Consider the following 288,358-nt stretch of genomic DNA (forward strand, 5'->3'; position numbering starts at 1 on the left):
TTCCCCTTCCCTGTACCTTTTCTGTTCCCTCTTCCTTTCCCCTCAGTTTTCCTGTTTGATTGTCCCATTTACCAGTTCTCTGTGGCTCACACTTATATGATTTTGTGTCAGTGAAAAGGAAAAAAACCCATTTGCTCCTTACACCATCACCTGCAGAGAATCCTTTGCCATTGGTGTCCACTTGGAGGAAATAGAGACATTTTGTGTAAGAAGGTGCCAAACCAGGTAACCAAACCAGCTCTCAGCTCACACAGCCACTGCCTTGTATCGGGGCAGACTCCAGTTTATTTTTTAATGAAGTTTTTCCTTTGTGTGGATCATTAGACATGAAGAAAAATCTTCTCTGAAAGGGTTCTCAAGTATTGGATCACACTGCCCAAGGCAGTGGTGGAGTTCCCATCCCTGGAGATACTTAAAAGACATGTAGATGTGGCACTTAGGGACATGGGTTACTGGTGGCCTTGGCAGTGCTCTGAAAAAATTGGACTTGGTAGCCTGAGATGTCTTTTCCAGCCTAAACAATTCAATGGTTGTATGTTTAAGGTCTAGACATGGAACCCACCAGTAAAAGAATTTCTCCCAAGATGCCATTATTTTTTCCTGCTAAATGAATCTGCTGTGGTCTTATTGGAAACCTTCTGAGCTCATGGCTCCTCAAGGGGTTTTAGAGGGCTGCTGGAGAATCTGACTGCCCTGCTAGGCTGCCTGAGGCTGCCTGAGGTAGAGTGCCAGGTGAAGTGCTCACCACAGGAGATAAATGTGCTCTACCACTCCGTTGTGTGTGATGATCACAATCAGGCTGTGCAGCCTTGAAGACAAACAGCCCAGAAATCTCAGGCCAGAATAATCTTTATATGACTCTGTATCTGTGAAATATAGATTTGGAAACTTCTCATATATAACGAAACTTCTGCACAGGCTGGACAGGTTTATTCCTAGCCATGGGGATTGCTCTCCCACTGTAAACAGCTGTGTCCCTTGCTGTATCTCCAAGAGCAAATCCCACAGCACTCCAGAGGATTTCACATTTTAACAATCCTCTTTTCCCATTGTGTGGCTGGGAGGGACTTCCTACATTTCATGTAATCAGCATGCAAATTTGAGAGCTTCCCATAAAATCCTGCAGTAAACAGGGTATGTTTGCTCTAAACAGATTTCATCCAGTAACAATTCCCTATAAATTCAGCTAATATCAACAGACTCCTGTTTTCCCTCATGCTCCTCTAACATCTTTTTCCTGGTGTAGATCAACGGGAGAAAATTGCTGCTATTTGTCCCCAGATTGAAGTATTTAAATAAAGCTGAAGACACTGCCAGTAATTGTGATACTTTGGGAGTCAACTGCATTCCTTTTCATTGTATGGAAAGTCATAGATGGAATCATGATTGGTATCAATTGGATTCAGTAAAAGTAGTTCATAGGTATTGCAGAAAACTGAAATGGGGATAGGTTATTAAAAATTTAGTACCTAAGATACAAAGCAATTCTACAGAAGCCCTGTTTTCTGAAGTGTACTAACAAACTGTAGATAAAACAGGATTTTAGCATGTTGTTTAAATAATTGTCCCTAAAATTGACCCTGCCACTCTAGTAGGAAGGAAAAATAAATCAAGGGAGAAATCCCAATTTTGCACATGCTGAAATTCCTAGTTTTTAATGCTGAAGATAGGGATAACAACATGGCAAGAAAGCCATAAAAACAGTAAAAAAAAAAATCTTCACTCAATATGGATTTGATGCTGTATGAGGTTGAGACACGGCAACGAGTCTCACTGGCCTCTTACGAAATGTAGGCTAAAATATGTACTCTTTTGATTAATAAGCTGCTGTTTCAGATAAATGCTTTCAGAAAAATGTTTTTTTGCTTTCTAAGTAGCCTTATTAGGGGTAAATGAACAAAGTAGATGCTCAAAGAAAAATGTCGACACCAACTTGGGCACCCAGCTGGCGCTGCATTAAAATGAAAAAAGGCTGTTGGCAGAGCAATAAGAGGGCGACAAAATGGGCTGATTTATTTTAAAGGGAACCTAAACATTGTGTTAATGGTGACAGTTGACAGTGAAAACACTGCTGAAATTGAGTGTGAGACAGAGGTTTTTTTCGATAGCCACAAGATGTCCTTGGAACAGAGTCTGCATCTCAATGAGCTGGGTGCCACTCAGTACATTAGAAAGAAATTAGTTAGGGTTGAACATAATTATAATGTCAGGGTAGTTTCTAGTCTGAGATCCATCGTTCTGGCTAGGAACCATGTCATATTGGGGAAAAATTAGCTTGCTTACAAATACACAGCAGAGTATTTCCAGACCTAGCACGATGCTTCTCTCCACCTTTCTCCTTCCTCCCACTGTTTCTTTTTGTTTAAAGAGCAGCTATGAGACTCACATCTCATATCAGCTGCTTTTGTCAGGACAGCTAATGAGCTGGGGTGGGATGAGAAAAAAAACTCAGTGGAAATGGGGTCATGGAGAGGTTAAACTTCATGAATTTATTCATTGGGATTCAGCTCACGGCCTCCTGAAATGAGATGTCACCATTAAAATTGTGGATGACACTGTTGCGCATCGATGCTAGAAGGACGTGAAGGAAACAGTATTTGTTTAGACTTTAATATATGACTGTGATAAGAAAACAAGTCCAAATTGTACAAACCATGTCAGAAACATCCTGAAAACAATCTATGTAAGGTGTTTGTAAGGGAGAAATGCTACAGTTTAATTTTAAAAAAGCCCAACAGCAATAACAACAAAAAATCAAGCAGTGATATCAACATTCTTTTCTACTTTCTGGAATTACAGTTGTGAGACATGAATAGCATGAGTGTCTTGGGAATGAAATTATTGTTTATTTCCTCACAGTACTTTTGATACAGCAGAAATGTTGACCCTGTTTTTAACAGAGGCAAAGAATGCAATCATATGCAAAGGAAAGAAAGAGTCATAATCAGTTGTGATGGAGCCTGGAAGGGCCAGACGAATTGGAGGTGTGAGCTATGGCTCACAGGGGTGGAAGGTGACCCAAAGGGCCACCCTTTCCCCTGACCCAAGGCAGAAACCAGCCATACCTGGGTCAGTCTTGACAGGTGGTATCCTGGCTTCTTCATGAAGGCTCGCAATCCTCGCCCAAAATATCTGCTTTAGTGCTTTATTATCTTCTACTAGCAGGTGCTTTTGAAGTGGCTATAAGTCTTCCTGGCTCTAACCTTGCTAGGACCTTGCTAGGACATTAGTTTCATCCACAATAAACCCTTTCCCCTTTGCCCTCTGTCTATTAAAAACTCATTCCACCCTCAGTTTCCTGTCCCATTATCTTGCAACGCCCCTTCTCTCATGCCCATTTCAGAGTGTCTCCCATTTCCCTCTGAATTCCCACCTAACTTCCATTACCTGAAACATCTCCAGCCCTTCCTGGCTCGTTGCAGGATGCAAATCTAATAAGCCAACTCTCAATTCATACAGCCAGCTTATTATAACTGGAAATCTCAGTTATGAATGGTATTTTTCCAACCATCCTTAAGACTGCCTTATTTTTTGAGAATTTATGGGACTCTGAAGGTAAGTGAGTTGCCCACAGAAAGGCTGCTGGCTCATCAGTGAGATTTACAGCCCACTAATGACTCCATAATAAAGTAAATACAGAATTGCTGCGCCACTGGGGAGCTGTCACGGGAGAAAACTGACAGCAGTTTCTGTTCCTTTCCAAAGCCTTTCTTTGTCCTGATGTGAGAAAAAAACCCCCAAACTGAAAAACACAACAAAAAACAACCCAACTTGGTCTGTGTTTCAAGAAGAGACTTAAGTTTTAATAAAAATAGAACCTTTCGAGTTCCAGATAAAGCTCAAGCTTCTCGTGCTCTGCTTTCAATGTAGTTGATGAGATTAAAGGAAGTCAGGTCTGAATACATACTGTGGAATGCTAAACAGGATTTCTACCAAACAATAACGAAATGCCCTGCAGAAGAAAGCCTGCTTGCTGATTATCCTCCAGCGCTGTGTAATTACCATCCATTGTGTCGTGGCTCTCCCATTTGGAACAGCCATGGTTTTACAACTGAGGAAACAGCATATAGCATGCGAGGTCCCAGGAGATACCGACTGTATCGGCAGGGAAGGGGAGTGTGCACACATCCAGTGGATAAACTAGGCTGCACATTGATTTTAATGGAATTGAGATTTCCTAGGAAACAAAAACCCTTATAATTTTCTAGCAGTACCTATGGCACTTTCTATGCTCTGCATTTGGTGCTTTCTGCTTGCATTTCATATTGATCTGGGAGAGATTGACTTCCTGGATAGCCCTTATTGCCACACTTCATTGGTTTTGTACTCCTGAGCTTTTGAAGGAATTGCTGTACCCTACTGCTGGATCCTTTCCCTTCTAATCAGCTACTCTGGGAAAGAGACAGACTGTAAATCAATTTTTCTTTTCTTTAAGTCAAACTATTACAAGATGAAGAAAATACCATATTTCTCTGTGATATTAGCTACTAAGGGATAATGTATCTGAACACAAGAAACTTTTTAATCAGAGCCCATATCTGCAGAGCTCCAATGCTGAGAAATGTAAAGCACCCGAAAGGTGAGCCATGCCTTTGAAAAAAGCCCCTCACACATTGAAAATAAGCTATTTTCCACTTGTCTCAGTGCATTTAAGGACTACAACTACATAACCTTAAGCAAGACAGCCACAAAATGCAGATTCTTTTAGTAGCACTTTGTCTTAGGTGACTTGTTCAGAATACTGTATGAGCTGAGGTGGATTTTTTTAAGCTCAAGTAAACAGATGAAGAAATTCAATGCAGAGAGGCAGAATAAAAAAACTGACCTGGAAAATATCACATAAATGGAACTGCAAACACTGATCTTCGTAAAAACCTGGAGGAAAATGCCAGCTAGAATTACACATTACCCTGAAAAGAACAAAACACTTTTTCCTAGAGCTACTGAAGCTTTTCTTCTGCATCTACATCAATATGGTGTGTTTTACATTCCGGGTGTCCTCTGCTCACTCACTTCAGTCCTTGAGACATTCAATCTGGAGTTCATTCCATGCAAATTGTCCATACATGGTGGGCAGGCAAGAGAATTATACGGATTGTGACAGATTAGTTCATTTGCTTTCATTTGCTGTCAAGTATTACTTGGAGGTGGAGGAGGTTGGAAAGTGGAACAGCAAAGATTTTCCAAGGAAATGGCAAAAATTTGCAGACATAAGCACATGAAAGCTGGGCTGTAAGGTGGTGGTAGGGGACAAACTGCTGTCCAAACTACAGACAGCTAGGGCAAGGAAAAGGTGTGTCAAAGAAGGAAATTTTGGGGCAAGTTAAGGCTGAGATACTCCTGGAAGACCTAGTTTTGCCAAGGGGCTCTTTGAAGTGGGTAGCTGGCAAGTAGGGCTTGGAGCAAGGGACAGAAATGTCATAAAAACACTTCTTTATTTTGAATAATTACACTTCTCCTACAAAAAATTCAATGTTGTTTCAGGAACTCCCACAAGCCAAAACAGAGCAAGCCAAAATCAGCAAGTCCCATACGCCACTTCCTCTGAGGAAGGGAAGACATGGCTTTTCGAAGCCTTAGTCATCTGGTCTCTCTGAAGGCATTGCTTCTTGCTTCTGCCTTTGAAATCCTGTTTGAAGTCCATATTAAACCATTTAAAATAAAGGACAATAGATTTAGATTAGATATTAGGAAGAAATTCTTTGCTGTGAGGGTGGTGAAGCCCTGGCACAGGTTTCCCAGAGAAGCTGTGGATGCTCCATCCCTGGAAGTGTCGAAGGCCAGGCTGGACAGGGCTCTGAGCAACCTGGTGTCCCTGCCCATGGCAAGGGATTAGAACTGGATGGTCCTGAAGGTTCTTTTGAACAATTCTGTGGTTCTATGATGATTCTATTCCCACTTCAGGCACAGTCTGTAGGGACAGAAGGAAGGTGGCTGTGCTATGTGGCTGTAGAATGATGCCAAAGTGCTGCTTGATCATTCAGTCCCTGACTTGAGGACACTGGTATCAGGGACAGAACATGTACACAGACTGTGAAGTGATTCACAACGGTGCCTTCCATACACTGGTAGAAATTATATCTGCCCTAAAGCTCCTGACCCCAATCTATAATCTCTATCTGAGTTTCCTCCAAGAAGAAAAAATGTTGGCATAATAAAGTTATGCCTGACCTCAGATCTTAATATAGAGAGACAAGAATCAGAAGGCAGTGCTCTGGAATGACAAGAACTACCTTAAAGTCCCATTTCTGGGAACATTTCTCCCTGAGACCTGAGGGAGCTGTTGTGTCCCTGTGTGCCCTGCTTTCTCCATGTAAACAGAGGCAACAGTGCTTACCCTCGCAAAGGTATTTTGAGCTCTGTCACCAAACACTGCTGTGGGCATTTAGAACTGCCTGGGAAAGTTTGTGTTTTGTTTCCTAGAGAATAACCAGGATGTGCAGCTTCTACACAGCTTTGAGATGTTTACACGGGGCTGTTCAGATCAGCCCATTGCCAACACAAAGTTCACAGGGACTTTGGGAACCTCTGTATATTTATTGTCCCTTGACATGCATGATAATTAGGCAGCAATCACAGCCTGCTTGGATCTCCTGCTACTGTTTCTCTCTAACAGGCAATTTCTACCTCAGTTGCCCTGTTGCAGCTGTTGGAGAAGGAGGCGGAGGGAGAGAGATCTGTAAGGACACAACTCCTTACAACCCTCCTCCATCTGAGCAGGCACTGGAGCAGACTCTTTTCTCCATACCCAGCTGTCCCAAAGGGTATCTGAGACCCTGGTGGGCTGCGTGGTGCCTCTCCATGAGGCCACCCTGGTGCAGGGTTGGGGTCACCTGCTCTTCAGCTCAGCCTTTTTCTCTGCTGGGTGAATCTGACCTTTTTAGCTCAAAGAAAATCCCACATGTCTTTATCCACAGGAGTACTTTTCTCCTAGAAGAGAAGCGGGCTGAGTCATTTTTGAGGATCCATTTCCTGGACCTCCTTGCTCAGTCTCCTCCTTTTGTCTCCCTCTTACCATGAGATAGATCCCCTCTTTCAGAATTTGGAGTGCTTTTCATCAAACAGGACACAGACACTTCAAGTCCCTTTGAGGGGTCCCTATCTTTGTTGCTGGGGAGAAAAAGAGCAGAAAATAAAAAGGAAGAAATAGTTTCTTAGGGAGATACCTGGAAGATGTCTCTGCCCACAACAAGGGGCTTGGAACTAGATGATCTTTAAGGTCCCTTCGAACTCAAACCTTTCTGTAAATCTGAAATTCATGGACAAGAAGACCACGTGGCTGTTGCTGCAAAGAGATGTTCTTAAAGGCTCAGAAATAAAAGATGAAAATAAAAACACTTTATTCCCAGTCTAACTCTCATTTAACTCAGTCATTTCTCTAGTTTCAAAAGTTCAGAAAATAGATTAGATGGTGTTTATGCTACATTATAAAGTGTGATTTGATACAGACTTGTATTTGAGAGAGCTATACTTTGCCTTTGTGTGCTCCACTTGTATGAAAGCTTGGAGCAGATTAATTTACCTCCAGAAGGTTGCACTGGTCTGACAAGTGCACACTGACAAAAAACTCATTGCACTTGATTTTTGGGACAGTCAGAATACTACACATCGTTTTCTTTCCTTCTTGGTTTGACTTTATTCTGCTTTTCCCCCTCCCTAATTTGGTTCATTAATCTTACCCTTTCTGTCCTCTTTCTTTATCCTACATGCCATCCTCTCAGGTTTTCCTGTTTGATGGCTGAAATATAACAGGGAACAGCTATTTTACTGCTACTTCTGACACTACAAGTAAAAGCAAAAGGGTGACAAGGCTTCAAATAACAGCCACGAGTGCTTGTAACCTGATTTTTAGTTTTTCTTTCATTTTTCTTCATTTGGAATTGCAGGGAAATCAAACAACCTAATGCCTCTTAGATGATCTCTAGGGTTTCTTTCAACACTAACCATTCTGTGATTCTGTGCTACTGTGCAGAGCTGTGGAGAGACAGCTGGTGCTCACTAGCTCCAAAAGTTTCTTTCTGTGAGGCAATATAATTTCTTCTGCTGTGGAACCCAATTATTATCATTGCTGCTCCTCAGATTTGAATGGATTTACACTAAAAGTTTAAAAGCAACAAAGTTTTAAAGCAGTAAGTATTAAAAGACAAACAGAAGAAGCTTCCTAAACACATGGAAATGTTGTCATGTGAATATTTCTTCCTGCCATATGAAAGGAAATATGGTTGTTAGAACTGGAGTGGTTGGAAGGGGTAGCAGCCTGGAAAGTCTCTCTCGTGTCTCTTGGCCTTCAGCATGGAGGGCACACCTTAGAAGACAGCAAATCTAGTTGGCAAGATGATCTAGCATGATTACAGCTGTCTGCAGAGAGCAGCAGGCCCAGACGAGTGCTCTGGTTGAGTGCCAAGCTCCATCTGGCCAAGAGCTCAGGTCCCTTTCTATAGGAAGAGCCCTGCTTGGTGCCACTCCTGCCTGTCCTCCCAGCTCATTCAGGTGGAGAGGTTTATGTCAGTGTTAGCTCTGCTTAAAACAGCTGATTTCAGCCAGGTTTCCTCCCTGGTTTTGTTTGAAATCTGTCTAAAGGCAGATCTTGTCATTTGCCTCCTATGGCATCCAGCCACTCAGCGCCGGCTGTCCCAGCACAGCTGTGGGGCTTTATTTAATATAAATCTGCATTTGGAAAGGCTCTGGGTGCATTCTTTTCAAGCCATGGAGATGTCTATCCTTCAAACAGGACATCAAATTGTAAATAATGTCACTTGTCTTTACAGCAAGAGATGACACTCAGTTAATAGGATGGCAAAGTTCATATGTTACCTTATAATTAAAAAACAAGGGGAAAGACAGACCACTTTAAAGGGTTTCCTGCTGTGACAAATTCCATGGATAATAACATTTTGGTCCTGCTGTAAAACGCTACCACGTTGGCTGTAAATTCTCCAGCAAGGGTAACGAGTTGTAGTAGAGTTTGCCTTTCATTTCTTTTGTAGCCTGGTGCCCAATCCTCTCTGAAAATAAAAGCACGATGCATCGCTTGATCAATTGATCCAAAACATATCTTAAAGAAACAGCTTTGCTCTCCCTCCAGTGCCTAATTTCAGTTGTCTAATTAAAGCAATGTCATTTGCATTTCTGTGGTATGTGGCTTTTGCTCTGCACAAATGAACACCATGTCCATGATTTAATTCTGATCTTTTTTCCTCTAAGCAGCTCGCTTTTCACATCTTTCTGTGCATTGGTTTCAGTTTATTTATTTATATTATCTTTATTTCTTACTGAGCGTCTCAAATGCTCCCATCCCCTCCTTTCACCATAAATTTTTGTGGTGGGAACCAACATTTATGCTCATCTGCCAGCAGTCTCTTAACACAAAACCCTAGCTAAAGTCCACTTCACAGTAGATAGCATTTCAAATCCTCATGGGCTCAACCTCTACATTTCATTTGCATCTTTGTTAACCTCAGAATACAGCAAGTTCCCAAGTTATTTTCTTTTTTTTCTTTTTGGTCTGAAATATACTGAAAGGGACCACTCCTCCCATCCTCCCATTTCCTCCTCAGATTAATTGAAACACAGCCATCTAAACCCCATACTAATTTGTTTTGAAGCCAGCTATTTCCTCAAACAGTTGCAGAAGATGAAAGTTGTTGATAGGAGCTGCAAAGGGGTTTTTTTTTGTGTTCCATTGCTACATGCCACTTAAATCCCTGGCTTTGCTCCCGTATCTCCTGACACATGTATCTGAGCCCCCATGGATAAACCCCACAGGGCTCCCACAGCCTGCAGGGTGACCTGCCAGGGGCTTGGTTTGCTTTCTGCTGAGCAGTTTGGTAACAGGCTGTGATTGCAGCAGCAGAGGAGGTGGGAGCATGGTTTTTAGCATTTAGGGTTATCATTTCACATGTCACTTCAGAGGTCACATTTTTCCAGCCGGAGCAGCTGCTGAGGCAGTTCTGGTGGAGCCCAGTGTGGTGGGGTCTGTGTGCAAGGCAGGAAGGATGGAGGGCTTTCTGCTTCAGCTTGGGAAAATAACCATTACAAGTGACATTTATTGAGCACTGGAATTCAAGGCAGCACAGGAAATAACAGGGCTGATTTAGACTAGATGCAAGGAAGAAAATTTTTGCAATGAGGGTGGTGAGACACTGACACAGGTTGCCCTGAGAGAGGCAGTGGATGCTGCACCCCCAGAAACGTGCCAGGCTGGATGGGTCTTGGAGCAACTTGATCTAGTGGAAGATGTCCCTGCCCTAGGATTTAACTCGATCATCTGTAAGGTCCCTTCCAACCCAACCCGTTCTGTCATTCTATGATTCTATAATTTTACCAAGTCATTGATTGAAAGATTAAAACTTGCCTTTGATATCTGCATGGTAACCCTAGCAAAAGCTGTTCTCTTCTGAAGGCTGCACGTGACCAGATTGTCAGGGGAAAGCTCCTGTTCCTTTTTGTTGTCCCTGCAGTTAGCTTGATTTCATCTCAGTCATTCCCATTCTTCGCATGCCATGCTCTGCATACGCTCGCTGCCAAATTTACATCCTGAGCTGGCTGTGTCAAAACCTTTTGCACAATTTTTTTTTCCCCTTCTCAAATATAGACGTTTTCTTTCTGTGACTGAATCCCAATTTCCTTCTGTTCGTTGCTGTCCTTAGTTTTAGGCGTGTTTGGGGCGGGGGGGTTTCCACACTCCTGTTGGTGCTGGGAAGCTGCTATGTTTCTGTTTCATCAGCTTTCCACACAGCTGACCATAAAATTAATCCTACATTCCTAAAACCTTTCAGAGCACTGTAAAAATGACCCATTAGGTCCATTTATTTGCTGTACGGGGTTTTTTATTTCATTCAGATTTTTTTCTGTCCTGGTCTAGTACTTTGCATCTCAATGCTTCCATTGGTAAAAGATAAAAGGGGCATCTAAGGGCCACATAAGCAGGGAGACATGTAACCACTGGGCTCTGAATCATGTTTTTTTTTCCCCTGCTTTTGTTTCCACTGGCATTGGCAGTGTTCATAACCCAATAGAGTCTAAAAATGGTCTTCAAAGTGCAATTCTGTTGCTGCTTGACTGGATTTGTCTGTGGGTTTTTTTGGCCGTCACTGAAGCGTCAACTTAAAAATCACTGAAAACCAACAATTTCTAATGAGTAAGACTTTACCAAGCAGGTATTTAAATAAAGAACAACAGAACCCACTTTTCTGTCCACCCCAGCTGCTTTTGATCCCATTGAATACTGTCAAATGGGTTAGAGTCATGCGTGAAGTTTGTCACTTCTGAGTTGCTGACAGTACCTACCTCAACGTGCGACATGCCATGAATCCTAAACGGTTTTATTGAAATTTATTGAAGTATTGCCATCTGCCATGTAGCACTATTCTTCCCAAAGGCAACTGGGAAAAACAAGGCAAAGTGGCTGCATCTTGCCATTAGAATTTTTATTTCTGGGAAGCATGAACATTTCAGTTGCTGAATAAAAGTAGTCATTGTGCCATATTCAGCCCATCTATTCCAGCACAAGTTTGATACTAAAATACAATTTCCCACCTAGGGCCTTCTGTGGTTCTACATACATAAATAGGCAAGAGGAATACATTTTCTTCACTTTCATAGTGCTATAAAAACTTCATCACTGACAAAACTGGATTTCTAGACGCCCTTCATTTAAAAGTGATCCCTCACTGTTTCCCAGCATGTTTCCATCAACACTGAAGGACCATGTCCAAGGACTGCTGCCCATCATGGACCCATCCATGGTTCCTCTCATCAGGAGGGATGACATCTCACTTAGAGATTCCTTCAGAATCCAAAATATTACTTAGGGGTTTTTTTGTGTTGTACTGAAGACTTTTTCCAAGATATCAAAATGGTTTGGGTTGGAAGAGACCTTAAAGAACACCTGGTTCCAACCCCCCTACCATGGGCAGGGACATTTTCCGCTAGACCAGGTTCCTCAAAGCACCATCCAGCTTTATCACAGAGGAGGATACTCAAGCAGAATACTGGCTCTCTCACCAAAAATTAACTTTTATTATCAGAAATATCTTTACCATTTACTGTGAAAAGCACTTATAAAATATCCACCCAAGCCTCACAGTAGCACTACTTCATCATTTTTCCCAAGGTAATGTAAGGATGTGTACTCATCAGGATGGCATCCTTTGGTAAGATATTAAATGAAGTTTGTTTCTGGTTTTTTTTTGCTTTAACCTTCAAACTTACTACAAATTACAGTATCATTTTAAGCTGTGAAATGGAGAATGTCCTTTTTAATTCAGTCTCTCTGTCTGACCCACACTAGAAAGCAGAGTTATTTTCTTTGGAGACTAATGCTTTGATAAAATCTGTCTGTATCCAACTATCTGATAAGCTGGGAACTTGAGATTCAATGTCACCTTTTATTTTACTCACTCCTTTATCTGTCCATGGTGCAGGGATCTGAAGATACAGTTACTCCAAAGTTTTCAGAATATTTTCTTAGCCATACTTTATAAACTAAATCCCTACAGAATTGTCTTTTTTTAATTACAAATGAAATAAGATTTTCTGTAAGCATAAAAAAAAAGGTTTCAAAGAACTGAAAGCCATAAATCATTTCTCCTAGGGATATCTCTTGGTATTTAGAGTCCAAACCATGAAGTCTTGCCACTATTACTCAGAGGAGTAATAGTGTTGTACTGGCCTAGCCTTTTGACTAGACAAGTAAGAAATTGGTGAGTTTGATAAAACATTAACCAGGTGGCTCCACATAGGTAGAAAGCTACCTTTTTAATTTGTAACAAAATTTTGTGTAAAACACCTTGGACTAGGATTTTGAGATGCACCTGTTCCCAGGCTTTGTATTTTGATCTGACCACCTGACTCTATTTTAATGTTTAATGCTCTGTTTTGAAATTCAGGCTCGCTACTTCAAAAGAAAATGGCCTGGAAAGACGATTTAAATAAATAATGATCAGTCAGTTATTATTATTCAAGAGAGGCTGCAACATGATGTACATTTTAACACCAGTGGGGTTTATATGATGAAATTATTGCACTAGCAATGCAATTACTAAAAACTGCAAAACAAACCCCTAAAACCAAAACGCAGTTTGGGGTTATTTATTAATTTTGGTTACAGTGTATATATATATATATATATATAGAGAGAGAGAGAGAGAGAGAGAGAGAGAGAGCGAGAGCAAGGCTTTTCACAAATCCTCTGTGTGGCTTTTTTTATGCTCTGATTTGACCACATCTTTCCTTCCCTGATTAACTCACGTTGATTTCCAACTCTGCCTCCTGTATTTGAGCTTTAAGATTAAAAAGGTTGCCTAGCATGTCCCTGGGCATGCCCACTCCATCTCTTTTTATCAGACAAAGTCATCACGAGGGAGGAATCGCAGGAATCTCACTCTGGGCTCCGCGAGCCATTAAAGCTTGACCTGTGACTCTGGCATTCCTCACGTCTCCTTTGCCTCATTCCTTTGCTGCCACAGAGACTTCCAGCCATGGCTGGCAGCAGTGGCAGCTGCTTTGATCACCTGCCTTGCAGGCCAGGCTTCCTGCAGGAGAAAATTACCGACACTGCTCCGCCGTTCCAGCTACACAAGCAAAAGTTAGTGTTTTCCTCAGCTTTTTCCTAAGCCAATAGATGCTAAAATAAAAATACAGAAGGTTTAGGCATTATTTTGGCTATCTATGTCTGCCCAGTGAGGAAGATACTCAGCTGATGGGATTGTTTCAGAGACATAATAAGAAAAATGATCATCTTGTGTTGATGGGTGTTCCCTCCACTGGTTTAGTTGATCATGGGAAAGGTGGCTATTATCTTTTTTTCCTTAAACACTGAAAGCAAAAAACTGTATTTCCATTCCTGACCTACCACCTTCTTGTGGAGATATCAGATTCAATTCAAAGGCTTATCCCTAAGCTTGTTCCCAGTCTTATCCTATACTTTTCACACAATTGTACTTCACACTTCTCATATCCTTTACATAGCTCTAAGGATATTTACATAACCATATGATAAAATATATTTTCAGACGCCTTTTGTTTTCAATAATTTTTTTAATAAGCTGTTCTTCTGCTTTGTTTCATGAACACAACCTTGTAAATGCTACTGAGAAATAAATCAAAACAAATTACATAAGAAACAGAGCCTAAGTAGTGCCAAGGTTTTCTTTTCTGCACTGCACATGTAAAGTTTGTCTAGTTAATTAAGAACAAACACAGCACAACTAGCTCTTACAACAGGAATTTCATTTCCTTGAAGCTAAATAAAGACCAAACAAAACCGTTCTTGTTACAATTCCCATCTTCAAAGGAGTTTATTTATTTCCTTTATAGGTCTGGACAGCCTTGAGCTCTCTGTGTTTAGATTAAATCAGCTCCAGAATCCTCCTGTCCCTCTTAGCTGTAAACAGTGCTGAAGTGGGAATGATACCTCAGGATTGAAGCTGAACTCAGTGGGATTAAGTGGAAAAACGTTGCCAAGAAGCTGGAATGGCCCTGGCCTAGACTCCCACGGCCTTGAGCCCAGCAGGTCCCCAGCACTGGGTGAGCAGTGAGAACAACACCACAGCTCCCTGTTTATTTGCTGGAAGTGGCATCTGTTCCAAGCACAGTGGAAACAGCGCTTTGACACATGTGAATGTTGGTCAATCTGTGTGATGCCCCCAATCACCTTCTTAATTTTCCTTTTGTTTGTCTTAAAACTGAGAGCTGCACCTCCAAGTCACAAAATTTACACTCCTTCTGTCCACCACATTCTTATTTGCAAAGGGTTCACATCCTTCTCAGATTATGAAAATAAATCCCAGCATCAAGTCTACATTTTTGACTGGCCACAAACAGGATACTTTGGGATACTTTGGCACGTAGAATCTTTGCCTCTAATGGGTCAGGTGAGGACAGGGATTTGTGTGAAAGCTAGAATGAAGGAGTGTGGGAAGATTGGTTTCAGAGCATGGTATCTTCCCGTTGTCTACTGGGGTTGTTTCATAGTTTTTGATACGCATTGGAAAAATAGCATGGTATGTGAAAAGTTCGGTTTTCATCGCAAGGTGTAGTCTGTGCAGAGTGTACTTCAGATCACATAGAGGGTCTCTGAAATTTAATAGCTTTGGCTCTCCATCCTGTAGCTTCTGGAGCCTAGAGTTTTCCAGCCCACTGTAGCCTAGTTTAAATAATTTCCTGATAGAGCACATGGCATACTTTCATCAGATTGCTTTTCATGCCATTCAAGTAAACAAATAATAACCAGGTTGGATTGCTAGTAATAAGCAGAGATTAAAACAGTGTTTATCAGAAAATTATGATGAATAATTTTGAATAATCTGACCTCTGGTTAGGAAGAAAAAGCCCATGAAGAATAATATGATAATTTTATTTTAAATTAAGAATAATTATAAATTAATTTTAATATTTTTGGAACCAGTAAAGACAAGATTACCTGTGTTAACTTATAATGGAGTATTGTTAAAATAGACATTACAATTACAATTTGAAATATGGTGAAAACATGCTATATGTAAACTGTAGAGCCCAACAAGTTTTTTCTCCTCATTGAGCAGGGAATTCTTCCTGCCATTGCTCTGTGATGAACACTGGCCAGGAGGAACAGAAAGCTCACACCAGGACAGTGCTGTGCTGAGAGTCCTGCACTTGGAAGAACAGGAGGCTGATGAGATCTGTGATGGCAGTTCAGTACCTGAGAAGAACATGATACTCATGGAAACTTTAAAACTTATTTAAAAATAATTTTAAAAAAGGAGTAATTCTCCTCAGGCTACACTGAAAAATTCTGTGTGTGAAAAATTCTGTTCTTCAAAAGCCATTTCTTTTCATGAAAGTGATGCCTAATTTGTATAGATAGAATAATTTTAAAACACCTGCAATTCCATTTATTATCATTATTGTTATTAGTATCTGATGTTTCATAGTTTTGAAAATCCAGAAAAGGTGAATATCTCTACCAAGCTTGTCACTAAATTCTGTCATCCTACTGGGCAAGTTTTGCAGGTTGTCTGCTTCTTAATCCCTTCTTGTAATTGCAGAAATAATTGCAATACTCTCATTTGCACAGCACTTTCAGATCCAGGGGGGAAATACACTATAAAAGCATTAAGTATGATCTTAGTGGTGACGAGTATATTAAATATTACTTCAAATCTTGCATGGAGAAAATGTTGCCAAACGTGAATGTAATTTTTATTGCATCCTTTTCATATTACACAGGCAATCACATATCTGTCATAAAGCTCCAACACATGCTTTTTTTTTTTTTTTTTTAATTAGATATAGTTTTGCAATTAGTTCCACAGTATAGCTCAGGAGACAAGTGAGACTGATAAAAGTATTTAGCTGTTTCATGTTTAGTGTGCATGAAGGTTCCAACATTACTGATCTGAATTTCCAACCATCCTCTGGACTTGCAGATTAGCCACGAGCTGCTGGTCAGCTGCACCTTGCCTGGAGAAGTCATTCATGTGCTCTGAGCTGTGCCACCACTGCCTTCACCACCACCACCATCACCATCATCACCATCATCTGCCCCACTCCGGGGTCTGGGAAAGACATGTAACCCACCAGTGAAATGGCCTGCTTGTTTTTCTAGTGAAGAAAAGCAGGAAAACTCAGATTTGGACAGGAAACATTTCCAAAAGACAGAGTTAGTCACAAGGAAGGTTTCGGTGTGATAATGCAGAGGAGGAAGTCCTATCAGGGTGAGCAAGAGCTAGAATAAACAAGTCACTACAAATACTTCTTTCCCATTTAATAAATATTTGACTGATGTCATCAACCTTGCCTGAACTGGACCTCTGTTTGATAACACACACCATTCCTCCCTCTTACAGCTGGAAAGTGGGTTTGCTTGTTTTAGAAATCAGAGCTTGCAAATCTGTTTGCACCCAAAATCTGTTTTCTGCTCTGTAAATCAGCAAGCAGCCAGCAACTGTTGTTACTCAGGTATACTGTAAAAATCTAATTACATGGTGTCTATTCTTGTCAATTAAAGCTACTTAGTGAATATTTATTCTCTGTCCTAGCCCAAAAAATCAAATCTTTTTCTGAAGTCATGATGGTCACAGCACCTAGAGCCACGTGCCCATGAGGTACAGACAACCCAAACTTTGGCAGTTCACAGCCACAGCACCATGCCAAGCACATCACTGATGATGCAAGAGAGTTTAGGTGAGATGGCTCTCCACTTTACTTGTCTCAATGACACTGTTTGGTCTATAGGGTAGAAATAATGCAAATATTCCTCTGGTACAAATTTTTTTTCTTTTGTTTTGGTACACTCAGTTTTATTGTGCTTAAATACAGGGATGAATGGTGGGAACAAACCTGAGAAGCACTGAAATTAGTTATTACCAATTACAGTGTGTTCCTCTCCACTTTTGCTTTATTCACCTTCACCTCTACTTTCTGAATTTTCTACCTAAACCTCAGACCCCAACTTGGGCCTGCAAAAACTCTCTGACCAGGATAAAGATCTAGGATCTTTTCAACCAGCCCTTGGCTTTTGAATGTTTTCATAGCTGTCAACTTCTTGACATCTGCTGCAAGATTGTTTTCTCGCACTACATATTTTTAAGTACATGGTCTCACTGCTCAAATGCACAAGAGACCAAAATATTTGAAGTCCTACAGAGACAGCAGCCATCATCTATGAGTTTGGGGGAAGATCCACATGATTTCACAAGCTAGCATGGCACTTCTTTCTCAAATCCTGCAAGGTTTGCACAGGATGTGCTCTGCTTCACTCTCTAAAGCACAACACAGCTGATAACTCCTGAGGAAACTGCCTGGATTCCTGGTACCAGAAACCACAACAGCCTCATTTTCCTCACACTGATGCTGCTGGAGCAGCAACTTCTAAAAATGTCATGCTTCTATCTGTAATGCAGTGTTTCACATAGCAGTGATCTCACAGGAAATGCAGCAAAGCTGTTGCAACTCTATTGTGAGAGACTTGGTAAAATACACGATGTCCTAAAAGCTAAAGAAAACATGGCACAAATTGTCAGGCTCTCTGAGAGCTGAGGTGTTTGGTAATTTTCTTGTCTCAAACTGTGTCCTGTAAGTTGGGCACAAAAAGGAAGCAGAGATCAGCAGAGTTTGCAGAGTAAAATACCACCTCCATTTATTGTAGCTGAGGAAAGGGTGCTGCAGGCTGGTGCTTCACAGGGAGCCCCGTGGGGAGGGAAATCCTCCAGCCCCCAAAATTTATGCTTACCATCACACTTGCTACCTTACCACATCAAGTCCTTCTTCCACAGCCCATGGTACAGATGTTTAAGAGGAGCAAGATTTCTCAAGCATTTTTCCCCTGCTGTATTTCTTCTCATATCATTTTAATCGGTTTCTCAGTGTGTTCTCAGTAGATCCAAGGAACGAGCAAAGTCTTTCTGTGGCTAATCTGCTAACCATAAATTCTCAGACAGTAGTGAAAGCTTGAGTGACCTCATGGATAAAGTGTTTGCTTCATATTTTGAAGGTCGTAAATTCAAATCCTGTTAATAGTCTCTTTTTATTAAATGTCTCATAGCTTATTTTCAGTGGTATAATTACACACTGGGTCAGTTAATTATTACTGAATTCCTCCAGCAACAGCAAAAAGGGCAAACTACCCGCTAAAAACAACTTAGAAAGTAATACTTACCAAATGATTAGCAATTTAAACAGGCCAATTAAATGAGACAATTAAGTTTAAGTAGTTTTCTCATTAGAGTAATTTTCTGTACTCATAACTGTACAGAAGGCTTTGTGGGAACTGGGGAGCTCGATGCATTTCTGTGGATGTAAGTGTTCCGTGACTGGGGCTCATGTGTATGTATCTGATGAAAGGATTTGGCTGGGGGAATTTATAAACAGGCACATGGGAGAAGTCAGTTGGAGGGAGAGAGATCTATTTTCTATAATAGACTCTTGTTTACCTTGCTGAAAGAGATACTGCAGGCCTTTCCTGGGTTTATCGGGAAGGACAGCCCTATTCAATGCTGTAAGAGCAAATAACTCCTTGTTGTGAACCCTTATTTCTTGGAGACGTGAGAACTTAACCCAGATAAAACCTGCCTTCTGTGGGCCTTCATGGTTGTACATCAAAATCAATGTGCTGCTTCATTAAGTAGCTGCAACACTTTGGGTGGAAACACCTCGATTTTCCTGACTTGGGTGAACATGTATTTGTTTCTTGGGGCTCAATGGCAATGCTTTGGCTTACACTGAGAAATGCTCAATAAAATAAATAACAAGCCAGGGAAAATGTGTGTATATGTAGATATAAGGTAGAGCCCTGTGCTAGAAACTCAGCCTGTGTCCTTTCTGTCATGTTTGAGGGTGTTAAAGAGATTTCTGATTACCAGTTGTGTTTTATTTCCTGCTAGCCGCTTTCTTTCTAAGTGCTGGGTGAATGCAGTGATGCCCGGCAGCATGGGAGTGACAAATTATTCAAGTGGCTCCCTGGGCAAGCTGGCTTAGCTCAGGCAAGCCCAGCCTGGCTGTGACTCCTGGGAGGGCTGGGTGAGACCAGAAGAGCTCTGTGCTCACCATCAGGTGTGTGCCAAGAGAGGGGCATGGAGCTGGGGAGAAGAATTAGTCCTTGCCCTGGAGGACTGCAGCTCTGCCAGCAAGTTGGATGAAGGGAGCCTTCAACAGCTGCCAAAGCCTAAAGCAAACCAGCCCTGAAAGGTATTTATGCCTGTGTAAAAGTGCACAGCTTTGTTTTTAAAGAGTAGTGCTTTCTTTGGTGACAATTTTATCTTAACGTGTCAGAATTTAAAAAGAAATGAGTGGCATGAATAAGGAAACAAATGCATTCTTCCCAGAGGTGACTTTCAAACTAAAGCCAGGACCATTTGTCTTGAAGCTCATTTCACATTAGGATGTGTTTCTCACAATATGTTAAGCCCTAAGGGGATGCTAAGATGAAAAATGTGTTTTAATTATTTCGTATGGGTTAAACAAAGAGACTTGAAACTTTATCTCTTCTTTCTACAGCCATCCATGCATGAAATTAAGAGAATTCTATAATGCACACAGCAGAGCAATAGAGTACCAAGAGTACAATGAGGTTGAAATCCAGCATGAACTCAGTACTGGATAAAGAGGGGAGCAACTTCTCTGTGTGCAAGTAATCCCACTAAATTCCCTTGTAAGGTTTGTGTACAAGACAATTGTGTGTCCCTGCAGATATGTTGCTTTCCATTAAAGATTAAATTAATTGTCAGTAACAGAGAGGAGTCTGTGAGAGCAAGCTGAAGTTATCAGTGGTAACACACAGTGATATTGATAAATTCACAGGTGAGGATTTACTTTCCCTTTCTATGATATTTTATGTAAATAGTTATCCCAAAGATATGGGACATAATGTCTGGGGCAGGAAAAGAAGTGCTGTGAGATAACCTCATATCTGCTTTCCTTCTCTGGGGCAAAAACCACAGAATCACAAAACTGCAGGCAGGTTTCTGTTGGAAGGGACCTTAGAGACCATCTGGTTCCAAGCCCCCTGTCATGGGCAGGGACACCTTCCCCTAGACCCCAATGAATCCCTGCTGAGGTCTATGTTTATCCTCCAAGCTGCATGGCTGCAGCCAAAGAAAGTCCATATTCCCTTCTCCCGGACTGCAGGCTGGTTTGGCAGTGAGGGCTGACCTCATGCAGCAGCAGAGGATGAAATAATGCTTGAAAAGTGTTCAGTGATCGTGCTGAGCTGTGCTGCAGCCACCCGAGGTCCTGAGCTGAGGTCCAGAGATAATAGGAATGAAATACCGATGAGCTGAGGGCAGCAAATGGCATTTTGGAGTGCTCTCTGGGGAGAGATGAGCGATCTTCAGACACCTCTACTCTGCCATACACAAATGTGTAATCAGTAAAGGCAACCTTCATGTTATGTGTTCACCAGGAATTTAAAACACCTGTTGTATCCCAGAGGAATTGGACTCAGCCTGTGTGCTTGATGAAGATTGGTTTGCCTTGTGCACTAACACGCTTTCTGATCATTTCACCTTAATTAAAATGTAGCTCCACCAATGACTAACTGATTCACAAAATCTACTGTCACAAATTTTAATTTATAACATGTTACTTGTCAAAGAAATTTCCTTTGTTGCTTACATGATTGAGTGCCACGTGATCGCTCTTTTGTTTCCAAGAAGACTTTTTTTAAGGGAAAAAAAATAGAGATGATATTAGAATAGCTAAATAGGATTCATGAGTAACAAGAAACCAAAACTGTGTATTAGAATACAAGCTGGGAAAATAATTCGTTTGACATTCAATTAAGAAAACTAGATGATAATTTTAATTCTTGTTCCTATGTTTTGTTTCTCATTTATTAACTTTTTTGTTCCCTAAACTGTATTTTAAAAATGGCTGAAAGGAAGAAAATGCAGTAAAATTGGTACACAAGCATTTTATATACACAGAAACTCTTAAAAGCTCAACTGGGTTTCTTTAGTCTTGGCTTGGATGATCTTTGCTGAGGTTTTAGAATATAAAATCCACTGCCAAGAAAGAATCCTAAACAGTGAAAACTGAGAAAATGGCATTCTTCCCTCCCCCCAGCTCCAAGAACCCCAAATAAAATCTAGAGCAGCCATATTCTGTAACAAAGCAAATGTCTGAATATCAGTCCTATCAAAATCCATGATTATACTCTTCTGTCAATCTGTGGCCACAATTATGGCTTCCTGAGAATAAATTTATTTGCAGTTTCGCATAATCTGTGTTGATTTTTTAAATTCAGTTTGAATTCCATGACTTATTCCATAGCAAAGAAACAGTAATGAAAAGTTAATTAGCCCAAGCAGTGGAGAAGAGCAATTAGCACTCCCTGGCTCCTTGCAAAAAGACAGTGCATCTTTGGAAAACACAGCAAAATAGCAGGAAATTGGGAAGGGGGGGTAGAATGTCAGTATATTTACCGGATAAGGAAAGAAAATGTACAAAAACCAAAAAACAAAAAATGTACAAAAAACATTTGCTGCAGTGCAAAGAATCATTGCATTAGGCTTTCAAGTGATGCCTCTTTCTCTCTGTGGATGTTCTTTATTCTGTATCTGCTGCTCTTTTTGCCACTCCTAATCAGACTCAGGGATCAAAGGCAGCAGGTTGATGTGGGATGCAGGGGATGGCAACAAAGAAAGGAAACACAGGAGGGGAACAGGAGCAGGTGGCTTTACTGTGCTTGCATGAATAAAGTCAGACACAAAAGTGTGCAGGCTTGGAACCAGCTCCATAATCACTGCAAAAGCAGGGAAGTGAAGGAATACGAGGAGTTAACAAAGCAAATCACTGTGCTCTCAGTAGCTTTGCTGAGTAGGTTTGCTCAGGAGAGACAGTTCATAGATCTTGAGTATTTGAAAAGCCTCAGGAACGCCTGCCATCAGTTGTCTATCTTTAGGCAGCCCTTGGTGCTCTGTGTATTTGAACTGTTTATTTGGATTGCATTTTGTTTACTTCCTCTGGTTTGCTCCTGTGCCACCCACAGAAATCTCTCAGCTGCCATCCCCAAAGGACATTAGTGCAGCAAAATAAATATGTAACATGAGAGAGGAAAAAATAAAAATGGGAGAGGCCACAGATGTATTTGATATGACAAAAAGAAAAAGGATCATGGGCTCAATTTCAGCTCAGCAAGAGTGCTGCTTGCCTGGTAATTACCTCTGCCCTGCCACCTTTCAGATAAGCCAACCTCAAAACCTACTACTGAGTAATCATGCAATGTCAATGTGAACAACATGAGAAAATTGGAGAATTTGTCTCAACTAACAGATGAAAATGTGGGACAGGAGCGTGCAAACCAAACGGGAGGCGTGCAGAAATGGCTGATGGTGGTGCTGTGTGTGTTGAGTCAGGGCTCCGTGCTGGACTCTGGGAGCAGAAGACGAAGGTTTCAGGAACATCCTGAGACTTCTGGAGGTATTTGTACTGTGCCAGTGAAGGTTTCCCACATGGGTGACTGTTCCTCAAACCCTCCCACTCTCAAAACTCCCAGCAGTTGCTACAGATAAAATCACAGAAGTATTTATGTTGGCAAAAACCTCAGAGATCATTGAGTCCAGCCATAAACCCAAAGCTGCCAAGGCCACCAGCAAACCATGTCCCTAAATGCCACACCTACATGTTTTTTAAATGCCTCCAGGGATGGTGATTCACCCACTTCACTGGGAAGCCTGTTCCAGTGCTTGACAATGCTTTTGGGGAAGAAATCTATTCTAATATTGAATCTGAACCTCCCTTGCCACGACTTGAGGCCATTTCCTCAACCTGTCACTGGTTGCCTGGGAAAAGAAATTTGGCTACAAGTCCCACTTGGCTACAGCCTTGTTTCAAGTGGTTGTAGAGAGTGATGAAGTCCCCTTGGGCCTCCTTTTCTCCAGGGTAAACACTCCCAGCTCCCTCAGCTGCTCCTCTGGAGATTGGTGCTTCAGACCCTTCCCTGGTTTTGTTGCCCAGTGGTTCAGTGTTAGGGTGGCCCAACAGTAAGGATAAGCAAGATCAGCTCCTTGGGAGAAATCTTAATTCTCAAGAAGTTTCAGGAATGCCAGACTGGATGGGTTTTTTTTGCTTAGCCTCAGAGGGACAGTGAGGTGTGCCCTCTGATAGAAAAACAATCGAGGAGGCAAAGCAGCTTCACAAATGAGCCCCAATAATAGGATATATCCCCTGTCCTGCTGAAATCAGTGGGCATGGGGTCACCGACTGCCCTTTGGACATGACTCTGCTGCTAGGGCAGGGGGCTTCAATCCACTTATGGACATAAAGAATGGCTTTCAATTATACTGGACTTCCATGGACTATTTATAGAAATGAGCCATTTCTGATTGTTTTAATGCCATTCATAACCAGTGTGTCCCAGGGCTCCCTAGAAACTCGCAGTCCTGAGCTATTTAAATCAACAGGAGTCTTTGATGGCAACAGGGTCCTCCATGACCTCCAAGTAGGGAAGGTGGAAGTTTGCAGCAGAAAACACTATTGACATTTTGTAGTCACTGCATTAAAATATTCAGCAATGGGCCAATAAGAGAAATTAGGGTAAACAAAACAGTGTGTGTTTGTGGAGGTAGGCATGATATGCCTCAGGGGTGCTGTGAGCACAGAAATGAAGTCCAAGTGACTCAGCATCCAAGACAAGCACATTTATCTTCGGGACATGCTCATTGTTCCACCTGCATAATGGCATATTATATTCTATTAAGAACAGAGTATTATGGCAGAGGTATTTACACATCTTTAATGCATACAGCCCTTTTGTACAATAAATGTTTCATTGTTTTCCTGTCAATGGCAAATACAGTTGCTCTGTTTGTGTATTTATTTTTCCCTCTGGTGATCTGTAATTCTGTTCAGCGTTTTGGTGTGTATCTCATACAGTGAGTGCAGCTAGAAGTATAACCAGCTCCTTTATGACTCCTAAATCAACTTTTAACCTTCAGTTTCCTATTTCCTATGTAACTGTCACAAAATAAATACCAGCTTCATGGCCACTCACATGCAATAGTCCTGGAACCCTTTGGGGTGCACTGCTACAGGGTAAAGGAAACAGGACTTTAACTCCTTGAGAACTGAGTCATCACCAGCCTTTGAAAGTGCAAACAGTGGGCAGCATATTAAAAAAGCAGAAATGAAAAAACAAGTCTGTGGAGACGGAGAAGTCAATACTGCAAAGGAGTGAACCCACTCCAGAGATGAGAGAACTCCCGTGTCTGAAGGTGGTGTTAAAACAACAGCATTAACGAGGGCATAGGAAAGGCAGACCAAAACAAACCAATTAAACACAGTATTTTATGTTTTGACCTCCCTTTTTAATCAGGAACATAACAATTATAGGCAAAACTGTTTTTAAAAGACTCCTTTACTCAGGAAAACTTTAAAACCTGATGTGCTTTGATAAGCAATGTTCTTTTAAAGCAAACCTGAATCAAGAGTTTAAAGCTAAATAATAGAGGTCTGAATTAAAATCCTGGAAAAGTCTTAGGTTAGGTCAATGAGCTTACTGGCACCTAGAAAATAAGTGCTGCTTTCAGATATCTATTGCAACAGAAAAAGCACAACCACAGCTTATGATAGGATATTCTCTTATCAGTTTGAAAATGAGGCTCCCAGACCATCTTCCACAAGCTTTCAGATGTTTTATTTAGTGCTGATTTCTTGCAGTGTGAGTGAAAAATCCTATGAAGAACAGCTTATCCCCTCTAAGGGCTCAGACCTAGATACTAACATACAAAATCATCTTCCTATTTGCTTGCTTTCCAGATGTCCTGGGAATAGAGCAAGGCGAGGGGCTGCTCTTTCTGTTAGGGTGCTCTCTTTGGGAGGGCTGCTTAGACAAGAGGAGTAGCACTCTTTTGAAGTTTCTCAGGCTTTCTCCCAATGCCCTCCTTCTTCCCATCAGCTTAGAAGTCTAGAGAAAATATCACAAACAAACTCACCCACACCACACCCAAAGAAACCCCCAAACCAAACCAAAAACCCCTAGCCCAAACTAAAATCCCTTTTGCCCCTTAAATTTAATTTTAAGAAAAACTCCCCTAGGCTCCACCCAGTATCCCAGGTGAAGGACATAAGGTCTGCAGACAAGACATTGGAGCAGTGATGTATAAATTTATGTAAATTTATATCCCTTTAAACCTGGGATAGAGAGTTAAAAAGTGAATGTTTATGTCTGGGGATGAGCTCTTAGCAGGGAAGTGCCAATCTCTAGTGATGCTCTTGGGACTGGTTGTAAGGGAGAAGGTGAGTCTATTTCCCTTCAGGAAGAAAGCAAGAAAAAATGGTGAATTTGTGAAATTATTTATTGTAAACTACTTTTTCTTGTAGCAATGAGCTGTAGTCCTAGAAAAAGAGGGATTTTATATTTCTTGATGCAATAGAGCAATGAGTGTTTAGTGAGACTGAAGGCTGGTTTATAGCCTTGAGAAATGTCCCCTGTGACTACACATGAGGGGAAGAAAGCAGATAAAAGGCATAGTGGTGGTAGAAGAAGGGTGAGAGAGATAAATTATTTTATTATGAACTCCCCAAGGTTTCATTCAGATGCGTGGGAAGAGGTGAAGGTGGTGCCGGCCCCCTCCTTGTCTCTTAACCCACCATAATTGTTCTTAGACTGGGTAATAATTTTTAAGGTTGCAGTCAAAATGTGAAAGGATTAAATGCAGGATTTCACTGACACAGGAAAGGTACACAGCTTCTTTGTTGTCTTGCTTCTGATTCCAATTTCATTTGACTTTATGATGTTAAGCTGTGAAACAGTTCTCGTAAACCAGCCCATGGAGTTGAAGAAATACAACAAAGCCTTATTGCAAATATAAATTTCCAAGGCCTGGGTTCTGTACTTAATTTGTATTTTTTTAATGATCCAAAATATGTATGAAAATAAAAGATAATTATGAGAGGGGACTTGGCTGTTAAAGCCAAATTTCTGCAATAAAGTATTTGCAGAAACATGATAGTAATTCTGTTGAGTTCAAATACAGTATGATCATGAAAAGTGTAATTAAATTACAATTTAAAATATGTGAACCATCTGCACTGCAGTGTGGATCGTAGTGCTACACAGGGAATATCGATGATGAGTTTTGTATTGTGTAGTCAAATAAAATCTACTGAAGCTCTATCTATTTTCCAGTCCCTTCAACATTTGTTATTAGTAGAGCATTCCCCTTGGCCATGTCTAACTTATTAGTGGTACACTTCTATGGCTCCATAATTGCTTCCAAGACTTTGCAAAAGCTGAACCTATTACTCTTTACCTTGTGTATGCTTTCACCAAGTTCATAGTCAAGGAGTAGAAATGAACTCACAGGAGGAGTTCTTGCTGGATTGTGCTAATGCTAGTAGCAAATATATGAAAGGGTAGCAGCTGAATTTGATTCAGAACTCTGGTGGAGACATGGAGTTATCTCTAATATTGCTGATGGTGTTTTTTGACCTTGAGAGAAAGCCAGAGGAAACACACCAGGAAAAGAGTTGAGCTGCTAATCCAGCAGGCACTTTTCAGCTGCTGAAAAAAGCTGATTTGGTTTGATGTAATTGTTGATTAAAAGCAACACCCAGGAATGCTTTTGTTGCTCCTGGCTCCAAGACTGAAACCCCAGTGAAGAGCAGTAGGGATGGATGGATGTCTGGAGGCTGTGGTGCGTGTGCTGCAGACACCCCCTCCTCCTGCCACCTGCTTCTGGAATGGAGAAAAGTGACATTTTCCCCCTGAGCCCCCTGTTCCCCAGCCCTGCCACACCTGCATGAAGCACTCCTGTGAGGGAGCAGGTGGCACTGAGGCCCTGCTGCCCTGCAGTTGTCACTAATGGGCTGTAAAGACTCCCCAGGAGGGAGTCTTTCTGTGTTTGCTGCCTGGGTGGCCATTAGCTAATAGCACGCTTTCCTCCCCAGCTCTGCCTGGGAGCTGGGATGGGATGGGATGGGATGGGATGGGATGGGATGGGGCTCCAGCAGCAGGTTGCCAGGCAATGGTGTACAGCAGCCTCCTGCTCCCACTTGATCCCGCTGCAATTTCCACAGCTGATGGCTTTCAGCAGGATTTCAGGCTCCTTCCAGGAGGGTGAGGCAAAGAACAGGGCCATTAGGAACTCTGGTGGAGAGGGAGGAGGAATCAAATGGGAGGGAATGAACAGAAGTGGTGGGGAATGTCTTAAATATTGTGAGAAGTAACTTAAGGAGACTGGGATATGCAGTTGGGCATCCTGTTGGATCAGAAGTGCAAACAGAATTGGTACTTTGCAGGATGGTTCTATGCAATTTCTCTCTTGTGCATTTTCCATTTAAGAACAAGCATAAGAAAATTTTGCTGCTTTACTGACTGAGGTATAGGGAGGCAAACTCTAGTGTATTGTGGTGAGATGGTGTTTTTCCAGACTGTGACATGAACTACTTGCTTATTTTTGCTCTAATTCCTGAAAATCTGAGTACATTTAGGACTGGATTTGCCATCTCATGATCTTGCAGACTTGAACAAGGGGAAGAATTAAAAGCAGGGAGGAAAGGGCAATTGGTTTTCAATGTTTGGTTGGTTTTGGTTTGTTTTTCTTTTCAGTTGGTTTCAATTGTTTTGAGAAAGACAAAAGCTTTTTCTAGGAAAAAGAAAAGAAAAGTGAAGAGGGCTTCAGACAATGTATTTTACATATGAGTGCTATGTAAAATGATAAACAAAGGGGATTTATTTAAAGAGAAAAAAACAACCGGCACTGGGAGCAGAATTGATGCTGCATCGGGTGTCCCTATATACGACGCATTTATGTCACAGAGGAGTAGGGATAAATCCAAAAATGTAACCCCAAAGCTGTGGCCAGCAGTCCAAAGATGACTGATGGAGACTGCATCTTTTGCAGGATTTATTTTTGCATAGGTTTTGAATTGAAATTAATGACACATTAGCCAACTTCCAGTGAATTTTGAGTACACCGCGTAAAATCAGTCATGATTAGAATCCCACTATAGCAAGAAAATTGCCATAAATACTGTGAGTCTATAAGATCCATTGATGGAGATGCTTTTCTATTCTAGTTTTGGCTGGACATTACTGATCATTAGCAACTCTGAGGGGATTCCTGTTGTCTGTGTTAGCTGAGGGCTGTGATCATCTGTGGCCAGAGAGCTGTGGAGCTCCTCATGCTGAGGAGAGACTGCATCTGTAAAACAAACCCACCAAACTCTCATGTGTCCTACAGCAAAAGTCTAAAATGCACTTGTACTGAAAATCCCACGTAAATAATTTCTTTCTTGTCAAAATGAGTCACACAGACAAATGTAAGTTGTTAAAAGGAATGAAAAAGTTATTGATTGCTTCCTGTAGAGTAGTGTGCTGGTATCAGGGGGTGGTAGGTTATTTTTATTAATTGTATGTGGTGTTGCTTGTGCATTTAGAAATATTTAAGTGGTGATTTCCTTACACCTAAAAATGATCCTAATTTGACTGAATAAATATAATCTCCTAGGACCAGGAGTGCAAATAATGACCATTAATGTTTCTTTTCCTACCACCAACCTAAATTTGCATTTTTGTCAATTCTCAAGCATAAGTCGCACAAATATACACATAATGTATTTCTTATTCTCAAGAACATTTTAAAAAATCCCATCCAACCATTGAACTGACTGTTCTAAACATTTCTTTAGAACAGTCAGTTCACAGAATATGAAATCTTCATGTGTGTCTTCAGAGTGAAATATGGCTATATTAGACCAGTTTTTAAACAAATTTATTGTTTGTCTGGAACAATTATACTTAGCTCATTGAGATTATCATGCATGATTTGCATGTCTAATAAATAATGCATATTCCAACTAGTCCCTGAAACCCCCAGAACAAAGACAAGCTCCCCAGGGACTTCTGGGAGATAGAAATTTAACATAAAATATATATAAATGTCTTAATAACTTAGCTCTTCAAGCTTTCATGGGGGTATCTGAACCAGGTCCCTGCATGCTGTGCTGCTTTCCATTGTTCAGGTCTTGCCTTTCAATAGTTCTCTGAGCTAAAAATGCTTTCCCTGATTGTGATAATTTTGTAATATAATAACTATGTGGTTTTATGTTTAATATTCAGCATTGTCAAATCATGTAATGACCATTATTAGCATTTTTAAAATTTACTTTGGTAAAAGTGAAACTGGATGAGAGAGAAAGAGAATTGAAATGGAACAGTCAACATTCCAGCCATGAGCTTTTGTTTTTCAGCTGTCCTATGAGCTTCCAAAGAACAGCTAGGAGCAGGCAATTGTAAATACCTGGCCTCCTGGGTAGGTCCAAAAGTATTTTCCATCTCCTGGGTATGTTTTCATGTGACTCTTCACGTCATGCCTTCCTGCAGAGCCAAATCAGAGCTGGGACATTCAGCTATAATGCAGCCCTCTCACACTGCTCCTTTGACCAAGGCTGTTACTGCACCTGCATAGGGAGGCTGCAACATCAAAGGCAACACATGAAAGGGAGAAAAACCCCAGTAAATTTAGGGATTTGATTATTTGTGTAAATCATGGTAGATACGGCATCTTTCTTTGATGTAGCCAGCGCAGCAAAAGGTTGGAAGGTCATACTTGAATGTAAACTGCTTTCCAGCTCCAGCATTGATCCCTCTCCCAGAGAAAGGTTGTGGTGCAATGGTTTCCCCCTCTCATTCCTCCCCCCTTGCAGATTTTCCATACAGAGCTACTGCTCACTCGTTACTCATGCATCTGCTGGAGAGAGCAGTACCAAAGATGCTGATGAATAACCCAGTCTCTTTTGGCATCCCGAGGGCTTCAAACTAACCTTCCAAATACAAATTATAAGGACATTTCAATGAAGCTTCAATCCGCAGGCTGAAATCTCCTAGGAACTGAGCTAGAAGCACCACAATAAAGTGATGGTTTTTGCAAGACCAGGTTCCTGTTGGGGACAGGTTGGGAAGGTGCCCTGAACCTGGCAGATGCAAACTGGGTTCCTCTCAGTGCTGGCTGAATGTCACTCTGATCTCCAGCCTCATCCAGATCAGAGTGAGCATATTGGTTTTGAATCAATAAATGGTAAATTAAAAAGCTTACTTAGTGTTCAGAACCTTATATAAAAAGCATCTGCTGTTTTAATCATACTTGATCGAGATAACTGTAGCTCATTTGCTTAAGCTAATTAGCTGAGGCACTGTTATCAGTGTCTGCCAAATAACATGGAGTTTTATTCAGGAAAAGTCAGCATTAAAGGAATTGGGTAAAAGCTCACATCACTGGTCCGTGGCAAAATAGCAGTGCCTGACTTACCAAGCTTGGTGCTACTCTTCAATCGAGCTGCAATACTTTTTCTCTTTGATGCCCTGCATGGCATCAAACAAAAAAACCAAAAAAACCCAAAAAACAACAACCACAACAACCACCAAAAAATAAACAACAACAACAACAAAACCCTGCAGGAACCTTGGTGAGCACAGAGTTTTGATTGCAACTTAGGCTTACTTTGAACTCCCTCCTCCAAGCTCCTAATCATGAGAGAAATCTCAGTGAAGTCAGGGTTGTCTTAATTAAACAAGAGATGTTTAAAATCTGATTTTGTTCTAGCACTTGAATAATTTCTTATGCCACAAGACACCCATCTTCCTGTGCTTTTAACTGAAAACCATCTTTCAAATATAGAAATCCAAGGCTATTTGTCTTCTCAGTATAATGAGGGAAGGATTTTAGGGCAGCAAACTTGAAGGAATAGAGGTGGAACTGAGGTGGAACTCTTTGGTCCCTTATGTCATTATCATTCTACAGGTATGGGTATCACTTTGGAGAGGCAAGATGTCCAAGTTCAAGTCCAATTGTTTCTGTGAATTGGACAGACAACTGGAGAAAAGCAGAGATGTACTGACAAATTGCCCATGGGATGTTGCAGTGATCTGTCCCATGGGGCTGTTGAGTGGATTAATTAGTGATGCTTGCTAAAATAGTCACAATTAATGTATTTTATTAGCCTGCTTTTTCTTCCCTTTTATTTCCCCTCTCCATGAAATTGCCTGTGAGAAGTCTATGGACTTTTAAAAATGCATGTAATTGGGATAACAGTCTGGAGTTCAAATGCTCAGACAACAAAGCAACCTTCCTGTCTGCCCTGTCACATAAGGACCACTGCAGTCCCAAAATGATGCTGCGAATGCATTCCTTTGTTTCCTCACCTGCCTTCTGAGCTGCACAGCTCATGGGGGAGCTGCCTCTCACCTATCTGGGACTGAAATACCTCCAATTCTGCCCAGCTCCAGGACACTCACTGTGACAGGAGGTGGTTGTTCACTCCACCTACAGGCTGCTCTGTAGTGCTCCATTCCAAAATTATTGCCATCAGGCACCAGTGATGCTCTTTAATATCTTGTGCATCAGAGAATGAGTTTTGCCTTTAACATACCAGTGATGAGCTGCTGCAGGCAGTGACTTACCCTCTTAAATCAATGAAGATGGCTTGGACAAAAAAAAATGCCAGTGGTGATGAGTTTACAAAATAAAAAGCACATTGTTGGGGTAGTATTTGAGCCTGTACTATTGAGGGGAAACAGATGATCTTTCAGATCAGACTGGTAGTGACTTAAAGATACTGTAATGTTTCAATCCTGAATTCCAGACAGCTCTGAGAGAGGAAACTGCCACTTCCTATCCCATAATAATGCATAATTACTTTAAAAATACTTCAAATGCATCCTGAGGCACAGAAAAATATCCTACATCTTGAATACAGATTATTCACAGAGTACACAGGATGAAACAGGAAAAGTGCTCTTTGAAAAGCATGCTTCATATACATTTGTTTTGCTGAAAAAAATTTTGGCTCTTCTAAATTAATTTTAATTGTGCAGTCAATTCATGCTGGAGTGGAAGTCTCTAGTGAGGTAGAGAAAAATACATTATATTTTCTTTACATGCAAGTGGCATTCTAAAGCACCACACAAAGGAAGCAAATTACATCTGCATCATAGATTTTGTATTTCATAGCAAAAAATTTCAATTTAAATCTCATGATGGAGCAATGGCTTAAATAATATGCATGAAAGCAGACCAGTCACTATCATTTCAGAGAAATTATCCCTTTGTGGTTTCAGAAGGAACCAGGCACTTTATGGGGTGACATGCCAGGGAGGGGAATTAAAATTCTCAGGAGTTAATTGCTTGGGATTAACTTTTAAATTCCCTGCAAAATATATCCAGGAAAAAATGTCTATTTTTATTTCTGGCAAAACTGTTTGTTCTCATGTGAACATCTCCTTGAAGGTAAGACCCAGGTGTAATTCCCAAAGGATTGAAATGAAAGCAGCAGCAAGCAAACTGCCTCCACAGATGCTCATCCCCAGCCCTGATAAACAGCGAGTGCAGTGAGTGTACACATTTGAAGTCCTGCTGGCTTCTATCCCATCTGATTAGATTAATCATGGGATTAAGGAAACATGTTAGGAAAGGCTGCAGCACTTCTGGGTTATGACAGGCTTTCTCTGAACATCTGTATGCATGGTGAGGGTGCTCTTTCTCAGCAGACATTGAGAGGGAAAGGGGAGTAAATCGCTCTGGGATTGCACCTCTGGCATTGATTCCAGCATGGATTTTGCTCTCCTGCCCAGGGATCCTTTATATCCCAGTGCGGTTTAGGTTAGAAGTGCAAATTGTGACAATGTCCCCAAACATTGGAGGGAAGATTCTGGTCCAGGGGGTCTCCAAGTGCTTCTGGAGAAAGCTCTGGCCTTGAGCTTGGCAGTCTGCAGCATCCTACTGCACACTGCTTGCACGGATTGGTCCTGAGGGATGGATTGCTTTGGAAGGGCTATTAGAAATTGGTGTGCCCAAAGTGAGCCTTTCACTCCCTCATGGACGTGAAGATCCCTATCCCTGCTCTGGCAGGGTTTAGTGGGAGAGGAGAAGGGCAGGAGGGCAGGGCTGGAGGCTCAGCCCTTTCCAGCTGCTGCGCTTGGAGCTGCTGCTGCTCACCATCTTGTGCAAATCCGAGGGGGCTGGCAACATCAAATAAAGTATTGGAAATTACATTAACAGTGCTCCAGGTAGCAGTTTGTGAAATATCCGGCGACTGATGCATATGAATGACTAAACCCATTAGCTTTTCCTGCTAAGATTTCCTCTAATGATTTCCAATTGGTTTCTCTAACAAGGGAAGCCACACAAGGGAAGTGAAAACAAAACCATTTGGTCTGTGCTAAGTAAAGCTGCAGAAAATGGTACAGTTTTAATAATTGGATCTTTTTTCTTGCCTTCCTTTCCCTGAAAGCATACAGGAAAACCGACAAAAGACCCCATCTAATAATTGGCTTTATGTCAGTGTTCTGTCCGAGGCACTGAGGAGACAAAACCCTCCTGGAAAGCCCCGAGGCGAGCTGCAGGGATGCAGCCAGGCCACTTTTTGTCTGCGCCTCCAGCCCCTGGGCTGCCACAGCAGCTGTCACCTTCTGTGTCCCCGAGCCAGCCTTTCCCAGCTAATTGCTCTGCATCAACACAAAGGGCCTTTGCCCTCAAAGGTACCCTGGAAAAACTGGGGTTTTGTGGGACTCCTTCCTGCTCTGCTGCAGGACTGCTTTTGCAGCCCCACCACCTTGCTGTGGTGTGTGTTCAGCCAGGCAGCTCGGCTCTGACCTCTTTTGTTGTCTGTTCCTAGATGTGTGTGTGACTCTGCCAGCTTCAGCTACCTGGTTTGTTCTCAGGTGGGTCTGTGTGTGACAGCAAACATGTAGATTTTGCTCTGTCTGACATCCCCAAAGCATCTGCCTGCCTCTGGGTGAAGCCCTGCAGTCTGCTGTGGCAGCTTCTAAGTGCACAATTTCAGAAATATCTGTGGGTATAGCTGCATCCAAAAAGCTGTTTTTTCCACAGGCTGTTTTCTATTTCTGCTTAGCACTATCACTAACCAAGCCTCCTATTTATGCCTCCCTTATATTAATGTACAATGAAGATGCATCAAATTTCTTTCTTAAGCACACAGAAAACTCAGCTAGGATTTAATCTGCCCAGTGCAAGGCCTGCTTTCTGAGATAGTTGGCATCAGGTTATTTTTAAGTGACTGCAGTGCTCTCTTGAGCTCGCAGCTTTCCCCAGGAGACGCCTGGGTTGTGCTGCTGCTGCCACTGCCCCTTGGCCCTTGGTGCTGTCAGGTCACCCAGGTGCTCTGTCCAGGTGATGCTCTTTGCCTGGATCTCTCTTCCCAGCTTGCATCAGCTTTGTGAGGGGTCCCTGGGCACCTTCTGCTCTCATCAAAAGTGGAATGCCTAGCTATGTGTTTCTGCTGTCCCAAAGGTGCTGCGCAGGGCTCGGGTTAGCCACCTCACTGGGACAAAGGAGGTTGAGCATCACCCTTAGCCAGGTGCTCTGCAGCTGGTGCTGCTCTTACTTCAGGGAGGATGGTGCTGGATAACTACGAAATTGTTATTTACATGTCTCTGTAACGGGTTTATTTATCAGAGTTCACCACTGAGCAGAGGGAGATTGTTTTAAAGTTGCAGCCCCTGCACCCTGGAATGAACCACTGGGTGCTCAGGTTACCCTAGTTATGGTTATGTCTCAGAGCCCTGACTTAAAAAAAAAACAACAAACCTCAAGTAGACATATCCAGTTAATCTGATAAAATGTCAGAATACTTCTGTGTACAAGATAATCATCTGCAGACTTCCTATGAGTGCTCTCTGGGAATAATGGCAGCCTTGTTCGGGGAAAATACCTGGATGAAACAGCGCCTTTTGAGGCAGGTAATCATCAGTAAGATATTCTGATAAAACAACCTGTATTAGAAATCAGCTGTAGCTCTTGCTGCAGAACTCCCCACAGACAAATACCTGCATACCAATATCACTAAAATGAAATGAACATGCATCTGGTACATGTAAAAATGGGTGCAGCCTCTTGTCCCCAGTGCAGTTATGCTCTCTCTCACCAGGGAGGCTGTGAGGTGATGTAATTAGAAGCTGTGTCTTGAGAGGCAGCTCCATGCAGGGCAGAAAATGATGGCTGGTGGCTGGACTGACTCTTCTTGCACTTGCCAAGTGCCTCTGTGCTTGTGGTTTTAATTTCTTCTACAAACGCCAAACATAAATACCAAGCTGGAATTTTCCTTGTTGGAAGTCAGCTTTCTGGTGGGTTTATTTACTGTTTATTCCAGAAACGGTTTATTAATTCTGAGCAGGAGAAAATAGGATATTTTTTCCTTATTAAATAATTCTGGCAGTCCTCTTAGTATTATTATGTTGTTGGTTTTTTTCCCAACTGTTCTCATTTTGAGGCAGAACATTCATATTTGGGAAGGGAATGATCTCTGTACAAGATTTCCTGACATGGCAAACTTTTGTCTCGTGACATGACAGCATTAGTAATATTACATCATAATTTTTCACATAGCACCATTTAGATCAGTGCAATAAAGGGTATTACTTCATTTCCATTCATATTCTCTTTTCCTGTTTCATCCTCTTCTGGACAAAGAGACACCAGGCAACAGGGCATGTAAGAATCATAAATAGGAAATAACTCCTTGCTGCAAGGCACAGCTTCAAACACGACTTTCTCCATTTCGACCTCAGATTGGGTTTTCAGCCTCCTTCTCCTGTCTGCAGATTTTAAACAGTGCAACAATAACAAGGATTAAAATAAAAATAAAATATATAAAAGCAGAGATTCAATGCAATGAGTATTTTGCTTCAGAAACTCTCTCTAAACCAGAGGCTGCCTTACAGTCATCTTGTAATTGCCTGGTTTAGATTTTCCTACACCTCTGTCTCCCATCAGAGACAGGGTACAATTGATCAGAACCAGCAGGATGACTGCATTAACTTTATTTTGAAGCTAATTTTGACATTAAATTGGAAACTCGAGACAATCTTTGCTCTTGAGAAACTAAGGGTCGCTTTATAAAACCCTGAATTGAATTTAAATTCTGGCCTTTCTTTTTTAAATTGCCATTTTTTCCCCCCACTGCCTCCTCATTTTTATGAAAAAAAGCTTGTGAGGTGATCACTTTTAGTGTGTTCGAATGGTTCTTGCAGGGAGGTATTTCACTGTCAAATGTACACCACTCATAAGCACAAAGAATACTCCAGTGAAGAAGCTCATTTTCAAATTAAAAACAAGCCTTTCCCTAGGTGCTTGGGGAGCAATGTTTCAGTTCTTCACCCGGGAGAGCAGCATCCTAACTCATGCTTTAGAGGTACTTATTAACAATAGATTATAGGGCTAAATCCTGTGTGATTAGCTCAGCTCAGCTGCTCAATTGGAACATGGAGCTGATAGCACCAAAGTTGTGAGGTTGATCCCTGCATGGGTCAGTCACTGAAGAGCTGAACATGATGATCCTGGTGGGTCCCTTCCAGCTCAGAATATCCTGAGATTTAAGTGATCTATTATTTAAATGATTCACAGATTTGTGTCACTAAAGATGAAATGTCCCAGGCCAGAGGCAGCAAATGAGGACACTTTTATAAAAATTTCATGAGTGCAGGAAGTTTTAGATAGTCTGGCTCAGATGCAGTTTATTCCTTGTCTTTGCAGAAAGAACTTTCAGCTTATGCCTGAGAGGAAAAAAAAATGTTTTGCATCTTTCCCATGTTGTTTTGGATTCTTTTTATTTCCTTTTCATTACCACGGTCACCTAATTACTCCCTGTACATGTGTGTTTCCTCTTCACCCCCCCATCATCTCTGCTGCATCCTTTCTGGGTTTCCCTTCCATTTGTTTTCGGCTTCAGCCCCACTTCTGGGCCTACTGATCCCAATGTCCTTGTCCTAATTTCTTTTCCAGACTGAACTCATTTCCTTTCTTGGCCATATTTCTCCTGACCCAGTCCAAGCTTCCTTTACACCTGCCCAGAGCTGTTTTCCTGCCAGACCCCAAATACAGGAGTTTTGCTATGAAAGTCTCTTAAAAAGGCCAAACACTGGGAGATAGAGAAACTGGCTTTGTTGTTTGCTGTGTTGCTCTGAATTCATGCAGCCTCTGGGGGTGCAAGTGTGGGTGCCAGTGAGGGTTGCATCAGATGTTGGGTAGCATGTACCCTGAAAAACATTCCTGAGCATAAAAGGACAGATGCAAAATTTCAATAAATTCATGTAGCTCAGTTGCGATAATCAAATTATGTCTTAGACCAGATGTGGATTTGATCCCTGGAGGAGGAGGAGGATACCAGAGATTATGAAATAAAGCACATTGTGTTTGCTGGTTTGTTTGTTTTCAGTGCAGTAAACTTCCAGAGCTTTGTTTTGCATTATGATGACATTGCTGGCATGTCTGTACTTTATCCCACGGAAAAAAATCATCCTAGCCTGTTCTGTTCTGAGCACGAACTTCTCCATTTACACTGCCCTTTCTGGTTTCCTGTCTCACACTTGGAACTTTGGTTTCTTTGCTCACTTTAATTTAAAAGTCCCCTAAAGGCTAGTCAAGCACAGAGAATTAACCCTGTTAAGATCCTGGTTTGACCAGAACTTGTGAAGTTTCACTCCTCGGAGCTCCCCTTGATTTAAGATTAGTTGGTGCAGCATTTCCCAAATTAGCCCCATGAAAAACCCATCATAGGGAACAATTTGGAAGCTCATGGCATTCAGATTGGAGAGGGAGTCTGCAGGCAAAGATCAGCTTTTTTTACTTAAATCTGGCTGGACCAACAGGAAAGACACTCAGAATGGCCCTGTGCACTCCCACGTGCTACAGTGTGTGTGTCACCTAAGGAGAGTCAGAGAGTTCCAGCTATAGTGTCTCAGGCTGTGATCTTTCCACATCTTAAAGGAATGAGCCTTTCAGGCTGGTCTGCCTTTGGGAAACTTCCAAAGAAAGTTTAAGTGCTAAAATAAGCGACTTTGTGTGATTTAAGAGGTGGAACTTTGGTTTCTGCACTAATCTCCAGCCAATGCCCCAGCTTGATGCTAAAGAGAATTATGCTTTATAGGTGTTATATTTCTGAGGAGAGGCAAAATGGTGATCTCTTGGCTCATGTCTTTGTTTTCTGTCATTCTAGGACACACTATGTGGAAGTTTTGCTCCTCAAAAGGAGTTGGTTGTGGTAGAGAGAAACTGGCAGTGAGAGAAATAGGGGTAGTTACAAGCCAAATATTGCCTTCCCCATCTGAAGGAACAGCTGTACTACTGAAAAATGCTAAATGTCAAAGTCAGGTAAACACTGATTTCACACTTATTTCCTGCTGATGCATAAAGCCCAAACAGAGTCGTGTTTGCGGTGTTCCCCTTTAGCAGCTGCATGCTGAATTTGATAGAGTATCTCCTGTTGGACTGCACACTGTCCAGTGTGTTCCCTGTGCTCCATCAGCACCTCTCTGTGATGGACATCAGCTGCACCACATCCCAGATGGCTGCAGAGCAGCCAGCACCTCACACAAAACTCATCTTTCTTCTTGGCACTTGGGGGTCAGGGGATGTTTTTGGAGTTGCTTTCTCTCCCTCTAAATACAAATGACCATTTCAATTCCAGCCCTTAGAAGTCATCATTTCCTCTGGGGTGCAAGTCCAGAACGCTCCAAGTGACGAAAACCTTAAGGTGTAAAAACCACTGTGGCACAGGGGATTTGTTTGCTTCATGCTGCAGAGACTTCACCCAGCATCAGGGTTGCTCTGGCTGATGGGCCACAGGCACAGAGCAAGGCAGGTCAGCATGAGGAGAACTTGCAGAGGCAGCTGCAAGGCTTAAAAAAATGAAAAAAAGAAAGAAGAAGAGCTTGAGTGAAGCCTAATTCATCATCAGGCAGAAATCACAGTGGTTATATATAAATGAAGTCTGTGTAAAATGGAACAATGGCAATTAAGATTGTGACTTCTTTGGGGTTGTTTTTTGGTTTTTTTGGTTTTTTTTTTTAGTGGCTGGAGAAGAGATTTTAAGTTGTGGTGTTTAAATAAGCCCACCCTCCTTCTGTTTTTAACACAATTTTCTTTCTGAATGTTTTACTGCTTCTTCCAAAAGGAATTTGCCTCCATATGTCATAGCCATTCCCCAGGAGAGATGTCTGATAGTATTAAAGCATATATATAAAACACTTGGGCTGTGATACACTCTTTTAATATCATAATGCCCTCAGTCACCATTCAAAACTCTGATATTTGAGATGTGTGGATAAAATGCAAGGTGGAAATACAAGGTAAAAAATTCAGGCTGTCAGACTACTCTGGTAGAAGCTGGACAGGCCACTTTTAGATGCTAAAAGAGACATAGAATGTGTTGTATTTAGTAAGTAAAACTGCTATAGATTCTTTTTGCCTTGCCACTTCAGTCCCTTAGTTCACAAAAGTCTTAACAAAATCAGTATTCTGAGTTCCAACCAGATCAAATAGGAACATTAATAGTTATTGTAAGTCAAATTGTGATATAAAAGGCTTTATGGCTTCAAAGATAATGCAATAGCTCCACTTATAATAGGAAAAATATTTTTAAAAAAGGATAAGAATCCTACTTATAAACCCATGGCTAAACCTAAGAAAGTTCTTGTTTGCTGTTGAGGTGTCCTAAGTTGCAATATAGATGTAGTTAAGTATTCTATTACCACCAGCTGTGGGCCATTAGCTGCTATCACCTGCTAATGACCCACTCCGGATGACAGGCAATGGGCCATCAGGGACCCACCGTGTGACTCATGGACTTATCTCATCCCATTGTGAGATGCTCTGCCGAGGAGGGAGGAGCCAGGTGTTCCCACCTGGATATAACCTGGCCTTGGAACTGCCTGAGCTAGCCCTGTCTACTGGGTTCCCAGAGGACGAGAGCTACACTGGATCTTCAGCTGGAGACTAGACCTTCACAGGATCACTGCTTCAACTGGACTACTTCAGTTGGACTGCTACTACCACCCTAACACGGTGTTAGGTTGTATCTGACTTTGTCAGTGCTTTTCCTTGTATTATTTCACTTATTTTTAATTTCAATCTTGACTTGTGATCTCCCACTGGTTTGTTTTCAAACCAATACATGAGGCAATTCCAGATATTCACATGCCAACCTACATTATCCTGTTTCTTAGGCTGTAGGAAATTCCACTTACATCATTGACTTCCTGCCGCTGTGGAAAATAGGTTTTGGTAATGGTTCAGAGTTAGAATTAGCCTTCACCTGCCTTGTGCTTCAGTTCTCGACCATGCCAGTTTAATTACCCAGAAATTATTAGTGCAGTCTTTTTCTTTCTCCTCCTTTTATTGCCCAGCATTTCCCTTCTATTAAACAAAGTCAAGTTTTTGCAAGCCAGAGCAGAAGTGTCATTTCAAGCAGTTAATGCGGCTCAGAGCAAAAAGAAAATCTCCCTCAGTCTAAAAGCTATACTGGCCACGGGGAATTCCTAAACTGCAGGGAAAAATGTTGGTTTCTGCCCCTGAGAAGAGCTGTGATGCCCATTTACAGAGCTTTAAGGGCCACTTCCAATGCCTGCATTGCCTGAGCAGCGGGAGGAAAGTTTCTCACGATTTCACCCAAAATGCAGCCACAAGCTGTTAGATTAGGATGGCTGCTGCATGTCAGAGATGCCTGATAGGAGCTGCCCTTTCTGCCTGCTGACACTTTCCAGAGGTAAAGTCACCGACACACTGCTCTCAGCTAGTGAAGGATGTGGCAGTGACCTTCAGTGAATCAGCTGGGGAGGGATTTTTACTCTTTGGAGGACACTAGGCTGAGGCACTGGTGTGACTGAAGCAGAGTGGATTGATATGGGTGGGTTTAGCCCTTGTGCTTCATCCCCTCAGCCTCGCTGTGCACAACGTCTATTTGTTGATTGTGTCTGGTGAGCAGAAGGAACAGATGAGAGGGGAAATAAGAAACAATATTCACAGAGTAAAAGAGATGATCCTGATGGTACTGGCAGCATTTGGTGCTTTTTGCTGTAGTTTGTATATTTATAGTATTATCAGGGAAATCTCAAGGCAACAGAACAGCAAGGGCAGCTGATCTCACCCCTTTGACTGCTGAGAAGCAATGCAGAGCCTAAAATGGCAAATAACTTTCCTTGAGAGTAATTGCTTTATTGGCCCAGCAATGTATTTCAGGAAGGTGATCCTTACCTTAGCTCTGGATTAAATATTTATGGGTATTTATGGTGAGCATTTTGCAACTCCCTCTGCATTCCCAACCAAGGGCACTTCCACATGAGCAGGAGGTGCCATGCTCATCCATTCCCACCCCCCTTTTTGAGGCTTGCTTTACATCTGACATGCTTCAGAGAAGCTCCTTCCAAGGGCAGAGATTTCCAGCCCAGGAAAGATTCTTGTTTACGCAGATTATTTTGCTGAGAAAAATGCCCTGCTGTGATATCAAATGAGAGGAAAACAAAGCAGGAGATGTGATTAATGAGCTGCCTGTTGACGTGGGGATGAGTGGGTAGATTAGGCACAAGGGCAAAATTACCCAGCTAAATCTGGGTGCACAGAGGGTTTCTCAAAGTGATAAGGTATTTGCATTTGCTTCATTCTCTAGCTGTTATCATAATTCAGGATCTTGCATGCAGCTTATTAATAGTGAAACTGGGAGGCTTTGCCATTTGTCAGCCTACATGGGTAGTAATTAGCCATTAGAGTGCAGTCCTGTTTTTTGTAATTAACTTTGTGTCAAAATTTCTTTGTTCATTATCTGTGGAGAACACTCACAAAACAATCAACATCCATTTTACTAGGTACTGTTCAATGACCTCATTTTCTTCAAACTATTCTCTTCTGATATTACCCCAAATTCCCTTACTGCTTGCTATCTGCTTCCCCTGAACACGCTCTGGAGGGACTGAATGAGGATAGCATGAGTTTGAGGGCTTTTTTTTAGTATTATTTGTTTATAGTGTGTATGTGAACATGCTGGAATACTTGACAAATCTCATGCAGCATAAGTAGATAATACATAACTTTAGTGTTTGTGTTTATGGTCATATCCAGAGGCTTAGTGGGGTCTGTTAGACAGGATTATCAGAGACAAATATTCATGGCAGGCATCTCCTTCCAGAGAACGCTTTTACTCATCCCCATGAATCATGTAGGTATTACACACAATCAAGAACTTAAAAGACAGCAGAACCTATCTGTCTCCCAAGCCTTATTCTTTCCACTTCCCTCTCACCAGCTGGAAATAGGTGGATTGCTAGCTTTGATAGCTAGGTGGTAGAAAAATATCCATCTCTGCAAATGCAGGCAGGGTCATATTATACCACCAGACAAGCCAGTCCTCTGAATGACCATTTTACTGCGGGAAATTTCACCTGAAAAGGCACTTAGTGAGTTTCTGCTTTGTTCATCGCTCAGAGAAAGTCCAATTGACATTCTCTTTCTGCCAAGTCTGAAGTGAGCCAATGGAAACCTTCCCGAGGAATTGTGCATCAGCCTTTCTTGTCCCTGGGCTCCCTGATCTGCCTCCGTGCACAGACCTGGGTTTTGCATCAAGGAGCAGGAATTCAGTGTTTATAAACCTCCCTCCTTTTATTCTGGATCATGTGCCACCCTTAAGCAGTGCTTGGAGAAAAAGCATCGACAGGGATTACTTGTATTTTTAAACCCACAAGCTCAAGGTTTCTCAGGAAAGTGGGAATACACTCTTAAGCCAGCTGCAAAGGAAGAGCATCGAGGTCCCTCCAACACCTTGCCCTGCTCTTTCTGTCCCCAGCCTCTCAAGTCCCCTGCTCAGCCCAAGAGCTGGTGTTCAAACGCTTTCCTAGCTCTCCACAAAGGAACTTGGAGCTGCTGCTGTGTAAGTCCCTGCAAACCATGGCATTGTCCAGATTTTTAGCTCTTTCCTTATGGCCTCCTATTTTCCCTTTTAACCTTAAAGCAATTGAAAAAGGCGGAATATAGGGAATTCTTTTATTTCAGGCAAATATACCATCACTTTATGAAGTCAAAGCAGATCTCTAATAGATCTCACCCCCCTCCATTTAAACAACAGGCTGCTACCAGGTACAAGCATTGCTGCTGTCCATAATTGTAAAGGAGCTTGGATAGTATAACACAAATTGGCTCCCAGGAGTCACACAGACTAAACATAATAGTCCATCAGCTCTAATTTTCTTTAAAAGTGTTGGTAGGAACTGCATTAGAGGAGGAGGTTAAGAATCCTGCATTACACAGGCTGCTTGCTTGAACTGCGCTCCCAAAGGAAATTTTTTTCCTAGATATGCATTCTTAAATGCAACGACTCCCTTCTGTACCTGCTATTTTCTTAGGTAGGGGGATGCCTTTCTTTTTTTAAAGTTTAGATTTTTATCTTGATAAAAATAAATACCATTTTTTAAGTCATGATAAATTTCTCAAAACGTCTCAGGGCAAGCTCCACCAGTCACTAAGTGAAAGTGTGTTTTCCTTAAAACTTGGCAAACATAAAACCCCCATCCACTGAATGGCCCTAGCCTTTTCTGAAAGTGAGTAGGTTTATATTAGATATCAGGGGAAAATTCTTTGCTGTGAGTGTGGTGGGACACTGTAACAGATTGCCCAGAGAAGCTGTGGATGCTCCATCCCTGGAAGTGTTCAAGGCCAGGCTGGATGGGGCTCTGAGCAACCTGGGATAGTGGAGGTGTCCCTGCACATGGCAGGGGGTTGGAACTAAATGATCTTCAAGGTCCTTTCCAACCCAAAGCATTCTGTGATTGTTTTTGTGTTTGTAAGAATGGCAAGCCTAACTTACCTCCTTTATTTCTCCTTTATTCTGCTTGGTTGCATGTTTACTTTCAGTAATGTCCTCCAGAAAGTAAGGGGCCCATCTCAGTCCCTCAGAGCAGTCATCCCTGCCCCTGTGTGCTCAAAAAAGGGCTTTTTGTGGGCTGACCTAAAGGCACTCATCCTGCTGCAAGGCACATTCCCATCTCCTTGTGCCCCAAACATATAGCAATTATTCTAAAATGAGAGTATCTCATTTGCTTGCTTCAAAGCAACAGTCTCCTGCCTTTCTCATTGCTAGCCCTGCTCTCCCAGCCAGCCTGACTTCTGAAAAGAGGAGAATCACTTCACTTTAATTGTGGATTTTTTGAGGTGAGTAGTATATAGGGTACTTTGTGACATAGCACAGAAGACCATAAAGCTTTAGAAAAAGGTTTCCTATTTATTGCAGAACACCTTGTTTTCCTGTGAGGCTAAAAGACACAAAGACCCTCTTTCCCTCTAATCAGGTTACAGCATCACAATATGGCTCTCTTTATAGGGGTCATTAGATCTTTTCTTTGGGGGAGAGGCAGTTCTTCCCATAGCTTTGATGAATTAAGTCTTTTGTCTGCAGCAGAAGGTGCTTCCCTCAAGCAAGCTTTTTCAGGCTCCACAAAGCAATCTCAACTGCCTGGAAGTTGCGTGTTTATTTTACTCCCTTTGTTTGCAGAAATACTTACTTTCTGAGGAAAACACCACACAAACTTCATGTTACCTAGAGTGGCTTTCTTTACCTGCTGGCTTTTTTTTAATATGCCATTAGGTCTCTGAAGAAACCTGGAACAGCTATCACAATACTCTAGCAGCATAAAACTTTTCAGGAAGGCTGCCGGTGAAGACACTTTGGTGCTCGTTACCCAACCTGAATTCTGGACAGCAAAGACAATGTGTGGGAATTTCCAACTACTAATGCATCAATTTAAAAAAATTTTCAAATTAGTTTCAAATAATTTTCAGATTAAATATTTGTCTTCATTCAGTTGAGTAGTATATGTATGGGTTTGTTTCTGATTTGCAGCTTCTTTTCTCTTCTATTTAGAGTTAAGCTCTAAATAAATAGATATGGATACGTATAGGTTAGAAAACGCCTTTGCTACAGGTTTCCATTAAGGAAAGTCATAACACAATGTTATTGTTACCAGGCAGCTTTTCACATCTGAGAAATTCTTCTACCAAAACCATTGTTGCACTGAAAAATGCTAAATGTTCTTCAGAGTTGAGATTTGCTTATCTGCCTGAATTGAGAGTCAGAAATAAAAAGTCTCCATGTTTTTATCTTGAGACTCATCCAAAGTGTTGTTTCCCTGTGAAGCCAAAGAGCCACAATGAAGAAACTCCTTTCTGAAAAGAGGGTAAGAAAAGGATATAATTAAGTAGGCAGAGGACATGTTTTGAGGGAGTTCCAGTGACCTTGGATGAGGCAGCAGTCTCCAGGAGAGAAGCAAACCAGTCACCTTGTGAGCAGGTGAATCAACGACAATTGACAGATTTTGTTGTAGCCTCAGATGTTATCTACAAGAGAAATAATTTCTCACTGTATTATACCCAAAGAGTATAAAACTAACTCATGCCATCCATGGGGACTCAGTGCAGCAAACAGAGAGAGTTCCAAACTCTTGGATTCTTTGCCTGTGCTCTGCTGCTACAGAATTTGTGGGCAAGCAGCTGGGCTGGATGGTCTTAGAGGTCTTTTCAGACCTTCATGATTCTCTGGTTGCAGATGGAGAGGAAAACAGATGCTTGGTGGGATGAGGGTGAAGGAGATCAGTCTCTTAACCACCCTGCTGACCCCTGGCACTGACCTGATAAAGATTTGAAGACAGCGGCCCAATATATCCACTGTTGGAAATAGAAGGATCCTTGCTAGCAAACACAATTCTCTTCATTCCCCTCCCTCTCCCTGCTCTGTCTGGCAGAAAACCCTTCTCTTGGCAGTCCCTGCATCTTACCTGCTGTCCTTTGCCAGTTCCAAGCGTACCAACACTCTTCCTGCTGAGAAAGACTGAATTTGGTTGGAAAATGTCCGTCAAAAATCTGCCAACTCCTATTATATACACTACACTAGTCAGTGGATGGGAAAATAGGGGTTCAGTATGCCCAAAAGAATGCCTGAAGGAAAATTTGAAGAAACCACCTAATTATGTATTATTTTTAAGAAAAAAGGCATTAAATTGGAGCTATTAAGTGCTTTCTGTAAAGCCAAAATAAGACGATGGCATGTAAGTAGAGGCTGAAACGTCCATGTTTTCAATCATAAAAACACATCATGAAATCACAGATGTCCATGGTGCACTGCCATGTGTGAAACTCCCACTGACTGCAGCCCGTGCAGGATCTGCAGGAGCAGCCTGGAGGGAGGGGACCCACAGCCACCAGCCTGGGCAGGTTAAGTTTTGCAACCCCCATCACTCTTTCAGGGAACTTGAGGTTTATCTGGCTCTGCTGGTTTATTTTTCGTTAGACTTTCTTTTTTAATGTGGCTTCACAAATCACTCACCATTCTGCATCCGTATCAAAATTATTTGGAATCTAGAAGAACAAGGATAATTAGAGTGTCAAGGATCCTCTATTTTTGCTGGCAGTACTTGGCACAAGTTAAAATATTACCTTGCTTTCCATCTCATTCTTTTGTTCATATATATATATCTAACACATGACAATTTCTTTCCCGGCAATTTTACTAATACTTTGAAAAACTGAACAATAGTACAAATAATGTGTTGCTTCTAAATTACTTCTGAGACAGTATGACATTGCAAAAATGTTTTAACCTCACGAAAAGCATTGGTTGCTATTCAGTATTCCACTCAACTTTGTTATCACAAGCAGAAATGCATGATTTCTCTTCCTTGAAGCCACTCTAATTCTCCTTGCATGTTATAAGGTCTCCTTCCTTCAGGAAATGAATCTTTGTTCCCCTTGTAAAGGAAATTTTCTCCTTCCTAGATCATGCAGAAAGAATTTTAGCAGTTTCTAGAGAATTTAAGGCTCCTGTCACTGCACTTTAACTCAAATTCCAGCAATACTATGGGCTTCCCTTATTTTTTTTAAGTGTACAATGGCTTTTCTTGTTGTTTGAGTTTTTGGGGGTTTTCTTTGGGGTTTTTTTAGGTTGTTTAATTGAAATCTTTAAAGCATTCTTTAAGGATCACCAGAGGAGCCTTTTTGTTATTTCCTTTTACCTTCACGAGCACATATACCTTCAGTACAGGTCTGATTATTTCCTCTGCTCTTCCAGATTGCTAAGCTCCTTCAGCCTTAATCATCTTGTTCCATTTGATTTATTTCCCACATACCTAAATTTGCTAAACAGTCTGCAAAGCCTTGTCTTAATTAACAGCTTCTGGGCCAAGCAGTCATATAATTTAATTTATTATTCTTTGTACTTCAGAACTTTTAGTCCTGCCTTTGCGTGACTTCTGAGCCGTGACTCTGCTGCCCACATTTAAAACTGTGACAAGGATGCTCTCACTGTTACATTAAGAGTAGAGATATTCAGAAAACGCCAGCTGAAGCTGGGGCACATTTCAGGTGTTTTTTGCTGTCTCTGAGGTGTCTTCTGTGAAAAGTTAAGCAGAAAAATCCAATGTGGGCACAGTGGTCTGTAGAGGGGATGTGATCAGGCTCTGTTATCGTCTCTGCAAGGAAGATGATGCAGTTCTCCAGGCTACTAATCTTGTATCATCCTTTTGATCACACTTCCTCCTAATAACGTGGTTTGTTAGCAAGCAATACTAATTATTATGACATAAAGCTGAACGACCCAAACCAAACAGATCAAGTGCAGCCTGGCGGCAGAAAATAAACATGAAAACCATGGAAGCACAACTGAAAAAGTAGTGGGCTGCTCTTCAAAAGTATTTTCAAGACTGATATTGCCATGTTGCGTTCATTCAGTAACTTAGAGAACAATCCGTTTTAGCCAAATGTTATTTTGGCAGGAAAACTTAAGGAGTAAGTTAATAAATCTAGCAATGTCTAAAAGCCTTTTGAAGAATGTTTGCTTCCACTCATGTCTCGTCCTTACACCACGCTCTCAGTTTACACTCCTGGCTTCTGTTTGTCCCACATAATAAACAGCAGGATTAAGCAGCAGCAGGCCAATACTCAGAACCTGATATGGCACCAGGATGATGTGAGATGCCAACTCCCACGTCTTCTGGATGGAGAATGCCCTGCCTGGCAGCTGGCAGCCCATCCAAGCCTGTGTGTCGCCTCTTTGGCACGGGTGGGGTGGCTGATGGATGACCCTGCAGTTTGTGGGGTGCAAAACCCACTGTGCTCTGATCTCTGCTGTGCCCTTCAGTGTGATCAGCACTGCAGTAGTTTTCCACCCATGCAGCTGGAGCTGCCTCATTGTCTCATTTACTCATGTCACGTTTGATAGATCCAAATTTGTCAAATGCGAGCTGCTGTGTCTGGAGTCATCCAAGGACTCGGACTGGAGCCTGGTGGCTGAGCGTGCAACAAATCAAGCAGCACAGACATCCAGGGCCCATTCTGGCTTCAGAATGAGGTCAAACCCAACGTGTTTTATTAATGTGTTCCATTCATAAACCCGCTGGTCTTCACAACAGCTAAAAATACAGCTGCAGACACTAAGACGTACTGCTAATCTTTGGGAAGTGCGTAGGAATAACTGAATAGCTGCAACTGCTGCAACAAAAAGCAGCTTTAAAGCTGCTTCTGGACTGACAGGTGTTTGACCTATGTTTGTGGTGATGTCAATGAAAATACCCACCAGTGAGGCCTGTCAGCACTAGACTGTGACAAGGAGCGTGTCTGTTGAGGAAATAGCAGTTGTAAAAACAGGAATGCAGGTGGATGTTTTTGGGTCTGATGGAGAGGGGAAGACGAGGAGGAAGCATCTGCCTGGATCACCCTGGGTGTAATTTTTACACCAATGCTATTGAAGAGCACCAGGCTGAACAGAACTGCTCTCACCTCCATTCTGGGTGATGGTCATTGTTTTTTATGCTCAGCAGTTTCATACCATAGTTATTTGAAACAGAAATTATCTCAAGATTAACAGGTCTCCATTTCACAGTCCTAATTCTTCTGGAATCTTTATGAGGACATAGAAAAACAGGAGCATATTCTACTTCTTTACCAGAACAAAATCAATTTAAAGCGAAGGGAAATGAACACTTTTTCCCTTCACAGCTGCTGCCCTCTTTCTCAGTGAGACAGCTTTGCTGTTCCAGTCTGTTGGGTTTATTGTATTTACTTTCTTCCTCAGGTTCATTCATTACCACAGATAACCTCAGCTTTACCTCTTAATGATCTCAAAACAAGTTGTCAGAATACCCAGGGAAAATGAATGCTCTGAAATTACAGTGCTGCTGGTGGTGTCTTTACTATTTTGACTATTCCTATAGTCATAGATTTTGACTTCTCTCCAGCTGTCAGCTTCTAAACCAGTGAATGCACATGATGAAGCCAAAGACCACTGGCGCAAACCACTTGGGAGCTCACTTTCTTGTGCTTACTTAATATCTTCTGTCCTACCTTTGACCTCAGCTAAAACACTTAGGAAGAAAGAAATTCATCATCATCACCACATCAAAACTTCTGGCTCTGTGATATACCCTGGCAGTGTTTGTTTTTCTATGCTACTCATCTTTATAAATCAGTCTTACTGTGATTTTTTCCCTTCCTCCTTTCTCAGGCCTACAACAGTTGATTTTGCTTCTCTGGGGGAACTCCAGAAAGTGGCAAGCCTAATTATGAGAGAATAGCTGTAGCTACAAAAACTATAATTTCTGATAATGACTTCTTAATTGTCTTGTCTTCTGCAGCATGAATACAAGACCCATAGCTTCCATTGCAATAAGAGAGGTGCTTGTTGGTAGGCAACAAAAAGAAAACCCTTAGCCTGGAGATAATAAATTCTACTGCAATTCAATGAAACATTTCACTGACAACAGACAAATAATTGATGCTTTGTCTGTGACTTTCAAAACAAAATAGTTGTGTTAAAATAAGAACCGTATTTATTCAGATGTTTTTGTTTTCCACATGTTTCTTCAATACTTGAAGCCACATCCTTGAAAAAAAAAAGTAAATTGGAAAGCTGTAAGCTTGCCAACAACTTTGCAGCCCTCAACCTTTGAATCATCTCTCTGCAACTAGGTGACAAATAATTTATTGTCTTACTGCATTATGCAGATGTTGAAAATAACGTGAGGTTTTCTTGGTTCCACTGCATCCTGCTAGGCAGCTTGGGCTCGCCTCCCCAGCACTGGGATTTGGCCGGCCTGGCTCTCTTGGATTCTTTGATGTTCATATGCTCTGCTGGACTTCCTGGGATTTGCTCCTTCCTGATTAAAAAAAAAAAATAAGTACTTTCCCAAGCCCATCAATTCCTGGCACTTGTCTGAGCCATGAGTCACAGGAGGCTAATTGAATCAGTGGCGCTCAATTCCCTCCATCCCGAGACCTGCCCCCGGCAGCCCACACTGACTTCAGGGAATTGCAGCTGAGAGCTGCTGATATGCTGTATATGTATAGGAAAAAAAAGAAAGAAGAAAGATTTTGTGTAAGAAGGAGTGAAATGGTGACAGTTAAACCACAGCTGAGTAAATGTGGGTTTGCCACCACATTTATGAGGGCTACTCTTCAGGAGTTTTTTCAGAATAAAACAGATTTCACACCTCCCTGTTTATTTATTCTTTGCCATCTATCCATGCCTTGTTTCTTGTACCTCACCGTGTCAACCCTTGTTTCAGGAGCCCAGGAGATGGAGGTGAGGCCACAAGTCTCCACCTGCCAGGCAGCACTGCAGCCATGGAGACAGGCAGTCCTGTTCCTTCTTGCATGGTCCCATCAAGGCAGGGAAGCACAGACAGGTTTTGCAACACCTTTGACTGCAGTTTCTAAGGTTTTCAGAGGAGCCAAAACTCACAAATGGTATAAAAGACTGAGAGAAGTTGAATCTTCGAGTTCAGCATGAAGTTCCCCCGGAGTCGTGTGTCTGGAAGGAAAACGGGACCTTCAAGAGGGTTTTGCTGGGATGTGTCCCTTTAGTACATCCTCTTTCTCCTGGAAAGACAGGATTGCAGGCACTCATTAGTTCTCAGGTAGTGACAGGTTTTTTTTAATACCAGAAAAAGCCTAGAGGACAAGAACATGCCAGCTGTGACCATCTTAAGGAAAAGTCCTATTGATTTCCATTGAAATGCAGCTGTCACTCGCGGGTTATAGCCAGCAAAGCAGAGGCAATAGGGCACACCACTAAAACGCTGCAGGGCCCTCCGAGTCTCGTGTGCTCGCAAATCACCTCCCTCTGCAGCCATCCCAGCGGCACGAGGCGGCAGGGAGAAAATGGGATGCAGGGAATGCCAACATACGGGATGGAACAGGCAGCCCTGTCCTTCAGATGCTGCCAGCAAGGAGCACAAGCAAATCCACCCCAAGCTCCAGAGGTGGCTTGGGGGCTCTGGGCTGCAGGGGACAGTGAGGAATTGGGCTGGACAGCAGGAGCTGCAGCTGCTCTCCTCCTGGCTGCCTCTCCCCGTGTCCTGGGTCAGCTCTTGGACGCATAGAGCAGCATTGTTCCCAGCCCAGGAATTGTCAGGGGAGCCCTGGACTGCATCCTGACAGCAGCGGGAACCCCGCGTGTTCTGTCTCACACCCACACACACACAGATGCAAGCGCTCAGTGCCAGTGTCCCTCCCTTGAGAGGGCTCCCAAGGAGAGCCACTGACTCCAGGTTGTTCCTCAGGGAGCTTGTGGGATGCACTCAGAGGGGTGGCAGTGATGGACATTCCCGCTGGGTATGAGTTCAGGTACTCCAGCTGGCACATCCCAGCCCCACAGTGAAGAAAACCTGTGTTATAGCTGAATGAATATCTGGTAGCAAACTAAGTTAATTCGTAGCTTTTTTTGTTCCTCACTTGGGATGGAATATTTGACTTTTCTGTCTGATTCTGGGGTTTTCTGAGCCCTCTGAAACACTTGTGAGTGTAGAGTGACATGTACCAGCGATAAAAGGGACCACTTCCCCAGTACTAGGTTTTAATTCTGTATATAACAAACACTTCTTTCTTTAGTATTTCTTTCAACTCTGCTTTTGAAGTTGATTTATATCTGCCTCCTGTTTTGCTCCAGTTTCAATCTTCTGGCAGCACTCCTTGCCAAGCCAGCCTAATGCCCACATGAGCCCCATTAAGCCACATGTTTCTGTATAGGCAGCAGTACATGTTTTTTCTGGGCTGAGCTTTGTTTGCCAAATCTGGGCCTGTATTCACAGATAATGACTTCCTTTTTGTCTCCTTCTCCTTCTGTGTGCTCTTTTTTTCCACACACAGCCTTTTCAAAGTGCAATGTGACCCTCATACATCATTTTTTATCAGCCTTATAAATGCAGCATAGTACAGCATATGATGTATGTAAATTCATGCACCTAAAGGCAGTGAGGAAAAAATATCCTAGTCCTCTGTAAGGAACAGAGGATACCTCGATGTCATTCAGAGTCAAGTTTTTTTTCTAGCTGGAACTATTAGCTGCAACAGTCCTATATTTAGAATAAAAAAGTAGAAATACCTTCTTTTCAATATGTCACAAGTAATTTTTTTCAGATGGCTTCGGATGATTCTGAAATGCTCTTTCAAAGTAATTTTTCATTTTGAATTCCATATAACTTTTATGTTATATTTAAAGGGATTTACACTATAAACCCTTTTAAACCCCAATTTTAGAAAAACAGGACCAAAAAAATAAAATTTTGCAAATTTATTTCACAAAATGCCTGGAAGCTTTAACCTGTTTTTCTCACTGATGAGAAAATATTCTGGAGAAATACCTAAATATACTTTCAGCGTAGTATTCAACACAGCTGTATTTGTAGAGTGCTGGACACAGGATGGTTACCATGAGGTCTGGGTGAATGGGCCTTGGCCAGAGCATCACAGGATGCTTTGGGCTGGAAGGAGCTTTAAAGAGCTCTGCTTTGCCACAGCAGCCAACCACAGTTTAGAGCTGGAAGCTCATCTTTCAGGAAGAGAGCTAATTGAGTTGGGGAATGACGGGGAAGCTTTCCCCCACGGTCTCGGTGGGCTGTGGGAAAGCCCTCGGCACAGAATTTCCAGCCGTGGCCAGCAGGCTCTGCCGTGCTGCAGGGAGGGGAGCCCAGGGCTCAGTTCCACGGTCACAGGGGGCTCTGGGGTTTCAGTTTGTCATGCTATACCCCTGGCTATCGATACTCCCTGATAGCATCTGGGATTGCTGGGCACTGCAGGGACTTTCTGTAAATGAAGTCGCCTCAACGATGTTTGTCCTAGACTGAATGCGCTGGGGCAGACAGCTGATAAGGGACCTACAAGCTCGACATCAATACACAGTTGTGCTGTCATAACAATGCAACCTCAGCCTCTAGGTTACAGCTTCTCAGAAATAAGGAATGCTCATTAGGGGGACAGGTAATTGGGAGTGGTTTCCTCAAAAGGAAAGCCACTCCAGGCACTGCAGTGCGAAGGGCAGGCCTTCACAACGGTGGCATTGTTTGGAAGGCATTGGCATCTGCAAACAAAAATCTATTTAACTCACTGTTGCAGTCTAAGGGAAAAAAAATTAAAATCAGGAATCTGTGATCCTTCTACTCTGAAAGGAGTCAACAGATTCAGCACAGCTACCTGCATCAGTAGGGTTATGTTTCTGAAGGTGTTAATATGAGTGCCAGAGATTCCCTCTGAGGTATCTCCTGTCCTCTGGTAGATATGTGATTAGGCTACCTTGGCAAACATCAGCACTCATGTGGGACCAGAGCAGGAGGAATATTTTTCAGCAACAATTGTAATGCAGAATACTGTGGTGCCTTTTTGCTTTAAAATATTTGTATTTAGATTCGAATGGAAACATTCCTTTGAAATCTCCTAATCATCCTATGCCTCTCAAATTCTTTTAAATTTACAAGCACAAAATAAAGCCATTAAAAAAAAAACAAACTACCTACAACTGAATTAAAAGTGTTGTGAAGACATATGCCTCCAATATACAGACGCAGAGGCACTCAGCCTCTACCCTAGAGCTCTTTATTTTAAATCTTAAAAGCAGAGTCTGAAAGACCTGCAAACCAAGCCAAAATATATCAGATCCTTCAGTTTCTCCAATAAATATTAAGTGCTACAAGGGAGACCCCACCCATGTTCTTTTGGCCATATCCTGCACTTGCCTAATATCCAGTATTATGTCCATATTTGCTCTAACTTCTTTTCTTTTTCTTTCTCTCTCCTGCCCTCTCCCTGAATCCTTCCCTCTCTCTATGGTAATGTGCACCCATGTGCATATGTTGTGGCCAAAAATGAGAAGACAGAAGTGAAAGAAGTCCCAGGAAGCTTCTTCAAGTTTCATAATACAGAATGAAGACAGTTCATTGTCTTTGTGGAACCAATAGAATTTTCAGTTTTAAAATTACTAAATTTGCAGGCATGCATATGTTTCCTTGTCCTAAATAAATAAATACATATATATAGCTGGGGGAAAAAATCCTTGCTAGCCACCTCAGTAGCTCCAATATGCTTGACACTTGACAAACAGAGAGATAGAAGTGAGTTATATGTTGTTATGGTTTTATGACCATAGAAAGAAGCCAAGGAGAAAAGGTACTATGATATTTAGACAATTCTTTCCTCTGTGTCCCTGAAGGATTTTTTTCAATGGGAGTTTCTGAACTGAGAAACCGCGAAAGGAGGAAACAGAAAGAATATCCTTTAATCACATCCTTTACTTTTAATCCGATCCCTGACACACAGAACACATTATTTAAAGAAGTTTGTATCTGAGATGGCACTTTTCAGTTCGTGGTTGGTGAGTGGCACTGCCTGTGATGAGCAGGGTGGACATTTTCCTCTGCAGTTACAGAGCACACACTGTGTCCCTGCCTTGCAGAGCAGCCAAACTGCAGGCAGGGATGGCTAGAGTGATGTCTGGCAAAAGCATATTTTTTTGTATTCTTGCAGCTTCCATTCTATTTATTATGGAGTTTTATGGACTGCTGCAGACAAACTGTACTCCATTTTTATGAAAATTTAGCTTTTATCTTCTTTTATTCCTTCTTGGGGAGTGTTAATGGGGACAGAATGGAAGGATTGCTGTGACAGTAATGCCACACTGGGAAGCCCTTGCAGCAGAGGCTCCTGAGCCAATTTGGATGTTCAAGCAGCCCCTCTCTGCTGCTCTTTCCACCCTGATGGAATTATGATGTGCTCCTCAGCCCACCATACATTATTGAAGAATTCTCTGGGTAAACACATGCTACTGCAGTCTCTGGCTGCAGGAGAGACATTACCCAGCTGAAACTGCTGTGACAGCAGCCAGCTCCCTTCATTTCCACTTCCAACTCCTGCCTGAATCCAAAACAAAGTGCCTTCACCATCGCTGCTATGGACACAGAGAATGCACCCTGAACACCAGCCAGAGGCTTTTGTCGGTTCCAGGGTTTCCCAAATGGCCTCTAGTTGTGCCAGGGGAGGTTTAGATTAGGTAACAGGAACAACTTCTTCCATGGAAGGGTGGTCAGGCATTGAAACAGGCTGCCCTGGGAAGTGGTGAAATGACCATCTCTGGAATTGCTCAAAAGGAGTCTGGATGTGGCACTTGGAGACATGATTTAGTGGTGTACATGGTGGTGCTGAGCTAATGGTTGAACTCCAACATTTTAGAGGTCTTTTCTAACCTTAATGGCTCTATGATTCTGTGATCTTTAATGATGCCTTTTGCCTGTCTTCACTGGCCATAAATAAATTTAATGCCTCAGTCTCTGCAAGACTGATAAAACTGGCTTAATTTTATCATTATCTCTCACTGACTCATCATGGACAGTGTGAAAATCATCACAGAATGAACATCACCGAAGATTTCAGATAATATGGACAGCTCCAAGGATCAGGGTAACTGATTACAAGTGCTTGATGCCATCCAAATAGTTCTGACTTTCAGTGCCCCTGCTGAGTAGGTGCAGCAAGACACACTCCAGGCTACATCTCATTTCTACCTATGATATATGAGCTAAAACACTGCAAATTTTGTCCAGTATTTGCATTAAATAGGGTAAAGCATGCTTCTTGCAGATTAATTAGCATGGAAATATAATACTAACTGATTTACTGGCTTAAAAATGTATTTTGGCCATTACGAGAACCTGCTGGCCAAACTCACAAGGTGAAATCCTGGGAATTTTTCCAGTATTTCAAATCAAGCTAAGATTGACTTTGATTCAGTAGAAGTGAGATGAACATTTTATCTTCTTAGGCATCTTTTGGTATTTTGAAACTCTTGCATGTAGTATTTCACATATGAATATTGACAACATTTTATGGTAAGCTCCTGGTTTGATTAATCTTACCTATATATTTTTTCAAATTTACAGCAACAGGACCCATGGAAATGCTTGGAAATAGATGAATTTGTGTAAGATCAGATTTTCTCTACTTAAATGGTAAATATGCCAGTGAAATTCGTGCTCAAATAATCTATGGTATTCTACTACATATAAAAAATGGAACATTCTCATTCCTCTCTGTTCACAGTAGAGACATTGATTTTATTTTATCCTTACCTCCTCTATTACCAAGTATAATTTGTGTTCCAAGTTCTGATACCAGATGCTATTATCTTGAAAAGCACTTGATATTCCTAAGTGTGTAACAGCCAATTCTATAAAAATTTTCACAGGTTCCCATGTATCCATGCAGCACTGACAACATTTTGTTAATTAGGAAAATCAAGTTTGCACAAGGAGGGAGAAAACATTGTCAGTATTAACAATGGTGAGATCTTTCTCTCATCATCTGAGTCACACATTTTGTAATAAGAATCTAAAAAATTATGTTCTTTAGAGGAAAGAAAGAAAATCAGTTTTGTCAGGTATCCACTGAACAAGGATAGAGTGATGCTCTGCAGGCTGTGATGAGAAAAGTATTTGTTGTCTGGAGTGAACATACATCAACACAGGCTTTTGAACATCATTTTAGGCTCTAAGAGGAATGATGACAAAGCTCTGCTCTAAAATACTTGGTAACATAAAACTAGCCGTGGATATTACATGGCTTTTAATTTCTGTGGTGCAGAATTCCAAAGAAGAATAGAATCCAAGATGAAATTTGGCTCAACAGGGTTAACCTTGAATGGGAAAGCAATGCACTGATGTCCAGTTAGCAGAAACAGAGAGAGAAAAAAAAGAATAAAAGTGTGGCTGCACTGCAATGAAGTGAAGCCAGGAAGGACCGGGCACATGAGCAGGGAGCTGCTCCACAGATCAACACAGAACCCATGGGGCAAGTTGTGATCATTGATGTCTGGTTTTTTTTAAAGAAGAGGCTTATCAGGTGGCATGAGTAAGGCTCTAAGGAAATGCACCAACTTGGGAAACTGAAAGAAATCGAAATGAACTGAGGGTACTGAGCACTACCTCTACAAACGCAGTGGAAATGATAAAATAGTGCAGGTGGACGATAAACAGGAGGAAGCTCAGTGAAAGCAATTTACGCAGCATTTGCTCAGTAGCATGAACTGATTTTGCAATCAATGCTGGTAACAGAGCAAGGATCTGTGCTGTTTTTACCTTGAGGCTCCTTTGTTCAGGAACAAAGGGATGCAGGACCAGCCAGGCAGCATGGGGTCCCAGCGGTATCTCCTGTGAGAGCAGAGCAGGGCAAGCCTCAGCAGCTTTCCCAAAAATATGGGCACTGCTTCAGTGCAGGGGTGCCATGTCCACCCCATGCACACAAATCCACGTGCAGCAATCAGTGGAGAGCAAAACACCAGCTCCATTTGCAGCATTTCATGTTTATGCCACACATTTATTTGGGGATGAAGCAATGCATGCAGACTAAGGCAGCAATTCCTCGTGGAAAAGGCATCAGTTTGATCTACAGCAAACTGCTACAATCCAAAGATAATGGGACGATCCTAATCAAGGACTGCAGCTATTGTTCTAGTAATCAGTTATGAATTCTTATTTTTCTACATTTAGTCAGCATACCCTCCAGAATATCCTATTTGACAGTGATCAGAAAGCCGGTGCGCATGGAATTTGCTTGCTGCAGAATTTAATTGTGCCTTATGGGGATTCCCTTCTTTCATTGATTTGTTGGATATTGATCCATATAACTGGAGAACCTTTTCATTTTTTCTATTTTAAATAATTGATCTGTAAACAGACATTTGAAAGAAAACAGACTAGGCAAGGAGAGCTTTCATATTTCAAAATTCTGCCGTTAAAAAGTCTACTAATAATTGGTCAATATCTTGGATCATGTCCTTTGCTGATGGAGAAAATTGAATATTATTCCAGGGAGTGAACTGGAGTCAGAGTCATCATTTAGGGTTTTTTTTATTGTTTCATAAGACATCCCATTATTTTTGTGGTGCACAACAGATGCAGGGAAGATTATTCAGCCAAGGGCAGAAAGACCTAAGCACAAGGCTGCGTTTTAAGCAGCATCACCTTGATTATCCAAGCATCATGGGGACACTGAATATGTTTGCATAATTAAGGCCTTGGCTAATGGTAGTGCTTTTAAAGGCAATTAATAGCTTTCTGGGGATGCAATTATTTTGAAAAACAAGGAGATTGTGGTAAATGAGGTTCAGATAACTGTGGTAGAACTAACAAGAGCATTCATTTTTGATGTTATCAAAATATAATAGTAGTTGACTTCCTGTCACAATATTAAATTTAAGAGAAAGCAAGAAAGCAAAATTACATTTATAAAAAGTTGAAAATTAAATTTAAAAAAGCAATATATTAAGTAGGACAAATTAACAGAATAATTTCATTAACAGTTTTCATTCTTTCTCATTTGAGATGTGGTCATTCTCACTTTGTTCAAGGTTCCTTCATACATGTGTAACAGAAATAAGACACTTCCTTAAATTACAATTTGCATTTTTTTTAATGATCGGAGTCATAGAACAGTTTGGTTTGGAAAAGACCTAAAAGACCATCTAACTGCAAGCCTCTGCCATGGGAAGGAACACCTTCCACCAGACCAGGCTGCTCAGAGCCCCATCCAGCCTGGCCTTGGACACTTCCAGGGCTGGGGCAGCCACAACTTTTCTTAAGAAAGGAATACAAATTTCAGGCAAATCTGCATAATGCAGCCCCTCTTGGAGAAGGGAGACGACACCTGTACCAAAGGCAAAGCATCCAGAGCTGTCTTCAGTATCCCCAGGCTCAGGGCAGACACAGACACGCTGGCTGGGGGTCATGGGCAGCACTGGGGCCAGGCTGGGCAGGGCAGGCAGGATGGGGGGACACAGGGGACACAGAAAGCTGGCTTTGTGGCAGAGCTGTTTGGAAATATAGTCCATCTTTTCATATGCTCAGAGACAGCCAAAAGGGATATACATAGATGCTCCAAGAAAATACTTAGGGTATTAGTTTTCACAAAATCTTTAACTTTTTTTCTTCCCCCTTTTAAAAAATAACAGAGAGCTACTGTGCCCTGCTGAGACCAACATCTGTGCAGACAATTAAACCCTTTTAGACTCCGAGCAGGGGGGAAACTCAGAGGAACTGGCCCTTTTCTACTACATCCTCTGAAGGATTACAGATAAAGAAAAGATTTTGCAAATAGCTAGGCACATACATAATTACAAAGAGGTCCTGCTGATTTGTTTTTAAATAAATTTGGTTAACAATGAAGTTTTATTTTCTGAAAAATACTGATATTGGCACTTGGATCTGAAATACAGCACTAACATCTTTGTTGTAAACCTCTCTTGGTAGGAAGCCAGATCTAGGACAACAGAATAAGAAGCTGAATAAGTCCTTGGGTTTTATTCTTCAAATTTCACAGGAAATGATTTATGAAAACTTGATTCTCAATGATATGACCCTAATAGCTCATTATACAGCATTCTGGTTTTCTTCTTTTTTTCCTCTTGTTTAGCTGGAGTTGGGCAAGTGGTGCAGGATATTTCTGCAAGGTATTTTCTCTAATTAAAGTGTTTTTACCTGGGGCTCTGGTTAAGAAAAGGACTTCCAACAGGGAGAGATGTCACTGTGGTATGGGTGGTTCAGATGTGGAGTGAGTTCAGTCCCTGCTCTTCATGGCTTAAAATCTCAATGAACAAGGCAAGCAGTAAGAGAGAAAAGAGAAAGGAAGATTAATTTAAAAAGATTCAATTGCAGAAACCTTTTTATAAGAACTTTCTGCTGAAAAAACAAAAAAAGCTTCTGTTGAAATTATTCTGATCCAGGTCTGTGTATTAACAATTCTTAGCACTAATTGCTGTATGTGCTTCCTAGTGCACATATCATTCCACAGAAACAGAAGTCCAATCTATCAAATTACTTTTATTTTTTTTTCTCCCTGGGAAATGCCCGCCAACAATTTCAGGTTTCCATGCAAAAAGATAGATTAGCTGTGATTCTCCTTCCCTGCATCCCTCCTGCCTGCCTGTGCTGCAGGAGGGAGTGCCAAAGAACAGGTGGGTGCTTTTCACACAGCGATTTTGGCACTGGTTTGGATCGCTGCGATGTGTAGAGGCAACACAAAGGAAAAATATGCTGTGGGAAATATGTACCATCTTCAATTGGAGATGATAGCATGTGACACCTCCTATCTCAGGGAAAATCTGACCTGCCAAGATTTAACTCCTTGGCATATACTTGTAAAAAACCAACAATAAAGCCTTGTATTAATGGCACAACACTAGGAAATGAGGTTTACACCATTTATAAACTGTCAAACCCAGTGCAACTCTCTACATACAAGCTCAGGTCTGCAAGAGCCTGAGAAACACCGTGGGCACAGATTGCACACAGGAACAGTTCACCTCCCATGCCCCGAGCTTGCCAAACCCCATTCACCCTGCGAGGCCCTAAACATAAACACAGCAGCTCCCTCCAACTCCAACCAGGCCCAATTACTGCTGCACTCTCCCAATGGAAAATGGAGAACAACAGACATTAAAAGAAGGCAAGTTAGGTTGTGTGAATTTTAAGGAAACATGACCTGCAGCAGGAAGAGTTCAATGTTGAGGAGCTCCAGGGCAAGGAATTATCTCACTACCATGGCTCTGCTCCTGGTTCTCTGCCTCAGCAGATTCCCACCCCTCTCCCCAACACCCACATTTCCATGGTCCAGGAACCTGAGGCAGAAGCTGGACTGTTCCCTGGCCAGGTCATGCTGCAGCATGCTGTTCTCCTCCTTGGCAAGGACAAGGGAGCAGCACAAAACCAAAAAATTCCCTGCCTTCACAGGTCTTCTGCATCCCTTCCAGGCTTTTCCTCCTACTTTAAGGTCAGTGCTCTGTCAGGGAAATTCTAAAGTAAAATTGTAGGTAGAAGAAAAGGCAGTTAATATTTGGATATGTCCCCCATGTCACCTGCACTGTCACCTGGGGTACACTGCCTTGCTGGGATACTAACCTCATTGTCTGCAAACCTGAGCTGGCAGGGGCACCCCCAGAAGAAGAGAAGTCCAGATAGCAAGAAAGGATTGGTTATAAACACACAGATAAAACTGCCTTTCTGAAAGCATTTCTAATTCAAATATATACCTCCAGTCCTGCCTGCTGCACAAGAACACTGTGATATAAACTGTGATGGTTTCAAGAGATACCAAATCTGGAGTGATGAAAAGGTTTATTTCATTGTGAAAATAGAAGCTTTCCTAATATTTAATGTCTTTAAATATTTGTTTCAAAATGAGGCTTGGATTATAAAGAAAAGCATTTTATGAGCAAATAATTGTTTAGTTAAGCTGCACACTGTATTAATTTCATAACAGGATTTATAGAACAGGTAATTATGAGTGTTCGCTGAATAAACGCTCACAAGATGAAAGAACACTCCTGCCAGAGCAGAAATAGCCCATTTTAGAAACCTGCAGTGCCTCCCCATGGCCAGGCAGGTGCTGTCCCTGCTCTGGGAGCAGGCTCTGCATCCAGTGAGTTGTGTGTGAAGGAATTAGTCGTGTTAGTTTGTATGGTTATATTAGTCACGTTAGTTTGTGTAGTTATATTAGTCATGTTTGTTGTCATGAAGGGGCTGAAACATGTTGTGCCTCTTTCCTGCCGTGCCCTGAAATGGACAGTGAACAGCTTTCAGCTTTTGATTAAGGTCACAGTAACAGAAACATTGACAGAAACATTTCAAGCGGCGAGGGAGGGAGGGAGGGAGGGTGGTAAAGTCTCATTACCCCAAAATTAAATGGAAGCAGTCAACTGTAAACCAGAGGAATGGGTCCAATGGAATGGACAGTGGCTTTTCCGTATGGATACTGCCTCCTCAAGAAAGTGAAGCACCTTAGCCTCAAATGAAGCTTCCATATAAATAATAAATAAACCCCCCACCCTTAAGAATATTGGTGATCGTGTACTACAGCAAAAACTTCAAGACAGCATTTCCTTGCCCTGATGATCCTGAAGGGTCCCTCCCAAACCAGCACATTCCAGGATTCTATTCTGAAATAATGCAGAGTGTACACTGGAGTCTGTAAATAAGGTATTCCCTAGAGAAAAACAGGCAGAAATCTTGCTAATTACCACTCAAAGACCATTTCAAATATTGAAGAGGTGCAAAAGAAATTCTTGCTCGGCTCGTTCTCCATTTTCTGGTTTTTTGTTCCTATTGCTATTTCATTCCCTGACAGACAGACCTACACACATATCTATGTGAAATTATGCATACCAGAGAGGTTTATTATTAAAGTTTCTAACAACCTGAAAGCTGGGACATCAAAGAGCTTTGGAGGGACTTTGCTCTCTGTTTAAGGGAGGGTTCAATGCTTGCTGTATTTGACCCAGAGTGCTCCAGCCCTCTGACCACCTTCATGATGAACATTTTGAATAAATAGTCTGCTAAGGTGAAAGCAGTGCTGCTGAAACCCTGCACTTCCCCAAGAGAGATGTTTGCAGCCCTGCAGGGAGCCAAGGCACTGCCAAATCATCACCAGGTACTCCCTCCCAGGTCCCAGTTACTGTCCCTTCCACGGGTAGTCAAAATCATGGGATGCCACAGGGGCATAACAGCTGCGTCTCCAGCAACAAGGAATCATTCCTCACTTCTTGTCCCCTGATGTGAGAGCCAGCTTTCAGTGACAATTCCCATTCAGCACTCAATGTGCTATATTTCACCAAAGTGTCATGGAAGTACTTTTCAGGATGACATTAAGTAGTGATATAAAGTGAGTGTGACTTACCCTTAGGGTACCTTCATGATACGTTAGAATTTTAATATTACTGGAAATTTTTGTAAAAATAAAGTTCTACCTTAGTTCTTTAATCAGTGGAAGACTAAATGTTTAATTTACATAAAACATGATGTATTTCACCTTCTGCACAGCCTAAAGGCTCCAACATTTTTCCTTGGCATATCTAACAGTCTTCCTAATAAATTCCCATGTGCTACTAAAAGCAAAGACATAATAGTCTTGTTCTGTGTTATTCTGAGCCTGATTTGATGCTGAGATTTTTTTTTTAATCAAGCATGAAATATAGTTATTTACTTTATGTAGGGTAAGGCCTACTTACATCTCACACTATTCAGCCTGCTTGCTGTCTGTCCTTGAATGTTTCATAGTTTTTCTTAATATTTATTTTAAATATTGAGGGAGGTTGTTGCAGTTTTTTTCTCCTATAGAGAGTACACATTTCTGAATGTTATGCAGATGCTGTGTCTCAAATTATTTCCAAATACACTTTTCTCTCACTTTCCTTGCTTTCTCCTCTAATCATATCCATGCTGAAGTAGCTACCATTGTAATCAAGTTCATACCAAAATTTTATTCTTCTGAACTCCAACTGATTTAGACACTCATGACCTTAAGCCTTCAAAACCTGCATTTGAAATGTTATAGATATTTTATTTCTCTTCCTTGAGCAAATGTCATCGTGGCAAGAGTGTCAGTAAAGCCCCACTGAACATCAGAGAGACTACCAGTAAAGCTGTTGGGCTCCAATGAACAGATTGAACTTCCAGATTTGTAGATCTGCCAAGCTGTTTCACTGGGTAATAGGTGGTATTTCTGATGTAGACTTTTAGATATTTAGGTTTCAGAGATTTAAGGTTGTTTTGTCTAATGGAGGCTGAGTAAATGTCCAGCAGCTTCACAGCAACTGTTTACAGTTGGACTAAGATGTATTACAGATTTACTGGATTCCAGACAAATAGTCGTTTTCTCAATATTTCCCTGTCAATAATTGCATCCTATTACTAAACTTCATCAAGTGTATGGAATACAGATGCTTGAAGGAGTAATGAGGTGCAGTCCTTCAAGCAGAAAACAAAGATTAAGCCAGAATAGGAAAGCTCTCCAAATGTTTGAACAGATTGTGGGAAAAAAAAAGAAAAGAAAAGAAAAAGGTCAAAATGGTTTGAACTTCTGGGATATGGCAAAATTAGCACATTTAACTAGTTACTAACTATGTTCATGGTCCAGGCAGAAGATTCAGCATAGATTCTCTCGTCAGCTGAACTCTACCATCTTGTGGATTCCCAGGAAATTACAGTTTCAGTCTCAAAATCATCTTAAGTTTGTCAGTCTAAAAACCTGAAAGCATTGTTTTTGGGTTATTTTTTTGTTTTTTTTAAAAATTATTATTACCAAATAGCATATCGTGGACAAAACACTACTAAAGCTTTTAAAAAAAATGTTATTTATTCTTTCCATTTGTGGCTTTCCAAGCCATAACAATATGTATGCATTTGACATATTACACTATTTCCCAGTTACTTTACAAACCCCTAATTTGATCTGCGGAAGTTTTATTGTGACAATAGAAAAGAGAATTATACAAGCCCTCTGTTGCAATTTAGGCTTTTACATCCTGTGACAAGGAAATCAGAACACTTAAAAGAAAAGCAAACCAAAAAAAACATTAGCAATTGCTTTGAGATTCCCTTTTTTTTCCCTGCTCATTTAAGTTGTCCTTAAGTGCCAGAGATCAGTACAGTTTTGGCTTGGAACTGCAGGATTTCTACTTTTTAGAGGTTTTTATGTGGCAGGGGTTTTTTATTGGAACTTTTTACTCTCCTTTTTTGTTCAGGGGTGATGGGATTCATCTGTTCTTTTGAGGGGAATCTGACTTTGAGCGGAATAATGCTGAATTTAACACTTGAATTGAAGAGGATGTTTTTCAAAACCTTTAAAAATGTGGTAGCTGCTGACTTCAGCAGGGTTTCACCAACAGCCAGGCCATGAGCTATTAAAACTCCCCCCAAAAGCCGGGTCATGAGCTATTAAAAACCCCTCAAACCTTAATTAAAAAAAAAAAGCCACAGCCACAATATACAGTTAAGAGCACTGTGGAGTGCTCTAGCTGTTAAAGGAAAAAGAAAACATGCTGTTGCAGAGCAGGTGTTGAAAAATTAAACTACCGAGTTCAGACCAGTATACTTCTATGCTATAAAACATGGCTGGAAAAACACTTTAATGTTCTTTTTCCAAGCAGAGCGAGTCGATTAAGTGATAAATATCAAAAGGCCAATTCAGCTCTCATTAGTGTGACTGGAAAGGCAACTGAGAATTGAATAAGGCTCTAAAAGTCAGATGCTGCTGTCCCTGTCTGGGATGATGTGATTCTCAGCAACATGCTATGACTACCCCAGCCTGAATTGTTTAGTGTCAGAGCAAGTAAAACTTGAATTATATGCCATGTTCAGTCCTCATAACAACTGCAGGACTCATGGTGTATTATCTACCTAACAATGAAAAGGTAGAGTTCAACACCTATTGATTTGAATCAACATTATTCTGCTTCAATGACTGCTAAACTGCATCCTGAAAAAAAATTACAGTAATATTTTATTCCTGGAACATCAAAGGAGAAAGCAGTGGAGCAAAGGTGTTTTCTGCTCTATCTGTCCCTAACTGAAATACAAAATGGTACTAAAAATTCAAATGCAGTTAGTAAAAGGAACCAACAGAGAAAAAGTTCAATAAGAGAACCAAAGGAAAGTAGATTTACTCATTCATCGAACAGATGCTGCACCCTCTTAAGAAAGAAATGTCTCACATCAATGAAGACTTCAATGGAGCTGGGGTATGCAGATGATCATAGAATCATTTAGGTTGGAAAAGACCTTTAAGATCATTGAATAAACTGTAATGATGCAAGTGTGGGCAGGATTCCAGCTGCCTTCAAGGAATAATGAGAATGCCCAGTGCCAAGTCTTGCATCACTCAGGGGCACAGTGCATCAAACAGAGCTTTTGTGCTCTTACCTTCAGCTCGTCAAATACAAAACACAGAAACCTACCTGCTGAATTCATAACCAGTTCCTGTTCTGGCTGCAGAATAAAATTCTCTCCCTGTTGTGATATCCAGTTGCAACCCTGAGACCTCTGAGGGCTGTGTGAGATAATAGGTATGCATTCAATTTTCATTTGACTTATCCGAGGAAAAAAAATGCTTAAAATTTTTTTCTTCCCTATAATGCTTTTCATTTCATTCATCAGCCCTCTGCTTCTGTGCTGTCTGTGCCTTCCAGCACAACATTTCAGCAGCATCATGCCCCACTTTAGGCAAAACAGCATTGGAAACACATTAAATGTGACAGCCAGATGTGTTGATCTGTTGACAAAGGACACTGAGGTCATTATTAAGACTTTGCAGTGGAGTGTGAGCTGGACAGTGTTGGGATTAGATTGCTTCTTCCATATCTGGAGGTGAAAGCCTGATGATGTGTTGGGAGGTGTTATCAACAGAGCTGGAGGCAAGACAAAAAGTGCAAAAATTGCCTTTTCTTCACTTTATTTCTATTCCTGCAAGTTATGAGTGGTGGAGTGCTTTTTAGCACAGTCTTAACTCTGTCCAAAGGTATTTGTGTTAATCTAAAAGGGGTCAAAACTCAACCCACACGTACACTGATGAACCACCAGAGTAATTCCTCTGACGTGAGCAGAGCTACTCCTAATTTAGGACAGTGCAATGTGAAGTAAAAGTTGGCTTAGGGTGTCTCTCTGTCATGGTTTACTCCCAAGCTGTAAGATCTGCAAAGATGAAACAGATCTACATGTAAAGTTTCCACCTGGCTTCAAGGAAGAATTTTGGGAGTTTCCCTGAGTTTTAAGACCTCTCTTCCAGGGACGTCTTTCTCTAGACCAGGCTGCTTAAAGCCCTATCCAACCTGGCCTGAACTCTGACAGGGATGGTACAGCCACAGCTTCTCTGGGCAACTTGTGCCAGCAGGTTTGTTTTAGTTTCAGCTGGAATGACAGGGACAAATTCTGCTAGGGGTGATGCAGGATTTCTTTCACAACTCCTACCCCACCAAGTGCCTCATAACTACTGTTCTGCAAGGCAGGATGGGGAATCCTCACTACAGCAGTATCACTGTCATCTGAGCTGCTCAGTAAGACCTGGACTTGGGAGCCACTGGTCATGACCCTGTGGCTCTGAACAGTTTTCTTTTTTGGGTGTTGTTTCTGTTTTCTTCTGTCCTAGACTGCCTTTTTACCACTGGGATGTAGAAATAATGCAATGTTTGTGACAGTCACATTCTAATCTTCAGCTAAACAAATTGTTCCTCTTTCATCAAGCAAAATTGGGGCTGTGACATTTATTTATTGTGCTATTCCACTGACTCATTTGAAACACATCCTGCTGACAGTTCCAGTGACAGCACGGGCAGGTTTGTATTGCTTAATACCTACCATAGCTGCTTCAGTTTCAATGGAGTTTTCCTTAGACATTAAAATAACTTTAAAAACCTCCTTGATATTTAGTTATCCTTTCAGATCATTGATATAATTGGAGATATTAAATTACATGGCCTGTAAACTGACAAATAAATACTGTTTGATTCATTCTCTTGTGTGTTGCAAAATTTTGAAATGTATAATTTTCTGTTACTATAATGGAAGGAGCACACATTATAATTCTGGTATGCAATATTGACAGATATTACTTACGAATTTCTGGAGTAGCAAAAAAATGGTGTTTTAAAACCTATTGCCTAGATATTATCCTGTTTTCCAGATATTATTTTTTTCCCCAGAATTTTAGCCATTTTGCTTACCTCAGATGTACTGTATTGAAAAGGCTGATGTTTTGCTTTCATATGTTTGAATTTCCATGCTTTTGTAGCAGCATTTCTTATTTTGACATTTGAGAGAAGAGCCCAGAGGGAAGTGCAAATTGTGGGCAAAGAAAATCTTGAACAATGTCAGAACAAGATTGTGCCTGTTCCACTCATAAAACTGTTGGTTAGTGATTCATTCTGACCTATTAATTAGGGAAAGAACCAAGGTCTCCTTCGGGAGGGTGTCAAAATGTTTCTCAGTGTTGTATTTTTGACTTGGAGAAAAAATGTACCTACCAGATATGAAAAATCCCATGTAGAGAGGAAAACAAACCCAGCAATTAAGATGTGGTAGATGCTTGAAGACCTGTTCCAGTGAAGGCTGATGTTAACTTATGCTGGTAGTCTTCCCCCTTCAGCCCATATAGTCTTATTTCTTTGTGAATACAGTATCACTGTTGTTTTTTGCTTACTCTAAACACTTCATCTAAACTGGGGGCGTTTTTGTAATACAAGTAAAGAAGTCGCCGGTATAATTTTAATACAGCTCTCTGGCGGCAAGGGTCGATGGACGCCTGTAGGTGGAGTTAAATATCAAAGAACTGGTGCAGACCGTGGCAGCGCTGTGGATCCAGGCAGGCAGGCAGGACCGACCATCCGCTCTCAGTTTTCACATGGATTTATTGCCCAGCTTCTCGCAAGAGAGGAGGAGGTGTTTACACCAAGAATAGTTTGTGGATAACTTGCTATCTCCTACTGAGCTAGTGCTGTTAGGAAAAGCAGAGCACTTCGAGGCAACAAAAGTCCTTCTCCAGGTCGGTAGCAGACACCGAAAAGTGCAGAACTAAATACAGGCTGAGGACAGCTGCCTGCCAGAGGAAAGATTCCCTGCGATGACAGCACTGTTAATTGCGGAGAGAGGTGCTGGGCACCGGGCTGCCAACCTCTCCAGCCCTCGTAGCTGGCTGCAGGGTCCCCAGGGTCGGGGCTGGCAGTGCGGGCGAGGCTCCGTCCCTAAGGAAAACAGGGATTTGCGGGAGCTATTGGCCCAAGGTATCGCTTTGTGTCAGATGAGAATACGGAAGAGGAGCCACCTCTTCTTCCTTACTAATTGCTTCCAGTCAAGATTGCTGCTAATGGTTGTTAGATCTCCCTTTTTTCATCACATCCGAAGTACTAGGGGAAAACAATCTGCCTTTGACACCTTCTACACTCTCCTACTTTTTTTCACCTCTTTCCCACTTTTCCATGCTATAAAATGCACTACCTGCTTCATCAACTCCGGCACAGGGATAAATAAACTCTGTAATTTGCTGATTTGTTAGGTGGCTATGCTGGGTTTTACCTTGTCACTTTAATTGCTGTCTCTAGGTTTGTATTTACGTTAACACGTACAAAACTAAAACTTTTGCTCCCAGCGGCACGGCAGGGATAAGGAGCTGTCTCGGTTTTCCGCAGGCATTTCGGGCTGTCGGTCGGTCGGGCGGCGGGCTCGGCTCCCGAGGGATGCTCCCCAGCACGGCGCGGCAGGGCAGCAGAGGGCGCTCCCGGCCCGCGGGAGGCGCGGCACTTTCCCGGGATAACGGCTCCGCAAGTTCCCTCAAGAACTGCCGCCCAAGTGAGCCCCGTCCCTCGGTGCGCGGCCCGCCCGCCCGCCCCGCCGGGGTGCCTGCTGGCTCCCCGCTGCAGGCGGGAGCATTCCGGCGGGACCCGAGCCCCTGTCCCGGCGGGGTCCAGCCTGCTCCCCGCTGCCGCCCGCCCGGCCCGGTCCCGCCGGGGCGGCCCCTCAGGTGCGGGGGGCGGGCCGGGGGCGGGGCGGCAGCGCGGCGGCCAATGGGCGGCCGTGGGGGGAGCCGGCCCGGGCGTCAAGAGGGCCGGGATCCATGAGCGCCGGGCAAAGTTGGGTCCGGGCGGCCGCGAATCACCGACCGGCCCGGCCGCCGTGAGCCCGGGCATGCCGGCGGGGCGTGGGGCACCGCGCGGGAGCGGCGGGCCGCGGGGCCCCCGGCGGTAGCGGCGGCGGCTGCCGAGCGGCGATGCGGCGCGGCGCCCCCGGCCGCCCCCCAGCCCCGGAGCGGCGGCGGGAGGAGCGGCGGCGGCGGCAGAGGCAGAGCCGGAGCGTCCCGTGAGCGCGGCGCGCCGCCGGGTCCGCTCCCGTCCGCGTCCGGAGCGCAGCGTCCGCGGGTGCCGAGAGAGGCGGCAGGCGGGACAGGGTAGCGGGAGCGGGGCGAGCGGCGGCGCCGGGCCGCCCCCTCGGGGCGCCGCGCCCCCGGGTCGCCATGGGCCGCCCCCCCGCCGCCCGCGGGCCGCCGCTGCTGCTGTCGCTGCTGCTGCCGCTGCTGCCGCCGCTGGGGAGCGCCGCCGCCGCCGCGGAGCCGCGCCAGGTGTTCCGGGTGCTGGAGGAGCAGCCGCCCGGCACCTGGGTGGGCACCATCGCCACCCGGCCCGGCTTCACCTACCGCCTGAGCGAGCACCACGAGCTCTTCGCCATCAACGCCACCTCGGGCGCCCTGCACACCCGCGCCACCATCGACCGCGAGAGCCTGGCCAGCGACGTGGTGGACCTGGTGGTGCTCTCCAGCCAGCCCACCTACCCCAGCGAGGTGCGCGTCCTGGTGCTCGACCTCAACGACAACGCGCCCGTCTTCCCCGACCCCTCCATCGTGGTGACTTTCAAGGAGGACACGGGCAGCGGGCGCCAGCTCATCTTGGACACTGCCACCGACGCCGACAGCGGCACCAACGGTGTGGACCACGGCTCCTATCGGATTGTGGCTGGCAACGAGGAGGGCCGCTTCCGCCTCAACATCACCCTCAACCCCAGCGGTGAGGGAGCTTTCTTGCACCTGGTTTCCCGGGGAGGGCTGGACCGGGAGGCCACCCCCACCTACCAGCTGTTGGTGCAGGTGGAGGACAAGGGTGAGCCCCGTCGGCGAGGGTACCTTCAGGTCAATGTCACTGTCCAGGACATCAATGACAACCCACCCATCTTCAGCCAGACGCTTTACCAGGCACGAGTGCCTGAGGACGCGCCTGTCGGGGCCAGCGTTCTCCAGGTCACTGCGGCTGATGCTGATGAGGGCACCAACGCTGACATCCGCTACCGCCTGGAGGGAGGTGATGGCAGTGGCAGTGGGGATGGGGCTGGCAGCCTCCCCTTTGAGGTGGACCCCGAGAGCGGGGTGATCCGCATCCGTGAGCGCTTGGACTACGAGATGCGGCAGCAGTACTCGCTGACGGTCCAGGCCATGGACCGTGGGGTGCCGGCGCTGAGCGGCCGGGCCGAGGCCCTCATCCGCCTGCTTGACGTCAACGACAACGAGCCCCGGGTGAAGTTCCGCTACTTCCCGGCCACCTCCCGGTTTGCCTCTGTGGATGAGAACGCGGCCCCTGGCACGGTGGTGGCCCTGCTGACGGTGAGCGATGCTGACTCTCCTGCAGCCAACGGGAACATCTCCGTGTCAATCCTGGCAGGAAACGAGCAGCGGCACTTTGAGGTGCACAGCAGTAAGGTACCCAACCTCAGCCTTATCAAGGTAGCGGCCGCACTGGACCGGGAACGCATCCCGGCCTATAACCTTACCGTGGCAGTGGCGGATAACTATGGGGCCCCACCACCACCTCCAGGCTCCCCCACTTCCGTCTTTTCCCCGGACGGAGCGGTGGCAGCTCCTGTGAGCCGCTCCTCGGTAGCCAGCCTGGTGATCTTTGTGAATGACATCAATGACCACCCACCTGTCTTCGAGCAGTCGGTGTACAGGGTGAACATCAGTGAGGATGTGCCCCTGGGCAGTTATGTGCGTGGCCTCAGCGCCACGGACCGTGACTCGGGCCTCAACGCCAACCTCAAGTACAGCATCGTCTCGGGCAATGAGCTGGGCTGGTTCTGCATCAGTGAGCACAGTGGGCTGGTCACCACAGCTGGCCCCGAGGGTGGCACTGCTGGGAATGGTGCAGGCATGTCCAGCTCCAGCAGGCTGGACCGGGAGACTGCTTCTCAAGTGGTGCTCAATGTCAGTGCCCGTGACCAGGGGGTGCAGCCCAAATTCTCCTACGCACAGCTGGTGGTGACCATCCTGGATGTCAATGACAACAAACCTCGTTTTGGTCAACCTGAGGGCTACCAGGTGTCCCTGGCTGAAAACTCCCCATCAGGAACTGAGCTGCTGGTCCTGAGTGCCACTGATGGGGACCTGGGGGACAATGGGACTGTCCGCTTCTCCCTGCAGGAAGCTGAGCCAGTGCTGGCAGCAGTTGGCCCCTCCTCTGTGGCCCCTCGCCAGATGTTTCGCTTGGATCCGGTTTTGGGCAAACTTAGCACCATCTCGCAGCTTGACCGGGAGGAGCAGTCTCATTTCTCCCTGCAGGTCTTGGCCACTGATCTGGGCTCTCCTCCCCTTTCTTCGATAGCCCGAGTTAATGTGACCATCCTGGATGTAAATGACAATAGCCCTGTGTTCTACCCCATTCAGTATTTTGCCCATATCCAAGAGAATGAGCCAGCTGGAACCTATGTGACCACTGTGTCTGCCACGGACCCTGACCTGGGACCCAATGGGACAGTAAAGTACAGCATCTCAGCTGGAGATACCTCCAGGTTTCAGGTGCATGGCCAGACAGGGGTAATCACAACAAAGATAGCCCTCGACAGGGAGGAGAAAACTGCTTACCAGTTGCAGATCGTGGCCACTGATGGTGGCCATCTTCAGTCACAGAACCAAGCCATTGTCACCATCACTGTCTTGGACACTCAGGACAACCCACCTGTTTTCAGCCAGGGCATGTACAGTTTTGTTGTCTTTGAAAATGTTGCCCTGGGTTACCATGTAGGTTCTGTTTTTGCTTCCACCATGGACCTCAACACCAACATCAGTTACCTCATTACGACAGGTGACCAGAAGGGCATGTTTGCCATCAACAGGGTGACTGGGCAGATCACCACAGCCAGTATTATTGACAGGGAGGAGCAAGCATTTTACCAGCTGAAGGTGGTTGCTAGAGGTGGGGCGATAACTGGTGATGCCATGGTCAACATAACTGTCAAAGATTTAAATGACAATTCCCCGCACTTCATTCACATGGTGGAAAGTGTAAATGTGGTTGAGAACTGGAAAGCTGGGCATACCATATTCCAGGCCAAAGCTCTTGATCCCGATGAAGGTGTTAATGGTGTAGTCCTTTACAGCCTTAAGCAAAACCCAAAGGGCTTGTTTTCAATCAATGAACAAACTGGTGCTATAAGCTTAACGGGGCCACTTGACATAAATGCTGGGTCTTACCAGGTTGAAATCCTGGCCTCTGATATGGGAGTGCCACAGCTGTCCTCCAACTTTATCCTGACTGTCTCTGTCCATGATGTAAATGATAACCCACCTGTGTTTGACCAGCTTTCCTATGAAATCACTATTTTGGAGTCAGAGCCTGTGAATTCCAGGTTCTTTAAGGTGCAGGCTTCTGACAAAGACTCGGGGTTGAATGGTGAAATAGCTTACAGTATAATTGAAGGAAATGCTGGGGATGCCTTTGGCATATTCCCAGATGGTCAGTTGTATATAAAAAGTGAACTGGACCGTGAACTTCAGGAAAGATATGTTTTACTGGTTGTTGCCTCTGATAGAGCAGTAGAACCACTCAATGCTACTGTGAATGTTACTGTGATTCTGGAGGATGTAAATGATAACAGGCCCCTGTTCAACAGTACCAACTACGTGTTTTACTTTGAGGAGGAGCAGAGAGGTGGGTCATATGTAGGTAAAATAAATGCTGTAGATAAAGACTTTGGGCCAAATGGTGAGGTCAGGTATTCATTTGAGCATATGCAGCCAGACTTTGAGCTGAACACAGTAACTGGGGAAATCAGAAGCACTCATCAGTTTGACAGAGAAGCTCTTATGAGACAGAGAGGAGCTGCAGTGTTTAGTCTCACAGTAATAGCAACAGATCAGGGATTGCCAAAGCCTCTAAAGGATCAGGCAACTGTACAGATTTACATGAAAGACATCAATGATAATGCCCCCAAATTTTTGAAAGATCTTTACCAAGCTACTATATCAGAATTGGCAGCAAATCTGACACAGGTGCTGAGAGTTTCTGCCTCAGATGTTGATGAAGGTGTTAATGGGTTGATTCACTACTCCGTAATCAAGGGAAATGAAGAAAATCAGTTTGCAATAGACAGCAGCACAGGGCAAGTGACCTTAGTGGGCAAACTAGATCATGAGGCTACTGCATCATATTCCCTTGTCATCCAAGCAGTGGACTCTGGAGCTGTTTCCCTCAGTTCAACTTGCATGTTGAGCATTGATGTATTGGATGAAAATGATAACAGTCCTTCCTTCCCTAAATCAACCTTGTTAGTGGATGTCTTGGAAAACATGAGGGTTGGTGAACTTGTGTCATCTGTCACTGCCACCGATTCTGACTCAGGTGACAATGCTGACCTCCACTATAGCATTACGGGGACAAACAATCATGGGACTTTTAGCATCAGTCCCAACACCGGGAGTATTTTTCTTGCCAAGAAGCTGGACTTTGAGACACAATCTCTGTATAAGCTAAATATAACAGCAAAAGACCAAGGAAGACCCCCACGGTCATCTACGATGTCAGTGGTAATACACGTTAGGGATTTCAATGATAACCCTCCTCATTTTCCTCCGGGAGACATCTTTAAGTCGATTGTTGAGAACGTTCCTGTTGGTAGCTCTGTCATTTCCGTGACTGCTCACGATCCAGATGCGGATATTAACGGGCAGCTAACGTATGCAATCATCCAGCAGATGCCAAGGGGGAATCACTTCCGTATAGATGAAGTGAGAGGGACAATATTCACCAATGCTGAAATCGATCGGGAGTTTGCTAATCTCTTTGAGTTAACAGTCAAAGCCACCGATCAGGCTGTTCCTGTGGAGTCCAGGCGATTTGCTCTCAAGAATGTGACCATCCTGGTGACAGATCAAAATGACAATGTCCCTGTGTTTGTATCACAAAATGCCCTCGCAGCTGACCCCTCGGTTGTGATCGGTTCAATCCTAACTACGATTATCGCTGCGGATCCTGACGAGGGTGCCAATGGGGAGGTGGAATATGAGATAGTCAATGGAGATACTGAAACCTTCATTGTGGATCGCTACAGTGGAGATTTGAGAGTAGCCTCAGCATTGGTGCCTTCTCAGCTTATCTACAATCTCATAGTTTCTGCCACCGACCTTGGCCCCGAGAGGAGAAAATCCACCACTGAGATGACTATAATTCTGCAAGGAGTTGATGGGCCTGTTTTCACTCAGCCAAAATACATCACCATCCTGAAAGAGGGTGAGCCCATTGGGACAAATGTGATATCCCTGGAAGCAGCGAGCCCGCGGGGCTCCGAGGCTCAGGTGGAGTATTACATTGTGTCTGTTCGGTGCGATGACAGGAGCCTCGGGCGCCTCTTCACCATCGGGCGCCACACTGGGGTCATCCAGACTGCTGCCATTCTGGACAGGGAGCAGGGAGCACGGCTCTACTTGGTGGATGTTTATGCCATTGAAAAGTCATCTGTTTTGCCCCGCACACAACGAGCAGAGGTAAAGGTTTATTCAGTAATTATTTCCCTGTCCTTTTACTCCTGTGTAATTCCAGGATTATGACTGGTTTTTCACTGCAGTCATCATGCTAGTGTTGGACTGGAGAACTGGCTCTGAACAGTTTATCCAGTGTCTCCAGTCATGGAAGCTCTTGCCATCCCTGCCTGGCTAAGTCCCTGGGATGATAGGTCTCCTCACACACCTCCAATTTAGGTTACTTTTTTACCTAACTTGCTGATGAGTATGAAAATGTTGTTGTTTCTGTTCTTTGATATGACAGGTGGTAATAGTGTAACATTTTAGTTGGAAACTTTCGTTATCAGAAAGCCATTTGCCTTGACTGGAGGGTCTTTGAAGGTTTTCTGCCTGACTAGCTTGAAAAGCAAAGGGTGGAAAACAGGTTGTGAAGTACATCTGTGAAGTACAGGAGTTTTATTTGCACTGTCTTGAGTCACAGAACTGATCGTTCACACCATTCCTGCTATATTCTGTGGGAATACTGAGAATCCAGGTGTGAAAAGCAGTCTCGTGTTTGAAGTTGCAGCATCTCCTGGAGCTGCCTTCTGCACTTCACCATGAGCCATTTGACTTGCCATTCCTTGGAAATTTGGGGCTGGCACTGCTGAGTGGGTCAGCCAGCAGAGGATGCTGGTAGTGTGCAATGGTTCAACCATTTCCCTGTCTAAGTGAACATACTCCCTCAGTACTGCACAGCCCTTCAGATCCCAGCTATTACTCCCAGCTATACTTCCTCCTGGGCATTCTGACTTAGTTTTGATATTGTGGTGGTTTGCAGGGTTTGGTATTCTTCTGTTTGATTTTAGCAAAAGTGATATTTCCAATTCTTACTTGGCAGCTGTAGATTTTTCTCTTCAAAGCTGTTTTACTGTTGTTTCTACTGCAGATTAAGTATGATCTGTGTAGGTGTGTAACCTTGCTGTGCTATACTGGCATTGCCAGATGCTCTCCAAAGAAATTGTCAGGGAATTTGAGCACTGTTCCATCTCAGAGATTTCTTTGCACGTGTGTGCAAAAAACATTGTCATGTTTTGACGAACGGTAGCGTATTGGAAAACAACCTGTTTTAGTAGTGCTGCTGATAAAAAATAATTTGTGCTATTTTTATGAGAGTATTCCTATTATGCAGGTCTCTATACCCCTATTAGCAATTTGTAAAAGATAAACCTTTATAATTTCTTTCTTCTTATTATGTCATATTTTGTCTTGATGGACAGTTGTTTTGAGGGTCAGGCCTTTTTCACTGGGTATTTGGCTTATAACCCTTCAACTCTGAGTCTGAGCAATGAGTTTCTTGGGGGAAGGACTCATAGGAGACCCAGCCCTATGGTTGCAATGTTCTTATGTGTTGTAAAAGCATTTAACATGACTATTTGCTGAGCAGGGAAGAGAACAGCCATTGAAACTTCAAACAACTTTTACATTGTTGAATACAAACCACTTCTGAAAGCACAAGCAAATGTTTTATTCTGTAAAGAATATTGAGAGGCATAATTGGGAGTTAGGATTTCCTATTGCTGGTTGTATCTTTATAGCCTCTAAAATGTGTCTTCTCCCAAATGTAATTAGCTTTCTGTGCTTCTTTATAAATGTATTATAAATTATAATCAGCTTTTAACTATCAAAAACCTAACCATATGCAGTCTTTCTCTTAACTGATGGGATTTCTCTGGAAGGCTTTTGCTGTCCGACACAAGAACTGCTACAGTGACGTTCTTTGTGCAAGCTTTGTCATTGGGTACTGACAACACAGCTTTTTTCCCCATGTTTCTTTTGGATGGCAAGGTTTTTGGGGTTTGTTCTGATGTATGTGGCACACATGTTTTGGTCTTAGAGTTTGCCGACTATCCTTTTTCATAAAAAGTTAGCCAGTGCCCAAGTACATGAACAACCCACCTTAAAGCAGACTCATGCTCTGTGATCTGTGCATCAGATGTGTAATACAGAAAGTTTAGTGTTCTATTTCAGTCTGGAGTTTTAAGGGGATAGTTTGCCTCATGGTATAGCCAGAGCACTGACGAGAGACAAAAAATGTGCAGGAGCCTGTGGAATATTTACAGCCACTAAACTGAAGTGTTGTTTGGTCCATAATGTTTTTAACTCTTTTGTAGTGTATGTATGATAAGATGAAGACTGGTTGACTTTAGATTCCCCCAAGAAAAGATAACTTGTAAGGCATCAATGCAGGTGTGCAGACAAAGCCTAATAGGTCTGAGGTCATTATATCTGACAGCTCTCTGTACATATAACCTGGATATATGTTCTGTTTATTTTCTGTTTGGTTTTGTTTGTTGGTTTTGGTTTAGATTTTTTGGGTGTTTTTTGGTGGGGAAAAAGCATGAATATTTTGTATTTTCTTTCTTCCTTATCTTATGAAGACTATGTTAGGTTTTGTGTCTCAGTATGGTTAAAGAAAAGGGGAAAACAGTAATAGAATATTCTTGACAATATCTACCTGATTATGCTTCATTGCCTGTTATGCTCTGTGCCCTGATGCCAGAGATCATCGTAATTGCACTGTGGCATGTGAGTGAACGACTGAGCATGGGGAGCTGCCCAGTGCTAAACATGCTGTCTGAGATTGGCAAAGACAGCAGCAGCAGTAAGAAAGTTAATAGATCTTTTTGTCTAATACAGACTTCAGCAATGTGTTTGGGTGACAGATACCTGGTGTGAAATAGAGATATTTACAGTTTCGAAGCAGTGACCAGGCTTTGTCTTGCCAGCAGGCAGTATCAAAGGAGAGCAGGCTTGCGTGAAACCACTTGCTCTAGAAGTGAATTAATCCTTGTCCTTGGGAAATGGTGTGATTATTTCCCCCCTGCCCCTAAATTCTGTCATTAATTTATTTTATTGCTGTTTAAATAATATCAAATATATGGAAAAGGTTCATCTAGTGCTCTAACTGAAGAAGAAAGTATCTTTTCAATATTTCTTTTCCATCCCTGGGGTTTGCCCTGTAGGATGGGACTAAAGACCCACTGACTGCACAGCTCCCAGGGCTGTATATTAGTGCTTTCTGAACAGAGCATCCAAGGACAGAGCTTTGCAATAGCAGGAATGTGGGGAATCCCTTGCTGAGCCCAAGTGCCTTGGAACTGAAGGGTTCCATTATTTTCAGTAAAGTAACAGCAAAAAGTTTAGGAAACAAAGATGTTTATTTACAATTTGCAGCTGTTTTTTTTTTTTAACATTAGCATTTATCTTGTGTATGTCTTTTCTTTGTTATTACTATATGGAGAAAAAGTGGTGGTGGTGGGGTTGTGTGTCAGAAAAGTGCAAGTAGGCAGGTAAAGCTTTCTTCAAATACCAAATATTTGAGATTTGGAAAGAAAACCCAACTGCTTGTTCCAGTGTATTTTACAGCTAGACAGTGTAATTTTAGATGATAGTTGTTCAATGTGAAAGCTTGTTTTTTAATTTTATTTGGGATTTTTATCCTATTTATAATCTTCAGTGACAAACCAGATAATTTACATCGTATGAATGTGTTTTGTGATCAATCTTAGCTTTTCCCACTCTTGTATTAATCGTTAGGTGTTGCACTGTTGATCTTATGTAAAAAAGAATAATGTAGGTGTCCTGAAGGGATCCCTTCAGTTTGCCATTTTATACCTTTTTAAGTGTTCTGCTATGAAAAAAACCCTCAGCAATTGCTTAACTCCTTTCTCTTAGCTCTCCAACACAAATTCTCTTTTAACCTTTTGGGTGGGGCTGAGGGTTTCACCATCATGATTTAATATTTAATATAGAATGACTAATGCCTATTGGCATCAATCACTTGCACACCACATGACTCCCCTCAGTTCTGCCTCCCCAAACAAGGACCGTGTGCTGCGGGATATTTTGGGTGGTCGTGTGTTGTACCCTGGTTTGTGTCTGGCAGCAATAATAAGAGCCCAGGGACAATATCTCATCTTCTTTGCTGTGTTACCAGGGATTAAGTGGAATTAGACAGGATCTCCAGTTTGCATGTTTAACCCTTCAATGGGTGGCTTTTTTGAAGGGAGCTGTGAGTTTGCTAGGAACCAGTAGTCCCTATAAATATATCATATATTGTGATGTGTATACCATCTGTGCCAAATGAGAGGGTAACACCTTGGGAGGTGAATTCCTTGTTCAGTTCAATATCTTTCATATGCTTTTGAAATAGGTTCATAGTTTCCAAGAAAGGGAAAAGAAGGATGTAAATGAGGAAAGTGTATAGACTTCAAATGAAAGATTTATTGATGATATTGATTTGAAAATGGAAATACTTGGAGAGGCAGATCCATGGTCCAGTTAGTGCTTTTTACCTGTGAATGTTGATATCCTTGTAAAAGAGGGTGGATTGTCATCATTTGCAGACAGGGAGAAATGAGATGCTGGGTTTTCTTTTGTGCTTGTACATTTGTAGCTACATCTTGTGAGTACTTCATGATTGACACTGTTGGGAATCTTGGACTTCCAAGTTTGCTCTGTGTCACTCCTGCATCCCTCGTGCTGCATCCCTTGGGCTGGGTACTGCTTCAGGGGTGTGGTGTCACTCATCATCTGATGGAGAGAGGAAAAGGGGTGGCCTGGTGGGGCCAAACGCTGAAGGTGCTACTTCTGTAACCCAGCTGGCTAACGGAAGGCTTTAAATTTAGTAAGGGAATTTGTAACCCACTTCAGAGAAGTCTTATCTGGCATGTCTCCTATTTACCAGCACGAGTAAGAACAATGGGGTTCTCCTTGTATTCATGCTATTTATAAAATCGGTTTATTCTTTAATGATACATGGCACATCAATTGTTGCCTGACAAAGGAAACTGCTTATGAAACGTTGGAGTAAACAATGAAAATCTGCTGCCTTGTCCCAGCTCCAAAAACACTTTTTTTCCTTCCTAGAGCTGATATTGCTTATTCTAAGAAACATGCTATTATTTAAGTTACTGCTGTCACGTGCACGATCTGAAAAAAGACCTATAAGCTGTCCTTGAACTAGAATGGGAGATGAATGTTCCTTATGTGGAAAACTATTCAAAACCAATTTGTGTGTTTTGGTTCAAAGTTGGCCCCTTTTTCATCCTCTCTAATTTCTTTAATGATTCTGCCTTGCTCCATGTTCTTAATATCTAGTATTTCTCATTTCTTTGCTATTTTAGCAGCCTTTGGGCATTTTTGCATGTGAGGTCACTTCATAATTTTTATGTTAAAAATCACTAGACTTTTTAAAACAACATTCTTTATTACGGAAAATATTATTTTTCATGCGTCTCTAATGCAAACACCAGAAATAATAGCCAAAAAAACAGGGCAAAATTTTCATGTGCTTATTTTTTCTAAGTGTTGAATTCTTCATACAAATCTCCAAATGGTTCTTGGGTTCTATCAGTGTTAATAAGCAAGTCCTTTTCCATGTAAAACGATACCCCCAGGGCTGAGGGAGTGCAGGTTTCTTTCCAAGTGTTGGGTGAAGCAATCGGTGGCTGCTCATTTGCTCCAGAAGTTGGTCACCAAAGCCTGCTTGGCCTCTTGGTGTTCCCAGCCCTCACCTGTATCTTTACTGGGGCAAGACTGTGTTGGTGGTGGTGTCTGAGATCTTTGCTGTTGTCTTTCCCTATTTCCTGTGTCATTTCTCTGAGGCTGCACCTCACGAAAGGATGCTCATTCCCTTTTGACTGGCAGGAGTTTCCATGTTCTGAGCGTTTTCAGAGGTGGATTTTGAATTGCCACTTCCCACCCCTCCAGGAGCAAGGTGTCCATTTAATTTATATCAAAGCAAGCCCTTGGCATGACATAGTTCTGCTGGTATAGTTTGTTTTAACTGTGTCTAGACTAGGGGAGTAGCATTACTGTTAACTCAGTTTGGTTTCTTACCCGTGTTATTGTGTCTGTGCAAGACCTTGTGTGGAAACAAGCCTTAACACACTCATGTTCTAGTTAAAAAAGGAATTTATGGTGACTAAAATTGAAGTAAAACAAAGAGTTTTCTTAATGCATTCCCGAAGTCTGGAAAAACGATGCTAGATCAGAATGGTGCATCAGTACCATACTGATTTGTTTCAGTGAATTTATAGCCTGGTTTGGCTTTGCCAAGAATAATACCAGATACGTTAGAGAAACTGTGTCTTTGTTTTACTGCGACATTTCTCTCTATTCTAATAAATCTTATTTTTAATTAGACCCTCAGTCTAGACTGTCAGGCAGGTTTGTTTTTACAGTGATCTATTTTTGTTTACTTCCTCGCAGCAAAAACATTCCAAAAGGACAGTAGAACAGATGGAAACTGATAGCCATGATCACACTGTGAAAATGCATAGAGTTGCATTAGTTAATGCAAAAGAATTTCAAAGGGCCTGTTATGAAGTGGTAATTTATGTGCCAACAGCTACGGAAAAAGTAATGAAAACAAGAGTTTGCCTTAGCATTTCATGTCCTGCAGCCGTCACACATGCACACTGTTACTGGGCTGTGGCTTGTATTAACTCAGTGATCTTCAATAGGTGTGTAAGGGTTCTGCTGTGATTGATGCAGCCGTCCAAGCCTACAGGCAGAAGGGCATTCAGCACCTCTGAGGCTCAGGCAGGTGGAAGGGGCTTTGGGGGCTCCTTTTGGAGAAGAGCATCTGCTTGCGCTGTGTTGCCTTCCCACCCTCTACACTCTGTCCCAGAGGTGGCATCATCCCATGGCTAAGTCTGGGTTCCTTGAAGTGGCCATGTGAGGGAATTTAACTCCTGAGAGCTCTTTGAAGCTGATTTGGATTCTCTGATAGGACTGAGACACGAAGACAGAGTTTTTCCCCCAGACCTTTAAGTGAAATGAATGGGAATAGGTTTGTGATATGCGATATACTAACCCTTGAAATAGCCCCTCTCCAGCTCTCTTGTAGCCCCTTTAGGCACTGGAAGGTGCTCTAAGGTCTCCCTGGACTCTTCTCCAGGCTGAACACCCTCAGCTCTGTGAGGCTGTCTTGACAGAAGAGGTGCTCCAGCCCTTGTGTCATCCATTTCTTATTAAATTCTGTATGAACGGCACTGATAAAACTGACAAGCTGGAGACTTTGTGCTTTACAAGTTAGTGTTGACTCCTTTCCAGGCCCTTAGTTGGATCTCTCTTTTATGGGACATCTTCAGAATACTGAGCATGGCAGTGTCCGTTGCTGATGGGAATGAAGAGGGGGTTTGTTTATGAGCTGGGTTATGAGAGCAGCTGCTTCTGGAGGTCTCCATCACCACATGGAGCCTCACGACTCATTCCTGTCCTCTCCTGGGGAGCAGAGCTGGACCAGCAGCCCCCATGTGTGTGTCCTGCCTTTGGGAGGCAGTTTATCATCTACTGCAAGTTTATCATCTACTTTGAAGCAAAAAATAACAAAAGGCAACTTTCTACCCGATGAGTTACGCTGAGTGTTAATTTTGGTTATAAAATCATTAGAATTTTTTCCTTAAGGATTTCTTTGGAGATATTCTATTTGAATTTTAATGCTTCTGAAGCCTTTTCAAGATGTTTATTTGTCTAAAATATGAATGAGTAGAACAGAAAAGAACACCACTTTAAGCTGGAGGGATAAGTTTGCCATAGGCACTGTGTATGGGGAAATATGTGATTCTATTTCCCTTGCAGTGTACTAGAGATAAATTGTTCCTTGGAGAGCTGGAGAGAGAGCTGAGCTGAGTGCTTTTCATGTCAACTCCTTTCTGGATCATTTTTGATATATTAAGAGAATTCTCCTGAAATAGTTCAGAGGAATAAATAAGATGCCAGAGCTGTGCTGCACATCTGTAGTATATGTGTTTAAAGCTTGAATTTTACATAGGGGTTTTCTTCTATAATATTACACTTCAGGTTTCCTGGTGTGTTCCCCACTTTCATTCTTTATTCTTTTCAATACAACATTTCTTTTTAATCTATCAAAATGTCATGCTTCCTGAAATATTGAAGACATATTGCAGTTACAAGGCTGTTTAGAAACAGAAGGTGAACTCAGTAGTTTATTGTACTTTTATTCTTTTGAGACCTGCATTTCTGTGTGTATTTAAATGACTCTTTTTTCCTGAGCATGATTCTATTCCCTTTGAAAGTTGCATTATAAAGTTTTTATGCCCGTCTGCTTTGGGGAAAGAATTTGAACTTTTATTATTTCAGTGAACAAATTAATGAAAATCCAGATTTTTAACCCCAGTAGGGTCGTGTCAGATTGTCTGGAAGCTAATTTATGGTGGTGGTGATTTTCTTACCACTGTTTTCTTTCTCAAACAGTGCCCTTAACTCCTGCATGTCAAACTTTTGAGGAATTAGCCTGTTTTATTTTATTTTTACCTATAAATTTCTGAACTCCAAGTAATACCTATGGTCAGCACAGAAAGTTGTATGGTTTTTTTGACATCTGTTTGTTTTTTGGGCCAAGCTACCAAGTGCGGTTGCTGTTCCTCAGAGTGAGGTGATTGTGTTGAGATCATAATTAATTAAACATATGCACCAATACCTTGTTATTTCAAGTCCCGGAATTAAGAGACTCGGATTGCTGCCTGACCCACGCCAGCAGAGAGGGGAGGAAGAGGGAGGGGACTTTTTCTTGCAGGGCAGGATGATACGGGGTAGCAGCAAGCTGCACTCATGCCTGCCAAAATGCTTGGATCAGACTAAAGGAACACAGATGGCTGAGGCTGATAAAGGTGTCTCTTATTGTGTTGTTTCTTTTTTTTTTTCTCCTCAGCACTGTTTTGAGTTTGCGTGTGAGAGAGGGGTAAGAGGGGAGGAAGACAGCTACATTGTATAATATGTTTATTTTGATACATTTTACAGCGTAGGGAAGGAGTCGAGTAAATTCAATACTCCTTCTCGGTAGAATGCCAGAGGCTGGGCTAAGGCCTCCTTTTAGGTTTCCGTAACAAATGAGCAACAACGGATCTTCAGGGATTTATGTCATGCTGTCCAACCTTCAGTTCTTATCTACTAATAGAAAAATCCCCATCCACTGCTGAAAGTAGCTCCTAAAAATTGGACTGAGAAGCCTTGGAAGCACGTGGCTGCCTCTGCTCATAACCAGCGCTCCTCTTACACGGCCCCTCCGTGTCTCCTGGATCCCCAGGTGATTTATTGCCATGGCTGTTTGTTTATAGCTGTGCTTTGTGATGTCTGTGTGTAAACATCAGCTACATACATGTATATACAGAAGACGCACATGAACATATAATGTCCAGGCCTCCAAGAAGGTGGCCCAAGTCTCCTCCAGTTTGCTTGGAGGAGGAGGCCAAGGCACTACAGGACAGGAATGTGTTAAGGAAGAGCAGGTTCCAAAGACTCTCAATCTGAGTAAAGCCAATTTCTTCTTAGCATTTGTTATTTATTGTTCCAGAAATTAACTGGTCACCGCTATCTGGAAATGTCATGTCTGAACTTTAAAGCTGCTTGCAGAAATAAATCACTGCCACCAGACACAGTGGCTGTTCCAAGTCTGTCAGAGCTGTTCCACCCATGAGCAGCACCATCCATCAGCCCAGGCTGAGGAGAAGGGAGTAGAAAGAAGACCTTTTTTCCCTCCATCTATTTAAAGCAAAGTCTTAAAGAGGCAATTTCTTTAGAGGGCCCTAAGATTCTTGTCCTGTAAATGATGGCAGTAATGTGACGGCTGGAAATCCGCAGGATGTTCTTGCTGGTGAGCATGGAAGAAAAACGGTACGTGGGACTTCACACTAAGGCAAATAAGTTTCATTTTTAATATCTTTTTCAATTTGTAGTCATTAAGTTGAAATACTGCAGTTGTTTTTCATGGAAACAAAGATTAAAAATCGAATTGCAAAGGCATACTCCTAATGGTGTAACCAAGCTTCACCCAAATCAGGACTATTTTGGTTTATTGTCTTCTAGATGCTCTTTTTGTCATTCCTTGATCATCTCACATGTATCTGCTTTTAAAACACCCATGGAATTACAATTTACAGCTGCTACCCAAAACTGATGGAGGAAGATAGTCTTTCATTCTGAGATTTAGTGCTGTAAGAATGAGTGCGCTTTTCTGATGCCATGAAGTCTCACATGTGCAGTCTCTTCTAAAAATATACCATAATATTATGATTATTAATTGTGGTTACCACAATACAAATAGAAAAATTAATGCAACCCAGCCACATCTCCTTTCCTTAAATAAAAAGAAAAAAAAAGAAGCTCCTTTGTGTGAGTAGGAAAATGCTACTTTTTTTTCTGTGAAAATATAACATTGTTATTACAGCTTTGTCTCTATAAAGAATCTGGATTATATGTTAGAAATTACTAAACAGTGGACTGGCTTTCCTTTGAGTTATGCTAATTTTCCTTCACTGTAACTCTATTTTGTTTAGTTAAATGGCTCTTAATTCACATTGGTATAACCAAGCAGAAAATAAGGCCATGAGTACATGAGAAGGACCTTCTATTTGTGTAAATTAAAATCTATACTGAAAGTGACACGGGGTAAACACTAAACAAAAAGCTAACAAAAAGCTTGCCTTTGCCAAGGAAATAGGGAAATCAAGACGTTCTAGAGTCTATAATTAGGCACTTTATGTGACTGTAGCTTGTAAAAAGGAGTAGAAGACAATGGTATTAGCACAGTGCTTAAAGGAAAAGAACTAGGGATAAATTTTGCTGTGAAGTGGGCTACAGGGCAGCTTAAGGGGGAGCTGTTTTGTGGGAGCCTTGGTCAAGAAGTCAGACTCCAGAAATTAATTTGTAAACATACACACTGCTCCCTGCTCATATAGTTAAAAATAATCTAGTACTAATTTACAGTGTTTTCTGTTGCGGCATAGTTTTAAAAAGACAAAAATTAGCTGCTTTATCTGACTTATGTCAGGGTAGGCACTTGATGTCCACACTGAGACCTGCACACCTTGCTCGAAGTAAACCACTGTGTTTGGGATTTGGCTAAATTTCAGTAGTGGATTCCATAGTGGATGCAGGTTTCTGTTTATAGTTAGAATAGCAACCAGCAAATCCTTCTGGAGTGTTTGAGAGCACGTTTGTGGTCACAGGACTACCTCTCTGTGGCTCCAACTTCACCTGCAGATGGAAGGGTGTGAAATAGACTGAGTGAAATTCAGTGGTTCATAAATGCTTGATGGTATTTGTGTCAGTCTCCTCCTGATAAGAAATTCAGTTTATATATAGTTTTTTAATTTTTATTTGAGAAAGTTGTATTAGAAAGAAAGAAAGAAAGAACTGCTTTTAGTCGGCTGGAAGATAACTTTCACCACAACTCCAAAATCACTTTTATTGTGATTATAGCAAATACCTGGCTGTCTGTGTATTTCTTCATTTGAAAACCAGAAGGCTGGTGTTTAGAGTAAAGGATTCTGAAACAGAAATGGTGCATTAGATTTCCTTTGCAACTTCCACAGACATTGATTAATTGGGACAGTCAGCATGTCTTGCTTTTAGAAAGAAAAAGCTTAATGATTAACTAAATTCTTTGCTATCCCCCCACTGAGCATATTAAGTGGTTATAAAAGAATGTAGAAGAGGCACAGTTGGAGTTGTTGTTGTTGTGCACAATAAAAACACAGGGAAATATTTCACAATGTACTAAATGTAGCCAGAAACATTAATTTCCATGTGATAGCTATCAAGATCTTTGGATAATCATGTATGCTCCAGGTCATTTGATGGTTTTGGGAGAGAAAAGCTGTCACAATCCTTGCATTTTAGGTTAAGCAACACCTATATTGAATGATTTACCAGCACTTCTTTTTGTGTTTTGCACCCCTGGAATTGCAAACCAGAGGTTTGATAAGTTTTTGCCAATTCTAAGTCAGAGGATGTTGCTCTGGCTTGACATTTCTCAGTGCTTAGTGAAAAGTAATGATACTTGAGACATGCCTGCTTGTAATGTGAGATTTTTTTTATCATCTGGGGAGATGTGGATTTTGTCCTGTAAGTAAGGAATTGTAACCCTGTCCAGTGCAGTTGACAATGTCTATCATATTCCACTTGTAATTCCATGTTATTGGTTACCACCAGCAATGATTGCAGCATGCTGAAAGGTGTAATTATGTATCTCTTGAACGAATCCTACACAAATCCAGTGTTTTGGAGATATCGTGATGTGTGGGACACCACAAGTTTTGTTCCTGTTCAATGACATCAATTGCAATTCTCTGTTCTTAAACCAAGGGTCTCAAGAGAGGTTATTTTTGGGAAACTTTGCTCTTTCAGGGAAGAGTTGTCCTTATGTTAGCTGATAGCACTTAAAGTGCTTTGATTTTTTTTTTCTTTCCCCCAAGTCACGTGAAGGAGAATAGTGGGGTTTAGCTATGTGATTCACCACAGCTTTACAAGTACAAAAGTTTATGTAATGTAGTGGCAACCTTGAATCCATTTAACAGATGTTATGTATAGACTTATGTGAAAGTTACACTGGGGTAGCTGCATTGTGATGACTTTAATTTATACGTTTTGAAAGATATATCCTATGTTGAACTACTTTATAAATATGCCATTGTGGGTTTACACAGTCAGTGCCTGTCAGTAGTTTCCAGCTCAGTGTTCTCATCTTATGAGTCCTGTAAAATCATTTTCCCTCCAAGTTATTAAGCTCAACCAGTGATAGTTTCCCCAACTGCCAGCTTGTGCACACCTAAGCATTTGAAATTTAGTTTTATCATGAGAGAGGATGGAATTAGGTCTCTTACAGCATGTGAATATCTCATCAGAAAAAATTATGCCTTCAAGTCGGAGCTTAACATATACTTCTGAGGGATTGTTTGTGTTACAGGCTGATAGGTTTTGTCTGGCTCCCCTGGATTTTGAAAACATTGGTGGGATGGTGACATGCTGATGGGATGGTCTGGTGGTCTCTCGTCTTGAGGATTTACTGTCTTTTGAGGAATGTAAATTCTACTCCAGGCTGGTTTCCATTAATTTTTATGGTGACAGTGGCTTTATTTTCTGACAGTGAGCTACACTGGACATTAGTATAAAAGCATTCAACAGGTTTGGAGCATCTGGACAGTCTCCTAGGACCTGGTTCCTTTTTTGTGCCTGTTTTGGGTGGGAAGGGATATCTCTGTAAAGCTGGACCTTGCCCTCAATGGGAAGGGCCACCTTACTGTGTCTGTGACATAATTGGAACCACAGAATAACCCTAGTTTTGTTAGATTTTTCTCTATATTGAGCCTCTCTCTATTACTTTTTTTTATTTTTCTATAAAAGTTAGTTTTCTGTCCTTATATCTTCATTTCACAGACACTTAACATTTTTCTTTAAATGAACAGAAGCTCATGTGCTTAATTTTTAACAACATAACTTTTGTGTTTAGTAGCTATTATGTTGAAGCCAGAAATATTGTAGTAGTTGGGTTTTAACTGTGTCTTGCAACAAATATGCCAAAAAAATAAAAAAGTTATCTAGAGATTTAGTTAGTGGTGCAACAGCTCCCTCATTACGGACCTGCCTGGGTGGTTAATGGAGTCCAGGAATGAGTGGAATTAAGGAATGTAGCTACATCCCAGGGCTCCAGGACAAGTCAGGGTTGTCCACAGCCTCAGTGGTCACTGATTGCAGTTGGTTGATTGCAAAGGGATTTTCCCCAGGCGTGGAGGGCTACTGGTTGAGAGCTCTGGCAGCAGAGTGGATAAACAGCCACTCTTGCACAGTGTAGAGACCCTCGGGTAGGAGAGCTGGAGAGATGTGCTCAGGGCAAGAAAAGGGGATGTGTCACCTTCCCCAGGGAAAGGGTGGAGCCTCTGATCCATTTAAGCACCTTCACTTTAGAAGACAGGTACTATTTCTTTTTCTTGAAATTGTACTCTAGTTTTGTCTGTCTTTGGTGGCACCCATGGGACTTATGCTCCTTTGTTGATTTCCAAATGTTAATTATCTATGTGTGTGTTTGAGTGAGTAATCATTTGTATTTATTGTTTTTGTTTAACACTTCTTCCCGCTCTGTTACTGGCAGCAGCATTTGATTTATTTCTGTGATTAATTCTTACCCCTTTGCAATCCCCTTTTAAAAAAAAGAAGAAAGAAATCCTAACGATAATAGTAGCATTCAAGTTCCTTTATCTTCATTTTGTTCCAGTGCAGTGGTGGATATTCCAAATTCTCCATGGTAATAGAGAAGTATTTCAGAAGCAAATATCTTGCCAGATCTTTGCATTTTCACTACAATTATTGCTAAGGAGAAAGAGTACTTTATCAGCCTTAGGCTTTGTATCTCCAGAACATGGATGTTTAAAGCTGATGCAAATGAGAATTCTCTTTTCATTGTGAGTTTACTGCTGAAGCAGTGCAATTTTTTAAGAAGCAGAATTCTTTTCTTAGAAAAACTTCCCTGGCACCTCTTTGGTAAGCGAGCGGCGCAGGGCATCCCTGCGGTTTCTTACAGGCAGAGCAGAAAGGTCTCCTTTACTCGGCCGATTTTGTTACCCAGGGATTATGTGCATTAGCTGTTATCCCTTTATATGGTACATTCATAACTGTTCTGCTCGGGGCCTGCAGTGACCAGGTTGGGACTGTCCTGCTGACATGAAAAGAGCATGGGCAAAAAAAGACCTGAGTGTTTGGCTGCTGCAAGGACAACTAATTAACCAAAGGTTTTGATGGATCTGAATCACAGATTGGTTGGGTTGGAAGGGCCGTAAAGACCACCTTGTTCCAACTCCCCCACCATGGGCAAGGATACCTTCCACTAGACCAGGCTGCTCAAAGCCCCATCCAGCCTGGCCAAATTCAAACCAGTTCAATACATCCTTTTGTCTTGTATGTTTGCTGGTCTCAGGCAGACATCTCCCACCTTTGGTATCACATCTGACCTTCTCTGCAAACAGGGAAATAATTTGTTACTCCCGAAAGTTCTGCCTAATCTTTCAGTGGCATGAATAAGGGTTTGTTCCTACTCTGTAAATCTTACAAAATCAAGGGTTTGAAATTGGAGCTTTTCTGCATTTTTCAAAGACACAGTTTGGTTGCGATAAGAAGTACGTTGTTTTTCCTGTGATAACATTGTATTTTTATTGTTTCACTCCTGTAAATTAATCCCATAATTGACATCTGACTTTGGTCTAAATTTAGAATTAGCACTTGTGGTATTAAACTGTTTCATTATAAATTTATTTTACTTTGAGACTTCATGGGATAAACACTACCCTTTCAGAGGATTTATTTATGTATTTATTTATTTAATCTAAGCTTTTTTAGACTAAAAATAGTTCTTGTTGAATAAGGGTAGTAATGAATGTGGCCCTGTCCTTGACCGGGCTAATTACCAAATGCTTCAAATTAAGGATATTCATCAACTAAACCCATAAAAGAACTGATCTAATAAAAAAATAATGTTTAAAGAGCTTTCATCTCCAGTGAGATTACTTGCATGAGTCAGTTGAGAAACATTCACCTTTGTTCACTGACATTTATGAAATAAGTAGCTTGGAGCTACTCGTTATGTTGTAGTTATTTAACACTTGTTTAACTACCAATTGTTTTGTCTGTAATACAGAGGATTGATTTTGGAAAAATTATGTATGATAGCTAATCTGACATTTAAGACGTCCTTAATTGCTAGGCTAAATAATTACTAACAATGAAACTTTAAAAAAATTACTATGCCAGTTATTAATAATAATAAAACCGCATCAATTCCCTTTATTAATATGGCATAATATCTTATTAAAAGTTTGCGTACCTACCAACTTTTGCTTGCAAGGCAATAGAGCTTTGTGAAACCTAGGCACACACTGAATCCAGATACTTGAAGTATAATGCAAGACAGAGTGCATGGAATTGTCTGCATTTGGATTAATGTATTAAGAGTGGGTTTGGGTTTTTAAAATTTTTTTTAAATTAAACTGCTCCCTTCACCAGGGTTTTCCTGGTGGGCATTCCTGCCAGGATAAGAATGTGTGTGTTGGGTGGAAAAACAAACTGAGAAACTGTTTCATGCTTTTGTGAAAGCTGGACCTAGGTGAGAGCACTGCAGTTGGCTCTGTCACGTATGTGTGCCTCTGTGTCAGCTAAAAAAGTATGTGCAAAGGAGAAGGAATTTTACCTCTCCTTACAGACTTCAACAAAATTTTCATGTTGACAGATTATTTTTTGAGACATCCTTTTTATGTAGGTAAACATCTCAATCCAAATGGTAGCATCAAGTGTGGAAGATTTTGGACACAGCAGTGTACATTATGGATTATGTAGAGGAAAGAAAAGAAATGGGTATAATGGTTGTATCATCGCCTTTGAAATGTTCATATGGCTGCTACTGGAGTTTTGTTGCTGCTGAAAAGGATTATGTATCTTCTTAAGGATAATGTATGGGTAACTCTTGAATATTCCTTATGATGTCATCCTGACAGCTTTGTGCCTTGGCCCAGGAAAATTAACAGAGCCGCAGAAAAAGGCCACTGTAGGGAAGGATAAACTTCTGGCGCAGGTCTACAATGCTGGGCATGAGTCCCAACCCGGGCTCTGTCATGCTAAGGGGATTACTCAGTCTGTGCCGTGACAGCTCTCCCAAAATGTGTCGGAAATACTAGTCACCTGTTCATTTAGATTAATGAGCTTTACACATTTGTGTTTGGCAGGTTTGCATAGATGCTGCCAATTTTTTTCCTTGTAGTTTGAGAGGTAAGTCACCTAGAAACACATCCTGTGAGCAAGTTACCTATACCAGCACTTGAAACCCCTGTATCTGCCCTATTTGCTGAGACTTGGTCCCCAAAGGGCAGAGAGCCCCAGTGTTGCCCATGGTCATGTCTAAAGGAAGTTTTCTATCCCTCTGACTCTGAAACATTACTTTTAACTAAAGGATCCGTAAAGACTGGAACTCTATCAGATATTGTGCTCCTGTGCTGCTTGGTGTAGTTAAACTAACATCACTAGAATATAACCTTGCTAGTGAAGAAGATCTGTGTGGGTATTGTTTGTACTGCTCTGTTTTGAAGCATAATGAAGATACTAGAATAAGGAAACTAAATTTTTGCTGCCTTCTAGATGATCTTACTCAGTTCTGAAAGCTACCTGCTTGGCTCTGATGCATAATGTTAACTTCTAAAACTTAAATCTGTATTTCAGGATACTTTCCTATTACTGGTGATTGTTTCTAGCAGGTGGTTCCTACACTAAAAGGATTTTAAACTGGTATAAAAGACACGGCAAATAGTTGAATAAGCAAAAAGGAATGAAGATGCAGGAGTTAAAATTCAAAAGGATGATGCCTATGAGAGGAGTTCTTGCTGCAGGAGCCTAGAGATCTGCCCAGAGTTGCAGGGTGTTGTATTGGGAAGAACAACAAGTTTTAGGCATGGAACACCTGGTGTAATTCTGGAGACAGAACAGAATTGGAGATCCATAGACGTGATGTGCCTCAGGTGAATAAATATACTAATTGAGCTGTGATTCAGGTAGGCTTCTGATTAATGACAGAAGATGTCATGTGGATGCAACTTATTTCCAGTGTTTTTCCAGTGTCTACCTGTACCTTGGCACTGCTGATATGCATAAACACCATTTCCTAATGAAGCTTTTTAGATATGTGTCCTTATCCCTGTTTTGTTGCATGTGGGTGTTAACTTCATATTAATATTTCGTATATTTCATTTAAAGTTTGTCTTAAACTGTCCCAAATGATAGCAAATGTTTGGTTGTCCATGTAGTATAATTTTTGAAAGCTTTGGAGATTTTTGTCTTACATGAGCCTGGTTTTAGAAACATAGTTCAGTTGTGTTCTTGTGAGCTGCATGGGATTACTCATTTCTTAGAGGCAATCAAGTTTTTCATACTTAACTTGCTGTCAACAAGTGGCTTTTTTAAAAAGTAACGCTCTTAGGTCATTTGACTTTTGAGGGTTATTCACATTGTTAGCCCAAACACTAAAACCTTGTGTCCTTGGCTTCTGATTAGTGACACTTTAATAAAGTCATTTGAAGTTCAGTAGACTGAATTTTCCACCTTTTCTAATGTTTCTATGGTCACAGGGAAGCGACCTGTATTCAATCTTTTAAATGCAAATCTTTTAAAAGTTACTGGGCAATTTTGTGTACCAGGCTTCTTCATGGGTTACAGAAAGCTCCCCTTTTTTTAAAAACAGCTACAGCAGTGTCTTTTCTCTTTCTTTTCTGTTTTCCTCCTCTCTTTCTTTCTAGTGATGTGACAGCAATTGACTAAACTTGGGTCTTTTGGGATAACAAAGGATAGAGAAAAATCTTAAAGGGTTTTATTGCCTCACTTGTTTTTTTGGCAGGGCCAGGACAGACAAAGGCCTTTCCACTTGATTAGATAATAAGGCTAACGTGGTCTTTGAGTGAAAAATATCTTTGCAGTTTGCTCTTCTTTTTTCACCAGCCCAAAAAAAAAGGGGGGTGTCGAAGGAGAAAACTATGCCTAATCAGCAACAATTAAATCTTTCATGGTGAACTCACTTTAGAGGAATTAATGCATTTTGTATTGCCTAACAACTCGAGTGAACATTAACAACACGTGAGAACTGAGGGGAAGAAAAATTATGGCTTTTTTTCCCTTTTTTTTTTTTTTGGTTCTTAAGGAACAGGGAAGGGCAGGTCATTGACTTGATTTTCATGGGAAGATTGACTCCAGAGCGCTCGCATATCCAGGAGCGGAGCAAGGGGGTATTGACAGCTGGGGTTTGGGCAGGGGGGCTGCGGGAGCAGGGATTGCGCCATGGCTTGTTGAGGAAAAACAAGGGAAGATGGAAAACAAAGCCCACAGAGAGGGAACAGTGGCTGCAGTGTCCCAGGCTGAGGGGCTGCTGCTCCTTGGTGGTGCATATGTGTTGTGCTTGGACTCAATGGGTTGTGGTAGAGAAATATCAGTATAATGAAAGGGCTGCCCTTAAATGAGGAGTAGTTTGCTGGAAAAGGAGCTGAAGAAGTTGTGCCATGTCCCTGCATGCGGACTGTGGAAGGGCACAGAGGATGCTCAGTCAGCTCTTTCAGACCTCACTGCTGAAGAACAGCTCATGCCAAAGAAATCTGGGAATCCAGGTGTGTTTTGCCAAGATATCCTAGTGAGTTCTACGGGTTAAGAACAATAACTAAAGGTGTTTTTTGAATTATTATTTTAAAGATTTTTTTCGGACACCTGCTTTGCTTGTACTCTGTGATTAAAAATAATCTGCATGCTGAGATGTGCTCACATGAATACACCAGTCCCTCTATTCCCCCTTCCTGGACCCAGGGTGTTGACACATGGATATTCATCCAATCTTCTCCCCTCCTCTCCTCGAAGGGAAAAGTGCACGCCCCATGCTCTGCTCCTTGTGCGACCCTCCTGCCTCTGCCAGCACATCCCAGACTTTTCCCTCCTCCTCCCTTCACTCATGCCTGCTCATTCCCAAAACGGTCACAGCTCACAAGACCTTGAATCGTCATTTGTCTTCTTTTATCCAATTAATCCCGTGTCTTTCTCATCCCTCCCTCTACCTCTGCCATTATTTCCCACTCTCACTGGGTGCCAGCAACTCTATCCCCAGCCAAGTTTCCCTCTTCATGTAATGGTGTTTCCAGCTTGTTCCTCAGGAAGGTTTGGGTCCCTTTTGAGTATCACATGCAGGACACAAGATTGTTATTCAAAGTAAATATTTTTTTTTCTCTTAAGAAGTTTACACTTCAAGTGAAGTTGCAATTCATTAAAGCCTAGTCTCATGAGCTATTAAAGTAACTTGCACCAAACAGAAATGGAAATTGTGTGTTGTTTTGCAGGTAAAGGAAACATGGAAAGAGCCAAAACAACCAAGTCTGGCCCTTACATGCTTCCTGAGAAAGTACTCTCTCCACTCCTTAAAGCTTTAACCTTGGTGCCCAGGCTTTATTTTGGGCTTCAAATTGTCAATATCCTTTGGAGCAGCTGAGCAAACCCCTCTCCTTGCTGGGGGTCCCACATCTGGTTGTGTGACCCAGTCATGGAGGTTTCACCCCTGCATACAGAAAAATCACCACCTAAAAGCTCAGAACCATCTACTTTTGTTTGTTTGTTTGCTTGTTTTAACCACTTAAACAAGTTTTGGCAGCAAAAACTTTTGTCTGCTACATCAGAAGTTTCTTCAGTTCATTCAGCTAATTCAGATCATTTAGAACTGGGAAACTGATTGCGAGCTGGAAAAAACTGAGGAAAGAGTAATTTCCTTACCCAAAAATAATAAAGAAACTGTGAGGAAATGAGATCTGCTAGTTGTGTGCTCCTGGAGAGCAAGGTGACAAGAAGTGGTGGCTGGGTTTTTCCTTCCAGTCTCTGAAGCCAAGGAAAGGCAAGGAGGTAGGAGCCGTTTGCCTGGAGCTTTTGTCTCACTAGCAAACAACTGCGTTTTTTTTCTAGTTCTTTGCATTTTTCAGACAATTTAGCACAGTTTCACTGAGTATGACTTCATAGATGATAGTACAGTTAAGTATATCTTCATACCGTCATTTTACAGCCAGATTTTCATTAATTCTTTTGAATTGTCTGTAGTGGGCTTGTGAATATGTATCAAGATATGCAAACATATGAAAAACATTTGTTTTATTTAGATGTGTATATGATGTTCCTCTGGGAACTGCTACTTCCCTTAATAAGCAATACTTACTACTGTTTATTTTTGGATTTTTTTGATTTGTTTTGTCATTAATTGTTTAGCTGGTCTTGTGAAAGTATTCTTTAATCTTTTTTTTTTTTTTAAACTCTTGTGAAGTCCATCAGCTGAATTTCCCTTTTTAGAGAGCTGGAATTCCTATTCACACATGCAGCCCTTAATTTACACAGTTGCTCTGAATTGGGACTGTTCTCTGCGAAGGCACAGAACAGCGATCCAAGGCAAAGTCTTCATGGTTTTTGATGCTGGCTGAAAGCAAACCGACCCACACTGCCCAGCATCCAAAAAACCCTGGGGTTAGTGCTGCACAAAGATCACTATAGGAAGTGGCTGAGTTGTTTCTTTTTTCTTTTCTAGCGCTGTCTTTTATCTGAATCCCTGCTTTGCTTGAGCTTTAGAAGTCAAATGAGCAGAAGAAATGCAGTAGATGATTTGAGATGTGTGTGGGAAGAATGGGAGCTGAAAGATTGGCTTTCTGAGGGCTTCGCTCAGTTCCTGCCTTCCCAAAGAGACTGCGGGGAGGTTATTCTTCCTGACTGCATCTCTGCAGCAAAGTAATTGCTTTGAGGATGGTGCTGTGGAAAAACACTTATTTCCGATTATCTTTGTTTTAATGGCGGTTAAAAAAAGCAAGCGGCAGAGGTAGGGAATTGGTTTGGCTAAATTAAAGTGCTTTATAGATAATTCAATAGGCATACATGGTGTCATTAAATTAAACAGAAACATGGGTTCTTGGGCTTTAATGAATGTTCTATGATTTACAAAGTGTCAGTTGCGAGTGCTGGGACATCGCTGTGCCTTGTGAGCTCCTCAGTGTGGGTGGGAGTTGTGTGTTGGGGGTAAAAGGGTGCAAAGGAAGGAGAAGGATCAGGTGTCAGGAGGCCCCCGTACACTGGAAGCTCAAGGCAACTGTGGGGGCACCACAGCAACAGGACTCTGGCAGCGAGTGCCTTCTGCCTGGTGGAGGTACCTCTTACTGGGTGTCTTCCAGCTGGAAGATCCATGAGCAAGCCTGGATCCCATGAGGAAAGCTATGTGAATCCCATGGGCTCTCTAGCACCCACAAGATCAAATGCTGTCCTCAGCTTAGACTTAAGGTGCCTTAATCAATTAGTCCTGGGAAGCAGCTTCCAGCTGTAATGGGTCTGATCTGTAATCTTATCACCTCGTCTGGCAAATTATCCATTTTTAGCTGATTTGTGGGCCAGCAACCTGCGTGTCCTGGCCAAGTGATGCTCTCAGGTCACTCTTTCTGCTTGCAACGTTTCTGTAGCTGCCTCATTCCTTTCTGGCAGTTCAGTGCCTCTCTACACGCAGAAGTGAATTGACTGAAAAAGGAACATCAGGTCAGGAGAAGATGACTTTGAGCGTTCAGAGAAAGCTTTGTATTATTGCTGCTCATTCAAGCAAAAAAAAAAAAAAGAAAAAAAATCTGCTTTCGTTGAATTCAGAGCTAATGTATTAAGATGACAAATTGTGGTGCTCCATGCTGTAGATAGACAAATGTGATGCAGTGATGCTGCATGAAATACAGTGATAGCTGAAAAGAACTGAAGGCACAAAAAATGAAAAATTCTTGCTAATTTCTATTGCTGCAGGCAACTGCCATTTTCATAACAAGCTGTTTCATAACTTTGTGGCTGTTACCCAATGTATTTCTTAAGTTGTAGCCCTTTTGTCTGAAATGAAATTAATATTTTCTGATCCAACCCATTGTGTATATTTAGTGAAATTATTCCAATAGGACAGTTGGGGTGGAAAGTCATTCCTAGACATTCCTAGTTAGCATGACTTCCAATTATTTGTCACACCTTCATTTCTGTCCCACTACAAAAAGTGAGAGTGTTTTCATGGCCAGCCCCCAGGCTCCAGACCTCATTGCTGGCCTTTCTGCATCCCACGCTTCCTGACTTTTTGGAAATCCTGGCTTTTTTTGTATTTCTACCCTTTTCTAACCTCTTGCACACTGAAAGGGTGGAATCTCTGATTTATCACTCCTATTGTCTGTATAATACTAGGCTTGAAGTAGATCTATTCTCTATCTTCAGCTTTTATTACTGATAGTTTTCCCAAGTTGCCTGACACTTTTTTCTTTAGTGGTTGTGTGGTTGGATATTGCAAAAATGTAATTTTTCTGAAGTTAGTAAAAATCCCATCGCTGTTGGTTGCATTAGGATTTCACGATCATGATGAACAAGCTGAATCTCTGCAGTTTCTCAACTTTTTTCCTCTGTGCATTATTGGAATAAAGGCACACATTTCTCCTTGCAATTTGGGATAGGCAACTGAGCTGATGTAGTTCTTGTAAGTTAGACAGCTTTTATTTTGAATGCATGTAAGTGATTAAGTGGCTTGGCAGCTGGTCAGAATGATTGCTTAAGGACCGCAGCTTCGCAGTATCTTTCAAATGGAAAACAAGCCAGTAATTTAGTGATATCATTGAGAAACATAACATTCTTTCAAAGCAGGCAAAGATGTTATGCACAAGGGATAGACATCATCCCTGCTTTTGGCCTCTGCTGGCTCATGCATTCCTATATGCTGCTTTGCTCCACGATAAGCAAAAATGAATGCTGAGTATTTTCTTTAATCTAGTGCAAACTTTCCTTTTGCTAAAACCATAGGAGGTATTAGAGCACATCCACCCTGGAATTACTGACTCTTGCTTTGTGCCGTGTTAATTGGATTAAGTTGTTAGTGTTATCTCTTCAAGAAGAAGAGACAAACTCTCTCTGGCAGTGTTAGTTAGCATGGGACAGCCTGTTTGTATAAGTGGCTGGGCTTTGTTGCAATCATTGGGAAGCAAGCTGGCAGTGCTGGCTTGCCAGCAGGGATACATCTTTCTGCCTATGAAAAACAGTGCAGGTTGTGATCCAGAAACCCTTACCATTCACAAAACAAGATGAGCAGCAGCATGGGAAGACACAGACACAGCCAAGTGAGTCTTCTATCACCCCAGTGCTGTCCCCTGGGTTTGTACCATTTAAAATTTCTACTAACTTTTTTATTGATGGTTCTGTGCACACCAGTGGAGTGTGGTCCAAAAATGGACAGGGGAACTTCTATTCTAGCTGCAAAAGCCACCTCGTAGTTCTACAATGTTGCTCTAATTGCATACTGTTCATTTTCCAGACTAAAATGAATCATTGTCAGGCTTGTACATAATTCCATGTTTGGTCCTAATGCAGTGGTTGCAGAGCTTGTCTTTAACCGCACACACGCTTATTCCATGAGAAATATATTTTCTCAAAAATGGACAAGGGACAGCGAACAAACCATGTCTTGCTCCAGTTTCCTTTGCAGAAAGGCTTAGTTGTGTAAATTGTCTTTTAGAAGGCACACAGCAGTGCAGAGCAGTCTGCAGTATTGTATGTTTTGGGTGGATGCTGCAGGTCTGGCCGTGGCAGTGCCAAAGGCGCTCGGGGTGGCCGACTGTGCTTTGTGACTGACGGCCCACTGCGGCTTTCCTTACAAATCAAAGCAGCTTTTAGGTCCTGCCCAGCGCAGTTCTCATGTCTCATAATTCCTGTGAAGGTAAACCAGTCTAAAATTGGCACGGGCAAGCAGGCAGGAGTCAGGCTGCATTGTCAAAGAGCTGCCTGCATCGCAGCTGCTTCCTGCGATTGACGCGGTCGCATCCGGAGAGGAGCAGCCTGGCTGCTTGCACCGTGCAGTGTTTTTGGTCTGTGGTGTGTCTCACACTCTCCTTCATGGCTGCTGTGGACCCCAAGTGGATAAAAAGCCTCCTTGTCAGTGTCTCTCTCTTTGAATGATTTGGGAGATGAGGTGGGTGCTGTGGCAGTGCTGCCGCCAACACGCACAGTGATGCTGCTTCTGTACCCTTTGCTCTCTATAACTTGCATCTTCGCTCTCTATTTTATCCAGCAATGAACTGGAAATACCAATTACTGGATAATTTGGCTTTGCTTGAGGGAATAACAGACAAAAACTTGTATGTGTAATCTTAAGCAATATCACCGCTTTGAGCGAGGGAATGATGATAGCTAGAGGATCCATTTTAATGGGATTTCAGATCATGCTTGCATTTTTTGCATGGCTTACAGCTCCTTCCTTGTGCAGGACAAGGGATGCCCTCTCTCCCCTGCCTGTCAGCCATGGAGGTGTCCACCAGTAGTGTCCCTGCATCCCTCAGGCTGGTACCCAGCCTGGGAGCACTGAGGGCAGAGAGGAGCAACTGACCCCAGGCGACTGGGCAAATCCCACTGAGGAATTCCCGTAAATTGAGCAGCTCCTTGTGGTCCCAAGAGCAGGAGTCAGCCCAGAGGCACGAGCAAGCCTGATGTTGAACAAGTCAGTGTAATCCAGCCCCTCAAGCTTTATCGAGTGCCACTCACTCTGCTTTTGGTCTGTGTGATGTGATGTGTGCTTCCTTAAATTACATGGAGCAGGGGCATTAAGATAACTTCTTTTTTTTTTAACTCCCCCTAAAGGAAGGTGTTTCCGCAGAGAGTGCCAAAAAAATTCCTATTTGTTTGATAGGAAGTGTGTGTGTGATGTTAAGAGAAATTACAGCTTGAAGCATTCAATGTTTGTGGAGAACAGTTCACTTTTGAGAAGATTTCTTAATAGTACAAACTGTTAAGGCACACAAATGCTCTCGGTAATGACAAATTAAAAAAAAAAAAAAGCCCAAGTCACATAACTGGCAGACAATTTAGGCAAGAATTTCTTTCTTAAGCCCAGTACTTCCAGCTAGTAATTTGCCTGTAGTCAGGGATATCGGGCAACTGCTACCAGGTGGCAACATCCTGAGAGCTAAAGCTCTGAGGAAGATTTTTTTTCCGTAGCATGGCAGATTGGATCTGCAGACCGCATTGCTAATGTATCAGTTTTGAACTAAGCCATGAGGTAATTTGTTCAGAAGAAAAACCTACTGTGTAACTGAGTCAGAAATGGAGAAAAAACTATAATTTAACAAATGGCTTTTCATTCTGTCCCACAGGTAGAAAGTAGTAACAGAAAAATTGACTAAGTGTGGACCAAAAAAAATTTTTATACTCACTTATATTGCAGAAAGAAATATATGATCATACTATCTTTTTTTTTTTTAACTTGATTTTAAAAAACAGAACAAAGGACAAAACTTGTTTTTAGTCCTGTCATTCTTCTTTCCATTAGCAAAATAAACTCTCTAGACCCTTCCCCCAGCTAATGTTATTCTGCACACAGCGACCTTCAAAAGCCCATTGACAAGCTGCAAATGATGTGTGAAGCAAACTCCAGGATTAAGTTTATAACCTTTCCCCAGGGGGAAAGAATTTGGATGCAGGAATGAATTTGGGATAGTAAAACAAAAGGGTACAACTGAGATGGATCAGGAAAACTCATATTCATATTTAGCTAAATGAAAAATACCAGCCAATCTTAGTTTATGTGGTATCCCAGGGGTTTTCCACAAGGTACGTAGGACATAATTTTACAGCTCCTTCTTGCAGGTTTTACTGCTTTCGCTAATGAGAAACCACATCTCTCTCTCTTGAGCTTTGCAGCTGGGACTTGGAAGCACGATAAATAAAATATTAATGGTAGAAGATGGAGGGTTCATAGCCTGTGGATATTGTTTGCATCTTGGGCTTTGAAAGGTGTGTACCTTCTTCCTAGGGGGGTTGTCATTTACCACTGAGTTTGTTGTGGGATGGGTGTGAGTAGGCTTTGGGGGCCTTTAGACACTTTTAAATCTCAGGTGTTAATGAAATGATGGAGCTAGGGACCTCCTTCCCTGCAGTAATCAAAGAAACAGCTAATTCCTTCATGTATCCATAAGATTATTTCCTTTCATCTGCCAGTATTAGTTTCTTTTGAAGTCATTTAATCTTTGCTCCCATATAAATTGAGAAAAGTTATTTTAAGCAGCTCAGTGGGCAAGAGGGAGTCTTGTGATGGATCATTCACAGAAAGAGGTCTGAGAACAGGACTTAACCCCTGTCACCCTGCCATCACCAAGGACCCTCCTAGTTAGCTGGTCCCTGCTGGCAGCTGGATACCTGGGTGAGCTGTGCTCAGACAGAAATGTGGCTTTATTGGAAATAGATAATTGAGCAGAACTACAATGAAAAGCAAGTAAAGGCCTGTCAGAACTGCTGCTTCTTCTTCAAAAAGAAAAAAAATAAAAGAAAACAAAGCTTGGATTATAAAGTCAATAACAGATATAAATGGGGCCTTGGGTTCCTGGGAAAATTATAGATGCTCTGAAGTAAAGTAAGCCTGGTGGGGTTAAAGTGGAGTTCAGCCATTCCCACAAAATGAGCTCACAGAATCATAGAATGGTTTGAGTTGGAAAGGATCTTTGAAGGTCATCTTGCCAAGCCCCCTCCAGTGAACAGGGACACCTTCCAGTAGACCAGGTTGCTCAAAGCCCCATAGAACCTGGCCATGAATGCTTCCAGGGTTGGAATGTTTCCACCTCCCTGGGCAGCCTGTACCATTGCCTCACCACCCTCATCGTCTTCCTTATCCTAGTCTAAATCTACCCTCCTTTAGTTTAAGCCCATTGCCCCTTGTCCTGTCATAATGAGCTCTGGTAAAAGTGTGTCCCCATCTCCCTTGTAAATCCCTTTTAAGTCCACAGTGAGGTGTGGTGGTCTGACCAAAGCCGGCTTCTCAGCGCTCCTCTGTGCACATATGTTACTCCACAGACTGACACTTGGGCTTTTGGCTTGTTTTTGTTTCCTGACAGCACACTTACGAAAATGAAAAATCAGGATGACTTGCTAGTGGCTGCCAAAAATGCAGAGAGCTCCTATATAAAGCTGAGTTCCATCAGCAGGACAATACAACCGGACACAAATTCCTCTTGCCAAGTTAAGATGTATGCTTGGAATGAGAGGTCAGGGCCCTGCGTCGTTATTCCATCTGATGCGGTATCATCAACAATAAGATAAATTACTGTCCTCTTCGTGGTTGTGCCAGTCCTTTCCCTCTCTACATCTCAGAGCCTTGGATCTCAAGTCTTCATTTTTAAGGAAAATACTGCCTTTTTTCTCTTTGGGTCACTGTGTGCTTTCAGCACTTCTGCTTCTTCTGCATGGGCCACTTTTTTTTAAGGAGGGGTCATAGTTTACAAAGCACAGAAATGTGTTCTTTCAGGAATTCGAGACAGAAAATATTTGGCATGGTTTTTTTGTGAGATATCCTTTGGAAATATGATAGTTCAAAAGTAAATATTAAGTAATAAATTCAGATTGATGGGAAAGAAGTTTTAGTAATAACCAGTCTTTTCCATATAGGAGTGAAGTTGGTATCATCTATCTTTTTAATTGCAAAGCATGAGTTCATATTTGTGTTTCCAGCCCTTCTCTCGACTCTCAGCCCACACCGCCTGGCTTGCAGATGTTCCTGCTGTGTCCACATCAGGGATGATGGAAAGAGGCAACAAACGACCTACAGAAACTAGCCAATTGAATTACGGAAAATATGCAAACACACATTGTCTTCTGCTCTTCTCCCAAGTACAAAAGAGTTCCTTGTAGCTGTAATGCCTCCCAGAATTTAAGGACTGGTGTGCTGTGGCTGACCCCCTGTCTCCATGTGTCAGAGCAAGTGGTTTCCAGTGACCTGTTTGGTATCTCCAAGTGGTAACCTTACGGTGAAGGGCTGTGGGCTCCTCCCCAGCTGCTGCTTTGTCTGGTCTTTCTGTCAGGGATGCTCCTATGGAGAAAGAGTAGGGACAACAGGTGTCATTTTACTAGGGGGTGGGTAGTTACCCCAAAGAAGAAAGCTGAAGACTGTGTTTTTGTTTAGCTCCCTGGAACAGCCTGGTCCTACACCCCAAGTGTTCTTCATGTGTTCACTGTCAAGTCCCAAATGTGGTACTTAGGCTGCATTTACCAAATATCATGGTCAAAAAGTTGTACAGATTGTTGTGTGAGGAGGTTGCATGTCATCCTGTGGCTTTGAGCTGCGATATCCATCAAGCAGTCTGTGTTATCACTTAAACCCTTGGACAAGAAAACATGCACATTCTGTGAGCTGCCCTGTCCGTGTTTTGGTGTTGTTGCACCTGTTGCTATTGTCTAAGCCAGAAGATGGAGGTGATGGCAAAAGCAGACGGAAGCCATGGCCGTCCGGAGGGAGATGTGGCAGCAGCCAGCTGTGAGATTCCCTCAAGCTTGGATCAGAAACTCTTGCTGAATGTCTGGCTGCCTTGTTTTCAAACAGGCTTTTTTCCTTGCTGTTCCTTTGTAGTCCTGTTTCACAAAAGAAATCAAAGAGCAGATTACAGTTCTCTGTTGGGAGAAAGGAAGGGAAGAGGAGACCGTTGCCCAGATCTTCTTTAGAGGTTATCTCAGATGGTTTTCAGATGATGGTAGAAGGGGAGTGTGCCAAAATGTTGAATCATGCAGTCTCATACCAGAGCCTTGAGTTTTCCAGAATACTTTTGTGTCGCACATAATGCCCACATCTTGGATGCTGAGCTCTGAAATGTTTCCGTGGTGTTCCTGTGGTGCTTTGATGAGAAAAAGCCTTTTTGAATTACAGGGATTGGTTAGCTGTCTTTTAGAAAAATAAATGCCGAGTGGTCTTTGTTAACCACTGAATGATAGGTTTTTGTGGCATAAAATAGAAGTTCACTTAGACTGCACATTTTTGTTCTGAAATCGGCAGGAGGAGGAAATGCTGATATGGGTGTATACTTGGGAAGAAGATTTATCAAAGAAGCATACATTCACACACCCTCTCTTTTTTAAAGTTATGGTCAGTAAATGATAGGCTTCCTTCCCTTGTTTTTACTGCCAAATAGATTTATAACGAAATTATTTATATACACTTCCATGTGAAAAATATAAAGCATCCCTGGGTTAGTCAAAGGGCTCAGCATCCAGTTTAAAGGGGGAGATTGGGAAACTTCAGGCACAGCCTCCAGCCTTTCCTGTCAGCACAATTTCTCACCAGGAAGGGAAGATGGATAAAATGAATTTCACATTTTATTGTGGATAGTTTGCTTATCAGTTTCTTCCTGCTTATTTCAATGTGCATTGGTTGCAATGGATGCTCCTTGCTGTTGACTGGCTTATGTCTGTAACTTTGACCATTTTTATGGCTTTTTGGCTGCTTCTACTTGAATAAGGCTTGTACTTTCAATGACAGTAGGGCTGGTTGTCATTCTCCTCTCCATTGCAGCACAAACAGGTCTTCTCCTGTTCCATCATCACAGATGGAACTTGTGAGTTTGAGGTTATTAGTCAGAATTGAGAGTTAGAGTTACTTTTTAAAAAAATACAAGCAAACACAGAAAAAATGCTATCCAACCTGCAATCCTAAAATCCTAAATACTGAGGGAAGTATTTTCCCCGCACCAAGCAAAAAGGTATGTATAGAAAGTTTGTCCTTCAATTGCTAGGCTTGCTAGACTCGCTAGGCTCATGCTATTTATATTGTTGAACTCGCCAAGACAGTCAGGATGTAGGTTTTCAAGCAAATGAATGTGTGTGTGTGTGTGCTTGCATAGCTTTTCTTCATCAGGGAAATTCTTCCTGTTTCCTTCTCGGTGTTTCTCCTAAAATTAGTTTCTTTATGGCAGTTGATACAATTGGGTACTTCTAGATAAAATGTTACGAGTAAAGGGGAAAAAATGTTACTAATCTAAGTCTTCCTGTGGGTTTGAGTGATGCTGGTGGTGATTAGCTAGCACCACTTCTTTTAATTGGTGGTGTTCAAGCTGTAAAAACCAAGGGTATGCTTAATCATCTCCTCAAAGGCTTTGCTTGTACCTGGGTTGAGTGAACTGTAATTCTGAAGAAATTTTTCATTCCTTACACTTTGTAACCAATATTTACATTTTAATGGACAACTATAGTTAGTTTTATGGTTACCCCTTGTCTAAAGTTTCATACTCATTCTTCCCTCCCCACTGTCCCCAAGATGCAGTGGCCCTGCAGGGATGATGTCCTTGGCAAAGGCAGAAATTTGCACTCCTTGTGACTGCCACGTTAGGAATGTGCCACCGTGGCACAGCAGCAGCCTGCAGAGGCTGAGGTTTTTGTGAGGGCAGGTCCTTCATACACCCTTCAGCTGGCTCTGCATCCCCCTGAGAGGAGATACATCAAGCCTGTGCAGGAGGGCCAGGGGAACTTCAGGATCCCAAGGGACTTAGGAGTCCCACCTGGATCTGTCATCTCGGGGATCACGTTGTTTAAAACCCTATATGTTTGCATCCTTCTGTACTCTGTTTTAAAATCTCCCCTGTTTTAAAAAAAAGAAAAATGCAGAAAAAAGAGTGAAATGGACTGAAGTGATGGGCAGAACCCCCAGGGATCTTTAGGTCGGATCCAGCTGTGCTTTGCTGTGCTGCAGCAGGAGCAGCAGAGGGAGCACAAGCTAACACATCGCTCCTTTACCAAGGGCTGTACTGTCATCACCGATGACATTTTGCTCGATGGATGAAGATCAAGAATGAAAAAAAAAAACCAGCCTCGTGAGTTTGCCATAGGATAGGAGTATAATATCCCCTATATTAAATTCAGAGGGATAGCAAATGGAGACGTATCCTATTACGGCTTCTGTTTTAAATTTTATGCTCTCTGTGGAGCTTCAGGTTGTATGATGTCAGTGCAGTTTCATGCCAGGCTGCAGCTGAGGGAAGATTGATGCTGTGTGGTTTTGGAGGGCTCTGGTGCCGTCCTGCCTCGTGGTGTTCTCCTGATAGACCTGAAGCAGCAGATGAATAATTTTAGGTATTGAAAAGGAAAACTACGATGGCAAACAATTGGCCCAGTTGTCTTTGGTGAGTGAGATTAGAGCCAGGAGCTGGTCAGGTTCTTTCAGCACACAGAAGCCTGGCATGGCCTTCAGGCAGGATTTAAAGCAGAGCTCCATTTTCATTGAGTCTGGAATCATGCACAAAAGATATATATCTTTTCCTTGAAGCCCATTTTGTCCTTTCCAACCTGGGCAGTGTGGGTTCTCGTCATACATGCAGTCCTTGCCATTCTGCCAGGGCTTTCAGAGGGGATTGTCATCAGCAATGTCACTAACTCTTATTTGTCACTGTTGTCTTAACCCCTAGGCATGCAATTTTGTCAGTTGTTTTCCCCACAATCAAAACTTTGGACAGCATTGAATTTCCTCCTGCCAGTTCCCAAAGCAAAGTCCCAAATAAGGTCAAAGAGGAGAGATAATTTTTTTTTCCCCTCTAGGAGTTTTAATAAACCAAATGCAAGCTTTAGTTTTTTCCTTTAGATTAGAGATTGCCAATAGCAAGTCTTTGCTTTGTTGAATTATTCAGCAGAAGTAAAGTTTACTGAAACGTGCACAGATAGATGGCTGGAGACCCAGAGCAAAAACTTCAAAAAGCCCTGGCAGCAGTGGGGGCAGGAGCCATTTTTGGTCTCAGAGAACAGAATTGTCTTTGTGCAGATGAAATAAAAGCACTAGTGTGCTTTGACAACTTTACCCTTTGCACCTTGCTGTTTTATTGAGCAGTCTGCTTTGTTTCTGAGGCCACTGACGGTACACTGGAGAGAGGCACGGCCTGCTAAGAGTCGGCAGGTTATCTGAGCAGCTTGGGCAGCAAGAGCGTTGTTTTCCAGGAGCAGTTTTCAAACACACAGTTGCATAATGCTCAGAAGTTGGATGTGAAGATGGTGGCCTTTAGAGTATTCATTACCTATGGAATTAATTACCAATGCTGTAGATTTTGAATGTGTATTTTCCTTGATAGCTACTTTTAAATATCTTCTGGAAGTGGCTGTTTATTCTCCTAAGTATTGATTTTTGTGTTTTGGAGAAGCTTCCCTGGTGAATATTATGAATAAGTTCTCCTATGAATCTCCACAAGGATCAGCTGGGCTTTGTAAGCTGCACTTCCCAAACTTTTGTAGGGTTTTCTGTGGTCTGCTGCTGCCCAGGAGCCCATCTCCCATGGCCATGAGGAGGGGATTAGTCAATGAATAGCATCAGGCTGACAGACCAAAGAGATCACCATGACGTCCAGCCTGAACCCCGGCTTTCACAGGCTACAGAACTCCTCTGATTATTAAAATGTGTCCCAGAGATACCTCAGCTTTTCTCAAAGTCTATTTAACTCTGGCACAAGTAGGAAAACCTTGCCTGGTTTTATTCATATTAGTTGTTTTCCTTATGGACAGCCTCATAATGGGTTAGAGCAAGGTGTGATCCGGTTACAGACCCATTTGTGTGAAGAATCTACTTATAAAAACATTGAAGGTCTAGTGCAAGACCTCTGACATTAAATCTCTACTACAAAACATGGTCACCTGTTGTAGTCTGTGTTTTTACATGACTCACTTTCATTTACCAGAAGCAGGAAACCAGAGATCAGAAGCCACAAACTGACATCACCATGGCCTTTGCTGTTGCCAGCCATTGGTAGAAAGGTGACTTTACCCAGCATTGGTGTTTTACCCATAATACTCTTAAACACAGTAGTTTTCAGGAAAATCTCCAGCAGCTGATATCGGAGAGGTAGATTTTATTTTTCCCCTTTATAATGATGTTGGCTGTATGACTATAATTTATCATGACTTGGTTTAGCTTCAGCCAGCTGTTTTTTATTGAAGAGCTGATCTTGTTTCACCAGCAGGAAAGCTCAGAAGTGAGAGAAGTAGCACCCAAAGAGCAAAATTCTAGCATCGTCTATAAACTTCCAGCACTAGCTGGTTTTGCTTCTAACCTTTCCTGTTTGTTTAATATAAAAGGTGGAGATTAATCTGTAACCTTTTTGTGTGAGTGAGTGTCAAGGTACTTCTCTTCATATGTGCTTCTGTCTTACCAATATCCTGTGTGGGGAGAGAAAAATGGAAATTTGCAACAGAAAACCATTGTAATTTGTGGCTTAAGTTATTTTTTGAGGTAGACAGTGCAAAAAGCATTATATGAGCATACCCACCTGTGCAGATGTTAGAAAAAAAAAAATCAGAGCTTTGGGACTGTATTTACACAGACGTTTTTGCAATTGAAATACCTCTCTGTAAATAAAGAGGCAACAACAGTTGGGTTTGTCACTTCTCATTTCTTTTAATTTTTCTTTTTCTGCCCTGGGGAACAGGGTTTGGCCTCTGGGGCTCTGCTCATGGGCAGTGTTGCAGTGTCCCTCCTGGTGCTTCTCACGGATGTTAAGTGCTGGTAGCATGGTCTCTCTGTCAAGGCCATGGACGCAGGAGACCTATCACAAGAAACAGCAAAGAACTGAACAGTCGTGCACCTGGCAGATCCATTTGTTCATTTCCTTAGATCCAGGGAGAGTTTACTTTACCCTAATCCAGTGTTCGGTTAGTAAATTCTGCTGAGGCATTGATCCTGTTTCCAAAATCATTCTCCTGGGTCTTGAGGGAAATCAAGATGTGCGTAGGACTACTTGATCTATCAGAACAGTACTTGAAACAGCACATACCGTGTCAGTTTGAGGAAAAAAAAGTGATATAAGAAGCTAGAAACTAGTTTTGTCTCCAGAAGAGCTGGAAGGAGGTGGTTCTCTACACAATTGATGGAGCTGCACAGTAGAGCTCCCCGCCAAAAAGCACTGTGTGTACTGGAAGTCAAGATGGGTTCAAGGGAATGTTGGACAATGTATAGAAACCACATCCTGCACTAGAAACCCTTGAACTGAAAATGGCTGGGAGCTGGGAAGTGTAGGGGGATTTATTCTTATGTGTATCCTGGTGCTCTTTTCCTTTCCATGGTTTTACACTTGCCTTTTCACTCAGAGTTACAGAATCATGAAATCATTTCAGTTGAAAAAGACCTCCAAGATCACAAGAGTCCAACCATTAGCCCAATACTGCCATGTCCAAACAACCCAAACCCCAGCAATATGATATATTTTTACTTAAGAAATTTTTCTATACATGCTTTTCATAAATTCTTTCACAAATGATAGCTGTGTGGAATTGAAGTTGGGCTCTTCTTACTGCACTAGTGAAGGCCCTGAGCAGTTGAATCTTTGGTCTGACTGTGAGCATTCTCATACTGCTGCATAGCAATAAAAGCAATGAAAAAATGGTTTCTGCAGCTCCATCTTTTTATTGGACAGCAAAACAAATGTTATTTTGGACTTGGTGCATCAAGGGAGGTATTACTTAGCCACTTGGACAACTTTTTAATGGCAAAGATAGTAATGCTTTGTAAAGACATGTCCAGGGAGTTTGTAAAACAGTTCTTAGCATATACATTTCTCCAAGTGCTTACAGAAGTGCCTGTCTGGGAAACCACAGGTACAGTTGATCCTCTCTTTGGGCATGGGGATGAACCAGCTAGTTGATTTCCAGATTTTTCCAGTCTTACTTCTTTTGTGTTTGTAATGTAGGGCAGAAGGGCTTGGCATTGCTTTGAGGACTCCTAATCCTAGCAGGGTTGAATAACTCAGACATACTCAAATTTTAGGCCAAGACATGGCATAGTACAATTAATAAATTGCAATTCAAGCTGCAGTGCCCTAAAATAGGAACAAATTTGTTCCAAGCTGGAAAATCAATTAAGTTGTTTACAAATGAATGGTTGTCAGTTGTAGGAGGTTTTTTTATGGTGGGTTACCTTTCTCTCTACTAATAATTGTGAGTTCTTTAAACCTTCTAGGTAGGTTTAAACAAATAAAGACAAGGTGTTTTTCCCCACTTTTCCTCTTTTCCAGTAGATTTAAGAAGAAGCACTGGCTTGCTTCCGACCACTTGTGTTTCTCTAGCAAATACTTACCTGGGATATTCTGGTAGTCTGAGGCACATGCAGCCCAGGGCATTGCATTGTTCTGGCAAGAGCAAGGGCTGCCAAAAACAATACAGAGCTGAGATTTCAGATTCATTCCTTATCCACCACTGCTTTATTGATGTGCATCCCTTTTTCAGTTTAAGAGGATGTGTTTCACAGTCTCAGGAAGGGCAGTGTTTTTCCGGCCCCTTGGTTCATTTCTGAATTTTTTTTTTTTTTTTTTTTTTACCATAATTTCTGTTAATAATGAAAGTTTCACATAAATATTTCTTTTGATTTTAATTTATGGTTCTTCAGCTGCTGCATGTATGTATGGGAGAAAGGGCTTGCCTTTTACTGCATTGTGGGAGGTGCAACAGAAATTCATCATTTCAAAAACCTGGGCATAAGCCAGTTAAGTGGCTGCTTTTCTCAGAGCATCTTCTTCAGTGTAAAAGACACCAAGGGTTGTTAAAATCTTCATGCACCACCATAACAGAAGGGAGGAGGATATATCACCCAAAGAAGTAAAAGTGGAGTTAAATAAATAAAGAATATTCAGAAGCCATTGTTTTTAAGTAAAGGCTGACTGAGCCATAGGTTTTATTCAGGTAGTGTGAAGTTACAAAATCTGTGAAGTCTAAGGTGGGAGAGCTTTCTTCTTCTGCTGTCTTCTTCATATAAGAATATTAGACCAATGTGTAGATCGTAGTTTCAATATTGCTTTTAAAGCACATATTTTGAAAATAGCTGCAGGTATGTATGCATACATTAAGGAAGGAGAGCAAATAGATTTAAACCCCATCTTAAAGAAAAAAGCCCAACAAAACCTGAGATATTACTTAGTTTTTTTTTTAATTGTATTTTGGTGTTTTACTTTGATTAGAATTTGGAGAAGCTATCTTCCATCATGTACTCTGTCACCTAAATAGTGTAACAATCCTAGGTAAAGTAATGAATTATATTTTTGTGAATGTTTTGTCACATGATGTAACTGAAGCTTGAAATCCTAATGTCCTTTACAGGTGGCATGCCAAAATAGATGATTAATGTTCTCTGAACTTTACAGATGATAATCTGTCTACCAGAGACAGATTTCATCCAGAGAGTGAAAGGGGTAATTAGAATGAAGGACAGCCTTGAAGAAAGGAGAGACATTTGTTATTAAGAGCCCTATAAAAATATTTCCTTCTGTAAACACAGCTGCTGTATGAAATGTTATTTTAAAATATATTGTGAGTGTCATATAAACGTCTAATTGACAGCTGAGATATTGCAGAATGTAATCTGTGTATGTGGGTCAGGAGAAGAAAGTGATAATTCAGTGAGGAGACTTTTTTGACACAGTAGTCGCAAATCCAAACTTTCTGTCTGCTTCTTGCTTACAGATTTAGATAATATTTAGCTTTTCTTGTGGGGCTTAAGTTGTCCAGGATGTGCCTCCTGCCTGTAACACTGGACTGAGCTCTGTCAAGAGCCTGTTTAAACCCTCTGATAGCTGTTTGTGGAGGGCAGCAGAGCAGTGCTTCCCTGCACTTTCCCAGCCAAGCCTGGCACAGCTGCCTTCAGTTGGCCATGTGTAGATGGCAGCATTTACCTACTGTGCTTTCCTCTTCAAAGACTTCAGGTGATGGGGATGATCAGTTCTCACTGCTGCAAAAGATAGTCTTTCAGAAAAGAAAGTTGGCTGTTTGGGCTTCAAAAGGGCAGTGCTGGGTGTTGGTGGGTCCTGATGAGAAGCAGTGCCTTTGGACCCTGCCTCTGGACCATCCTTCCGGTAGTGGTGACTTTCCCAGCCACAGCATTCCTATTTGTTGGGGTCTCACCTGAATCTCATTCTTTTTCATAGTGAAAAATCTGTATGAGTGCCCTACAAACTGTTTTTGCCTATTTGAGATTTGACTTCTTTTGTTAAATGGCTTCTTCCTCATTATTTTTGTTTAACTTGAATAAAAAATGTGAGGAATACAGAAATTCTTACATGTCTCTCTGTAGAATTTTTCTTATTTATTTAAAAACTTTTTGAGCAATTGTGTGCATAAGGATTACATCTCCCCCATAAAAATCTGTCTTGCCATGAAGTCCAGCTTTTGAGCAAGTAAGATACAGGTTTTGGAAAGTAAACACTGCATGGCACAGAATTTGAATGCAGCATGAGGCAGCTTTTTTCATTTTGCAGCACTCAGAAAAGTTAAGAACAATTTTCAAATTTTATTACTGTTTGCTTTTGACCCACTGTATCCCCCCCACTCTGAAAGTGCTTATAATCTGTTAAACTCTTATTTATTATTCCTCCCATCACCTTGCACTAAGCAATCCATGGCAGGCAGCTCACAGGCAGCAGCTCATGTGCTTTGGAGCAGGTGAGTTCCCAGGATGTGTGTAATGCTGTGAGAAACACTCAAGACTTGTGATCTTGTGGGAAACTTACTGAAAAGTAACGTATCTCTTTCCTTCTGCCAGTATCCCAAAATCATAAGCCATCAGAAATAGCATCCCAGTTCTGCCCAGATCCACTTGATCCCCATGTGCTCAAAAATATTTATAGATTTCTCCACTGTAAACCTAATGGTCAGTTAGTTTGCAGAGCTACCTTGATTATTTCCACCTTGTGGAACAACACAAGGTTCAATTTTGCTTGTGTTTAATTTTACTCCAGTTCAAACTTTGGCCTTATTGCTAAAGCACATCTTTTAGCTTTCAGATTCCAAACCAAGTGTAATAATTGGCATGTTTGCCTGAGAGGAAAAAGTTGAATCCATATATTTTCTATCTTGCTGATTTTGAGTTGTTTCTTTGATTTAAAAAAAGATTGCAGCAACAGGAATTACTGCAAACTCTGTTGTCTTTTGATAAATACAGTAATATTTATTTTCAGCCTCTGGTTGTAGGAACACCTTTTACTCCTGTAAGCTCAGCTGCTGGACAACATTTAGGTCAAATGATGAAGAAACATTCGGTATTTGCTAGCAGGGATCACAATTTGGTATTCTACCTACTTTTGTAAACTCACATTAAGAACATACTGCACAGACAGCCTCTGCCCCAAGGAGTTTGCATTACAAATAAAATCAGAACAGAGTGCACTGTGGACAGGAGAAAGGAAATTCCTAAGTTTAAAAAAAAAAAGAAAAATCTTCAACTTATTATTGTTGACTCATATTTCTGGCTATTATATTAAATATAAAATGAGATGAGAGCAAAAACAATACCTGGAAACTCCACGGTGTCCAAGAGTAGGAGAAATCTCACTGTACAGGGTTTTAGTATTATAGGATTTTTATAAGTCCATGACTTTGCAAGTTCTGTTGCCATAAGGATTGGCAGTGAAGCATAGTAAAGCAATAAAAGGGCAAGGCGGGGAGCCAAATACTTCTGTTTGTAATTGTGGTGGTGATGTGCAGAGCAGCAGGAAGAACAAATCAAATGCAGATGGTTTTTGTACGAAGTCCTGACTTTTATAGGTGATAGTGCTCAAGGTGGTGTTGATACTCTACTATCCCTGAAAAAAGGCTTGCACTGGGGAGCGATTAAAGGGATGCAGGAAAGGGTCCTGCATGTCATGGAAGGTGCCAAGCTGTGGGCTGAAGTTTCACTTTGGTTATCCTGTTTTCTCACTGGGGTCTCTACCAGGTCGGTCTCACCAACCACTGGCAGTTGCTGTTCAGCTAAACTGGTTCCTAAACTCGTGTGGTATCACAGAAAGAAGGTTGGGAGGAACCTGCACATTTTCCTCCCACACAAAGACGTCAGGTGCCTTCAGTGTTCCTGACAGTGACTTCTCCTGCTTCTTCCTAGACTCTTCTCCCTTCCAGCACCACAGCATTTCCTTCTAGGTGCTAACCTAAGTTGTTTTTGTTACTGAGTAAGTCCTTCATTTTTTAGACAATTTATTATCTTTCTCTTTGTGCTTTAAGGCTATTTTAATATAATTTCTCCTCATCTCCATTTTTGAGACTGAATCTTCCACCATCACTCCGTTTGTGGGTCATGTTCAATGACTATAGTCATTACTGCTCCTCTTTTCTGAGTGTTTTCCCTTGGCTCCACACAGTTACTGGATTCCTGCCCTGGAATTTGATCCAGTGGCTGTAGCTGAGGTGAGCCTGTGAACAGCAGAGCAGAAGGCCGATTTCCCGTGCCATACGCGTGGCACTCCTGGTTTATGCCGTAGCATGTGGCTCGCCTTTCCTGCATCTGGGGCACGTTACTGGCCTGTGTTCAGATGGGAAGACCTCCCTCTAATAGAGAGAAATGACATCTGTGGCTTTTCCCCTGTGGCCCCCCTGCTGCAGGAAATTAGGTCTGTTGTATGCAGTTGGCCGGTTTTCATCTCCTTGTTGTCTCCTAGGTGCCTGTGAACCCTTTCCTGAGTTGTCTAGGTGGTGCTCCTCTCCTTTTGTGCTCCTCTAGGAAAAAAGTGTACACAAAACCCCTTGCTAATGGCTTTGGAATGAGCAGGTAATCTTTCCTCCTTCCCTCCCTCGCTTCTCCTTCAGGAGTGATCCTGACATGGAATGCAATGCTGGGACATAACTGCTTACCAGAAGGGACACATTAAGCAGCTCATACCTCCCCTGTCAGGAGCGTGGGTTGGAAGGTTGCTTGTAAAACATCAGAATACATTGACTGCATGTCGCCCACAGTGCTGCCTGCCTGCTCAGGAATGAGATTGAAGCGTGCACAGAAGAGCAATAAAAGCTAGGAGAAGATTGCAGGTAGAGAATAAGGCCTGCGAAGAAAGCCTGTGGGAGGTGGTTAATTTTTCAGTGGTTAGAAGACAGGCTTTCTGAGTTTGCCTACTTAGATACAGAGAGAGACAGGTATTAACAGCAGGGGAGTCAAAGTAGCAAGGCTAAGAAAAGGGAATAGGCAGGATTTTGGAAAACTGTACATTCTGTGGCACCACCATTGCCCCAGTAGCTTGTACAGGAGGGGATAAACTGTGGATGATGTTGGGAAAGATTACTCAGGTGACCTGTTCTCCTTTCCCTGAGGAAGTGTCTGACCCTGCAAATCCCACAGTACAAGCAGGTAACTGCTCTGCCAAGGGAAGTAGTGTTAGGTTCTTCCTAAATAAATCAGATGTATTTCATAGTGTTACATTAATACACCCATAATCCTGGTAACAACCCATTTATAACTGTGCAGCTACAACCAGGGAAGAGACTTTGCAGCCTTTTCCAACAAATGGGATCTGTTAGCACATGCAAGTTGCACCCCAGACATCTGTGTCACTGCTGCATCGGTAGGACAGGAAAGCACAGATAGACCAAACTGCACATCTACAAAAATATTTGGACCTTCTCCACTTGGTACTCATGTATTTGGCAGAGCTAAGACTGAAACTGAGATAACAGCCCTTTTTTGCCAGGCCTGGAATAATCTCAGTGAGCACTGGGAGGGGGAGCAGCCATCCCCAGAGGATGCAGCTCTGCACGGCACTGGCAGCAGGAAACAAGCAGGTGGTCTCTATTAAATGCTGAATATTTTTTTACTTTGTATTTGAAAGCATCATTCTGAGACTTTTTGTAGGCTTTGAGGATATTCAGCAGCTTTGAGGTATGTCCCATCTTGAATTCCTACTGAAATTACTCAGTTATCCATCCCTTCTAAGAAGATCCCTCTGGAGCTGGTCAAGGTTTGCTCTGAACTAAGTGTGACACCTTTAGATACCTTCTTCCTAAAATATCAGGGAAGGGTTAATGCTGACAGCTCTCTTTGTTTTAAAATATGGTGCTTTGCTTGTCCTGACCATAAACTTTTTGTTTTGAGGAGATTTTTAATAAAATATGTTTAACAGAGTATTTTTATTAAAGTCCTTGTCTGTAAAACACAATTGCTAGACAATGACTTCTTATGAATAAGCCTCTCCCAAGAGATTTTTCTTTTTGCTAATTCCTGGAAGGCAGCGCTTCAGTTTCACACAAACGTTTTTGTATTTGAAAACATAAAGCCCTCCACACACCTTATTTTAAACTGAGCTGTTGTCCAGCAGATCATCAGCTTAGTCACATCAATGTGTTTATATCCACTATGTGAACTTAATTTTTTGGTTTTTTGCTTGGCTTGAAGTTGTGAGATATCTAGTCATGGTTTTAAGGTTATTGTTGACAGTGCTGAGCAGCTGTACACAGGCAGATGCAAAGGCTTAAGAGCAGATGCCATAATTACAGAATTACAGATGTACTCATTAATTCTTGTTTTCTAAATTTACCTTTGTTTGGTTGGTTGGTTGGTTTTTTATCTCTCTCTTTCTAAACTGTACTCTTTAAGTGCCAAGTGTACTTTCCAAAAATGTCCGCTGAGGATGCCTCACTCTAAAGCACAGCCCTGTATACAATGAAATTCAAGGTTGAATCTGGTAGTAAATTCAGTAATAACCTGATTTTTTTCTCCCGTGCATCAGCCCTCTGTAAGTTATCTAGGTTACTGGAGCATTTGGCACTTGGCAAGCATTACCTGGCCCTGTGCCAAATGAGACACAACTTTCGTTGCTGTGGTGCCTGAATTGTACAAATAAGCTGCTTTTTAGGCCTACAGGAAGAAAAACACTTCCACTGAAATTGTTAGTCACCTTTCCTTAGTCGCATTTGAGAGAAACAAGATGGTATCGTAGCCATTGTGCAGAGTTACACAATTCGAAGGGGCATGTGGTGAGAGTGACATAAATCTTTTCAGTTGGCATTATTCTGTTGCATGGTTGCTGGTTTCTGTTTTGTAGCAGATGACTCACATAATGGACCATTTGCTGGCATAGTTACTGAAGTCAGTAGGATTTACAGCAGCAGGATTTTTGATATAAGTTAATTATGATTTCAATACCAGGAAATAAGCTCAAGTTTAGAAGAAAAAAAAATTAAAGTGCTGCTCTGTTTCTGTGTAGCCTGATGCTATTATTTGTCCAACTGATGATCAAATTAGGGGTGTTAATGGAGTTACTCTTAATATGATGCGTGCGTGAATGTACCCAAAACCCAGAGGAGCTGAGCTGTCTTTGTACATAAATTAGAAAATTCTATAAGCTACTATGATATAAGTGTGGTACAGGAAGCTTGTTTAGAAAGTACCAGCGAGGTCAGTGACTATAGTATAAAAATTAGTGCTGAATTTGATGGGCTTTTTGTGATGATTTCATTAGTTCAGCAATGTATTTGTCATGTTGTAGCTGTCTATTAAATTAAAGAGCCACAAATACTGGTGATCATGGTTTGTAGCACGCTTCCTAAACCTGCAAAGTTATTAGAAAACCAACATATACTAAGCCCAAGAACTAAAAGTTTAATGTTCATTGAGCTTGTGCTGAAGTGCAGTGAATAAATACAATTTTTAAGCTACTTGCATATTTTTTATGGCCTTCTATGCAAAGAAGATAATGATAATGTATATTGTGGCTCTGCAGCTCAGACATCGTCACAAGGAGGCCATTTGGAGCTGTTCTCCCATCCAAGCATAACATTGATATCAAGCCCAGAGAAATAAAAGGATTCCCTGTGCTTTTGTTGTCCTGTACACCAGGATGACAGAGCTGGATCTGAAGTGAATCACAGAATGGTTTGGGTGGGAAGGGACCTTAAAGTCCATCCCATTCCACTCCCCTGCCATGGGCAGGGACACCTTCCCATAGACCAGGTCACTCCAAGCTCCATCCAGCCTGGCTGTGGACACTTCTAGGGATGTGGCATCCACAGCTTCTCTGGGCAACCCCTGTGCCAGAGCCTCCCCACTCTCACAGTAGTTTCTTTCTTATAGCATTTATTAATACAAGGCAGACTATAGGTTCTGGTAGTCTAGACAGAACCATAATGTTTCTTCTGGCTTTTCTCATCAATTTTGACAGATTTGAGGCGTTTGCATTTCTGCACAAAGAGGTTTCAATTAACCCTTCTAACTTGCTTTTGTTGTAAGCTCATTTTAATTCACTCAGCAATGTTTGCCAAGTACCTTAGTCTGTGCTGTGTAAATTTGCAAAGAAAGGCATTAACCTTGCTGAAGTCTCTCGGGATTCGTTTTGGGGTAACTGAAAACAGAATGCGAATCCAGCGATCAATTAGCATTGTTACAAATATTCCCCCTTCATTTCTCTTTACTGTTGTTATTTTTACCTGGATTATTCTAATCATAACCTGTAACTTTCTCCCTGAGGCATATTGCAAATACTTACAGCATGTTGCATACCATCTCATGTCAGGGAATTGCCATGGCCTGGTTGGAGAGCAAATGTAATTTACTGGGATTCAAGAAGTAAGGAGGCTGCTGGGTGTTGTTTGGTGATGCCTGTGTAAGAAATATCTTTGGAAAAATGTATTTTAACAGTTACCAGAAGATGTATTAAATACACCAGCAATCTATAATTCATCATTTTGACAAAATATGACATATCAGTAAGTGCCACACAGCAGGGAATGTGTCATTGATTCATAGACCATAAAGGAAAGGTAAAAAACAGCTTCTGCTTTTCTGTACTAAAGTTTGATCATAGAAAAAACTGAAGAAGTGACTTCCATTTACACATGTTTTTTTGTGGGTTGAGATTTCTTGCAAGAGGTTTCCTTCCTCCCTTTGTCATTAGTGATGTATGGTCACTAATTTTTTTGGATTTTGGATAATGTCACATTCTGACTGAGAGTAAGGAATGATGAGTGCTTGGGCTGGCAGCCAGATCTGCCATGAACTGCACTCTACCAATCATATCCCCTCATATCTCTGTCACTTATTTTCCCCCTTTGGAAGACAGATACCGTAATATTTTATTACTACAAAGATGCCTTTAATCATGTTTGAAGAAGTCTGCTGGAAGATTGTAGAAGGCAGCTATTGATAAATGCAGAAATTGCTGTTGCTAATTTCTCACAAATGCTCATGTTTCAAACAATATGTTTCCAGGTAGTTGTGGATATTTTCAGCTATAGAATGCTTTTAAACAGAACATCTGCATCTCTACTTCCTATGCAATTACTTGTAAGAGAAACAAATTCCTGTAAAGCACACCATGATGTCTTTGAGGCATAATGCTGTCCCGGCTGCCCTATCACCAGCTGTTCATTATGAAATTATAGTGGTAATTATGTTGTTGTCACCATTAACATGATGAACTAGCAGGGGCATTTGAGTTGTTGCCATTTTTTTAATTATTCAGAAGTTTTGTTTTGTATTCCTCCTTCCCACTGCTTGATGACTTTCTCAGAAAGCTTTCAGGTTTATTACATTTGTGCCTAGAAAATACTTTTTTATTGAAAAGTTTTGCTCTGCCATTCTTCTGTGTTACACTGAGGAAATAAAATAAGATGTGTCACACCCTATGGAAGGATCAAACCAAGCTGAGATTTTGGAATTTTAGGTGGTGGTAGGGGAAATGGTACAAAAAACCCAGAAAACAAAACCCCTCAGCATTCCTTTTTAGACTTCTCCACAATGCCCAGGTTTGTTGCTGTAGTTCTCTTACCAAGAGTTAATGTGCGACTTTCTTTGGGTTTTGGTATTAAATTTTGCCTACTCTCTTTCTGTTTTCCTGCCTTTTAATAGACTATAATAATTTAATTGTAAGCCATTCAAATTTTGTCCTCAAAATGCTTCTTTTTTCTCAATTGTCTATAAAACTATTGAAATGCTTCAATTGTGAACATACAATGAATGATCATCCTCTAATCTGTTCCACATGGAGAGTGGGCCAGTTTGTACATCCAGTACACAGCACTTCTTAATTCAGTAAAACCAGCCAGACTGAGACTGTTGCAACCTACGAGATCTTTAGAAAAAATATACTTTAAAAAAAAATCTCATGCCACATCATAGACACCCTATTGAAGACACAAATCAAAGGAAGTAAACCAAGGGAAAACACAAAAAAAAGCGCTTAGGTTCAATCTTCAAAAGACAGAATTATATCTTCGAGTTGTGTATTTAAGGGTTCTTGAAGTCTGTGAAGATTTTCTGAATCTTTTATGGTTGTACTTGAACATTTTTTCTGATTTGTTTTGTTTTGGGGTTTTTTTCTTTGTTCCTCACAAGGGAACTGGTGATTCTCAGCTCTTCTAAAATTCCTCCCATACATTTTAAATATCCAGAGACTTGTAGTAATGACCAGTGGTGGTGAACTTCCAAAGGATCAAAGATCTGGCACGATCAGGATAATAACTGAAAAACCCAAGTGCTATATAATACAAGGGATAGCTGAGTCACTTCAGTCGGGACATCACACAGGGACCCAAGCAAGAAAAGGTTCTTTGGTTTCTCCTGTTCTTGAAATACCATGAGAACCATTCTCTTGTGGTACATCTGCTTCCTGCCGCACTGAAATTAAGATATGCAGTAGTGCCAGTATATTTCTTTCTTCTTTTTTTTCATCCCCTTTAAGGTTTGCTAAGATTATCAGAACTCAAAGTTTTTACTTGATTGAAGGGAGCCTTTGGTTTGGTCAGTCTCTGTGTGGAGTAGATCAAGCAGTCCTCCTGACAGCTGTGTTTGTGTTACAATTCTCAACTGCTGGTGATATTCCTGACCCAGTAATCAGGGCTTGCTTAGGACTATCCACAATAAAACCAAGTCAGTGGGAGATCAGCTGTGGGGCCAAGTCAGGGGGTTTGGGGGAGAGAGATGTGATACAGAAATATATCAGGACAGGATTTGGTCTATTAATAAAGTTCTCATTAGCGATTCTAGCAGCCAGAGAGCACAACTTCATAGTTTGATGTAGGTTCTGCATCTAGAGAAGATGGAGTGAATATTTAGGAACCAATAAAAGTCAAATCTCTGTATTTATGCTCAAATAAAACAGTCCATATTCTTTATTAAGGAAGATGACTTGAAGGATCCCACATAAGCACACTGTTCCAGCTATTCCAGCTATTTCTGTGTAAGTCTGGGGTTTTTCAGTTTATTTTTCTTCAGTGTGCAAGGTCATGCATATATTTGCAGATATGGTGAAATTGAAATAAGTTTAAAAAGGTGAAGGTCTAAAAAGACCTTTTAATTAGTTTTGAATGCTTGATTTTGTAAATTTGCTGTGTCAAATCCAAAGTACAACAGCTGAAATTTCAAAAGGTAAGTGAGGGAAACAAAAGTTGTTGGCCAGCATGAAGAATTCTGTAAACTGCGTTTCAGCCACCTTCTGCATTCCCAGGCCAAAATAAATGTGTTATTCAGCTATTCAGAATATTTCTGGAGATTAGAGTTTATAGTTATATGTATTTAAATTTGAGTCTTCATGGTTTGGTAAAGGACCAACATACGTTTTTTTTATTCAGCTTCAAGAAGGGCTTTATTGCAAAACCTCATCACCAGAAACAGCAATTTTTTCAAGAGACAGTGTAGACACATTGAATCTAGTTGGGCAGAAAAACTAGGTTTTGGAGGCATGTAAGACTTTCTTTTTTGTCCAGATGTAGGAGTTGGTCCAGTACACAGTGCATCAGCCTACTGTTACTGTGTAGGACTTTCCTAGTAATTGTACTGAAAGATTGCATAGCCAGGGTGGACCAGAAAGGTAACTGGGGAAAGATATGCCTGAGGAAACAGCTGCCTGAATAAAAATTATGATCTATGGGAGGAAAGTGGATAAAGGAGGGCTGGTGTGCCCAGTGAGTTGAATTTCTTGACCCTGCCACTGTAGCCTCGATTGTCAGCTGGCTCTGCTGAGGGCAGCCACATGAAAAGGTCCATCTGTGGCCACAGCAAAAAGCTCTTGTGGCCTCAAGTGGCCTGTGGCCACAGGGAAGGGGCCCTCCCTGACACCGCAGGAGCCGATGTGAAGCTGCTGCACAAGCCTGCACTCTGCAAAAGGGGAATACAGTGAAAACGGCAGTTCCCTGAAATTTGTAGGAGAATGCAGAAATACTTGGAATTTCTTGCTCCCACAGTTCCCTGCTAGCAGCCTTTTGGTGCTGTGGGGGAAAACACCTTTAGGCATTTCTGTAAAATGGCCTTGTACTTCTAAACCTGAAACTGGAAAGTAACACGTTGGCCTTGTGTGTTTTATTGGCTAAAGTCTATTTAGATTCATATAGGGATTCTTCTCAGAAAGGTGCCACATAAAAACCCCTTGTAACTGCAAACCGTCAGTCAGCATTCAGTCCTCTATCTTTCATTCCCTTGCACTCACTGAAAAAAAATCTTTAGTGTCTATAGCAATGCTTTTTCTACCATGGCTCTGGATAAAGAGCTTATTTTTTTGCTGTTTGAGCAGCCTTCAGTGATAGGATGGATTTACCGTATTGTCCTGATGACTGTGTCTTAAATGTCACACCTGTAAGTTTAATTAGGTGATTTATTTAATTTAGAGGTGTGACATTCTCATTCTTGAACTTTTAAGGTTTGCAAGTTTTCTGACTTTATCCTTTTTTCTTTTTTATTTTTTTTTCTGGCATGGACTGCAATGTTCTTACCAATTCAATCCATTTCTTATTACATGGCAGTAGACCTCATTTAATTAAATGCAAAGTTATAAACCAAATGGTTCCCAAATGTATACTTCTTTGAGTATTTAGGAAAAAAAAAATCCAAAAAGAAAAACCTCACTAGCAAGTGTTTGCCAAGTGTTTGTGTTGGTTTGGCAAGTATTTGGAATTGAGTTGGTAACTAGAGGTACTGCTAGATGCAGAAGTAGTAATGTCTTTATGAGAAAGTTACTCCTTTTATCTGGGGAAATGCCACAGGGCCATGTGTGTGTGCATATTCGGCATCCATGGAAAGGATGGCTGGGTGGAGGAGTTTTTTATGGTCCTTAGTGCCAGCCCAGTTCTGTCTTGGTCCCACTGAACTGCAGTTTCTGGGCAGACCTGGGAGAGGTCCTAGTGTCCTAATGAGTCCTGTTGAAATGGACTTCAAAATAACTTAACTCCCACAGTCAATCTATTTTTTAAATTGTATGAACATTGACAGAGCTATAAATGTATAGCTCATTTACCAGGACTGACAAAATAACCTGCATTTCATTATGGTTCTGATGGCGAAGGAAGGGAAAAAATAACTGCTTGTGGCATTTCTTATCATTTTTATCCCTTGTACCAATTTGGTGCTTGTCTCTCATTTACTGTGAAGTTGGATCCTACGGGGTTTCCATGTTTAAGATTCTGTATGTTTTGATGTGTATTTTAAAGTCAGCGTGCTGTTACTTTGTTAAATTAGCCAAGGTTTGAGTAGTGCTTTGCCTAAGCCAGTTTTAATTCCCTTTGTTGCATGTGAGACCGTGTCTCTTCTCATGGAGCAGAAAATGATGTAGTGCTTAAATTACCTTAAAATACTGATTTCAGAAAGAATGAGAGTTTTAGCATCTCTTACTTTGCCTTTAGGAAAGTTTTTTTTTTTAATCTTCTGGCTTGGAAGTGTCGATGTCCTGTCCTGGCTGGTGGCCTACTGCTGCGACAAGATTGTTTCTTTTCAGTGTCTTTCATCTGGACGTTGGCAAAAAAAGTTAGATGTAACTACAGTAGGTAATGCATTTCCAGACAATGCCTTATTGTCTGCACAGGCTGGACACAGAGACCTTGCATACTACTTAGAATCAAGATTAAATTACCAACCTTTTGGGCATTTTTATGTAAAATGCTCTTTATTATGGTTTTCTCATAGCTGAAGCATGAGTCACTTACAAGCTATAATAGATTTTGGCTATGCTGCATGATGAAGTGTTCTGGATGCAGTGAAACATTTAATCAAGACTCCAGGCAGTGCAACTCCCAGTGGTCACCTTAACAGATAGGAAAAAAAAGGAGAGAAAACGAAACAAATTATGGCACCTTTTCTTTGCAGCACTAGGATCAATATTTGTTAGAGACAACAGAAGGAAGTAGCTTATTTTTAATTTTTAATTTTAAACTATGGTGAAAGCCGATTTACACCTGATTCAGACTAGGTGTAAGGAAGACATTTTCCACTATGAGGGTGGTGAAACACTGGCACAGGCTGCCCAGACATCCCAGGTGGTGGATGTCCCATCCCTGGGAACATTCAGTGCCAGGTTGGATGGGGATCTGAGCAGCCTCATCTAGGTGAAAATGTCCCTGCTCATTGCAGAGAGGCTGGACTAGATGGTCTTTAAATGTCCTTTCTAACCCAAACCATGCTATGATTCTATGATTTTTCTGATAATCTTGGTTAAATCACGGTGATTTTGATCTCCCAGCATTTTATAGCAATGCTTTATAAAAGGGTCTTAGTTGGAAAACTTCAAATCACCTTGCTAAGCTTTACAATATGATATTAACTCCAGGAAAGTTACACAGTGTTAAAATACTGGAGTTGGAGCCCACAGATTAAAATTACCTGGGAAATTACAACACTACATATTAATCATAATAAGATACATAAGGCTCCATGCATGTGTGTTTAATAGACAAAGGAAAATGTTTCCAAAATGTGCTGAGCCCTAAGTTTCCAAATAATTTCAAGGCTGGTAATCAGTAGTAGTTCCTGATTCTGTGTGAAAAAGGAAATATTTCTATAATCCCTATTCTAAATAACTGTTATGTTGTATTGGTTGATGTTGTATTTGCTTTGGGGGTGACTTGAGTGGGCAGTGTACTAGAAGGAGTTTGGGTTGTATTCACTACACTGATTTTTTTGCCCCAGAATTTAAAGTTCGAGTGATTGCTGCTGCTGCCCCTGGACTTTCAAACTTGCCTTTTCTTTTTCTTCCCCTCAACAGTGATTTTTAACATTTTTCCCCCACATTTTCTCCCCAGCTGAAATCTTCCCCCTGTTAATAGTGGGATTCTTAACAACATTGCATTTCTATTTAACAGGTTTGCTGGCCTGCAGCGCAATAGACTAATGTGATTTTTATTGTGCTAGCGTGTGCTGGGATTGTTTGCCTCCTGGAGAATGGGATATTCAGATGCCTCATTCAGCCTCAGCTATTGCTGTCCCAAGGCATTTTCTTTATAAAAATGGGCTTTCCATCTTGTTGTGAAAATTGTAAATGTGCATGATCTGTAGTTCAGGTTTTTCACCTTCTTGAGCTCTGCTATTATTGGCTATTCAAGTAATTTTGAAACATAAGTGTTTATTTTTTACCTCAAATTTACTGTTTCCCAGTGATTTACAGCAATGTGGGAAACTGGTTCAAGACAGCCTATGGGGTTTATCATTATTAGAAATTTTACTGTAGGTATTTTCTAGGAATATATATATGTATATGTGTGTGTGTGTGTATACGTATATATATAATTTTATTTCTTTTAAGGAGGATTTTTCTTCTTTTCTTTTCCGACAATGCATTTTGAGAAATGCATTGTACGCTGGTGCTTTATCTCCCCATTCCCTTGCCTCTCCAGTTTGGATGAAGAACTCATGCACTGCTCTGGAAGCACTCAGCATAACCACAGCTTCACTGATGTGAGTGGCCAGTGTGATCACTCATACCAATAAAAAATGGAATCTATACCTCCATGGGTGTTTTTCAGTATTAGTGATGCATTGTTTGTTGGATGAAAAAAAAGGCTGAAGTGATGGAGATGGGAAAAAAAATATGACTAGTGTTGGCCAGGTTCTCTAGTGGTTTACATGGATGGGGTGAATTAATAGTTGTAGTCTTTCCTTTTATCATCCTGAGTGATTTATTTAAAATATTTACCAAGGAAGGGGTAATAAATAAATAAAATCTTATTATTCGGCTGAAATTGATCATGTGCCGCCACTGTCTCCAGCAAAGAAGAAAAAGCTCCTTAATTTCTTTGTAAGTTGAGGGATCATCTAATTACTTAAGCATAAACAAAAGTCTTGAGGGTGATTTGTGCCTACGCTGCCTGTAGATTATTAGATGGTATCTCCTGAGAGAGGCAGTGAATGTCACAGCAGCCAAGCAAAGGGAAGAAGAATGATTCAACACCATATCAATTGAAAGAGGAGCCGTTGCCTTTCCACTCTGTTTGATCTTTAATCAAATAGTTGTAGTGTTTGAAGAGGTATTGAACGCGTGAGGCATCTGGGAGTTCCCTTCTCAGATCATGTTCTATCTATAGATCTCTGATCAAGTGTGTGCCATGGATGGCGTGTCTTCAAGCAAGAATTACTCTTTTGGGACTCCCAGGGAAACTTGCTGCTGCCATGTGAGCTCATTCATGTTTCCTGTGTCATCTTTTTTCCCCCTCTCATTGTCATTTGATAGGTGGAAGAACTTCAGGAAACTGTTCTGTCTGTAAACCCTCCTGACTTTGGAATGAAAGAAACCTAAATGTTAATAACTGCAATAAAACAGAAGGATAGGGTCTGGCCAAGTGAGCCCATTGGTTTACAGAAGGTGTTATGATTGGTTAGAATCTGGCACGGTGCCTTCCAGGGCGATGTTTTATTTCACATACCTTTGTAGCTCATAAACCCAGTCACTAAAATAATTTCTTTTTCCAGAATAAAACTCTCATTTTAAGCTTTTTATGTTGAGCATGAAACTTGTCTAGCCTCTTAAGTAATAGTTATCTGGGGTACTAGTATTTTTGAAGTGGATTGGTGTTTTTGCTTGAAGAACTGAAACTTCATCTTATAGCAACTGTTTCTCAATTCAACAAATTATTTTGAATCAACTTAAGAGTAGTTTATGTCCTAAATACTTAAATGGATCTGTGTGCCTTAAAACTTGAGGTCTTGACATGATTCTTTATATCTGTTGAGAACTGGGGTTTTCTCAATGGAGAAAGAACTGTTTTTCTTACGTCTACATTTAAATTAAATTGAGGCAGAACTGTTTGAGGTGAGTGCTGCCCTGCCTCAATCTGTTCTGAATTTGTTTAGGGAGAAAAAACCCCGCAAGAAGCTAATTTGAGCAGCAAATAAGAATCCTAACAAGATCAAGGCAATTAATACTTCCTCTGCTTTGAAAATGTCCGTGACAACAGGCTGCAGCAATCGAATTGTCACAGATGAGGATGGGCTGACCATCTGTAACTGTGGCAGAGGAAGGGCATTATTGTGAGAATGTTATTAGGCCTGTGAAGGAGAAATTTGATTCATGCACACGGAAATTTGTGGTATTGTTTGGCTTTCTATATTGCCAATCTCTGTGGTTTGTTGTGTGCCTGTGTTTTTGCATCTAGCTTGAGTCAAACATAAAGCAAGCACACGAGCAAAACTAATAAAAAAAATCTCCACCCAAAGATGGTTGGCAAAGAAATTGATATGTAAAATTACTGTGTTTATTTTACGAGGGTTACTAAATAAACAACATGTATTTGTCTCAAGAATAAGCTCTGAGGGAAAGCTTTGATTTTCAGCCTTTTTTTCTAGATGTATTAAATGTGTGAAGGAAAAGCACTATATTAGGATTTGTACAAAAGTAGAGTAAATTTTTTGCAGATTTACATGCACATGGATTGAACAAAGCTTTCTGATTTTTTCATTTTCCCTTGAGCAATGAAAGTGAGACAATATTTTGAATCTACTAATCAGTTTTCCATCACAGTCTTAACAGATTTAGAAGGGTCTGTGGCTATTTGTGTTCCCATGGCTTCTGCAGACATTGAAGGCTGTCCAGAGGAGCAAAGCCCCCATCAGTGCCTGGACCACTGGAGAGAGCAAGTTAGAGAATTAAAAAGGTGCAAAGATGTTTCACTATGTTTGCTGCTTCTGCATTTTATTACATTTGAGTCCTCAGGGTGCCAGTCAGAGCTTTTGGGTCCTGTATTAAGTGTGCTGTAGATACAAATAATAATAGAGGATTTGTCAGATGGAAAGTTGCAGAAGTTTTTGTTGCATTAGTGCAGTACTTTTGAGTGGTCCAGGGAGTGCTCTCAGATGGTTAGTTTGTCTTGCATCCTAGTGTTGCACTGAATGACGAGTTTGAGGTCAGGGAAGAATATTCCTCATTTTGGATAGATTTGGAGAAGGGGATGGTGATTATCATTTTCCATGGAGCCTGGGTATGTTGCTTCCTGCAGTTCTATTGGCATTGGCATGTAACGGTTCATTGCTTCCAAGTTTTGGATAAATCCCTTCAGCTCCTTCTGGTTTTTTTCTTGCTGTGGTGTATTTGAGGTTTTGAGGCCTTTGGTTTCCTCAATATTTATTCTCGTACTTGCTGTTGTTGCTGGTGGGAGTTTTGCCATCAGTGTGAGCTGAGAGCACAGTACATGATCTGCAGACCCTTTTGAACATGATTCCAGTGGTGCAAACAGCTGGTGGTACCGACATGACCACCTTGTCTTGCCTTCATTAAGTCCGAGGCAGAATTACACATAATTTTTAAGTGGTAGCATATGATATTAATCAAACCATGTATTTAATAAAGTGGCACACATTGACATCTTTATGCAAATGTGAAGTGGGATTAGAAAGATAGAAGCAGTTGCTTGGGAAAAGATTTAGTTTAGATCTTTGATTAAAGCTTTGTGGAATTTTTTTTTTCCTTTTTCTTCTCCAGTAAAGATGTGATAAGATATGCTGCAATCTTCCAGTGCCCTGTGGCAATAGAAGGCTTTGTGATTGTGGTTCTCCTGTGGGCCTCTGCTTCATGTTGGAACTTATGGAGTAATATCAAAGTGGAATTCATTTCTGAGCTCCTGGACATTCAGTTTACATCCGATCTCATTCAGGATGTATACTCTCTTGAATGAAATTTAACAGATTCTTGTTTGGGGAAAATATGAAGGTTTTTTCTCAAGTCTTTCTCACAGAAAAGATGGTGCTAGACCATCTTTTAGACCTGGTGCTAGACCAGGCTGGATGGGCCCTGAGGAACCTGGTCTAGTGGGTGGCATCCCTGCCCATGGTGGGGGGCTTGGAAATACATCATCTTTTAGGTGCCTTCCAGCTCACACCACTCTGTGATTCTATGGTACTTCAGTGAAATTTCTGCAAGCAGGTCCATCCAAGGATCTTATTCCCTAGGTTTGAAGTTCTGTGTGCAAGCTGAAGTAGTAAATTCTAGCAGAAGTAAAAAGATAGCTTTAAACACAGATGCTAATTAGACTTAGCCAGTGGTGAATTGTGAAGCAATCCACATTATCTAAGCCCTGTGGTAAGTAGTAAATCATGGTCTAAGTGCTCTTCAAAAAAGTTGTGTTCTTTTCTAAAAATTTCTCATCCTTATTTTAGAATCTCTTATTTTTCCACCATGTAAAGCACGTCCTTGGTATAAAATACAGTTTCTTTGTTTACTTGTGTACTGATTTTTCAGAATAAAATTACCCCTTTTATTCTTCTCCTTTTTTTCAGTTCTCCAGAATCTGACTTTATAATTAATTGATTTGTCTCATAACCCTTAGCCGTCTGTATTCTTGGATCCTCACTATTTTACATTATTCAAGCTGTAGGCGATGCACAGCTCCTATCCCAAACCCCCCAGAAGATGTCACACATTTTTCATATGATTTGTACAAAGGGTAATCTCTCATCATGAAAATGGGTTCTGGTGGTGAAATGTCACCCGCAGCTGAAACATTAGCTGTGAATGACATGTATGGTAAGAATAAATGAATTGCAGAGCTGTGCAGCTGCTTTACCTTGAAACCCTGTCTGGGGAAACGCTGCACTTTGGGGAGGAAAGGAGAAAGAGTGTGCTGTGCCAGTTCATGGGGCAGGACCCTCTTGGCAAGGAAGGCTGGCAAAATCCTTTGTCTGTCATTTCTACCGCGTCTCTCCCATTTCTGTGATTAATTGTCACCCACATGCAGCAGTCTCCTTGAAAACCAAACTAGGCTGGTTTATTTTCTGAAAGTTTGTGTCTGGTGAGGTGGTTGTCAATCACTGCTCAGCACTCATTGTGCTTCTTTTGTCAGGGATATAAATTTAATGATAAAACTTTCTGGGTTAATCTGTCTCAGGCTGTGAATTGTTTTGTGTACCATTTGTGAATGGTCAAAAGGATTAAATATGGGATAAATAAATAATGGCCTTCTATAAAAGACCACTGGTTTTGTATCCACTTCCAGCACATATAGCAATTATATTAATATTACACTAATACTAATATAATATTTCCTCCATGTTTGGAATCATCCTGGTGATCAAGTCAGAATAGCTTGGCAATTGCTGGTCCCTATGAAAACAGAACAGAGAAGAAAATATTATAACAGGGGACTAGAAACAGTAGAAATCATAGACTTTGGATCACCATAAATGTCTGTGTTGTCTATATCCAGAGGTGCCCAACCCATAGTTTTTCAGCTAAGTGCAGGGAGAATCCTTGTGGATAATGGCATAGCAGATACTGTAGTGTGAATAATATTTTATCTATCAATCCAGGTACCTTCTTTATCCATATCTTTGCCTTTTACCTTTCTCTGTTCCTTGGTAAGACTTAGTTCAGCTACTCATTTTCTCCTTAGTGGGTCTTCAGAGTTTGGTGACTTCAATATCTTGGGTCCAAAACCTACCTTTTTTTTCCATGATAAATATAAACCAGCTGTGTCTTCTTTTTCTATTTTGGAATGTTACGTTCCAGACCCAGCAACAAGAGAAAACGTAGCTCTGCATCTTTTTGAATTAGCATCAGCAGGGCAGCAACCTTGCTTATGAAAAACTAGGGATAAAGATCACAAAACAACCTTTCAGGAACTATCATTCTTTCTTGGAAAAACCATACAAACATGGCATATGAAAAGAGCATTTTTTGAGTTCTGGACAGGCAAGGAGAGTAGATGCTAGTGGGCGCTCCTAAAGTAACATTTATGTTTGCAGTTAGAGGAGAGCTTTGAGAGAGAGAGAAAAACAGATTATTTGTTATAAAATATATTAAGTGCAAGGGTGTTTTTTTCCTCTCTCGGAACGGAGAGTTGCCAATATATAAACATTTCAGGGAGAATTTTACACCACCTCATCTTTATGTCAGGCAGCATTTAATGGTTGAACGATCTCCTGCCCCAGCGCTTGGCAGTTATTCTCCAGGGGCTGACTTTGAGGATTACAATGACAGTCTATCAGTGGATCTTTTCCAATATAAACCAGACTAGGACCATTTAAAATCAGTTGCTATCAACAAGTCAAATTAACTTTATTTGTGTTAGAGGTTTTCCTAGGAGTATTTTATAACAACGTGGAATTTTAATATCCGGACGAGCTTTTCCTGTTGTTGGTTTGATTTGGGAATGTGCTAATTCATGTGATTAGGAGCAATTTATCTGATTTCTTTCAGAATTATGTGATTTGTAACATTCAGGTCCAATCAGCGTCCAGTGCTCACACAACTTTTTTCCTATGCCTGCTTTTTACAGGTAGAAATAACACTTCAGGATATCAATGACAACCCACCAGTTTTCCCCACAGACATGCTTGATCTGACTGTAGAGGAGAATATAGGAGATGGATCTAAAATACTGCAGCTGACAGCCATGGATGCTGATGAGGTAGGAGCATGAATTTTTGAATTCATATTTGAATGTTGGTACTAAAAGTGCTGTTCTGGAAATAGTTTTTACCTGTTTCCTTCATCCCTTTGTGTGAGCTTGGCTTTAGGAATCGTTGCAGTCATTCACAAAATTCTGTCCAGTATCATATAGGTCTAAACTTACTTTGAAACCAATATGATGTGGCTGAACCCAGTTCCAAGGTGTGCAATAAAAAAATGAGACAAGCCTTGAAGAACAAGAAAACTGCCAGTAATGCCTTCTTTCCCTTTGACTAGACCTAACAAAGATCAATATTAGCCCTTCCAAAAGAGGGTTTTATTTTACCAAAAAGAGGGGAAAAGAAATGATGCTAAATTATGTGCTCTGTATCTGTTTTGCAAAATAGTTTTACCCTCTTAGATTCATTACTTTGAGGATGCCACAACTAAGGTGCAATGAAGAAACTAAAATTCTGTTCATTTATTTTAGAAACTAAAGTTGCGAAAATGTTAATCATATTGTTTTTGTTCACTTGAACTGATTCTTTCCACGAGAGAAAGACCTAAAAGGTCAATATAAACATGCAAAGAAGTTTGTGTTATCATTAAAATATAGAGTTACATTTGACAACAACAAGCAGTTCTTGCTTTCAAATAATAGGGCAATTCAGCCTCCTCAAGAGAATTTTATTCCTGGGCTTTTTTGTGTTAGCTTGGTCAGTCTTCCTGTGATTGTTAATTGGTGTACTTAATCTTACAACTACAGAGGGAACCACGGGCACACCCCTGGGAATGGTATGAATGTGGCTGTAAATATTTTGTTCTTGCCTTTATTTTCTGGTAGTAGCCTGATCTACAGACAAAATCCAGGGTTTTGGAAAGGTGCACTTCCGTAACAAAAATTCTAGCTGTTTGTCTTTATTTCAGGAAGAAGTAAATATTGAACTACCACTCTCTGGTGCAATGTGGAAAATATATCTAATATTATAGTGATATCTTATACTCCAGCCTCTTTTTGACCATTCCTGAACTGCACCTAATCTGTTACCCATTCTGAAGCAGTCCATCCAGTAGGAAGTGATTTTTTACCTAAGAGAGAAATCAGTCAGTCTTTTTATCAAGAGGAATGATTTCAATTTCCCTACCAGAACATTTGTAACTCAAACTCTGTACAAAGAGCCCAAGTTTTCTTAGCGATGTGCACTTTAGGGTTGAGTTACCTTTTTATTCTCCCCACGTTTTTGAAGTTGAGGGCACAGTAAAAACCAGTATCACACATGGTTTTAGCTGAGAAGGACTCTGCCTGGTTAAACATGAGGTGACAAATGTGGTCACCTCTGAAATTCTCATGAGATGTGATGGCTAAGCTACACAATTGAAGGAAAGTGTGTGACATCCCCCTAGGCACACCTGAGCACACAGTTGTAGCACTGCATGCAGCTCTTCAGGGCTGGGCACCTGCAGAAGCCTGTTTTCTTTCTAAATTTCCTTTTACCAGTTGTCTCAGTCTGACCCTTTGAAACAACACCCCAGAGAGAAAGTTTGGCATGGGGCACTCTGATAAGGTCAGGTAACTAATGCTTGTCTCTCCTCTCACAAATACAAGCAGGTGTTTATCTCAAATCATTTGCTTTTTCAGGCAACAGTATTTGAAACAGCCATGGAATTTCTTTCTGCCTGATCTCTTTGATCTGTTGTTCATTGCAGAAGTGGCACTGGCATGTCAGCAGCAGATTTCAGCTGTGAAACCTGAGCTCTGGCCTACACCAGAGGAGAGCACATTAAATATCTGCTTGCTCACCAAAACACATTGCCAGGCGCCATTAACACTCAGGATATAGGTACCTGCATCTGATGATGGAGGTTACCAAACCTTCAGTATCTTTAAGTCTGTCATGGAGAAAGGAGGACAGGACATTTTTATATGTAACATTACTTTTCCTTGATTTTCCTTTCAGCCAAAATGCTCGAAGTCCACATGAATGCTTTCTTTTTCCTCGAGAACAAATGAAACTTTTTGACCCAAAAGCAAATGCTTTTGACTTGCAGCACAACCCAATGAATCAGAACTGTGATTTTAATGATGTGTGATTTGTTACTTAGGGGCTTTTTATTTACAGGGGTAAATATATTTCCATGCAGAAAACTGACCTTTGAGGGCTGCTGCAAGCACAGCTTCCATGAATTTCTCCTGACCACGAGCTGTGGCCCTTGCCATGCGTGATGGCTGGAAGGGCTGCTGCATGGCTGCCTCAGGTCCTCCTTCCTTCCATCCCATCTCCAGAGAGCAAGATAGGCAGAGCTGGTCCCACTGGCAGGGATTTAATGTAACCTTCAAACATTAAACAAAAATAAACATTGATCCTTATTAAGATATCACACTGCTGGGTGATGCTGGCTTGAAACTAAAACAGGTAACAGAGCTTTTTAGTATTGATTGGATGAAATCCTTTTATGAACAGTGAGAGCACAAAGTATCGGGGTAATCTCATCATTTCACATCTCAGAAATAAAAACTGTGTGCGTATGTGTCTTTACTGTGGGACTGAAGCAAGGACTGGGCAGGAAGGATGTTTATTAAAGGAAACCATTCTGAAAAATAATCTCCAAGTGCAGTTACTGGAATGATTCTTGTCTTACTGCAAGTTATGATGTGGTTTTCCTGGCAAATAATGTGATTTGACCACTTCTGTTTTGACTTAGGGAGCCAATGCCCTGGTCACATACACCATTATCAGTGGTGCAGATGATAGCTTCCACATTGACCCCGAGTCAGGGGAGCTGATAGCCACCAAGCGCCTGGACCGCGAGCGCCGCTCCAAGTACTCCCTGCTGGTCCGTGCTGACGACGGCCTGCAGTCCTCAGACATGAGGATAAACATCACTGTCAGCGATGTGAATGACCACATCCCCAAATTCTCCAAGCCAGTGTATTCCTTTGACATCCCAGAAGATGCCACTCCAGGTAAATAGGAAATGGAAATGTGATCACTTACCTCTCAAGTGGTTGTTTTCTTCTTTTAAAGCTCGTTTCATATACCAACAGTGTTTTGATACTTAAAAGGTGGGTTGTAAACACTGAAAGTATTTAGATTTAGTTTTGAAAAGCTATTACATGTCTCCAGATGACAAATTATATTACCTGCAATAAAACTATTTTTTTATATTTTTTAGAGTTGCTAGTACAAAAGCAGTATCTGCCAGTAGCATCTTAGAAGCTTCTTCTACAACATGAGTAAAAGAAGGAGATGCAAATGATATGGTGACAGCTTTAAAGCTTTTATTAGGGCTTTCATAAGCATGAGAGTCTCAGTTTGGAGTAACTAAGATTACCCCCATGCCTCCAACTTTTGCACTCTGCCCCACAGTCCCTGTCCCAAAATTTAGTGGTGTTTTGCATTAAAGGATTACAGCGCAATCAGCTGTGCCTCAGGAATCTGATCTGGAAGTAATTGAGATGTCTGTATAGCATAGAGTGCTTTGGTTGCTGATCCCCAGCCATGCCCTTTCCTCTCAGAGCCTTGAGTCTTGGTCTGTTTTAGCAGGAGTAACCGTGGAAAAGGCAAGCCTAATTCCTTCCACATCAACACAAGACTTTTCTCATTAGTCATTCATGGGTTGTACATCAGTGTCTTATACCCAGCTTAGCAGTGATGGATGCTGAAGGAAGAGATAGGTTGATTTTGTATTAAAGTACTGTATCTTCTCCTGTGCTTCTCTCCAGTAGTCCTGGAGCAGCTGGCAGGCTCACCCAGAGGGGAAGGACTGTGAGGTTTCCCCTTCAAGGTTCCACTTTCTATCCCAGAGAGTAATTCCTGTTTCCCTTGCAGTTAAAGAAATGTTAAAGCACGAGGTAATCAAATGGATGTGAAAGATACCAGCATATCCAGCTGGATAAAAGGGGCTTGCAGCACTGTGCTTCATTTGATGGTATAAGCAGTTTTCATTATCACATTGCTTGAAAATAGTTAACCAGGCTGCCCATAGTTCATCTGGTTCCACAAAATGAAATTTAATGATTTATTTTCTTGGAAATGAGCTGATCTTAATTATAATTAGTGTTCGCAATACTAAAAAGTGACACTTGGTTTCCAGACTTTAGTCAGATAGGTCAGTCATGCGAGGGCAGCTATGCAGAAATGAAAATACTGGCACAAATTCACAGGGCATTGAATTTCAGACAACAGCAGAGAACAGACCCCTATAAGGTTTCTAGTTTTCTAACCACAGTTACCCTGCAAAGGCGCTGTTTCAAAAAGCAGAGCTGGGATATATGGTGTGTACTCACATTTTGGTTTCTGTATTTGGAAAGAAATATCTAGAAGGTTTCAGAACTTGTGATTGTCTTTGGCAAAGGGAGGGTCCTTTGAGTCATAGGAAGACAATACCTAGCAGAAGAAAAGGTATTTTTGCCCCTGTTGATACCTAATCTGGATAAAGATAAAAAACATTCCTGGCCATTTCTTGGGGTGTTTTAGTAGCCCCTTAAAGCAAAAATATGATGTCCCTTTCAGCTTTGAAAAACATTTTGCAATAGTTATTCAGACAGTATTGAGGCTTGAATTTCTGTTGGAGGACATCTCTCATGTGTGGATGTGCTTGATGCTGAGCTGGCTCTGACCAGCACAGGGAGCTGCCCGTTGCACATGCATGATGGTGCTCTGCTGTTGTGCCTTGCAGGTTCCTTGGTGGCAGCCATTCTTGCCACCGATGACGACTCGGGTGTCAATGGGGAGATCACCTACACTGTAAGCGAGGATGATGAGGAGGGAATCTTCTTCCTGAATCCTGTCACCGGGGTCTTCAACCTGACCCGGGCCCTGGACTACGAAGCACAGCAGTATTACATCCTCACCGTGCGTGCTGAGGATGGCGGAGGCCAGTCCACGGCCATCAGGGTGTACTTCAACATCCTGGACATCAATGACAACCCGCCCGTGTTCGGCATGGCCTCCTACAGCACTTCCCTGATGGAGAACCTGCCCCCGGGATCTGCCATCCTCAACTTCAGCGTCACCGATGCTGATGATGGTAGGAGCTCCCCCACATTTTCTATCTGTGATCATAAATCTGTGTTGTACCTTAGCAATGTATTTGAAGATTTATTAAAAAGGGGAAATTAGGGCTACCCTTAAGTTGTTGCTCTCATATGCTTAAATTCACATTTAAATTAGACCTAAGTGTTCCTGCAATCTTTTTTGCTGAAAGTTTATAATATATTCTAAAGAAGGTTGTGGTAATACCAAGTGTTATCTGCAGTTATCTTAATTGTGCTGTAACTTTTAAGTGTATCAAAGAGAATTGTCATCTACAGGGTGTTGATAGTGGAGGTTAAAAAACGTATTGAAAGAGATCTTGGGGAAATTTCCCATTGAAATAAGATTTAATCTTGGGATTATTTATGGCATCTAGAAGGTGTTAATGTGTCTGAGTTTTTAGGCAAGCTACAATTTTTATAGCTTGCTTAACCATTTTGCCATGCAGTTTGTGCCCAAGTAAGAATAATTATAGAATATGACCATAAAATACGGAAACATAATTCCGCTATGTACCACGTTTTCTGAAGTGTCCACAGACATTACCCAGTGTGACTTAAAGCAAAACTCTTCATAAACCTCATAGCAGCTTTACAGGTGAAGGTTATTTTTGTGACATGTTAAACAACCTTGTCTCCTCTCAACTTGACAGGGGCTCAACAGAGCCCATGGAAGTGTCTCACACTGAAATATCTTTCAAGGACAGAGCACCTACATGCTTCAAGGAATCTCAGTTTGTGCACCTAAAATGACTGAAGCCATCAAGATTACTCAGTAAAGCAGTTTTCTTAAGGAAATGCTGAGTTGTTTAACTCCAACATTTTTGTGGGGAGATAAATTTTGTGCTGATGGATGGAACTTTCCATGGTAAAAATCATGTAACTGGTTTTGAGATCAAACTGAGTGAGAAGAGATTCCATAAGATAAGCCAACAGTTCAGAAGTTATAACTTTGTGATACTGTCTGTTCTTGCATGACTCTCTCACCACACTTTTTAAGGCTTTTATTTGATGTAAACTACAAATAAGTTGGAGGAGGAGCTTGAGCTTGTATCATGCTTACCCAGGGTTGTTCCTTCAAACTTCTAGATAAATGAATTTGTGTCTATCTCCTCCTTTATTTCTTATTTTCCTATTAGGGCTACAAAACTTGGTTTCAAATCTTTTTGGAAGTTAATTTCACTTCACCATTATGAGTCTGTTTTCCTTTTCTCTTGCACCTCATACATTAATTTCCATCTGTGCACAGTGGATGGGAACTATATCACAGCAGTGACATATCAATTTGCATTCATCACAAACTCAGTTATCAAGGAGGCAAATGAGTATTTGAGGAGCAATGCAACGAGAAGTCAGATATCTTGCCTTTCATATTTTCTGGCACACTTGCTTTTCTAGCAGGCTGGATTTAAAATTAATAGGGCAGAAATATCATTCCAAGAGCATGCCAGGTTGAACTGTCCCATAGGACTGTAACTTAAGCAAATGTTATGATCTATTGTTGTTTCTGTTTCAGGCCCAAATTTGTTATCTTGTGTTGTCTTATATTTATCTAGAGCACAGAAATAGCTGGTGCTGGTATTATACTCTTCTCCATGTGCTACAGATAATGCACTCAATTCAAATAAAATTTTGTTGATTATTTATGTTACATGACCCCAAGTTTGAAGGAGCTCTGAAAAGACATTGTTTTATAATGAGGTATGGCTGTTGTTTTAGGATAAACACTGATAAAAGACAGAAGCATGGTGATAGTGAAACTGCTCCAATTTTCATTTTCTTGTTCAGCACACCCCTTGGGAAACAGCAGCTGTTTATCTCAGCTTGGACTGTTCCATACACAGATCCATAGCAAATATCAGCTACAGCTCTTGGATATTTAAAAATATATAATAGTAATAAAATAATATATACTAGAGAACTCAGTTGCTTTAAACCAGTTCTTTTTGAGATTCGACTTTTTTTTCAGTGAAGAATTAACAGGATAAATCTCAGAGAAAAGCACACACAATTTGTTGTCAGTTTGTTAAAATGTATGCTAAGGTATTCCTCCAGGCAAAGCTGGTGTAATTTCCTAGTTAAACTCTACAAGTATTTATAGAATGGCAGGGGGGAAGTACTTTTGTGGTGTTTTTATTTTAGTCTCATTAGTAAATAAATAAAAATAGAAACAAAAGTCTTTAAAAGAGCATTATCATGAAATTGGTGACTCCATGTCTGTCCTTTCATAGTTTTATCAGATTGACCCTCAGATTAAATAAACCCAAAGTTCAGCAAAGAGGATGTTCCTACATTCTGCCTAAGAAAAGCCCAGGTCCAAACCTTGGAAGGCGGCGTGTTGGATGAGGTGCACAATGCCAGCTTGGTAGGCTGTTGTTTTAAAAAAAGAATACTTCATTAAGTGGTCTTCCTGGCTCCACTGATATTTAGGCAACTCTTCTGTTTCATAGTTTAATTTATATATGCATTACCAGCATGGAAACCCATGAGAATACAGGACAAAGAATGAAAAGGTTCATGGAAGTGAGATAAAGAAGAGTAAACAGTATTTTTTTTTTTTTAGGAATAAACACCACAGAAAACACTGGGAGGAAAAATAGGGTATTTTTTAAAGTGATTTTCTTTTTCAAGACCTAGATCCTGCCCATCTCCAAAAAGTGACAAAAGTCTTGAATTGCCAGAAAGTACTTTGCTGAAATCTAGACTTTCATCCATATAATTAGTAATTTGAAAATACAACTGAACAAAAAGCAGACTAGCATTAAACTCTCACCATCCTTCACCTGATCAAAGTAATGGTGAAACACTAATTTCTGGCAGATAAATGTATTAATTTCTTTAATTGCATTCAAGTATTTTGTCTTTCATGTTTGGTTCTATTCATTTTATAATTTAACTCCAAGGGGAAAAAGAGTGAGGGAAATATGCCAATTAGAGTAGCCACTGAGGGAAAGACAAGTAATACTATATTTCTTAAGTCTGAGCATAATAAACAGCAGAGATTAGTAAATCTAATTTTACTATCAAAGCTATTCACTCAGAGAGAAAAGAGCTTCTGAGTAAAACTGAGAAAATGCATGGCAATCAGTGAAGTGTGCAGCTTGATTCCTTTGCATGGACAAGCTAGTTTGAGGGGTAAATTAATAGCTAATGGTTGGTTAATTACTAATCCTAAATCACAGTCTTGAATACACAAAACAAGAAAAAAAAATCAATTAAAATAGGAGTAAGATAGAGGGAAAACTGATTTCACAATTACATATTCCCAATAATTAGTTGTTTAGAGTGAACTGTGGAATCAAAGCAGTAACACACATTGTTTCCTGCATAGAGTATTTAAGGATATTTCACAGCCCTGTCCGGGTTCAGGATGCATTTCCCTTACCGGAATGATAAATCTGTGCCCTGACCATAATTGCTAGTTAGGTTTTGATCATGAGATGAAGGCTGTTCATCTGATATTTTGGAATACTGTGCCTTATATGGGAAGCATACCTTTCCCCAGTATTCACTCTTGGCTTGCTCCAGCTGGGTTTGGGAGTTTCTGGTTGTGGCTTCTTTTAATTGAGTGGAAGAATTCATGGAATAATTACATTAATAATAACATTACTTAGTTTAACTGGGAAGAACCGAGGAAACCATATGTTCAGTGAGCAGCAGAACTACTGAGCCTTGGCTTCTGAAGGAAAACCCTTCAAACCCTTTATCCCCAGCCATTGTAGATGGGAAAAATTACTCGTGGTGCCACTGTGCAGCTCCTGCTGAATGAAGTGCAGAGATGAACCCTGCCAGCCGTTCCCTCTGTGGCCTCTCCAATTAACATCCTTCCCTCTCTCTCTTTTCAACTCTTGTCAGAAAATATTCATTTCAAAGGCTTCTGCTCCCCTGTGAAATTTGGCAGAAATTAGCAGATGGATTAAAAAATGATTATGAGGAGGATGAACACTCAACGGGGTTGTACAGTCCTCATTTCTGTAGGAAAATGAAGGAAAATTTCCTATGGAAATGAGGCTGGAAATATTGATACCTAGGTTGGTGGGATGAAGTCATGTTATCTGCCTTTCTTCTCCCTCCTCAACCAGGCTCCAACTCTCAGCTGTCCTTCAGCATCGCATCTGGGGACAGCGCCGGGCAGTTCGGCATCGACAACAGCGGGGTGCTGAGCATCCGGCAGCCTCTGGATCGGGAAAGCCAGTCTTTCTACAGCCTCGTTGTGCAAGTCCATGACATGGCCCCCCTGCCAGCCTCCAGGTACACCAGCACAGCCCAAGTTTCCATTATTCTGCTGGATGTGAACGACAGCCCTCCAAGCTTTATCTCCCCTAAGCTGACCTATGTCCCGGAGAACACGCCCATTGATACGGTTGTGTTCAAGGCACAAGCGACTGATCCTGACAGTGGCCCCAACAGCTACATCGAGTACAGCCTGCTCCGGCCTCCGGGAAACAAGTTCAGCATTGGAACCATCGATGGGGAAGTGAGGCTCACTGGGGAGCTCGACAGAGAAGCCGTGGCCAACTACACTTTGACTGTGGTAGCCACAGACAAGGGCCAGCCATCCCTTTCTTCATCTATGGATGTGGTGGTGATAGTCCTGGACATTAATGACAACAACCCGCTCTTTGCCCAGAAGCTTTACAAAGTAGAGGTGGCGGAAAATACTCTGACAGGGACAGATTTAATCCAGGTGTTGGCTATGGATAGAGACGAAGGGACAAACGGGCAGGTCCGCTATGCCATTGTGAGTGGAGATGCCAACAGTGAGTTTCGGATCGACTCTGTGACGGGGGTCATAACGGTGGCCAAGCCTTTGGATAGAGAGAAGAAGCCCTCCTACACACTGACTGTTCAGTCATCTGACCGTGGGAGCAGCCCCAGGACTGATACCACAACAGTCAGTATTGTTCTGAAGGATGTTAATGATTTCATTCCCACATTTGAACTTTCTCCCTACTCTGTGAACGTCCCTGAGAATTTGGAGATGCTCCCAAAAGTTATTCTTCAGGTGGGTACATTCAGCAATAAATATGTATCTCTGAAAATTAGTAGCTTGCCTACATGGTATTAATGTACAGTGTCTTTCCATCAAAATTAAAAAGGGCCAAAACAATGGAGAAGTTGCTTCTTGGCTTTAATTGAACCCTCAGACTTTGTTTGCCTGTTTTCCTTTCTGTTTGTTTGGGTAGGGGGCTTTTACTAAAAGTTTATATTATGCTTTGGAGTTCTGTTTGTGTTTTCCCTACCTATCCTCATGCCTCCACTAGGACTTTAAGAGTCTGCTCTATTTGTAGTCTCATTCTCAACTGCCATGCAACAAATCTCTCAACCTGGTCATTGCCTACATGGGATGAGGTTGTGTGCCAAATGTTGAGAGAGAACTAAATAGATTCAGACAGCCAGATGTGCAGTGCTTGCTCTCATACAGAGCTCAGCCTGTACCAGGTCATTTGTGGTTTTCACTGAGCCCCAATGGAGTTTTACTGTATTTATGCTTAAGAAAAATAGGTAATCGACTATTTAATATTTTCAAACTATGTGTTTTTGGTCCACTGTGTTAAGTACTTTTTTTACAATTGCAGCTAATTTATACTTGTAGCATTTGAATTAATTCAATCCGTTAATTTGGATTATTATCATTGAGAATGTTTCCTCTATCCCAACATAATTTTACAGACTCATCAGGTCTTGATACCTCTTTGGTTTGCATTGCTTGCGTAGGTCGTAGCAAGAGATGATGACCAAGGGCTGAACAGCAAGCTGACCTACGTGCTGGTGGCTGGCAATGAGGAGGGAGCCTTCACTCTCTCGGGCAGTGGAGAGCTGCGCTTGGTGAGGAGCCTGGACCGAGAGGCCAAGGAGCAGTACCTGCTGCTGGTCACAGCTGCTGATGCAGGTGAGGCAACCAAAACCTCTCTTCTGCTGACATCATGTGGAAAACGTTGTGTTCTGGACAGAAGATAAATGTTTTCGTGGTGGTCTGAAACTTTAGTGGATGGAAATTGGGTGGCCACGTTGAGTGGAGATCTCTGTGGGGAGAGGCTGGGCTTACCTGATGTCAAAGGGAATTTGGTTTCTGGAAATCAGGATTTTATTCTTATGTCCAGCTGTTTGGTGTTAGTACTACTCACTACAGATTTAGGTAGGTGGATCTGTGCCCTGCAGTAGTAAGTGGTCCTACCTAAGTCCTAAGAACTTCATGCATGACAAAAAACCCCGCAAAATAAACAGCAATAAAACCCCATACAATGTTGCCATCACAAATGTGCAGAGGTCGTGTCAGTGACCACAAAACAGCTATGGACTATCCAGTTAATCTTACTGAAATCTTAGCCCTGAAAAGTAATAAGAACTTGCATTTCAATATTTTAATTTTCTGCTTTGCTCAGCATCCAGTCATATGTTTGCTCCGCAATACCAAATGTATTCCAAGTTTTTCATTTTAAAACAGGACGTGAAGTCTTGTTATGAAGATTAATTATGCTTTCACTTGAGGTGTCCAAGCACTAAATTTTGGTTTCAGATTTTGGTGTATTATTAACGAAGACATCCTGCATCATACTTTGGACTGATCTCTGGTCTCCCATGGTTTGATGGATTTAATTTATTGCAGAACTTGTTCCTGCTTTCTAGCAGTAAAAATAGAACCAAACCCAACTTGTTGACATGTGAATAGAGTTTTGTTTTCTGCCATACTGTGTGCAGTGTCTTGTGCCAGTGACAATAGCTGTGGCTTATATTTTCCTATTGCAGCAGTGCTCAGGTATTCCACAGTCTGAGCACAGCTGAAGCTGCAAAACAGAATTTTAGGGCTTGAGGTATCATTTGTTTCGTACTTTGGCTAGAGATACTGTGTGCTTTATGGTTTTTACACTGGCTTTCCATTACTCTGTAGCCTCAAACTGCTCACTTGTGACTTGGACTAGCTTGGGCTTGAATGTCCTAATGTTCCTTCAGAAGCTGAGGTTGGATTTGTAAGGGATCACAGATCCTTGATGTCTGGTCTCAGTCCAAGCTAGCAGCAATCAGTGAGGACTGCACAGAATAAAATACCCAGAGACTGAACTGATAAGGGGTGTCATGCGGCCAACAATTGTTGTCCTTCTTGGAAAAGGAAGGGAAGCAGAACTCAGCTGTACCCCATGCCTAGCGCCATCTGTTAGCCAAGAGTTTGACCAGAGCACAGTCTTTTCCTAGAGTCTGGTCCCTAAAAAACTACAAAATCTAGGAGATTTAACCAACAGTTAAATCCAGCAGTCCCAAATGAAAATATTTAGTTGTGTTGGGAGATCTCTGAGTTTCAGGTAATCCAGGGAGACATTAATTCATGAAGTGTGCATGGGACCTTTGCCATAAGTGCCTGAGAAGAACAGCAGCATGTTTTATGAGTTCCTGTATTTAAACATGTAGATAGCATACTGATTAAACACTGTTTGAAACTTCCTTTTTAAATTTGCTATGTTCTTGTAAAACTAACTCACAAGTTCCTATGCCCTCCTGGCAGTGTTAAAATGTACTAGCAAGTGTGTTCAGAAGCAGCTGTTTAGCAGTAACTTTTGGCTAAATGTAACTGCTCTACTGTGCTTAAGTTTACAACCTGACTAATCCAGAGCTGGTGTGATTTGGGATAATTTTCAACCAGACTGGTGAATAACATTAGCTATCATCTTCTGGTTGCACTGAAGACTTGTTCTGAATTCATACCAGCAGCCAATACATTGAAAACTATGCTAGCCATGATTTATCTAAACTAAAACGTCACAGGAAAGTAGAAGTCTTTGGTAGAAGTCAGTGGAAAAACTTCATTTGATTTCATGGAAGTGGGACGTGAGCCATAGGCATGGTAGATATCCAGGTGGTACCACAATGGCTGCTGCTGGTCAGTGCCTGCATCATTAAATGATGTATTTCTTGCCATACTAGCAAAAAGATGGGAATGACACAATCTTGAAATGGATAATAAAAGTATTTGGGGTATTTATGTTCTTGAACAGCTGCTAAATATTTATCAAAGGAATTCTCAGAGGCGCGTCCAACTCCTTGCCTAATGTAACTATTTCTTTTGAGTCTCTTAGTTTGTGTTTGTTTGATAATTCTTAGAAAGAAGGATTTTGCATACAGACCATTCATCCAGAAATACACATGCAAAACAGGTAGGGAAGATGTGCCTGACAGAGTGTTGAAGAAAGCAGACTTGTCTGAAATTCTCCACATCCATATTATATTTGAAAATGAATCAAGGAAAAGATATTATCCTTTGCACTTTGAGGTTAGCTTTTGTTAGCTGTAATAAACAGTCTTTCAAGCTGTCTTTAGCAGCCCAAAGAACAGTCTTGCCATATATGGTGTATCTGATTTAAGGTTTGGGGTTTTTTTACAGTTAAAAATCATGGTACACATCCAGATGCTGTTAACTCTGGAAAAGTCTATCAAGAGCACAATTCTGTCTGTCCAGCCCTCTTCCCTTTTCTCTTAGAGTCTGCATCTCAATTTTTATAGGCTGCACTGACTGGTTGAAAATATTCAGAGATGATATCCTGCTCCTATAGAAGTCTGTGCCAACTCTTCCTGTTCTTTCTAGGAAGCAGACATAATGCATACTTAGAAGCCCCATTAGACATAAGAACTAATGGATTCTCAACTTAGTTTTGGCTGTTTTCCTGGTCTCCTTATTCATAATCATGCATTTCTTGCTTTTCTTGTGTTTATTTTCACTTCAAGTTGTGACTATGGATTCTTGCTGTGTGCAAGGGGATGTTGCTGGAAGAAGGATGGCATATAATTTTTCATTATTTTTATCTCAAAGTGTCCATCCAGTGCACCTTTATAGGTTTTGCAGCATGTTTTGGCAGGAGGTACCCTGCCTATAACAGCAAGGGAAGGATTAGGATGTGGTAAAGTGTGGAGCCAGTGGGGCTGCAGAGGATACAGTGCCTGTGCCCTCAGGGATCTCTGTGCTCTCTCACTGCACACAGGCATGCTCTCCCAGAGCCCAGAGATTGGTCCTGGGCATGTGAGAAGAATTGTGAGTTATGAAGAGCTGAGTTGCTCATAAGCACTGGGGATGGGTCAGGTGGGGGACTGCTGGTGGGGCAGCATGTGCCAGAAGTGGAAATTTGGGCAGTTGTTGAAGAAATGCTTTCCCAAGCAAGAGCTCCCCGCAGGCCCAGAGAAGTCAGTCATGATATATGCATTATCCTGGCTCTGGCCCAACTATTCCTTGGCCTTGCCTGCTAATCCTCCGCCCGGTCCTCAGGGTAGATCATGGGTCGGTGAGAGTCTTCTCTCTGCGCTGGGGGAGGGAAAAGATGGACAAAACAACTTCTGGTGCTCGGCTCAGTGATTTGTGTCCGTGCAGCCTGCCTCGTGCCCAGTTTCCACAGGACAGTCTGCACAAAGGGCTTTGATTCCTACCTTGGTTTATCATCACTCTTCCCTCACTTCTGCACTTCCACCGTGCTCTCACTACGGCTGGGTCTTGGATACTAGACTGCCACTCCAGGCAGTGGGGATTTATGAGGACACGCAAAGCATCCATCACTGGGAACATTCAGCATCTTCCAGAGCTATACACCTGTGGCTTTGGTCAAGAAATAAAACATAATTCAACCCCGTAGTTTAGCCATCCCAGTTTAGAGACCTTCTTGCAGCACAAGCTGTGAGACCAGAGTGCATGAATTATAAATATAGGGACAGGCAAAGTGATGGACTGTGGAATAACAGGATAGTGTTTAGATTGCAGATGCTGCCCCAGAATGTCTGCTAACATAAACGCCAGGAAACCTACACACAACTATTTGAATGTGTCTTCACGGGTCTGCTTCTACCACATAAATCTCTTCTGCTTTGCTATACCTTTCTTCATGGCAAAATAGTTGGGAAACGAGACTTTCTACTTTTTTTTTTTTTCACCCCATCTGCTGGGGATGCAGCTCTAGGTAAACATTCAACTCTGGCAGCAAGACAAGAACTGGTGCAGCTGCTTTTATCATCCATGTCTTTAACTCTTTGAGCAATTTTCTGGACAAATGTTAGCATTCCAACAGTCCTCCTCCTTTTATTTATTGATTGCAGGGATGTGGAGTAGCACATCTGGAAACCTGCTCACTGCCCAAGACTACTGTTTAAATAAACTGCCACCACCATCTCTTGATTGAGTCGGTCAGAATGGTACACTGCCACAATAAAACCAAAATCAAATTGTGATGTTTCTAATTAGAAGCTGTGTTCCTGTGTTTTGGTTTTTTTTTTTTAATTTTATTTTCTTAAATAATCTACTTACTGATTTAGATAAATAGTCCTGAAAGAAACAAATCAGTGGGCTGATTATTATATTTAGTTAGCTGTTCTTTGTATACATCCCTGGCCTGGATGAAAAACAACCATGTTTTTTTCTTTAGGAAATGTTGGTCCCTGACTTATGCATTCTTTCCTTCAAGAATGTAGGAGGGCAACTGAACAGAGAGGTTACATCCTTCTCAGAAATTCTCTTCTGAGCTAGGCTTTTGGTTCCCTTCAGTCCTAAAATCAAATGAAAAATGACAGTGCAGTTGTATTGGATTTTTACACTTTTGAAGATATTTCCCAGTTTGGGGTGACAACAAAAGGACAGCTGTATTTTCTAGTAGTGTTGAGAAAGTCTTAACACTCAGCATTGTGTGAGGCTTAGATGGCTGGGCTTAAAGACATTAACACTCATCCTGTTTCCTTAGCAGACACTGTATTTCTGCCTAACATGGAGTCTGTGGCGTGAAAAGATGTTACCTGAAAAGAATGAATATAATTTTTAAAACTAATTTAGCTATTTTTAAATTTTGTTGCTGTCAAAACAAACAAGTGACTTGCTAATTTCAGTTAGAGGTGTCATGTGTGCCAGGTGTTCTTTGCAGTGTCTAAATGCACCCATTGCTGAGGCTTTGGTGAGCTAAATGGAGCTGATGTCTGCTCACCTTGGTGCTTAGCAGTCAACAGAAGGATTGCTCTCATCTGTGGTCTTGTTTTATGGCACAGCTGTTTCAAAATGAATACTGGGTTCTGTCCCAGCTCCATTTATTTCTTTGTGTTTATGGAAGCTCTTCCTCGTGTCAGTGCTGCCCACTCTAGTCTAGTTTTAGTGGTTTTCTCTTTCACTGGCTTTAGTATTTTTGCTCTTTTAATACTAGTACTAAAACTATTGTTGTAGTTCCACATGGCTTTTGAATTTATTTCTAAATGGCACTGTGGGAGAACTGGAATGGTGACACTCATCAATGAGTTCCCAGTGTTCATATTGTCTTACCATCACCCAGGATTAGGAGACAAGATAATTGAGAGTGGCATTTTGTGGTTGTGGGAATCTAATAGCAGGGTCTTGCCCTATCACAGAGCCTGGAAACTTAGCACTTTGACATTTTTCTCTAGAAGACAAAAGCTCCAAAAACTATTTAGGAAGTGGGTTTGTGGCAAAGTCAGCCTGATATCCCCTAAGGAGTTATTGTCAAGGAAGGCAGCGTATCAGTGTCTATAGGATGTGACACATTTCCTCCCCAAAGGAGATGAGGCCTTTAGCCCATCCCCTCAGAGAACTGCCTCATGAGATGCACAGGACAGCTCCAGAATACCATTTGAGAGATTTAGTCCTCTTTTTGGACTTAAACCTTCATTATTAGATCACTGTTTTCAAAATAGTCCAGTGAGAGTCTCTGGGCTAAATCCAAGCATATAAGTTCTCTGGGGTGGGGTGCAGGAGAGACTTACATTCGGGTTGGCAAAGGGCTCAGGCTGGCCAGCTCAAGCTGAAATATCTGGGAAAACAATGAAAGATTTTCACTCAGATTAAAATAATGCATAGCACTTCATTTTCAAACCAACTCAAATAGTTTGAGGGGGAAAACCAGCAGGTATATCTCTTTGGAAAAAAAGATTCCGATACATTTATTTAAACTAGAAAACAAGCTGGACTGTAATGCTTAATATGTAAAATTTTTTCAGGGTAGAAATAATTCTCTGTTTTTCAGTTTTCAAGCTGTTATGCTTCCTCTCCTACCTCTTCATTCATCCATCTTGCTCTGATTAGTTTGGAACTTTTATATCAAAATTAATTTTAAATTGTTGTTCTTCTGCTTCCATCACTTACCTGTGAAATTCTATTTCATATCTGCTAATGAGTTCCCTAAATGTAATCTGTTTTGCAGAAGAATACTTAGAGTAGTTGTTAAGCAGTTTATCAGCCTTTGAGAAATACTAAGGTTTTTCCATTCTTGGTGATCTTAAACTGATTTTTAAATTAAATATTACACCTTATAAATTGTAAGTCTGCTAGCTCAGTCTTCAAATACAAAGCTACAATTTCAGGAAGCCTTAATTGCAAGGATAAAACAAGTAAAGCATGCACATATGGCCTGAACACTTATCCTGCTGGTTAATCTTCCCTATTTATACAGGGTGTTTTTAAAGCGTAATTCAAAATTGTGCATTACAGAAATTTCGCTGTGGGATATTCAGGAGTCACAAGCTGTCAGAAATTGCCTTAGTCAGCAGTCCCTGCTGGAGCCAGCTTCTCTGTTTTTTCCGTTTACAGCAATAACTTATAACAAGGAGGAGTATTTTGGTGGTTTTAAGAAAATATTTATTTTAATGGCTCTGCCTTTCTTCTGAGTTGCAGTTGCACTTTCTTTCAATCTCACTTCAGTCACCAGAGGCCTTGGGTGGAGCACATGGCCATGCCCACTCTCCCAGCATTGTGCCTTGTGGGCACAGGGAGATCATAAAATGGTTTGGGATGGAAGGGACCTTAAATCTCACCGAATTCCAAACCCTGCCATGGGCAGGGCCACCTTCCCTTAGACCAGGTCACTCCAATCCCCTATTCATCCTGGCCTGGGACACTTCCAGGGATGGGGCATCCACAGGTTCCCTGGCTATCCTGTGCCAGGGCCTCACCAGACTCACAGGGAACAGTTTCTTCCTTGCACCCTTGCAACCAGTCATTTGACAGGTTTTTTTAATGAGCATTATATCCAGCATTTTCCTTAACTGTTCTTTTTTTGAAAGATATTTGGTAGAAGGCAACTTCTTGCTCTGGAAATAAATGCATTTCTGCATATGAAATGTGCAGTACCTACGTGTGAGATTGTTGAACAGCTTGAAGTTGTGCTAAGTATACATTATACTTTTCCTTTATTGCATGTGTTTTGTTCTCAGTGTGTGTCTGTGTCCCAGTAGGTCCCAGTCTGTAGCAGTGCTCCAGCTTTTTTTTTACCTCTCTGGGTTAGCAGCTGCAGGAAACTGCACCTGATCAGAGGAAGAGAACAGGGATAGGGAAATATGTATATACACCAGAGGCCTTTAAATTGCCTCTTGGTGTGCCTTCAAGTCCTGTTCTTTCAACAGCATAGTTAATGTATCGTAATGTGATGTTGCCCCTGTTCTGAAGCTCCAAAGCTTCATGGATTCCTAGGATGCAGTCAGTCAGGAATTTTGTTATCCAAATTTGAAACCCATGTGGATAAAACCAGATGAGAGATCCCATCATGCATCACTATTTGGGACAAAATTTTGTTTTGCACTGTCAAAACAGGTGTGAGTATCTGTGTTTGTGCACATGCAGCAGCCTAAGCATGGCTGGACAGGTTGCTTGAACAAGGTTGTACTCTGGTCTAGTGATTAATTTAATATTTGAGGGTTTTTTTAACTTTTGATGTGTTATGTTCTCAAATTTAGTTATATTTGCTCCCAGATTATTTAGGCTGCTAGATGGGGGATGATACTGACTTTTCTGATACCTGATGTAGTATGGGAAGTCCAGTTTTTTTTTTCTTATTAGACAATCCCTGCAAAAGTGCAGATCTGTCCCCACTATCAATCTATTCCCTCAGTTTTTGAAGTACAAGTTCTGTTTAATCAACTTTGGGAACAGCTATTGCTTTGTACCTAACTATGAAAAAACTCAGACTTGACACACTCAGAAATTTTGAAAATGTGAGTTTCCTTTGTGGTTTCATTCACCAGCCACCCACTGAACTGACTGCAAGTATGTCTTGCTTCTAACTTTTCAATATCTTTCATTAGCCACCTATATCTGCTTTTGTCTCAAAATAATCTAGGTTCACCAGTTTTTTTAAAACTTCGCATGACAGCCAGTGGTGAAAAATTGAGTAAGAAGAAAACAAAGCACAGTCAACATACCCAGCCAGGACAAATATTTGTGGTGCGATCTTGTAAAAAGAACTACTTCTTTTTCTCATTTCACATACGCAGCTTCTTCTGTGTTCTTGGAAAATAAGTTAAAGTCATCCATGTTCCAAATCAAGCTGCTTGTGCAGTAGAAATGCAAAGTGTAATGCAGGCAGGTTGCATATTCACTCAATCTAGCTCTATATTTATTTTAAAACTCACCAGTTGAGTGAGGCTCAGCACACTCTGTCTGCATTTAAATGCATTTAGAAAGATTGGCCACTTGATTGTGAGAAAGGCCTTGTTTACTTGAGTGAAAAAGTTAATTCTGTGTGATAACACATACAACTCCTAGTCCTGGGACTCATTGACTGAGTGTTTGACTGGAGAACTGAAATCCGCTTTGTTGCAAAGCAACACATTTCAGTGAGGCAAAAATTCCATTTCTGTTAAATTGCTTTCCAATTTTCAGGATAATGATGTGTTTAATTTACCAAAAACATGGTAATCTGCCTGCAGTGTGAGTCTTGATTAGTCATCTAGATTCATTTTATTTAATTTTAATCCTTTTTTTTTTCCATTTTAGTGGAATGTATCTGTGAGTTTTTTACTTAAGTTTAATGTTAGCTTTCTAGCACTTAATTTTGATATTTTAATGCTGGCAAAAACTTCTGAGTTCCTGGTTTCTGAAAGGAATGATGGTTTTACTATCTGCTGTGCTAACCGTGGTGCAGACAGGACCTAGAAGCCATTAAGGCTTCAAACAATATGTGGATGGTGTGCTGGACACATTCTCCTATTTCTAATTTTTGCTGTGAGCCAAACAGCACCACGCAGCCGAGATAATTTCCAATAGCATCATCTTTTCCTGAGCTTTCTTGTAGAACCTAAATGGCTTTGCAAGTTTCCTTCCATGGTGTTTTCTTACTGCTTTCGTGCAGTGAGACCATTTCCCACTCACCCTGATGTCCAGATGTGGTGTGGAGAGCTGAACATGCTGCCCTGTGCTGCTGCCTGCCTCACCCACATTCCCCATGGCTGGTTCTTCATGTCACTTCCTCCAGTGTCCCATGCACAGAGGGGAGCCGCAGCCCAGTGCTGGCCGAGCCCAAGGTGGCCTCTCATAACCTCTCTCTGTAACTCATCTTCCACCACGGGTCTCCAAGGAGCAGGATCCCAAGGTCTGCTCCTTCTCTTCACCCCCAGACACATGTTTACTCGCAGATGTAAGCAAAAAAGCTGAAATCTTTGGAAGAACATCCGTGGGAAGCAATTTTCCCCCTGAACCCAGTGTTGGTATTTTGACACTATCCCAGGTTAATCTCTGTTTCAACAATGACATGTGTGGACGTTTGTGGGATCGTCTGCTTAATGTATATGTACAGCTGCCACCTAGAAAATAAACTGTGCAGTTCGTGGAAACAGACCACAGCACACAGAGAGGGGAAATTCAGGATAATAATAATAATAATAATGATGTATGAATGGCAGTGTCTTGTAAATTTTAAAGATTTTATACTCACTGAACAGGAACAGCCAATTTGATCTCTCCCATTTAGGTCACATAGTCAATTTTGTGTTCTCTGGTTTTTCATCATTTGGTTACTTCACTTCTCCATCCTTCTAGAAGACTTTTTTTTCCAACATGGATATTCTAAGCCTATGGTATTTTGGGATTTGGAAAAAAATCTACTAGTTGTATAACACTAGAGAAATGCTCTAAATGAGGAGTGTCTGACAAAGAAATAGTTGCTTCTGCTGAAAAATAGTTCAGGCTATCATGAAAAATCATAGAAATTTTTAATGCAAGTTCACTAAGGGAAAAGTGCGTGTTTCTTTGTGGCTTTAGCCTTCAGGGCTGTTTTTAAGAGTACTCAGAGGCTTGTGTGGCTGTGTACAGCAATTTTTGCTAGGTTGTAACATGTCTGGTTTATTAAGAATGGTTTGGGGTCATCTTGTGTGTTTGGCTAATATTTCAGAATTTACACTAAATTTACTGCCCTTATTTATGCAAAATATTGAGAGCATTTTGAATAAAATAGGAGTGATGCTTTACCCTAATAAGAATAACTGACTTGGGGAAGATTTGCTATTGAAGCAAAACGAAGAAATCTGGGAACTCAGCCTGACCATGGAAACTACTTCTCTCACCACAAATATGACATGTACATTTTATGAAACCTGCTTATTACCAAGGGCCAAATTCTGTGGTCCTTATGCAAGCACAGCTTTCACTGGAAGTTCACTGAGGACGGTAGAATTTGGCCCTGAGCTATTTCTTTTCCATATGAAATTACTTCATTTGTAATTTCCTCTTCTTATATTTCTCAGTAACTGCAGAAATGTGAGCTAGTAATTTAATTTCAACTGAGTAAAAGCTTTGAGGACTCTCTGTGAAATTGCAACTTTATCTTTCAGTGTAACAGAATAAAGGAGTAAATTTGTGGACGTGATATTTTACTTAGAGGAAAAAAACCATAGTTGGATAACTACACAGACAGGAAACCAATGTAAATGCATGAGTTTTTCCATCTAAGTAAGATGAGAAAGGTTTGGGGTTTTGAACCAAAGAGCAGTGACTTGGGATGTTACAAACAGCTGAATTAATATTGGACTTCTGGGATGTCTCTGTGAGCACTCTGCAGCCACAAGCTAACATTGATGAGGTCTGGGTTACTTATGTTACCTCAGCTAATTTTGTTAGCGTGGTGCTCAACCTTGCCTGGCATATTCTCTTCTCTGAGGCTGATACAAATGAGCTCGTACTACGCTGCATGGTGCCTTGTAGACACTTCCAGGGAGGAAGGGGAATTGGAGAATGAGGGATTGGGGTATGAGGCAAAGATTGGGATCTAAAGGCTCTGCCATTCTGTTCATTTTTGTGATTTAACCCACGGCATGAATTTTCCGGCCTCGGCTTTGTCTTTGCAATTACACTTAAAACAGTGAGTTTCAGGTTTTAGCTATGAGCTAGCTTACTTTTCCAGGCTGAATTGCATTACTGATGCTCTTTGAATGTGACTTACTCAAGATTAATTTCTGAATTATATATAAGTTGTTTAATCAGCTGCGAAACTTTACAACTTTCAACCTTTCATTTCATTAACTGCAAGATGAATGTCAATAAAATGCGTTTGGAAGGCCAGAGCTTGATGACACATGCAGCAAATGCCGCTGAGGACTCTCTTTCGTTTAATGCAGTAATAATAAACACTTCACAGGCAATATTTCAGCAATCAAGAACACTTTTGCAGGCTTTTCTATCTATATGTGTTTGGCTAAATGACAAAATTGTGAGTTAAAAAAAAGAAGGCTAAAAAATGAGTCAGACTTATTGCCTTAATGTAACCTTCCTGACTGAAAGTGTATTAATTGGCAGAGTGAATTACCTCAGACCAGAGCAGAGAAAGGCCTCTATTGTGTGATGTGAAACCTATACTTCTTGGCTTGCACGTTCTTTCCTCGGTGTTGTGATCCTTCCCCTCTGATCAGCAGCCTCCAAACCCAGCCTTGATAGTTTTATAATGCCTTTCAATTGGAAGCTCTGTCATTCAGCCCATTTGGGCATTAAACCAAGTTACTGCAAAGCGTTTTGTGGAGAAAAATCTTCCTTCCAATGCAGAGTCTGCATTCAGCTTCTTCCCGCGATGCAGTGTGGTGCTTCTTCAACCTTCAAGGGTTAACGTGGGAAAATGGATCGTTGTTTCTCCTTTTATGTAAGAACTTTGTGTTTGGAGCCCTTGCCAGGAGCAGATGAGACCCAAGAGCAGAGCCTGCCTCCTTCCCAGCCCTAAGGTTGAGTTCCAGCAATAACCTTGGATAGCAGTGACCCAATCATCTGCCGGGCTGGAAGGGCTGGGGCGGTCACACAGGGTGGCCTGTGTTCCATCAAGTGACAGCTCCGTGTAATATGCCTGCCTCACGGCAAGGACTCCGCCAGTCTCTGGCCCAAAGCATTTCATTATCATTGTTTATTTCCCAGTCCAGCAAATGCTGAATTGCTGTATCTGAGATTGAAGGGAAAGCGATGCAATCTTGGGTAAAACAGGCATGGTCATCATCTGTCTTTTGAGTAAAAGAAGCCATAACTTGCGTGTTTTATGCTCTGCTATCAGTTTTCCCTTCTCCTTCCTATGTGTTCAAAGAGAGGAATAATCCCTTTTTCCCGGGGACCCTCAGTGAAGAATTTGGTTAGCAGAAGATGTCTTGCTGATTCTTGGCTGAAAATAAGTGTAATGAATGGACTGACAAAACTAACATGAACTTGTAAAAGTCTTCATTGTTTTTTTTTGATTTGACAAAGGAAAAGCTTAAGAGAACAAATACTGAGAGATTGCACATGAATAAACATGCTATTTCATGCTAGTTGCTGCTCATCAGAGTTAAGTTTAGAATAACAAGGAGGATGAAAGCCCTGGGTTAAATAAGTCCAGTCTGATTTCCCGTAAGCCAGTATCCCATCGGAGCGAGCATTATTTGTCGCTATAGCTGATTGCTTCTACAGAGAAAATGAGTCTGAACAGGGCTGAAGACTCACTGCAACCTTCTCACCCACTCCCAGAAGGTCTCCCCAGGTCAGGGGTGCGACCGGCAGTGGAAAAGCCATGCGGAAAGCTGGGTTTTGCCACTGTTTCCACTCTATTTGTTCTGCGGATGAGTAAATTGAGGGCTGGAGTCTTCACATCTGTCAGCATGCCACCTTTGAAGGTCTTCTCACAGAGGAATAGGAAAGTCAACCACATCTTCAAATTGGTTCTAATTGTTACAGGAAGGCTTTCTGAGCAGTTCCAAGACCATCTTTTTCCACTGAGCTTGTGTTACAAAATATTTCTGGAATTAGATGGAGCAAGAAAAATAATAACTTTTTTTTTCTTGTCTTTCACAACTTGTAGTTTATGTCAAGATGACTTTGAAACAAACCTGACCCTGTCCTCTGGGTTGAACTGGCTTTCTTGCTCTGTGAACTGTGACATGCTCAAGCGCTCAGCTCTAAATCAGGGCTGGCAGACTTCCGATTAGCATGCTGGTGTTCGTAACCTCTAGCACTTTGTATCCCCCCTTTCCCGCAGGATCTCCTGCCCTCACTGGCACTGGAACCATTGCTGTCACAGTGGATGATGTCAATGACAATGTCCCCACATTCGCCTTTAACATGTATTTTGCCACTGTTCCGGAGGATGCTCCCACGGGGACGGATATTTTGCTCGTAAACCCCTCAGATGCTGATGCTTCCACAAATGCTGTTATTAGGTAGGTCGATTACTGTTGCTCCGTGTAATACTGCCTCATATCTTGCCTGAAGTTTCTTTTTCCCCAGCGTCCATCACCAGCGTGCCTTGAAGCTGTAAGACAAAATAGAACAGCTTTATGTGTGTCACTAAATTATTTGAAAAAATCTGTCTTTTTTATTGTTCATAGGCTTTTAGAGTTATATTAAGGACAAGTAGAGTTGCAGTTACTTTAGTTTTTACTGAGTGAAAAGCAAACCAGTTTAACTTTCACCTGCACCCACTACATGCCTTGCTGCTGCTATTCATACCTTTTCATGTAGAGAGTAATTTTCACTGAAAGCAAACATTCTCCTTAAGTAAATTTTTGGTCAGTTAATGTCTGCAGTTCAGCATGAAAATTACACAAGGTGAGGCATAAAGTTTGTGGCATAAAGTTTGTCATTCATAAAACCAGTTAAAAGTTAGAATTTGGCATTTTTGCACTAAGTGCCGAAGGGTTTGCAGGGCTCAGTTGATGGAACTTAACTGGGCACTGGCCATTCCCAGTTCCACAGACAAGAGTAATGAAGATGCTGAGTGGCAGTGACAAGCTGAAGATTATCCACTGAGGATAGATACATTGCGAATGGAATGCAAAGCAAATTGGTATTAGTTCTTAATCAGAAGGACACACAGGTAATCTTACCACATTTTAACTATTGCGGCTACAAACATCACTGTTTCCAAACTTACAGAGCAAAATTTGAAAGTAACTTCTTTATTTACCTTTATATTATTAATTCACCTCAGTTCCTTCTTGAAAGAGCATAAGAATACCACTATGTCACTTTTTTTAAAGGAAAAAGAACTATGTTATGGCAAAGCAATGTCTGTAAAATACTGGAATATTTTCTTTCCAACTAGCTACAAGCCAAAAATAGAAACTTGACGTTTAGACATCTTTAGATTTTTGAAAATCATCCAAAATTACCATTTATTAAATTGTGAAACAATGAAGCTTTTAATTCTATTCACTCTTAGTCTAAGAAACTATTTCTGGCAAGCTCCTTTAGGAAAAAAGAATTCCATGCAAAGCATGAATGACTGTAGTGATTGCGTCCCATAATCAGAAATTATCAGAGTGCTCTTGGATTTCTTTAGTGTGGTTTAATTGCTTTAATATCTCTGCCATTAGTCTTTGTCATTCATTCAGTACCTCATCATAGAATTAGTTGATAAAAATATTTTTCCTCTTCATAAGTAGCTATTAAAAAATTGTTTTCAGGTTTTGTTTTACACTCTTTAGGCTCAGAACAGACTTTGTTTTTCTTGGACAGAACTTGTCCAGATTCAGCATTTAAAGAGATCTTAGAATATGACTGGTATTATGAAACTGGTGAAAGCCAGAAGGACCAGAACACGTAAGGTCGTCTTGTCAGATATGTTGAGCACTCAGAACTCTTTTCAGTCTTGTTAAGAGTCTGTTACAAAATTAAACCTTTGGTTTCCAAAAGGGATATTTAAAATCCTTGGCTAACATTTTCATGTAAAATCAAAGAATGTGCTGTGTTTTGAAAGAAGTGGTTAATCTTCTGCAGAAGTGTTGCCTGCCCATACGTGCCAACTCTTCTCTTGTTTCTGGCGATAACCTGTGAAGTCATTAAAGGAGGCTGATGGGGTTGTAAATGGCAATGCACACTTGAGCAGTCGTGTTAAAGACAGTAGACATGAGTCAAAAGGCCAGATTTTAAGTGTTTGGATCAAATTCCTTTTATGCCACTTGTCACCATTAGAGTTTAAGGGGGTTTTTGGTTTTGTTTAGTTTTTTTGGGGTTGAGTTTGGATTTTTTGCAGTTGTGTTGAGATACATTTACACTGTCCAGTTGGTTTACATGCAGATATAAATGAGAATATGACAAATATAATATGCCTTTATTATTTCCTTTAATAAAAAAATCCTGGTATCTTTCCAGTGCTAACATTTGAGCCACTACGTACATATATGTGGAAACACAGAAAGTTTCTGTCTCTGCAAGACCTCACTCAGGGTTACATCATTGCAAATCACAGATGAAATGTGCCTATGCTGCTGCTGTTTAGGGAGATTTAAGTGGTGCTTTAGGCTTTGTACACATTCTTTCCATTCTAGATGCACATTGCTATGGCTGGAGAATAATTGCATATGGCCATCACATTATATCATAATTAAGCAATTAAAGTATGCTTGTGGCGTTGTGTAGAGATTAATGACTGAGCAGGAGAAGTTGCCACAGCTTATTACACAGGCTGGCTCTCAATCCTCTCGGTGCAGCTTCTGGGCTGTGTTATTATTGCTGTCATAACCTGTTCTGGTCTTAAAGACGTGAAGATAGAAATATTAATCTCTTTCATTAAAGCCACTTCCTTCTGAATTTTTCACAGAACTACCTCAAAAAAGCTGCTACTGTGCTGTAACAGGCTTCTCTGAAGGAGCAATGCTAACCACAGCTGTGTTGGGTTGTAATACTGAATATGAGAATTGTTCATTTGAGCCAGTTTTTTTTCCTGTTGTTTTCTCAAAAATCTGTTATCTGAATTAATAAAAAAATGTAATATTAACCAAGTACCGTTAAAAATGTAGCCCAGCGCTCCACATGTCTTTGAGATTCATTCTGTGTGAACACAAGCTGGATAAGAATTCCAAGAAAAGGGACAAACTCAGTGTGATAGGAAGGCAGAGGTGGCCTGTACAGCGTGCTGCAGTGAGCACACAGTCAGATCTTATCAAATCACACAGGGATGTGTGCACACACACATAACACCCACCAAGGGTCAAACTCTGGTCCCAATTAGTCTGTTAGCAAGGTTCTTTGGTCACTAATTTGCTGTAAATTACTGTAAATTAACATTGAAATCTTGAATAGTAAACTTAATGTCAGGAAACAATATGGATATTAAATCCTCATTTTATTTTGTAAAAATGTCATTCTTTTATTTCAGAAAACAGTACTTTTTCTAATTATATTCGGCAGATTCAGTTAAGAGATACATCAGCCTTTTGGAGTAACACTTCATGCTTTATCTTAGGGAAATCAGCACTAGTGGATGCCTCCAGTAGGCAGTTTTGAGAGTATGTCCAGTGGTATCTTCAAATATCCAAAGGCTCAGTCAGCTACTCATGTGTTGGAAATCTATCTGTGTTAAACAGCTGTGCTTGGAAATCCCCTGAAATGTCGTTTATGACAGGCCTTGAAATTTGAAAAAGTAAAACAGTGAAGACAGATGGAGAGTCAGAAGAAAATCTGACTGTCTGTATTGATAGCTATCAGCATGGTGGTCTGAAGAGTACAGCAAATGGTAATTATCTTAAGGCAGCAGGCTGCTTTTGAAATACTAATCCAATTTTTCTCCCTCGGTTTTCCTTTCGAACAGCTACAGGCTTACGGGCGGCAATTCCCAGTTCACAATCAACCCTTCCACAGGCCAGATCATCACCAGTGCTCTCCTGGATCGAGAGGCGAGGGAGAACTACACCTTGGTGGTGGTGGCGAGTGACGGGGGCTCGCCCAGGGCCCTCTCCAGTTCCACCAGCGTGCTCGTGTCTGTGACCGATGTGAACGACAACCCACCCAAATTCCAGCACCACCCCTACGTCACCCACGTGCCATCGCCCACCGCTGCAGGTAACCTGAGCAGTGGCAGTGCTTGGGATAAAGGCACTTCCATAAACATAGAATCATGGAATGGTTTGGGTTTGAAGGGACCTTAAAGATCATCTAGTACCAACCTGCCATGGGCAGGGACATCTTCCACTGGACCAGGTTACTCAGAGCCCCATCCCAACGTGGCCTTGAACGCTTCCAGGGATGGGGCATCCACAGCTTCTCTGGGCAACATCTTAATGAAATGCAAATCTGTGCCACAAGAAGTGTTTCTGAGATATTCCTCTGCAGCTGTTTCCCTGGTATTATCGTCATGTTGCATGGGAATGAGGAATAACAAACCTCAATTTACCATCCACAATTTAGCAGGTTTTTTCTATTGTGTTCCATCTAAATTCAATTATGTTCCTGTAGTTATGTAAAGTGGACATACTGTACATGAGCACCCACTCCAAAAAGTGATTATTTTGCCAGGGTTAGGAAGACAATGGCCTCTTTTTATCTCTGAAAGTCTCCTCTGAGCAATTTTTAAAGAGGACTTTGACGACCCCTTCCAAAAATGCTATGTCTATGTCAGATGTTAACTATGCTGCCTTTTTTTGAGCCAAGTGGTGAAGTAAAACAAAATACAAATAAATTCAAGCAGCAATCTTCCTTTTGTGGAGCCTACATTCAAATTAAAGTTACTTCACTCAAAACAGGAGTTAATTTCTGATTCAGTTCATATTTCATATTTTCACATACATGGATATGGGATGCCTAAAGAGAGGATTCCATGACAAATGGATTATAAAGCAAATTTTCTTTTAACAGAAAAAAAGGGCTTACTTCCATGTCTTGGATTTTATCTCTAAATTTTAAACAATTGCAAATACTTCTCCTTTTTATGGAAGAATGAATTTGTTTACAGTTCTTCCCTGTTTCCAGAAAAACATTATGAAATTGTTTTATTATTGCACTGGTGAAACTTTTTGTATTCTGACGAGGGCACAGTGCCTTTGTTTGTTTTTGGGATGTTCCTTTAAATGCTTTTCACAAGGAATACACATAGGCTGATGTGATGTTTTCTGGCAATATCTTTTTGGGTGCTTTTTGTATGAAATCTCCTATAACTAGAAACTTAAGCTATGTTTACTCTGTTTTTAACTCAGCAAAAACATAGGGATACATCCACTTTCTTATTTACAACTTTATTTTCTTTTTGGTATTTTTAATCTAGTTTAAAAGGGGAAACTAGTAAAAGTATTAATAATATAATTTGAATAACTAAAGCACAAAATCTTAATTTCTTTCTGTCTCATTTCTCACAGGGATTTGAATACTGTTTGTAACTTAATATTCCTGCCCCTGGAGTACAAATCAGTGCACATGACAAATAGTGACATGAAGTATAGTTTTAAGGGATGCTGTCAAAGTCATTCCTGTCTGTAAATGATTTTCCCTTAAGAGGTTGAAAACAGTATGATTTTTACACAAATCTGAGTATCTTCTAAATTTCAGTAACAGTAAAACATCAACAGTGGTATGCAAATTGGTTGGACAGTGTCAAATTTGAAAGACATGCTGGGCATTAGATCTGTAAAGTCCGGTGAGAAAGAGCACCCTGGGTTCTCCTTGTAGATGGGCAAATACGGAGGTTAAATGCTAACAGTGCCCATGTAGTCAAGCTTATTGTGAAGCATAAATTCAAAAGACCTGAAATGTCTGGATGTAATCATGTTATTGTAGTGCAGTAATTTTGTATTTCTATTGTACCTCTTTCTCGGAGGACCAGTGTGCTTTTAATAATGCAGTCTTCTTAGTTACTGTCCTTTGAATACTCTCAGAAAATTAGAGGTAAGTAGCTAGTGGGGAGAAAGGAGCAGCATCTGGAGAATAGGAAGAGAAGGGATAAGAGAAGGTGGGTGTGTAAGGTAAATGTCTGTGGGTGCTCTCTGTTCACTTACATAACCTTAATAGTCCTTGAATTCCAGGGTGGAGTTTTTCGTGGATAAATAAGCTAGAGTAATTTTAAAAATCAAAATAGGATTCAATCTTATTTGGTTTACGACTTTTATAGTGTGAATATTCTAGAAGTAGGATGCTAGGCCTCCAAAAGGCTGCAGGTCTGTTTCCCAGTGCGCTTACTGGGATCTGTCCGTCCATCTTTGTGAATGCAGTGTCTTATTTTTCAGCTCCACATTTTTTGATTATGTGCATGCCTTGTGGACTCACAGACTCACCTGCCCCTTGTTGAGCTCACCATCTTGTGAAAAAAGCAGTTCATTTTTGGAGAAGTGTAAGGAAGGGCATGCTGCTCCAGGACGTGCTTCCGAGTGAACAGTTGGTATCACATTTCTTGCAGTCAGTGCATTCATTAAAGGACTGACCTGACTTTGTTCTCCATTTCAGGCTCATTTGTGTTTGCTGTGACCGTCACTGATGCAGATGCTGGCTCCAATGCCGAGCTCCATTATTCCCTCGTGGGAAAGAACTCTGAGAAATTCCACATTGATCCAGCAAGGGGGGCAATCCTAGCTGCGAAACCACTGGTGGGAGAGTCCGAAGTCACCATTTCTGTTCACGTGCGGGATGGCGGCCGGTACCCCAAGACAGACTCTACCACGGTCACCGTGAGGTTTGTGGACAGAGCTGAATTTCCTCGTGTTCAGGCAGATCAGGAGACCTTCACATTTCCTGAAAACCAAGCAGTTGGGACACTTGTCACCACCGTCTCTGGGTCTTCAGCCAGAGGAGGCTCCTTGTCTTACTACATTGCCAGTGGTAACCTGGGCAGCACCTTCCTGGTGGACCAGGTGACAGGACAGCTTTCTGTCGGGCGGGCTTTGGATTTCGAAGCCATACAGAAATATGTAGTGTGGATTGAGGCCAGAGACACAGGCTTTCCCCCCTTTTCCTCATACAAGAAATTGGAAGTATCAGTGATTGATGTCAATGATAACGCGCCGGAGTTTGAGCAAGATCCCTTCATTGCAGAAATCGCGGAGAACCTGTCCCCACGGAAAATACTGATGGTGGCTGCTGTCGACAGGGACAGTGGTCTAAATGGACAGCTAAATTATGAAATAATTGAGGGCAACACTGAAAATAGTTTCAGTATCAGTCGAGCCACTGGTGAGATCAGAAGTGTCAGGCCCTTGGACAGGGAGAAACTATCTCAGTACACACTAACCATAAAAGCTTCAGATAAAGGCTCTCCACTCCAGAGCACGACCGTCAAAGTCATCATTAATATTTTAGATGAAAATGACAATGCTCCAAGGTTTTCCCAGATATTCAGTGCTTCTGTGCCTGAAAATGCCCCTCTGGGTTTTACAGTAACCCGAGTCACAACATCAGATGAAGACATTGGGGTGAACGCGGTCAGCAGGTACTCCATAAGGGACACGAGTCTCCCATTTACCATAAATCCCAGCACTGGGGACATCACCATCAGCAGACCACTGAACAGGGAAGACACTGACCGCTACAGAATCAGGGTCTCTGCCCATGACTCGGGGTGGACAGTGAGCACAGATGTCACCATATTTGTCACGGATGTCAATGACAATGCCCCACGATTTACAAAACCATCCTATTACCTGGAGTGTCCCGAGCTTCCTGGGATTGGGCTAAAGGTCACCCAGGTTTCAGCCACCGATCCAGATGAAGGATCAAATGGCCAGGTCTTCTACTTCATAAAATCCCAGTCTGAGTTCTTCCGCATTAATGCAACCACGGGGGAGATTCTCAACAAGCAGTATTTGAGGTACCAAAACTCCAGTGGTTCCAGCAATGTCAACATCAACAGGCACAGTTTCATCGTGACATCCTCAGACCGGGGCAGCCCCCCTCTAATGAGCGAGACCACCGTCACCATTAACATAGTAGACAGCAATGACAATGCACCGCTCTTCCTCGCTCCTAAATACTTCACTCCTGTTACTAAGAATGTGAGGGTTGGCACAAACTTAATTAAAGTTACTGCAGTGGACGACAAGGACTTTGGCTTGAATTCTGAAGTGGAGTACTTCATCTCTGATGAGAGCAAAACTAATAAATTCAGACTGGACAGGAGTACAGGCTGGATTTCTGTGTCATCTTCACTAATGGCCGACTTGAACAAAAACTTCCTGTTTAAAGTGAAAGCCAAGGACAAGGGTAATCCCCCACTCTCATCTGAGGTAGCTGTTGAAATAGTAGTGACAGAAGAAAATTACCATACACCTGAGTTTTCCCAGAGCCGTATGAGTGTTACTGTCCCAGAGAGTCACTCTGTTGGAACGGTGGTCAGGACGGTTTCAGCACGAGACAGAGATGCTGCCATGAACGGATTAATCAGATACAACATTTCCTCTGGAAATGAAGCTGGGATCTTCGCTATTAATACAACCACTGGTACACTGACACTAGCCAAACCACTTGATTTTGAGTTACACCAAAAGCACGAGTTGGTTGTTACTGCCACGGATGGAGGATGGGTGTCCAGAACAGGCTACTGCAGTGTCACTGTTAATGTCATTGATGTCAATGATAATTCCCCAGCATTCAGCCCTGAGGACTACTTCCCCACCGTGCTAGAAAATGCTCCCAGTGGGACAACTGTTATTTCTTTAAATGCCACTGATGCTGACTCTGGATCTAATGCTGTGATTGCATATGCCATTCAGTCCTCAGACAGCGACCTCTTCGTCATTGACCCCAACACGGGAACCATCACCACCCAGGGATTTTTAGATTATGAAACAAAGCAGAGTTACCATTTAACGGTAAAGGCTTTTAATGTTCCAGATGAGGACAGGTGCAGCTTTGCTACTGTCAACATCCAGTTAGAAGGGACGAATGAATATGTGCCCCGTTTTGTGTCCAAGCTTTATTATTTCGAGGTTTCAGAGGCAGCCTCCAAAGGTACTGTTGTAGGTGAAGTTTTTGCAAGTGATCGTGATATGGGAATTGATGGGGAAGTCCACTACCTCATTTTTGGCAACAGCAGAAAGAAGGGCTTCCAGATAGATGAGAAAAGTGGCCAGATCTACGTTTCAGGACCTCTTGACAGAGAAAAAGAAGAACGAATCTCTTTGAAAGTTCTTGCAAAAAATTTGGGGAGCATTCGTGGTGCAGATATAGATGAAGTAACTGTTAATATCACAATCCTGGATGCCAATGATCCTCCTGTTTTTACCTTGGGAACCTACAACATCCGAATTAGCGAGGGTGTTCCTCCAGGCACCCATGTCACATTCGTCAGTGCCTTTGATTCAGATTCTGTCCCCAGCTGGAGCAGGTTTTCCTATTTCATTGGGTCTGGCAATGAGAACAACGCCTTCTCCATCAACCCACAGACAGGACAAGTGACGGTCACTGCAGAGCTGGATCGCGAAACGCTGCCTGTCTACAACCTGTCTGTGCTGGCCATCGACTCGGGAACGCCGTCTGCCACAGGAAGTGCCTCTCTGTTGGTGACTTTGGAAGATATCAATGACAATGGCCCTACCTTGTCCACCAGCCAAGGAGAAGTCCTGGAGAATAACCGCGCAGGAACTCTGGTGATGACGCTTCAGTCGTCAGATCCTGATCTCCCTCCCAACCAAGGTCCTTTCACGTATTACTTGCTCAGCACTGGCCCTGCCACCAGCTATTTCAGCCTCAGCACCGCTGGCGTCCTGACAACGACAAGGGAGATTGACAGGGAGCAAATCAGCGATTTCTACCTGTCAGTGATTACAAGAGACTCTGGCGTTCCTCAGATGTCTTCCACAGGAACTGTGCAGATCAAGGTAATAGACCAGAATGACAACCCGTCTCAGCCCAGAACGGTAGAAATCTTTGTTCATTATTATGGCAACCTCTTCCCAGGTGGAATTCTGGGCAATGTAAAGCCACAGGATCCTGATGTGCTAGACAGCTTCCAGTGCTCCCTCACCTCAGGAGTCACCAGCCTCTTCAGCATTCCTGGGGGCACCTGTGAGCTGCACTCGCAGGCGAGGTCCACGGACGGCACGTTTGACCTGGCAGTCCTCAGCAATGATGGGTTACACAGCGCCGTCACCAGCAGCGTCCGGATTTTCTTCGCGGGCTTCAGCAACACCACCATTGACAACAGCATCCTCCTTCGCCTGAGCGCCCCCAGCGTGCGGGACTTCCTGACCAACCACTACCTGCACTTCCTGCGCATCGCCAGCTCCCAGCTGACGGGGCTGGGCACGGCCATCCAGCTCTACGGGCTCTATGAGGACAGCAACCACACCTTTCTGATGGCAGCTGTCAAGCGCGGCAACAACCAGTACGTCAACCCCAGCGGTGTGGCCACCTTCTTTGAGAGCATCAAGGACGTCCTCCTGCGCCAGAGCGGGGTGCGCGTCGAGGCTGTGGACCATGACTGGTGCCTGCAGAACCCCTGCCAGAACGGAGGGAGCTGCCTGAGGAGGCTGGCGGTGAGCCCGGCTCTGAGGACCCACGAGAGCGTCCCTGTCATCATCGTGGCCAACGAGCCGCTGCGGCCCTTCGTGTGCAGGTGCCTGCCGGGCTACGACGGGAGCCTGTGCGAGACCGACATCGACGAGTGCCTGCCATCGCCCTGCCACAACGACGGCACGTGCCACAACCTGGTGGGGGGCTTCTCCTGCAGCTGCCCAGAGGGTTTCACCGGCATGGCTTGCGAGAGGGACATCAACGAGTGCCTTTCCAACCCCTGCAAGAACGGTGCTGCCTGCCAGAACTTCCCAGGAAGCTTCAACTGCATTTGTAAGACCGGGTACACAGGTACGCTTTTACTGCTCTATACCTTAAAGTCCAGAAAAGATGGTGGGAATGTGGAGATGTTGTACAATGTCAGACAAGACAAATTTCAGTACAAGAATGTCTGAATACAAGCATCCCCAGTAGATGAAGAGGTCATGCAAAATGAGGTATTAATAGGGTGAAAACTCAGAAGGCCAGGTACCCAAGATACTATTTTATTTTACCTCTGTCCGCAGGCAAATCTCTCTTACCTGATTTGCATTAGAACAGAAAGATTTTTATGAGCACTGTTTAAATTTATTTAATATGTAGAAACCAGTTCCAATGCTTAAGTATGATTTTTCTGTATGTGTTGTTGCTATGCATTTTGTGGGAGCATTTCAAGTCTGTTAGAAGTGTGCCAAGCAAGAAAATCAGCCTATGCCCCAAATTACTTGCAGGACAGAAAACAGATGAAGAATATGGGAAAAAACAGAATTCATTCAAAATGGCCAACCTCTCTGTTCTGTATTTTGTCCCTTTGTCACTTATTTTTCTCATTAAGTGCAGAAATGTCTGCAGCATTCCTACCCCTTTTGAGTATTTTTTGTCTAATATTTGTTACGCATTCAAACATAGCAGCATTGTAACCTTAGGAAAGCAGGCTGGTCTTTGCTTGTGCCATGAGAAGGATGTTTAAGGAAGCTTTCAACAATTTTAACCAGTACTTAGGGCCACTTTTTATAGAAGTCAGGCAAAAAAAATCTAACCAGAGGAGATTAGGTGAGACTTTCAGTGCCTTTTCTGAGGAGTATTTCTGTATTACAGAAGACCTAGGGCAGCCCAGCTCAGCACAGCCATGTCCATTCTGGTGTGGGACTTGCCACCACCACCACCACCACCACAACTCACCTGGAACCCATGCAGGGATCAGAGGATCCATTGCTCCTTTGGGTTTTTTCCTAAACTAGATCGGTGCAGGAGAGAATAGAGGAGAAAGTAAATTAATTTCAAAATAAAGGTTTAACTACTTAATTTAAATCACAGCTGCAGCAGTGGGTACATATTCAGTGCAATACCAAAGACACTGATGAGATACTTCGCATGAACCTCACAAATGTGCTCCCAAGCCTCAGGTCAGGAGAAATTGTTAATGGACAAGCAGTTCTAATTAAGTTACCAATCCAGGATTTTATTTCATGCTGTATTAGCACATCAAATTATTTTGCCAGGAGCATGGCAAAATAATTCTAGGGCACCTATGCCCTGTAACTCCTGAGGTCATTAGCACCAGAGAGTACATGGGCATATGTTTGCTGTTGCAGTGAAGCAAAACACTTCATCATCTGCAGCAGCAAACTGCAATGTGTGCCTCTAGACTATAATTTGAAACATTTATGAAACATCCAGCTGATTTCTTCTGGTATTAAAGCTCATACCTTAATGCACAACCCTTATGTCAGCTAAAAATCAAGCTCTGCGTGTGACAAGCTCAAAAGAAAGATGAATATTTTACTAAGAGAATGTGATGAGAGACTCTTAGAGCTTGACGTGTTGGATTTCTTTCATGCCATGAATTAAATGTGGCATCTGATAGGAGCTTTCTTAAACTCCTTGTCAACACAAATAACCTTAAAATAGACTGCCACTGAGGCAGACATTTCTATTTGGGAGTCAGATGTTGTTTAATCAGTTGGCCATTGCAGAATCAAGAGTTATTAAAGTGTCCTGAGATTAATTGATCAAGACAGAAAACAAATGGCACCAGTATAATCAAAAGACAAAATATCTTTGGAGTTAATATCAACAGAGCTTCTTAGATAAGATCACAATTAACACACAGTATATTTAGACATTTTATGTCTGCAAAAGCATATTTGAAATTCTGTAAATTTGATATTCAATAGGTTCTGCAAACAAATGTCCGTGTACTGATTGTTTGGGAATGCTTGACATAGAGGCTATTATGTCATTATTATACTGCCAGCAGAAAGAGAACACAGCTGCTTGGGCTCTTAATTTGCATGAATATGTGATTAAAGATAGCCACAGTGGATGTAACAATAAAGCCTCAAAAGGTTTCTTCATGAGTATAATCCTTGAGTACCTCAACAACAACGAAAAAGAGACATCCAGACTAGTGGATTTCTAATTCAGTTTGCCATATGCATAGCTTTGCTGCTTCTGTTGGAATGAAAATACAGTCTCATAATTGAATTTGCATGCTTGGTAAAAAAAATGGTATTTACATGGTACTGCATACAAGTGGAAATTAGTATTTTCTGAGACAGAGTCTCTGTTCACTGTAAATTAGAGTACATGAGCTGTAGACCTTTATAATGGTGTACCTGAAAACTGAGAGTTTTACTTTTCCTTGATTTATTATGTTTTGTCAGCTGCATTTCACTTCATCATACTGCAAAAGGTAATGTCGTTCTTTTCACTGGATAGGATTATAAAGACTGATTACCTCAGAGCAGCATCATTAGGGTTTAAACAATCTGTTATAATTATATCTCTTAATGATGAACAGGTTTGTTTTTAAAATAATCACTTTCTGGAGGGAATATGTTTGGTGATTTACAGTAGTTGTCTGCCCTTCCTTTGAACCCTTCATTTCCTGTTTTGCAGGATTCATTAAGATGAAGGAATGTAGGTTTGTAAAGTTGTTTCAAATGCAAGATTAGAATATTAGAACAACTGCTTTAAAAGATGGACACAGAGAACCTCAAAACCTGAAACTCTAAAACCAGCTGAAATCTTAACTCAAGAGCATTCAGCTGGTATCTGTTCCCGTTACATTTTTCAATTAAAAAAAAAACCTGAGGAAGTTGGATTTCTGCATGAGCCCCTACTTGTGATAGCATCAGCTGGAGGTGATGAATGATAAATGTTGAATGCTGTCTGTTATCAATTATCCAGCATTCTCCTAATTTTCGCGGTCTTCAGGAATGAAGATCTTTCTGATGCAGAAGTGAATACCTTGCATCTTTCATTATTTCATCTGAGAAGTAATCTATAAACTCAGCTAACTACAATTTTCATCAAGGCCAATTTTAATGGGATTTTGAACAACTTGGTCTAGTTGAAGGTGTCCCTGCTCATGGCAGAGGGGTTTGAACGAGATGGTTTTTAAGGATCTTTCATACCCAAACCATTCGGTGATTCTATAATTCTGTTATTCTAAACACACTTTTCATTGGTTTCAAGAGCTCTTCAAACAATAGTTAAACATGAAGAAGTTGCTGTTTTTCACTGGTTAAAGTAAGTCCAGCTGAAATAAACATCCATGTTCTCTTGCTGACTCAGCGAATGTGTCGGCTTTAATGTTAGCTGAGAAAAAGAAGAGTGTTCAGTTAGATTGAACTGAAAAAAAATCTTAGTAAACCTTATTAGCTACACTTGATTTTTGTGAAAACGAAGGAACATCACTGAGCTATTTTGAGCATGTCTGTCTCACTCTTGCTATGTGCTCTCCTTCATAAGTCAAAGATCTCTGCTACGGACCATAAATTGAAAACAAAGAAAACAGCAAAATCTCACATAAAAAGTTAGCTCATCCTTCAGTCATGCCCATTAGAGAATAAAACATAAATAAATACCCCCAAAGCATAATTAGATTCAGACACTGGAAAAGTTTCCTGGATTTATGGTGCATCTACAAGTTACGTATTAACCGCAGGAATCCTCCAGTGCTCCATTTCCATCCTGCTTGCAGTCACACATGGAGAGCTGCTGCTCACATGGAAGAACTACTTGCAAACTGTAGGTTAAACAGAAAAGTAGGGTGGGGGAGGAAAGAGGTTTTCTTCATTAGGTGACTCAAGCTGTGAAATTCTGAAAAAGGTAGCAGAGTTCATATAGCATAGTCCTGATTTTCTACAGTTTTAAACACCAGCAACCTTTAAGGACTGCATATGGTGCATTCCTGTCATGGGAGATGTGAAATTATAAGATATATGTGACATACAAGAATGGACACCCTCTGTGCAAGCTCATGATGTGCTTTCAACTTAAACATGTACATATGGTGTAAGAAATAAAATAATTCATTATCAATGCAAAAAGAAGCATTAAGGCAGTCTTAGCCCTTGCTTTGTGCATATAGCCTGGCTGACATGAAGTTCCCAAGAATTCTGGAAGACTGTGGATGATTTTGTGAGTTTTCACAGTGAAACAGGGAGAACAAACATAGCAATACTTTGACATTTTTGCTGAGTACAGGCAGTGAAGGTTGGCACTGGTGGTGAAAGGTAGACAGGTTCCAAGAGTGGGATGTAGTGAAAGTGTTGCTAAACTCATCAAAGCCAAGCAATGAAATCCTTAGAAATGGAAACCAATATTTCTTAGGTAATTTTTCCATACAAAGAAAATTTTATTTCATACAAAGAATCCCCATGTCCGTATTTGGCGTCTGTTAAAATCTTCACTTTTTCTTTTGGTTCCCTTCCTTGCTGAAATGAATTATGTGATTTCAGTTTGTTCTCTGGGGAATAATATTTATTACATGTGACAATGTCTGCTTAGGAAAGGGCTGGATCCAAGGTAGCTTGTTTTAGCTCCAGAGGACTGTGGTCTCTCCGAGTCAGGAAGGAGGTTGTAATTGATGAGGAAAAATAAGAAAAATCATATAATGTACAATAGCAGCCTGTGTTCAGCATGACCTCTTTGTACAGGGTCCAGCAAAGGCTGCCTGTGTCTCCTTTGCACTCATGAGTATATTGCACTCAACAGGGAGAAAAAAATATACATTTTTACAGTTTTTTAGTTCAGCAGTGCCTTTAATTTCATAATCACTCTTTCATAGATACAGTTAACAAAATAAATAATAAAATTCAATGGAATTAAAAGAGCAATCCACCAGTACCTATAATCACAATGAGACACTTGAGAAGTAAAGTTACTTTCTCTGTGCCACACGTTATTCCTGTGACAGGGCTGGGAGGAGCCCAGCATCCTGTCTGTGTTTCCTGTCTCCATCCCTGAGCTGGTCCTTGGCACTGTCTCTCCTGGCCATGTGTTCAGCATTGGTTCATAACCTCGTTACCTACATCACCAACCTGACTTTCCCATTGCCCTGAATGCTCTGACCTGCAAATTGCTTTTGTTCCCCAACCACAGGGAAAACATGTGACTCCACTGTCAACTACTGTGAGTGCAACCCCTGCTTCAATGGTGGCTCCTGCCAAAGTGGGCTGGAGGGATATTTCTGCCACTGTCCCTTCGGTGAGTACCCTGTTCCTCCCCTCCATCTTCCCTTTCCCTATTCATATTTCTATTTATTTTTACCTGCATAAATGATTTCTGGCTTGAAAATGATTCAAAGTTTGGAAAAACTGCATGTGTTTAGAGGTTTATTTAACTTGTTCTTCTTTAAAAGAAAATTTAAAAGTGTTGTGATTGCTACAAATATTTATTTAGTTACTCCTAGTAGCAGCTCCTTTCTCACTCTTATGAAGACATAACAAGATGTAGCCACACAGTTCAGTGCCTAAAAATTAGAAAGAATATTTCTAACTAGATAGATAGATAGATACATATAACTGGCCAAAAGTAGAATAGATGCTTGAAATATTTAAATCAAGACCACTGACTTCCTAAAGAAGAAACTTAGCTCAACCACAGCTTTATCGGGACTAAAGTACCTTCACCACCAAGAATGTCCAAAGTTCAGTCTGAAGGAGGAGGTATGATGATAACAAAGCTCTCCTGATGAATAACAGGCACTTTTGGGAGAGCTGAAGAGTAAGACCACTGTAAATAACATCAGTGTTTTACATCAGAGAAGCATATAGTAGTGCCAAAATAGTTTCATAATTTTCAGAACTTAATTATCCCAGATTTGGTTTGTGGAATGAACCCAATAAAAACATAGAACAACATGGATATTTTAAGGTATCATGACACAATTGCAACAAGATTGATTCTGAATACAGATTAATCCAGAATTGTCATTGTTCACATGGAAAAGTATGAAAGTAAATGTAACAGATTAATAGAAAAACCAGACACATACAGAACTCATCTACAGTGTTCTAAGGTTGCTGAAAACCCTCTCAAAAAAGTATGGTTCTTAATATGCATTTGTAACTAATGCTGAATAAGTTTTTCTATTAACATGTAGAATAATTTCTCTATTCTCTTTTATTTATTTTATTATACATTTCCTCAGGTTTATTAATTTTCATTGTCCATTGTAAATGTAACTAAAATTCATAAATTAAATATTTTTTTTCTCATTGTCACAGTAGTAAAAGAAAAATCAATGGAAATTATGTGACAGAGATCTGAAAAAAAGTATGTAGATTGCACCAAAATGTTCTTATCAGTAGAAACATGAGAAGGCATAATGTTTTAATCAAACATATGCTTATTTAATAAGTATAAAAAGTGAACCACCCAGTGAGAAACAGTTCAGACAACAGCCACAGAGAAAAAAATAAACTCAACTCACAATCTTATTTCTGTAACCGGAGTAATAAATGCCTAATGATAATTAACAGCCATGTCTGACAGAGCTGTCAAACTGGCTCATTTTGGTGTTTTCCAAAGAAGCCATGGAGCCCAACAAAATGTTTTTCAACAGATGTATCTGTCCTTTGTAATTCCATTTTTAAGTTTAAAGCACTCACCTGTGTGTAATAGCATTCTTCTGTTAGTTGTGTGTTTTTAATTGGACATTAGGAGTGCCTTAAAGAGCCTGTGCATCACAGCCATGTCAAGAGCACATCCATACTTTGTTCCTGGGGGAATGCAGGGTGAGGAAAAAACTCCCTATTCCAGATTTTGCTTTTTCTTTTGCAGGTGTTTTTGGGAATCATTGCGAGCTGAACAGTTATGGGTTTGAAGAGCTGTCCTATATGGAGTTCCCCAGTATGGATCCCAACAACAATTACATCTATATAAAGTTTGCCACTATAAAAAGCAACGCCCTGCTGTTGTATAACTACGACAACCAAACGGGAGAGCGGGCAGAATTCCTGGCCCTGGAAATAGCAGAGGGGAGGCTGAGGTTCTCCTACAACCTTGGCAGTGGCACATACAAGCTGACCACAGCCAAGAAGGTGTCTGATGGACAGTTCCACACCGTCATTGCCCGCCGGGCTGGAATGGTAAGAAGTGCTAAAATGAGGATTTAAGGCAATTTCAGCCAAATCACTTTGGCTTCTAGGCAAACTCAGAGGAATGTGAAATTAGTGACATTGTGTTTGCTAGCAGAACCTCCAACTTTGGGGAAAACCTCCCTTCATTTCTGTCTTATTCCAACTGACTGAAAGGCCTGTGGTGGTTTGTTTAGTATGATGATGATAAAGTATAATGAAAAAATCATGTGCAAAATGCCCCAGACTCTCAATGTGAAAAATGAGAGCCAGGAATAATTAATGACATAGATGACTACGCACGAGGCTAATTAACTGGTGTAGATTAGCATTCCCTGATAATCAGGGAATGCTAATTAACCACAGTAACTGTAAAATCCTCAAAATAATTTTTCTCATCATTTGGAAAATAGAAGTGGACAAACCTAAAATTCCAGGGATCCCTGACCTCCTTGAACTAATTCAGAGATTTTACCAATCTCATCAGACTGGGAGCCAGCTTTTCATCTGTAGCATACATGTAAAGAGTTAAAATGTGCTGCATAAGAGAATTTTTTGAGAGGAAGGAGGGAAGCTACTTTTCTCTTTCGCCCCAGAATGCATCTGAGGTGAGGAACTCTGCCAAAAACTTGGACAACTGATTGCCATATGCCTGGCACTCTGACCCCTCTCCTGCCTTCATTTTCTTCTCCAATAAATGTGTGCTATTCCTGTTCTCTCATTTTTTAATAATATTTCCAAAGCAGAACATAAACCAAATGCTCTTTGAATCCAAGCCAACTTTTTTGACTCCACAATGTTTGAGTTAGAAATGAAACCAAATCTATTTGCCATCCCTAATCAGTAACTATTCCCCAACAGTTCCCTTTCTCAGGCAGAAATGGCCAGCATACGTGGAATTCCACATTCGTCCCATATTCGAAATTAAAGTCATAGAACAGTAATATATGGTGGGGTTCCTCCTTTTTGGTTTGTATATTTCAAGCTAGAAGTGAAGGGAATTAAAGCAATTAAATATTCCACCCTGCATGGCTCCCCCTGAGTCCTTGCAGAGAGTCTTGAGCTTGAAACTCCATTTCAGTTGATATGAGTGCAAGACCTGATACCTCCATCTATTCTGGGTGTTGGTCTCTCCTCCCAATTAACAAGCAACAGGACAAGAGGAAACGGTCTCAAGTTGCATCAGGGAGGTTTACATTGAATAATAGGGAAGAATTCTTCCCCAAAAGGGTTGTCAAGTCCTGGAACAAGCTGCCCAGGGAAGTGGTTAAGTCACCATCCTTGGAGGTATTAAAAAGACGTAGATGTGGCACTTGGGGACGTGGTTTAGTGGTGGCCTTTACAGTGCTGGGTTGGTGGTTGGACTCTTAGAGATCTTTTCCAATGTAAAGGATTCTATGGTTCTATGAAATCCAGTCTTCAGCTGGGTTTGCTAATCCAATTTGTGTGTGTTTGTAGGACTTATATATCCAAATAAGATGAAGGATACTTGTGATGTTGAGCAATGACTTTGGTTCAATGTGCCTTGATATCAGATATCAATTTGCATCTTGCAAATTTAATAATTTGCATCACAGCTTCCTAATGGTAAAGCCCAAAGATGCACCTTAATCTTGAGATGCACTGGATTCCCATTTTGATAACTAAAGTAGTATGTCACTTCTATAAATAAGATTTAAACGGCTAAGTATAGGGGCACACAGTAAAAGTTGCAACAAATAAATGAAGTACACTGAAGAAAAAACACAGAGAAAGAAAATGTTTTACTTGTCAGTGTGCCAGAGGACTATAGAAGAGAAAACATAAAAAGGGCTACTTATAGAAAATTTCAGCTATGAATGCTTAAGGCTGAAAGCAAACATTTAAAACAACCTGTACCTTTGTGTGATATGGGTTTTTTTGTTTAAGCCTTTTCAGTAATGTCAGCTGTTTACAAACAGTATGTGAAGAGAATCGCCTTTGTCTTAGATATTTCTGCTGCAGGAAAAATGTCTCCCAGGTGTCCAAAACTGTATAAAATAGCCCCCCTTCAGGATTCCAAATCTGTCATTTCCTACAGCACAGTGGGATTTTATCGGAAACTGGTAAAATCATTAAGTTGTCAGTCCTGAGCTATTGCAGAGTGACAGGATAGAAAGGCTCATAATGTGGCAAGGTAACTGTAGAGTAATGCTTAAGTAACAAGCAGGAACATTTGACTAACATTAGAAAATAAATTGTATGAACTCTGGTCCAAGTAAAATATATACTCAAATATCCAGCCCTTCAGCTGGGGTTGGAGCTTGGCTTGCAGAGCACATAGCGATGTAAGTTAGGGAGATTATGCTGATTGAGCTAAGAACAAAAAACTCATTTCAGTTTTTGTTGTTGATGTTCTGAAGGAAAATATGTATGCATGTGGTGGCATACAGAGCAGCCAGCTTATTATTCTTTCTCTGAATTGTTTCATTTACACAGGGCTATAATCTGCTTTGGAACTGCAGACTGACATTTCTTGGGAGAAACACTTTGTTCATTTGTATGGAAAGAAAATCAAGATAAGCTCTCATTAAAAATAGCAAATTGAACAATTTAAGCGTACTGTAAGGCATGATTTAGGGCTAAGAGCTCTGAATTTATTGGGTCAATACAGTGCATCAGCCTGCAGTGTGTATTTGGAACTAGCACGGACGATCTGTGGGGATTTCAACAGCTGTTGTTAGCAAACTTATTTGCAGGCAGTAGAAAAAAGCCTCTGCAGAGTAATGATGTCCTGATAGCCAGTGTTGCTTGCTCAGCTCCCACAGAGTAATTGAAATCAAAATATAAACCCAGGCGTTTTTAAAGGTGGCGTTTGATTTAAATTTGCTGTAAAACTGTACCACACATCTAGTTGAAACATGAGGAGATGTACAATGTGGAGATTATGTTTATTTTTCTGAAAATTTGTTTTTAGGAATAACTAACCTTCAGGGTTGGTTGTGGTCTTTTTTCAGCGCATCTGTTATTAATAAATCACTGCGGGGACAATTCTTTGCTAAATAAGGAATAAAATAAAAACTCCTTTTTAATGCAGCAGGAGTTATTTAATGATTTTAGTGACAGCTTTGGTTAGACTTTTCTAGATCACAAATAGGAGTGCCATGAGTAGCTCTAGTGTGAATGACTTGGATGGGTGGTCACAGAATCACAGAATTGTTTGGGTTGGAAGGAACCTTAAATATTACCTGGTTTCCAACCACCCTATCATGGGCAGGGACATCTTCCACTAGATCAGGTTGAGGCAACCTCATTGTCTGGGACTTGATGGCTTGGAGATAAAAATAATAATAGTAATAATAAAAAGGAAGACTGATGTAAGTACTGGTGATGCCTGGTACTTCTCTGAACATCAGCTTGGTCCCACTCTTGGTGTCCAGATGCTTCTCCATTATCAAAGTGGAGATCCCTCATGACCTCTCAGTCAAGGGGTTACCCTAAGCAGGTCCGTTTGGTTACTTTGTGAGTATTATTGAGTGGTTGATTATTATTTTTAACTAGTAGTTGCTATGTTTGTACTCCCAGCTTTTGTAACATGCCTTTTATCAAGTTCAATATGTTTAATGTCATGGTCAAGCCCCTGAAGGAACGCCCTTTGTGTTTGGAGGGAGCAGCTTTTTGTTCAGATTATCTGAATCATATCAAGAGTAGGATGTGGTACGAGCCAAAATAACTGCAGTTTCAAGGAGTAAAGCAAATATGAAACAAACCCTACCCAAATGTGAAAAATTGGTGTTTAGCTGCTTCTGTGTATGAAGCAGACAATTGGCTCCCTCTCTGTTCATATCCACACCTTGGTGGTGCCCACAGTGTGCTGGTGGAGGATGGAGCTCTGAAGCACCCTGCAATCCTGAGTGACATTGTAATATACAAGTGCTCCCTTCTAGGCAAGGCCTTGATATAACACATTTAAGCATAACTGTTTCATGTGGTTGGTGACTAAAGCCTTGTAGTGTTCAGCATATTTGTGTGCATGCCTTTTGCAGGCAGCTTCCCTGACAGTGGATTCCTGCTCTGAGGACCAGGAGCCAGGCTACTGCACTGTTAGCAATGTTGCTGTTTCAACTGACTGGTAAATATATTTTGTGGGGTTAGTTTGGGGTTTGGGTGGGATTTTTTTTGGAGTACAACTAAAAGTAAAATTAAAAAGAAACCACCCTCTAGAGCCAGAGCAAGTTGGAGTAATGATAAGGCTTCCAAGTGTCAGTTTCTTCCATCTTTGCAGAGCAAATTGAATTTTTTACGTGTAGTGGTACTTGCTAGTTCAGGCTACATTTCTGCATGGAGCTGGACCACAAGGGGTTTGCTCAGAAATCACCAGTTCTTTACACCATCTCTGTCTCCAGGCTCTAGTGGCAGTCAAGTAGTCTGCTCTATGGTGTAAATAAGGATAAGAACTATTACCTGATGATTTGGGGTCCTGTATTAATTTAAACTGCACCTCTCATTTCTCATAAAGATGTAGGAAATTAAATCACCTGATCACTGCTGTCTTTAAAAAAAATACAAGGATAATTGCTTTGACATGGTTTTCAGGTGTTTCCTGTTACAGTTTTGAGTTCATAAACAGTGTCCAGTAAAGAAAGCAAACTTTATTTCTTGTGTTTACTGTAACTAACTCAGTAACCTTTGGGTTGCATCTTTGGAGATAATAGTAACTTTAATCCAAATCACTTTGGCTAATTTCTTACAATAATTACAATCATGTTTCCTGCCACACAGGGTTTCCCTGCAGAGGTGTTATATCTTTGTAAAACCAGGAGTCCATCCTCCTGCTATTTAAGTATCCATCTACAATCTAAATTATAATTGGGTAAAAAACCTTATTTGTTATGATCTCAAGTACATTGCTCAGTCAAGTGAATAGAAATTTTGACATGCAAACTCAATGTGAATTTAGAGTCATATCCACTGTAATGACTCAAGAGTTATTATCTCTCTTTCTCCCTTCTGAATGTAAAATACAATTTTTGGAAGAGGAATTTTAGCCATAGGCTGTAGCTGATGGTTGCAGCTCCTGTCCTGTCATCGCTATCCTAATCTCTGGTACTGATTAGTTATTTTTCTCTTTTATAGGACTCTCGATGTACAACCAAATCGAGTTACTGTTGGTGGCATCAGGTCCATAGAGCCCATCCTTCAGAGGAGAGGACAGGTGGAAAGCCATGATTTTGTGGGCTGCATAATGGAATTTGCAGTCAACGGACGTCCCCTGGAGCCCAGCCAGGCTCTGGCAGCTCAAGGAATCCTAGATCAGTACGTCTACTATATATGGTATCAAATGGACCCCGATTGCAATAAAGGAAGCTGTCATGAATGCTATTCCATTCAGACACCGACAGACATTTCGTGTTAAAAAAAAAAAGACTGTAGAGCCTACTGTAAAGTGTGAAAAATTCAGGAAGCAAGCGAATTTGTATGAAATGTTCACAAAAGATTACAGACTCTTCAAAAAAGCAACATTATTACACTTCTATTGCCAATGATTATTCAAGTTGCTTGCAGGCTGAAATTGAGTATCCCCTCTTCTTGGGTTTCTTTATAAATTCCACCTGGATCTGACTGTACTCATACTGTTTGCTAACCCTCTAGTCCCTTTTATTTCCTCTTAACCAACCATGTCTGTTCTCTCACTTTGCCTCTCAAGTCTCTCAAGTATCACTGAATTTCCCTCATATCCTCTGAGTGGTCCTTCAGAAATGATGAACAATCTGATTCTATTGTTTTTTCCATCTTAGTATTTGAAGTCACAGTTGTAGCAATAATGTCAGTCTTCCATCCAGATCTCCTAGCTCACACTTCCTCTCTCAACCTCCAAGTTTGTGCTGTTCATTGTGATGCAAAGGCTCTGGCAGTCTGCAACATAAAAAGACATAAATGAGTTTCTTCTCTCTTGCAGAACTTAATATGAGCTTGGCTGTCTCTGAATTCCTTCCTCTTTCTTAGGACTGTTATAACTTGATGCTGAAAATTACTTAGAAACATGAGCTATCTATGAAGATTCTTAGAAGCACAAGATGGTTTGGGTTGGAAAGGAGCTTAAAGATCATCCAGTTCCAACCCCTCTGCCATGGACAGGGACACCTTTCACTAGACAAGGTTTCTCAGAGCCCCACCCAACTGCCTTGGACACTTCCAGGGATGGGGAGCAGAGCCATTTTTGCGTCTCAGAGGGGAAGAACAGGAGTACCATTTAAACAGAGGACGCTTCCCAGCACATTTGTTCTGCTTATTTGTGTGCACATTCTTCAGCATCTAATTTTCTGATTTCTTTCAGGTGTCCCAGGCTGGAAGGTGCCTGCACGACCAGTCCCTGCCAGCATGGTGGCACTTGTGTCGATCAGTGGTCATGGCAGCAGTGTCACTGCAAGGATGGACTGACGGGAAAGCACTGTGAAAAATGTATGGGGGAGGTTTCACTGTCCTTCTCTTTAACTTACACCTAACTATGGCTCAACCAAAGGCCATTGAGAGTTTCTTTTCAGGGCCACGGGATAATGAATTTTATAAAATAATGAAAACAAGCAGCATGTTGCCTCTTAAGTAGTTTAAAAGTCCACAATGGACTGTTGTCCTTTCTTGAGCTAAAAATGGCAACAAGTTAAATACATAATGTTTTCTGGTCTGTATATCACATTTCAGGTAACTTGCACTCATTTAAACTCCTGCTTCCCAATAACATATAATCTGTAACTAAAATAAAGGTATCCCATAGGAGGGATTTGTCTGCTATGGGGAGGTAAGAGGGTAAGCGAAAACCCCTTCACGTAAACACTGAGTTCATGTGCTTACGGCTTCTCCAAACTAAAGTCCTTTTCATCAAATCGACTGTGGATTATATGCAAGAAAATATTGTAAATGTAAATGAAAACAAGGCATTTACACTCGGGGGTAATTAACTCTCACAGGAATAGCCCTGTAAATCAATACGGGACTGTCCAAGAGAGCAAAGTGATTTATTTCCGTGTAGTTGTAGTATAATGACTGGGGTTTGTTTTTTTACATGTCCCATTATTGTTTAGCTGATTTATATGCTCTTATTGCACCAGTTTACAAAAGAATTTAGCCATAATTTTAACAGCATTTGGTAGTCAATGCTCTGCCTTTTTTATTCACTTTTTTTTTATGCCATAACAAATAGAAAGTCATTATCTCTGCCCTGAAGAGCTTAGAGTTCAATATATCATGAAACCCTGCTTGCAGTAATGGAAACAGTAACATCCCTGGGAAGGAATTACAGTTCTGAGAGCCAAATTTTTTTCTCTACTCCCTCACTTGTTCCCTAGCGAGTTTTAATTTACTATTGACTGATAGCAGCAGTAAATTACTCGCACACTCCCACTCTCAAACGCACATTCTGGTTGAAGCCAAAGAATAGAGGGGCTGCAATTGCCATTCACTGCTGCTTTCCCCCTTGACCTGCGCTGAACTTGCTCTCTGCTCCGAGGAAGCAGTCGCGGTGAGGCAGATGATGGCTGGAGCTGTAAAGAGCTGTGCGCTCAACGCTTCCCTGTCCTTGTCCCAGATATTACTGCTGACACGGCCTTGTCGCTGGAAGGCAAGGGGCGGCTCGACTACCACATGAGCCCCAACAAGAAGCGGGACTACCTGATGAGACTCGGGGCTCGAGGCGGCGGCGTGAGCCCCCCGGGCGTGGAGCGCTTGGAAGTGAAGTTCAGGACGAGGAGCGAGAACGGTGTTTTACTCCATGTCCAAGAAAGCAGCAACTTCACTACCGTGAAGGTAAGATTACAGCTAATGCCGAGTTTGATTTGATTGGACTGCCTCGTGTGCAGTGATCAAAATCGTGTTTTTCCATTACTCTTGCTGTTTCCTTTATAAAATATTAGGTCTTTAACTGAGGCTAGGCACTGCTCCAGTATCATTCGTCTTCTCAACAATTCCCTTGCTATTTGCCAAGGTATCAGAAGATCTTGATGGTTTTGTATCTAATCAGTTTTGTCTAGACTCCAAATAGTGACTGTTTTAAGGCAGTGAGAATGGTACTCATTGCCATGGTTATTATCATCATTACACTTTACAGAACAAATCATTTTGTTACTGGCCTTTTATCTTCTGGTTTTTTGAGCCTTGAACCCAGACTCTCCTTAAGCTAGCAAACGATTGCCAAAAGGTTTTCATTAATTCCTACCAACATGGCTCAAGCTTATCAAACTAGGAAGTGAGGGATAACTTGAATTCATGAGGTTACTCACAGACCATTGTCGATATCAAATTATTTTGGCATACATAGCTGAATTAATGCTTCAAATGCCACACTGTTTTGGGGATTTTTGTTAGCTTTTTTTTCTCAAAGAGCTTATTGCTGCAGAAGTTACCTTTCTCAAGAGAAAGCGATGGTTCGGTTCCTGGCGATGACTCAGTCCATTTACTCATAACTCTAAATGAGTACAGCAGTGATGTTGGCAAGCCCCTTTATTGGGTCGGTGTAAGCTCCAAGTTTCCTTGACTGCTGCAAGGCTTTCCAAGATTTTCTTCCCTGACTTTTAGAGAAAGTCATACAGAAATTCACACTTTCTAAGCTTCAGCCCCATGGATATTCTCCACCTGCCTGGTCAGAGTTACGAAGCTTTCCTGACACACCGGCTGTGTTCAAGGAGCAAGTCTGCACTACTTCCCTGGCATATGCTTTTACCACACCATTTCATAGGAAGTTTCTGCCTCACTCATATTCGCAGATAAGATCTCGTTATTTTGACTTCTGGAGAGAAAAAACCTTTTTCTCCCTAGGTGAGCTCTCCAAGCATTATTGAAAATAAAAGAGAGAGAGTTGCCTTTCCTGGCTAAAAGCACTGGTGCTGTGTTTATGCAAACACTCTTGTTATTGTTAATATTGGGGAAGTTATACAAGCAAGCAGAGGGTGTCAAGTCCCAGACCCAGCTGTGCAAGAGCAGAGAGCACAGGTTTGCCTAGTAACAGATGCAGAAATTTGAGGAAGGAGAGGTAACATCAGCATGCCGGTTGTTGCCAAGCAGTTCCCAGGTGATGCTAGTTAGTAAAACTGTAGTTGTTTAACTGTAGCTAGTACAGTATGGCCTCTGCACTGCTGTTCATACACCCAGAGTAGGCATCACAATGAGCATTCTGCTCAGTGGTAGCCCAAGATGCCAGTGAAGCCAGCCCAGCAAAGATCTCCTTGTCATCTCCATCTACTCCTGGTGCAAAAGTTCTGCTTTAAGGACTTGTGTTTACAACTCTTGTCAGTCTTCAAAACAGACAATTTTATAACTTGATTCTTGGGTCTTTTAATGTGCTTGTTATCTAAAGTATTAGCATTCAGAGGAAACCTGTCATGTGTTTTTAATATTAAACCGTGCTAGGGAAAAGCTACGAGTCCTGTGCCTACTTCCATACCTTCATGTTTTTCCCTGTGCAGATAATTGGTTTTAGTGTAGCTGGGATTTGGGGTAAAACTAGAGAAGTGGTAATAAATCAGACCCACTGAGACTGTGAGCAGTTGAGTCACTAAATAATGGATGTAAACTCCCACCAAAGAACCCGAGAGGGCTTTATGCTATAAAGGCATCCTTAATCCAGGAAAGATACAAAATATTTCACGTTACATTAAATAATGGTCAAATTCAGATGGAAAATGCTTCCTCCAAAATCTACAGCAAAGAAGAATCTACAATCAGATTAAATTAGCATAAATAGAGCTCTAAGATCTATTAATTATATGGATATAGGATGTGGGCTACATGATACCTATATGAGCTAACAACCTTCTGGCACAGGTTGCCCAGAAAATCTGTGGATGCTCCATCCCTGGAAGGGTCCAAGGCCAGGTTGGATGTGGCTCTGACCAACCTGATCTAGTGAAGGTGTCCCTGCCCATGGCAGGGGTTGGAACTGGATGATCTTTAAGGTCCCTTCCAACTCAAACCGTTCAATGGTTCTATGCACATATCAAACTGGGGGAATTAATCAGAACCTAACCCTTTTAAATGACATCCCATTCAATGAGCTACAAATCTGTAAAGGCTAGTGCTCAGTTTTAAGACAAATGAAAACCAATTTGTTCAGTAAATGAGATTCAGAATATTAGTAAAGTTGAGTCAGCCTTGTAGTTAGGAATATGTTTGCTGTAGTGGTTCATTGTTTTCATTATAATTTTACTTGTCAGTTGCTCAGCCATTTAAATAAAACCCAGAAATGCATGTTACTCAATACTGTCAGCATCAGCCTTTGTTTCAAATTTAGAAACATGTTCTGCTTCAAGGCACCAAGAAGAGCATTCCTTATCTTTTCTTGGTCAAAGCAGTCATGGACTAGTCTTGTCTCTGGAAATTTTCTTTTCCAAATGCCCCATCTATATTATTTATGAGTCTGTTAGCATTAGTCACGTGCAATTTTAAAGAAACTGAAATAGGGTTAAAGAATCGTAAATTAGTATGGAAAATAACAGTTGTTGACAGGTAAATAATTCTACAGTTCTTTTCTTAGGTGGAATTAAAAATTTTGATTTTGTGCTCAGACTTCCCCTTAAGCTTGGAGGGTATTGTCTGACATGTTTTATTTCCTTCTGTTTACATAAAGACCAGAATACAAGGCAATGTTTTTATGGAGCATGAAAGACAAAATAAGACATAACAAACCAATTACAGGTTGCAGACATGAATATATGTATATATTTGGCTCAGTCAACTTTTTATAAGTGTTTGTGGGAAATGGTGTTTAACATGTTTTAATGGTCTGTGTGGCTGGATTTGGAAGTGTGGGATTTTCCTTGGGCTGTGTGTTTCCTTAGGCACACACCACTTGTAACAAAAGCATCCTGGTCTGCAAGGGCAGCTTTATCAAGCAATACATTTTGAAACAGTCCAAATGACTGCCTTCATAAATGAAGTGGATGCACATATTAACCATTGTAAGCTCCATCCAAATGGAATACGTGCTAGATGCATTCATTCAGCCTGCTGCCAAGACATGAGCATGGTCTTATAGCCTCATTAAAGCTGGAGTGTCTGAACAAAGTCCTCAGCTTGCATCACTAGAGAAGCAAATCCAGAACATTTAACAGTTTCTGGAAACGAGAGCAGCATTCTTGTAGCCGGTGTGTCACCTCAGTTCTTCCCAGGTGAATGTTATTTTTCCTGGAACAAAGGATGCAAGGCTTTGAGAGCTTTCAGCAGACCTGGGGCTTTGACCTTTCCTGGACTCTGCCTTCTGCACGTCCTGCACGCTCATGTTGCAGATCTCAGACTGACAGAGCCACCGTGAGGAACACAGGATGGAGAGCAGTTGTTCCTTTTAATATGTGGGACCAAACATGCAGAGCATGGAAGGAAACTTCCAGCAAATTTCAGAGCCATCCTACGTGAGCTTACACAAGTTTGTAGACTCCTAGGAGGTCAGCCAACATACCTAAATTTATGCAATATTGGAGAAGCTGGCAGGGTTGCATACTGGGGATTCTTTTTAAGCTCCTATATCTTAAATGCAGAATTTGCACTGATCTCATTTTGAGATCATAATAAGAGATTTGAAATCCTGCGTCTTGTAATTCAATAGAATTAAGAGAAAAATCAAAAATATTCTTCCTTTTTTCCCTAGCTGTTCACAAGTTTTAAAGCAGTTTGCTCAAGTGAGCACTATTTGAAAATTTTCACAAAATAATGCACTTTGCAAGTCTTCAGAAAGTGTTCTGAAATACAACTGGTTCTTTTCAAAATAAAAATTAGCAGAAAAAAGAGATACAAAATGGGAGTCTTGCTCAAGCTCTGCCATGCCTTATGCATTCCTACTGTGTTGTAATAAAAACTGGATGCAATTTTCTTGGGCAAGGACAACATCTGTGCACTCTGCAAAGCATTTTCCACACTTGCATTGAAGAAGGAGGAAAAATTATTTTTTCTCTGGTTAAAATGTGCTGTCATGTGCATATCCTGTAGCTGGTTTCTCAGTAGGCTTTTCTCTTTTGAGATTACCCAGGGAATGAGTGGATGGCAGCTCTAAGATGTAGATGCAATTTTTCTGCAGAAGTTTCTACAGTTGTAGAAACTTTAGTGTTGTATTTAATTCTGGCCAGACTTTTAGTACTAAATAATTAAAGATTTTCAGTATAAAAGCAATTATTTTGGGAAAAATATACCCACCCCAGCTTTCTATTGCACCAAAGCCACCTATTACTCTAGCTGTACTGAGTACATATCACACTGGTTACAAGTGTATAGGAGTTGTTACGGGATACCGTTTTAAAATAATGCCTTGTGTGTTCTTCTGATCAGATAAAAGGTGGGAAGGTGCACTACATATCCGATGCTGGAGTTGCTGGGAAAGTGGAAAGGAACATCCCTGAGGTGTACGCTGCAGATGGCCAGTGGCACTCGGTCCTCCTGGAGAAGAATGGCTCTGTCACCATCCTGTCAGTGGACAGGACTCACAGCCGAGACATTCTCCATGCCACTCAAGACTTTGGTGGGATGAATGTCCTCACCATTTCTCTGGGAGGAATTCCATCCAGCCAACCTTTCAAGAGCACAGTTGCAGGTAATTTTTAATTTTTTTTTTTAATAGAGTGCACATAAGCACATTTGAACAAAGAGTCTCTATTTGCTTTAAGGTTGCCCAAAGTACTGCAGTTTATAATCAGTAATTAGTATATGTCCATCCTTTGCCAGAGGAACTGCAAATTGAATAAGGATTACAGACTTTGTTCTTTTAGTACATGCTGCTCATTTCCAAAAGCAGGCACTCCATCTGCAGGGCTTTTTGGAGGCTGAGGAGTGGCTTTGGTTGCTTGTCTGTACATCAGTTGCTATAATTTTGTTGCCCCAGTGGCGAAGAAAGGATCTATTCTTTACCTGAGTCAAAATATGGAAAATCAAGGCAAATCTTTTATTTGGGCAAAAATGCTAAACAAAAACTTTGTAGGGATTTGGTAAGTACTGCAGGATTTAGCCTGTTATTAATAAGATCAAAATATTTTCTGCAACTCAAACTTCCTCCTGCTTTATCCTGCTGTCAAATGAAGAATAGGATTTATTTCTGAGCAACAGAAACTAAGGACAATAAGGAACCACCCTCTGACTGATGTCTAGCTGCTAAGAAGTAAATCCCTTAAGAGTTAAAGTAACTGTCTCAAACCCTGGCAAAAGAAGTAGATAACACATATTTGATATCATTTCCCAAGTGCTAAGTAAAGATGGAAGTGATTTTTAGCTGCAAAACGTGAGATACTCCAGACAATACAGATGTATGTTTCACATATTTTTATATTGAAAAATCTTCCTGGCTTCGTGAATTGTGACCAGATAAAGTATTTTTGAGTGGAGCAAATTCGCACTTTACACTTGTGTATTGTGAATTGGTATGAAATGTGGTAAGAAATCATGTGGATGCTGTGCTGACCTTTATCCTTTTTATATGTATGTTTTATGAGCAGCACGTGCATGGAAAATTCAGAGGCTTGTAGGAAAGCTGGAACAAGGAAAATTGAGGACACTAACCTCTCACCACTGCCCAATGCTGTGGCAGACAAATTAGGAATGTCTGGCTTCCATTAAGCACACACAGTCCAAAATCTCGTGTTCATATGATTTTATTTTAATATTGGATTACATTGTGTACGACATACCAAGGATTTTCAAGGCACTGGTATAAAACTCTTCGTGAACTTAGAGTCAAAAATATCTGCAGTGCTGTTAAAGGCAGACAACATACACCAGTGACAGTTCCAGGGCTGTGAAGTTGGTGTGTCCAATAAATTTCCAAATCCAAGTAGATGTGACAAGTTCCCTGTTGCTGTTTATCCCATCACATCACTACTGCAAGGAACCACCACGAATGCAGCAAGGTGATCATCACTTTTGCTTGGGCTTTCACCTTTCAATCTTCAGCCCTGAGGATGGTAAACATTTAATACCCTTTCATATGACTCAAGTGCATTTGCTGTTTCATGACAGAGTGGTATCCATCTCTGTGTACGATTTTGCCACAGCTTCAACCAGGGATCACCGTAAGGTTTCACTACCTCAAAACCCTTCCAGAAAGGATTAAGTCTGGGGAACACAGAAAATTATAAAGCTGGCAAAGGACTGGATTTTCCTGTTACCTCACTCAACCACTGCACAGAGCCAGGGGATAATTCTGTCTCCCTGGAATCTCACAGCACTAAAAGTTGTGGTAGGGTAGCACTGCAACCAAGGTATGGGAGGTTTGGGAAAAGGCTACTCAAGATTCAGGATATAAAAGCACTGCTGTGAGTTTACGAGATGGTAAGACAGGAGACTTAGCAGAAGCACAATAGACAAACTCAAATAATGTTTGGTGTTAGCACAGCCAAGCCAGCTGCCCACAGGTTTCTCTGTGGGAATGATAAGTTTTAGAAATATGGGCAAATTAGGAAAGAAAAGCATTTCAGTATATTGAATAAAGTTGTTAGAAAGAGTATTTCTTCAAATTCAATTCAAAGACATTAAGTACCATTAGAATAGATGTTTTCCTCTGGTAGCCATGTGAATTCTTGGCTTACTTAGTGACCAGTGGAGCCTGTACTGCACTGCTGACAATACTCAGCCTTCAGCTCTCAACACGACTGTCCCTTTTCCCCCTAGGCTTCGATGGCTGCATTTCCTACATCAAGTACGGCGGGGAGAGCCTTCCCTTCACCGGCAAGCACAGCCTCGCCACGCTGTCCAGAACAGACCCGTCGGTGAAGATGGGCTGCCGCGGCCCCAATGTGTGTGCCAGCAGCCCCTGCTGGGGCGAGCTGATGTGCATCAACCGCTGGTTCGCCTACCAGTGCGTCCCTCCGGGGGCCTGTGCCTCCAGCCCCTGCCACAACGGGGGCAGCTGCGAGCCCGGGCCGCACGGCTTCACCTGCAGCTGCCCCGAGGCGTTTGCGGGACGGACCTGCGAGACCGTGGTGGCCTGCCTGGGGGTGCTGTGTGCCCCTGGCCACGAGTGCAGGGCGGGCATCAGCGGTGGCCACGTGTGCCTCCCGTCGCCGCACCCCACCGAGTTGTCGCTGCCGCTCTGGGCCGTGCCGGCCATCGTGGGCAGCTGCGCCACAGTCCTGGCGCTGCTGGTGCTCAGCCTCATCCTCTGCAACCAGTGCCGAGGGAAGAAGGCCAAGGGGCCGAAAGAGGAGAAGAAGACGAAGCAGAAGAAGAAAAAGGGGAGCGAGAATGTGGCGTTTGATGACCCTGACAACATCCCGCCCTACGGTGATGACATGACCGTCAGGAAGCAGCCTGAAGGGAACCCGAAACCCGACATCATCGAGAGGGAAAACCCTTACCTCATCTACGACGAGACAGACATCCCGCACGCCACGGAGACGATCCCCAGCGCCCCGCTGGCATCCCCCGAGCCTGAGATCGAGCACTACGACATCGACAACGCCAGCAGCATCGCCCCCTCCGACGCTGACATCATCCAGCACTACAAGCAGTTCCGCAGCCACACGCCCAAATTCTCTATCCAGAGGCACAGCCCACTGGGCTTTGCGCGGCAGTCCCCCATGCCCCTGGGCGCCAGCAGCCTGACCTACCAGCCCGCCTATGGGCAGGGCTTGAGGACCACGTCCCTAAGCCACTCGGCGTGCCCCACTCCCAACCCCCTGTCTCGGCACAGCCCCGCGCCCTTCTCCAAATCCTCGACATTCTACAGGCACAGCCCGGCCAGGGAGCTGCACCTCGCCATCAGGGAAGGGAGCCCGCTGGAGATGCACGGTGACGTCTGCCAGCCCGGCATCTTTAACTACGCCACCCGCCTGGGGAGGAGAAGCAAGAGCCCGCAGACCATGGCGAGCCACAGCTCCCGCCCGGGAAGCCGCCTTAAGCAGCCCATCGGGCAGATCCCGCTGGAGACGGCTCCTCCGGTGGGGCTGTCCATCGAAGAGGTGGAGAGACTGAACACCCCTCGCCCCAGGAACCCCAGCATCTGCAGCGCAGACCACGGCCGCTCCTCGTCAGAGGAGGACTGCAGGAGGCCTCTGTCCCGGACGAGGAACCCGGCCGACGGCATTCCCGCGCCTGAGTCCTCCTCCGACAGCGACTCGCACGAGTCCTTCACCTGCTCCGAGATGGAGTACGACCGGGATAAGCCCGTGGCGTACACCTCCAGGATGCCCAAGTTGTCCCAGGTGAACGAGTCTGACGCGGATGACGAGGACAACTACGGCTCCAGGCTGAAGCCCCGGCGCTACCCGGGGCGCCGTGGCGAGGGAGCACCCGTGGGGGCACAGGCAGCCAGCACCGGGGAGAGCTCCCTGCCCGGGAAGCTGGGGCAGCAAGCGGGAAGCTTCAACTGGGACAACCTCTTGAACTGGGGCCCGGGCTTTGGGCATTATGTGGATGTTTTCAAAGATTTGGCATCGCTTCCTGAAAAAACAGCAGCAGCAGCAGCAGCAGCAGTGGGTGAAGACAGCAAAGGTGGCACAGCAAAGCCTGTGTCCAAGGAGGGGGAAGCAGAACAGTATGTATAGGCTTTGTCTCCTGGTGTTGCCACAGTGCAAAACCACAGGGACTGCTCAAACCATTATGGCTGTAGAAAAGCCAAGGTCAGCATCTGAACCCCAGGCCAGTCTGGTTGGAGGAGACTTTAAAAATAATAACCATTATGCTGCTGAAAGAGACTTAAGACTTTTTAATTTAATTATGCTCGGATGAATTTATTTCTCCTGCATGCATTGTACTTGCAAACCAGATATTCGGCATGCAGCCTTTGAAAAGGGTTTCCTATTTACCATTGTTTGGTTCGTGATTCTTAAATTAATAATGCTTTGTTCTGAAAATGAACTAATTTTTTGTTTCAATTGTGAAGGATGTGCATATTGTCTCCAGCTACTAACATGTTTTATGATGCAAGAGTACTGAGGATTTAATTTTCCTAAAGAAGCGCATGGAAGTAAGATGGTGAATGAAGGAATTACAGTAGTGAGGTGTCTCAGAAAATGTAGTTACCATATCCTGCAGTTGCTCATATGTGACTTTATGGATGAAATCAGCTTGAATAATTGCTGGCAACAGTGCTTGCTGTAAGTCTTATTCCATACAAGAGGTGCTAGAAGCAGCTCAAGCCAGTCAGCACTTTAGGAGTTTTTTTTTTTCTTTTCAGTTCATTTGTTTGTTTGTTTCAGGTTTCTTTCTCTCTCTCTTTTTTTTGTTTTTTTTTTTGTTTGATTTTTTTGACAAAGTTGTGTGAGAGCTTCTGAATCTCTATGAAATGTTTTTTGGGGATGCTTACTTAATCCTGGTCCCTTCCTGCCCCCCCCTCAGTGATTCCTGATGGTCATTTGTCAGCCCAGCCCAGCACCCTGGCTCACAGCAGCAGGAGCGAGGGACAAACCTCTCCATTCCCACCTCTCTTGGCCTGTCAGCTTGGCTGTGCTGTTGCTGCTGCAGCCTGTGCTTCTCCCCTGATTCCATTTTCTCATCTGTACCATGGAAAGGTAGGAAAAACACTTCGTTCCCTGCCTCACAGGGGTGTTGTGAGGGCTAATTAGTTAACTCATCTGAAGTGCTTCGACGATATAAAGCACTATAATAAGTATTATCATAACTATTATTAAAGCACTGCCTAGCCTCTGTGACCTTGGAGTGGCATTTTCTGCATTTTATGATTTTCTATGATGGAAACTTTGAAGAATTATTTATTGTATAGAAAATTACTGCACTCTAGCATTTTGGAGCGGATATGAGGGAAAACTACTTGTAGATTCATTAATGTAGCTTACCAGTTGCCCCCAATTCCCTAAAGTTGTAGGTAAAATAGAGCCTCACAAAGTCCTTACATCTTCATGCAGATCTGATGAACCTATTGTACTGTGTAAAAACTTCAATTTTTTTTTTTTTTACCTAAGCTGTGTTTTTATATCAATATTTTCCTATGCTGAATAGTTTTCTTACTTTCAGGGAAGGTAAGAAAAATACTTTTTTTACATTTGTTACTTATGTAACATCCATATTTTTCACATTTTGATAAAATTGTAACATACTGTATGCTTTCTACCTGTAAATGCCAATAATAGAATTAAAATATTTATTTAAAATCTTTAGTGTGTGTTATTGGAAACTTTTTTCCTTTTCTCTCTCTCTTATTTACACTCTTTGATCTTCACTTTTGGGGTTTAAGTTATAAGGTTTTTTAGCTATATAAGCTTTTTAATTAGAAATTAGGCTTTTAGAAGCAAGCACCTATCTCAGGAAGATGGAGAAGAATATCATGAGGTTGTTAAGCCTAAGATAATGTCAAAAAGTACCAAATCTACTTTCATATTTCTAATAAAATAATAAAAACTCTATTTTAGTCCATAGGGCTTTATCAGCAGCAGCTGGTTTCCCATTTGTTAACCGAGATTTCCACCTCTGCTCTAGGCTGGAGCTTTCCAGTACACAGACACTGAGGAGTGTGAGAACAAGAGCTTTCTGTCATAAAGCAGCAGTTGAACAATAAATAGCTGCATTCTTTTCTGCTTACAAAGGGATAAATCAGACTTGGACAACTTCTTGGAGAATGCAGAGAGGGAAAAAGTTAAGGCTGCAGGCAAGAGGTGAGTTCTGAGGTTACACTTCGAGTTAGTGGTATGTGTAAAGAACTTAGGACAACAATTCAAGGCGGGGTTTTATGTGTTACTTGTTTGGTTTAGAGTTTATTTTGTCTCAAAACTGGCAATTAGGAACCAGCTCTTTTTGTCTGAAAGTGCTCCCAACTTCATCATGCCCCACAAAAGTGAAAAGATAATGGCCAAAGTAACCCACATTGGTATGTAAGTAGTTTCATCTGAAATAACATGAGATCCACAAGTGATTTCAGAGTTTGAGGAGCTGCTGTAATTAAACATCTGTTAAAAAGCTGTATGTTTTGTTTGAATATTATCCTTTAATACAAACTGTACCACATCCAAGCAGTGATTTTAATAACACATGAAAACTTTAACTAATGAAAGGTTTTTAATGTAACACCGAACATATTGAGGGCTATATTATGCCAGTTAAGCATTCTGAAATTATCAAAAAGTTTTGCTAAAGGAGAATAATAAGCAGTGTGGACTTGCACAAAATACATGTTGTAACTTTAGCAAACTTTACAATTTATCAAGTGGTAGTGTGTTCCTCTAAATTTTGACACTTTGTGGTAGACAAATGTATATTTTACTTGTTTCCTTGTTTCCCTGTTTTTGAAAGGCGTAGAGATGTTTTTGACACTTAAACATACGATCCATTTCTGCCCTTTTTTTATAATTCTTTCATGATGAGGATCAGCAAATGGTTCCAAGTGAATCATGCAAAGCAATCATCCGAAGTTACCAGTTGTGAGGGAGTGAGCTGCATAATTCCCCCGGTTCATCATCAGAGCTACATGGTCCTGTTTCAAGATCTGGGATGTATTATAAGTCATAAATATGGGGAAAGAAAAACAGTCTGCACCGCTCACTGCGGTGCACAGGAGCCTCCAAACACATCTCATGTCAGCAATTTGTCTCTGACCTGTCTTTCTGCTGGTAGATTGCTGAACTGCTGTTGCTATCTCAGATGGAGATGTTTTCTCCTGATGATGTTACTAATGAGATGAAAATGGACAGGGAAATGGCAGATTTACTTGGCATTCTCTTGTTTACCTATGAAAAGGAAAATAATAGGGTATTGTGTTTTGTGGCAGAGAAACAAATTAATAAAAGAGGTGAAATCTAGATTTATCTGATTCAAGACTTTTCAGTATTTTTCATCAAAGTTTTGTAACTTTAAAACCACAGAATTAATGGCAAAACATGTTACATTGAAAAGTAACGTAAAGTCCCACATTTTGGTGAAAGCATCCCCCATCAAGAATCAGACTGTGAGTCTGTGCTGCAGACCACAGCCTGTGTCAGGGAGTATCGGTTAGCAGTGCAAAATCCATCTGGAGCCACATTACTCCAGTCTGGGAATGAGCAGGCTTGGGGCTGGAAGGGGGTGCAGGATCTCACTGATGTCTCCAAAAGCAGGAGATGGAGCCAGACACTGCTCAGAGGTGCACAGCCAAAGGGCTTGAGCTGCCAGTGTTCATGAGGTAAATTGGATGTGGTGGAAGCTCCTTGAGAGTGCTGAGTATTTTTAGTGTAGACTATGTTTCTGAAGCACAAAATTCAAATAATGGTGTTGTCCTTCAGCATTAGGATGTGTGAGTGGTATTTTCTGAGCTGAAGTCTGTAAGAGACTCCTAATTATAGATCTTTGGGAATTGGGAAGGAGAATGAGACAAAAAAGAGGATTAAGAGAAAAGGTTGTTATTTTTTGAAGTAGGACTGAGGGAAGAAGAAAGTGAAAAGGGTGGTCTGTCTGCTTCATCATCCTAGTGTTTCACTGTTCACCATTTTATCCTTTTCCATGACCATCTATGTACTAATTCCACCATCTTTCCCTCTGCTGTGTGAAATAAGCGCTTTGTTCATCCCAATGTGCTCGCTTTGGTTTTCTATAAACAGACTCGATGAGGATGACTGACAGCATGTGGTTAGGTTGCCAGTCAGCATCACAACCCGTCTTTTTTTTAAATTTAGATATTTGCACTCAACTGACCTTTCCTGTATTTTGGATGAACCTCACCTTCCGTTCAGCCATCTTACAAGAACTTTTTCCAGCAATAAAATATGGTTGGATTCTTAGTAATTTTTACAACCTTTTTCCAGTGACTTTGAGGTTTCATCATCCTTCTGTATTGAGATGATCAGCAGTGAATAGAGTCTTTCTAATTTAAATTTTGAGTTTAAAAGCATCTTTAACTCTGGTCTTCACAAAGTAAAGGAGACTTTCTCTTCATTAAGAGACTTGGTCTCTGATTTTAGGGCCACATATACTTCATTTATGAGTATGTACAAAAAAACCCAGTAATTCCCACATGAATGACCAATATCTGTTCTTTCTGCTGAGAACCCTCAAAGGGAAGACCCTGCACAGTACATCCTCTCAGAGGGAGCATTTTCAGGGAGTCACCAAACAGTGTCAGCTGGAAGAAAATAAGGACAAAAGCCCCACATCAGAAAATTTCTGTCAGTCAGGATAAATCACCAGCAAAGGGGTTAAAAACATTTCAGTCTTTTTAGAGTGAGCCCCAAGGATGATGTGTGATATCTCAGATAACTCACATGTGTCATGAGTCAGGAGAAGAAAGTGGAGCAGACACTGGAACAGGCTTTCAAGGGAAGTGGTGGAGTCATCATCCCTGGAAATGTTCAGAAAAGATGGTTTAGTGGTGGACTTGGCAGTGCTGGGTGAACGGTTGGACTCGATGATCTTGGAGGTCTTTTCCAACCTCAGTGATTCTGTGACACGTTTGCATAGCCACACACATCCGTGGGCATTCATTCCACATGGCAATTAACACCCTGCAAGTTCCCTGTCAGGACTCCATGTTTGGAAAACAGATTAACAACCTGCCTCCCCCCAGTAATAAAAGCCCAGGGCACTGTTCCCTGTGATTCCGTGCGATTCCGTGCGTTCCCTTAAAGCACTGTGACTCTGTACAGCCTGTCAGACAAGGAGCAGGGAAAATAAACAGGTCCCTGTCTTCCCATTTGTTGGTTTATTTCCCCTGAGCCTTTTAAAAGCCAGAGTCTGATTTAGTAATTAGTGTTTCTCCTTGCATATCTTGTGCAATTAGCTAGAACAGCAAATTAGGGAATAAGAAATAACCATTAATATAGAAAACAAACATTAATATAGAAGAACATAAGGGGATGAGAAATGGATATTGATGAATCATTGAAAAAGCACATTTTGGTGCAATAATCAAGAATCCTTAAAAATAAGCACTGTAATTTCCTTTAAAATACAACTCTCTCAATAATGCAAGTCTTTATTAAAACAATTTGTTAAACCTTGGCAGGGAATCTATGTGACAGCATCGTTTTACAAGAATTCCTTGTAGTTTGTAGAAAGCTAAGTGAGAGCTGGAATGGTTTGTCTCTCTTAAAACAACTGATGTTAAGCATATTAAAAATGAAAATTAATAATGTTTTAAATATTTTTTTTTGCACCTGTAGAATTCATTACAATCATCAAAACAGGCTGGGCCTTGCAGAGCTGCATAGCCCCATGTGGCAGGGAATGCCTTTTCTGTGATGGTGACACACCTCCCTGCTTTGCAGGAGGGGCTATAATCAACATGACATGTTATTCTGAGCTCATGCCAGAGGCATCCTGCTAGTTCTGAGAAAGAGCAGTGAGTTCTGATAAAGAAAACCCACCCTCAGCCTCTGACTGCTTGCACCAGGCTGGTGTCCCAAGGCAGCCATGGCTTCTGATATTGCCAGGACAACATTCCTAACTGCCTGTGAATTTCTGCCTAAATGCTCTTTTACAAGGGAGAAAATGCTTTTGTAAGGTGAAATGGATTGGTATTTCAGTCTGAGCCCATTGCTGTCAGCAGGAAAAAGGGCAGGCAAAAGCTTTAGGTTAGAAGGGACCTTAAAAATCACCTAGTTCTAGCCCCACTGCCATGGGCAGGGACAGCTTCCTCTAGACCAGGTTGCTCCAAGCCCCATCCAACATGACTTCCAGGGATGAGGATCCACAGCATCCCCACTGTATGGTTCCATCTGACTCCTGTTCTGGTTTTGAATTAGAGTCTATACGTAGGCACCATAAACTGGAAACCAGAGGGGCTCTTTTGAGATTTAATCAAAGCTGAAAGCACTCAGAGGTAACATCATGTAAGAACACAATCCCTTAAAAGCCAAAAATTAATGTATCTAATCTACTGGAGCACCCCAACATTTCAGCAATTGTTTTATGAAAGTGTCTAAAACTCTGGCTTCCCAGAAATGCCACAGAAAATCCAAATAACCAGATTATTTTATCCATATCTAATACACTTCTATTAGAATTACCCACAGAATCTCCAGTGCCCTGGTTGCATTTACAGCACCACCCAATCACTCAAAGCACAACAAGCAGAAAAGAGATCCTGATGGAACAAATAGGTCCCTGAGGAGGACAATTGCTCTCTACTTCTCCTGAGGGAAGTCATTCTTGGTAAGTGCCAGTGATGCTTGAAACTACTAGCCTTAGTTTTTATTAGGAAATTCCATTCCAGCTGGGGAAAATCATGCACTAGGTATGGGTGTCACTTGGAGCTTTTCTAATCCTGTTATGTTTAGGGGTTTGATCCATTTTTTTTCTCCCAAAGTAGTTTGTGGCTCAAGTCATGTGAAAGAGGTAAGAAATATTGTCATTATTCAACAGAACTGATTATTATGATTGAAATTTTTAATTGCAGTGAGTTGCGAGTTTATTATGAGTGACATAATATTAAATTCTGTTCACTTTAATTCTTTCTACTGTGAGCAGAAATTCTGTTGTTTGCTGTTCTGCACCCCATTTGGTTTTCTCAGGGTTGGTTTTGTTCACCCATTCTTAGCATTAAAACTGAGGACAGCTTTTTATTCAGCTAATGCTGCAAATAGCATCCCCCCTGAAACTTTTCAATGTTGTCCATGGCAAAGAGGGCCCTTCTTTTTTATTGATTTGAGTGCACTCACTGAAAAATTGCATCCAACAAGGTTCTGAATCTTCGTCAAACTTTCCTCTGCCTTCTGATTTTGGTTGCTTCTGTTTTGACTTTAAGATGTCCCTGGATGTTTGTCACGGGAAATGAGCTTGGCTCTTTGCTTTGGTTTAAGTGACATTCAATACTCTGAAGAGAGAAGTGGAGTATGACAGGTCTGTAATTGGGTCAATTTTTCTTTTTCCATCCATGAAATAGCCAGGCATGTACATATCTAGCTGTTCTGCTCATGCAGTACACCATGTCCTGGATTTTTAATAGGGTTTGTCTGTAGCTAGTTTTGAATTTTTATTTTTTTTTACACTTATAAATGAATCTTGTAGAGCACTGAGAGTTTTTAATCTGGAAAATGTCAGTGGCAAGAGAAAAGCTGTGGTATGACAACTAAGAGAATCTCTTCCAATTTGTCTGATCAGCACTTCCCTGCCCTTTGGCAGGAGACACTGTCACTTGGTGGAAAACAAAGCTGCAGACTTTATAGTGCCTGGAAAACAAAGCAAACAGGCAAAACTCTGGGGTTCCTGAACAACAAGCAACAGGTTGTGAATCTAAAATCTGCCTTTGATAAATGGTTTTAATAGGATTAAATAGTGCAGATTCCTGGATCTAACTGCTTCATGGTGGTTTTTGGTCCAAAGATTTTTTAGTCCTGCTGCAAAACTGGCCTCTTTTTGCTGAAAACAAGGGCACTTGGCTGATTTATAGCTGCTGAAGAGCTGATTCTCTGTGCTTAGCTAAGAACATCAGCACAGGTCCACAGACATCTGTGAGTAGTGGCACTGGGGGAAATCTGCATTAGTAGAAAAAGTGCTTCCCTGTGAGGGTGGTGAGGCACTGGCACAGGTTTCCCAGAGTAGCTGAGGTTTCCCCATCCCTGGAAGTGTCCAAGGCCAGGCTGGATGGGGCTCTGAGCAATCTAGGATAGTGGAAGGTGTCCCTGCCTACAGGAAGCAGGGAGGTTGGAATGAGCTGGGCTTCAAGGCCTCTTCCAACCCAAACCATTCTGTCCTCCTGTGATTATATTCTACCTAACCTCTTCTACCTAAAAGTAGATTTTGCTTCTCCAAAAAGCTAATTACACTTCTACATCTTTGACTTAAAAATATAATATGTGGGACTTCAAGGGACGAGACCAACTGTGTTTTAGTCAGCTGAATGATATGTGTGATATGAGCTGGTAACACTTCAATGGCACCCCTGAATTGCCTCCTCAGCCGCTTGAGTCCAAGAAAGAGATTAATCCTCCCCTGCCGCCCCCAGCCCTGCTTTGTGTTCTCTACACCTACAGCTGTAGGACATCTGCTGAGACAGAAGATCCTACATAAATAAGATGTTAATGTAAAAAATGTTATTTACATTACCTAAAATGAGAACTGTTAGGGAAATGTCCAAGAGCCTGTGTATCTTTCCTGTGACGGCTGGATGGAGATTCCTAAACAAAAACCAGCAGGCAACCTAATGTTTTCAAGGGGTCCTTTTACATTTTCCTAAACTCTTCAGGGTTCTGAGGAACAAAAGTTTTTAAGGATCCTTTTAAGTGGCCCTGTACAGTCTTAGCTGCTCTATTGTGCTCTACTTTCTTATGGTTCCAGCGCGTTCTTTCCCCTGCTTATTGAGGATTAAGAATTGATGGGGAGGATCACACATGACTTCCAGCTGACCTTCCATACTGACATAACCCACATGGAGGAGAGAATCCTTGTCCACCTTTGAGAGGCACAGCTTCCAGCCTGAGCCTTTCCTTTTGCTTTCCTTTCTTCTAGGCGATTGTGCTCCTAAAATACCAAATTGTCATGCAGATATTTTTTGTTTCATCTTTTTACTTCATCCCAGGGTCCCTATTTTTTCTTGGTCATCCTGATCTCACACATAGACAAGGGGTGACACTCAAGGAGTTGCCTATGGATTAGGATCACTTTTGTTCTGGAGAAGGCAGCCTCCAAGCTTGCCAGAGTTCAGCGCCGATACGGCAAGCGCAGTCAGCAGGGGGAAACATGCCGTGTCAGCAGGATAATGTGAACAAATAAAACCAACAAATTATTTGTGGTTGGATGTTTGTTTCATGACTCTTTTGTCACTCAGCCGCCCTTCTCTTCATCATGATTTTTTCGTTCCTGCTAAACTGCTCTGACATATTTTCCACTCCATACATCACTGAGGATTGCTGCCCTGGGAGCAGCTGTGGTAGGACAAATTCCTTCCTCTTTATTCCTGATTTCTGGCATTTATAGGAAAGAAATGGCCCTTCAGAGTGTGACTGGGTGCTCCTGGGGCTCAGGGATCACCTTGCAGCTCTTCAGCTGGCCGTGTTAAGCTAGCACTCCATACCTACTCGCTCACCACAGAATTAAAGGTAATAATAATAAAGGTAATAGTAATGCAGTTAATAGCAGTGATAATAAAAGCAATAACAATAAAACAGTAAGAACAAGCTGAGCTGTGAGGTCTCATCTCCTGCTGATGAGAGTCTGGTAAGACCACTGTGAGGATCCTCTGTCCTCCTTATAAAATCTGGTCATTTCCAAACTGTGTTGATCCCAAATGTTTAAAACTTCAATGAGGCAGTCAGGTGTTTTAGGTTATCCCTGAAATCAGAAGTCCAGCTATCCACAGCCTCTGTGATGCTTTGGAGCCAGTGCAGGACTTTTCTGTCTGCAGCCCACTTGGAGCCGATTTAGACAACCCCACTGGAACCACCTGAGGGGCACAGAGGTGCTCACACACTCAGACTCCATGGGGATCTCATTCAGCACGAGACCCCAGCGCAATGTTTCTGAAGCTCTGAGTTGCCTGCTATCCCAAAAATCATGTCTGTGGAAGGAGCTCAGCACTGGGAGTGAGGGAAAACAAACTGCATGTCTTGGGATGCTTTAGGGAACACTTGTTTATGGCAGTTGCTGATCCCAGTTTTAATGTTTCCACCAGGCCTGTGCTGAAAGACACAGCATGCTCAGCAAATGTCTCTTTTGGACTGTCAGCCTTGCAGAATGGGATAACCATGGGTGTCTCTGTGTGCTGCTTTTCATTTGGTGCTGTTTCTCCAGAAGCAGCTGCTCTAAAGGGAGATCAGTGAAGCTCTGCAATCCGGGTTTGTGTGCATGAAGACAACATGCACGTGCAAAACAGGCAGAGCAGAACTTGTATTTTGTTGTTTTAAGAAAGAAAACAGATGCCATTGACTTTTGCCTTAATGGAAATTCTGATTATTCCCCAAACCAGCCCCTGCTTTACCAAGGTCTGCCTCTGATTAGTCCACAAACCAGTGCCTGCTCTACCAAGGTCTGCCACAGAAAACAGAAATGCTTTCACAGGACAGTGTTTTATTAGCTGAACATAGGTGCTGAGACATCCTCCTTGGGGTAAGAGAGCCCACAAAACTTCATATGCTGAAGCAGAAGCACATGAGAATTGGGGTGAAGCAATAGGATGCAGCTTGTAGCATCGAAAATTTCTTCAAGGTCTGCACAAAAACACTGCAGTAACATTTATCAAGACATCTAATTATCTTTCCCCAGGGCCAGTGGGATTTGGGGTCAAGAATAAAGAATGAAGAGAAACATATATCTAAGCTATGTTTTGGACCATAATGATCTGGTCACCCACCAACCAAAAAGGCTGAAATAGATCAGTAAATGAGTTTGTCTGATGCAGAGCCACATGAAAGACCACTGTAAGGAGCTCCCCACTGCAGACTGGCCACTCTGATTTTTATCCCCAAGGACACCAGCTGTGGTTTTTCCTCCTCTCCTCTGCTCTCCTCTGCTCTCCTCTGCTCTCCTCTGCTCTCCTCTGCTCTCCTCTGCTCTCCTCTGCTCTCCTCTGCTCTCCTCTGCTCTCCTCTGCTCTCCTCTCCTCTCCTCTCCTCTCCTCTCCTCTCCTCTCCTCTCCTCTCCTCTCCTCTCCTCTCCTCTCCTCTCCTCTCCCTACTTAAAAAGTGCTACACATTCTCGCTGAAAGCTCCATTCCCAAAGCAAAGGGTATCATTAGTTCCTGACACTTAAAAAACTATGAAATCTTCCTCCCTTCAGCTTCATCCTAGTAATATATCAGGAGGATGTAGCAGCCTTTGCTGGAACAAGTCTCATCTAGAAGAACTCAGGCTATGGGAAACTTTCAGGGTATCCTTCTGGTTTCTCCTCAAATTATACTGGTCTATAAAATAAAAAATAATAATTAAAAAGACCTAGCTCAGCATCCAGTGATTCCAAATTACGGAGTTATCAAGGCTTAACTGCTTTACTTTGCTTTCATAATAACAGGAAGCATAGCAGAGCATTGTCAAAGTGGCTTATTTCCATAAATACTGTTGGAAGATTCTGCTGGCATTTATAAGGGGAATAAGTTCATTGGAATAAAGATAGACTTATTATGGGTTAAGTGGGAGCAAACACTCCACCTTAAAGCAGCAAAAAATAGCAATATTTTTCTTGCTATCTGCACATTGTCTTTACAAGAACACTCCTCTTTGTGTTGCTGGGTGGTTCTTTTTATTTGGAGGGGAAGGGTTGTTTTTAATACTCCATGATAAGAAGACCCTGAAAAAATAAATAAGCTTGCTGGGATTGTGGGGGGAAGGGGGACTACCCTCAGTAAAACACTGTGTTTCCAAAGCTTTCCTCTATCAACAGCCTGGCTCTGGAGGCATGACTCTGGATGTTTATTATTGTATTAGCATTGTATATATTGACAGTCTGACCAGTAAAACTCTGCTAGAGTCATTCCACAAAAAGGTGGTGAGAGAAAACAGCACTGAACCATGCAAAGTAGTATTTGCTGAAGCTGGTTTTGTCTCTCAAGGAACTAGCAAACTGCAGTCAGTTTGTTCAGATGGTCCCTTTCCTTCCCATTTTTCCTTTATTTTTTGTGACTTTCTCCTCTTTTATTTCCTTTTTTTTTTTTAAACCATGTTGCATCTTTTGGCATCACATTGGGCCACAGATCACTTGGTTGCATTTTTCAGGAGGGAGGCAGATAATCAGACTAAAATCATCCCAATGTGACTTGCATTTCTATAGCCTTGAAATGCAAACAGAAATTAAAAAACCCTCTTCAGAGAGACAAACTGACACTGGCACTGAGTGAAGGGAACAATCTACCACCTACCCAGACTTCAGTGCTTTGGAAAGTGTGTTTGCAGGTTCTCTTCTTAGGCTGAGTTATCTGGATGGTGTGAGCTGGTATCCATTTCTTGATGTTCCCCAGCTTATAGTATCAATTTCCAGGTGTGCCCTGGCTGATGGCACCTTGGTGCAGTGGGCAGGACTGATGGGGTGGTGACTGCAGAGCCACACTGGTGCTCTCAGTGACAGACAAAACCCAGCAGAGGGGTGTCTGAAATCCACCTCAGGCTTGTAGCCTCATAAGGAAAAGTATGCCCCAATAGAAGGCAGGAATTGGCAGAAAAGGAGGCAGAGGGAGAACTCAGCTTGAGTCTCTGTTCTCATTATTTTTAAATTAGTGGAACTCCATTGGCTTCAGGGAATTATTCCTGATTGACGCTCAGATAACTGAGCTCAGAATCAGATGCACGGTTTTTTGTGCCCAGTTGTGTGGCATCCTGTGCAAACAGCCTGGCAAATGCTGTGTTTTGCAGGGCTGCCTGGCAGCTCCATCCAGCACCATGGCACACTGCCCACCGAGGAGGAGGGAAGCACTGGCACATCCTGCACCACCCAAAACTGCTTTGCTGGGCATCACCATCCAGCACATAATGCCTTTTTCACAGAGGTGAGGAAAGCCCTTCAGCAGAGTTAATCTGTGCTTTGAGAGGTGTTCTACCCACAAGAACAAGTGCTTGTTCAGCTAAATGCAGTTTGCTGGTGAATGGTTTGTGATGGTGCTGAAGGCTGGTGTTGCCGTGGTTATTTTCACTTGTTTTAGTCTATCTGCTTTGGGCAAGCTGCACTGCTTGTCCTGCAAGCCTTACTTCTCCAAATGACATCTTCACTCAGCAGCCAAGCTTGTGCTCATAATTAATCACATTTAAAGTGACAGAGGCTCAGTTTCTCCCTATAAAGTTTCTTTCACTACAGCATTTACACTGCAGAGATTCATCGACTTCTCTCAGTCAGTACCAGTTAAACATAACCAAACGTTACTGAGGTCCTTATTTTCTGTTGTTTTCTTCCTTTTTTTGCTAATACCTCAGTTATACCGATTGCATTTTAATCGGAGAGAAAATGAGCAGGATCTGGAGGAGGCAGAGGAATTGAAACCTGATTGAGTCAGTGTGTCACAGCCAGCCAGGCACTCTTGCTGTGCTCTGTGGCAGCTCCAAAATCTCTCTGCCAGCAGGCAAAGTTTCACAGCTTTGCTGGGGATTAAATCTGCCCCTCTGTAGCTCTGAGTGCCTCAGGCTGCACCGTATCAGGCATGCTCGGGGGTAACCAGGAGCAGAATCTGATTTACAAATTAAGAGTGAAATAAAAATAGAGTTACAGTAGTGGAGTTTTGAATGCCATTTAAAAACCTTTAGTTGTGATACAGGTAAAATTTGAGCTGTCTTGCTTCTGTGCTCATTCAATATCCTTAGAAGAAAGCAGCTAACCTGAAGGAAATAAGAAGTGATAAATGTTTTTAAAACCAGCATACCAAATGTTTTTCTTTTATATTGAGAATGCTTTTGGTAAATAGGTGAACCTATTATAAACCCAATAACTGTAAATTTACCTATGTGTACTTACACTCTGAACAGGCATGGGTTTGCCTCTTGACCATTTGCAGTGATTCAAAGTACTGGCACAACAGCATTGCTTGAAATTATGTGAACTTATTGAAAACACTTCAAAGTATAGAGAGAAAAGCCATGTTTCAGTAAGGCCCAAAGCTGTTGGACCTTTCCAACCTGAACAAGATCTTTAAAGTCCCAGGAATCCATCATGAAAGTGTAGTCGCAAACTTACCTTTTAAGGAAGTTTATGATGTTTCAGATAAGACTGGAAAGAATTTCCCAACTTTCCAGCATTTACCCATTTCTATAAACAAATGTGAACCCTAAACTTCTGACAAATCACTTGAAGGCTTATGTACTGCATAGTCAATAGCTCTGGATGCAGTGCTGAGGTGTTCTGCCCCTGGGGGGAATTCAGCTGTGCTGCAGTGATTCCATGGCCCAGCTTACTCATTTTGGTGTATTCCCCTGGATTTCCACCGCAGTCTCCACGCACACAGCTGTGATTCAGCTGGGAGTAGCGAGGGTTTGTTTGCAGGGCCATTTTGGGCAGCCTCAGAGCTGCATGAGCTCACTCTCAGCCTGCCCCGTGTGTGAGATCCAGCTGTTCCCCATACGCCTCCTGACCCCGAGCTCCTTCCCTGCTCCACTCAGCCCTGCTCCTCTTTCCAGCCTTGTCTTTGTCCATCAGAACTAGACATGAGAAAGATCAGCTAATGACATTATAGCCTAAAAGGGAATGAAGAGAAAAAAAGCAGGAAATCAGAGCCAGGGATTGGTCTGGCTGTTCCTGGCAGAGGGGCTCTGGTGCTGGAGGGTCACAGATGGATTTGGACACCAACTCCTTATGTCTCCAATATTGCTTGAATCCTGTGGCAAGTCTCTGCTTTGGAGAACCTAGTTTACAATAGGATCAAAGATATTGTGTAGTGAGGTGTTTGGTGGCCATTTCACAAATATTAAAGCAGGTTTGCTAGAAAAGGCAGATGGAATTTCTGCTAATAGTGTCAAATACACTTTCAGCTGGGCATTCTTCTGAGAGGAAACAAACAAACCAACAAATAAGCAAACAAACAAAGTTTTCAGGGTATTTTTTCAATTGTGGCCCAGCCCATTTACATCAGTTCAGCTGCTGATGCTTTGATCTCCTGCAGAAGGAGCTTTAATGCAAGTGGGAAAAGACTGAGAAAGAAGGAGAGACAAAAGCTGTCAACAGCCCAAATGCACCTCATACTTACTCACTTCCTTCCAAGTCAACTCATCTTCCATTAAGACTTTCCACAGATGAGTGTAAAACAATTTTCTGTGAATCTCAAGTCTAACAAAAATAATCCTTTATTGCTTAGCACTTAATTGCAGGTCATCAGTTCTAAACAATAAAAATTACTCTAACTTGTATGGGAAAAGGAAAGCATATTCTACATCCAACCTAGCAGGAATCACTGAAGTACATGGGTAGATCTGGGAAGGTATTTTTCTGGTAATTGAAACCCAGAATTTTGCAATCATTGGATGAAAGTCTCTGTGCTTGTCAAATTCAGAATGGGCTGAGATCCCAGTGAAGATCTGTTACACAAACTCTGACTAGGTGTGTCATCCTGCCGTGGAAGAAAAGGCACTGGGGTAGTACAAACAAAAAGAAAGATGTTTCCCTCGTGGGAGATTATTGAATAAGTAATTAATTCACAGTATAAAAATATATTAATAAAATTTCCGTAATCAATGCCTGATTCTAGAAAAGGAGTTGCCACTGGATGGTTTGAACACCTGGACATTAGAAAATCTTTGTGGCAATATTTTTCCTGCTGTGACTTCATCAAGCTCATTGATTTTGGCAAAGCCAGGCTGGGTTATGCTACACATACATCTATATATCTATATATATCTGTATGGGGCCTCCTCAAGCTGTGGGATGGCTGTCACAAGGCTGGGTTATCAATATATCTTTCCTGGCCATGTCAACCTCCACTTTGGAAGCAGTTTGGTAGCTTTTTTTAACTGCTGGTTCTTTACAGCAAGCAAATTTAATGCCAAAATTGCTAGAATACATTGAGGGTGGACCTTCATACTTCCACTGTGACAGACACTTCAGCCACAGCACAGCCACACTCTGATATGGCTTAAATGCTACCTGTTCTTTTTTTGTCCTCTGATCTCATTCTGGTTTCTCCCTGATGGTCAAATAACATCGGTCTAATTAAAATCAGGCGAATACTTTGTGTCGTGTGTAATAGGTAATATAAAGTACATATGTAATGATTTAGCTGAACATCTGAGTTTTGGATAAAGAGAAGTTCTCATCTGGCACTGACTTCCCGGTGGGCGGAGAGCAGTGGCTGTTGCCAGTCCCATCGGAGCTCTCTGATGGATGCTCATTCTGTAGGAATTATTCAAGCACAGCAAATTTGAGTGGGGCTTTTTTGGGTAGCTTTCATTTGTATGGGAAAGAAATGATCCTCAGAGATAACAGAAGGAGATAGAGCACCAGAACATTTTTGTGATACTTCTGTGAGAGTGTCCCAATCTAATCTCTGTGTGGTTATGGGAGTTGGATCACTATAAAACATTAGCAAATTGGGTCGCTGGCCTCACAAAGCCAAATACAAATATTTAACCTGGCAAAGGATTTTTCAGTAACAATCCCCCAAAAGCCTAAGAGAAAGTAGGCCTTAAAATACTTTTAAACTGATAATATGCTGATGTGCCAGGCTTCAGCCACTGCACAGGAATAGCAGGCAGGAATTCTCTCCAGCCAGGGATATCAGTTCAGAAACAGAGATATGGGTGTTGTGATCCCTTGGGGGTGTTCAGAAAGAGCCCACCTAAACTCCTGCTTTTCCTCTTTGGAATTTGAGAGGGGAAAAGTAAATGCAGGTAATTTTCTGTAGCTCTGGCTGTGTTCAGTGTACCCAAATTTTAAAACAGCGCAGAGAGAGGAGATAGCTGATCAGTCACCAGAGGAACAGGTAAAGGGAGATATATTTTACTGTTGAAATAATTGTGTTAATATTTATATTCCCTCCAAGGTGTATGGCTCTGTAAATTGCTGCATAAAACTATAAATCCTTTCCCCTTGTTTTCCAGATTTATATTAATGGTGTTTTTTCCTGTTCTGTCCTTAAATAGCTGGTTGCTGCTGTTTCTCTTTTTCTTGGCTTGCTTAACAAAATCTACAGAACACAATGACAGCACTTTAAAAACTTAGAAAATATGCACACACAAACACATTCTTATGTGCACTGGCAGGTTGGAAGAAAAGTGTGAATGTCATTCTCAGAAGTCATTACCAACATAAAGGATCTAACAGGAATTGAGAAATTTATTTAAATTCTCGTCTGTATTATGCAGGATTAAAAAGTACTGTGGGAATGAAAAGAGAGAAAGAATAAGAGATCTTCATGCTTTGTGTGATAAACCAACTATTAATTCACAGTGTTTTCCCTGGGGATCTTTACTCCACTTTTATTCTTCTTTTGAGATCTCTCTTCTGAAAGAAAGGATAAAGTGGATCACTACTCTGAATCAGTATGGGAATTTCTATGCTTATATTTCAGATGTTTCTCCCACTCCTCACTCTCCTGATTTGGACAAGAGTGGGAAAACCTACATAAAGAAGCATGTCCAGCAAAAGTTCCCAGTTTGGTTGCATTCACTCCAGTTCCAAAGGCATTGGGGTTTATGTTAGGATCTAGTGCCAGAGCCTGAGCAGAGCCCTCAAGGCAATACTGATTATCATGGGTGAGCCTCCTTCTCCACTGGCCCTGGAGCACTTGTGCAGCACAGCAAATGTGCAAATGAGTGGCTTTGCTGTGGGCTGCATGATCCCCCCAATGGCTTCAGGCTAAACACATGCCAAAGCTGCAGAGAAATAGTTTGCAAGAGCCCTGTTCTGTAAAAGCAAACATTTCTTTTAAAAAAAAAAAGAGGCTTTTTATCCTCTTTTTGAGGATAAAAAAGAGCAGATTTTTGCTGCTCTTGAGCAGCATTTTTGAATGAGCAGATTTTTTAAAATTTCTTGTGATTTGCAGAGACTGTAAATTGCATGGGTTGGTATTTAGCCAAGACTCTAGGCCTAAATGCCCAATGTACTTGAAATGATGCTCACAAGCATGACCAGTCACTCCAGTCCTAATAAGACACACTGATGTTTTCTTATGGCCAGTCAGGAACTGTTGTTTCAGCATACCTCTCCCTATGAAAGTTGATTACTATAAAAATAAAAATAACCACTGGATTAAGGGATTGAATTGCCTTGATCTGCCCTCCAGGCATGATACCTGCCTTATGGAGCTGCACTGCATCCTCTGATGGTATAATTAATTTCCAATGAAGTGGAAGGACCTTATTCTTTTCTGATTTCCAGTATGAAAGCACTGGTGTCAGATAAGCTTTTGGTGCTGATCTTATGGGAATGTGGGAAGAATATTGGGATGCATGGTTTGTGCTGCCTGGTGATGAACATGTTCAGCTGACCCCCGAAAATCTGCCATCAGTTGTACCATCACTGCCAACTATGAGGAGCCAGATTTGAAGGGCTGGGTGTCACCAAAAAGGCTGTTACCAAAATCAGGAAAGGAGAGTAAATTTGTCTAGGTGTTTCACAAGCTGGATTACTCCTCAGTTAATGGATGAAAATCAAAGTGGGCATAGCTGCATTATTTTTCTAAATTAAAAATACCTTGGCTTCATTCCCCCCTCTAAGAGCCAGCCCAGAGCTAGGAATTGTAACAGGATGGAAATAGCTTTGCCCTTTAATGAATAAAGGGTTCTGAGTCCTGGTCAGACATCAGGATGCTCAAGGGATGGACCCTTCCATCCCTGAGTGTCCCAAGGGAGTAGACCAAGTTGTTCCAAGCCCCATCCAGCCTGGCCTTGGACACTTCTAGGGATGGGGCATCCACAGATTCTCTGAGCAGCCTGTGCCAGTGTCTCACAGTAAAGAACTTCTTCCCAATACCTAGTCTAATGAGGCCTTATTATTGCTGTCATTATTATGATTGTTATATTCTTATTGTTTCTTCTTTACTTATATATATCTTTTGCCTATTTCCACTTCAGGAATTTTCTGGAATCCAGCATTTTTTCCCCTAATTTCACTACTACCTTTCAGAATTCCTTTTTGGTTTTTGTAACAGGTTAAGGGAAAAAAAAGGGATTTTTACCTCTGAAATCTTACCTCTGTAGTTTTTCATGGCGCCAGCCTTAAGCTAAGCTTGTTTTTAATCTTAGCTACTAAGGTTAGTGTGTCTTTATCAGTTCAGACAAAGCTGTGGTAGTTGCCAGTGCTGCTGTTCCTGAGCTAGGAGAGAGCAAACCATCCGTATGCTGTTTGGGTAGACAAAATAGCTAAAAAAAGCTAAACCCAAGAAAATGTTTGGCTGCCTTTCCTATTGCAAATAGCATGGTCTAAGATAGAGGTCTTCCCTAGAGGAAGGAAATTGTTTACTGGTGCTGATTAATTTCTGAAAAGACTTAAGAAATCTGTTTATGTATGGGCTGGAGGTGATATCATTTTGTCTGATGTCTGGGAAGGGCGAAGACTTCTTCAGTTTGCTTATTCAGACGTTAAGCTCTGAGAGTTGAACAGAGAAGGCACCACGTTGCCTCATCTCATCAGTCAGAAAACTCACAAAGAGCGTAAGGCCATTCAGTCTGGATCCAGTAAGAGCAGCTGACTTTGAAAGAGAGAAAAACCCTGTTTGTGGCTCTCTTTTCATGCAGGAGCCTTTGAGCAAATGTCTGTAGCACGCCTGCTGATCAGAGCGAGGGAGCAGCAAGCTGTGCTGCTCTGTACCTGGTGTGCTGCTGTCTGACTGCCTTCCTCCCATGCCTAATCCCAGCCTGCTGGGAAAGGGCTTCAGAGCCAGTCCTTCAAGGTTCACCTTTGAAAGAATGCCCAGAGAGGCTGAGGATGCCCCATCCCTGGGTGTGTTCAGGCTAGGCTGGGTGGCTCTCTGAGCAACTTAGCCTAGCGAAGGTGTCCCTGCCCACAGCAGGGGTTGGAACAAGAGGATCTTTAAGGTCCCTTCCAACCAAACCATTCTATGTTTCTGGGTGTTTATAACGAGCATGAGCTGAAGAATGTGCTTTACCCAGGAGACTGAGGGCAGGCACACCAAAGTCAGGCCACAGTAGGTCAGGCTGTGCTCAAGGTGAGGATTTGATAACCAGCTCAGAGCATGAGGTGATTTCTTTCCCAAACTGAGAGCCAATTGCTCCAAGCTACAGGCACAGGGACACTCTGAAAGTGGTGGGAGGTGATGGTCACCCTGTAGGCAGGACATCCATGGAGGAATGAGAATTCATGGATATGACAGACTGTAAAAAGGGGTCCAGTGGTGATGCTTTAGAATTGACTTTCTAGAGTAGTTTAGTATCTACGGATGCTGGGGTCACTCTGATGGCTCTGGTTTGCTCACAAGGTAGAGTTTCAGCACTCAAAATATCAGATGGATGTGAAATCCCAGCCAGTAGAGATTCGATAAACAATTGATCAGTGGAAACTGGAGAGCTCTGAGAAAGTGTTTAAGAGCACCAAATACCATCTGTTTTGAGCACAAATGGATGCAGTTGGCCAGGCTAGGTCGGGATTAAAGCTGAAAGTTCTTACCTAAACTGCAGACCTAATCCCAAAGAAATTCTGATGTGGTGTACAAGAGGAAACACTTTTCCCTCACTATTGATATCAGAAGCTTATTTTTATTCTGTAAAGGAGACTCTACTTGATTTTCTGAGTTTTACTTGTTTACTTGTTGTCGGTTGGTGTTATAAAGGTTTTCTTTCTCAACTGCAGCATGAAAAATGGGAGGAAAATTCAATTTACTCTTCTGGGGACCCCTAGTGATCTAAAACATACTCTCCCTCCTATGCCTGTCTTTAATAACTCCTTCATTATATGACCATGGAATTCTCTTTCCTTCATGTAGCATCACGTAAGCAGCTCTCCCTGTGAACTCCAGGTAAGCAACAGTGTGCAGAGACCACAACAGGCTATGGGATGTGGAAAATGCAGTGTCAGTACTTGGGAAGTTCGAGTCATAAGGATTAGATTTGGAGGGGGGAAAGGTGATCGGAGGAGGCCTAGGGCTTGAATGCTTTTGTAATGCTGGTTGGATGTCTGCTGTACTCCTAATTAAATCCTGCTCCCTCCCAGCCCCGGGAGGTGGAGTGTCCCTGGAGCCAAAGGGGTTTAGGAAGCCTCTGTGCAGCACATGACTTGCAGCACCGCTCAGATTCTGCCTGAGCTGTTTAAGTTACGTGGCATTGGTGAGGATCTGAAGAAGGAAACGTTTCAATGGTTCCATTGCTTTACTGGGTTCTCCAGTGTCGTGATGAAATTTATATTCTGGGGGGGGGAAAAACACCTGATACAAATTGCACCTTCTGTCTTTCTTCAGTGCAGCACAGATATGGAAGGGATTGAGCAAAGAATGAGAAAGTTTTTCTCATTATTAAAAAAGCTTATAAAAAAGTTTATTTTGTTGTAGTTTCAGGATCAAGACCATACTGATCACTTTAAGCAAAAGTCCAGTGCAAGATAATAAAAAACCAGCAAGTGGAAATTAGAGATACCACATCATCAACATTTTTTATGTTTACATTAATAATCATGAGATTGATATGACTTTGAAATGGACAAATTATTTATGTATAGTAATGACATTTATAATTACTATCAAGTTTAGTTTAGCCTTTATTTTACTTTTCTCCCTTATTTACTGCTTTCTCATCCATTATTTAGCTTGTTTGATGGAGTTGATTTGTGTGTTTTTAAGTCTGATACATGTGTTTTTAATATACTGGGAAGATAAAAAATTACCTCTTGTCAATCCAGTTGGAGCCTGTGGCCAAATCTCAACCTTACAGAACAAAAGTGAGCCCCTGTTATTCTGTGTATATGGAATAATTTCATCTTATCACTTTATGTCCAGGTCTGAGTAAGTATAAAGGCTTCTCCTTTTTTTCCCTTTCAACCTCCTCCTCCTGAGGGAAGGTGTGGCTGTCTGCTGGTATTTTTCATCTTTCTGGGGCCTAGGATACACTTGAGGGAATAGAAAGAAAGAAAGATTGAGGGATTAAACAAAAAAAAGTCCATTATATGAATGAAGCAACTTTCTGCTCTTCTTGAGCACAGCAAGAACTCTGAGGATGGTTCCTTCAATGCCACCCATTGATTTTCTGCATTGGAATCTATTTATTCAGGCCATGGCTATTCTTGCTGTCAGGATGAGCTGGTCAGCACTTCCAAGGTCTCTGTGATATAAATAATATCCATTTCTGTCCCAAAGCATCGTGGCCTTCCCTGGATTCCTACACAATTGCAAAGGTCATTACTATAATAATGAGCTACTCTTTCCTTACCTCATGAAAATACATATTCACTCTGATCTTTAAATTTAAAATATTTTACCAGACAAGTCTTTCAAGACTGATTTTTGGTTTTTTTTTTTTCTTAAAATGGTGTATTGGGAAAACAATGTTTTATAACCCTAGTGCATAATTTCCAGAACAGTATATTCATAGGACAAATGCCAATAAGCTAGAATGTTACACAAACAGGAATGCTATAAATTGTGTGTGGACTATTTACATAAAAACTTCTGCTTGAGAATTTACACAGTAATTCATTTTTAAGCATTTTACAACATATTCAGTAGGAAAGAGGAAGGTAACAGAGTTAAACAGTTCCTTTTGTAACTCAAAAGTTTAGAAAGGAAGATTTATCGGATGGTCAGTCATGTTTTGCATAGTCATGAACAATAAAACCTAAAGTTGCTACAGCTGTAGTTCTTTGACAGAAAAGACTGTTAGAAAATTCTGTTAGTGCTTAATACGTTACTCCACAGAAACTGTATTAATGGATATTACAGCTGAAACATAAAACCACCTGTGTATACAAAAATGAGATTTTTTTTGTTTATCCTCTCTTGTTTTCTCTCCCCTGACATAGGAGGTTATAATAAACCAAGAATATTTGTGATTTACTTAAACTTGTTAAGACAAGGGAGAGAAAAGAACGTTTTTTATTGTGATGCACTCCTTTTTGAAGAAAACTTCCAAACTGGTGATGATCTGACAAAGCACAAAACTCAACACTCTTTCTTCAACAGAGAGCCCACTACAGCACAAAAAAATTGTGAATATAAATGCTTCAGCCAGACATGCTGCTTGAATATTCTCATTCAGAGGGAAATGTTTTCTTTCCATCTCTTACAATAGTATTCTTTTTCCTATTCTCTCTGTTCAACTTGGAGAAAAACACAAACAAAACCAAAACTATAAAAAAAAATCAGAAACCCAATGTTCTACCATTTCTCAGCACTCATGGTGTCAGGTAGTCTGAAAAGCTGCTTTGATCTCAATACCTTATGTGCACCTGGCATTCCTAGAGAACTGCTATATTCTCAGACACTGCTCTTATTCAACACAGTCTTCACAGATTCAACAAGAAATGTAGAAACATGTTTTTAAAATAATTCTTTACACTGAGGCCCAATCTAGCCTACATTCTAACAAAAACCTTTCTGAAGTCTCCCTTCTTGCATGGGAATGGGTGGTTGGTGAATTCCACAATTGAACTTCCCATTTCTAGCCTGGTTTTAGGTTTCCATTGTCTTCCTGGTGACCAGCTTACACATTCAATTGCATTCAATAGCTTCTGGTTTTGTAAGCTGAAGAACAATGTGCTTCAGGGCAGCATCCCAATTCCATTTGTTTCTTTGGGGACAGCATGGTGCTTGGGAAGATCATTTCAAACAATTAGGGTTAAATTAATCCTCATATTCAGAGGCATTTCTTTCATTTGGCTCTTTGAATGGACAATACTATTTTATCTTCTTTTGTTTCTTCTGTCATCTTTGCCAGAATTAAATGCAAAAATATAGTAGCACCAGTGAATCTGTGCCCATATAATTTTGTTAAATGGGATAGGGTTTTTTGGGTCTATGTATATATGTAGAGAAAGTAAAATTAACAAATTATTTTGAAAATGTGACTGAATGAAAGTTGGTTTTTTTTATGTTTGCACACATCTGATTTGGTACTGTAAGTGTTTAGGTTTGTGTACACCAAGCTGGAAAACTCCTGGGAGATGACTCCTGGTGGAGTCATGCATAGAAAGGAAAGGCCAGCTGAACTCAAAGATAGACTTTTTGTAATGTTAGACAGAATTAGTGGACTTGTGATTCCTCATCACATTTTTCTTCCACAGTGACTCCTCGGTTTGGCCACTGTTTTGTAGCATGCCATCTTGATTTAATGTACAAAGTGCTTGAGCTGTTGGATATCCCCATAAAGTGTTTTATCTCAGTTTCAGGTTTTAAATTTTATGTCAGTAATAAGCACCTACATTTCATTACGAGTTAACAGGACTGCCTCATGATAAATCATTGTGAATCTTTTTCCTTCCTTAGTAGAAGAGTAAACTTCATTTTTTTTTTCCACGAGGCTCAAGTGCAGTAATAGGATGAGAGAGAAAACAGTTTACTTGAGTCTTGGATATAAATACAAATTCATCCTCTTCAGGATAAACTTTAGTCAGGGTTAATCCAAATTTAAATTTAAGTCTTGCTTTGGCCGGCACTTCAGTGTGCTCTTAAGTACAGCAGTCATAAATAAAATTCCAGGAGAACAAATCACATTGAGTGACATCTCTTAGCCTGTTCCCTGGGGTTCATTGTCCTGCCTCTGGTGATGTACAACCTCCTCTAAAAGCATATCAGTGTGTTCCTTTCAAACTGATGAGCATGCCCAGGTACAGCTGTGTTTAGTTAGGTCCCTGCTGTCACACAGTTCTGTGTTCAATCCCTTTTGTTGTTCTTGCTAGTTTTTCTCAAAAGGAATTAGAGTTTTCTCTGGGGAACACTCTTTATGAAAGTGTAATTCTGTGGATAGGTAGTAACTTGTTACTTTTTGCAATTTAACTCTTTGATTTTTTTAACCATTTTTGGAAAGGATACTGAATGTCGTACTAATTTATGCAAGCAAAAGTAGGCGATCTTTTAGAAATATTAATGAAACCATCTATAAATCATAAATTATAAATGTTAAACTCTAAAAAGTTAAAGCTTTAATATAAAAAACCCAAATGCTACAAAATTAAACAAGAGCAGCAGATATTCCCTCTGGTCCAGATATCCTAAAACTCATCCTAAAACTCATCCTAAAATGTTCCAAATCAGCAACTTCAACATTGAAGGCAGAGCTCAGGTTTTCAAAATCTATCCTGTTGAGCATGAGGGGTGCTGGCAGAACTCCAGATATTGGTGTGATTTAGGATAAGAAGGGGCAGTTTAGTCTCTTCTTCATCAGAAGTTTTGCTCCTTCCCTCCCTCCTCTGGGTGGCCAAACTCCAAGTTTTGTTTGCCCTAACCTCAGGGAGGGATGGCTCAGCATGCAGGAATGATTTTCTGGTGTTACCAAGACATGGTAAAATTCTGAGGAATCCAAGCACAAGAGCTGACACCATTGTGACAGACAAACCTTGGGTTTGTCTGAAATCAAGGTTTCAGAATACTTGCAAATACATTTGAGATTTGCCTGAATTCTCTTACGTAACACAGAAAATACCATAAACAGGCTTTCTGTCTGGCTGTGGTGTCAGAGCAGTCAGATTTACACTTTGATGTATTCACTGCTAAAAACTACAGCTTTCCTGCTAGGAAAATCTCCGTCCCACTCTTGGATTGCCAGCAGAGAGCAGGTTAGATGGCAGGTTTTTTTTCTGGCACAGAAAGAGAAACAGCAGGAAACTGCAAGATGGTCCTTTCTTATCACAGTTTGGAGTGAGGAAAGAAGAGATCAGTGTGCCAGGCTATTCCTCAGCTAGTGTGTAGCTGATGATTGAGGGCTATAGCTTTTTGTGAGGCTGTGAAGGCTTTCATGTCTGCGCAAATAACACAGCAAAAATAAACAAGTCAGTTGGCTGGAGTGATGGGTATTAAAAAGAATCTGAATAATTATCTTCTTTAATAGAGAAAATGTTAAAGGCAATTATTATTTTTCCTTCAGGTTTTCAAGACCATGCAAATGTCTTACAAACAGTAGTCACGAAGTAATTGTATGCAGAAGTGGTCTTTAGTCAGCCAGGCTGAGCTGTAATTCAACTGAGAGGCAAACTTTGAGCTTTTGGCATTCCATATGAACTTCTCATAATGTTTTTTTAATTGCTTGCATTATCTTATTTCAAACTTTCTCATTTTAGTTTCCTCCCTTGCCCTTCCTGGTTTCCTCATCAAAACTGGTCACTTAGATACTGTATTTTTACCTGAATTTTACCAAAACTCTCCCATGGTGTAAATAGCTTCTTAAAAAGAAGATGCATCATTTCATGATTTGAAGTTCCTGAGCAAGCTTCTAAATGCAGCATCTCTGCAAGTGCCTATGTCTTGCAAGACTGAAAGTATTCAGTTTTATTAATCTGTCTCATTAGCCTCATTGAGAAAAAATAGGGTAAAGTATAAAAGGTTCATCTCTACATATCTTATCACAAGGATTTTCCTTTTAATGGGGAAATATTAAGCTCAGACTGTTATGAACAATCTAATTTGTCTGGACATGTGATATCCATGAGGAACAGATAAAAGATTTAATAGTTTCAGTCCTTGGCAGTGTATTTTGTTCCAGTAACCACAGAGAATTTAAGCTGTTTGTGTTAAACTTGAATAAAGCTAAACAGAAGAAAAGAGAGAGCATGCTGATTTTCACAGCCAGTCAGAAGAATCCTTTCGGAAACCTACAAAAGGGTGAAATATTCCCTTCCCCTGAAAATAAAATCTTTAGGATGAGTAAGCTCCCATTTGTGGGGTTTCTCTGAGGTTGTTCAGTAAAAGAGAGTATCTTTCTTCTTTATCAATTGAGTGGCTGCCAGGTACTGAATGTCACTAAAGCAAAAATGTGGTAACTCCTGCAATCTGAGTTTCCTACAAATTAATTTATAAAAGTCTTTCTACCACCTTTTGTGTGAGAGTTAGATGAATTCCCAAGGTCAATCTTTGTGGTGCATCAGTCATTTTACATATTTTGCCAAGTTTTCAATCAGACTGAGCACAAGTTATCTGCCAGTGAGTCGGAGAGAATGATAATTTGTGAAGGTTTTGGCACCAATAAAGTGGCACTTAGGGGGTGCATTAGGGCTTATGGACATACCTAAGTGTAGAGGAAGAAAATGTGAGAGCAGTAACCTGGGCAGCCAAAAGAGGATTAATAGTCGAGCAAAGTCCATATCTTGAAACACCTTTACCTCTATGGCTGTGGCCAACCACACAGGAAGGAATAGTCTGAGCAGCTCTTTCTCACTGGCTGTGTCTGACTGCCCTGGCTCTGCTCTGTGTTTTGAATAACAAAATTTGCATTTTGTGCAGAAAGGAACAGAGGAGAGGTTTCACAGTAAGTATGATCAACCTACTGTGTAAATGGGGAATAAAGAGAGGATTCACTCCCCATCTTTCCTATGCTTCCAACTGGCAACCCACCTTGTCAGAGCTGAAAAATCCATGAACCATGGCAGAGATCCAGGTGAAGGTTTTCCAGCAAAGAAAAAGAAATTAGTGGGCAAATATAATATTCAGTTAAGTGTTGGTAAAGAAATATTTTGAGAGTTTGCTAAACTTCTCCTCAGCTCCCATGCATTATTAAAGTCACTTGGAATTAATAACTTTCCAGTACTGGCTGGCAGCTGAAGGACTTCCATAAAGATGAATTAGCTAAGAAACAAGGGAAAAGCTCACATCAGAATATAATGGCATTATAATTTGCACAAGAACATTTGTCAGAGAGGAAATTATTACTAAATGCTACAAAAGAGTCCTATAACAAAGGAATCTTATGGGAGGAAATGTTCAGAGTTTTTTATGGTCTGTTCTCTATTTCAGTGCCTGATGCAACAGCTAGCTCTAATGTGCACAGTCAAGGTCATTCAGTGGAGCTGGAGCCAGCAACCATTTGTTCCAGCAGTCCCTCTATTTCTTCTCAGGTCTTACTGGATTCCTGGAAGATTTTCTCCCCATTGTTTAACAGAGGCTGTGTGAGGTCTAGGAGTCGTCTCCTATTCTTTTCTTTTTATTGCCTTCCTTATAACTTCTCATTCCCTGGTTTTGCTACCCCTCCACAGTTCATTTTCTCCCAGAGATGCTACATGCGAATTCTATCCCCAGAGGATAAACCTGCAGATTTAGGTACAAAAATCTTGCCTTTGCTTTCACAGTTTTATGCATCTTCAAGATGTATGGTTCCTGCTTGAATTTCTCCAGCGTGCTCCAGAATCAGAGGAACTTTCTCTCGCTGGGAAATTTTCTCAAGCCAAGAAATCTGGCTAGAAGTCATGATATGTTTTGCCTCCTTCTTGTGTGTCTCCACACTTGTGAGGTCTTGCAGTGTTTTGCAAGCTGAAATACTTGGAGCATAATTTAGCACTATGTGGCATTACTAGCTTTTAAAAGCTGACTCTTCAGACTGTGCTGCCTCATGTAAAACATGAATCCTTGAGCTTTATATCCATGTGTTTTATAAAAATTCCTCTCAGACGTGTCACTGTGGCTCATTGGAGGCATCTGAGCACCCCACTATGTCATCCTGGAAACCTGCCACGGGTCCTGAAACCAGAGCACCAGTTGTAAATTTAGTATGCAGCTGGGCTCATCCTTTGGCAGGAGGAAGGGAGCAAAACCAAGTCCTTTCCTAGGGAAGGTGGGAATGCAGCTCTTGACTACACATCCTATCCGTGGCCATCAGGATCTGCAAGTGGCTGCCTGTCCAAGTTTACTTTAATTTAAAGAAGCAACATTTTAAAGTGGTTAAAAATATTTGAATCAAATAAATTAATCCAAATTCTTCCCCAGACTGGATTGTTCTAAATAGCTCTGTTTAGCAAAATACCTATTTGTTTTTTCTAGTAGCTATGATTTGGTATCAACAGCATTTTCCTGGTTGTTTCTGGATTACAATAGAGCTTTGTTCGAGTTCAATGAAACCGTGATATTTTCAATGTGGAGTTTGGAGTGTTTGCTAGAAAAATGATTAAAACTTTACAGATTTATTCAGATCAGCCCAATTCTTAATCCAGAATTTAAAAACATATAATCCTCTGTTTCATTTTCACTTTCCCTCAGAAACTGCCGTGAAACTAAGGGATCTTTCAAGATCTTGTTGTTGCAAGCAACTACACAAGGAAAATAGGTAGTTCATGAATACTTTCTCTCCCATCATCAAAAATTAATTACACTACTTCTTATTCAGGAAAGTAAGTGCCATTAAATCATGAAATTGCTTATGATAAAACCAAAGAAAGTGTGAGTGAAAATGTAAACACAATGAAGACTCGTTGGTGCCAAAATTAAAGCTTATATTACACCAGCTGATACCTTGCTGCAAGTCAGAAATACGATACATTAAAATAAACAGTTTGAGATTAATCTTCAGCTATCTGGCAGAGCATGAATTAAAGCACATTTCAAATAATGTCAACATCAGTTTAATTCTCCTTCCCTTACACCCTCTTCCATTACCCAGCCTTATACACATGTTTTTAGTTGAATCCCAAGGTCAGGGATGGACTTTTAGCTGGTGGACCCACTTCACATGCCCAGACGTCTGGGAGCAGAGTAATTCAGCAGGAAATTCCCCAGGTGATCTGGGAAAAGAGTGGGGCTCTCTGTCACTTGCTCTCAGAGTAGATCACTGAGAGACCTTGGAGCAGTTTTGGCTTTATTATTTATCTCAATTTCTAGAAAAAAAGACATCTGACTTAGAAAGTCAAGTTTGTCTTAAGGCTCTCATTACTGTATATCACCTCTACAAGAAAAGTTTTGGGTCTCATTGCGAAGAGCTGCACGCCAAGCAAAATTGAGTAGTGTTTGAATTTAATATTGGAGCAAGGGCAGATCACAGGGAAAATAAGAAACACTCCCCTGTAGTGCACGATATACTTATATGGCTCTGTTCACTTGGAAATCTGTTCTCGTTGATCTTAGTCTGACTCTCTGCAGGGTTTCCTTGGTCAAGGAGGCTAAAATTGATTCAAGGCCCAAAGCTCTTCAGCTCAGTGTTGACAAAACCTAGAATCCAACGTCCTTGTGTCAACACGCTCTGACTTTCTTGGATCTTCAAACCACATTCTGCTGTATGACCAAAAATGGAAGGTGGATCACAATGAGAAACATATGGCTGGGAATGGAATTTCAGACTGGAGGAGAAGAAAGGAGGAGGAGGAGGACGGAGATTGAGAGGGAAAGAGCAGAGTAAAGTAGAAAATGAAAAGAGAAATTAAATTTAGGTTTCTCTATTAGGAAGAAGAAAAACAACCCCCTCAACTCTTCTGGTGACCTTACATGGGAACCTCCTAGAGCTTTGTTTTTGTGACTTCTCTCTCTTGCATTTATTTCCCTTCTCTGTTATTTCTATAAGGTGCTAGACATTAGATTTGGGATAAGCTGGAGAGCTACAAATATTGAGTTATTTACCTGCTTCCCAGGGCATTCCAAAGGGGTGTGCAATATGTCTGAGCTCAGAGGCAGGAGCAGCTTTTTAAATGAAGATGTTTGGCTGTGACTGTACTTCGAGGCTGCTCACAGAAATGTCTGAGGCAAAAACTCATTCAATTAGTTCATAATTAGAGCTGACTGAAGGGCAACAACAGCTCTGCTGTGTGGCAACTTGTGAGGTCCAGAAATTTGGTTTTGCTCAAACACGGCCTTATCTACTGGGAATTTAAAAATGTCCACTTTTCATTCTGACACAGAGCAAAGTTTGGGGCTTTTTGTTTGCTTTTGCAAAACACCAATGTATTTTTACAGGGTAAGGCAAAGGCCTTTTGGCGAGCTGTGCTTCATTCCTTACAGGAAAGGACATTGCCTGGGCTTGCCTGTCCATGGATCATGCTGTCCTTGGGGACACTGTTGGCCTGGCTGGTGGCTGCTGAAGGACTTTTGTCCTGGGCAGGAAGAGCTGTCTGGATACAGATTTCACCTGGGACTGACACTGCTCTATCACCATCTCACTTGGGGCACTGGTTTCAAAAATGGCTCTGTATTTTTGGTCAGATTGCTGTGAAAAGCCGTGTCTTACAGCATCTCAAAGAGCACAAGGTGCCTGTGTTTAGACAAATAAATTTATACTGTGCTATCCACTGTATTTACAGGCACAATTGCTGGCTGCTCAGAGCTGACAGATATCTGCTTGTATCATATATGGCTGCTCTTATCATCTTTTTAAAAAAGTCTCCTTTTTAATAAGGAGCAGAGAAAATGGGACTTTCCTGTCTGCATGGAGACATGTTTCTTGCTGTAGCTTTCCAAACTGTGTCACACAAAGAAATAGGGGAAAACAATACCAAATAAGTGATGCACATGAATCATACCAAATTCCCTGTTTCTGTAAATGATGATGCAGTGCAGATGGTACAATTACACTGCTTCAGAGCTAATGGCACTTGATAACCAAAATCTTGTCCCTCATTTTGACAGCATTCCCTGTGGGCATCATGGAAGCAATGGCTCAGAGGGTAACATTTGAAGTGTAGTGTCTGTTACTGGATCTGCTTCTGAATTCACTAGACATCAACCCGATTCTGATCCAAATTCTTTACAGTGTTCCTAGAGATTGTACCAAGTGCAATATATATATATATATATATATATAAAATTATATTTCATATATATATTATAAATAATGAAGTGCAGCTGATTATAAGTGCTTCTTGATGCATCAGCTGAGATTTTAGGAGTGGAACAGAAAATCAGGTTCCTACTGACAGGTGATTCTTTACATGTCCTTGATGCTGTAAAGATGTTTTCATATGGATAAAAAGCATGGTTAAACATTGACGTGTCAATCTGTGCTGAGATTTCAAACAGGGAACCAGATCATATCCTTAATGGGCATCCCTACTAGATGCAATAAACACATTTCAGATTCTGCTTTATAAAATTAACTTGAGATGATATTGGCCAAGTTTATGTGACTGCTAACTGCCTTATACAAATGGATATCTTGGAGGATTCTAAATTTGTTTGCTTTTCAAACAACAACAACAGCAAAAATCTGGTTTTGGACAAGCCCATTAAACACTGCACAGTACCGACTGCTTCAAAAATAGCATAAGCTAAACATTGATGGTTTTTAATAAACCAGACTTAAACACTGAGTAAGTTTAATAAAGCGGACACTTAAGACAAGCATAATGAAAGGTGAAGGTCTGTTTTCTTTATATTTCATTTCTTAACCTCTACTCTTCGATCCTATGTTTGGTTTGGGGTTTAAAATAAATCATTCTCTTAAATGAAGTAATAAGAGAAGTAGAGTGAAGAGCCGACCTGTGCAAAGAAATTTATTGCAGAGAAACTAGCAGGCAGGGAGAAAAAAGTTCCTATATTAACTACAAAACAGTAAGTGCTAAGACTTTAATAACTTCATTGCAATGAAAATGTTTTTCATAGAGTCAAAACAGATTAGTTGCAAGAGAAAATATTTAGTTCTTCTACTTGAAGCCAAATGGTGAAAATTTCAGTTAATCTAAATAGATTTATGGCTCTCATCATAGTCTGTTCCCTCTGATGATTTGGCACATTTTTTTGCTGTAACCAAACACCTGGAGACTGTGTGCTCAGACTAGAGAGAAAAGTGATGGTGCTTCCCTTTTATAAGCTCATGTCTCTCATCTCCCATGGGTCCATGTGGCTGAGATGCTCTCCCACCTTTCTCAGAGCTGGTTTGGAGGACGTGTGGGTAAATTTCTGCCTCCTCTCACCTTCTACAAGTTGAGGGGTATTTGACTTCATATTTTATGAGGCACTGCCTCTTTTTGAATTAGTAATTTTTGCAGCTGCTCCCAATTTCTTTTGCCAGCCCTACTATGCTTCAGTAAAGGCAGAGAATTCCCCCCAAAGCTTCTGTCCCTATTGAAAACAGCCTTGTGCTTTGAATGTTTCAAGCAGAATTGTTTCTAGACAGAATTAAAAAAAAAAAAAAAGCCAGTTTCAACATAAAGGGGAGAGGAATAATTTTCAGTTTTCATTTCAAAGAGAGACATACAATTATGAAATCTAGTTTAAATTTATTTATATGTGAACTGTGGCGGAAAGGATTTATTATTCATATAGCAATATGAAAGTAATGTGTATAGAGGGTGTCTTTTGGGGAAAAGGTACTGAAAATGCATGAAGGCAGTAAACATTTTGACAAGTGAAAGAAAAGGAGAAGGTTGCCTGGTTTGCATACTTACATAAAGATAGGCATTCAGTTATGGTTATTAATGACCACTAACAATTTTTTCAGGAGGTGCCTCTGTATATCCCAGTTTTGCAAGTTATAATTTGCAACTGTTAGATGATAGCACCATAGCCACAGATTACTTTAACAGCTTGGTTTTTTGTAATTATTTTATTTGTTTCTACAATTTGCCTTCTATCTAAGGAGAAAAATTAAAGTTTTCCTAGTTATGACGTTTAAACTAGGGCCACTGGATTAAAGGAAGGAGTTGGTCACAGTGGACTCAGACAACTGCAAGCCTAAGACATACGTGGGTTTTGCATTATTGAGGAGAAATTTTAGAATTGGGGTTTCTTTTCCAAGTTTGGGAATGATGTGTTGCTAAAGCAGAGGGATGTCAGTGTAGGTAAGAAAGAGGTAACTCTTTTGACAAAGGTGTTATTGATGTTAATTAGCAATGTTACCCAATAAGTTTTTCTAATGAACATATTATTTAGAGATTCTATTGAGCTTTCTCCTACTCAGTCTGTTTTTCAGGTAGGCATTCCAGATGAAAGCAAATCAGAAAATTCTGTATGCTTTAGTTGACATTCCCTAAATAAGATCTCCTGAGTTTAAAAGTCACAGAGAGACAACGAAAAAAAAGATTTGTACATATTTTTTAGTAAGGCAGTCCAGATATCATGAGATTTCCACTTGTTTTTGTTTTCCTGCGAGTGGGTATGAAATTTGCTTTTTAGATAACCTACATGAGCTTTGGATTCAATGGATGATGATCTGAGAATAAATCTAAATGAAGGTTTTAAAATAATATAACTAACAGTTTGCAAAGTGTTTGCTTTTAGTGGTGTCAGTACTCTATTTGACTGAAAGCTGCATTCTTTTTCTCCTGAGTGGGTGGGGAACCATTTTCCTATGCTCCTTCTGTCACCAATGTGCTCCAACTCCTCAATATTCTGAGTAAGAACATGTGTTGCCAGAGAGGCATCTTTGCCTTTGCTGAGATGTTTTGCCTGTCCACTCTAGTATTCTGAATTCATAAAAACAATTTACAGAAACAGAAAGAGAACTTCATTTCAGGAAGGATAAACCTGCCAGTTAGGCTGGTGCAGATGGGAGGTGGGATGCTCTATGCTGAACAGGAGAGGTAGGACCATTCCCAGCTTTCTTTAGCACCATACAGAGAGGAAAAAGAAAAAACTTGCATGTTTTCCCAACTCTATTGTTGATAGGTAACTCTGGGAAATTCTGGTTACCAGGCAGCAGCAGCTTGGGGAGTTTTGTTTAGGTTTCTTATTAGTTTACTCTGACAACAATCTTAGTTCCTTTGGGAGTTGTCCTTGTGGGAGAGGAGGATTTTGGAACTGTGAAAATGTGCAAGCCCTGTGTAACATCACTGTAGTGGCTCAGACAGCACTCCTGACAGGATTAACAGTGATAACACACAGAGATGAATCTCAAGTGACTGTTTATACAAGATAATCTCGTTGCAGAACATCAGAAAACTTGCTACTCCCTGTGCAGCTATGCACACCTTCCAGCCCTCAACCCAGAGGAGGCTCATGGATAATTTCATGTAAGCCTCACTTTCTCCTGGGCAGATCAGTTATTTTTGCCACTTCAGCTGCAAATCCTGAATTTGTCATGTGGCACACTAAGCAACTCCTCTCCTGACCCCCAAGTCATTAACTGTGCAGAAGACTCAGTGCAGAGCTGTAGTAACTCTGAGAAGCCAAACACTGTCCTTTTAATTGGGTTCCTGACTTCTCTGAAAGGTGGGGGTCAATCTCTTCTTCCAAGTAACAAGTGATAGGACAAGAGGAAGCAGCCTCAAGCTGCACCAGGAAGGTTGAGACTGGGTATTGGGAAAAATCTCTTCACTGAAAGGGTTGCCAAGCATTGGAATAGGCTGCCCAGGGAAGGAGCTGGTGTCAGCAACCCTGAAGGTGTTGAAAAGATGTGTGGATGTGCCACATAAATTGTACACCTGCTGCACGAGGGATCTTGATCCCTCAGTTGCTGGAGAGGATGCAACTGGGTTGATCTAATTTAGCTATTTTGAATCTTTCTCTCAAGGTGTTTTTGCGCAGTCAAGACTTAGAAGCTGAGTTATTTTCTTCCCAGTAGTATAAGAAAAATTTGGACTGTTCATACCACTAACCAAATGTGTTGCACTTTTTGAAGGACTGCTCTGAGCCGGTCTAAGAGCTCCTGGGAAAGAGACACAAGTTCTGCTGAGTGCAGGCACACATTTCCTTGATGGTGTTGTGGGCTGTGGGCAGGGGGAGCACAGCTGTGCTGACTGCACACCGGCGCCAGAGCCCAGCTGTGACACTCACACTTTGCTTGTAGTTTCCTCTCTGCTGTCAGGGGGATGTTGTCACCTGTCAGAGATATGTGGGTGCCTTTCCCTCCCCACAGCATCTGGAAACCTCCAGGAAGTCCCAGGATTTCCCACCCACTCATGCAGGAGTGTGGCACTATCCCATAAGGGCATGGAGATCCTCCCCGATGGGGGATTGATCCACCCTAATAACCTAATATTGATAGTGATGCTTGGAGAGGTTGGAGGCAGCTCCAAAGAAGGTTTTGTGCAGCTGACGACTTGGGGCTCTAAAGCAGTGATGTCACATAGGTGCCACACTGGGCTCAGGCTGGGGAACTTGCAGAATTGGATCATTCCTAGCTCACACCTTTGGCTCTGCAGAAGTGTGTGGCACACAGGATGCACAGTTTTGGTAGCCCCATGTGTTTTGTACACCAGCATTGACACACTTGGCTCCCTGCTTATTCAGTTTTCTTCTCTGTCCACCTCATTTCTTTGATCCCATGCGGCTTTTTCTTTATTTTTTTTTCCTTGTTAGGCAAGGTTTGCGGTGGGCATAATGAAATGAGTTAAAAGGTGTCAAATTAAATTAGTGCACAAATTTGGAAGGAAGCCAGTGAGGAAATAGCAACTGCTTTTATAAGAAAGCATGAGAGAGGGAGTGAGACAGGGAGGATCTCTCTGCCTGTGTGCATGTGCAAATGCAAATCATGTGCCCAAAACCCAATGTCAAATGATTATAAATGTTTTGGATTGATGCAGCACACATTTGTGAGTGATTTCCAATACTCCTTCCTGGAAAAAAATCCCCTTGTTTGCTATAGAAACAGCCAGATGTACAGGACTCGTTGGGAACTCGTGCATTGGAATTTTGGACGTTTCAGGGCTAGGTTGCTCTGCTGATCAGTGAAGGAGCTCCATCCATACCTTATTAACTTGATGTAAGAGTGCAGCTCGGGAGAAAATAGGCATGATGTGCTCACTAACTACACAGTAATGGTCTACATGGCTTTAGCTCTCCTCTGAGCTTACAAACGCTGCAGCCATGAGGAAATCTTTCCAGCCACAGCTTGCCTTCACTTTACAAGTTGATCTCATTTCATCTGCTCATGTGACTTCCAGCAAAGTTAAATCTGCGGAGGCTTCCTCTCACTTCATTCCGCCCTGAACTTAAAATAGTCAGAAAGCTTTTATATGGCTTGCAGCAGAAAACAGCCGTGGTGGCTTTCAACCAATTACATCATGATTATGCGGTAATCTGTGTTTTCTATGTGCTCAGAAATGTATTTTTTGCCACAAGTGCCTATTATAGTAGATTTATGGAAGAGCACGGGGCACACTTTCTGCTTTGTAAACTGAATATTTTATTATATTAGACGCTTGCCAAAGTTCTCCTAATATATTTTATGTCAGACTGTTGTGGGAAACAGTACAAAATGGAATACATTTCTTAGTTTCTCATGAATACTAATCTCTGAAGAGTAGCACAGACTATATTCCACCAGCTTAGTCTTGGTGCAACATTTAACATTTATATGAGACTATAAGTATTGAGAAATTTTACTGTGGTCCTTTAATTCTTTGCTATCGATGGCACAAAATGCATTGAAATATATTGATGAACTATTGAATTTGTGGTTATTAAATATGTCATTTATGTACCTCTGCTGAAAATCTTTGGTGTTCCTTACATTTTGTACCTTTTTTGTTTATTTAATCTATATTTATAAAATATAGATGGTATGCTCCATAATATATATATTAGATATATTATACATCTTACAAGTTAGAAATCAGGAGAAGCTAAATAAATGACTTGCCTAAGCCAGAGAAAAACCATGTGGCAGCATTAAAAATGCAATGTTAACAGTAAGAATGAGAAACTGTGACTCTTGGACCTTTATTCTAACCATTGAGCAACAGTTTTCAATTCTACGTTGGCATTTTATAAGGGCCTGTTGTTTTGGAGAGGAAATACATAAACTGCACTGAGGAAGTCTTCTTCAGCTTCCCAAGTGTGAGGCATTTTGAATTATTATTATATGTCCTTGTGCTTAAACAGGAAAAAGCCACAAAACAGACTGTGGAAAGATATCAAATGAGACATCTTTCATGTTTTGTTGAATGGAGACTCTTTTTATCTGCTTGCTATTTTTGCATCACTCACCTGTTTCACACAGCTCAATGACCAAATTCTGGGCGCTTGGAGATGCTCTTCTGGTAACAGCACCTTCCCTCACTGAGCTCAAAATGATAAAATAGCTAACCTGCTTTACATGACATTCATAAGGGGTTTATTTAGTCACAGCAAAGTAAGGTTTTGTGAACAGAGCTCCAAGTTTCCTTTTACCTCCAGTGCCATCCTGACCATTGAGTTATTCAGTTGCACTCATCCAGAGCTCTTGGCTACTTTCAGTCTGTGTCACCAACCTCAGAAGTGTTTCTAAAGCAACCAACAGATGTACCAGAACATTTTGCTTCCTTGGAGGCATCCTAGTGATGAATAAAAATCAGATAAAGATACGATACATCACCCATGGTGCGTTAAAATGGGCCCCAGGGTTTTTGAGCCTGGTAGATAGTTTGCATTTCATTTAAATGAATGCTTTGCCTCATTTCTTAAGTATACAACCTTGGGAAAAGCTCATATTATGAGCTTTATTTCAAGCTTAAGTTAATTATTCATATGATTGTTTTTCTTTCCTAGGTACCACCTTTCTCCTTTCCATAGTCTGACAATAAATAATGCACCTAACATGCCTGTATTTTTGGACCAAGAAAAACACACTCAACAGTGAACTTATTTTGAGTATGGCAATCAAAGTTCAATAAATATAAAAAATTAATCTGTTTCTCATTTGTGTAAGTACAAAAATGTATTTAAGAAAATTCAGTTTCCTTCATATTTTACACTCTTTAAACTCCAGCTTGGCTTTAGTGACTTTTTTTCCAACTTAAAACCTTGTTTGCCAAGATTCAAACGGAGTGAATTTTTATTGCACAGTTATAAACCATTGGGGGGGTGTTGGGGGGAGAATTATATAATGGAAAAAAGTTGAAATAGCCTTTGCTCTAAAAGTGCAAATAGCATACAGCACCCATTAGAGAGCAAAAAAAAAAAAAAAAAGCCATTGCTAATATTTTCATTGACACACTCCTGTAATGCTTTAAAATGCACGCAGGGTGCTTTTCACAGATGGAACCACTGAACGTAGCTAAGGGGTAATGACCAATGGAGAGGGCATTTCCTGACAGCTAGCAACGAGTTGGGGTAAAAGCTGTGGGGAAAGCACCAGCCCTGAGCTTCACTGGGCTTTAGCAGCCGGGAAATGCCAAACTCTTGGAGAAAGGGGAATCTTCTGGTCCTGATGCTGCTCAGGGTGAGGTGCTTTGGCAGGCAGGTGAGCATCCTGCAGCTCATGGTGGCACCAGAGGAGAAAGAGGGGGCAAAGATACCCAGGGAAGTGTCAGTTTTATAGGAACCGCTCAGGAAAAGCTGGAAAATATTCAGATTCTGTTAACAATAGTTTGGATATGCCTCCAATTTATTTTTCTTTGTGAGGCTGGCAGCTGCCAAGACCTTTTCTGGTTGTTACTTTGCATTCTGGGGTGCAGCTCTCGGTGATTATTTATCCCAGCCAACCACAGCCTCCAGTGCTTTTCTGCATGACCTGTATGGTGAAATCTTTGGCTAGCTCAGTGATTTAAACTGAAATACCATCTGGCAGCAATACAGAACCCAGTCTGGTAGGAGGTGAAATGGAAGAGTAGGAAAGGGATTGGTAAAAAGATATGACTGGAGAACAAAAATGTGTATCAACAATAGTGTCAGAATCAGTGTGAGAAATTCTATGGTACCTCTTGGTGCCACCTTATGGTTCAGTTTTATGAGGCTCGTCTTCATGAAGGAAAACACACAGCTTTGAGGGCAAGAACCAGGGTTCTCCTATGGTAGGAAACTATTTTCCTTTGGTGGAATATGACTATTGGCATTTAGAAATGCATAATAATGAAGGGGAACAAATAACATTCATTATAACGCTCTTGAACCAACAATCAGAGGCTGTTTTAAAGTCAAGTGTCTCGCAGTACATGAATTAACTTGACAGAATTAGGAAAATACTATGGAAACTGGAAAATGTACTGCATAAAGCTGACTCTGTTTTGCCAATTCATACTCCAGTGCATTTGTATAATTTTTATACATAAATGAAGCATTGTGTAATCTGTGTAAATCATTTGTAAGCACTGGGAGCTGCAGTATCTGGAGCATGAAGTGTATGGAGCCAGAGAAAAAGCTCTGAAGGAACAGCAATGTTAATGTGATGACTGAGAAGTAACTGCATATCTTAACTGTCTGTGAAACAGAAAAAGGTTAAATGCTACATGAGAAGCTGAATTGTCACACTACAGCTTTTCCACAGCTTTTGAAGACACTCTATGTAGATATGTATGTCTATATATATTCATGACTTCATGTAAATTTTTGCATCAATGTTTTGTTTGAGAGCAAATAAAACTTTTGACCTTTTTATTTTAACCTTTATTTTTTTATTATTATTCTTCTATTATCCCCTTTATGAGTGGAAGAGCAAAATGTTCTTGATTCATGTAGTTTCGCGCAACTTTTGTTAATGTTAGGTCTTTAACTTGGTGAAATTCCATTTCCAATATGCCTTTCCCATGAATATAATTTAAAACAATTTCTTCAGGTTTCACTGACATAAAGCTTTAAATAGAAGTCTGCTAATGCTTGCTCCACTCTGAAAGACAGTGATCTGTCTTAGGTTTTATTCTTCAAATAAAGAAATTCTGTAGAGGCATCTGTGCAGAGAATGTTCAAAAAGCAAATATCCAAAGACTCCACAATCAACACTTGGGGCACAAATATCATGGCAAACACTCTCTTAAGAATCAGTGCACAAAATCTTTTGCTTATTCATGGGAAAACTGATTTAAAACAGAGGAGTCTTTACCTGCCATTGTTCAGTAATTCTGAATAACCTTTATTTGTTACAAATCTGATTTTTTGCTAGGACCTTCAAATACTGTGAAAGTAAAAGCCATAAATATAAGTGCAACAGCCTTGCACACAACAGGATGGATCCTCAACAGGCTTCAACATGAGAATATCCAGAAGCATAAAAATAAGTGGATATTAAGTAATTCAGGTTTTGCATGTTGTAGAAAGAATAGGACCTAAAGAGTTTTAAAGAAAGAATGAAAAGGCTTTGAAAAGAAATGGGAGGGGATCAGAAGAAATAATCAGAGGTGATTACAGGAGAACAGGTAAAACTTCTATGGAAGCCCAGCCAGAATAGAGAAGGAATAATCTGTTCAGAAATTCAATTTAACAGTTATTAGTTAACAGTTCAATTATGCTATTTAAATCCTTTCAGATGGTCCCACAGGATACCACATTTCTTCCTTTTCCCTTGGAAAAGTGCAGTCCACTCCTCATAGGCAGCAATTCCTTGGGTCTGAGACGAGCAGTGGCACAGATCTCCAGCACAAACCAACAGAGCAACAGTTCTTAACATGGGTAAGTCAACAGATACACCTGGCATGAATTTCCTTTAAATGAGCTGACATGTGAGTTCTGTTCTGTTCAGGCAACATTATGGTGTTTTAGTCCCTATTATGGGTGACCAAAGGGTTCCCTGTTGGGTTTCAAGGACAAACTCATTCAGAAACCTTTACTTCCTGGCTATCTTCACAGTACATTCAAAGACCAACTGTTTTCCCCCAGCTTTTGGCAAAGGATGAAGTACCACTACTCATTTCCAGCCAGGAATATTTGAAAATTAGTTGTTAACAGCCTAATAAAAAAGATTTTTCTTTAAAAATATAAAAAGATTTTTTTCCAAACTGCAATCCATATTTGTCCATTGAGCATGATTCCAAGATCAATGTTTCAGTGCTCTGTCATGATTGTAGAAAGCTGCCTCGCTGTGATGAAGGTCCTGCAAGGTTTTTCTAGGGTGTAGCTTTGAACCTGGCTTTCTCACTTGCTCCTTTTCCAGATCATAAGGAGCAGAGAAACTCATATCACCAACTGATTTAGAGCTATTTTCCACAGCAGACAGCTGCTGGAAAAGTAACAACCCAACCATTCCCCAGCACAGGTATCAGAATAATCAAAGACTTGTTGGGGCATTTTCTCCTGGCATATGGCTACAAAAGCTCTGACTCCAAGAATTAGATGGGTCAAAGAACCTTTTTATGGTTAAGCTTTTTGGTTGGAAATGGGATTACCACAGGACAGAGTGGTCCGCAGGCAAGGGGGCAAAGACTTCAAAGGCAAATTTGGCGTTGGAGTTTTGGCAAGTAAAACACTCAAAGCCTCTGCCAAGCATCCCATGCCCAGCAATGCCCAGCATCCTACACAGAGTTGAAACTGAGGGAAACTTTTGATACCTTAATGAGCTAAAGAGACTGTAAAAAAGTAGTGTTTATAACATATGTGCTGTGCCAGAGAGTAAAAAGGATCCACTTGTTCTCTCTCTGTGAGAAGGATAAAGAGGTTATTCATGGCAGAGAAATCAATAAAAATTACCTCAGGCTTGCAAGACTTTGTTTTGTTTTGTTTTAAACTTTTTTAATCTGCCTTATCAATTAATTACCATAAAGTAATGCTTGTCTTTGTTGCATTTCAGTGGCAGCTCTGGCTCCTTATGATTTCTTTCCAAAGTAAATGTTTGAGCATTTTCGGCCGACATGGCAGCATATACCATTTCCAATAAAAACCAAACTCATGAAAACCATGTAAACAGCTTTAACAGTCCCTGTAATCACCTATCTATGTTTCTATAATTGAAACAGGGAGTAAAAAACTTCTCTGGTGATTTTGAGTGCCTCTGGCTCTGAAGCCAGGTGTGCGTGGGCAGGTGCCTGTGCTGCTGTCTGTGCCATCAGCAGGGACACGATGGCTGGTGTCCCTCTGCTCCAAGAGCCCATGGAGGGTCCCCTGGATGCAGCCAGGCTCTCTGGGAGTGCTGCTCATCCAACAAGCCTGGGTCTGCTTCCATCCTAGGCCAAAGTTGGTGGGAATGGTTTTTGTGAACTTAGCGGTGCAGTTTCACTTGACATGAAAATTTGCACTAACAGGCTGAAAGGGCCATTGAGAAAACATATTACAGGATCATGGAATGATTCTATAATGAATGAATAGTATAGGTGATTATTATTAGAAAAGCCATATATTATTATTAGAGTATATGATAATATGGATTGTTAGAAAGCCCATGTAATACAGATTAGGTTAGAAGGCCCATTGAGAAAACATATTGTAAAATCATATAGAATCATTCATTCTATAATGAATGAATGGATATAGAATGCTTTCACTTTGCATTGAGATAACTTTTTATCTACAGAATTTCCATTCCTTTTTTTTTAATCAGTATTTTAAATATACTTCTTTATTTTATTTTATTTTAGTTTAGTTTAGTTTATATATATTTGCATATTTGATTTGCCTTGATGGAAGTGTGTCTTGAAACTTGCTGGATAAGCCATGCTCCAGTGAGAAATGCAAGAATACGCTTTCTTAAAATACATTCATGGCATTTTGAAGTAAAGTTGTAAAGATGTGTTGAGTGGACTCATCAACTGTGCCTCACTTCTCCTTCCTCCTCCCTTCCCATTTATGCATTGCTAAAGGTCTGATACACTGAATTTGTTGTCTCCTTCAGGGGGATTAATTGTCCCATTTCAAGGGAAGTTGAGAATACAAATAATAATATAAATCATAATATTTTGTTGCTCTTTTGTGCATTTTGTATTCCTTAAATTGCAAACCGGTTTCGTGTTGCTTGGAGGGAAGCTCTTTCCCCACTCCAGTAATTTCTATTCTGACTTCAGCAGCTCAGTTTAGCTGATTGCTACAGGCCTTTCCCTAATTTCCCTCCTCCATTCATCCCTAATGCCCAGCTAATAGCTGTAGGATAAAAGCTCCATTTTTTTTTTTTTGTTCTTGCAGCTAAAAACATCTGCTGGAACGAGTGCCACTGCTGAGAAATGAGTTGTGGGCATTTGTCTGTGTCTCACAAATTCTTATCTCTGGCAAATCCAAAGCAGCACTGCCCTTCTGAGCCCAAAATTTCACTCACTGCCATGAGACACATCATTGTCTCGTTGAATGTTACTCTCCTTGCTAGCAATTCCTGCCAGATCTAAAGATTCCTAAAGAGTTTTGCTTGGGATTTGCTCTGGGGAATCCCAAGTGCCATGCAGGCAGCTCTTTGTGCCAGGCATGTGAACCCTAAGAGGACAAAACTCTGGTGGTCTGAGTTTGTTTAAAGCCTTAGGTCAGAGTTTCCATCTGTAAACATTCTCTTGCGTGTTTATGTTTTCATACAGCTTGATTTATTGGAGGTGAAAACCACTGTATACTAACTAACTGTATACTAACTCGTTTAAGGAAACTGATTAATTATTGTTGATTGTAGAATATGCTCATCAGCAATAATTACTCAGATGATCAGCTCATAGCCCCATACTGTTAAGGTCATCTGCATGATGAGCTCTTCGGTTAAATGTCCAAAAAGTGACTGTAGATTTTCCCACCTTGGGAAAAGAAAATAAATTTCATAGTTATAATGTTGCTCTTGTACAACATGTCTCCAGGACAGAAGAAGAGTGTCCAATACATTTCTGTCTGGGTGACATCACGGACCTCTGGTGCACTCAATGCATGTTTGTTAACAGATTTTCTGTGTAAAAAGAACTGGATATTGAGAGTCATTCCTGACTCTTTAGAGACACTGACCTACTTAATATATACATCTTTTTATTTTATATTTCTTTGGTTTGTGACACTGCCATAGAGTGGGACCTTCTCAAAAGGCTGGATTTTTCAGTAGCAGCACTTGAGGAAAGGCAGTACATCTGCTAAAAGCACAATTTTCCTTTTCTGTCGTAAAACAAAGTTTAACAATTTGTGTGTGTGTGTCCTTGCCTTATCATTGCTCGCTACTAAAGCAGCACAAGCAAGGCCTTTCACCTTTCTGAGGGATTTCTCTATCCATGCCTGTGGCATGAACTGCTCATCTTTTGCAAATTATTCAGTGTATCAAAATAACTACTTTTTAGTCCAACTTTCCTTTTTTCTCATAAGCCAGATACACTGCCTTCAAATCCAGAACATCCCAGCTTCACAGCTAAGTTAAAATGTGGAGCAGAGAGTGCCATCATTGCTGTTCAATCCTGACCGTTCAAGCTAAGCTCCAAATACATAAATGTAATGAAGTGATAATACTGGGATAAAAAAGATTTCTTTGGGTATACCTAGCAACTCAGTGTTTGCTAAAATCACTGCAAAATATTGCTTTGAAATCTAAAGTCAGTAAATGTTCTTTAATTATTCTCCTATGTTTAAAAAAATAACCATGTTTTTCCTTTTTTTTTCCTTTTTCTGATGCATTTGTAGGCAGAAGTGTGTGTTGGCTATTTTACAATGTGTGATCTGATCACAGGTACAAACAGTTTATGGCACTGCAGCCATACGTAGAAACATCCAATATCAAAAAGAAAACAGCCTCTCTAGCTTTTACTGTTACACCATTCAGAAGAAATTTAGTTCCTGGACCTGAAGTAGCAAGCAGGCATGAAATGTGATATTGTTTAATGGCGAATTTGAAACCTTTCACAGGGGGAATCCAAGAGAAAAATGACCTCTGAGCAGCCAGAAATCACTGGCTGCCAACTGCTGACATCTGTACTTCTGGTGATGCGCTGAGATTCCTGACATATGAGGCTGAGCAAAGCAGAGTAAATTGATAAACCAAACATCACAGCCTCTGGATTTCAGCTCAGTTTTCTTCATATTAAAAATAGTGAACAGAAACCTTCAGCGTGGCAACTAGTTTCAAAAAGGACATGTTTGGCTTTGATATCACTGCAGCCACAGTTCAGCTCTGTGTTTGAATTGCTTAATGCCTCCAGATTCAACCTTTCATGCCATGTGAGGCAATGTTGCCTCGCTGACCTGATCTCACATTCTTTCAGTGTGAGATTTTCTCAGTCTCAAAATATCCTTTATTAACAACCCAGAATTTCAGGGCCCAAATCACAACTTTCAGTACAGTCAATCCAGATCCAAATGTTACAGCTCAGTTTCTTACTGTTCATGACTTTCCTACAGATACTTAAACTGCTACAGGGAAATCCAGCCTATAACCATCATTTTCCACTTTCTGCTACAAAGTTTTTATCTTTCTGCATTTGTTTTTATGGTAGGACAGTTTCTGGTTTGAATTTTATCTAGCATAAAAACTGCCTAAAGGCTCAGACCTCAATACTAGCCTGCTATTCCTTTCAGGTTTTGGCTGAAACTGAAACATGGAGGAAAACCAATTGTCCTCCTTTTCCTGTTCTGAAAGATAAGTGTGACATGAAGCACATGCCTCTCTTAAACGCTCTCGCATGTGCCTAGAATTTTAGGTCAATAAACCCAGCTCTGGAACAGGGCTGAGGCAAGCATTATGGATTAAGGGTTTGTTATGGGGGCCAGATTCCAGGCAGAGGTTTCTTTGTTCCTCCAGAAGGGTTTATTCATGCACATTACTCCTGGTTTTATGTCTCTGCTTTTTAGGGCTCGGCCACCGGATCCTGATGGGACGCAGCCGTGCTTCCGCACTGCCCCCTGCCCTCCCACACTCACCATCCTCACAATGCAGGGGTTCAGAGGATGTAGACGTGGATGTCCACAGCAAGATCCCTTGGCAGACTGGAGGATGTCATCACTTCTGTGTTTGCAGGACTCCCAGCAACCCAGAGTTTTCAGATTCTTTGTTGTCTTCCCCACATCCATGGAGCTCGACAGACACCTGGCCTTTTAGACAATTTAGTGGTTATTTCCACACAAATTAGCCCATGAATTCATCCAGCTGAAGCAAATTAACTTAATATCAGGCAGATGAACTTCTTACATGGCTGTTAAATTACATCCACTCTCTGCTGTTTCCTTTTCAAGAACCCCATTCTCTTTTCCTTCATCTGGTGTGATTTTTGTCCCTGGAAGTGAAGTGACTATGGCTGTACAAGTCCTGTTCAGAGAGGGTCAGGAATGGTCATGTGAAAACAGTCTAAGTTTTGCCTTTCAGTGCCTCCACTCCTGGGGATTTCCTGTTACTAAATAATGCTCTTAATGATATTTAAGTCTCCCATAAAAATAATTAAATTAACTCTGTCGAAGGACTGTTTTCCTTCCTGACAGTCAGATGGGGGATTAATGATCAATTGATTGCCTGTTCCTTGTACTCACCCCTTAAAAAGCATTATAAATATAGATTTTAAAGGATATAGGTTCACCCAAATAACCCTGGGAGAACCAGCCCCAGAGGGATTGAAAGAGAGAAATATCCTCACACAAGGACAAGGAAAATTAAATAAAGGACTCTGAAATAAAATGTGTGGCTTAAGGCTTGAGTGCCAGCTTAACACCCAGACATTAAAGTAAAATTTCCAGGTACAGAGAAGATGTGTGCATCCAGATTAAACCATGACTGAGTTGCCAAACCTTAAATTCCAGCTTTCCAAAATCAGAGTCAAGTGCTTAACAGTTCCTTAAACCTCTGCAATCCAGATGTGCTTTGGTTTTAGAAGCTCATGTTCTGATTTCACCACACAAGTATTTGATACGTGTGTTCCTTAAATTATCCTGCCTTAGTGAGTGTGCAAATATGTACCTACATATCTTCCACATGCAGTGGGTAAAAGGAACAAACTGAGCTTAAAATAGGGACTGAGGCTGAGGAGGGGTCTGTCTATCCCAGGTACTGTCCTAATATCTAAGTAAACTTCTTTTCTTTCTTACTGATTCAACCCTTTAATAAAAGGGAGGTTCTTCTTTTAGCTCCAGGACCGAAGAAGGTCTTTGAATATGTCTACTAGAATAAACAGAAGGAAATATGGATCTGCAATTTCTGCCCTCTCTGCTTACCTGGAACCTCTTCCTCCATGAGGACAACACAATGCATTGTACAGTCTTAAATGTAAAAAAAAAAACAACCCAACATTAAGGAATAGGGGTCTTCTTTTGCCTTTGTGTTCTTTTGTAATATAAAGTATTATTCAGCCCCAAGGTTTCTTATATATTTACTTTGGCCGTAATGTAAAGAAGGCAAATGAAGTTAATTTCTGAGAGGAAATAATTTAGAATAAAGGAAGTTACATACACTCCAAGAAGCTTTCTAGGAGCTAATTATCTCAGCAATAATAACTGCAGTCTTAATGGCCAGGTCTTGCTTCTGGTCATTTAGGAGAAACCTTTAATAACACCGTGCTTTGAAGACTTTTCTGTGCCATTTCATTTTAACAGTTGGGATTGCCTACTGGTTATTTTTAGCTGTCCTTTGAAGAACTCCTATCTCTCCTGTGCCATTTCCTAGGAATTGCCTTATATGAGTTCTGACACTAGATTAATAAATTACTTCAGATATGTAGTTTTGCCAACTGTTCCATAAAGGTATATTCTGGAAAAAAAAAAAAATTCAGGGCTGATTCTGATTTTCCTTTTACCAAATGTTTAGTGGCATATGTCCATCAAAATCAATCAATTTACTTCACTGACAGAGTCCAGAATAAAAAGTGTAATTTATTTATTTCTTTTATTACTTCTGATATGAAAGGTATGTTTTCAAATGAAATATAAAAAGACTGATTATTAGAGTTACTGGCCAAAATGCCTGTGTATATTCATTCATATAACTAACATGATCTAATGTTCAAAAACTAAAACTACATTTCATTTACCCAAATTAATACCTCTAGAATTTTTCTTTGAGTAAAGGCAGCAGTGAGGGAGCAAGTGTGGTGTGTTTAATAGTCCCTCTGTTATTTCTGGCATTTTCAAATTGAAAATTCCTAGAAAGTTCATGTTCTATTCCTGGTAAGGTCTGGTTTGCCCCAAGGTATTGGCTGGTTCATTAGTAACATCTAAGGTCTGATTTCTAATGGTGGGCAAGCAAGAACACAGTGTTTTATACCTAGAATATCATATACAAACTTACAACCAGCCCTTTGCTTGCATCAGTTGTTCTCTTAAAAGCCAGTCATGGAAAAGGCACAGAAATAACTCTTGTACACCTCTGAAAATCATACCAGCACACTGAAGAATGAAAAATTGTATTTATTCCAGGTTTTTCTGTACCAGCCCAGAACTGACTGAGTGAGCAGAAGGACTGAGTGGCATCACACTTCCCACATAAATCAGCCTTGGGTATAAAACCTGGGAATAAGGCATGCCAGTTTGCTCTTCAGCAGTCTACTGAGCTTTAAATAAACATGGAGGGATAAATCACATGTTAATAATTTGGAAACATCTAAATATTAAGATTTCACCTCCTTTAGCTCTTGTGTTGTTTTACTTATTCTCCTCCCATATTTTGAGATGGATACTGAAGCCATAGACTCTTCTGATGGGTCTGAGGGCACAGTCCTGGCTGGAATGCCAGCACTGTCACTCAGCCCTGTGGCATGGCACAGGCACTGTCCCCTCTGGTCCCCATGCTGATCCTACACCTCCTGCTGGCCCTGCAGCTGCCGAGGATGAGCTCATGGGAGCAACAGCACCCACTGTGCTTTGGAAGGACTTCCAAGATCAGTGTCTTTCTCAAGTGAATATTTCTATGGCTGATGTAGCCCTGTCATGCTATTTTCTGTTTATCTACAGCTGAGGAGAAGGTGTATTAAATTACTTGGTAGCAGCTAGGGTAGACAGTTCCATTTTGTCTTTATTAAATCACACGTCACTGAAAGTTTAAACTATTTGAGCAAAACAGTGAATCAAAGTTCAGGGCTGTTCCTCTGATTTCAGCTGAGTTATATCACTTTCACTAGAGTTGAATTATTTGTGAAAGCAAACCCTTCAAGGCTATTATTGTGGTAAAAGGAATGGAATCCTACATTATTTTATATATGATACCAGGTTTTTTTCCACTTCACGTCCTGTTCTTTACAAAAGTATTCAGTTTAATTGGCTTCAAAGAAGAATTTGTCTGCATTTAAGTTATCAAAACTTTAGGCAGAACAGATAGGAGTAAAGCCAATTATTTATACTTTATTTTTAGTGCACCAAAATGATGACAATATAAAAGGCAAAAATATTAACCCAAACTCTCTAACATTTTGAGGTCTCAAAAACCCCCAAGATCAGGACTTTGAAAAGCATCCAAGTAATAAATCCACAGAACCAAAACACACAGTTTTAATAAGCTCCTTACGAAGAACCACAGGAGCTGATGGGCACAGACGCTGAGCTAAGCTGTAAAAACTTCAGCAGCCTTTTGTGCTTTTGGACATTCAAAAATCAAGGGGTCAGGTGTAATAAGCTGATGATGCAGTCTGATTCTCTGATGCCAAAACCCAGCGAGGTGCTGGGGGTGGGGGAAGGGTGAAAAAGGGGTTTGGGGAAAAAGGCTCCCAACCTCCTGCCTGATGTCCTCAGCAAAGCCAACGATGTTCCCCTCTTTAGATAAAGCAAGCACTGAAACTATGGAGTCATAAATTCATCTGGCTTGAGTGCTGTGAGGTTGCAGAAGACTCAGGCTTGATGGGCTGCTTGGGCAAGGGTGTGATGATCTTCCCTGCTCCAGAGAGGGCTCAGGGTCTGAGTCCATGCAGATCTGCAGGTCTCCTCGGGTGGGAGACTCTGTGTTGATGGGGCAGGGCATGGAGAGTGCACCTCAGGGGAGTGTAGCTGGTTTTCAGGCACAAATCTAGTTATAAATGTAAATATCCTGATCTCCACTGTTTTTTTTTTTTTTTTCCCCAGCAGATTAGTTCCTGAGTTTTGTTCAAAATCATAGCTGCTGGCTTTGGGGGAGGGAGGTGTGACATTTATTCCCCTATAGCCTTGCAGATTTTGCTGAAAAGCAGAGGAGATAATTCTAATTCTTCTGAGTAACAATAAATCCACTTACAGATGTTGAGTAAGCTATTCTTCTGCAAATCCACTGGAGGCTTAATTTAGACTGTTCCACTCACTAGAGAAAATAAACTCAGATTTACTTTGAAATTTCTGGATGCATCTCAGGAGTGACAGGAAGCACTGCTCCAGAAATCAGCATTTTTGACACAGTAATGAACGGCAGATAGGAATAGTTTTGAGTGTAAATGCTTACTCCCAAGGCACTACATTTGCAGTCACTTTCTGTAGTAGAACTATAGTTTACATATTTTGGTTTTATATCAGGCCTGGATATGGTAGATCTTTTGTTTTCCTGTTTTCCCTCGAACCACAGATCAGTACAATCATTTCAGGTAATGAAATAGAGGGAAACAAACTCTTTTTCATCTCTTTCTTGCAGTCTTTCACTGTACTTCTTGCTGCCTCTAAGAATGTGGTCATAAGGCTCGAAGGTAGACAAAGGAGCTCTGTCCATTTTCCTGTGGGTGCAACCAACAAATGACAAAGGACATTTCTTTTTATTCTTCTGTCTTCCATTTCTTCCCACTTCTGCTTCTCTTTCTTCCTTTGTCATGATCACAGTTATTTTGGGAAGTAACTAGATGGAAGAGTTCAGAAATGAGGGACCTATTCAGACCTGAGTGAGACATCACCCAACGTGGCATCACATTTTCCCGAAAGTTTATATTTAGCCCCTGTGCTTGGATATCCCACCAAAGTTATGTGGGAAGCACAAACTGACAGAGGTGTTAAATGATTGATTGGCGCAGCAGAGAAACTTCTGTTTCATCTGTGGCCTCCACCAGCTCCACATTTTCCGTGCAGCTGGGCTGCCAATTCTCACACCTAACGGGTCAGTCCTATTTTGTCTTGCTCGAGCAAAATTCCATTGGCATTTCCAAACTGATGCTTGCACCCAGGCATTTCCTAGCTTGCTGAGCAAGGTTCTGCATGGTGACAGCTCTCCAGTGTGGCATAGTCTCACTTACCAATTATTCTTGGAGGCCCTTCTCACTGCCTTTCCAGGCAATCCCAGAGCTCCTTGTCTGCCATAGCCTTTGACTGCTCTGCTTCATCTCTGTTTAATTCCTACTGTTCTTATAGCAACAGCGATGGCAGAAATATGTAGATTCCTTTTTCTGATATGTCACCAGCTTTATCTGGACCTCCTGCATGGACTGTTTCCAGGCATTGCTGCCAGCAGCATGTTTTGGATAGTGTTTTCAAGACCAAAGTTATTCAGTGTGAGTCCTGGAGGCATCTGGTATTACCTGCACCCTATTGTCGACAGGTAAAAATATAAATTGAATTCTGTGGTGAAGGTGAGAGAAAGAATAGCCCCAAAGCGAGAGGGGGATGCTCTGTCTGCTCTGTCTGTTTAAGTTTAGAGTAGGCATGGTTCCTCCCCCATGGTCCATGGGCACAGCAGGCATTTGATGATTATTGAGTTTGGATCTTTGGGGTTGGTGTTTGTGAGATTGGTTTTCCATCCCAGCCACTCAGCCACTTTGGAGATGTGCCTGTGTATCCCATCACAGCTCTCTGCTTCCAGCAGCAGCAGGGAAGGCAGGCTTCAGGATCGTTGTCTAGCCCTCCTTTTGACTTCTGCTCATTGATCTGGGGAGAAGAATTAGGGCTGCTCAGTCAGAGGAAGGATGCAAGGGACCAGAGTGCTTGTAATTTTGTCTGCTCCACTCAGACTGAGAAACCTGAGATACAAAACTGTAGGGTGCAAAGACTTTAAAAAGTTTGGCAAAGCCTGGAAAAGACAGAGAGGTTAATACATTCCTGTGCTAGGCTGTAGCCTTAAGTGGTTTTCAAGTATTGGTGGAATTAAGGAGGGAAAACATGCTTCCAGATTTTTTTTAATAATAGTTGAGAAGCACAGGATAAAAATTCTGCTTCTTATCCCCGTTTTTTCTCTTTTGTTCTCTGCTTTGAGACGCAACTTTTACCTCAAATTCCCAGCCCTTCACATGGTCTTTTCCAAGCATAAACTCCTACAGAGACTGTAACATCATACAGTTTATACATGCAAAAATCATTCCTAAAATGGATTTTCCAGGTGCAAATCCAATCATCTGTTTAGCCAGGTGTGAGAATCTATCAGCTGTTCACGCAGGTGTCAATGCTTGAAAAATGACCCAGTTTACTCCTCCATAAAGGGTTTGCACGTGGATCTGTGTCACTTAGGGCTATTTTGGGCTGTGTTTGGGGGTTTAAGTGGAATTTGGATGGTGGTTTCTGTGCTGAAGGCTCCCTGTGCAGGGCAAATGCTTCATGGAGAGTATGCACAGATGGGCAGATTTGGCAGCCCCTGAGTGAGTCTGGGCTGGGAGCCCAAATCGATAATCTTGCCCCAGATGTGCCTCCTCCTAAAAAGTGTCTACCTCTTGTCAGGCTCATTACAGAGGGGTGGTTTTGGCTGGTTTGCCCCTTTTTTGGAGTGAAAACATAGCATTTCTCAGTGTTTCAGGGCTCCCAAACTCAAATATTTAATAACCCCTGCTATCTAATACCTGACTTGGCTTTGCATTAGAAACAATTGCTTGCAAAGTGTTTATCTATTGGATGAAAATGATTAAAAGAAAATACAAAGTCCTTCACATACTATTTTTGGGGTACAAAATGAACTTGCTGCTATTTTAAATATTTCAGTATAATTTATATTAGCTATAATACCATCAGTAAGGCTGCTTGAAAATTAAGTGTCATTCTTGGCCTGAGCCACTGGGTGTGTTGTGGGACCAAATGCCATGTGCCAGAAAAAAAATTAAAACCAAAACCGCGGTCAAGTAGCTAAATTTATGAAGAGAGCAAGCAATATGGGCCTGAACAACATGGATATTTTGGACAAACAGCAGTGCTTCCACCTGGGGAAACCTTAAAGTTTTCCTCCACCTTAATAGCAGCTATGGAGTGGAGGGGAGAGCACAGCAAGCCCCAGCTGTCTCTGGTGGTGATGCTGTCACCCTCCAGATGGGCAAAGCAGGGGATGCTGGAAAGCTCTGAGGAGTAAATGGATGGGAATTTGCTGGCATTTGTGTCAAAACATAGTGATTATTTCTCCTTTATGGGGAAACTAAAACACCCAGTTCTGTCTTTCACTGATTTCTTCACCCAGGCAGCTCCTGACTCTACACAAGTCAGTTTTCCTCCAGCGTGGAGGACACTAAGCACACAGTGCCAGACAAGGCCCTTCTAAGGCATTAATGCTTCCTTATCTCCGCTGGAAATCCCTCCCCTGCTCCATCCCAGGAGAATGCTTTGCCTCTTTCACAGCTGCCTCACCCTGATGGTTTCACGATCCTCCTGCGCTCTGCTAAGACGATGCGAATATTGTGGGATTTGGCAGTGCTTCCTGGCTTCTGGGTCCAAGTGCAGGTCCTGGACACATCCCAGATCTGTGCTGGGATGGGATCTGGATGTGCACTTGAGGCCTTTTCCTCCTACCTGTCCATTCCATAGTTTCCATGGAACTAAGTGCAGAAATACTGGCCAAAAAGGAGCCTCAGTACAGTACATTTTGGCCGGGTCTCCTGCCCAGATAATCAGTGAACAGAATCTTGGAAAAGTCTGCTCCTTATATCAGATTTTCAGACACAGACATATAAACCGTAGTTTTTTTATAATTTTTCTCAAATATTTAGAATGGGCTCCACTCTTCTCAGCTGATCCCATTTGACATCTGCTTTTTTTGTTCACCCCACCTGCATGACATAGAATATTTTGTCATTGCTTTTTCTATGGAGCAGCAAAATCCATATTCACTTTCCATTTAATCTATTTGTTTCCTGGGCATCTCCCACTCTTATATTCCTGACCTCCTCTTTCTTGAGCCTTCCTGAATAACCATCTGTAAAAATTATTCTTCCTACTTTTGTGTAGCCACTTTGGTCCACATTTTGAATAAATCTACCAGCTCTTTCTTCACACACTATCAAGTTTCAGCTACCTGTCTTGTCTCTTATGCAATCTAGACTGACATGGTATAGCTGCCTGACTTCCTTGTAGAGCAACCTCTGAGTAATTCTCTGCAGGTGACAGACTGCTTGAAAAGATTTCTAAATTCAGTGCACTCACAGATTCCCCTCTCTTTCAAGGGTACTGACAGAAAAACTTACTGCCTCTGTGGTATCTCCAGAAACAGAGGCAGTGAGGGCACAAGGAAGCACAGTGGTGCTGCTAAAATGTTCCCAGTGAGAAAAGTGATCTTCTCTTTGAGCCGAGCCACTCACACACTAAAGTGTCAAGTCCAAAATTAAGATATAAATCCTTTGAGAGAAAAAGAGATGTATTGCAATATGTTTGGCTTCCAAAGGATCATTCTAACAAGCATACCTAATCACATATAAATAACTACTGCTAGTGCAGTTGTTTCCTTGCAAATTCAACCCATCAAGCCATAATTCTGGGCATTTCTTTTCTTCCTAAAATCTCAGAAACAATCTGTTTTTGTAGCTCTGCAGTTATGCAGGATTTTGCTGAGTTGGTGAACCTCTTTAACTTTTTAGTATGCACAAAAGACCCATGACACTGAGATTTATGGCACAAGCCAATAAAAAAAATACCTCTAGTGGAATGCTAAATATTCAGAGGGGTTAGAAAAATAACAGCCTCTATCTATATGTGGCAAACTAGTATTAAAGGTTAAAATTCCCTCAAAGAAAGCTTTAACTTAAAAAGTAGTGTAGCATTTTACCTTCAGAAAGAAGAATTTTTTTTCTCATGTATTCTCATATTAAAAAAAGGCTTGTGATCTATTGCAGGGGAAACTTCAGGGCTCTTCAGACATGTGGAAATAAGACAGCATGTAAAACCTCATACCAGAGCTCTGGAATCATGGCATCACCAACCCACTCAGACACTCAAGAGTAATATAAGATCTGAGCTGTGCTGACATCACAGAGTTTTTCCATTAGCTTGAACCCCTCAAGACACTTTACTTCTCTCAGACTTTCTCGAGTGGCAGTGAACGTAGAGATTACCAATACCCTGCAAATAGATCTTGTATCAAAACTCCCATTAAGGTCAACAGGAGCTCTGTGGCCAACCTGTCTGCATAACACCCTGCAAGCCTGGGGCTGGATGGCTGAATGCTTTATTTTATATCAGCAGGCCTTTTAAGAGCATTTTTTAAAACAAAGCAACAATGTTTTGCAGGGAACATAAGAACTTCGACAGACTGGGCTTTTAGTTTCTTTTTCAGTGGCCTCGCCTGGGTCGAGCAGGCAACACTAGAGGGGTCTCAAGCTCACAGTGCCTGAAGGACTGAATTGCCCTAAGGGACAGAAAACAGAGTCCAGCTACAAAGATTTGGGCTCCATCCCAGACACTTAGTCTATTAAACGAGTCAGGAGGTTATGACTGAGCAGAAATGAGCCCCTCAGCAGAAGTGTGTTTTGCAATCTGCTCGCCTTGGAAAGGTGCTGGTGCAGGGGCAGGCTGCTGAGAGGGGAGATGCACTGGTTGCTGCTGAACCAGGTGGGATGGAGGAAAAGGAGGGGGAAAACAGGCATTTTCAGGCTTGCTGATGAGGGCAAAAACTCATGCTTTTCTACACCTTCAGGCTCTGACTTCCCGCTCCAGACAGTTTCAGCAAGACAAGACTTGAGGCAGTAACACCGCAGGCACAGACTGTTGAATTTCTGTGTGACGTGGCTGAGGAGCATGGGAGGTCTAGCAGCTGGGAGCAGAGGTCTAGGAGCCACTCAGTCACTCTGTCACTTAGGGCAAGTTACTTGACCTTTCTGCATGGGCTTGAGCTGTGTCAGATAAAGAAAATGGCTCAAGACCAGCATTTCACTCAATATCTGAAACCTAACCTGAAAAAAACTTCCTGCAGTTCACTGAAGGGGTCCTCTGTATCATCTTTAAATGTCACCCATGTCAGCTGTGTAAAAACCTGAAAAAATCATCAGTTCACCTTCCAAATACTGTCCTGTCTCTACACTTATGTCAAAAATTAAATGTTTGTAGCAGACAAACAGTGTTTGTGGGTGTAGAGTAGGTAATTGAATTGTGGCTCTGCATTTGTAATTGGTGCAATTCCTGGTTAATATCTGGTAAATTATACCCCTGTAAATCTAAAATTTGATGTGTTTCTGAAAGCACTGGGCCTGCGTAGGTTTTCCATATTAAATCAAGTAGTTTTTTAAGCTGAAACAAGGCATACAGTTAAGAAGCCTTCCTTTTGTGGTTCACTGTCGTTACTAGATTGCATCAGCATGTAGTAAACCTATTCTGAAACAAAGTATTGGAGTGTTTGAATAATTCATAGGCATAGAAATATGTTCTTATTTCTTTTTGCAGTTAGGTAGTAGAGAATATCATACAGTCCTCAAATATAATTTCTACTTGCACTGCTATCCCTCTGCTCTGACTGAAAGGGTGGACATTTACACAAGAGATCTTGCAGCTGAAACTGCTCACATGAGTCAAACAGAAATCATTTGAGGACACTGGGCAGGTAGAAATAACACTTAATTTCGTGGACATTTGGTGAAAAAGGAGAGGATATTAGGAGTTTTCAAATCAAGCTAACAAGTGTTAATTTTGGGGGGCTGGGTGGTCGACAAATAAAGAATTTGCAAAGAGAAAAGGGAAATTCACTGCACGTTAAGACTGGGGAAAGAGACTTCATTTCCTGAGGTCTGTACTAGATACAATGCTCACTTTAAAAGTGATTTTCTGTTATTATTCATAGAGAAAGCACACTTGGTGTTCTGTCAGGGAGCACAATCAAATGGTTGAGTTGATTAATATATTTGCTGCATCCTAAACCCTTAAAATCCAAACTCCTTAGACACAAATAAGTGCAAAGGGTGTCCTATTTCAGTGTTTGGAACAGATTCCATGTGAATATGCTCATGTGCCAGCCTTCCACCTTTAAGACTGTTTTTAAATATGCAGTGCTTCTCCACCAAGGTTGCAAATGGAGCAGAGGAGATCATGCTAAAACACCCATGTTGCTATATAGCAAGTCAAAGTATTGCATGCACGCCTTTTAAAAACATGAGATGTTCATGTAACTTGGTTTTGAACATTTTCCATGAGCCTGAGCAGTCAGCAGTTACCACGCAGCTGAAGAACAGAGACACTGTATACCTTGCAGTCACATAAAGCACTGCCTGTTTGATTTTTTAGTAATGGTCCCCTCGCCTCTTTTTTGGGTCCAAACTCTTTGCGAAGATTGGAAAAACTGTGTAGGCGATGTTTTCAAATTGCTTGAAGGCTCATAAAGAATAAGTGCCTGGGGTGTTTCTGCTCACAGCATGTAGGTCACTGGAGGAGGTATGGGTTGGGGAGTCAGTGGGTTTTCATACCTAAATATTTGCTCCTGAGGCCAGGGGCAGATCAAAAGATCACCTTGCACAGACTTGTAGGACACACCATTATGCACATGTCAAACCCAAAGCCTTCAGTCAGCCTGTGTTGGTGTCCAAAGCATAAAACACAACTCTGCAGGCAAAGGCTCCACGAGGAGGATGACTGGATGGCTGCAGGGATCCACTGCAGGGCTTTCTTCCACCCTCGGCCTGGAGAGAAACCTAGAAGCTACAAATGTTTCCCCATCCCTGGTGGGAAAGTTTCTTCTGTCCCCAGACAGTTTCTTTCTGAGAAAGAAGCACCAAATGTTCAGTGGGTCGAGAGGATTTCTCTGTGCTGTCAGAGCCCCCAGGCTCAGCACCTTGTCTGCTGCTGCTATCTGCTGCTGATGCTGGGGAAGGAAGGACCAAGCAGCCTGGTTCCTCAAGCACAAATAATTTTCAGCCTCAGAAGAGAGGTGTCATGAGCAAGATTTAATCACAGTTTTTGCCCAAATGTGTAGAGAGAGGAATCATCCTTTACATTTCCAGTTTACCACCACCTTAAACATTCCTCTTTGGGAATGCTTGTATAGGTATGTGTCCTCACCTCTTAAAGTGGATGACTATCAGGATAATTTAATTTTCAGCCTTGTATTCTTAATCAAGGACTTTCAATTACACAAAAGCGTTTCAAATATAGAAACAACAACAACAAATATTATCATCTCCCATGGTCAAAGCTTGGAGTTTTGCTTTAAAGGCATTTTTCATTTTTTCTTAAACCCTGTGGTGAGTTTCCTTTCCCAGCCTTCTGCAATAGAAAGAATGAGAGGAATTTGACATTACTGTAATCCTTTCTTTACTCAGCAGGTAATTGAAAAGTATAAAAAAGAAAAAAACCTGCTTCCCAGAATACGAATAAGATTTCTAGGAATAGATCAAACAGTAGGGTTAAATATTTTACAGCTTTTAACTTAATCAGTTGCAATTGGATCAACGTGGCAATGTTCACCCAGATCTGAGTATCTGCAGAGTTCAAGGCCAAAGCATCACAGATGACCTCTTTGCTCTCCTCCTTCCCTCACGGTTGCCTGGTGAAATTTGAAATTACTTTTGTACCAGTTGGTGAGGAACCAGCTGGGGCAGGAGCCCCATGTTATTTAGAAAAGCAAGGGTGTAGGGGATCATCTGAGGTGGCCACCTTCCCTTCCCTGGGGCCCCAGCACTGCCCATGGCACCAGCTGGAATCCCAGCCCAGGATCAGCAGCATGGCTGGAGCCTGCAGGGTGCACTGGGACAGCAAAAGGAAAGCAGGAATAGTGTTTCTACTTCCAGCATTAAATTCGATACTTGGAAGATTCAGTGCTGTCAGCTGACAGAAAATAATAGATGCTGGAAAATACTTCTGCAGCCAGACAAAGTGTCTAAATGCATGTTTGTCTCCAAGCTGGTGATGAATGTAGTTTAAACAAGGCAAACTTTGGGGACTGTAACCTTTTTTAGCTTACTGTAAAAACAGTTTACTGGGCCTTCTAATGATTTTAATACATTTTGGCTATTAAACTTGTAACTTGAATGAGGAGTATGAGTTTTTTTCTGGTCTAGTGGGCCTACTTTCCATTCCGTGGACGTCATAAATAACAATTAAAATAAAAAAATAAAAAAGCTAATTTTTTTTCAGCACTCATTAGAAATGGAAGTAGAATTTAATAACAACTCTAAATCATTAGGAAAAATATGGCTAATGTTCTGTTCCATGTGTTTTCTGGAAACCACACAAACATCACTGGTTGAATTTAGCTCCTTAAAAGCAAGTGCCCAGTGACATTTGCTGGAAGCAGAAGCTCAGTGGTGAAGAGACACGAAGGAAAAGCCTGTTGGAAGTAGTTTGGTGTCCAAGAAGAAGTGATGACAAACAGCTGCCAGGTGAAAGATTGGCAGAGGATTCATTATCTGTCTTGGCTATCTTGCTCCAAAAACACTTTCCAGAGACTCAGGGAAGGAGGCACAGTGGGGCAAATTATGAGGAAATAATGGGAGAAGGCAAAAATAGAGCAAATACGGTATCTGTGGTCCTACAGTGAGTCATGTGTCAAGCCAGCTACTGTGCAAAAAGCTCCCAGACTGGTGCCTGGGTGAGCTGGTGAAGCTGCCTCCCCGCCCACCATTTCTAGACAGAGGTTTCCTTTAATTTCTCCTAGGGAGGTAGTTGCTGAGGCTGCAATAACAAAAGGATTACATGGATCTGTGATTGGATATTGGAAGGGGGCCTTTGTAACCAAGCAGAGGAGGAGGTACTTAATTTGTTTAAAAACAAAAGCTCCTGTTTTGAGGGAATCTACATCACAATCTGTGTGAAGCCCTAATTCCCCAAATCCATCTGTGCTTGCACTGGTATAGGGAATTACTGACCCCAGCAATGCCCAGATGGCAGATAAGGATGCAGAAAAGGATTGCTTATTTTATTAACTCTAGCTACCTGGGGGAGGGGCTAAGCCAAACATTTCAGATTGGAGACACAGCGAATATACTATGACAATTAAATCCAATTAAAATATCTTTTGCAGGAAATTATGATAGAATGGTGCTTCTAACATATTTTTCTCTTGATGTGGCAGAGGAATGTGAGTAAAGCTGAAAGAGTGAGTCCTGCCTCACAAATGGAAGAAGATGAATTAACAAATTTTGCAGCTGGGGCATGGTGGGGGAGAAATCTGTTTCTTTTGTTATATTTATCTGGGAGCTAAGGATTTCCATGAAGTCTAATTCTCAGAGTCTAATTTAAATGCCTGGTCTCTCTGTATAATTACTGGAGATACAAAGGCTTCTGCATATGCACTTGGAGTCCTCTGAGGAGGACTTTTTGATTGAATTTGGAGCACCAGTTCCCAGTGAGTGTTCACAGGAGGAATGAAAAGCTTGAGAGTGAATATCCTGAAAGGTCTTTCAAGGTCCTCCATTCCATTTTTAGGAAAAAAGGGCTGGAATTCTTGTACACCTGTGACTAAGGATTCCATTTGCTACAGCAAACATAAAGTTTATATCATCTGCCGGTATTATACCGAGTTGCATAATCAAACATTTTGGTACATCTAGATATTGATCTTTCCACACATGAACCTGCTTTACTACACTTTTGACCATTTTATTTTCCAGTAATTGGAAAACTGTACGAATCATTGATGTGAATTTCTCAGTTTTGCCATTGAAAAGACAGATCCAAAGCTGTTTCTTTAGGCTTTAATTGTTTTGTAATCATTTTAGTGGTAGAAAGGTAAACAAATTGTAGGATGCCAATCATAATTTGGGATCTTCATGAAAGTGAGTTTTGAGTAAGAGGAAGATGCAGACACACTATGACTTCTGAAATCAATGAAGGGACACAAAAGCTAGAAATTAAAATAAAAATTTAAAAGGGGGTAATAAAAGGTAGTGTGAGATAAAATCTGTTGTAAAGATGTACTTTTCTTTTTGTTAGCCCCTGAAATGAACACGTGATATTTTCACTATACAGTTTAAAATTAGCAAGGCTGTGTGAAGTTTATAGCATACATGAACACATAAAAAAGCCCTTACAGAAACATCAGGGAGGAATAGGGGAGTACTTGTTTACGCACCAGACAAACCCAAAGCACCACAGAAATGTTAGCAATAAACTGATTGAGATATCTACCATTTTATGAGGGGCAATACCAGTGATGGGAGGAAGAATCTAAATGAGAATGAATCTCGTGGCTGCGGGGATTTTTTTTTTTTAAATAGCATTCCAATCTTCATCCTACTTTGATTTTTCCTAACGTATCTGCCCTAGAACCAGGTACTTTAGGGATGAGTGACACTTTGTAGAAACCAGCAGCCTGTATAAAGATTGATGTTGACCACTCAAAAGAAGGCAGATTGAACTATGTAAATCTCTTCCGTGATTACAAGTCCAGCTGATGCAGGATGGATGCCAAATGTCTATTAACACTGGGCTCTGTGAATACTTTAGCATTTTGCCTGATGTTTTCCCCCAAAAAACAGACGTACAAAGCAAACAAAACTGATGCACTTTGGACTCCCTTTATTTTCATGGACACTGGTTAGTTTTGCTGGAAAGATTTTATCTTGGTTTACTCTCTGAGCAGAAAACAGATATTTCAGCTGATGCTTTCCTTGCTTATTGAAAACAACTGTGCTGAGCTGAGCAGAAAGTCAGATTTAACTCCCTCGTGCTGTTTCACAGCTCTTTGTCTGCAGTCACAGCTCTGTGTCCAGCAGCACTTCAGCTGGGCCTGAGAGCCCCCAGGAGAGAGCCACGGGGGAATTCACAGGTCTTTTGAGACCCCTGTTGAGAGGGAGCTGTTTGGAAAGCTAGAGAACCACTCATCTTTTTGTGTGCATTGTTTTCATGGGTGGAGCATGGAGCAGAAGGAATCTGTGAGATCTCCAGGGGTGAGGACATCACAGCAGAACTTTGGGTTGGACCCCTGGAGACTGGGAAACACATCCAGAGTGCTGTGGGTGCAGAAACATCCCTAAGCTGGGTGGGATTCAGTGCTTCAAGGGAAGAGTATTTCAATGAAAAAAAAACCAAGTGAAATTTAGGCCATTAAAAGGTGTTTAAACCTGGCATTATTGTTTAAGCTTCGCTTGCATAATGCAGCACAAACTCTGTGATTGGTGAAAATGGGCGATGCTTTAAGAACAAAGTTGTAAATGCCACATTGCCAGGAGAACATGGCACATAACCGTTTGACAGAAATATTACTGGGAACAGCAGGAAGAAACAGGGACTAGTATATGGAGCCTAACAGAAAGACAAAATGATAAATCTATTTTGTTAAGTGAGCTGGGAATAATCTGCTAAGGAATATAGTGGAAGGGAACTGGGATGCTGGCTGCATCAGTTTTGATCCCAAAATACTCATTAAGGCAACTTTGGGATTGCAGTCAAAAACTTAGCAAGACACTGACTTTGTAGGACATAAAGGGGCTGTGCACATATCTTACTGTGCAAACAAAACAGGAAGGAAACAAGTGATGGTGTGTCCTGGGCATCAGTGTTCAAACAGCGTGAAGAACTTGGAGCAATCCTTTCTGAGAGACACTAGATAAAAAGCGAAGGTAAAATTACAAATACATGGCTTGTAAACAATCCTTCAAGGAGAACACACAGGGAAAATATCTGCCTGAATTAGAGGATTTGATGATTTGATATTTCGTCTCCAGACCACTACTGAAAACTGAGCTGTCAGCACTGACTGTTAAACCTTGTTCCTGGGTGCTAATGAGCAGATCAGAGCCAAACATTTTTATAAATCACTTTAGAAATGTGTTTTCCCACATGAATTATTTTATGTTTGTGTAAAATGATTCATTTCATTAAATAAAAGTAGCACAGCTTCTTCCAAAATCCCCATGGGAGTGCAGAACAAGGCATGACACACATCATCAAAGGTTTCTGAAATCAAATATCCTCCTTTTCCATGTGTATGAGAAACCTTAAAATAGACACTTAGGAAACCATAAACCAGGTTAACCAATGTATGATCTAGCAGTTAGTGGATCTATTTCTCCCCAAAATAGGAGGAAGTATAGCTCTTTTTAGCTGTTGCTTTTTTAATATTTTTGTTATTATTAGCCTTATATAAAAATAATGTATCATGTACATCTCTATTTAATCCAGATGAGTGAGATAAACCTGTTCATCATTTCATTCTTTAATTGTGCATTGTTGAAGGATGGCTCAGAAAAGCTTTAACAGCAGGAAAAGGTCTTTCCAACCAGTTCATTTTCTATGGTATGTAGTCATTACTGAAACCACCCACAGGAAGCTCTTCAGGAATTTTTATCTCTTCTTGGGAGGAAAGGAAGGGATAAAATGATCCGTGTCTCCCTGGATCCATCCTGTTCTCCTGCAGTGCATGCAGGGAGATTGCAGGTAGAAAGGACTGTGCAGGGTGTGAGGAACATGGGAGCACTAGGAATGGTGCTACCAGTACTCCCCAAAAGTTCAACACAAGAGAGTGGTCTGGCTGAAACCCGCAGTCACCTCCAGAGGAACAAAGACAGGCTGTAATTGCACCACTGAGCTATGCTGATAAAGCTACCTTTCAAACACAGGCCTGGATATTTTTTTTCTCTACCACCGAAATCTCTGGAAAGCCCTAAATAATTGACTGTTCAGGAGCCAGCAGCCGAAATAGAAGTTGGAAGTGCTGTTTGCACAGGTGGCTGGCCTACCGGGAGACTAAATGCTTACCCCCTTGCCCATATCAATTATTCTGAGGCTCTGTCTGTTTAATGTCTGCCAGTTTTGATAACAACAAAATCCTTTTAGAAAACTGCTGATGCAACGTTTATTGTGTTGTCTTTATGGGATTGGATTTTTCTTTTTTTTTCTTTTTTTTTCCCTTTTCTTTCCTGTTTTCCTTTTTGCAACATTATAGTGAGCAAAGGTACTGGAGGAGCTGCCAGGAGACTAAGGTAACAAGGCAATTAAACTACCAACCACCCCAAATTTCCAGGAGTTTAAAAGTAAACAGTCTGAGGGACCCTGTGGGGATCTAGGTTGGTTTACTTAAAAAGTGTGGGTATGGACTTCTGTAAAACAATGAAATTCAACCATTCCTCCTTGCAGTTACCAAGGGACTTACCTGTCTCTTGCAAAAGCCTGACTAAGATGAAACTTCGCCTTCTGGTTCAGACGCTGCAGCATGTCTCATACCACACACTGAGATTGGCTCCATGTGAAAGTTGTACCTTTTATTAGCTTGTCCCTGTGCAAAGCAGTAACTGGGATAAATCCTGGGAGATTCCCCCAAATAAGCAGATGCTGAGATCACAGCAGTCCTGAAAAGAAGGCAATGCCTCATCTTTCCATGCAGATCTATCCAAACTGCAAGTGGAAAGTCCCCTTTGGAGCAGACTGAAACTTTTGGAGGCATCACAGGTCTTCTGTACTGGGTGTTTTTATCCAAGCCTGGACTTGCAAAGCCAAATGTTTGTGAGAAAAAGAGATCTCCTTAAGGAAAAAAAAAAGGAAACAAACAAAATGCAACAATAAATTGCTATCTGAGGAGGAAAACAATAAAAAAACCCCAACCTAAACTCTAACTTGTGACCTCAGTGCCAAAACTGCACAGATTTTTGGTCCTGATTCCTGATTGCAAAACACTTGGGTTGCCAATTCCGTGCAATTGAGAGCAGCAATAGTGAATCAAGCAAATGCCACCCACCAAGCGTTTGGGCTCAGCAGCAGCTCTGCTCCTTACTCTTCTTACCTCAGTTAACCTAGACCTGTTCCCTACCCAAACTGTTTGCTTAACCCAAAGAATAATAATGATCCAGTGCTGCCAATTTGTCATGTGGGAAAAGTTATTCAGTCCCTTTAAAAGAGCTCATGGGCCAAAGCACAGGAGAAAGTGTGAAAGCCAGCAGTGAGAAACAGGAAGGCTCCAGTAAAGGAGAAATGGTGGCTGAAAACTGCTATAAAATCCATGAACATCTCAGAGGAGAAACCCAAGTTGCCATTTTAAGGTGTGTAAGTCTCACTAGTTGTCTTAACCCTGCTCCATAGGAGCATTTTGCACAAGGAGCAGCTTGCAGCAGGACATGGGCTGGTGATTAACATGATTAACACCTCCTGCCTTTGTATGCACCTCTGGCACTGGATTGTGGGTGAGGGACCTCAGAACAAGGGGTGCCACGGGAAACAGCACTGCTTGTCAGGGCTCCTTTGTGCTGAAGTTTTCACTGCTTCACTGCAGCACATTGGACTCCCTTGCACATTGCTCTGACCCCAAATGCACAGTTGGGACTACTCTGCTGTGGGATGGAGAGAGTGTATGAGCCGAGGGAATAGCTGGAAAACATAGGTGAGGAGCAGAAAAGCCCTGTGTAGTGAAAACAGGCCACTTAAAAAGAGTTTGAGGGTGGATGCTTCCCTCACACAGTGAAGCTGAAGCAGTGACATTGGAAGTTTCTGAGGCTGGTGATGTGTACTCAGCATACAGAGATGACTAGAAATGCAGAGAGTAACTATTTTTATTAACCCCAAACACAGTCAAAGAAAAAACACATTAACCCAAACACAGTCAAAGAAAAAATCTGGGGACTGTGCTAATCCAGAATGTATTGATGGATTTTCTTCTCCATTAACAGGAAACTTGGAAGAGGCAAAGCAGACACTCTACAGATACATAGAACTTAGGAGTCACAGTAATTTCATGGCCAGTTATTATTTCCCGATTTCTCAGATTCAATGTTAATGAGAATTTGATGAGCTATGGATTACTAAAAACATCATAAAATTCACAGTCACATCCTAATGGCTAAAGTGGGGAACGCTGCTTCCACCGATGTTAAATCTCCATCCTGCCTGAGTATTGGTCCTGCTTTTAGACAGAAAATATGAGGGAGCTCAAATGGCAATATTCTCACTGTAATATTTTGTTTTGAAGCCAAGTCCCTCTAGACAAGGACCCATCCTTGACAGGCTGTCATCAGGCTCCTGCGAGGTTGGGCTCGGAGCACACCTACCAGTGACTAATCTTTTCCTTTTTGGACACGGCTGAGTGTGTGGTTTCCAGGTCAGACAAAGTGTATCCCCCAAGGAGAAAGATCTGACTTGTGGATTTCCTGTACTTTCCTATTGTCTAGCAGTGTCTGGGAGCTAATGTCAGTACTGTGCCTAGTTATCATCAATCCGCAAATTACATTTTTTTAAAGGCCAAAACGTCCTCTCAGAGAGCTCTGCTTGGTTCAAGTTTCTGAAGCAAACATTCTCACTCATCCATGATCATCTGAGTAGTGATGGCTTTTCTCTGTGTGGATCACATTTTAAAGTTCACCCTGTAATCATATTGAATGAATATAATGTCTTCCAATGTTTCTTTGGGTTAGTGGGTTTTATGCGACTTGGTGGCACCTGGTAATCTCTTATCATTATTGTCCAACTGCTTTGTAAAAGAAAAGCACATTCAGCAAGTTGGAGAAATGACTAACAGCTGAGAGATGGGCACCCATTTTCCTTTCAAAGTTCCCTCTCTTGGAATACCCTGGGGTAAGCTGGCATTATCAGTGCACAACTACACATACCTGGAAGTGTTTAAGGCGAGACTGGATGGAGCTCTGAGCCACCTGGGATAGGAGAAGGTGTCCCTGCCCATGGCAGGGGGTTGGAACTAGGTGATATTTAAGGTCCCTTCAAACCCAGGGCATTCTGTGGTTCTGTGATGATCGGAGACATTTAATGGAGAAAATTGGCTTCCCAGTCTTGGAGGCCTGAGACAAAGAGCCAAAAGGAGAATCTCAGTTCCTGTTATGTTTGTGGATACAGATGTTTAAATACAAACTGGGAGAAACATGCGTGGTCCCAGGCAATCTAAGAATACTCTAAAATAACAATTAATTTACTTAATTTCTTGATATTCGAACTGAATATATACACAAACATTGCCAGTGCTTGTTGTGTGTTTGATGTGAGGGCTTCTGGAGAATGAAACAGAAAAAGAGCATAGTCCTCCTTGTGAGTCTGTCTTTAAGTTTACAGACATGCATATAGACAGTACAAAATAGTGGGGGGAAAAAAATCACTGAGTGCAGATGTGTTATATGCAGTATGTCAGGGTTTAAAATAGACGTAGTGGGATAATGATGTCAGGATGACAAATTGTGGGGTCACTTGATAAACTGAGCCCTCCTCTGTTAAAGGGCACCCACCTTTTGACCTCTTCACCTAGAAAATATTTTTGCACCAGGACAATTCTCAGGGCACTCAGAGTCCCTGTCTAACAGCAGCTGCCTTGGAAAAATAACCAAAACATATGCATTGCCCCCTCCCACACAAGGTATTTATTTAAGATAAATGTATTGCTCCAGATTGGAGTCTGCTGCAACAGTTGGCGCTGGGTTTATTACAGGTTTCGGATCCAACAAGCCATTGCTTTCAGTGCTAGGAATGTGTTACATCCTGACCTGGTTCTCATCCACATAGTTTGGGTCTCTTCATGATCGTCCTTTGCAATCTCAATCATTGTTCTCAAAGTCCATGCTCCTAATTACTAAGTACTGCTTGGAAAGGAGGATTGCTCATGTCAGCTCTGTGTTTTGCTGAAGTCTGTTCATATGGTTTTGTGGTGCAGGACTTCACAAAAGAAGGATGGAGAGCAGGAGCCTGTAAAATGTATATTTTGAGTTCTCTAAGGAACATCCAAAGTAAGGGTTCTATAAAATAAGTGGCACATACAGAAGGCAGAGTGATCTCATTTGCTTTCAGTTTTACTGGCTGTTGTTTAAGCCAGTTTGTACAAACTCCTTGTGGATATCTACTCTTCAGAGTAACTTCACAGTTTCTGCCAGAAAGTCTTTTTAGACTGTTCTCCCATTCCGTGGTGCATAAAATACCCATTCCAAGGTTATTTTGAGAAAACAGAAACCCTCACTGCAAAGTTTTTCAAAAATTTGGCTTATCAAAAGTATGGGCTTCAGGTGAAGATGATAGTAAATCTTCTTTTTCACCCATGAGTTCCACAGAATCACAAAATTCACTGCAAGGAATACGAAAACTTGAGCTGTTTCTGTCTTTTCATCACCCATATCCTTATACTCTTGTCCATTATTTCCTATTGTCAGAGTTATGCATCTCCAATGCTGTAATAATTAACATTTCTAAAGGCAAGGATGGATGGATGGATGGATGGATGGATGGATGGATGGATGGACAGAAGAAGATGTGTTTGTTCTTCTCACAGCTGTCTGGTGGTCAGTATCCTAATTGTTTCCTAATTAGAATTGATGAGTTGTAGAAGTTGAATTTTCACTTCTGAAAGGACCATCAGGAAACTGTCTGCACTGTTAGTCTAGCAAAATAAGCCCTTATCCTGTACTTTTCTCACCTCTTTAAAAAATACTAACAGATGTCTGATTATTTCTTCCAGTTTTGGGTTGTGTACTAAGCTTTCTCTAAACAGTGTATAACCTGATCTCCCATGGATTAAAGTACAACACATTTACTTTCAGCTTTTACTTACAATATGCTTTAATGTAAGAGGTGTCAGATTGGACTGGACAACCAGTGATCCATCCACCTTTCCACATTTTTCAGTGGCAAGAAGTGAACTCCTTTCAAGCCTCCTCACACAGCTTGGTGTCAGCTCTTTACACACCTGTCACAAAGATAAAGGTTTGATTTTTGTAATTCACAGAAATACCTTTTTTTTAAATGAAATTGCTCGACATGCCCTGGACAGAAGGAGTAGTTGCAGACACAGGAAAGGAAATGTAAATGAAATTCATGATACCTGTGATTAAAATCCAAGGCCAGTCATACTATTTCTGAAAACAAGAATGATGTGACATTTTATAATATCCTTTATAATTTAGGTATTTATCTCACACTGTATCTGTTAGGTGAAATTATCTGGAGCAGGCAGGAGGATCTAAAAACATTTCATACAACCTGAATCTCCACTCTTCTGCTTACTAAACTAGGTGGAGAGGCATTTTCTCTTACTGGTGTGCACAAGACTCTCCTGCTGGCCCTTAGCCCCTCCAAAGTCTTCATGGGGTAGCCATTGGAGCAACACTACTTTGAAGATCTCTTCCTGTACAGCACCTTGACTGTGCCTATCTGAGGTTCCTTTTAGCACCAGGAAAGTAATCAAGAACTCATCTCCAATATAGGATATGTCATGTCAGTTGTGAAGTGTTATCTTTCAACCTGACAGAAATACTTAAACAGTGACCGTCACTTCAGCATCCATTATGCTCTTGGTTAACGTTGTTTTCACAGGCATGGAGAAAATTAATCTGCTGCCTACTCATTTATGCATCCCCTAATTGCACATGCAGCTGAAGTAGCCAAAACTGGGTTCCTGGAGCATTTTGAGAAGCCTTTCTAATGAGCAGTTCTGATGCTGATCACATAACTAGCGTGAAGACAGAAGTGTGACCGTGACACTCGTGCAAACACGTTTGGCTCAGCTCCTTTTTAATTAGCGCCTGGAAGCAGGGCTTGCCAAATTCTGGGGGCTGCCTGTGAGGAGGCAGTTTTATTAAGGTCAGCGTCCAGTCGTGTGTGCTGCTGAGCACTGCCTGCTGCTTGATCTGCACTGAAAGCTTGCTAGGCTGCAAGTTTGCCCCGTCCACAGCTAGCTGAACAAAAGTGCCTTGTCAGGCGGCTGAGGAAAATGAAAGCAGTGTGAGGGAGGCAAAGAGTTTGTCATCTCTGCCATCCTTCCATGAAAATGGTACCTTTCAACTCACTGACAGTCACAGCCTTTCTTCCCTGGTGTTATGTCAGCTAAAGCCCTTTTGATATTTCAGTAAGTGAAAATGATTTTGTTCTGTTGCCTCATATATTAGCAGAACTGGGAAAATCAACCATGCTCTGTGTATGGAACTTGCTTTCTACTGTACACAAAACACAGAAAACAACTGAAATTATACATAACACTGAGCCTATAGGGTAAGATCCTTTTGATATACACATGTGCTATTTATAACTTCTCAATTTATTTGCTGGCAGAAAGTTTAAGGAAAGCATGTGCAGCATCCCCAAATTGCTTATACTACAAAACTGTCTTTAGAAAAGAGTCTGAGGAAGAAAAAGGGGTTGATCTTCAATTTTTATTCTTTAAGGGTGTCGTAGTCAGTTGAAGAATAAGGAGTAAAGTGAAAAGACATTGAATCAGACATTTTCTGAAGCCTCGCTTTTTACAGTTCTTTTGACATGTCTTCTTGAGAGACTTTGAAGGACTTCAGAGCTGTCACATGATTTGTGGATGCCAAAAAAAATCAGAAAAACTTGGGAATAAAATCTTAGAACCAATGTTTTTATTTCTCCAGTGTGGTATGGTCAATGCAGAATAATTAACATTTGTGAGATTCCTAATGAATAAGGTACACATTATTGGCCATATTTACAGAGTAGGTTTCTTTGACTCTATTTCACAGAGAATTATATGAATAACTCACCAAGTTTAAGCGATAAAGGAAACTAGACTGCTGGGAAACAAAGCATAGCCAGGCTGTTGATAGAAGAAATTAGTGAAGAAAACTATGTAAAATGAATTTGTGCTCTAAACTGAAGGAAATTGCACAAGAATTTAAGTCTGGAAACATCTGAATATATCTTCATGTATTGTTTTATTTGAAGGCCTGGGGGCATGAATACCAAACATAATGAGAAAAGCTCTGAAGTCTCTGTAACTAAAAGCTTTCAAAAAGAGCATTGGAAATCAAACTAAATAAAATAGCTTCAGAGAAACAAGGGTTGGCAACATCTAAGAGACTGAATATCTCTTAGAAGATATTTTGTAAGAATCTGGGATAGTTGGTCAGATAACAAAGTTCACGGGAATAGAAATGCACCCTCAGAGAGAACTTGCAAAAATATGGGAAATTTGAGGACTGGCCTGTTAGACAGAAACTGTTGAGGACTAAATTGCAAGAGATGATGGGTGATGCTTAGTTTGCAAAACTAAACAGATGGAAGGAAGCAGTAAGAAACTGGGAATGGAGTGGAAAAAAAAGGAAGACGTATTAAGTCAGTGCACACAAACCACTGGGACCAGATTGTGCTGCCTGGCAGGTTCCAGCTCTAATTTTCAGCTTCTTGGCCCTTCCATTTCTGCAGTTTCTATTATTGTGATTTACAAATGGAAACCAGCCAGACCCAAGGTGCTCTGGACAAAGGTTTCAAAATCTTGCTCCTTTGTATGTTGCTTTTACAGAGGGAGGGACTAGTAGACTCTTTTAGAAAGCAATGTGTATTTTGAATTCTATTTTACAGCCTGTCTTCCTTCCCTATTAAGCCAAGGAAAACTTCTTTCTTGATCAAATAATGTTTCACAAAAAAAGTTATAAAATAGTTGAGAGCTGCTTTCATGGATCTGTGCTTTATCCATCCCCTCACAGCATTGCTGGCATGGAATGCACAGAGCTCTGGCACCTTATGGAGAATGGGGAGGACAGTGGTGCAGGAAGTGACAAACAAAGGGGAAATGGAGCCTTGAAAGCCATGCAAGTTTGGCATCATTTTGAAAGCCTTGGGGTTGGGCAGCCACAAGATCCATAGGATCTTGTCTGCTTAAGTTTGCTTGTTCTTAGTTAAGAGCTTGTTCTTAGTTAACTTAACTTGTTCTTAGTTAAGTTTTAAGAATTTATAACAGAAAAGGTAACAAGCTACTACAGGAGGTATTTTGTCAGAAAGACTCCATCCTTTTGTGAAAAAGGAGCATAGTCTATTAAACTGCAGATAATCTGCCTACTGTGATCCTAAAGTAAAACATTTTCCCCTTTCTCTCCATTATAAATATAGTTTGACTTTTTTTTTGCCTCCCTATAAGGGACAAATGAGTTCATGAACTTTATCAATAAACAACATTGCTCCTATCTGGACTTTTGTTGTCCTTTCAAGAGTTTTGCTGAGACATCTGTAGTTAAATCTTCATGATTCTGGACATATACTATTCGAACAATTCCCTTTTCCTAGCTCCTAATATGGCAAAGCCATTCCTACTCGGTCATGCTCATAAACATTTGCATAAAGTGAGTTGTGTACTTGAATTGGGGCCTCCGACATATCCTGTTTGATATAGCAGACCTCATAAAAACAAAGACAAGACAGATGCAATTTGTGCCTGTCTGGAAGTGAAGTGCTTCTCTGCTTCACTCACATGAGCATCACAGTCTGGCAGAGAGCAGAACATCTGGGTACTGCCTGCTTTTCAACCAGCCCTGACAGAGGAGGAATCCTTTCATAATGCAATTAAGTAGTAAGGGTGAGAAAACCATATCTGTAAAATATAAATAGTTTCTGAGCAGCTCAAAGCACTTTTGGCTTTGCTTGTTGATATGAAATGTTATATGCAGATTGTGAAAGTTCTCTGTCTGTAGTGCAAACTCCACCAAAGCTAAAAATGTGAAGAGTGACTTGAGATGATTTCAAGTTGTTTTTTTTTTATTAACAAGCAAGCAGCCTCCCCAGATACAAAACGAAAATGAAAACAAAACCAAAGATGGATAAGAGATAAAAAGAGCCATCCTCAAGACAGTGAGTCACCAGTGCCAACCTTCAGGTTAACCCTTTCCAGGGAATATGGACCTAAATATATGGAAAAGACAAATTCTGCCATTCTGCCTTCATGTAAAGGCTGTGCTGGGGTAGAGAATTGAGCCTGCATCTCTGGAAATCAGCTTATATTGCTGGACCATCCTGCCTTTACATACAAGGACGATCTTAAACAAGAAAATTTATGGTTTATACATGAAAAGAAAATCTCAAATAGTATTTCTTGTATGGTGTGCAGCAATACTCACGAGGAAACACTGAATTCCCTTCATTAAGGATCAACTGTGTAAATATGACCTATCAAAGATTCAGTGAAGACAGTAGTGCTCTATGAAGAACTGAACCATTTAGGTCAGGGGTTTTTTTTTACTATTATTTTTTTTAAAGGAGAAAAACAATCGCAAGGTAGCCAGCCAGAAAGCCTAGGGGAACCATTCATGCTCAAGGTGTTAGTACTAAAGGCACAATAGGAAGCAGATGTGCAGAAAAACAAAACAAAACTGCAGGCAGGAAGGACTACCTCGGGCTACGACTGTTCCTACTGTTACTGGTTAATGAGAACTCCTCGAGGAATTACTGATTTAATTACAGCTCACAGGCAACATGTCAGCTTATCTTTTTTAAATTATGCATTAGAAGTGTGCGTAGCAAATGTAGGCTTTTGCATGGTTCAACATCTAGCAAGGAGGAGGAGGACGAGACCTTTGATATCAAAAATGTTCAATGAGCAGGGTGCATGGTGCCAGCTGTCCAGAGAAGGGCAAAATGCTGTGTGGGACTGTATTCCATGACATGAAGTGGGAGTTGGATCTGGCTCAGAGGCTTGCCCTGTTCTGTAAGGTCAACTGCTTGGGCTGAATTAGGGTTATCCTAATTAATTTCTCTGTCAAATTACAGACACTTTGGCAGGTTTCAGATAGAGATACACTGAAATAATTATCAGACCGCAAAAAATGACTTTGAGTGAAATTTCAGGTCATTCCCAAGGGTATAGGAATCAGCAATTGTTTCTGAAATAGGACTAAATCCATGACTTTTAGGCTGAAGAAGGAAAGCTAAACCCAGGTTTCTAAGTTATTTTAGGGTCCATTGCCATATACAAATAACAAAAAAAAAAAAAAGAAATAGTTTCCAAAGATATTATCAGAAGTGTAACCCCGAGATTTTCCATCATTTCTCTGCTCCTCTCACTGACCTGATCCAAAAAAGGAGAAGGTAGAAGAGTCAAAAAAAAAAAAAAGAAGTCTGGTGATATTAAGTGGTCTCCTGAATGCAAAAGATGTCGTTAAGAACATTAAAGGAAATTTACGTACAGCTCCTGTGTGTCAGGGCTCAAATTTTTCCAAAAACTTTATTGTTCAACTGGATGTGTCAGAAACTAAATTGAGAGCAATTCAATGCCAAGAAACCAATGGTAAGGAGCATCTAGCACCATATATCACCAAGAAATCATTCCAGAGGGGATAAAGATATGCAACATTTGGAAACAAAACACGTAAGTTTCCCTATAAAATGGGCTTAGGAAGCACTTTTCGGTTATTTCTTACAAAAATTCTTCTTAGTAAAAGATTATGGGCTCTCAGCATGAATAAATATAAAGAAGAAAAAGGGGCATGTTGGATAGCTTTTGATAGCAGGCAGTATCACATCAGTAGCAAAATGTTAGGCACATACCTGGGCAGGAACTCCTGGAGCATTTATCCACAGGTTTCTGTCAGTTAGGGAAGTCCCATATTGATGCATGTATCAGATATTTATTTCTTTTCCCCACATGTGCAGACAGATTTTAGAGCACAGTTAAGAGATTTCCATGTCAGGATTATTCTGACATTTGTTCCACATGAGATGGAAAAGGGCCAGGCGGGAAAAGCTGGAGGGAAGGAACATCCTTCCAGGAGGGAGGCATTTGGGGCGTTATAGAGGTTGCTTTCCCAGCAGCTTTGCTTTGCTTTTTTCCCTTAACATGAGAAGAACAGGGGAAGGCTGAGACCAACTCATCCTATTTGTCACCCTGATTCAGTATTTGCTGCTTGGGTGCTGGGCAAATCAAGGAGTGCCTTGGGTGTTTCTTTTGTGTGTGCTGGGCTGGGTGGGAGGTGGCTGCTCTCCTGCCCTCCTGCACGTTCCACAACCTCTAGGCGTGTGAGTGGTTTGTGTAACCCTGTATGGACTCAGCTTCAGCACCAACAAATGGATTTTAGTTTGTCTGCAGCATCAGACTAACGCTAACATATGAACATAATAACGTATGTTTGGGTGTGTAAATATAGAAATATAAATACATATTGGCAGTTTATGAAGTTGTCTAAGGCAATTGCAAAGTTCTTGTCAGTACTCACTGATGACAGAATGGTTTGGCTTGGAAAGGACCATCAAAGGTCAGCCTGACTGAAATAGACAGTGACATCTTCAACTAGACCAGATTGCTCTTGCACAAGTCCTTTCATGCTGAACAAGCCCCAGATATTTTCTCAGGACCACCGAATGAAAGTATGGCATGTAGAGAAGTAGCAGAGAGCTGTAGCTGAACAGCCTTTTTCATAGACCACACTGTCACACTGGAGATAATCATCATTTTGGCTGACTGCAGCAGGTCAAAATGCTTTCCTGAGTTTGTTTTTTGTTGATGGTTTGAATTATGTTTATTTAGAAGAGAAAGAATCCTAAGTGATATTTCCATTGCCAAACGTTAGACATCATAATCCACAAACAACCAACTAGACAGACCAATTTTTGTCAGGTTTTCAAAAACCAGACAATAAACTGCTTCCTCTCTATAGGTGACTAATGAAGAACTGAATCAGGATTGCTGTGCTGCTTTTGACTTAGTTTTGCAGATCCCTCCAGAAAACCCAAGTGAACTCCAAAGTTCCCAAGCCAGCTTGCACTCTCTATGGATGTCGAGCTGTACAGTTCAGCCAGCTGTACTGAGTGGGGCAATATTTATTTCTCCCTTTTCTTAAACCGACTAAATGAATTAGGGTTCAAACTGTATATTTGCTCTAGAATTTTGTCTAATTCCACTCTTGTTGCAGCACAACATGTAAACATGAAATAAAACAGTAAACCCAGTCTTTCCTAGTCTATGGCTTGTTGACATTGAACCTCACACAGTCCTTACACCGTCTGCTTGGGACGACATGGCGCTATTAGATCAACAATACCAGCTGTTTTTTTAATTCTCTTGGGAGCCAAAATTTAAATAAAGCTAAATATTAGGTCTGTGCTTAGATCTGTTCTATAAATATTGTCATTAATTTAGGAGACATTTGTTTTGAGGGTTTTTTACATTTAATTTTTATTGTTGATCTTTACAATCTTGCATTTGTCATTGTTTTTGAAGGTATTCATAATAAGTGTTTTGTTTAGCATACTTTTGCAGTGCAATTTTTCTGTCATGATTAGATGTTTCTAATAGGCTCCGTGGTTTGTTTGCTTTGTCTCTGTCGTAATTTTAATTACAGAACCACATACTATTTGTCACTGAGTGTCAGAAGGAGCAAGGGGCTAAGACTTGACAGGGTTTGGAATCACTTGCCTTATTCTGGGTGTTTCAGTGATGTTTTTTGAGCCCCCTAAAAATCGCCTGTGTGTGTGATCTCAAGTGTTATGATCTCTCAAATGGGCATCAAGAATCATGGAATTATTTGGATTGGAAGGGACATTAAAGATTATTTAGTTCCAACCCCCTGCCATGGGCAGAGACCCCTCCCACTACACCAGGTTGCTCAGACCCTAAACCAGCCTGGCCTTGAACACTTCCAGGGATGGGGAATCTTCTCTGGGCAACTTGTGCCAGTGCCTCATCACCCTCACAGTAAAGAATTTCCTCCTAATAATCCAATCTAAACCTACCCCTTTTCAGTTTAAAGCCATTCCCTCTTGTCCTGTCACTACGTGCCCTTGTAAAAAGACCCTCTCCAGCATTCCTTCAGGTCCTGGAAGGTGCTCTAAGTTCTCCCTGGAGCCTTCTCTTCTCCAGGCTGAACACCCCCAGCTCCCTCAGCCAGGCAGAGTAGTTCAGTATGACGACACAAGGGAAGAAACAAAGCATGAATACATAAAACTAACAGCCATTTGCTAAAGGTAAAGGGCTTTTGTGCATGAAGATGCCAAGGATTAGTCAGCATTGACCACCAGCAGACAAGACATTTTCATAGTCCAGCTGCTAACCTATGCAGCACTATTTGTCCTTTAGCCCAGAGCTCATGCATTTTACGTGGATCTGCCTCACACGCTCGCTGAGTTTCTTTGGCAGAATTATATCAGGCTGCACAGGCCCCTGCAGCAGGGCCTTCCTGCCATTGTGCACCAGGAAGGGCCGTACAATTTCCCTCCTTCAGTTCAGGGATGCATTATTTTTAAACAGCCAGAGTTACAGGAACAGAAAGCTGCTCCTGCACAGCCTAGGAACAGCTGCTGAGTTACGAGACCAGCAGAGCCCCACTGCAGCCTCCTCAAGCTGGTACCAACACCTGCCTCACCAGTGCTATAATCCAACATCCTCATTGTACCAGAAGTGGAAAATTAACCCCCTATAGGTCAGAGAGATCAAGAGTGAGCACCTGAGGCCAGATGCATTACGACCCTTCTGTGCAAATCAGCGTGAAAATGAGAAGCAAAATTAATTATTCAGCCCCCTTGCATCCCTTCACATGTCTTTTGGTCGAGGACATGTGAAGGGATGAAGTCTGGCTTCACATGCCACAGTGAGCTACTATTCCCCAAAGCTCAAATAGTGTCTGTCTGTGCTGTTTCCTGGAAGATTAAGTTATCATTTGGGGCTGGAAGGTTGTAATTTGTGGGGCTTCACCAGAGATAACTGGGTTTTGTTTGTTTCTGCGTCAAATGGGAACATGGATAAGATTTAACCGCAGAAAATAGTATAATTTCCAAAGTATTAGGGAGGATGAAGGACAGTAGTTTGAGAAAAGATGGTGACATTCTAAGCCTGATATTCCCACCATTTATATCACAGTAAATCCACAGGAATTGTGATTTTCTCTCAAATGCAGGGAAACACACCATCCTTAAAAAACTTTGAAACTGTGGGAGGAAAAATGTCAGGGAAAGGGCACCAAAAAAGAGATGTAAAGGGCTTTATGTAGGAAAAAAGTTAAGATATAAAACCTTTATGTTGGATGATTTGAAATGTCAAATACCTCAGTTTATTACACCCATTGATTAAAAGCACAGTCAGTATACCCCTAATACCTGTGAGACTCATCTGGAATTAGTGATGTGTTCCACTATGTAAAGTAAATTTGGAAAGAACTTGATTTCAGATTTTTTAAGCAAATCAGAAAAATATGGGATTTTCTGTGAGTGATTTGACTGGCTGCCAAATAATTCTTGAATATGTGCAGCATTTCACAATGCGGAGAGGGAAATAAGTTTATCTAGTTAATTTTTCTTTGTCATTAGGAATAGAATTAAAAATAAGCAGATGTTTTATTGCATTGTGTTGTATAAAGTCATGCTTAAAATAAATGGAGGAGTTTCTGAATACACCCTAATACAGAAAAATTCAATTGCCCACTGATGTGCCAGGCAACATTTCTTCATGTAAATACATTTTGGTCCCATTTTTTTTTAAGTGTTTGAAGCATAAAAGGGAATGAAATAGTGACAAAACTGTTTTAACCAGATTGCTTTGCAGAAATATGTGTCAGAGAGAAATTTTACCACCATGCAGAGGGTGGTGAAAGCCTCTCAGACAGATACAGTGGGTGTCTGGGCAGGAGCTGCATATTCCTGCCTTGGAAAAGCACCTCCAACACTATGAACACTACAAAAAGCCAATATACTTATTTTGTTACCCAGTCAGGCTATTTGGGGTAAAAACATCTCATGTCCTGAACCTTTTGTTTCTCAAACTCTTTCAGTCACATCCTACAGTTTGTCACGTTTGTAGAAAAGAGTTCCAAAGTGCCTTGGCAAAGATTCCTAGAAGCACTGTTTTCAGGTTTTAAAGATCTCCTCTAGGAAGGCCATTGTCTCCCTGCGCTGCCTGGAGCGGGTTTTTGAGGCTCCAGCCTTATGCAGTCTTGTTTTTGTGATGCCTAAGTTTTGGAAAAAGAAGCAGAAAATATCTGTCTAATGAACAGCATCCAAAACTTAAAGACAACTCAGATTAGACATTACAATTAAATCCTTAGCCTGAAAAATCCATGCTAAGCCTCTGAGCAGTATCAGCAACAACAGGAAAAAGCTTTTCCTCTCTGTACCTCCAGCACTTAAACTTGGGAAAGGCTTTTACTGATGAGGCTGAAGTGGGATTTAGCACTAAAGGCCAGAGCAAAAAGGGTGTCATGAAGGTAGGCTGATAAATCAGACAATTTATTCCAGCTGTGGATTTGGCTCCTAATAAATTGTTAGTTTTACAGAGACATATTAAAATAATAAAAGTCAGTGAATCAGCAATCTTCACAGCAAACCAAGTTACAGAAAGTTCAATCCCCATAAGAAGCTCTCTTTCTCAAAACATTTGGACATCATCTCTGTCTGGTGTGTCTTTTTGAGTTTCCTCTTTCTAATTCTGAGCAAATAACTGCATGGAGCTACTTCCATGTGTCAGAGCCAGTGCTGAGCAGCAGCTGCAGCCAGGATGCACCAGTGCTGCACCAGCCTGATGCAGCCAGGGAAGAAGCAAGCTGCTGTCAGGAGGATGCTCTTCTCTGGCTGTTTGCACAAAAAGCCCCAAGTTCCCAAAAAGTGCAGTGCTCCCCTCCCTCTTACCCACCCCCAAATGGTATAGTTTAACCATCTCCAATGCTTTTTAATGCTTGGTAATACCAATTTGTAGGTCTTGGGAGAAAAAGTTCCTAATTAGAATTTGGAAGTAACAGAAATTTACTGCAGATGTATTGGGAAAGTAAGGGGAAATGCTCATCATCAGAATTCTTCTCCCATTATTTCCATCTTTTTTGGCTTATACATGATGGTTGGGTTCTGCTTTTGAAATGGAAATAAAGACTTGTGAGTGAAATCAATGACACATTCATGAAAAAAAGAAAGCAGCTAATTTTAGAATAAAAATCATTGGTGTCCCCTTTCACTCTGTTTTCAGCAGCTAATCAGTTTTAATGAAAACATGTTTGATGGATAGGATAAACTAGCTGGCAACTAAACTGGAGGAAGTTGACAGTGAATACATTAGCTGGGAAGAGTCATCTGTTCTGTAGCTCTTTAGCAAGTGACCATATATTTTAAATTTGTGCTGTGTCAGAGCTGCTAAAATTGTTGAGCAGCTCTTCTGAGTGTATTGAAGTCGACTCATGAATGCTGCACGCAGAGATATTTGTTCATGTTAACCAGAGAGAAACATTCTATTTACTGTTGCCTTGACTTAAATCCATCTGTCCTGACACACAGAAAGGAAGCTTAAATATGGCCTGTGTTTAAAACAGCAAAATTATGTGGGTGTATGTGTTTATATGCATATATTATATAGAAAAAAAAGTAGGGATTATGACTGCTAAATCCAGGTATTATATTGACTTATGGACCTGCAGTATTACATACATTTGAAACAGCCAGTGTGGGATTTATTTTTATGAATGTTTCTGAAGTCAACTAAAATAATAGTTGTGACAGTGGGTTTTCTCTCAAAAACTGACTTGTCTTAGCCTTGGCACATTTCTGTTACCAAATGGCACATGAGCCTTATATAGAGCCTCTCCTGCTCCTATGTTTCACCTTCTCCCTTTTTCCTTTTTTTCCAACCAAACCACTATTCTTTATCAATGTGTGCTTTGAGTTTTAATTACAACTAATGAATGAAGAGGAGGGGGAAGAAACCAAGTGTTGCTTTTCCATAATTTCTTCACATATTTAAATTTTTAGAGAAAATCAACACATTGTCTTGTCAGATACAGGTAAAGAGAAGTCAGTATTGGGTTCTCCTGAAAACAGAAAGATTTGTTGCAGATTTCCTTGCAGTTTGCTACTTTGCAGTGGTTTTCATACATGAACAGAGGACAGACAATCAGGCTTGACTGTAACTCATGAAGCAGAAGCTCCATCCCTGTTTTCCCTAAACAAAACAGTTTGTGTAGCATGGTGAGCCAGGTGACTGAGTTCTCCTGATATTTAATTTAAAGTATTATTGGCTGAGGAATACCACAGGTAGAGCTGCTTAGAAAAAGCTGCATGGTATAATGATATATGTTACTCTCCAGCTAATGAAAAAGCTATTAAAAGCTGAAGAACACTCTTGTTCCAGCCCAGCCCTAAACCTCACCCCAGCAGCAACAGAGAGACCAGCCATCCCCACAGAATCCCTTGACCCACGTTATTAATTAGGGCTGTAATATTTAAATAAACCTGCATTTGAACACCTGCCAGCCACGCCAGAGCCCGTCTCCATGGCTGTGTCAGTCCAGCACTGGGGTTGCGAATGCCAGATGGGAACGAAGCAGACAGCAAGTAGCTGGGGAGGTGTGATGGCTGGCCAGGCTCTCTGGAGGACTCTGAGTGCATTCAATATGCTACAGAGCCAAGGGATTAATCTTGGGATTTATTGGCTTTGCGGTGACGAGTGAATGCAGTAGGGAAATGATGAGCTGAAAAAAACCAGAGCAATTAAAGTCATAGGACTGCACACCCATGAAATACGAGCACAACTGTCCAGCCTACACCTTCCCCCAAATAAATAAAACTCACTTCCAAGTAAGAGATGGGAGCCAAGAAGTTGTGGAGAGGGTAAAGGAAAAAAAAAAGCATCCTTTCCATCTGGGCATGGGATTTATATCCATAATCTCTGAGGAAACCAAATAAGAGAAGGATGCATTTTTCATCCCTCTCCCACCCTGAGAACTGCAATTGTGGTAGAGGTTCCTATCCACTTTCACGTGGGAACGGAGAGTGAGTTCCACCAACGAGTGAGGAGCCTTGTCTTGTGTATTCCTTGGAGAACAGAAAAGATGGAACCAGTAAAGCCCCATCAGGTTTCTTTATTTCTGTTGGAATGTGGGAAACTGAGCTTTTAGGTATTGTGAAATCTCAGCTCCTTCTAGCCAATGAACTTAGAAGAATTTATTGCAAGAAGAGATGATATTGAGGTTCAGTTTTATTTGTATTCAAAGATCTGGTTTTGAACTTGGCAGAACAAATTTTTTGCAGGGTTTGGCTGTTCTTGCAGAGCCTAATCCAAAGCCCATTGAAGTCAGGACAAATCTCTCCCTAGACTCCAGTGAATTCTGGGCCAGACCCCTACAGTAACATTGATTCTGATGGTTGAAGAGGTTGAGATTTTATTACTGTAATCAACATAAAATATGCCTGGCCTTCATTTTAGATATTTCCCTCTTTCTTTTGCATAGAGTTCAAGAAATAATAATATTTACTTTTTCTGGGGAAAATATTTATCACTATCCAAAATGATGAAGTATAATTATTGTTATATGATGTTACAGGGAGTTCCATGAAAAACTGAACTTAAATTTCTGTGCATTTCTCTTGCTTAATTTCCTTGCATCTTCTGATGTTTATTCCATTTTCACATTACAAGGCATGCAGTTTTTAATTCCTTTTCCAGACAAAGATTTTATTCCAGAAAGGCAAATAACATAAGCAGAGACTACAACAACTTCATCCAGGCTGGAGCCCTAATTCTGAATATAATTCTGGCCATAGTTTTATTGACATTAATATTGGTGAATTTTGCACTCAGTGCATGGCTATCATTGAATACAAATTAGAGTCTGCTGAGCCATTTTGAGGCCATTTTAGAGTTTACACCATGGCAAAGAGCACAAGCAGGTGGTCTTTCTCTCAGAGGAGGTCTGGGACAATAACAGGTTTTTTCTGCCCCATAGTCATTGCTGTTTATGGACACACTCATTTTTAAGGAGCTTTGTTAAGATTTAACAACTTACAGTTTAACTTTTAATATTTTTTTTAATCCTATTTAAAGAAAATATCAGTAGTTTTTTCTTCTTTTGAATTTTTTCTTAATTCTTGTATTTGATGGTTAATTATCAAGCTAGAACTCAAGTACAAGAGTATACTTTTTTTTTTTATTTAATTGGGATACAAAGTCAAGCACTTTCTGCATTTGGGGTTTAAATCTGCTCAGGCCACATTCAAATCCCTGTGCCTTCTACTCAGGTGACTCCAGTAATCAGTGCCTTAATGTTTTGAGGTTTGCAATTTCAAAACCAACACTATTAAACAGGGAATTTTGGGAGGAGTGAGAGGTTGTGGAAACTGCCTATGTTCTTTTGTGTTACAGTCTGTAACAACATAAATAATAGGTAGAAATATTCCTTATCTGGAATGACAAATTTATGTAGGTGAAATTGTCATGTTGCAAATATTTTTGGTAAGAAGGGTAAGGTGATTTTAAACCCAGTAGTACTTAATCCACAAGGTTACTTTCAGATGCAAGAAAGACAGAGGATTAAGTGTTGTGCAGCTCAAGAAGTGATGGATGGTGCTGTTATAAATTCAAATCACCCAGCCCTTGATTTATTCAGGAATTTTCAAGAGTATGGCAATACATATTTCTAATTTCCACTGAGGATGAATTTGGTGAAAGGAAAGAGAAATTATTTGCTAAAATATAAGCTGGAATGAGGCAGTGGATGCCAATGTTAACACTCCTAAAGAAGAGTTGTTTCCTGAATTAGGCTGCAGAGCAAGGAGCACTTTGGGCGCTGAATTGCTGGAGCTGCTGACAGACAGTCCCCTTACAGGAGGGCTGGTGGGTTTGATTAAAAGCTGGTGATGAGAGCTTTCACTGCCAGTCCTACCAGAGCCCCTGCCCTCCCCAGCAGCCTCCCGGCTGAGGAGACAGCAGCTGGCAGGGAAAGAGGCTGTGGGCATTCCTCTATCCCTGCCGGTGTCTCAGAGGATTATGGAAAAGGAATTATGAATTACAGCTGCATCAATATGAAAAATGACAGCCAGTTTGATGGAAGGTGCTCAATTAGCTCAGAGCTCTACATTTCAAGCAAGGAATAAAAGGCACCTGAGTTACAGACAGCCCATACAGCTGAATATCCCTGTTATCCTCAGCTCCAAATATAATAATCTGAGCGTGAATAGCACTTTTCAGCTGAGAAGCTGAAGTGGCTCAAAGATATTAACAAATTCCCTCCTTACCTTATGGAGACAGGAAGTGCTATTATTGCATTTGGGATCTGGGGAAGATTGAGATACCTAGGAGTTAGTGTGTTCAAGATGGCAGGGGGAATCAGTGGCAGAGCAGGATAAAGCCATGAGGACTGTGCACATGTTGCTGAACCCTCAGTGCTTATTTTTTCCTAGTCTTTCCTAGTTTTACCCAGCACATTTTTGATTTTAAAAAAAGTACTTTTTCATGTGTCAGACTGTAGTAAGGGTCATGTGAGGCATGGGGTGACCCTTGCTGGCCAGCAGATGATGGCTATGTACGACCATGACTGTGCAATATATTCAATTTACAACTTTGTACTGTGAGTACAAAATGAGCACAGGCACTGTGACCACAGTATGTTCTCCTATTACTCAATGAGGTGGAAGACAAGGTCAAGCTCTTAGAATTGCAGTCGTCTTTTAGAAACTGTTTTATTTTTTATTGCTGCTGTGAGGTATACCAATAAAGCCAATCTAAGCACATAGGAATTTCAACTCTGCATCTACCCTAAAATATTTAAATCTCCTTGAAACTCTCACTCATAGGGAACAGAAAGCCTTCACTGTGGTGAACTTTCTAGAGTGTTATAGGGTAGTGTTAGGCTTCTCTCACACCTGGGCAGCTGAGAGCTCTGTGACTGACCCCTGCATATGAAGAAATTAAAATAGCCTGTGTCAGGGCTGGGTTCAACCTGCTTTAACCTTAGGAGAAAGACTAGGACAACAGAAATCCAGAGAGGGAACAGCCTGTTGCTGTCACAGTTTAAAGTGTAGAGGTTCTAGCCAGTGCCTCTGCCAAAACCTCATGCCCACAGCTTGATGTTTCTTTCAAAAATTTCTAAAGACACAAAAGCAGTGCATTTGTCTAAATTTCTGGCTCCACGGTAGTTTCTTATGGCATTCATCAGTAAATGGAGGGTCTGGAGCACAAATCTGACAAAGAACAGCTGAGGGGTCTGGGGCTGTTTGACCTGGAGAAAAGGAGTCTCAGGGGATCTTCTCACTCTCTGTGTCTACCTGAAATGGAGTTGTGGCCAGGTGAGGGTTGGTCTCTTCTCCCAGGTAACAAGAGACAGGACAAGAGGAAACAACTGCAAGTTGCGCCAGCAATATTTAGATTGGATATTCAGAAAAAATTCCTCAGTGAAATGGCAGTCAGGCACTGGAACAGGGAAATGGTGGAGTGGCCATCCCTGGAAGTGTTCATCATGTTGGGGACATGGTTTTGTGGTGTGCTTGGCAGTGCTGGGTTAGTTGGACTCGATGATTTCAGGGTCATTTCAAACCTCTCCAATGCTATTCTCGGAGTCTGTGAGACATTTACAATGATGAGAGAGCTGGTGGCCAGCAGTGTTTTCTTGATGGAAAAATCCAAATCATTTGGGAAAATATGAATTTCCAAACTTTGAGAATCTGTTTACAGAGTGCAGGGAGTATAAAATAACATGCATTTATTGAAAATGTCTTGATGAAGACTTTTTGAAAGCCTCTGCATTTAAGAACCAGAGTCTTCTGTGATTTGACCTCCCAACAGCAACTTTTTTTTGCAGAGGGAAAGAAATGTTGAATGCTATGACTGCTAGACTGGGAACTTCATTCAGCTAACATCAGGTTTATGACCCAGGATGGAGGTAAATGGCCAAACCTGATCAACACCCCATTAATCCAAGGATGATCAAGTAACATTGCATTTGGCAAAGCCACAAATAACCATGTAATAACATTGTAATTCTGTGGTAATTTCTTACACATGGTTATTGATGCCCTGTAAAATAATGTGTTACCAATAATCCCATATTACCTCTCTGCTCTTAAATATAAGGTCACTGACAGACCATGACTGTTTAATGTACTTTCAGTCTCAAACAGAAATCCTACACAATGGCTATAAAAATGAACCTTAGTGGGTGACCCTCTGTTCTCTTCGTTAATTTTTTTTCCTCTGATCATGTCACATATACATCAGTGGGACTCTAGACAGTTTGTGAGGTATTGGATTTAATTTACATTTAGCATTTCCTTTCCACTTTTCATCTACCTACTTAAAATTAGGACCTTTGTCAAGGTTTTGGATTGCAGGGGTTGTTCCTACTGTCAAGGGAGGAGACTGAGGACCTAGTTGTGAGGCAAGTGACTCCTGCACTAGGATTCAAACTGTCCCAAAAACAACCAAACACCACAATACTGTACCTTGCACCTGTGGCTTACTTTAAGCATCAGTTATTTCTGAATTGGTAAAAAAATCAGATGCTTCCATTTCAACCTCCTACTGGGAAGATACCTAGAAACTAGCTGAGGGCCAGAAAGACTTGTCAGAACAGGGAGAGCAGGCAGAGAGACTTGCCTCAGAGATAAACTTGCATCTCACTAGGTTTGTGTCTCTGAAACCTGAACCTTATTTTACTTAAAATAACTGTAGATTTTTAATATAACCTTTTCTATCTGTGTGCAGAGAAATCCATGCTCCTCCATAGGTTGCTGTTTTTACATGGAAGAAATTTGGGGTCTTTCTTTATAGTAGATCTCACTCATAGCCTAGACTTTTGTATCATAGAATCATGAAATGGTTTATGTCGGAAGGAACCTTAGAGATCACTTCTTTCCAGCTCTCCTGCCATGTGCAGGCACACCTTCCACTAGACCAGGTTGCTCAGAGCCCCATCAAACGACTGAAAAAAGAAATTAGTGCTAACTTTAAACTTTGGTCTTGGATACTTGTTGAATTACCAAATATTTTGAACCCTCTTGTCTTGGTAAAGCAGACATCATAAAACAGCTATCTGGAGTCAAATTGTGTTTTGGCAATTAACACATAGCTCTAATTAGGAATATCAAATGAATTGGCAATCTGACCACAAAAACCTTGATCAGGCACACAGGCAAAGACACCTTTTGCTGCCACAGCTGAGGCACCTCAGAGCACCTCCTGCTGCTCAGCATTGCCTGGGCATCCACCTTCCACAAATCCCCAGTCTGAGGCAAGGGAGTTTTTGCACACTTTAAAACCCCGTTTTGTTCTTCTGCTTACGTATGGCTGTGGGATTGTGAGAGTTAGTTTCATGTCTGCAGCTCATCAGGGCTGGTATGTTTTGTACAGCGGGGTAGCAAAATTTAACAGCAGTTATTATCATTCCTGAGCAGAGGGGATGTGTAACTGGGGGTTTATAACATTCTCCAAGAAGCTGTCGAGGACAAGAGTGGGTCAGGCTTTTCAGAAAAAAACAAACAACAACAAAAAAAAAGTGCTACAAGATGGAAGAGGAATCCTGAGAACTGTAACTGCCCTCTATGCAAAAAAGAGTGGAGAATCCAACTATCCAGCAATTCCATCAACTTCATACTCCCTAGGGCCTGACTGGAATTAGCATCTGACTGGGCTTCCTTTCACCAGCTGTGATTGTCAGGTAAACAGACCGAGGGGAAAATAGAGACATCTGTGCCTAGAAATTGCAGAGCTCCCCTGGCCCATAAACCCACTGGGTTTACTGGGCTGTGCTGGGTGCTGATCAATGAGAGCAGTGTCTCTCTCTCTCTCTCTGGCCTCACATGATGTTCTTCGAACTACACTTCTGAATTTAATTAGTTCTTAGGAGCCTATTTATGTGTTCTCTATACAGCTGTGGAGCACCAGGAATCATGCGGTTTCTGTGACCTTTTGCTGCTCCTTGCAGTGCTTTCTCTGATGCTGCCTCTCAGCCATTCCTTCCACCCCATCGTGTTATCACGAGCATCATTCACATCCCTTAAAGACACAGCTTCGTGCAAACATGATTTACATGTTTCACAAGAGCTTCTGTATCAGTAAGAAAACCATCAGACTCCCTGCCAGCATTGCTGACTGGAACATAGCTGGTGCTGTCCATGGCATGGAGATGCCTGCTGATCCTCAGAGGTGTAAATTCTGGTTTCCAGCCAGCAGATGCTGCCTCACTTTGTATACAAATGTATTATATAAAAACAATGTTCTTGTGAAGTTAAATCATGAAGATATAATTCCTATAACTTTTAAAAACATTTTTCCTTATTTACTGAGTCAATAAGAATATTACAACCCTAAGTTTTAATTAATTATGATTTCTATTAAGAGGTTGGATAAAGAGACATTCTGTATGGCTCAAGATGACATGCCAAGCTTTTGAACATGCAATGAAGATGGAAAGTTAAAAATCTGCTTTTTATGATAATTGTCAGGCTTATAGAGTCATTTGGATTTGCTAAGTCCATTTGCATGTCTGATAGTCAGTAGGATCATTTACTGGCAAGATTACTACTGGCAGCAACACTTGTTTTTTTTTTTTCTGCAGCTTCCACACCTCTTCCGTGATGATTCGTGGTCCTGTCACTGACAATTAGCCTTTTCCCAAATAGAAATATAGCTCCTCTTCTCTCACAAAATTTGTAATACATATTCCATTTGTCAATTAGCTGAAAATTGCAAAATATGCCTTTTTAAAATTGTGTTTAATGAGGAGAGAAAATAACCCATAAGAGTGTTGTTTATGTTCCTAAACCACCTTATGCTCTGAAGGGTATACCTGGGCTTAAGGGTGTAGGAAAGGTTCCTAGTCCCATATGATTTAGCATTAACTTTCAGGCACTTGCAAGCAGTGAAGTGCTAATTTGAAACCTTTTGATTTGGCACAATTCACTTCAACATGCAGAGGAGAGCACAGAAAGAAAGAGTGCCAGCCCCCTTGGAAGGGACAGCGTTCCAGCACCGACAAAGCCTCATTGTTCTCTGGCCCAGAGAGCCTGGAAGCTCTGGTGACCCCAAAGCAGTCCCTTTGGAAAGGGAAAACTGCTTTGCAATAATAATTATTCCTAGAGTTCAAAAGACTAAGCCTTTCCCCGAAAGAAATCAAATGATTAAGAATTCGCACAACAGCTGGCTGGGGCTGAATGAAGACGTCAATTACACTGATAAGGAAGAAAGAGATGGTGCCTTCAAATGCTTCAAAGGAACAGCTATGTATAACTGTGTTTGGGCTTTGTAAAAATAGATCCACAGTGCTATGATCAGCCTAATTAATGTTTTTCTTTTGTATGGCATTCTTGCCTTAAATGCTTTCAGTTACTTGAATAACCACAGATTTCTCTGAGTGAATAAACCCTCCTGCTACCTTTTCAAAGTGCCTGAAAGCATGATCTAAAACATTACTTGATCCCCTCCGTCCTTCTCAGCCAAATCAGCTGTTCACAGATAGATCAGTGTGCTGTGCTCACTTTATGAACAGCAAGAATAGGCTCATGACCCTCTTCCCTGAGGAGAAGACACAACTGATTTATTCAGTTATACAGCAGATCTCCCTTCTGTAGTTCAAGGCGTGGTCCATGATCTGCTTTGTGGGTACAAAACTTGGCTGAAATACTCAGGATACAGCTGAAATTTGAAATAAAGGATAGCTTTCTGAACATAATTTAAAAAAAATAATTAAAAAACCCAGCAAAAACCAGCAGAAGTCTCATTTCTGTATTTTTTTACCTCTAAGACTTGCCTTCCATGAGCTATCTACGTATTTTATTGACTGACATTTTCTTTTAAAAATGTGATGCTGCTAAATGCTAAAATGCCTCTTAGGCTCTTTTTCCTCTTTCTGGCTTCTGCACTTCTGCATATAAAATTCCCCAAAAGATGGCTGTGCAGTTCCAAGCTGTGCTTGCATCCAACTAGATAAAATGAAATATAAAAATTTTTCATATGAAATGAAAAAAAAAGATTAGAGGTTAAAGCTCAGGACCTTTGGGAGTCATTCTCTCTCCAGGTCTCACCAGCCCAACTGTTACCACTGTCCTTGGTCATCCCAAATTTCTTGTCCTGTTTGTGGTGTGACCACAGAATTGCAAATGAGCAGATTCCCACCACTTCAAAGGCACAGATGTGGGACAGAGCACCAGAGCCTACTCCCAAAACACATCTGGGAAGCACTGAGTTTGTGAAGTAAAAAAAAAACCAGGTAATCCTTCAAATGATCATGTCTTCACGGCACTAATATCTGGATTTATTTTTCTTTTGTTTTCTTTTCAAAATACGCTACGAGTGCCACATGTTTTTCTGGCCTGGTACCACTATCCAGGGCTTGCACCATCACTGTCATTGTCACCTTCAACAGACAATATCTTTCCTGGATTATGTTATTTCACTCCTTGCTGAGAAAGTGACTTTTTGAATTTTATTCATGCTGTTGTTGACCTTGTGGAGTATCTGTACCTGAAAGAAAGTGTGGTCTAAAGAAACTGTGACAGATATTCAAATTTTATACCCATCAAATGACAAGTTAGGTAAAATAGATGGTTTTTTCTCATTTTTCACCTTCTTCTTTTGTGCACTTCTTATAAAGATGCTAAATATCAGAAGTACCTTGTGCCCAAGCCTCACTAGCCAAGCATGACTTAGCTTGAAAAATCCTAAAATATTGCTGAAATATTATCTGTACTGATACTCAGGCAAATTCTGCATGTGGATGGTCCAACTGACAAGGCAAAAGTCTGTGTGAATGGCAGAGGTGGATGTATGGAAAATAAATTCATCTGGGAAATGAAGAGAGTAAAGCTCAGTGTCGTATTGGTTATCAGCTGGAAATATTATTAGAATAATCAACTCTATTAAGTGCTGCTCTCTTTAGAAAACTTAACACACAGACTCAGAGTAGATCAGGGTGATGGAATAGCAATTCTTGATTGGGTTCATGCTCCTATATGTGTATACAGGACAGCATTTTTTCTTTTTGTGTGCATGGCACATTCCTAAACTGTAATTGCTAGACTTTCCAAGTTTCTCTAGCTGCCAAATCCCCCCACTGTGACTCCAGCAGTGTTTTGCATTAGCTGTACTGAACAGTAAATATTATAAAGCAAATAACCAGAGTTGAATATTCTGCTAATGCGTTTAAACCACCAACCCCCTGAAATTACTTTTGACCAGTTGTGCACAGCCCCAGATTTCAAGGCCATTTACAACAGAACCCAATTTATCTTCTGTAGTTGTAGTCATTACTCTTAGTCCACCAGGCACTGCAAACTCTGATAGCCTCTTTATCTTCCTGTAGCCTACCTGCAGTATTTAAAATGTTAACATCTACCCTTTGTTACTGGTTCAGCACATTGAATATTGAAGCTGCTCTTACAATGCTGAAACCTTCAGAATATAATACAAAAGAGGAAAAAAAAATATTTCCTGTTCTGTTGAATAAAACAAGGACAACAGAAATCTGTTGACATAGTCACCACAGAAAGAATACACTGCATAAAAGGAAGTTCAGCAAAATGAATGGGCACCAATGCTGGGCAGCATCCCAGACTTTAAAATTAAATAGCAACTTAGTTTTCTTTGGAAAGAATGGAGAGATAAAACTGAAATTATTCTTCCTGCAGTTAAGAACACTGCACTTCTTATATGCTGTTAAGACTTCCAAAATCCCATTTGAAGAATTAATATTTCTTGTAACACTTTTTTCAGAAGATTTCTTCAGAATTCCTTATAACACTGAGGTGACCTAGAAAAGTCAAAAGGCTATAATACCAAACACCTCAAAGGCCTCCTTATGGTCAGCTGTGGCAAAATCAAATCCTTTTGACTGAAAAAGTCATGGTGAGTGTTGGGGATTGTTAAACTAACCTATATCTGTGTGAGTAATGGAAAAGGCATTGGTTAAGATCAGGCAAAAAATTCCTTAGGTTTTGAGGTATGGACTAAATTTGTTCCTGAAAAAAAGGTTCTTTTCTGGGCTCTTTAAATCAGCTCTTTGGAGAGATCAGGAAGCATTCTGTGGATATACAAAATGAGCTTGGAAAAACTATTTTAGATTAGGAAGATTGATTTGGTAATGACAGAGCTTGCTGAGGATCAGAGGAGTGGTTTTAGTAATGAAATGAGCTTGGGGTAGGAGAAAGAATACAGAGCAGTAAAGGTATACTCAGAGGAGGAGGGCAAATGAGAAGGATTACACCTCCACAATGGGAATGGGATTCCCTCTGTGGGGCTGCTTCCAACATGCTCAGTAAATGTCCTGTGAAATGCACAGCCTTTTCCTTTCCATTCTATGGGCTCCACCTTTCCAGAGAGCTGCACAGTAATATGCATCACACAGTACACTCTGAGGGCTTGCAGCTCAGGAGGGGTCTGCAGCTCTCATGCTTGAAATAAACAGCTGGGCTGGAAGAGACAATTTGCTAAGAACAATTTTAAAAAAGGAGTTCTTACTCACCTCTGAGGCACCTCATGGAAGTTTTAATTCATCTTTTGGAACTTTTTGAGACAGAGAGAGATGAAAACCATTTCTAAAACACTCTTTCTGAAATGCAGTTTTTGTCCCACAAAAGAAAGGCACAAATAGAATAACCTACAACTTTTCCCAGTTGACTGCGATGCAGGAACATGTGGAAGCCAGACCTTGCACTGCTCAGAAGGCAGAAAACAAGAAGGGCTCTTTATTTGTTCCACTGCATTTGGAACTACAAATCTTAGTGAATACATTGAAAGGCAGAGGGTCCATGATGCTGCATACTTATTTTCCTCAACTCTGTGTTTGTCCCTATTGTCTGAAATTACATTTCTTCCCTGCTGGGTTGAAACAGTAAGGAATGGATCTGAACTTCATCAGCTGAAGTGAGAAATGGTTTGCAGTTCAGCTGGGAATTTACAATCCTCAGTTACATACTCTCTTTCAAGATATACCAAGTTTAGGAGAACTACTTACTTCATATTTGTGTAATGCTCTGCTAGCACTTCACTGTTTTAACAAATCAAGGCAGTTAAGTGTTCTGTTTGTGGGCTGAGGATGTCAGGTTCCACAAAAGAATATATAAATAATTTGCATCATCCAGGCATGGAGAGTTGTGATTGTGGTTCTCTCTCTTTGCTTTATTTTTAATTAAATGCTGTGCTGTCCCACTCAAGTGGCATGCCAAGTGACTGTAGGCAAAGCATATGGTCAAAGCGCTGTGCTTTGTCAGCTCAAACTCTCTCTCTCTTTTAAAACAATGTTCCATCTTTAATTTATTATTACTTTTCTGTGGTCTGGGAAAGCTCCTGTGAAGGAGAGTGTCAATTTCCAGGCTCAGCTTCTTTGGAGTTTGCTTTATAAGGTGAACTCAAGCAATGCTGTGAACGTCTCAAGGTCTTTCTTCTGCAGCTCAGGAGTCAGAAGAGTGTTGGTATAATCTTTCCCCTGAAATTTGTGTCTCGGATTCCCTCAGTGTTAAGTGATGTACCACATCTTGGGGGGATTCTATTCAGAGACTGATGTCCACTTGTGCCAGCTACTGCTTTCTGCAGTCTGTGTAGGATTTAGCCTGGATTAATCAGACCAGCTATTCTTTATTCTTCATTAAGCTAGGATAGCAGTGAAACCTTACTTGCCAATGATAATGGCATAATGTTTGAAAAGCAAATGGCAAGGTTAAAACTGTAGCAGAAGCTGACTGAAAAATAAAGCTTCTGAAACATATTACAAATATTTGTGGTTTGCAAAGCAGCAAGAAAAAGACAGAACTGCCACTTAAGAAAACATTTATAATGCAACTGGATGACTCTGTGACAGATTAAACATTTTCATCCTGTAAGAAAACATCACTAGCTGGCCAGAATAAAGTAAAGATGAGGAAATCTTTTGCATGTATTTGAGTGCTATGCTTTTTGGGAAGTTCAGGTGTTAACTCAGGTATGATTTAAGGTGGCTCTGATATCACGCAAATGTCACGTGGCAAGTGACAGAGGAATTTTTTCAATTGTGCTGTCAAAACTAGAAGAAACTGGAAAACGACACACCAAATATATTTCGTGTTCTTTTCAGTTATTTTTGCAATACCTACAGGTACACTAAAAATACTTTTGCTTGGGGGGGAAAAAAAAGATATGCTTAGTGCAGAGTTTTAATATTTTGATTTCTTGGTTCAGGTGCCGAAGTTCATTTGACTTCATAAATTTCCTTCTGATGTTGTGAGTGGTCATGAGCTTTTCACGACTTGGAGCACTGCATCAAAATAATAAACACAGCTAAATTATCTTGTGGCATTAACCAGCCAAGTCTGCCCTTTGCCATTATGCTCAGAGGGGCAGCAGTGCATGTGTGTGCAAACACCAGCCATGTCTGAGTGTGTGACAGAGTGGAGCTGTGATGGCAAATTTCTGGGGAAGGAAAAGCCCCAGATGTCATTCTGGAGAACTGGAATATGATCCTGTCTGCTTCGTGTTCTGGCTTGTGGTCTAAATGGCAATCATCCAATAGGTTTGGGTCGCCTTTTGCAGTTAATTTTCATGCTAAATATCACACAAAGTAGATTGGTTAATGTTTTCATTCCTGTGCATAGGGGAGGATTTAAATACAAAGTTGGGAGAGTTTTACTGTGGATGTTCTCTACATGACCAGCACTACCCTCTTTAACCCTCTATGCAAAAGCAGGGTCCTTCATGCTCTGCTCCAATTCTTTCACATGTTCATCTTTCACCAAAAGTCAGAGAATTTCAGGCTTGAGTACAGTGCTCAAATCAAAGGTACATTTAGTCTTTGGGAATCACAAAGATATTCCTGCAGATTCACAGCCTACCAGAGAATTCACAGACAGCAGGATTTTTCCACTGGTGAGAGAACACTCAGCAAAATTCAAGGTACCTTTTTAATTATGTCATCAATAAAAGTTCAGGAGAAACCTTAATATGGTAGAGTGTGGCAAGAATAATTTCTGTTTAGCTCATTGGAGATGAAAGGTATATGAGTAGATGGATTAAACATCTGCCTCCCCTATTGCAAACTGTGAAGAACCATTAAAGAAAAACCCTGTGTTCTCTACTTCATGCTTATGCCATAAGAAAATCTTGAAGATATTTGGGGAGTGGGAAGAGGGGGGTGTCTGGGAATTTGAATTTCTCTCAAAATGAAAATGAAAGTTAGGAGGTTTGCACATGCACATATCACACCTTGGTATGCACTTGAGGGACATTTTCAAAGTCTGAAATAGACATACAAAATAAACTTTCCTCACATGAAGCAAAATCCTAGAAATGGCTTCTGGAAACTGAAATGCATTCTAAAACTCCCTAAGTGGAGACCAAGCACAGACATGATATGAGGAAGCTCTTTCCAGCATCCTCACTGTATAAGCACTCTCTGTTCATATTCATGCTCAAATTACTGACAGCAGTCCTAATAATTTCGGGAAGAAAGAACCTCAAATATTTTGAGACTGAAAACAGAGGCTGAAATTTGGGGCTTGGTTATTAAACAAATAGGTTAGTCAGGAGATCTGAAAGGGAAGATGTAAACAATTTACATTCTTAGTGAAACTGGAAGTCTTTCCATAATGTTTGCTTTCTTTTTTTCATGGCTCATTTGAGCTCCCTGGAATCCCACCCAGTAAAATAGAAGTTCCCTAAATGAGTTTGGTATGTGTCAGACATGCAACAGCTTTGAGTCCTGAAGGTATGTGGTACAAGGCTCATCGTTTAGTGTGTGTACCTTTGTGTTCCAGCTCCTTGGTGTACAGCAGGAATGTTTCCAGTAGGACTGAATGTGCTTTTTGCCAACAAAGGGCCTATAAAGATTTGCAAATTTAGCAAACGGTTGCTTTCATAACAAATATTTTGGCTTGTACCCTGCGTAATCTGTGAAACACCACGGCACAGTGATTTCCCTCAAGTCCACACAGCACAACAATAAATCAGCTAAAATCTAATACACTGTCTACAAAGATGGAATGTGCCATATTTTTTTTTTGTAAGAGGTACACATTAATCTTAAGTCTTCAACCTAATACACAGTAAAACTTACAAAAGTTTTCAGATATCTTGAGCTGTATTTCTACTGTTTTTATTGAGGTTTGTTTTCCACACTCTGGTAGCTCTAAAGCAATGGTGACAGTACAGAAAAGAATGAAACCTCTGCTGTGTATTTTTGCTGTAAACTGTATTTCAATGGTTTATTAACTCCAGGTTCTTTTAGAAGAACCTGTATTTTTGTTTCTTTTTCCTTTGAAGAGAATGAGACGATTTGTCTATGATACTATGTGCAGGATTTTTCAGTTGGACACCCTTATTTCAGCAATATCCAACATTATTTCCTACATAAGGGAGAAGACAAAGACCTCTGCATTAAGAGGTTGACTGACTTGAATTTCCAGAGTTCTGACTTTTCTCTGATCCAGAAAGTGCTTCAGTAACCAGTCTCTCCAGTCCAAAAATTTTTAAAGCCAATTTACTGCTGTGTTTGAGCAGTCATACGGAAGTGCCAACTCAGTCAGGGTTATGATTTTGTTAAGAAGAAATACTGGCTAATCCCATTTATTTCAGCATGACTTTTTCTCTCACATACTAAATCTTGCTCTTAGTATCCCCAGACGGGATCAGGATACCACAGAATCATAGAATGGTTAAGGTTGGAAAAGACCTCTGAGATGTCAAGTCCAACTGGTAACACAGCACTTCCCTGCTCACCACCAAACCATGTCCCCAAGGGCCACATCTGCATGCTTTTGGAACAATATATGTGTTCAAAGGGTTTTTAAATGCTCCCACAGCCCTAGTAGAGGTACACTGCCCACTGCAGAAGCTGCATGTTGTCCCACCTTATGCCTGTCTGCTCCTCCTCCATCCTTCAAAGCTCAAATGCTTCCTCCAGGTAGGGGGAAGGGTACATTTATAGAGGTGATCTTCTTTCAAAGGAAATGGTGCTCTGAGACCACATAAAATTGCTGTTGAGATGCCTAATTGGAAGTGATTTGGTCTTGCTAATTACTTGCTTGGCTGTTTTGTTTTCAGCTGTCTGTCCCCAGTGTTCAACAGCCGTCATCATCGCTGGGGCATTGTTTTTGCAGCTCCCTCGAATTCCCTTTCAAGTGATGTCTAAGCTTCAAACTGTTTTCCTTGCAGGCAGGTCTACAGAGATTTACTGGAATCATGGGAACCACAACTAGTCAGCAGGCGAGAGGAAAAGGCCCCATTATTGGCTCTGTCAGGAAAACTCTGCTCGCAATTAAACTCTGCTTAAGATTTATGAACCCAGTGCAGTGGGCTTGATTGGGCTGCTTATCAGTTTGGGGGAACCTCATTATTTCAATTTTGAAGTGAAATCTGTTTCAGAACAGAGACAACTCAGCAGGACCTTTTATTGAAATATTTGGTCTGCTTAATAACGGGTGGCTACTTGTTAATTATTGGGGTGGGGAAGCAGGGCTCATTATTGGGATGAGTAGTCACGTCATCCCAATATTTTTCACATCAGTTCTTTGAAAGAGTCAAGTAAGACGTGAACAATAACAAAAAACTCATGAAAGCTCTGAACTTGCAAGTGGAATACGTATTTTTCATTCCAGAGTAAGAAAAAAGTTGTTTTTTTTTTAATTACAAAAGAATTAAAATTTCTGTTTCCCACATAATCTGTATAAGGACATTAACACTTCTACCACCTATACCATCAAGAAAAATAAAGTAGCAATTGTTTCACATTCGGAATCAATCTATAAAAACCTAAAAACATATCTCTGGTCACTTGTTAAGGCAAATACAAGTAAAAGATTAGCCAATTTGGAAACACAGTCAGATTTGGTTCAAAAAAAGGAGAAAAGTGAACATCATTGGAGCAAATCCCTGGTGTTCCTTGAGAGCCTTGTTAAGATTTTGCAGCCAAACTGAAAGGAATATTGGGATGGTTTTCTAACACTACTGGAACTGTTGCACCCCTTAAGTACTTGTTAAATCTGTTTTTTTTCTTTTCATCCTCTTGCAACTGTATTATCTAGTGACCAGCCCTTGTACGGAATCAGAAAACAGAACAATGAAATCAGGAACAGGATCATTTCTATTGAAAAATGCAGACTGGTCCAGCCTCTTTTTTTGTTTCTTAGTTGTATGTGTTTCCACTCCACTGGAATGGCTGGAATTGCTTGGTACAGCCAGGTGGTGAGCACTTCAGTGCATGGGGAATCTCTTGCCCTTCACACAGACAATTGTTGCTCTTGCCATACTTGAGAATACCAGTTTGGGGTTTTTTCAGGCTTTTTTGAAAGGATGATTTTCCTGAGTTCTCTAATTTTTCACAGAGAGGTAACTCCATATCTTTGCTGCTACCAAGTCTAATATCACAAGTCTAACACCACTTTATAAGTGCTCAAGCTTTTTTTTTTCCTGTTTTCCTTTTTTTTTTTTCCCTTTTTAACAGGAATGAAGTATAAACATTTCCTGCAAAAGTACATATAATAGAGGTTTGTTTGCCAAGTGGTTTTATTTTCCTCCTTGGCTGTGACTCTCAGAAAATGTTTAAACAGTAATGTAAAAATAAATGAATAGATTTTCTTCATTACTATTTTCTTTCCCTTCAAGAATGTGTGCCTC

The 288,358-nt window shown here is 41.3% G+C and overlaps 1 protein-coding gene and 2 long non-coding RNA genes across 3 annotated transcripts; 1 reads left to right on the forward strand and 2 right to left on the reverse strand.

Moving 5' to 3' along the window:
* The first annotated feature begins 69,943 nt into the window (after positions 1-69,943).
* Positions 69,944-191,944, forward strand: FAT4 (FAT atypical cadherin 4). Its single transcript, XM_085057861.1, has 17 exons — positions 69,944-75,623; positions 131,961-132,092; positions 134,777-135,038; positions 136,754-137,104; positions 141,191-142,113; positions 142,827-143,001; positions 156,329-156,509; positions 159,881-160,131; positions 162,502-166,851; positions 171,931-172,035; positions 173,614-173,921; positions 177,914-177,999; positions 179,004-179,183; positions 180,205-180,329; positions 181,453-181,670; positions 186,177-186,438; positions 188,505-191,944. The coding sequence occupies exons 1-17, from the start codon at positions 70,335-70,337 to the stop codon at positions 190,376-190,378; spliced, it is 15,072 nt and encodes a 5,023-aa protein (XP_084913987.1). The 5' UTR covers positions 69,944-70,334; the 3' UTR covers positions 190,379-191,944.
* On the reverse strand, positions 156,495-163,818 carry LOC146437836 (uncharacterized). The gene is made up of 3 exons (XR_014851559.1): positions 163,692-163,818; positions 162,480-162,786; positions 156,495-156,601 (listed from the first exon to the last, which is right to left on the reverse strand). It is a non-coding gene; the product is annotated as an uncharacterized LOC146437836 (long non-coding RNA).
* Positions 191,945-192,999: 1,055 nt separating the features above from the next.
* On the reverse strand, positions 193,000-195,264 carry LOC146437837 (uncharacterized). Its single transcript, XR_014851981.1, has 3 exons — positions 195,020-195,264; positions 193,383-193,513; positions 193,000-193,272 (listed from the first exon to the last, which is right to left on the reverse strand). It is a non-coding gene; the product is annotated as an uncharacterized LOC146437837 (long non-coding RNA).
* Positions 195,265-288,358: the final 93,094 nt, after the last annotated feature.

Source organism: Lichenostomus cassidix, chromosome 4 (assembly GCF_008360975.1).
Source record: "Lichenostomus cassidix isolate B80296 chromosome 4, HeHo_3.0, whole genome shotgun sequence".
NCBI classification, from domain to species: Eukaryota; Metazoa; Chordata; class Aves; order Passeriformes; family Meliphagidae; genus Lichenostomus; species Lichenostomus cassidix.

Coding starts and splice junctions, on each gene's coding strand:
- FAT4 (XM_085057861.1), top strand. CDS start 70,335: ATGGGCCGCCCCCCCGCCGCCCGCGGGCCGCCGCTGCTGCTGTCGCTG. Junction 143,002..156,328: donor GGTCACAGCTGCTGATGCAG/GTGAGGCAACCA, acceptor CCTTTCCCGCAG/GATCTCCTGCCCTCACTGGC. Junction 156,510..159,880: donor TCCACAAATGCTGTTATTAG/GTAGGTCGATTA, acceptor CCTTTCGAACAG/CTACAGGCTTACGGGCGGCA.